The sequence below is a fragment of the Diadema setosum genome, chromosome 17 (assembly GCF_964275005.1).
Source record: "Diadema setosum chromosome 17, eeDiaSeto1, whole genome shotgun sequence".
In the NCBI taxonomy this organism is placed as follows: Eukaryota; Metazoa; Echinodermata; class Echinoidea; order Diadematoida; family Diadematidae; genus Diadema; species Diadema setosum.
In genome coordinates this window covers 17,250,667-17,539,024 of record NC_092701.1, presented here as the reverse complement: position 1 = coordinate 17,539,024, position 288,358 = coordinate 17,250,667, and the positions used below count along the sequence as shown (strand labels likewise).

Here is a 288,358-nt window from a genome sequence, read left to right as displayed (position 1 = left end):
AGAATAAAAAGAAAAAGTGAAAAAACAAAACAAAAAACAAGAACCCAAAGAATAAAAACTAAATGAAAATATGGCATATATAATTAGGTACACAAGTATATACGTGCACATTATCTATAATCAACTTCATAATGAGTTCAAAATGTTAATACAAATACGGGTGCAGTGATTATATAACGGGAGCATAAACCAGAAATAAACATTGAACGAGGATACTGCGCATATAACATATTGAAATATTCTAATCAGACTGATTATATTCATTTATTAACATTAATTTCAATTTTTGTTTAAATGTAAACATACTAGAACAATTGATTAAATCGGCGGGAAGATCATTCCAGAATTTAGGTCCGGTAAAAACAATTGTTTTTTGAGCAAGGAGTGTGCGAGTACGTGGAAGGTGAAATGATTCTCTTTGTCTTGTGGGGTAAGCATGGACGATATAGTTTTTCTGAAACATATGAGTAAATACGTCAGGCAAGCCGTTTGCTGATAACTGAAACATAAATGTGCCTAAGTTGTATAAAAACAAGTCAGCAACCTTAAGGAGTCTGTTTTCAAAGAAGAAATAATTCGTGTGACAATAATAATCGGCTAGATTTATTGAACGAATAGCCCGTTTTTGTAGTTTGAAAATTTTATCAATGTATAATTTGGCACAGTTTCCCCAGGCAAGTATTCCGTAACAGAGGTAGGGTAAAATGAGCGTTGAATATAAGTTTTTCAAAATATACTTTGGGAAAAAATGTTTTAGCTTATTTAAAATCCCAGTATTTCTCGAAAGCATTTTAGATAAATAATTCATGTGATATTTCCATGTTAATTCATGGTCAATATAAAGACCTAAAAATTTAAACGATTCAACTTGAATCAAACTATTATTATTCATTTTTATATCGCCAGGCAAATGGGTCACAGAATTACTAAATAACATATAAACAGTTTTGTTTATATTAAGAGACAACTTGTTAGCTTGGATCCACATTTGAACCGACTTTAATTCTCTGTTCACTACATCTAAAAGGGTTGTTGGGTTTCGATGGGAAAAAAAGATATTAGAATCATCGGCAAAAAGAAGAAAAGATAAAACATTAGATGAATTTTTGAAATCGTTTATATAAAGAATAAACAAAAGTGGGCCTAAAAGGGATCCTTGAGGGACCCCACAAGATAGTGTTTTTAAGTTGGAACTGAAGCCGTTGATATTTACAAACTGTTTCCTGTTAGTTAGGTAGCTCCTGAACCAGTCCAAGGCCTTTCCACGTATCCCATAGTGCGAGAGTTTGTATAGCAAAATACCGTGATCGATAGTGTCAAAGGCCTTGGACAGGTCCAGGAATATACCAACAGTATGTGACGAGTCGTCAATAGCGTGGGCTACTTTATCGATAAAAGCAAGCACAGCATGAGTAGTAGAGTGTTTTTTCCTAAATCCAAATTGAGACTCACAAAAAATATTGCATTCGTTTAGGAACTTAATTACACGAGAATATATCAACTGTTCAAGAATCTTAGACATCGCCGTCAGAAGAGAAATTGGACGATAATTACTTACATCTTGCTTGTTACCTTTTTTATAAATCGGAACAACTTTAGCAATTTTCATTTGACTAGGCACTACGCCAGTAACAAGGGACAGATTAAATATATATGTTAAAGGAGACAATATTGCCGATATAATATTTTTCAGTAAAAAATTTGTAATACCATCATGTCCAGCACTCATTTTTGCTTTCAACTTCAGAACTACATCCCTCACCTCGTATTCTTGGATGGGAGTAAAAAACACAGATTGAGGATTTGGATCAGTTAGAAAATAATGAAATTCTTTATCTGTTACTGGGATATTACTAGCAAGACTGGGGCCTAAATCAACAAAAAAATCATTAAACGCATTAGCAACATGTACCGGATTTTGGATCGAGATACCATGCTGAGATATTTCCTTCACTTGTTCCGATTTATCTTTAACTCTGAGAACTTCATTAATCACCTTCCACGTACTCTTGGTATCATTTTTGTAAAGGTCAAACTGCCTCGTGAAATACCTCCTCTTAGCAAATCTCAAAGTTGTTGTAAGAATATTACGATAACATGCATATTTACCTTTCGTATTTTCATTCGGATTCCTCTTATATTTACAAAATAAATTATTCTTATGATTGATAGACTTAAGGAGGGATTTGGTGATCCAAGGCATTCTTGGTGTTTTTTTATAGGTAGAACGGGTGGATTGTCGTAAAGGAATAATTTCATCATAAAGCCTAGAAAATTTATCCAGAAAAGTATGAAATGCAGTTTCTGCATCATTATCAATACCAAAAACTTCTTCCCAGTTAGCAGTCAACAATCTCTCCCTGAGTCTATCAATGTTGCTCTCAGAAAAATCACGAAAAGTAAATCTTTGAGTCTTAAGACAACAGCTTTTCACAAGAGGAACCTTGGCGTATATCGGGAAATGATCAGATATATCAGATACTATAACACCAGATGATACAAACGAAATATCGTTAGAAAAAATATTGTCTATCAAGGTGGATGATGTATCAGTCACACGGGTAGGTTTTCTAATTAACGGTATAAGATATTTGGATAACATCAGGTCTAAAAATTCTTGGCAGTGGACATTTTCATTGTAATGAAGCAAATTCAAATTAAAGTCCCCCATGATAAAAATATTCTTTTGGTGTAGGGAAGGCGTTAGCAACAAATCAGAAAACGTTTCAAAAAAGTCCCGGAAATTGGAAGAAGGCGGCTTATAAACTTCACCAACTACAATATTCTTTTGTTTTGATATTTCAATTTCAATAAAAATACATTCCAAACTATCACACATTATATTTAAATCCTTCAATGTTTTAACTTCCAAATTGTTTGTAACAAAAAAACCTACACCACCCCCTCTCCTGTCAAGCCTATTATTCGAATGAAAAGTATACCCTGGAATAGAATAAAATGAAGACGGCAAGTTGCTTATCCAAGTCTCTGATACACCAATAACAGAACAATCAGATTTCACTTGATTTAAAAATGTTCCCAGCTGATCAATCTTTTTATTAAGACTTCTGATATTATAATGCAAAAGAAGAAGTTCACTCAAAGGAGTCTTTTGCATTTGTTCAATCATTTCATTCACGGAATAATAATTAGTGGTAATGTTGTAAGCTAACCGATCATTGGGATCAAAATCAAATCGCAGCTCAGGTGTGGCCGTGTAAAGGGACGGTAAAAATACAGGGTTGTCAGTACAATCAGGGAGGTGAGTCACCTCCCTGGTACAATCTGAAGTCTTGGTCACAAATAGGGAGTTTGTATTCACCTCATTAGCCATTGTGAATTAGATTACAACTAGTGGGGGAGAAAAGGTTGACAATAAAGAAACTATCACTTTCAAGCCGGACGGGGACACAAACTAGACGTGGTTCCCAAACGTGTGACATACAAAAATAACACCTGTTGGGAGGTTTCAATATACATCGCGTAACATATTGACTTTGGAAATACGAGAAAAGCATGACATTACTGTTAAACAAAGAGACAACTTGACATACTTTGCCAGAAACGGAAACACCGTGTAAATAACAATTGGGAGATTTCGTTACCAAGTAGCATATAAACATTTCAAAAGGAAGCAGAAAATACCTAACATTGTCATTATGGAAAGAGACATTTAAGACAAGCTGGTGTGAAACGCAAACAGCGAGGAATACCAGTTGGTAAATTTCGATGCCAAGCAACATACTGACGCCAAGGATGCAAATTGCCGTTACGAAAACGGGTGAGTCATGTGTGAAGTCACACAAATGCATGTATAAGAGGAATCTTTTCGAGAAGAAATACAAGGAATGCTTCTGGAGCGTGGTACACAATAATGTTTTTCCAGTAAACCAGGTGAGAGACAAAAGGTTTCTTAATTCTATCAATAATACAAGTGGGCTATTAGAGTATTCACGTACAGCAATTATATTGTGTGAACGGAAACTGCTGAAGAGTTTTCCACAAGAAAGACATACGGTACAAACGAAATTCTGCGGGAAAAATCCCGGAAACAAAAAGACAAGACAAAAACAAAAGAAAAAATATACATATATATCAAAAACGAAACAAGGACCGAAATTAAAATCACGAGGAGTGAAGTAAAAAAGGGAACTAGACAAAAATCTCGTCATAGAGAAGACACGGTTGTCTGCTCGCAGCCACCACTTTCGGGCTAACTATAAATCAATGAACAAAATGTGGACTACAGTGAAAAGTTCAGCACTATTGGCCTACATAATCATACACAGAACTAACATTATGATTAGTAATGGCAATGCCCATAAAACGACTTCAATGAAGTGTTTTTTTTTTTCTTTTAACAAGCAACTAAAGCATCATCTTTTGGCTTATACACTGATGGAAAGCAACGTCAATTAGGCACATCATTACGAAAATGGTATATAGTGGTTTCAGAGAAACTGTACAAATAAACATGCTGAGCAAGCATACAAACAAGAGCAATGCAAAAAACACTTAACGTTAATCACTGTTAACGTTTATCTCAGTAAAGCGTTAAATATGTAGAAAAAAAAACCTGTCTTTGTTGGCAATGAAAACGACTATCACCGTTGAGCAGTAAAACACATTACCGCTTAGCATTGACAAACATTGATTGTATACATAAGAAGCTATCTGTATTGAAATCTATTATACATGACAAGACGAGATTTTATGACGAAAGTGCTTCATTGTAGAAACCAAAATGCATGAAACAAAGCTGACTCATTCTAGTCACTGTAGTCATTCCATTTGCTAGTATTTTTTTCTTTCCATTTCAAAATTACCTTCGTTCCCAGAACAGCAATCTTGGTCGACACTCCTTTCTCTTTCCTCAGTCTGTAGGCAGTTTTAGCTAGCTGTCCTCTGGTGATTTTCATGGCCGGTGGCAAATCAGTGCGGACCGTGATTCTTTTCCGTTGAAGGGGAGGTGGGGAGGGAGTCGCGTCAGGAGCTTGAGAAGCGAGGTCGGGCCGGCGTTGACGATCCTCAAAGGCCGCTAGGATCCTGTTTCTGTCCCGCATGTGAACAAACTTAGCGATAATGGGGTTTGGTTGGGGTGGGCGATTCTGCTCAGCCTGGTCATCGGCAACCTGGCGGCGCGGCAATCAGTGAGCGTTCACCAAGGCGATGTTACTGGCGTCGTCGATTTCGAGGCCGAGATAGGCGAAGGTATCCGATAGAACTTGGTAGATGTTTTCACCCCGTTTCTCCTCTACGCCGTAGAACAAAAGGTTAGAGCGCCGGTTGTACAATTCCATGGTCATGAGCTTTTCCTTCAGATCCGCAACTTCGGCCGCCATTTTGCTTTCAATCTCAGGCAGTTGTTTGCGCTCTATTTCAATAATTTTGTCGGAATTCATTGTCACGGAAGCTTCTATTTCCGACATTTTCCCTCTGAGTAAGGTAACCTCACTGGTGAGGGTGTCGAGCTTAGAGCTGAGATTAGCAGATGATTCTGTAATGCTGCGTTGAATATCGGCAAGCGTGGGCTTGCCGGCTTGCGTTGAATATCGGCAAGCGTTCATGATATTCAGTGAAAAGAATTAATACAAGAAGTGTATTTAAATTATATTTATAGGCAAATTGTTCGATAATAATCTACACTAAAATATACTGCAACCTATAATAATAATCTACACTAAAATATACTGCAACCTTAAACAAGTGGGACTGCTTCAACTCGTTAAAACACGCAAAAACATGCATCAAATTGCACCATTTACAACATCAAAATGCAAAAAGTTCTCACCGTGGGAGGTTGGATACCCCCCTCCCACACCCTCCCCTCCCCCATCGCTCGCTCCGCTCGCTCGGGTTCAGTCTTATTCATGATATTCAGTGAAAAGAATTAATACAAGAAGTGTATTTAAATTATACCATTTTATAGGCAAATTGTTCAATAATAATCTACATCAAAATATACTGCGATCTTAAACAAGTGGGACCGTTTCGAGTCGATAAAACGCGCAAAAACATGCATCAAATTGCACAATTTGCAACATCATAATGCAAAAAGTTCTCACCGTGGGAGACGCCCCCCTCCCACACCCTCCCCTCCCCCCTCGCTCGCTCCGCTCGCTCGGGTTCAGTCTCGTTCATGATATTCAGTGAAAAGAATTAATACAAGAAGTGTATTTAAATTATATTCATAGGCAAATTGTTCGATAATAATCTACACTAAAATATACTGCAACCTTAAACAAGTGGGACTGTTTCAACTCGTTAAAACACGCAAAAACATGCATCAAATTGCACCATTTACAACATCAAAATGCAAAAAGTTCTCACCGTGGGAGGGGGGATACCCCCCTCCCACACCCTCCCCTCCCCCATCGCTCGCTCCGCTCGCTCGGGTTCAGTCTTGTTCATGATATTCAGTGAAAAGAATTAATACAAGAAGTGTATTTAAATTATACCATTTTATAGGCAAATTGTTCAATAATAATCTACATCAAAATATACTGCGATCTTAAACAAGTGGGACTGTTTCACGTCGATAAAACGCGCAAAAACATGCATCAAATTGCACCATTTGCAACATCATAATGCAAAAAAGTCTCACCGTGGGAGACGCCCCCCTCCCACACCCTCCCCTCCCCCCTCGCTCGCTCCGCTCGCTCGGGTTCAGTCTCGTTCATGATATTCAGTGACAAGAATTAATACAAGAAGTGTATTTAAATTATACGATTTTATAGGCAAATTGTTCGATAATAATCTACACTAAAATATACTGCAACCTTAAACAAGTGGGACTGCTTCAACTCGTTAAAACACGCAAAAACATGCATCAAATTGCACCATTTACAACATCAAAATGCAAAAAGTTCTCACCGTGGGAGGGGGGATACCCCCCTCCCACACCCTCCCCTCCCCCATCACTCGCTCCGCTCGCTCGGGTTCAGTCTTGTTCATGATATTCAGTGAAAAGAATTAATACAAGAATTGTATTTAAATTATACCATTTTATAGGCAAATTGTTCGATAATAATCTACACTAAAATATACTGCAACCATAAACAAGTGGAACTGTTTCAACTTGTTAAAACACGCAAAAACATGCATCAAATTGCACCATTTGCAACATCAAAATGCAAAAAGTTCTCACCGTGGGAGGGGGGACACCCCCCTCCCACACCCTCCCCCCCTAGCTCGCTCCGCTCACTCGGGCTCGGTCGCTTCGCTCCCTCGCAGACTAACCGCCCCCCCCCCCCCCCGCCCTAAGATCAAATCCTGGCTACGCCGTTGGTGGCGGATCCAGAGGGGGCCGCAACCGGCGCGCGCCTCCCTCCCCCCCCCCTTATTTTTCGTTAGAAACAAAAGAACTAAAAAGAAAAATTGAAATGAAACCCGGATGTGGCACTAGAAATATCAGTTGTGTCCCCCCCCCCCCCTTTTACAGCATTCCTGGATCCGCCCCTGACATGTATGCCAAATTTGGTGCTTTCGGAAGAATTTTAACCAAAAAGTCCCTTGAGTCCTCCACTGTGAACAATCTCGTTCCTTATACAATTCTCTTTTCTTTTCAACTATATTGGAATAAAACACACCCATGCACATATCGGGGAGTCGATTTGGAAAGAGGGGTGGGGTGGTGGCGGGGGCGGTTTATCCATACCCCAATAATCCCTGAGATGCGCATAATTTTTTTTCTTTTTGCTTTGCTTTGCTTTTTCTTTTTTTTTTTTGAGAGAGAGAGAGACAGAAAACTGCCCAAAATTTTATACTCTGAAGTGTGCATCAGATTGCTGAAATTCAATTCTGAAAATGCAAAATCCCCCTTTTGTGAGAGGGGATATCTCCTTCCAAATGACTCCTACCCCCTGTTTGGTTCCTTCCATAGATGCAGCACACTTCGGGGATTGATGATTTCCTAACTCTATGAGTTACGAGATATTTTGATTTGAATTCTTAAGATGAAAAAGCTCTACCGTATGCATGGGTGTCCAACTCGGATGGCAACAGGCAGTTTAAATTTTGCCCCAAAGTATTTCCTGAGATGCTGTTTTTTGGGGGGGTTTTTTGATAGAAAATAAAATTGTCCGAATATTTCCCTACACAGTAGTGTTCACCAGATCGTTGAATTTCAATTCTTAAAATTAAAAAATTCGTTTGCATACTCCCTCCCCCCAACCTCTCCCATCAGGTCCCCTTCCATACACTTAGAAATTTTGAGATTAACCATTTTTGTTTTTACTATATATAAATTATTATGAAAAAGTATGCACCAGATCTATCATTTCAGTTCCAACAAATTCAAAGCTTTCCTCTTGTTGGAGGAGGTTATTCCCTCTTTCAATTTACCCTTCCCTTCTCGGTTTCTACCCATAGATGCAGTATACTCCTTTTATTGATAATTTCCCAAATATTCCGTTATCAGTAATGTGTATACAAGAGTTTTTATTTCCATTCTTAATGCAAAGGCTCCCTCGCATAAGAGGAGTTGGGGATTTTTTCTTTCATACTCTCCCCTCGCTATATCAGCCTCCCCTCCATGCATTGATCTGATGATTATGGCTACACTTTTAGGGTGGACATTATTTTTCCCCCAATCACTCCACCTAGAGTGGCACGAAATCATTGAATCGCAAACACAAAAATGCAAAAGCTCCATAATGTGGGAGGGGATACCCCCACAGTCCACCCACATCCTTCCCTCGATTGGTCTCCCTCCATAGATGGCTGACGTACGACATCTCTCTGATACAAATTTCGAGATATTCCTCCAAAAGTGCATGTGTACCAGATCACTGAATCTCAATTGTAAAAAATGCAAAAGCTCTCTCGAATGGGAGTGGAATACCATACCCTCTCCGACCCTGACCATGCTGGGTTCCCTTTCATATAGACTTTGGGGATCGATCATTTTCCGAATTTTCCATCAAAAGTATGCATCGATTCTAAAAATTGAAAAAAAAAAAAAAAACTTCGTCTGGAGGGGGATGCCCCCTCCAACACTCTGTCAACTCCCATAAGTGATGACGCATACGCTAAACACGAGCTCGTACCAAATCGCTAAATTTCAGGTCTAAAAATGCAAAATCCGACCCCCAACCACACCCTCCCCCTCCGCTTCGCTCCCTTGCACATATTTTCCAAGTTTCACCCCCCCCCCCCACGTGAAAACAGATTGACACCCCTATATTGCCATTGCTATTATGCACATATGCCCGATGTCAATAACCAAAGTTCTGTGGAATGAGTCGCCACTTTTTTTTTTCAACAGAACTATCGCAATATCAATATTATCTGGAGGTCTTTGGCCTTGTGTGTTTTTCACAGGTCAAAGGTACTAGTTGATAAATAGGGCCTACCAATGCTCTCTAGAACACCACCATGTTTACCATTAATCAATGATGGCAAACGTCAATATTCTGATACTTTAAGGTCATTGACCTCCCAAGGTCATCAGAGGTAAAAGATAGAAACCTGTCTGTGCTCTTTGGAATATATGAAGACAATTTCATTATTGCAAAACAGATATGCTAGTTCTGTACATGCTAACCATGTTTATCATTAAGTAATGACATCACAGATCAATATTATAATATTTTGAAATCATTGACCTCTAAAGGTCAACAGGGGTCAAAGGTAGAAACCTGTTTGTGCTCTTTGGAATGTGAAGACAATTTTATTGTAAAACAAATATTCATGTTTTGTACATCTTAACCATGTTCATCATTAACTAATGACATCACAGATCAATACTATGATATTTTGAGGTCATTGACCTCTAAAGGTCATCAGAGGTCAAAGGTAGAAACCTGTCAATGCCCTGTGGCACTACAAATTATTATACATATTTAGTGCATCGTAACCATATCTATCATTCACAAATGCCTCCAAACATCAATGTTCTGATATTTAAAGTTAATTGACCTGTGGAGGTCATCAGACATACCTCCCGTTCTCAAAATGAATCTTATGGTACGTACTAACACTGGTGAAAGTTTCATGCTTTAGTCAAATTTTGCACAATTCTCATGATTTTGAGGGATTGACCGCTCTACAATTATATATAATCATTTAAGTCAGGAAGGATAACAGTTTGCGTGTGATTTTGTCAAAAAATTTGTATATATACAGAATTCTACTATATAGAATTATACAGGTCACTTGGATGCCATGGTGCCACTTCATTTCATTTGCATCCATGGCTCTCACTGAAACCACCGTTACTTGAAAACAATCACCCAACTTTGTTATTGTTATTGTTATTGTTATTGTTATTGTTATTGTTATTGTTATTGTTATTGTTATTGTTATTGTTAATTTTCCATCTGGGAAGATGGCTGGATAGCCCAAATTCAGCTACGCTAAGCTGGTCTGCCATGCAATGGGGTCCAGTTGGATGTGAGGTAGACCACTTCACCGGGTTAAACACCCTGCTCTTTGCGATGAATGAATGAATCAACTAAAGAGGGCATATTTCATTGTAATTGACAAAATTATGACAGTTCTTTGTTGGTACTCTCTGAAAAATGATTATCCATAGATACAGTACATAATCAAGATTCCTTTATGAAACGGTTAGCAAAACAGCTGGTATAATGAATTACGCATTTTATTTTATCCCTTTGTTTGACAGCATTTCTATATACTTCCTTATTTTCTCAAACAATGTTATATTTAGGTGGATATTACGAATTCTATATTATCAGATATGATACTGATTAAGGTGGAAACAGGATTTTTTTTCTCTCTCTCTCTCATATGTTATATTATCTCAGCTACTATGAATGAAAGAATGGAATAGTGAGCAGGTTATTTGTGTTTATATATTCAGCTTGCCTGTCTTTAAAGACCCTGCCATTTATTGTAAAAATATACAAATTTATGTGTTGATTGTTTCCGAAAAAAGATTTTTTTATCATTTTAACAAATATATGATTATAATATGATGTGAAATGAAGAATTATGGATTATGCAATATAATATACATGTGCTGTAACCTAGACACATATTTTTTTCAACCATTCTCAATTATATCTCAACATATCACTTCTTAGTGAATTGCAACGTTAAAGACGAAGTTATTTATGTCTTTTTCTACCTCCGCAATACTCAACTATCTGCCCATGTTGTAAGTGTACCGTAATTTTATGTTATTTTCTTTTAATGTGTGTACAATGTATGTATTTCGTGATGTACGGTATTGTATGTGTAGGGCCTCTGATAATAACAGTGTTTAGCCACTGACAGAGTTACCCTACTGAAACAAAACAAATAAAGAAATAAAACATAAACAAATATATGGGACTCTATTGTATCTATAGTATCTCACACTTTTGAAGCATTTCTTAACCATTAATTATTTGGTTTTTCTAAGATTCCACCAGCAATTATAGTCCCAGGCAACAGGTACAGCGTTGTTTACCTGGATGAAACTGAACATTGTTATAGCTTGAATCTGTGACACATATTTTTTTTTCAGGAGTCTTTATCTAATATTATTTGAATTATTGTATAAATCAAAATGAGAAAGCAAATGTAAATACGGTCATCATTCATTTGAAAACAAATTTTACAAAACTCATGATACAACACTAAATTCTAAAGAATGAAACTGAACCCCAATTTCAAGTACATGTAGCATATTTTGAGCTTTTGAAAATTCATTCATCCCCCCCCCCCACCCTCTCTCTCTCTCTTTCTCTCCATATTATAAGCCTGGCTCCCATCTGACTGTCCCCGAGCTGATTGGTCAAGCAATGTTGAAAGGGCTGCCACACGAGTGCAACAGCCTGTGATGAAGGCTGCTATCAATTACTGCTTGTACAATTTGCGCATATATCTTAATTTTGCTAGTCTCTGCTGTACCTGCGTCCCTGCATGCGCGAAACAAGAGTATCGCAAGTTCGCGCAAACTATCTAAATAACTATACGGACATCGTAAACTGATGGGAGAGCTTTGATGGCCTAAACAGTCGGCCTAGTGACCATTTGTACATTCTATCACACTGGCAAATGTAATTACCTGCCAAGTGTGCAGAGAATTTTGCCCTGAATTTTCAGGAAGATTAAAAAATACCCCCCCCCCCCCCCATCCAAGCCCCTATGGGGCAACCCGTTATTCTGAAATACATTTACTAATGCATTAGAAAAGAGTATTTCTGGACTGTTAAGGTTTTTAATAATAATTTGTTTTTTATTTTCACCTTTCAATATTCATTTACCTATTTGAGATTCTCTGTTTGGGAGTTTCTGGGGTCCCCTGGGAGCCCTAGATGGATGGAACCATGGTGTCCATTTGCACAGTATATAAATCGTATAAAATCTAATTCATTGTACACTGTGCTGATAATGGCTGCCACGTTTGTTGAAAATCTGACCATGCATCTTCAAAAAGAAGACGAACACGTACTAAATGAGTGCCATTTGACCCCCGCCGGGAGTCGAGAAGACCGTTGGGGGCGCCACGGAAGACTTTGCAGCCAATTTCCTCCCTCCCTCCCTCTCCTCTGCCTTCCTTTGTGCCTCTCTCAATCTTAGGCCTGTCCAGTCTAGTATGTTGTCCTTCCATCTCTTCTTTGGTCTTCCTCTTGCCCTCTAGCTTACAGTACCTCTCACTGTGCCTTGTAAGATTGTTTTGGCCAGTCCTTATGATCTCACTGTGTGCCCATACCATTTGAGTTTGAGGGTGTGTTTTGTTTGTTCGTTTGTTTGTCTGTTTTTTTCACGGTTGACAGTCGGTTTTTAAAGGGCCCGATGGCTTGTTGGACTTGTTTTTTACCTCATCATTGGTAATGTGGTCTTTGTAGGAGATGCCAAGTAGTTTGCGATAGCATCTCATCCCTGGCCTGTCTCCTCCTTTCTAGATCCTTGTGATATGGTGCATGTCTCACATGCATACATGAATATGGAGAAGACAAGGGAGCTCATTAGTCTAATGTTTTACTTTATTGTGATGTTCCTATCACTCCAGTTGATCCTAAACTTTGTCAACACTGTAATGCTGTGCAATCTTCAACTTAGCAATTATTTCTGGCTTTGAACCTTGGTGTGTGACAATATTCCCCCAAGATATTTGAAGCTTTTCACCTTTTTCCAGCTTTTCACCTTCAAATTTGATGTCCAGATTGATGCCTTCGGTGAAGTTTGTCATTATATTTTGGTTTTGGTGGCCCTGATTTCCATTCCATAAGCATGCAGACTACTGCAGTCGAGGTCTTTCCAGGTGTTCAACCAGGCTAGCTAGTTCCTCCTCCTTTCCAGCTAAACCATCAATATCGTCAGCAAAATGTCAGTTTGTGACTATTCTGCCTCAAATCCTGACGGTTCCTTCATGTAAAGTTTACGTCAGTTTTGCTACGGATGACGTCATAAACTTAACGTATTACAGACGTAAAATTACTTAAGTCATTGTTCAATTTATTTGTGACGTCATGTTAACAGCGAATGAATGACGACTATCGTGCAGTGCGTCTGTCATGATCCTCTCAGTCATTGTCAGTAGGGAAGATATCGAAGAGGATGGGAGAGAGCAGACAGCCTTGTCTGACACCAACTGTAGTCCTGAACCAGTCTCTATGCACTGGTAGCCTTGTCATATATTGCCTTGGCAATGACTCTGGTCAGGTTGGCATTGATGTTGTAAAGCCTAATGGTGGCCCATAAGGCTGCATGAACAAACCCTGTCGAAGGCTTTCTTGAAGTCTACAAAGACATGGTAGAGGTCTTGGTGGTGTTGGAGGTACTTCTCGATTTTTTGTTCTGTAAGTGGTGCTGCGTGTAGCTCTAAAACCAGTGTGTTCTTTTGCAATGATAACCTCCGCTTGTGGCTTCTTAAGCAAAATTTTCAGCATGACCTTCGCTTGGGTGACAAATCAAGCTAATTGTGCGGATACGTAGGTGTAGGGTTGCAATAACGTCGTTATACCTAATAACCGGAGGACCAAACCCCCAAAACTCGCTTACTTTTCGAGTGAGTTCCACTCTCTCTACGAACTAAGTAGACCATGCTTATTTTCAAGTTTTAATTGTAACAAACAACATTCCACTGGTCTACCTCAAAAAAATTGTTGCGAAAGCCTCCAAATCCAAGACGGCGTCCAAGATGGCCGCCATATTTACTGAATTTGTTATTTGAAAGATAGAATTTGATAGAAACATTAAATTTCAACAAATTTGATGTCATATGAAAGAGAATAAAATTTTCTACAAGTTGATACCATTTTTGTGGGTTATTGTGATAACTGGATTGAGATTTTAAGGAAAAAACACTCATTTTTTGATATTTTTCTGAAAAAAGGAAAATTATGAAAATGCTTGATTCAGCATAAATCAGAGAAAGACTAAAGGATTATCTTGAAACGTTTCAAGAATTTTTTGAAAAATAATTTATATTTGGAGAAAATTAGGGGTCAGTTCCATTTTCGGTTCAGGAGTTATAATGTCTCAAACTTGAAAACTCACTATGTAAAAATGACCACTTTAATTGTGACAAGACCTTGTTGGTCATAAAAACGTCTGCGCACCAAGACTACTACACGCACCACTGGCACTGGCGCTTGTAGCAGTGCCAGTGGTGCGTGTAATAGTTTTGGCAAATTCACACTTTTTCTGTGACAAACAAGGGTTTGTGCCTGCAAACTAACTTTTCATTCCAAGTGGTAGCTCCGGTGACACTGATCGCTATTATTTCAAAGTAGATTGTTCTGAAGCAGATGAGATGAAGCAAAAATATTTTCAAATAGAGGTAGAAGCTTGAAACAACCTTGCTATAGAAAGTTTAAAACAAAATTTAGATCAATCACTCAAAAAATTCAAGATTGCAGGCCATCAAAGCTTACATAGTGTATTGCGCCAAAGTAAATGTATTCTTTCGATTTTGATACAATTTTGTCTGTTTTGCTATCTATCTATATGGTTTTATATATTCGGAACATTGTAATGCTATTTCAAACCGTTTTAGGTTTTTATGGAGACATTTTTCAGAATGCACCATGAATATTTCTCTAAAAATTCGAAAAAAAATTAAATTTAAAGATATTTATGAAAACCATGTGGAAATTAACATCTTTCCCACATAATTAATATTTGGAGAAAATAAGAGGCAAGTATTGTATTTGGTTCAGGAGTTATGATGTCTCAAACTTCAAATCTCATTTTGCAGAATATCATGTATTTACACGCATCTGTTCCCAAAGACTTCACAGAGGGTCAAATCCAAGATCGTGCTTACTTTTCGAGTTCCACTCTCTCTATAAACAAGACCATACATAATATTAAACATGCTAAGCAATGTTCCGTAAGTGCACCTCAGTAGATTTGATGCAAAAACCTCCAAAGTACAAATACGGTCCAATAGGGCCGCCATTTTTATCGAATTTAACATTTCAATTATAAAATTTGATAGAGACTTTGGATTGCAACAAATTTGATGTCATATGAAGGAGAGTTAAACTTCCTAAAAGTTAATACCACTTTAGCTGTGTATAGTGATAAATGTGGATGGGGGTTGTTTGCTTCTCTTTTTTTTTGGGGGGGGGGGGAGGAAATCCATATTTTTATATTGTTTTGAAATAAGGAAGAAATGCAAAAATGCATGATTTAGTATTTTAATATCAAAGAAGAACTGAAGGATTATTTTGAAACCTTGCGATTGAGATTGAGATTTACTGAGATTGAGACACAATTCATATTTATGGAATTATACAGGCAAGATCATACACTGTTGACAAGTTAACATCTCAAACTTGAAAAAAATTATATTTATGCATTATAAATTTTGCATACAATGTGTTTATATGGTCACATGTAATACTGTAATGGTCTAGTGACTTGCAAGTGCCTGCAAACTAACTTTTCATGCCAAGTGGTAGGTGACGCTGGTCGCTATTACTGTAGCATTTCATAGTAGATTGTTCTGAGGCAGATAAGATTAAACTGAAAGTATTTTCCACAAAGAGATAGGAGCTTGGAATTTGGCACAAACTTTGTCAATGTGTCATATTTGACGACAAAAATAGTATCCACACAAAATTCAAGATGGCGGTTGTCGATAAAGGCATTATTTACCATTAGTGCACTTGAAACAAAAACCCAGCTTTAGTTCCTCAAACTAGTTCTAAACTGTGAGTTGGGGATAGAACAACTAATGTACAGACTTAAATCAGTATAATGCTAAATATACCAAATAGATCTGATAAGCACGTTTTTTTTTAAATATATATAATAAGCTGTCAACAGTTATCATGGTTATGGTTTCTTGAAAAGAAAATGTGATATCTCCGTATGTTTTAGGCTTTATTATATATTTTTTTTTACATGGTAGAATGTTTTGTGATACAACTAACCTGCACATATAAATCGAATGTGCTATCTCTCCCAATGGTAAACAATACCTTTAGTGTGTTGCGTCAAAGTTAAATCTCAACTTATAATTTGATATATATATATTTTCAATCTTCTTATATTGCTGTCGATTATATGTTTCTATACATCCGAACGATATCGTACTAGTGCAAACCATATTAAGGGTCTTTTTTTTTGGGGGGGGGGGTGGAGGTCATTCCAGTGTTTTGGTAAGGCTCGGTCTTTGATAAAAAAAGAAACGCTCATGTATCAAATATATGCTTTTTACTTGTATGTTACTCTGCTGTTGTACAAACGTGAATGATGATGATAGATGTGTAATAATGTCTCATCCGTAGATGTCCTTGAAAGCCCTTCTGATCAGAGGAAAAAAACGCCCCCCCCCCCGAAAAATCCGACATGGCGGCAATTTCTCAAATTTTCCCTTAAATAAATGTGTTGTGCGAAATTACTTTTCAGTATATTGTTCGAATAAAACTGTCCAAATTGATTATTCGTGCTGTATATTCACATTTACAAATAAGCATGCTGAAACTATATTTACTGTTATTAGATTTTTCTTACATTATTTTTTGGCTGATTTCATGTGGGTTATAGTGTCACAATTGATCTGAACTTGTGCCATTGGCAGATGCTTTCCCTTATTAGATATCAGGATCACTCGAGAGGGAAAGTGTTCATTTTCATTCATTTTAGAGTGACCTCAGGGATCACTCGAAGAGTGACGAGTGATCCCTAGGATCACTCTAAAATGAGTGAAAATTAACATTTTCATTAAAAATTCACTCCAATTTCACTCTAAATTCACTGTTTTCTGTTATTCACTCCTTCAAAAGTGAAAACTTCCACTCGTTCGGAGAGTAGAATATCACTGGTTTTAAAAATGTCTCCATAAAAACCTAGGACGGTTTAGCTGAATAGCGTTACAATGTTCAAAATATCTAAAAACATATAAATAGACAGCCTAAAAGACAAAATTGTATCAAAATCGAAATAATACATTTAATTTGGCGCAATACACTATGTCAACTTCGATGGCTGTCATCTTGATTTTTGTTTTTGAGTGGTTGATCTAAATTCTGTCTTAAACTATCTATAACAAGATTGGTGCCAAGCTTCAAGCTATATACTACCTCAATTTGAAAATATTTTTTGCTTCATCTCATCTGCTTCAGAACAATCTACTTTGAAATAATAGCGATCAGCGTCACCTGAGCTACCACTTGATATGAAAAGTTAGTTTGCAGGTACAAACCCTTGTTTGTAGAAGAAAAAGTCTGCGTTTGTCAAGACTACTACACGCACCACTGGCACTGAGCACTACACGGCTCACACCCGTAATTACAATGGAATGTCCCAGACCCCTTCACATATTCGTTCCAGAGATACCAAAATAAATGAAGGAAAAAATTGATTAAAAATCAATGATGTAGTTTGGCAAAAAAAAAAAAAAAAAAAACTGAATAGCTGTAGATATTGAGTATGAATTCCTCTACAAACTGCATTTTGGTTGGAAGATGAAAGCTTTTCTGATGGAATTTGAAGGGACTATATTTCATTGGGTACGTGTACGAAAAATAGGTGATTTTTTGAGTGACAAGAACTCGTATTCTGGCTTTGCGGACCCCTGGACAGAATTTGGACTGAAGAGTCCACCCTGAAAATTTGATTGATGAAAGGGCATATCTCACCTATCCAGGTTAGTGAAGCTGAAACACCTCATTTCTCGCAGCTATTTTACAGAATTTTTTGAAATTTGATTTTTAACACACATCCCTATGGGGAAATATTTATGGGTGTGAGCCCTACAAGCGCCAGTGCCAGTGGTGCGTGTAGTAGTCTTGGCGCGGGCAGACGTTTTTATGACCAACAAGGTCTTGTCACAACTAAAGTGGTCATTTTTTACATAGTGAGTTTTCAAGTTTGAGACATTATTACTCCTGAACCGAAAATGGTACTGACCCCCAATTTTCTCCAAATATTAATTATATATCAGATAAAATTCTTGAAACGTTTCAAGTTAATCCTCCAGTCTTTCTCTGATTTATGCTGAATCAAGCATTTTCATAATTTTCCTTTTTTCAGAAAAATATAAAAAATGAGTGTTTTTTCCATAAAATCTCAATCCAGTTATCACAATAACCCACAAAAATGGTATCAACTGGTGAAAATTTTAATTCTGTTTCATATGACATCAAATTTGTTGAAATTTGATGTTTCTATCAAATTTTATCTTTCAAATAACAAATTCAGTAAATATGGCGGCCGTCTTGGACGCCATCTTGGATTTGGAGGCTTTCGCAACAATTTTTTTGAGGTATACCAGTGGAATGTTGTTTGTTACAATTAAAAATTGAAAATAAGCATGGTCTACTTAGTTTGTAGAGGGAGTGGAACTCGATCTCTGTTTTTAGCTTTCGGCCCCCGGTTATAATGGGTCAGCCCGGCTGCATGGTGACAAAACATAATCCTCCGCCGACAAAAACATTGCTCACTGACCTCCATCTACCTGCTCCTTAGCCTTTAAACAAGGCGACTCGCTCTGCGTGCCCCCGTATAGCGCGTTTACCCCACAAACCTGGTGGCCCGCGAGTGGAGCGAGCCGCCTTTATCCACTCGTTCAGGGATGTGTACTTTTGTCGTTGTTGTTGCTTTATATTCTTTGACAAAAATAATTTGCGTACAAATTTGACGCAGAAAATACACACGGCACCAAGGCAAGCCTCGTTAATATTAAGTAACTATTCTTATTCTACATAGTTACTTAATATTAACGAGGTTTGCCTTGGTGCCGTGTGTATTTTCTGCGTCAAATTTGTACGCAAATTTGTCAAAGAATATAAAGCAACAACAACGACAAAAGTACACATCCCTGAACGAGTGGATAAAGGCGGCTCGCTCCACTCGCCGGCCAACAGGTTTGTGGGGTAAACGCGCTATACGGGGGCACGCAGAGCGAGTCGCCTTGTTTAAAGGCTACCTGCTCCTCAACAAACGCTCCCAGACGTGTCTGCTCCGCCGATATTGAACTTGCTCCTTTGACATATCTTTGGATCTACAATCCACAATAAATACTCAATACACACACACACACACACACACACACACACACACATACTAACAAACAGGCACACACACACGCACATGCAGACACTCTCCACCACCCTACTAAACCCCACCTCATGCTCCAATAACCCCATCACTAGCCGCACAACCTCGCTGAGCTGCCCTCCTAGCCCACACACAACACCTCACCCTAGCTCGCAGGCCTAACTCCAACCACCACCACAGTAAGTAACAATCAGCACTTTTTTTCAATTCACGAAGTGTTTAGAACAACCCATAATGTTCCGAATATTCAGTATTGTCACTATGTCTACTTGCCCACTAGCCCACCCCCCTCTTTTATGTTTTTCTCCAATACCACCAGATTGTTCCGGTTCCCCACAACCGGCTGCAAATTGACTGCTGGCATGTAACCGGGCTAAGTGTGCAACTCACACCGTACGTATTTATAGATCTTGTAACCCTGAATGCTGTTAAACAAATTATTATACACTCATTCCCGGTTAAGAACGCTACTTATGTGCTCTTTTTGTGTGTACCTATGTTCCGCTTATTCATACATACACTCCTTAATTTAATTGTTATTATGATTTCATTTGTTGCCATTATTGTTTACATGGTTGCCTGCTGTGACATACGCGAGGAGTTTCACATTTGTGTTTGTGCGCACACCTCTTGACAATCCATTGTGTGTATGCAGAATTTTAGTCATACGTACATTGTACTTGTAAATGCTTTTGTATGATTGTATATCTGCAAGTTGTATTATGCAAGATTGAGGCATATATACACTCCCACCTATGTAATTATTCCCTGCCGTCTCTGCGTCTTTCACTGTAGTTATCAGTTCCGCTATTGTTTTGATCATCATTATTATTTTCTATTTGTATATGATATCCATGTTTTGTATCTTGTCCCCAGTCTTGACAAAGGGCAGGAAGCCCGAAAGCTTGAGTAAAATCACTTGTGAGGATTAAGCAACGTCTACCGCCTCTTTACTCTCGTTTATATATATATATATATATATATATATATATATATATATACATTATATATATATATATAGCGAAAACTTTGAGCAAAACTTTGGGCTATTATTATTACAATTGTTTCTGGTCAGTTTTTCCTTCCTTGTTTCAATATGTATATATATATATATATATATATATATATATATATATCCGTTGGGTATATAATATCCGTCGGGAATATATGGTTTGATTGTTGCGGATTGAAAAGTGCTCAATGCTGTAAAGCAGAGCATATTAGGCGTACCTGTGTTTTGGTGCCTTGTCTGCTACCGGCGGTTTCACGCTGTCGCGATCTTCAGGCAGACTGAAGTCGTGTGTTTCTGTGCTCATGTGGCACGGTGGATCGGTTTGACGCATGGATGGTTTTTCTTTTCCGGTGTCTGCATTTGGATATAAGTTCGGACCTTTCATTGAGTGCATTTTTGTTTCTGATGATGATGGCATTCTCATCGAGGCAAAGGTTGCATATATATATATATATATATATATATATATATATATATATATCATTCCCTTTAATTCAACCCTTATTCATTTTAAAGTGTGTCTAGCTTTTCATTATTCCGTGCCTGGCCATGTTGCTCTGCGCCACCCTGGCTATTAAGCTCTATTCTGTATATATGCATTTCATTTATCACATTTTGTTACCCATTGGAACCTGGTATTAACAGGGTACTTGCCTCAAAGATTTTGCAAACAATTTTAGTTTTTGTAATAGCATGTATGTATATCTCTATACCTCATACTGTTATTCTTTCTCAATTAAGCTAAAATGGAAAGATTTCGGAAACTCGGCACACTTCATATATTACTCAAGTGCAACCAAATTTTTCATTTCCAAATCCCTATCTCCCAAATCAACCAAACTATCATCTAAGCTACTGGAAAAACATTTTGACAGTGGTTAGCATCGCTTTAAGAATATAATAAACATAAGCTGTTTCCGTAATCCTTGAGATTGCAAGACAAAAGATAAATATATATTCAGGAATTCTCAACTCCTTATTATTCGTCAAGTTAGCAACGTTAAATGAACAAAACGACGGCAAGATTATAAATATCCTGCACAAGCACATTTTGGACATTCACCGTTTGTGATCGGCATATTGATAATAAGCGGGAATATGCACACACAAAATTAATGAAACCAGGTAGTTGTTTTGTGTGTTTGTTTGTTTTGTGTGTGTGTGTGGGGGGGGGGTACAATCAATAATATTTGTGTACCACGCTGTTTGTCCTTCTGTAGATTGAGCAATGGCGTACAGAGAAAAAAGAAACGATAAAATGGAGACCGAGACCATGAAGACAAAAGGCACCACCAGACACCAAGAACTGGATCCATGGCGTCACGTTGTCCTGGTGGCGGTATTTTCAATGTTTTTCATCGAGGCAGGGACGCTGAAGTCCCTCGGTGTCCTGATACCGTCCTTGGTGCAACACTTCGACTCGTCTTATGCCGTCATCGGTACTGTGACGTCACTCCCTTGGTCGATTGAATATTTGTCCAGTAAGAAAAAAAAAAAGGCCTTTTGAAATGTGTCGAATTACAGACCATAGATAAGAGCGAAAAAAAAAAGAAAGAAAGAAAGAACTCAGTGTGGTGTTACAAGAGTGTAGACAATGACGTACAAGCAATAGATAAGTTTGTGTCCAGTCTCGGGCATTTAAATCGTTTCCGTTTCCCTACGCCATTTAAATCGAAGTGATCTTAGAAATACTGTATGAGACTGGCTGGACATAATAAGTTGATGCGCGTTTCGATTTAAAAAACGATTCTCATTTCGATTTTTTACAAGTGTAGACCAATCCACTCTCGAAACAGTGCGAAAAGGAGAGCATCTCAGACTAAAATTGTTTGTCTTTTTAAACTTAATTTGATTTTTTTAAATCATGATGGTATAGGGAACATGAGATCAAGAATCATCCCACGAGCTAGACACTGATAACAAAAAAAAAAAAAAAAACATGAGCCGTACACCAATGCACGAGTCATACAACCCAGTCATAAATCACAGCCCACGAACTTGACACTAGGCAAACAATGCCCACGAGCTCGATACTAGGCAAATAAGGTTGCGCGAAACTACACAAAATATAGACCCTAATGATAACGGTCGAGCTCTTGAGCAGCTTTTTTTTTTTTTTTTTTTTTTTTTTTTTTTTTTTTTTTTTTACGTCGTGCTCGTGGGGATTTTTGCCGAGTGTCTCGTGGGCTGTATGACTCATGGATAATAATGACTCGAAGTCTGAATGATTAGTATACGAATAATTTATGAGTTGTGAGTGCATTGGGCACGAATATCGCACGAATCTCGCGTCGAGTGCGGTATTACGTGCCCCAATGCACGAACAAAATCATAAATTATTCGTTTTGTACCACAACACCTTGTCCATACTCAAAGTACTAAATCAGTGACCGGCAACTCGGGAAGCCCCAAAAATAAATGTAACAATTAGGTCGAGAATTCTAAACCACCCAGTGTATTCAAACACTCGTCATGAGTCGACCACACAGTCACAGGAATTGCAAACTCTGCAGGGTCTATACCCATTCTACACTAACGTTAGATCGTGAACGTTCTACTAGGCCTAACAGTTAGGCCGATCTGAGATGTCGGTAGATCTAACGTTAGTAGGTCTAGACTAGTTCTATGTCTATTTCCGACAATGATTTTGTATAAAAACACAGAACAATAATCAAATTGCGGTTTCTTAACTTCAATTGAAGTCTTGATTTTGAGATCACTGTGGTCCACGTCGTAGCAGATCAGAGTCAAAAGTAAAAACACAGCCGTACTAACGTAAGGCCGCAATACATGCAACTATTGACCGATTCGGGTTCGTTGAGGGCAGCAGACATTTTATGGCACTGGGCGCAGCCATGAGCTCAAATTGCGGTGTCTCAGCCGACCCCCCCCCCTGCTCTCCCCCACCCCACGGGCAACATGTTTATCGCGCACTTGTAACAAAGGTTCGCGCACTAAGCAAGCATTCGCGCACTCAGTACGAGACGCCTATTGGCTAAAACAACCATGCATCAGTTTCTCATTAAGCGCGCGTGAGAGGGGTGGGGAGAGAGAAGGGGGGGTCGGCTGAGACACCGCAGTAATGGCGCTGCCCGTGCCAAAAATACACATAGCGCGTCACAGAATCGGTCAATAGGTAAAGTACAAGGTAGCTGCGCGTCGCGTACACGTAACGTTGCAGTACTCCGCCGCGCCAGGGCGCCTGGCCTGTGAACCAGCGCAGCCGGCCAGCACGTAGTTTTCTGGCGCTTATTATAAAATGGGTTCAAGAATGTAGCCAATTGGAAGCGCTGAAATGAGTCACGTGTGCTTGTATTAATTTCTCACTAACATCCGGATCGGATCCAAGCCCGACGTCACAATGTTTGCACTAGCAGTGCGCACTCAATCAGTTGTTACAAGTGCGTCGCGCGCTACTATACGCGCTGTCAATCCTGTAAACAACTTCTAGTTCGGGCTGCCGGTGTCACAGTCGATCCGTTCCGGGTTCCGGGGGAACTGATATACCGGCCGAAACCAGTCGATTAGTTCCGCGGAACGAATATACCGCACAATAGGCAGTACGCAGAAACGTTCCGCAACCGCCGATCCTATCCGGGTTGTGCGAGTAGGCCCTATTAAAAACAAAATAATATCTGTTTATTGTGGATGTCTATACCCAAATAAAGAAATCTAAGAAAGCTATTTCTTCATTTTTCAAATGATATAAAGGACAATGTTATTTTTACGTTCTGATAATTTCCCTTTAAATAAATCATATTATAGCCTCGTACAAGTGGCGCGAAGAAATGAATTACTGTAGGGCCTACAATGTATTAGCTAAACAGCATGCACAAATACGTACGAGTCGATCATCTCAGGGAGGTGAGACTCACCTCCCTGATCATCTGGAGCCGTTGCACAGTGTGCGATTAGCCTTTATTTATAGACAAAACTTCAAAGAACAGTTCAACGAAAGAGCATGATAATACTATGGTTATAGGTCCTACATTTATAGGAGACTGCTTGAAGTGAGAAGGAAGAAAGAGGGAGGTTTTGCTGGTAGGGTACAGCAAGGATAAACATTTTGTTTTTTTCGGTGAGCTTTGTTCTGATAAGAAAATTATTGTTCAGCTGTACTTCAAAACAAAAAAAAAGAATGTTGGTCTAATAGTCTGCAAACAAATTGTTAATGTGTATGCAGGGGATTACAATGGAGCTATGCATGTGGATTTCATTTCATTTATTTATTTTATTCTCATTTTTCTTTCAACAAAACATAACACAAAGTAAATCAAAAATGTAATCATAAGCAAATATACATTACAAAGTATGACATTCAATGGTAATTAACAAACTAATAAAGATATGCACACATACTGGAATAACAAAGTTATGTTTGCAGGGTAAAAATGAGAACTAAGAGGTCCACTAAAAAGCATTGCTTGTAGATTTTAGACCACTCTAAAATATCTCCAAAAATACTTATTATAATTACAAGTACGTAATTATGTATAATGCAAAAAATAAGACAAAATAAAACAAACAAAAGAGACACAACAACGTGACATGACTAAACTTGAGGGGAATTTACGAATGAAAGGATTAGAGCAAAAACAAAATTAAAGGAAGAAGGAGAGAAAGTGAGAGAGAGAATGCCTACACGCTGAACAGGATAAACGGAAGAGGAGATTTATTGATTGATTACTCACAATGTCCACTCTGGAAATTCTTTATACGTTGGATATCGCAACAAAATTAACATTCAATTCATCACAGGTACACCACAATCAGACATGTCATAGAGTACAAAATGAAACTCACTCACATTAACATACAGTAACGTATGCACCATAATAACATAATACATTAACCCGACATTTACAACTACATGTATTCCACTCATAAATTTATTTGATAATATCCTTTCATATATCATCATTATACACCAAACAATTATATCACCTACATATCCAAATACATCTGTATAATTCATAATTCATAACATTCATATATATATATATATATATATATATATATATATGTCATAATAATAATTACCATGGCAGCGCCTTATCAAAATAACACCAAATGTGTCTTGCATGTACACCTGTAAATCATTACATATTCCAAGTTTAAAATTACATAGCTTAAATACTGTGGGAGTAAAAAAAAAAACAAACAAACAAAAAAAAACAACCAAAAATTACCATAACAATGATTTCTCTGTCAAACACACACGAGAAACATGACAGTCACCCAAACTCTCTGGATATGCGGGAGTAAAATAATAATGAGAATAATAAATACACCAAAAACTAATCATTACAACTTATACTCTGGTATTATACGTGTGAATGGAATCCGGGACAAATGCACTTCTAAATCGGGTACGCTTTGTGCGAGGAGGACAGAGTCTGATACCTGATCTGTTCAGGCAATAGTAACCGTACAGACGGTGTGTTAAATCGGTCATTATCTTGTTTACCTTGACCATCATTCTTTCCACGTGTAAATCCTGTGCCACTGGCAATTCCAACCCAATGATATTTTGCCACTTTCGCGGTCTATCGATTCTATAGCCTTGTCCTTTTGTGTAAGATTGCCATAAAAACAAAATCAAGCTATACATGACGATAGATTTGATAAAGGAATTGTAGAAAAGAACCATCAGTGTTCTATCCAGCCTCAGTTTGCTCAATTATTGCCTGATGATTGAGGATGTATTTCGGACAGCAGCTGGTGACTGCATGCAGCTGTGGAAAAATTATGGAAATGAAATGCCTAATTTCATTACTTTATAATGTGATTTTTTTCATTGCGTTAGGGTGTTACCGATGATGAATCTTTATTTGCTGTAACCTATATAGATAATGAAAAATAAATATCTGAGCCAGAATTTAAGAAAAAAAAAAACGCTTAAAGAGTATGATAATGGAGATTGTTTTTTCAGAACTGAAGAAATTTCAAAATCTAGAGCCAGTGTATATAAATGCATTCTGAGCTAAAGGTTCTCAAAAGGGGTAGATGAAACTCAGACCGCCTAGGTGTAAAGGATGACCATGAAACCATCGATTTCGTGGAAACATTGAATTAAAACTACTGGGGAGAACATTTGTGTTGTATAGATGAACATGAATTGACCCAGTTGAAAAAGAAACAAATCTTTAATTTTTCAAATCTTATATTTCTTTATGAATAATGAATCCGAGTGGCGAAACCCTACAGATAATACGAAGTAGGGCCTATATTTTTGCAATAACAATAATTTATCTAATAAAATTTGATGGGCGATGCCCCATGCTAAAATTGAGATAAGGTAATTTTATCAAAGAAAATACAATGTTAACAGAGAAGACATTGGAATGCGATACCAATATTACGCTAATCATTTTACTTATTTTAATAACATGAGGCCTCCACGAAAGTTTTTCATCTTCTCTGATACCAAGAAAGTTTACATAGGATACACGATCTAATCGAGTATCATCAAAATAATTTCTGTGCTTAATATTTATAAGGATTTACTAAAAAGTGTATGCTTAATTTTCTTAAGGGTTTATGAAGATCTTATCCACTGAGTTACTTTTTTTTTCAAATCAGAGTTGACGGTGTCTACGAGAGTAACTGGGTTTTGATGAGAAAAAAAAAAACCCACATTTGAATCATCATCAAAATGCATAAATGAGAATATGTCAGATGATTTGTAGAAATCATTAATGTAAACTATAAAAAGCAAAGCACCTAATTTATATTACCCTGAGGGACGCCACATTTAATATATTGAAACTTGAGTTATTCTCGTTCAGAGAATATTGTTTTTCGGTTCTCCTGAACCACTCCAAGGACTTCTCCCGTATGCCGTAATGAGACAAAATGGATTAAAATTTCTTTATTTTAAGCTGTTGATTTAAAGTTATTATAACTCGAGATGAATAACATTTTCCTTTGCTTACTTTTCTCCTTATTTTTCTCCTTTGCACTCTCAATCTCTTCTTTATTTTTCATTTTTAATTCTATGAGTTTTTTTCTCTCTTTGTTAGCCTACCGCTTTTACCCTTTTTACTTTTTATTTATGAAGATTCAATTTTGGGTACATTAAGCCACATTTCTGTCTGTTTCCTGTCAATTCATGTTACATGTAGTTTACTATAGCTGTTTTTTCATTTTCTTATCTCTTTCAATTTCTGTCTATCCCATTGCCACTATTGGCTTCACACCTTTTACATGTGCATGTAATATGTATTTCCATTAAAGATGTATGTACATAATTTTATATGAATGAAACTTAATGTTTACGAAGAGAAAATGTAACTTTTTTGTGGAACACCAGATTTCGGACATAGGTGCACTGTTTGGATATTCAAGTTATGGTATCACTAGAAATCAGAAAATTTACGTGAGTTTGTGATACCCCATATTTTGCATGCACTCTAATTTCTTTCAAGGGGAGGGCTAGTAACTAATCAATGGGAATCAGTGGGAATGCTCGGGGATGATTGTTCCAATTCTAGTGGGATTCATTAAAGAGTCCGTATGAAAATCATTTGCTTCAGAACGGTCTCATTTAGTAATGTGTTGTTTAATTCCCCGTCACTGGATACAGGCATGCTAACCCGGAAACATTAAACTGCACATTACTTGAATATGAGACCATTATGAAGCAAATAATTTTCACAGAACAAAAAATGTACTCTTAAATGAATCCCCCAAGGATTGGAACAATCATCCCCCAGCATTCCCACTGATTCCAATGATCAGTTATTAGCCATCCCCTTTCAATAACAGACGATTTTTTTTTGGGGGGGGGGGGGGCGGTCCCTATCATGAAAAGGGAAGACATTCAAGATTGAACAGATGGTACAGTATTGACTATAAGATGGTGTTCAGAACAAACAAATAATGAGTAACCTGTAATACTAAACAGCATTCAATTCTTTTAGAATTCAGAGTTCATTTTACACAAATTAGCTTCAAATTGCTGAGATATATGTACCTACAGTGCGTATAAAAAAAGCAACAAGATTTAATTTCGAATTTGTGAAGATGGTGTTTACTTTACTCCAAAGTAAGTAGCAACATCATAAATCTCCTCTTTTCAATGACATCCAATTTTTCCATTTCCAATGGTGTGGGGAAATGCAATTCACTCATAATTAGATCCCCTTCTCCGTATTCAGAAGCGTGCAATAAGAATCATAAACCACGCTGGATATTTTGCTCATACCAACTGTTTTGTTTTGTTTTTTTTTTTTCATCAAAACAGAATTCTGAAAATTCCAGACCTATTTTATTACAATCTCGGAATTTTCATGTATAAACTAACAACTAATTACCATCTGTTTTTATCCACATGTTCAAAAGGAACACTGTTATCCCACTTGCAAGAGTGACGCCTATATATAATATCACCTTCCCCGTACTCCCTCTATTTTTGCAAAGAAAACAATTATATTTACTGGACCCAGATATTGGAATGACCTCCCTCAAGATATTACTTCTTCTTTGTCTTTATTCACCTTCAAACGCAAATTAAAACAGATATTACTTAGTGCATACACACTTCCAAGTGCTTAGCAACTTTTTTTTTTTATACTCCCAGTCTTTTGTCGTTGTCCGCAGCTTCAAGTACACTTTTTAATACATAGCATTCCTTTTCAAACACCGCGAGATCCGTATACAGTTTGGTTTGTGATTACTTTATCCTTTATCGATTTTTGTACTGATATAATTTTAGTTGGTCAAGACAAACATATCCGTTCTCCGAATAATATATGCCTATGAATTAGGGAACCTACAGTTTTACAAGCGTTAAAGCTTTGTATGTAGGCCCCATCATATTTCTGATACTTATTTGTGACATCTTCATATGATATGACCATGTACATTTGTGTCAAGAATGTTTTTTTTTTTTCTTCTTCTTCTTCAATCAAAAGACATGATTCTTGTTTTATTGTCATTAATTTTGTAATCTCATCATTGAGGATATGGAAATATCAAATTTGAACTGAACATCTTATTCATTCTTACACGGTCATGGATGGCTGAGTAATCATTCTTTTTGGACAATGGGTCAAATTGGACTTGGGACCAAGTTTCAGTTAGTGAGACCAGCACAAATCCTTTGCAATTCACTTTTTTTTTTAATGTACAGACTGGTGAGACATACCTAGGGCCCCTCTTCTTTGCAACGAAAATGGATGCTTACAAATTTTAGATGAACATGTGATTCCTGAATTAATGGAAAATTTTCCTGTGCAACACAGGGATGTGTTCAGACGCCTATGGTGGGCACAGGATGGTGCACCAGCCCATCGACTTGTTGCAGTAAGAAACAGATTGGCTGAGGTATTTGGAAATCGGGCGATTGCCTTGTATCATGATGTGGATTGGCCACCAGAATCTCTGGATCTGACTTCTTGCGATTTGTTTTTTCTTTGGGGTTTTTTCAAGAGCAAAGTGTTCATTATCCCTCATACTGACATTGCAAAGAGACAAAGAATCACTGATGAATTTAAAGCTCTACGCCATCAAGCCACAATGATTCGCAGAGCTATGCGTGAGATGTAGAAAAGAGCTAATCTTTGTGTGGGAAGGAATGGTGGCCATGTTGAGGGGCATGGGATGTAATGTTAAAAAGAGATATCCGAAAGTTGTGATTATTAATTTCATTATTCCATTTGTTCAGTTAATTTCTGATGAGGTGCATTGGTTCTTGCAGTGTCTAAACTTGGTCCCAAGTCCAATTTACCCCGCAAGTTGTCTAAAAAGAATGATTACTTCGCCATCCATGACCATGTATGCATAAATATCATTTTGAAGAGGAGTATTATATGCTGCTACTCACTTTGGTGTAAAGTTAACACAATCTTCACAAATTTGAAATCAAATCTTGTTGCGTGTTTTTTTTTTTATACGTACTGTATAAACAAAGAGACCCTAATTAAAGGATTGACCCACCTTATCTGCCCACTACACATGTATTTTTTTTTCAGTCCAAACCGATTTTGTATAATGAACTTTCAATTTCTCTTAGAATCGTATGCTCTCTATTTCAAATGTGCTTTCTGATTATCTTGCAAAACGTTGAATTTTCAATCGCCCATCTCAACCAAAACTATACTGTATCTCTTTAGAATACCTTGCCTGTTTGAAGTAATCTCTGTGTACAGATAGACCGCCTCCCCAAAAGAGAAAAAAAAAACACATACTCACATACACACACACATTCATATGCACATACACACGGACACAAGATATAATAAAGACAACTGAACACACAAAAACAGAATTCATCCCGTCATTCTTACTTGTTACAACTGAAAAAATAATGAACCAAACGAACATGCATGTATCACGTTGGCGATTACATTGGTCGTTATAAAAATATCGCACTAAAATGATTAGGTTAGTAAATTAGACTCTGTGCCATGAAAATAGACATTGAAATGAAGGTGGACTATTTGAGCTCATAGTATGTTTAATATGAAGCTCCTTGTATTACAGAAGTTAACATGAAGCATGCCGAACATTCCAATTACAGTAACTCATTCGATTATTCTGTTCAAAGTGATTCAAATCAGAGATAGGTTCTAGCAACGGCGTAAATCCGTACTGAGGAGTGGGGGGGATGACTGGCGATAGTCACCATCACCACGATTACAAGCCCATAACCGGACAGGCGCAGCCCTGGGGGGGGGGAAGCTTGCCCCCCCCCCCCCACACACACACACACTTTACAGGGATCAAATGTCCCACTCTTTTCCATGCAAAGTGGGAGGGAAGTGGCAGCAAAAATATGACGACTTTTTGTTCTTGTTTTTGTTTTTTTTGTTTTTCCTTGTCAGTCAGACCTTAAAAGTATGAAGACTTTTTTATTGTTGTTTCTCTTGTCTTTTGATGTTCTTTCTTCTTGACTGACAGGCGATTTTGCCCCCCCCCCCCTTTCAAAAACGTAGCGCAGCCCTGAATAATACCCAAATAAATTCAATAAAATGCTAATAAGGATATCCATTTCTTGAATAACGTAGTAGATAGTTTCCTGTAGCTATTAATAAATTGTATTCTTCAATTTTCTTGATTTAAGTCAGTAAAGCAATCATCACAGAGGCATCGTTCCGTTTTAATGATGGGGGTAGGGGAAGGACTTTGAGTTTGAATATCTGTGTGAGGGAGCGGAGCGGCCTAGCGGGGGGAGGGTGTGGGAGGGGGGTATCCCCCTCCCACACGAAGAAAATTTGGCATTTTCAGACCTCAAATTCAGCGATCTGGTGCACACTTTTGGTGAAATTTGGGATTTTTTCCTATAAAAAACAAGTAAGAAAAAGAAATATTCATAGATAATTGAATGACTACATCGTGGTATTTCAGCTCTTGCTCCGCCTGTGCGACATCACTGTGAAGGCCTAAATAGTGGGGCCTATCACCGGCGTAGCCAGGATTTGATCTTAGGGGGAGCGATAAGATGCGAAGGAGCGATGCGAGCGAGGGGGGAGGGTGTGGGAGGGGGGGTTTCCCCCTCCCACAGTGAGAACTTTTTGCATATTGATGTTGCAAATGGTACAATTTGATTCATTTTCTTTTTTTTGCGTGTTCTATCGACTTGAAACAGTCCAACATGTTTAAGGTAGCAGTACATTTTATGAAGATTATTATTGAACAATTTTGCCTGTAAAATGGTATCATTTAGAGAAACTTCTTGTCGTAATTCTTACACTGAAGACCATGAACGCGATCATGAATTTTGACATTGTACAGTCCAAAAGCGGCCGTTTGTAGCTATTTTTTTTTTTTCGCTTTGGAAATTAAGGGGGCGCACCGGGCGCATTTGCTGGCAATTTAATACTGGCAGCAACATCAGGAGAATGACATAACGATTAAATGCGAGCGAGCGAAGCGAGCGAGCTTGAAAATTGTGACACTTTACAGTCCCAAAACTGCCGTTTGTAGCTACATTTTTTCGCTTTGAAAATTAAGGGGGGGGGGGCACCGGGCGCAACTGCTGGCAATTACCCGGCAGCAACATCAGGAGAATAGCATAGCGATTAAATGCGAGCGAGCGAAGCAAGCGAGCTTGAAAATTTTTACATTGTACAGTCCCAAAACGGCAGTTTGTAGCTATATTTTTTCGCCTAAAGGAAATTAAGGGGGGGGTGGGGGCGCACCGGGCGCAACTGCTGACAATTACTTGCAGCAACATCAGGAGAATGACCTAACGATTAAATGCGAGCGAGCTTGAAAATTTTGACATTTCACAGTCCAAAAACTGCCGTTTGTAGCTATATCTTTTTCGCTTTGAAAAATAAGGGGGGGGGCGCACCGAGTGCAACTGCTGGTAATTACCCGGCAGCAACATCAGGAGAATGGCATGACGATTAAGTGCGAGCGAGCGAAGCGAGCGAGCCTGAAAATTTTGACATTTTACAATCCAAAAACTGCCGTTTGTAGCTGTACTTTTTTCGCTTAGGAAATTAAGGGGGTGGGGGCGCACCGGGCGCAACTGCTGGCAATTACTGGTAGCAACATCAGGAGAATGACTTAACGATTAAATGCGAGCAGGGAGGTGTTTCTCTTCCCACCTCCCTGATGCGAGCGAGCTTGAAAATTTTGACATCTTACAGTCCCCAAACTGCCGTTTGTAGCTATATTTTTTTTTTCGCTTTGAAAAAATAAGGGGGGGGGGCGCACCGGGCGCAACTGCTGGCAATTACCCGGCAGCAACATCAGGAGAATGGCATGACGATTCAATGCGAGCGTGCGAAGCGAGCGAGCTTGAAAATTTTGACATTTTACAGTCCAAAAAACTGCCGTTTGGTTAATAGGTCTGAACCATTAATCTAAAGCAATGTTCATTAGATTAAAGGAGGTACTTGCATAAATTATGGCAAAATATGGGAATCGACATCCGTTCCTTTTGTTTAGGCAAACGAGGTGTACTAACTGAGCAAATATGAGCCAATATGGAGAGGGTAAATGCGTTGCAATTCCTACGACTGAAACTCGTACAAGGATGTTAACGAACTCGTTTGTTATCTAGATCTTAATTGGGTATCTTATGCGGAGCTCGACGTGAGTCGTATCGCGCTCGGCATGGTGCACTCGTTCACGCCTACGTCCATGGCCCTACAGACTGTGTTGCATCAAGGAGGTGGGAAGAGCACCTCCCTGGTTGAATGCAGCTGGTTGCCTGTAGTGTGGCTACGATAGTAGTTCAACATCCGAAGCATGCATTACGGTCGATATTGCTTTACATGCATTCAGTGGCGTATCTAGGGAAAACGGCGCCCGGGGCAAGCGAGAAAATTGCGCCCTTAATTTCTGAAAAAGTGTTTAACCCCAAACCCATCCCGGTAGGGACTTTAAAGAAAGTCCATATGATATGCTTTTTCAAGAACTTAAAAGGGGTCATTTTGAGGGTGATTTAAATGTAATGAATTTTGATAAATTTTGGCGAGCGAGCGCAGCGAGCGAGCCGAAAATTTTTGTATTTCAGCTTACAAAAATGGAATTCTTGTCATTTTTTGCTTATTAAATCTTACAATTCTAATCAAGATATAGTGACGGCCTTATAGATAACGATTTATACCAACAAGCTGAGGACTTTAAAAAATACCCTAAATTAGTACTCGCGAGTGAGCCGAAATTTGTATAGGCCTATTTCCGCATTATCATCACGTTTTGTTCTTATCTCTTTTTTTTTTTTCTTTGATAAATTTTGGCGAGCGAGCGCAGCGAGCGAGCCGAAAATTTTCGTATTTCATCTTACAAAACATGGAACTCTTGTCATTTTTTTGCTTATTACATCTTACAATTTTAATCAAGATATAGTGACGGCCTTATAGATAACGATTTATACCAACAAACCGAGGACTTGGAAAAAATATTCCAAGTTAGTACGAGCAAGTGAGCCGAAATTTGTATATTTTCCGCGTCATCATTACGTTTTGTTCTTATCTTGTTTAATTTGGGTTTTTTTGCGCCCCCCCCCCGTATGTTCGAAACCAATTGGCGATCGCTTCAGAACGAAAGAAATTGCAGCCGCTTCTTCGTGACATATTTTGCCTGCTAAATATAAAATGACAGGTGTGAACACAATAGACATTGTCATTTTGTCCGCGTCATCATCACGTTTTGTTCTTACCTTCTTTTTTTATATAAATTTTGGCGAGCGAGCGCAGCGAGCGAGCCGAAAATTTTTGTATTTCAGTTTACAGAACATGGAATTCTTGTGTGAACGCAATGAAAATTGTCATTTTGTCCGCGTCATCATCATGTTTTGTTTTTATCTTCTTTGATTTGGTTTTCTGTCCACCCCCCCCCCCCCCCCCACCATTCCCCCCCCCCTTTCCGGGCGAGTTTGTTCTTCTTCTTCTGTTATTTTTTTTTTCTTCTTCTTCGTTTTTTTTTTTTTTTTTTTTTTGCGCCCCCAAGGAGTGGCGCCCGGGGCACGTGCCCCCCTTGCCCCCCCTCCCCCCAGATACGCCACTGCATGCATTGGTATGCGAGAGAAGTACACGAGCGCTGCTAGCACTGTCCAGCAGTATATGCTCTCGTCACGAGGCGGGCGTGCGAACGTCATGGCTCATGCATTACAGATGTAGCCTATAACCTAGGTGGGGATGCAGCTGGTCTGATGCGACGAGACTACGAACAGTGGATGCGCGCGAATACACCGCCTATGAGCCAGTTGTTTGTCGTTGTTTTATTATTTTTTTTAATCGGTGGCAGTCTTCTTCTACGAAAAAAAAACAACAAAAAACTGCCACCGATCGTGGCGCCTAGCGGACGCGGTAGATGCGTCCACTGTTCGTAGTCTCGCCGCATCAGATGTATCGCTTGGCAAAGACAATTATCTCGCTGCATCATACGTTTAGCTTAACAGCAAATTACAAAAACAATAACTGCATTCTCCGCCTAGATTATAGGCTATGCAATAATCCATCATGCTGAAATCAATATCACCACATTTCTTTTTGTTTGTTTGTTTTTTTTTTTGTTCCTACATCTTTTTCTTGGGAGAATTTCAGGGGGGGATATTTGTACAGGCCATCCCCCCCTCCTTCAAAAGTGGGGGGGATATATCCCCCCCATCCCCCCCGGGATTTACGCCCATGATAGGTTGGCATGATCAACGTCACATCGTGCAGAACTCTACAGAGCAGAGTTCTGTGACTGTACCATGGCCACCATGACGACGAAAGAGATAAGGGAGGGTGAGAGGGGCAAAAGGGGAATCGCTTTGTAGTCCGGGCTGCAAATTGGCAACTTTATTCGGTTGGCTGGTCAGAGAGATTTGGAGAAGTTCATTTGCTGTAGAGGGAGACTGGAAGAGTACATTTTACTGAAGGGGTGTTTCCCCATTACCACTTTGTATACATTGTACGGTATAGACCCGGATCGAATCGGCGGTGGGGGATCTTATCGGCGGTGAGGCAAAAATCCCGCCGATTGGATCTGGGGGATCTGATATACCGGCCAAAGTCCGCCGATAAGTTCCGGCGGAACTTATCGACTGGCCGGAACGGATCGCCTGTGACACCGGCCGGCCTTTCTTGTGTGCATAACATGTGTGGCGTACGTATACTCTTGTACGTATAGTACTCTACGTGCGGGATTTCCGAGTGCGACGTGTTTGGGACGAACATCTTCGGACATCTTGATCCACAATAGTTTTCGACCCATTTTATAAAACAAATGATGCACAGGATTATTTCGTGGCGTTAGTAGAGACGCAGCTCACTCTATCCTGTGCATCATTTGTATACTCGTGAAGTCGAGTGGCCGTGCATTAGTAACCACCCGCGAAGCCGTGCATTAGTACCTGCGAACAGTGCATTAGGCCCACGCCAGGGGCCTAATGCACGGCTGTCACTCTCAATGAGTTTGATAGGTACAGTGTATTTTTTTATACAACACCTATTTAGAATGTAGCTATCCGATTGGTCGATTGCCCATCACGTGACATTTAGGGAAACGTTCTATTGCACGCTCTGTCTGTCTCAGCCGTGCAGTTTTGGTTCGACCAAAATGTTCTATTGCACGCGCTCTGGTGTCACAATAAACAAACATGTGCTCACTCAACAATTACAAGCGCGCTTACAAGCGCGCTTATAAACAAGCGCGTACTTTTGTCACTCATTTTTGTAAACAACTTCGTTTCGCATGTACGTAAGGAGTACGTGTACGTACACATGTAGTGTTATACAGTGACTGCGACCGTGAGGCTACTCATTCGTCTTTCACGGAAAATGGTTGCCATTTCTGTGCTAAATTCAAGAATCTGTGAGTACCAAATCTGTTGACGTTCGAGGTGTTGTATAAAACAAATAGTGTATGGTATTTACTCGTGCAATGGAACCAGATTTCGCACTCGGTGAAAGATGAGGCGCACTATTCAACTCGGCTTCGCCTCGTTGAATAGAGCGCCTCTATCTTTCACCTCGTGCGAAATCTTGTACCATTGCACTCGTGACCATTCACTATTTGTATACTATTGAATGTCATGTGACATGTTCTTGGCCAATCACAATTCGACATCATTCTAAGGTGTATAACGGACAATATGACTCGTGACGCATGATCTGATGATTTTCCGTATCGACTGTAATCTCATACCATCTTTATTACAGGTATTCTAGTTGGGATGCTTATAGTGCGCTTCGGAGCCAACAAGGTATCCACAGCTGGAGGTCTTATTGCTGGCGTCGCCTTCACCTTGTCTACCTTTGTTAACAATGCGTTTGTACTCGGGCTTCTCTTCACTTTTGTGGGTCTGTATTGACAAAAAAAAAATCCCATTCAGACGATACAAACGAACGATTACAACACTACAGTACCAATAAAAACTGGCTAATTTAATGATAATGTATAATATTTTAAGAATTTTTCTCTTATAAGACCATGAAATAAGAAAATTACATGTATCTATTCAAAGTCTCTTGCGACGAATTTGATTTTATTGCAACTGTTGGAGAAAGGAATGAAAACAATAACATGAATTGAACTGATTGACAAATTGCCCTTTATCGACGTAAACAAGCACCGATTACAGCATTCAGTGTTAAAGTAAAAAGACGTTATAAAAATCAAGGACTTACATACTCTGGTGGGATTCAAACCCACAACCTCCAGATTGCTAGACAGTCGTCATATATCCACTAGACTAACGAGCTCCAGCCCGAAAGCCAGTGATTATTCTTATCCTTTACAGCAGGGGTGAGACCTATACGTACTATATATTGATTCAAATTAATGATTCTTACGTTGAGTTGCTTATATTGAAATGATTGACAGATTTGTCCTACATTATTGACGTAAATCAGGGGCGGATCCAGGAATTCCGTAAAGGGGGGAGCCTTTACAAAATTAAAGGTTTACGGCCCCCCCCCCCCATTTTTTTATCTTTGTTTCTTTTGTTTGCAGCAAAAAAGGGGGGTGCGCGCCTCGTGCCCTCACCACACCCCGATGTACCACTGTTGATAAGCAGCGATTATTCATAATTAGAGAAATAGCCATGAGAAAAGTCATTGTCATACATACTCGAGAGGGATTCGAAGTTATATGACCTGATGATTGCTAGATAGGCGTCATATCCTCTGGACTACCGAGCTTCGTCCCGATAGACAGTGATCGTTCTTATCCCTGGTGATTGCAATGAATTAAACTTTTGTACATTATAGAGAAGAGAATAGAGAAGCTTTCATTCATCAATACTCTCATAGTGTGTTATTTTCCCCTCTAGGATATCTTAAGTATGCTTATAAATTATGTGTTTCCAATATCCACAAAGGTTTCGGCCAAGGCATGGTGATCAATCCAGCCATGCTATACCTCAAACAACATTACGGCGTCCAGTTCCCGTTTGCCTTCTCCATCACTTGTGTCGGATCACTCTTAGGAATCCTCGTAATGCCAATCTTCACGAATGTCCTTCTGGAAGCCTACGACGTGACGGGTGCCCTCTTGGTAATAGGCGGTCTGACGCTGAATATGTTTCCCATCGGGTTGGCCCTCAGGGCGCCACGTGAAAGATACAATAATGTAAATCAAAATGCAGGGTTTGAGGAAGTTGCTGAGAAAAGTCCACATCGTTCGCAATACTGCAACTTAGAAGACACCCAACTTGGAGATGCCAACAACGAGAAAATAGATATTGCCCGAAAAACTAGATCGGATGTAAAGGCTACTGATAGTGAAAATGCCGTAGCCCCGTCAAAGAGCAGCAGTGTATTTCTCTTTAGAATTTGGAGACTCTTTGGAACATATATGACTTGTTTGAAGAATCTAATCGTCATACATAAACTTTTTTTTGTATGCATACTTCCGTGTGAGTTCCTGACTTCATTTGTTATGATCAGCTGGATGTTATATTTGGTACCCTACGCGTTGTCAGTTGGCATTGAAGAGTCGCGGGCTGTTTTCATGGCAACAGCAGGTGCTTTCGGAGGCCTGGTCTTCAGGATGTTCTCCTCCGTAATCCTCTTGCTTCGCCCATCTTGGAGCCCTTACTGCTATCTATCCACGAGCGTTTTGGCAGTGTTGGCCCTGTTTGCGCAGTCCATGGTGACATCCTACAAGCTGCTGCTATCAAGCTCATTTGCGATTGGTGTAGGCATGTACGGATCACGTGCACTGTCTCTACCTGTTGCTACCCTTGTTGTCGATCCACAGTTCTTCCCAGCGGCTGTGTCCATCTTGTTTGTCGACGCTGGGGTCAGCGGAATCATGACTTCTTTTACATCAGGTAAGGACTAGGAAAGACTATCATGCATCAAATACCAGATGGGATAATGATACATTTCATGCAAAGTGTAGACCAGAACCATCCAGTGCAGATATTTCCCTGTTTCGGTTGTATACGTGCTCTCTAATTTGTTTCTCAAGCATGAGACAGAGCAAGATATCCTCGTAATATAGAGGGTTGGTCGACCATTTATTTTATCGCAGGCATATACCCAATTAGACATCAATGTTTCCCTCCAGGGGTAGAAGGCCCAAAACCACTATTTCGGCACAATTGGACAATCGCAAAACGCGAAAATTAAAGTTTTTAGAATAGGTTTCATTTTTATACCAATCCATGACACAAATATTCAAGTTTGTAGTTGAAAAATATGAACACACAATCTTGCTTTATTTTTGTGGTGTGATAATTTCTTTCATAGGGCGTAGATTTCATCATGTAACATACGTTACCAATGTCATTCTATTTCAAATGCTTTAAGATTGGTGACTACAGTCTATGATTGGGATAATTATGCGTCAGATGTGAAGTATACCATCGGCTGCCATATTTGTAAATGCTGCCTGCAGATGGGAAGGATGGCAAATGACCTGTATCCTATACTGAACACAGCATGTCCTATTGTGTTAAATCTTATTTCATGTAATGTTCATTTGTTTTCTCGATAATTTGATGTCAGACTTTCTTCAGAAAATATTTTCAACATTTATCAGTCCCAAATTACCAGCCAATTCTTGAGTATCATCGATGAAACATGTGAATCTATGTGCACAAAAATATATTCGTCAGATTCCACGTAACGTATGTTTCACGTTAATGTAACGTAAGTTACAAAGATAATACTACGACATGTGCAACTGATTTTGGTACTTTTTCTTTTTGGTTTTGGTATATATTCTTACATTAATTTCTCGTCAATTCTAAGTGAACGTATATTATACAAGACGTCGCAATATCATGGTGATACAATTCTCAAAAATTACAATTGAAACAGTTGTAAAACTGCAAGACTTTATAACATGTCCGCGTATAAACTCTGGAGTAGGACATTAATCCGTTACTGCTGATATTTTGAAGACAATTGGCTTCATACTTATGAATTTATGGCATTGAAATGCATATAAGAGTTGGGAACATGCTTTCACGTGCCTTCACGGACGGAAATATTGTCATGATGTACGCGTAATATAAAACGAGTGGTGGGTAACGTAGGTTTCACTTCAATTTTATCATAATGGAAGTTTTCGTATGCTTGACGTCTTGTAACGTGTTATCTTCATATTGATGTCTTTTAACTTGTTATCTTCAGCTGTCACTTCATGCTGTTGAAAGATATGTTTCGAATCCATAACTTTACAGACTCCATAATTTTGCTGTCGCAACAGTTATTCTATGCAGGAACAGTTTGAAAATAGCAGTTGCAATACAATAGTATTCACAAAATTTTTAACACTTGTATGAAACAAGAAATGGCAGAAACGAGATGGTTACTCTATTAAAGTGCTTCATAATGAACAATAACGCCGTATTGCTTGTATTTGAAATTTCTGAACTCGGTAAACAAGAGATATGGACAGAATGAACCAAGAAATGTTCTTTGTTAATTAAATAAATGACCACTTTACTAAGTTGACTATGGCAAATGAGGTCGATGAAATAACGTCAAATTACATAGTTGCATTAGCACAATACTGGGTAGGATGAATGAAATTGTCATTAGTGAATTGATGTACTCGATTGTCCTTGTTATGTTTGCATAAGACAGTATAATCCACAACGATAACAAGAATAACAAGTCTTGAATTAATAATTCTTGCCGTATCTGGAAATTGTCTCCTGCATGGAAAAATGTTTTTGAATCTTTCAAAAGAAAAGTGAAAGGACAAGTTGCTATACATGCACAACAAAGGTACTGATAATGATTACAGGCAGGCCCGTAAGTAGAATTTTCATGGGGTGGGGGATGGGGTCAGAGTTAGAAAAAGTCGACTACTTCCAGTTTTAATCACCTGACAGGGAGAAAAATAAAAGCTCCCGTGCCATTTTTCTTTTGTTTCATTTCTTTTACCGGGTTTCATCGACTGACAAGCAAGAAAAAAAAAAGAAAGAAAAGAAAATTTAAGAAATATAAAGAAAGGCTTCAGCTTAATTCTATGCTGCCAGTACAAGCCCAATTTCATGTTTTTTTTTTTATTTGTTTATTTCAAACTGGGGAGGAGGATTCTGCGATTCATTTTTTTCTTTTTATTTCCTTTTGTTTATATTTTGACTGCTGGCAAAGGAGCGGGGGACCTCGAACCCCCTCCCCTATAGTTACCCTGGTAGGGTAAATAAAAATAAAAAAAAGATGCGTGACTTTGCTTCTTTTTTTTTTTTTGTCAACTACGCGACGGGTACATGGTTTGTTTGTTTGTTTTTTTTTTGAATTTTTGCTCTAGAGATGTGATTTTTCGCCAATCTGATTGCAGCTTATACGTTCCCTATATATGGGGTTTTAATCTCAGCACTGCTCTTCCCCATTGCAACTGCATTAACTTCAACGAGAAGGAAGAACAAAAAATGTTGATGTCTTAAACATATATCTTACTGAAACATACATCACTGTAATTATTGTTAGCATTATTATTATCATGTAGGCCTGATCTATGATTGTATACTCAGTAACAGTTAAAATTACATTTCTTTAATGCACTTATATTTTTGTTACCTTTTCTTCATTCAAAGTGTGTTTTTCTTCACTTTGAGACCATCAACGATATAACGACACAAATTTGAGTTAATTTTCTCCGTTAAAAATAGTCAGGTAGTAGTAAATCACCATATTGATTTATGATAACCGAAGACAAATATAATTGAAAAGACTTATTTCCCTATGGAATTCCTTCAACTATAGTTCTAGAACAATTAAATGCTATTTTTATCCACGCAAATTCTCTAAAATATCCTTTTTCAATGACATGAATTGATGAAACTTACGTTACCAAAACTAGAAACTTACGTTACTATATTAATGCAGGGACCTGATCCAATAGTTTTGAAGTAGAGATCTGCGTAATCCCTAAGTTTATTAGCTATTCATTGAATTTTCTTAAAACAATGTCAAATTAATTGTTTATACCTGGAATATGACACCATTAAAGCCAAGTTGAACATCAACGCCCACCAAACGATTTTTTTTTCAAAGATACTATGATTATGTCCCCTTTTACTGCATCCTCCTAACAAACAAGAACATACAGCTGTAAATGAATTTGATGTTTTGACGGAGAAACTCATCAACATCATAACTGCAACAATTAAATTGTCTCAAATTAAATGGGATTTTCTGTGGATTGTCTAGATATCAACATGACAACATCTTGAAACTTACGTTACCAAAATTTGAAACATACGTTACGTAATAAATTGAGTGATTTATTTCAAAAGAATAAACCTGTACAGCAAAGCAATAACTCGATTTTTACGGTGGAATCTACTGACTTAATAAAGACACAATAAACAGAAGTAAAGCATGATTCTATGAAAAACAACAACACATTTCCAACAATCAAATACTTACTCAGTTTTTCAACACATCATGTAAAGGTATTTTGCGCACTGCCAATGCTCAAGATGCCATTGAAAGAAGTTGCTGAGCTATCCCATGACCTCAAATCGACGGCACAGATTCGAGAAATGTACATTTAGGTGGTAATTAATGGTGTAATTAAGCTTTCTGTCGTTTGGTGGTAACGTAAGTTACATCACGTATGTTACACTTGTGGATTAAATCGTATAAGTTAGCAACATAATAATGAATCTTTTGCCACCCATGGGTATGACGACAATCTACTCCATTAGTCTCAACTCTAGAACAATCATTCAGAGCCATGCACCTTCATACTTTTTACAAAGATGGTAACGTATGTTACTTCTCTTAAATCTACCTTTTTAAAATCTATATTTGCGAGATTAGCAGTCGCATGTCTTTTGAAGCTGAGTGATGAAATATCTTTTAACATAAACTTACACCCCTTTTGGTCAGAAAAACAATACAATTGTGTAGTACTCACTGTAATAGCATAACCAAGTTAGCAGTACAAAGATGGTAACGTATGTTTCAGCGGATCTGGCGACACATTTCCATCAGTTATTTTGTTGATAAAGAATGGTTAGTTTAAAAAGTTGTGATAGGTTTTCATAGAACCTTAAGCCACTTTTCTGAAACCGTGAGAAAGCTTCCTCTTTATGCTCATATTTTCCCACAAAGTTGAGAAAACATCAAAAATCATCGTTGGCGACATGCACTTTTAAGCCTGTTGGCCGAACTTAACCCTCCACCAATGGCTTACTGGTATAATTTCGCCTTCGAAATGATTTCAGTTTTTGTTTATATGTCCCTTGGCATCACATAAAATCACAGGAGCATTTTGAAAGAGCTTTTTATCTCTCCTAGGTCAGTAGGAACATAAGCGACACGATTTTTGACCAATTGCGCCGAAATAGTGGTTTTGGGCCAGAAGGGAAACTACTTAACCCTCTGCATGCCTCTGCATCTCTACGTCGCAAACTGTGCGGACGTAAAAATAGCCCAGTACGCGTAGTTAAAAAACTCAGGCGACGCAAGCTAAAAATAGATTGACTTTACGCGCGCTACTGCGCACGCTCAGAACATGTTTTTTTTTCCTTTGAACGTCCGCGCGTCTAAAATCTAAAGCTCCCTAACGTCTGAAAGTTGTGCACATTTGATTCATTGGTACAGAAATGGTTAACTATTGAATTAAACAACTTTTTGACTTTGAAACATCGCCTGCATATAGAGTAATAACATGGTGTTCGTTGAATGTCCGTCTCTGAATTATCTCGTAAAACTGGTTTTCTTCTATTTTCATTTCTTCTTGTCTTACCAGGTCGGATATATGACGTCACAGGCTCTTTCTGGGCAGTGAACTGTATTCTGACCGGTGTCCAGACAGTACCCGTAATCCTTATGACTAGTCTGATTGTGATTTTAAAACTGTCAAAGAGAAATCAACAACTTGAACAAAAGACGGAATGAAAGCTCAGAACTGGAAAGCTTGGGTTATTGAGATTTCAAAGAGGAGATTTCTGGTGATTTTTTCTAATGTTTATTTGTTTGTTTTTGTTTCTAATTCATCTGAGCCAAATGTTCAGTGAGTTCTTGCGAACATTGTGCGTCATGCGTGCAGTGTTGTCCTTCGTCGATCCGTACACATTACATTTTATAGGAATTTTACAAACATGTATATAGAACAAGAACCTAGAACCTGAAGTGACAGAGCTTAGCTATACGTTGGTGACTTTAAAAAGATCATTATTAATAATGTTAAAGTATTGATTGTAACCGAATTGGGATAGAATATTATCGCAGCTTAATGTATTTTCTGGTTAAAGTATATTGATTGGTACATGTAAATAATTTTCTCAGCTTAATGTATTTCCTGTTTCGCACAATGAACTGCAATAATGAGGATATACATTAGGTATGATTAACATACATTTTAAGATCAGGTCGTATTTCATGATTACATTGGTGATACCATCATATGTGTTAATGTTTTAGCAATTTCAGTACACTAGAGAACAATGTTTGAGTGCGTTTGTAATGTACTTATTGACAATGCCTTGGTGGAAGCGGTAACTTATACGGCAAAATTATCGTTGAGATCGATAATAATAGGACAGTTGTTTCCTACTACACAAACATGGTACATGTAATATCTACTTAGTCTGGACGGCAGATTATCTTTTATTTTAGAATGTATTCTTCAGAAGGCTGTTTAGAATAATACATGGCGAAGCTTTCGTCCATGCGCAATGGACATTTCGGAAGCTCGTCCCACTGGGTCGAGACACCTCGGGTGTTCCTCGTCAAGCCGGGGAAACGTGCCCCGGCTTCTCTCCTATTTATGTAATCCGCGTTTGAGGCGCGTCTCGCCCTCGGGTATACTTGGGCTGGATCCGTCACCAGAGTACGGTCGAACTAACATTGCGTCAATGTTCGACATCGAACTCTCCAAGAGACCGACTTTCAGCTGTTCATTGTCTTCCCAGGCACGAAGAGCACAGATCAGTCGCGGTTGAAAGTCAGTATTCAAATTTCGTTACAGTCATTTGGAAATTGGAGCCACACCTTTGAACTGAATTGAACTCCGAATAAATATTCGTGTATAATTTAGTATAACGTAACATACAACGTATATAATAACAGAGTTATTGCGACAGTTAGACCGGCTAACAAAGCCTGGATAAGTATATCATGTACAAATAGGTTATGATTACAAATCATATAGGATATTATTGCCGTCACTACTTATTTTATGATATTGTATGAGTTGACACTGAGCTGCTGAGTGAATTGAAGAGTAACATTAGTCAGCCTCGCAGCGTAGAGAGCGGTATCATTAGTATAGTTGAAATGTGTGAATTCACAGTAAATGAACGTACCATTGATTTTATGTTATCCCATTTCCTAGAGGTGTATTTCATTCTAGAGTATTTTAAACAGCCTAGTCTAGACGAATAGTGATACATGTAACACACTGTCTCCAGTGTGACAGATGTATTCATATTAACAACCCCTCAAAACATATTAAACTATTTTATATTCTATTCACACATCACTTACATCCACATTCGAGGGTTTTGTTTGTTTGTTTTTTGGTGCATAATAACATCTAATTATTTCAAATATTCGAGTAACAGCTTATCTGTATTGGTATACATGAACTTTATTTGAAATGGGTGTTAAAGGGCCCCTGAAATCCAATTGCATGTTGATTTGTGTTGATTTATGATACCCTCAACATCACTTTTGCGGTGAAACGAACATCTAGAAAAATCCCATATATATTTTACGATTTTTTTTTCTATTTTTCTTCAGATTACTTGGGAACGCCCATAAAAAATCTTTCCAAATCAACATTCCTCAGATGACCTCATCTGTCAATCATTGCTAAAGTACTGAAATGTTTAACAAAATACATTGGAATGCACCTTCCCTCGACTCAGCATAATTTGCATGTTCCCTCGCCATGTCTTTTGTTAGTCACATTAATATCACAGAAACATGCAAGTTATGCTGAGTGGAGGGGAAGATGCATTCCCTTGTCTTTTGTTAGACATTTCAGTACTTTAGCAATAATTGACAGATGAGGTCATCTGAGGACATCTGAGGAATATTGCTTTGGATTTTTTTTTTGTGGGCGTTCAAAAGTAATCTGAAGAAAAATAGAAAAAAAAATCGTTGAAAATACCTGTACATGTATATGGAATGTTTCTAGATATATGTATTCATTTCACCGCAAAAGTGATGTTGAGGGTATCATAAACCAATACAAATCAACATGCATTTGGATTTCAGGGGCCCTTTAAACTTTATTTGATCGCATTACACACGACTTTACATGATTTACCGTTAGAATTTTCAACTGTCTATGCTTATACAGCCTTCATCAGTTGACTAATCTATATCAAACTTGATCACGTGACGGTCTGTAGTCTATGCGGCTCATAGATTTTCGGATGGATACAATATGTAGCACCCCGTTCCCGCTGAGAGAAGGTGCCTTCCTATTACGAGTCTACATTTCGTGAAAACATGCGAAACGTTAAATTTCAATAACTATCCATACAATGTTGGGTCCGATTTCGATGGATTTTCTCCTGTTCTGTTTGTCGATTTTATACTCTCTTCAACAAATTCTACTTTGAGCTTGGGAGGCCTCACGCATGTGAACGCGAGTATGGCACGAGAATTATGCAGGATCACTAGTCAGTGTCATTCTTATTTATAACCCATTTATCACGTCATCAGTAGGCCTACAAACCGAAAGAAAACACAAAACACTAACACTAATGTCATCGAGTAAAAATAATATGTAAAAACTTTATTTTGCAAACGTAAAATTCACAAGCCACAACTTGTGCCTTTAGAAAAAAGCATAAGAATAAAACACTATCATGCTTCACTATCTTTTCTCATGGCTAAACGCATTTATAGACAGACATTGCTCCTGATGTGCAACCATTTAGATCAAAACAAACAACTGTGGCTCGTCTGACAATACACGCACAGTTACATGGAATAGAGCTCCTATTTCGGAGATATCTATAGCATTCCTAAACATAAATTCCATTCATTCGTTCAATCTTTGACAGTCGCGCACAGCTTGAAATCCTTCGCCTTGCTCTTACATGCGCCACACCTCGTGTTTAAATACTCCCTAAAAAATTAATGAAATCTATGTGTATCTAAGCTGAAGAGCGACTCCCCACCCATTCCCTGCTTTTTCTTCTTTTCTCCTTTTTCTTCTTCTTCTTCTTCTTTTTCTCCTCCTCCTCCTCTTCTTCTTCTTCTATTTTTCTTCTCCTCTTTCGTCAACATTTTAGTTCTGGTTGAAATGGGGGCTTCAGGTTTCCAGCTGTTTGTGTGAGATATGAGAAACCTCGGTTTTTACATGTCTGAGATACCCAAAAACAAAAGGTCCTTTGTCCTACCTTTCCTTCCAATTGCTTTGTTTTGCTTAGTTTGTTTGCTTGTGGGTTTGTTTTTTTTTTTGGGGGGGGGGTTTGGATATCTCAGCCATTAAAAAAAAAATCGAATAAACTTTAAATTCCTCTTTGAATTGTATGTTCTTTCATACACGGTATTTCACAAATGGTTTCTAGAAGTTAAAATCTGAATCCTCCATCTCAACCAAAACCATCCCTTTAATTCCCTCCTCTCTCCTCTTCTGACTGTTGCATAAGAACTAAACACTAACTTTCGCCTAACAGAGCATGGCTGGCTATAATAGACATTGTGAAAGGGCATATCGATAGACATATTCTCTCTATTCTATCTCTTCAAAACTAAGGTACAGTCTATCTCTTTCTCCTGAATTAGGTGTAGAACATGCGGCGGATGAAACAACTCATAGCGCGTATAATTATATTGGAGACATGTCATGTCAAAGGAGCAACATAGGCAATTTTATACTGGGTTTTTTTTTTCTGATAATAAGACTGCTGTTTGACCTAAACATTTTTAATCTAATAAGCATACATGTGTTCTATCGATGATTCATTCATTCAAGATTCAAGGGTGACTCTTTTCAGCTCTCAATGCCTGTAAAGGAGGGATCTTAACTAATTCTATTATTGGAAACTTTCACGACTTTGTTCAGAACAAACTTTTAAAACGAACTTACAGGTATAAACCCTACGTGGTGAAAAGTGTGATTATTATTGTTTTAATCGTGATCATTATCATACAAACAAGGCAAGTGCCAAATTGTGTCTCGCCCATTTGCGTACATGGAATTAATATTTTTTATAACTCCCAGAAGTTAATTGACCTGCTTATGACCTTTGACCTTGTGGTGACCTTCAACACCCCAAGGGACATTTACCATCCAAGTTTGGTCACAAACGGACAAAGGGATCAAAAGTAATGAGCCATAATCAAAACGCACCATAAAAACTTAACATTGGGCCCTAAAAATTTGTTGACCCCTTTCTGTGACCTTTGACCTTGTGATGCCCTTTAACTCCCCAAAAGACATCTACCGTCCAAGTGTGGTCACAAACGGACATAGGGATCAAAAGTTATGAGCCACAATCAAAACGTCCCTAAAAACATAACATTGGGCCCTAAAAGTTTGTTGACCCCTGTCTGTGACCTTTGACCTTGTGACGACCTTCACCTCCCCAAGGGACATCTTCCATTCAAGTTTGGTCACAAACGGACAAAGGGATCAAAAGTTATGAGCCATAAACGAAATGCGCCCTAAAAACTTAACATTGGGCCCTAAAAGTTCGTTGACCCCTGTCTGTGACCTTTGACCTTATGGTAACCTTCAACTTCCCAAGAGACATCTACCATCACCCAAGTTTGATTGCCATTGTGGCAACATGTGCTGAGTTACATGTGATAAGAGAGTCTTGTAAGTAAACTTTAACGTATGACCTCAAATGACCTTTGACCTTATCATGTGACCTCCAACGGCACCATAACATGAAGGTACCCCTAGTGCATCCATCACCCAAGTTTGATTGCCATTGTAGCAATATGTATCGAGTTACGTGTGATAAGAGAGTCTTGCAAGTAAACTTTAACGTATGACCTCAAATTACCTTTGACCTTATCCTGTGACCTCCAATGGCACCATAACATGAAGGTACCCCCAGTGCATCTATGACCCAAGTTAGGTTGTAATCCAAGCAACTTATGTGAAATTATTTGTCAAAAGAGAGTCTTGCAGGTAAACTTTAACATAGAAAAGAGAGTCTTGCACATACTCTTTAATATATGACCTCAAATGACCTTTGACATCATCACATGACCTCCGACAACACCATAACATGAAGATACCCCTAGTGCTTCTATCACCCAAGTTTGGCTGCCATTGCTGTAACAGTTGCCAAGTTATGCATCATAAGAGAGTCTTGCAGGTAAACTTCAACATTTGTGACGGACGACGGACGGACGCCATTTGGATCCCTTAGTCTCGCCTTCACCTCCGGTGGGCGAGACAAAAAACTAGAGATGTCGCTATGGCGACTGATGCCTCCGTCATAATGCACGATTCTCCCAATGGGCGTATAGTACAATGTCTTCACAGTGTGTGATCCATGATAGTTTCACATAACTGGCAAAATATTGAAATGACAGGTTTGTCAGAAATGTTTTGAACTGGGTTTGCTATAATTTTCTAAGAGTGCAGGTACACATATTTGGGGAATTTTGGGGAAGTTTATGCATTGAGTAATTTCCAAGGTACGAAGAAAGAGTGTGATGACGGTACAAAATAGATTTTTTTTTGGGGGGGGGGGGGAGGGGGGCATTGAAACCTGGCCTTTGACTCTTAACCTTTGACCTTTGACCTTCTGGCTGGAAATTTCCTGCAGAATCTCCATTAGGTAATGCATGTATTAAGTTTTGAAACTAATAATGCAAGCATTGCATATACTAGTATATGAGGGAAATAGTAAAATTTTGAGGAGTTGACCTTGACCTTTGACCCATGACTATTGACCCATGATCCCTAAATTCCCTAGATAATCCCTGCCAGACAGTACATGCATATGTACCAAGTTCCACGAAGATACATTGAACCATTTGCGAGAAAAGTAATATTGCAACACCTAACCTTTGACCTTATGACCCTTGACCTTCTGACATGAAACTCTCTCTAAAGAATCTTTACGCAGTAGTACATGTCCAAACCAAGTTTCAAGAAAATACCTTCGGGCATTGCATAGATATGGGGGAAATTGCAACATTTGTAGCATTTGACCTTGACTTTTTGACCTTTGACCTCTTGCCAATGTCACTAAAATCTACTCAACTAATTGTCCCATCATACATCATCCTTGGACCAAGTTTGGTGAAAGCTGCTTCATCCAGTTTTGAGTTATCACGTAAACAGATAAATTTTAGGATTTGACCTTGATCTTTGACCTTTGACCTCTGTCCGATTTCACTGAAAAACTAATCAAGTAATTGTCCCATCATAAATCATCCTCCAACAAAGTTTGGTGAAATTTGCTCCACCCAGTCTTGAGTTATCGCGTAAACGGATACAATTTCATGATTTGACCTTGACCTTTGACATTTGACCTTTAGCCAATTTCACCCAAAATCTAATCAAATAATTGCCCCATCATACTTCATACTTGGACCAAGTTTGGTAAAATTCCAGTAAATATTACTCAAGTTATCGCGTAAACGAAAGCGGACGTACGGGTGAAGGACGGACAACCCGAAAACATAATGCCTCCGGCACCACTTCGTGGCGGAGGCATAAAAAACAACAATTTTGTTAATTTAGAGATGTACGGTTTTCGTCAATTTCAGATTTTGCAGTAGGTATGATCGATTAATATTTCTATTGCACAAAGCATTGATAATGGCATGGATACGTGTATCATGCGCCAAAATCATGAAACATTTTCACTGATTGTAAATATATAATCGATAATAACCTTGACACGTGTATCTGCAATATATATAGCAGCCTAATGTCACTACGGTAGAACAAAACAAAACAAATAAGCGTATACGTTAAACATTAAATCAATCATTTTGGACCCTTGGCAACAGAACATTACGAGGAAACGGTCAAACCTCCGAATAACAGAACTCTCAATCAACTGACGAGTGAATCTGTACTATGTAGACAGCTAGTGTCTCACAAGCCACGTGCTCTAGGGTAATAGACACGACCCTGTGATCCTTCCACATGATTGGTCGATTTTAGAGGGTTAGCAAGACACGAAAACATAATATACATGTATAATCGTATCCTTTTCCTTTTCATGACAGGTCTCTCATCTCGATGGACCCCTTATAAAGATGAGACAGGGAGACAAAGTTTTTGATTTTTTTTCCCTTTCTGGATTTAAACACGAAAAAAAAAAAAAAATATATATATATATATATATGAAACGGTAGTGTAGACCTATATGAAATAATAATATCTACCCTGGAATTCTTCTCTCATTGAAACTTACAGAATCATGACAGTCCGACAAATGTCAACTCCCTCATAACTTGTAGTAGACAAGAAAGCAGAAAAAAAAAATCAAAATGTATAATGTATACTACATACTATAGTATATGACTACGACTACGAGTACAACTACGATTACGACTACCACTACTACTGTTCTGCTCTGCTCCTGCTATTACTTCAGGAAGTGAAAAGGATCGTGGCTCTCTCTGAATATTAACAGATAAATACAATTATTGGCAAGGAGCTCTAGCATTAAATAATAAGAGTGAACTACAGATTACTCAACACCTGGACCGGTTAATAATACATGTAGCAACTTTCTTTTGTGAAAGTCTTGTGTAACTTTCTCGCACTCCTTGAATGTATGGGCTATAAACATTTATATTTGACCACCTTCGTGTCATCTTTTCGTCCTTCGTTTTACTTTTTTTTTAATTAGGAGTGTTGTAAGAAGGCTAAAAGTTGCGAGTAATGAGAGGTTGCGTTTCATCTATCGACTGCAAAATTTGCAACTGACATTTGCAAACGTTATTCTAACTCCATTCTGCAATGGTCCATATTAGACCGACTCCTCCTTGATCATGGCAATATTTCATGTAAACACAATTTGTCTTTGGTGGCTTCTTTCTCTCCCTCCCTCTCTCTCTCTCTCTCTCTCTCTCTCTCTCTTAGAACTACAGAATCCCCTTAGGCACACATAAGAACTCGTTTTATATCATGCAACTATGTTGTTCTCGTGTTGGATTGTTTCACATTCGACGTATGTCCTCATATCTAAACGGTATGATTATATAACAATCTAATATATCGTACATTGTATACACTTCATTTCTCATCTAGACACGCAAATACGTTCTTACATATCATTCATAATTATATAAATGTCAAAAAGTTTAAAACATTTTAGGAGAAATCCCTAAAGATTTGATAGAAACATTCTATGAGTTATCGTCATGATAACCACAAAGAAAAAAAAATGAAATATTAGCGCATAACCATTTGCGACACATTTGGATTATGCATGTGCCATATCATTTCCAAATACATGGGGATGGGTTTTAAAAATTAGCACCAGTGACATGTGTATTATCATTCATCATATGCACATAAATATGATTCCAGTGAAGTTAATTGCACATCTAACCAGGGAGGTGTAAGAAAAGGAGACACAACTCGTTCGTAATTCATGCAAACACATGTTTGGTTTCAAAGCGTTACAATGGGATGTCTAGCATTCCACTATACGCTTTGAAGTCATGCTCTGCACCGCTCTTGTTGCAAGGCGAAGTTCGGAGACGAAGAACGCATTTCACCTTTCGTTGAATTACAAGCTTTATTCCCCCGTAAAATTTGAAATGAAATACTCGAATTGATTAAGAGCAGTTTAGGAAAGAATTCAATATTATTATGTATGTATTTCTAGTTTCTTCGTAATGCGCAAATCGAAATTAAATGAAAATTAGGCCCTCTTAAAAACCTAATATTTTTCTATAATGCTCACATTTCCGCATGTTAGTTTGCTATCCTTTAATCTGGGATATTTTGATCTTTCAAATAAAGTACTTCGCTAAAGCGTGCACCAGCGTGCTTTTAAACTATTTGCTATTAAAATTGTCAGTTTTACACTGCATTTTGATTCGCTGCTCCAATTCAAGGTACACAAATTCATTGTTGCCATCACATTGAAAGAGAGAGAGCGAAATGCAGTGGGGGCAAGTATTTCTAGATGTGAGATCGCTAGTCCTGATTAATTGATGCTCTCTTTTGTCAAAGCACCTGATTTCCACCTGTAGTTAAGCGCATTACTTCTCGGCGGTGCCGCGCATCCTTCAAAGGAGAGCAGGAGTTGTCTCTCCTTTTCTTACACCTCCCTAATCTAACAAACACTTCACAAAGACAACAGTAAGATGGATGTAACCTAAAGACATGGTTCTACAAAATTGTATTGAGATTGGTAAATACATGTTCCTGTCTGAATATCTGCAGTTGTGACTGACATTCTTCTGGAACTCATTCATAACCATGTAATACTTCTAAGCCACATTGAAGGCATGAAGTAAATCCACACTAGTAAAGATGCATTTCTTTGTAAAATCTATAAAACCAAAAGTGGTGAGATTTCTTAAAGAGTAGATAATTGAATCTATTTTCGGGATCAAGACATGTTGCTAAATGCATATCATTAATTGCTTGCAAAACAGAGTGGTACTAAAACGGTTTGTAAGGCATGTCATTCTTTTCGGGGTGAACAAAGCAATCATGATAAATCTGCCTCTCTGAAAATTATGTATTTTAGTCACATTGTAGACTCTTCCACAAGAATCAGCTATGAATTAATTCTGTCCATACTGGAAAAAAAAAAGCCTGCAGACAATCAAACAGAAGTTTGCAAGACATACCTTCATAATTAATATTTGATCAATATTGCATTACACTCACGCATCAAAATACTTGCACATACATTCTTTGAAATGTAGGCATCTCAAGCATTGATAATTTAAAAGAATGAGACGCAATTGGACATATCATTTGCCCTAATATACGGTCACATTACATCAAATAAGGAAATAAGATGATCACCCAAGTCATTATCCTACAAAGGCCACCACATTTTGAATAGTAAAAGACATAATCATGTTACTTTTTGTTTCTTTTTTTCTATTAATGTGGCAGTTTCTAGCTACCTACTATTTCACATGTCACGGCAGTTTCCTAATGGGAATGATGTAATTTTCCATTGTAATGAGTCATTTAGTCTGAAAATGTCATTCTGTGCTTGAAGTTCTGTGAATTTCCATTAATTGTTTTCGGCAAGCAACATCTGACATTGGGTAGAATGTGTAGACTCTAATTTGCACTTTAAGGGAGTTGGAGTTCAATATGACATAAGTTTTAAAATCACATCACCTTATCAGTAGAAGTCGTGTCCATCTGCAATGAAATGGGGAAATAGTAAAAAAAAAATGTAATAATGATCTACAGGAGGAAAAAAGGGAAGGATAGTGACAAGATGAATATAAGAAGATATGAGAATGCTGGAATGAATATAGCTAGAAGAAGGATTAAAATCACAAATCAGTATTTAACATTTCGGGATAAATCTATTAGGTAAAATATAGCCATGACACTTTGTGTCACTCATGGAGTCCTTATCAATTCAGAGACTGAATGGAGGTTAACCTGTCAAAAAAAACAACAACAAAAAATGGAAATATATTTAGTCCAGTCCCACTCTACACAATTTGTGTTCGTGAAAAGACTAAGTGCTCCATATGATGAATAGAAAAGTGCATAGATTAAAAACTTGTGTCTTTTATATAGCACTGCTTCTGTTCACATAGTTCACATACAAATGATTTGTCAACAGTGGTCCATGATTAATATGATAAAGGCAATTGTGGACACACTTTACAACTATCAATGGTAATATGTTACTGCATGCATTTTCTGCATAAATTGGTAACATTTCTCACAAAATGACAATGTCATTCTCAAACCCTAATTGCAATGTCGTTCAAGGCCACAATTTTTCCTATCTCAACCTTGTATAAAAATCACCCACACAAAATTCAGTATGTCATCACATCACATAACTGGCAGCACAAATGCAAAGGTGAATTTGAAGAGCAACATTATCACAGAGTTCTCTTCTGACAGCACCTTTGTCTTTCGAATCTATGAAACATCTATCAAACATTTAAATTCAAGAGCATTGACCCAAACAATTTCGAGCGATAATGATTTGTTATGCAATTGGGCCAGACCAAATTTTCATCCATGAGAAGATTTCATTAAATCTAGCTAGCCTGGTAAAGTAAACTTTGCCCTTGGTAGGGTCAACTTTAAAACACCTTGACTGCATAACTATGTAACACCACAACAGATGGCATAATATCGCAAGGATAGACATAATACATTTACAGCAGGCAAAAACAAAGAAAGAAAATTCAACGTTTGTGACAAACAACATCTAGGACGCTACAGCACATGCTCTTTGGTGATTTAAAGTCCAGCATTACATGTGGAAGGATTTTGCAATGCTACAAGCATACATTCATATTCAGAATACTTTAACATCTCTGCTTCCTATACACTTCTACATCATACCCTTTTCCCAAAAATCCAGCGCATTGCAGATGAAAGTACATGCAGACATGTACTTCTTCAAGAAGAAAAAAAAAATCACAAACTCGATGAGGTGACTGTCACGGAAAAGTGCAAAGAAAACAAAGCACAAAATAAAAGGGCGCAAAAGTTGTCATTAACACAATATTCTACAACAGTGGAAAAGAAAAAGTGCAGCAAACAGACTTATAATACTGTACATACCTGACATTTAGTGACCTTTCATCACAAAACAAAACAATTTTCTATATATGACCATGCATATTTAAAAAGGTCATCAGAAAACAAAACAAAACAAAGCAAAAATAAACTGCATCTAAAAGGCACAGAATTTCACATCAAAAGAGCAAATTGTTGGTTTTTTTTTTTCTTTTAAAAACATTAGAATGAAATATTCTCACTCGTAAATAAACCATTTATTACCTAGTTCAGGACATGCTATTTTTTTGTGACATGTGATAATGCATATTCCACATGTGATTCTTTGATGGCAGACCTCTACAGAATAATGTCGGATTTGTGTCTATCATTATGACTTAAGATGAGAATACCAAACTACTCATTACATGCCTTACAAAGTTGCATGTTTTTGAGCGTACACGCATGCTCTTAAACACAGGTGCAAGCGAGCAGGGGTGTATATGTGTTATTCAAAACCTTCAAAAAGATGCATCCTGAAATAAAGTCAGGAGTATCAATAGGATAAGACACAGACAGCTCCAACTGGCAAAGGTATTTTTGTCCTCAGGTCCATACTGAAAGTCTAACTTTCTTTTAAAGCTTTGGGGATAACCCTGTTTTAATTCATCCAATTTTCACGAATTAATCACTTACTATAGTGATCCTCACTGAATGATGGCCTTCAAAATAAACTTTTACATGGAATCTCAGTGAGTTTCACAAAAACAAGATGGCTGGCACAGAGCCTCTACTTTTCAGACACTAGAGGAACTTATAGAATAGACACAAAGATTTGTTCCCCATTACACAAAATTTACAAGGTTTGCTCCATTAGAAGACAAGTTTGACCATTTCCTGTTTTAACAGAGACAATGTCTAGCTCTAAAACGCTTCAATTGACAATAAGACATGAATGATGCTGAGATTATCGGAGTGTCAACCACACAGTGAAAAACTTTACAAACATGCAGCAGATCAAATGGCAGGTGTATGAAACCACAAACAGGTAGTTGGTTGTTCAGTAGAAAAGTGAGGTGTCTCCATGACAACGAGTTCAGAATCACTTGTACAAGGTACTTACTACACAGTTATCCTGAGGATTCTTCAGTAAAAAAAAAAAAAAATGGTGAGTCATTGAGTCCGGCTGTTCACACCTAGGCAGCCAGCCGCATGTCTTACAGGCTCCATTGTGGCATTTGAGAATCCTTTTTGTTTGATCTTTTTTTTTTATATCCATGAACAGTGTTCCATACTGACTTGGCTGATGAGGCAAGAACCACTATGGCATTTTCCATCAACAGAAAAATTACATGACAGCACATAAAGTCATTCTACATGTACATACTGATTTTCTCATTTTCTCACAGTAATATCATAATGCCACAAAAAAAAAAAAAAAATCCTTTAAAAAGTAATTGAAGGTTTTTCTTTCTGACCCATGAGGCCTTCATTTCACAATGAGGAAATAAAAATGGTACATGTATAAATTTCATACAAAACTTATCCTGTCTCTACACTTTGCATACCACATTTGTATGCATTCTGTGATTAAAAATGACCACATTGAAAAAGTGCAGCAGAAGTCAAGTATTAGACAGACATGTCATGGGGATGAATTCAGGATACTCCTGTCAAGTTCATCTAAATGTTGGGGTACAAGTGATTATCACCCACATCATTTGGTTTATAATTCATAATCTATTGCTTTGATTGTGTACTATACAGTTATCCCTTATAAGAGACTTTTCTCCTTTGAGAGTGTTGATATGCTCCATTCCAGCCTTGAAACACTTTCTGTCACTTGAATTCGGAGAGTGTTTGTTAGAAATGAGCAGCACTTTGCACATCACAATGTGTTCATCTCTAAAGAACACATGATGAATAATACGCTATGCTGAAACTGCTAATTTACAACAATGTTTTACGATTGCGTCACTGAACAGGACAACAGGAAATTTAATCCAGTACCCCTGTTATGACCAAAATCCTTTTGACAATGGCCTTATAGAAAATTTGCATCGATCCCTCACGTCAGAAAGCCCAGGCAGGAAGCGCTGGAGGACTGGCTTTGTGTGCCCTGTTGAGGGCGGTGTGACGGCGACGGGTTGTCCGTCTGTTCCTGCTCCCGGTCTCTCTTGATCCGTGCGACGAGGGCATTGGTGGCCTCCGTCACGTCGCTGAAGACAGGGACACGTTCTCGGCTGGCCACGTCCGCCAGGTACTGTCTGCCTCGGTTGTAGTCCTTCACTGCTCTTGGAGTCAGCTATGAAAAGAAGGTGTTGGATGTGTGGAAAGTGTATTCAGGAATGGCAACACAAGAACTAATGAAAGGGCTGCCAAACACTCCAAACACAAGACATATACTGGTTGCACAGTGAAACACATATTTTGGTTAAAACATGGAGATATAACATCTACAAAGCCTGCTAACCAAAATCTTAGAAAAAAACAAGATACCTACAAAAGTTGAAAAAAAAAATACTTTCTTACAATTGGATGAAGGCATGAATATTGTATAAACTTACTAATGGGCAGCCCTGCCTTCATGAGAAGTATCTTCAGTTTACTGCTTGTCTAGCTGAGACCGGAACAAATACTTGGGCAATGCAAGTCTTAGAGATTTAAACTAGCCGCATTAACTTTATTCTCAATTTCAAAATGCACCTGTCTGCTGAATTTAACTTGTCATAGCTGCCATCACACTACACTGGCACACTGAATCACAGAACCTCTGGACTCTCACAAGTGGTGACAGTGACACATGTAACTCTTCTATCACACAAAGAAACCACCCCATCCCCATCCATGCACTATCAGTCTTGCATACCGGTATATGATGCACATGATTTTATAAAATCAGAAATTGTGAAGTAACTGTGAAGAAATTGGGGAGATGGTGTGCAAATAACTGCATCTACATACATGCTATAACCTGTATGCAAGCACCACCCTGTCTCATTGTACCTGACGAAGTTCAGCAGTAGTGAGAGAAATGTTGCACATCTCATCTACGATTTTCTTTGCGAGACAAACAACTAATTGCATCCACATCGTCTTAAAGGCATAATTTACCATTTGCAGATGAAACTAGATATATCGCTACGGCGACTGATATGCCTCCGCCATAATGCATGGTTCTCCTAATAGGTCTATAGTACAATGTCTTGACAATGTGTGATGACAGTTTCAAACAATTGGCAAAATATTAAAATGACAGGTTTGACACAAATGTGCTGAATGTTCACTTTCCTAGAACTAGGTTCAATTGGATGAATGATTCAAATGTCAGAGTGCAGGTATTTGGGGAACTGATGATTTTTACTTGACTTTTGACCCTTTTATAAGTTTATGCATTGAGTAATTTTTCAAGGTATTGAGAACAAGTATAATTTCAGTATCAAATGGGGAAATAAATAACATTATCTAAACCTGGCCTTTGACCTTTGACCTCACAGTTCCAAACAGAATCACTGTTAGGTTGAACATGCATTAATATGTAAGTTTCATGATGATACCCTGAGTTACATGTACTTTTGAGATATGGAGGAAAAAGTGCAATTCAGCACTTGACCTTTGACCTTTTGACCTTTGACCTTTTGGCAAGAAACCTCCCACAGAATATATATTGGGTAATACATGTATGCATTAAGTTAAAAAGAAAACCTTCATTCATTGCATATATATAAGGAAAGTAGTGATATTTTGAGAAGTTGACCTTGACCTTTGACCCCCCTGACCTTTGACCCATGACCCCCAACTTCTCTAGATAATCACTGCCCATCGGTACAAGCATATATACTAAGTTCCATGAAGATACCTTGAACCATTTGCGAGATATGGAGAAAAACATGAAATTTCTTTTTTTTTCACAAAATAACCTGTGACCTTTGACCTTTGACCCTGTGACCCTAAAATGCACACAAAGTATTATCCCCCAAGGATATACCCTCATACCAAGTTTGATGTAAAACCATCACACGGTTGTTGAGATATCGACAAAAACAAAATGGGACGGACGGACGGACGGACGACCCGAAAACATAATGCCTCCGGCCACTTTGTTGCGGAGGCATAATAAAAAACCCAGTATTAGTGCTTCAAAACGGTTCTAAAATATCATTAAAATATACAAAATGTGAACATGGCTTATTCTGAAAATGTTTCCAGACTAAACTGTGTACAGTTATGGGAAAAATAGTGATATCTCCTATATTTTAGGCTTTATTATTAAGGCTTTGTTTGTTTGGAAGTTTTTTGTTTGTTTTTGCAAAATACCACTACTCTTCAGTTACATTGTACAAAAATGTCATGACTCACAAGTATTTCCTCAACCATTGCACCGAGGTTTATCACAAATGGGATGACCCAATATTTACATTGTGAGGATTTAAAATAAGCATATGCAACACTTAATTTGATTTAGGTGGAATGGTGCAATATTTTCACCTGGAGGATGGAGAGCAGTTATCTTTGTACACAACGTAAACTGACTCATATGGTTGGCCATATGGAACAGTTTGCCTGAAACTATTCCTACTCAACTGCCCAAGAGTCTTACCTTTTCTCCGTCAACCACCAGGCCCTCTTGAATGTCCTGGACACAAAGGATGACCTTTCTGTCTTGACCGATGTAGTGAGCCACCTAGGTGACAGGATCACATGTGATACAGGTGTTCATATTCAAATTGTCAGTGTATACCAAAGCTGTGACAATCTATAGAAGATATGAAAAGGGCAGATTTGGCCATTTTGACTGGGGACAAAGTAACAAATATCAAAGGAGAGTACAAGTTGTTATTAAATCAACTCAAATGCTTACAGTCATATGAATTAATCTCCTATTCCACACCAGGTCTCATAAAAGCTTGATCTCAATAGAGATAAACTGCATCACTGACTGATTTCAAAGGCAGATGGATGTATTAATCAGTAAGTACCATGGTCACTAAACTTGTGGGATCCTAGACATCATAATTATCACTTGTCATGCATGCATTGTCACTAATTCTACACTTTCTTGCCCATTTTCAACTTAGTCAACTCCTAAATGGAATCCTATGCACAATGCATTTAATCTATTTGGAGTCAATATATCTGGGTACCCATGCTGAACAGATCGGTTCCAAAACATTTGCTCCTGCAACGATTGCTCCCATGAAATATCTGCACGCTAAGCCAAACATAAATTCTACCCACAAACATAACCTTGGCCCTAATCCTAATCCTCACATCAAACTAAACCCGAAAACCTATCACAATCACAACCCTAACCCTAAGTCCTTCGAGAAAATAACACCAGAGCAATTGTTGCAGGAGCAAATGTCCTGTCCCAAAATCCGTACCTAAACCACACCCACGATCTACAACTAAACCATTTACGACCACACACAGGCCACAGGCCACATCCCATTCCCACATCTAAACCATACATACATCCAATTCCATACCTAAACCACACCCACACCTAAACCACACGCTACACAGACTCGATTCTCACCTCAATCATTGAGCCGGCTGATCGTGCCTGGCTACTGATGACATACAGTAGGTAGTTACAGTTCTCCTTGGCCTGGGCCTCCAATGGCAAGTAGCGCAGGTTCCACTTTGGCATTACAGGGTCAAAGTAGGTAAAACCATTCTTCCTGTTCAGAAATGGCAAAATAACATTTGACAGAATGACACAATCCTATTCATCCTCTGGATCAAACTGAAATCACAACGGCACGAGTGTTTGAATACCTAATGCCTCACACTGTTAGTAGAGGGATCATAAAAACAAAATGTATGATCTATCCTTTACTCGATTAAAGATATGTACATACTCAAAGAGAAAGAGGGAGCAAAGGGTATTGAAGTAGAAAAATGATGTGTCTTTGACTTTGAACAACACCATTATATTCTTACAGCTCCTTTTTAAAGGGTGAGATTAAACCAAAGGTCACACAAGTTGACAGGAAGACGTACCTAAGGATGGGGATGACAATCTCCTCTCTCCAGTTACTGTTCCTGCAGGACCCACCCAGAAAGACATCCCTACTGATCTCAAGACTCTCAACCTCCTCTTCCGCATCCCGTCGTCCAATCTGACGGAAAAACCCTGAAAAAAAAAGAGAGCACAGAGTCACTGCTTAGTAAGCTACACTGGAATCAAGTTGCTCTTCTGATTGAAAAAAAGAAAGGAATGCAATTTTTTTTTGTTCTGTTTGTTTAACATAGCACACTGCTGCAGCCCACCAAGTTGCTTTTGGGTCAGCCAAGGTTGGACCTCTCACGGAACCTTCAAAAGACTGGACATCTCACAAAGTTCATACAAATCATCAGATAAAATGAGCTCCTCAGAATAAATGCAGTCTAGTTCATCCCCCCCCCCCCCCCTTGTTCAAAATCTTTATTAATATCCATACTTCACCTATAAGTTTTTCCAATAAACAATTAAGGGTTCTTGAAGAAGTTTATGGTATCCTAGATAGCAGCTCTATAATAATAACAAATATTTTTCCTAAACAGAAGTTAACAATCGAGACCTAATCAAAAAGAGACTCGAAATCAGAATAGCACTAGCATCTCATCATTAGCTTTGCCTGGGTTTTATAAAGATATAATATTTGTCAAAAAATAATAATAATAAACAAAGTGTACCATTGTGTACTTACTGTATGTAGACTGGAAGAACTGTGATAACCCACTACGATTGGGTTCATAGAACAGGTACTCAGTAACTAGGCAACAGAACTCGTTGAAATCAAACTCTGGGGTGTCCCCCAACTTGCTGCAACTCTGGACAATCTGATCGTAGGCAGGGAAGGACAGGTTCTTCTGGGTCAGAGATCTCATTGCCAGCAAAGCCTATGAAGGAGATATAATAAACATGATGAGATTGTCAGGACTAATTGAATGATAGAAGATGTCTTCTGAAAATCTGAAAAATGAACATTGATTTTGAATGCAGAATCGATTGTTACGAACTGGCATCATTGGATAGTTCCAAAACTTCCAAAACTTTACATGAAGATAGCATCTGCCTGCATAATATGATGACAACATAATGTGCCATTTCTTTAATTGAACTAAATAATGGTTTGGTAATACAAAGCATACGCATTCTTGATGTCCCTCTACTTTATTTGCGGCTTGAAAAGCGTACACACATACATTACAGTACAGTACACAATACACAAGTACATTTATATCAAATTCATAATTTTGCATTCAAGTGGAGCATTAAATGTTGTGATACATTTACTTTGTACTGAGTTGCCAATTTCAGGAACATTGAGCCAATGTCTATTTATGCTTCTGGCAAAACTTTGCCCTCAAGTCCTTAGACTTGCATTTCATAAATACAATAGCTTAAAATCAATACATGGCAAGACTTAACTTGATGATGCTAAAGTTGGAAATTGAAATAATAAAGGTAAATGAATAAATGTAATAAATAAATGTAGAAACTTACATCAGGCATTCCAATTTTCCCTGTGTTCTGGGGATCATAGGTCCTGAATGTCTCCTTCAGGTTTCTGGAAATTGAAATAGGAGTGAAAGAGAAACTGTTCATGAAAGTCTGTAACAACTCATATGAAAATATGAGCTGGAGTTATAAAGACAAATGAGCATATTGCTGGATAGTGACCAATTTGCTCTTTTAAAACCTGTTAAGGACAAACTGATTTTGCTATAACATGCATTTCCCATATACACATGCCCAGGTGTTCTTGGGACTCATCTTTAACAGGTTAAATCCAGCTAAAAAAGTTGCCAGCATATATGCACATTATGAATACAAAAACTGACACAAAGGAAACAAAATTATGAAGTGAACAGAGAATGCCCATGCTGAATTTACAGTATGTAAAAAAAAAAAAAAATGCAATCAAATTTCTGCATTGATAAAGTCCCTTCCAATATGATTAAACTGTCTGAATGCAAGTCCCTTCCAATATGATTAAACTGTCTGAATGCTATTTCAGGGTCTAAAAAATATAACATCTTACCTATATTTTTCAGAAAACCCCATTCAATTTAGTTAAGTGGTCACAGAGAACATGAATCGCTGTAAAGCATGTCATGAATGTGATTCTTCCAAGTTTAGCACTTGGATGCTCTTGGAGCTGCATATTAAATGTGTGAACACAATGGACAGAACTTAGATGGAAGGGATTCCTGACATGCTCTACAAAAATCCTCATTTCTCTTTGACCACTGAAGCAAATCAAATGGGGTTTTCTGCAAGACATGGGTAATAAGTTATAGTTTCATACCCTGAAATCGCATTTGGATTGATTCACTATTTTTAAAATTATCATTGTGGAGAGTGCCGTTGTAATTTTGGGGGGACATACGGTACAATATATCATAATAATCACAGAGAGAGGTAGAAAACTAACCCTTCTTAATCGTAAGTTTTCATTGCATATTACTTGTACTAGGTCTAGGTCTATATTTCCAATATTACAATGTAATTGAAATGTGTAGAAATTAACTTTCTTGTAGAACTTACAGGACAAGTCGACCTTCATACACATGTGGATTGAGATGATGCAGCAATATTAATAGAACACATCAGTGACAGTTTGAGGAAAATCGGACAATCCGTCTAAAAGTTATGAATTTTTTAAGTTTCTGCACAATCACTGCTGGATGAGAAGACTACTACAGCGTATGATGTCACATGCATAGAACGATATAAGGAAAATATAACAAGAATTCCACAAAATTTCATTTTTTTAAAAAGTGCAAATTCCCTTGACATATGTAAAGGGTAAAGGGTAATATTATTCCCCCTGCCTTCTGAAAGAGTAGGTAAAATACTCTATTATTATACGAGAGAAGCGAAAATATGTTGAATTTTCTTTATACTTTCCTTATATCGTTCTATGCACGTGACATCACAATCTGTAGTAGTCTTCTCATCCAGTGATGGCGGCACTGAAACTTTAAAAATTCATAACTTTTGAACAAATTGTCTTATTTACCTCAAACTTTCACAGATGTGTTCTCCTAAAATTGCTGCATTCTCTCAATCCTTATGTATATGAAGGTGGACTTGCCCTTTAAAACTTGAACACCTTGACATTCAAGAAAGACTCTCCCTCTTGAGTTTCCTGACTTACATGAGTCGAAGTCCCACCCTAAAATCTGGGTGCTTTACAGGTTGGGCCCCGTCGCTGAGATCCAGTCCAGGGATGGGAACCCCCTGGTTCAGGACTTTGGCCGTGCAGTGGAGAGCTGTCTCCAGGTCCTCGAAGATGGGCAGGCACTGGCGCTCCACCAGGTCACAGAGGAAGGCGTGGGCGGTCTCCATGTCGGCCAGTTCCCTGTCGGGGTCATAGGGTTCATCGTCAGTACAGAGGTCAGAGGTAAAGGCAGCAGAGGTGGTGCTGTGTGGCCAAGGGGTCAAGTCGATGTGGAGTCGGTCAAGTGCAATGTGTTTTTTTAGAGTGGCAAGGAATGGAGTATGGCATGGAGTGAGAATTCGTCGGGAAGGAAGGCAAAAGTTGGACAAACTTTGATAAAGCGCAGCATGGCGATTAGTAACAGATAGTACAGCAATACACTAATGTGACCCAGCAAAGAGAACACTAAGAGAAAGTGTGCTGAAAGAATGCAATCTGATGTTTGTGCTAATGGTAGTCACAGAAGATCATACCCCCATTCCACAGAGATTTTTCTCATCGGTCACTCATCAGAAGCAAAGTTTGTTGCTTCCGGCCACCCACCGAAGTGTATCGGATTGCAATCTGATGAATCCGGCCGACTTGGTTGGTCAACTATCGGGTCAGTGTCAGATCCTCATCGGATTACCGCCTTTCATGTCTGACCCTGACCCGATAGTCGACCATCACAGGTCGGATTCGTCGGACAGCAATCTGATACACTTGGGTTGGTGGCCGGAAGCAACAGACTTTGCTTCTGATGAATGACCAATGAGAGAAAAACTCTGTGGAATGAGGGCATTAGATATCAGTAATTTGTTCAGATGAAAATCACAAAAACCATCACAGTTTATGTATTAGTAGACTTTACACAACCTTCAAAAACGCATTGAATCAAAGACTGTCATAGGCACAAATTACTTATACTTTCATAAAGATCTTGCAAAGTGTTTTTGAGCATCAGAACATTTTATGCTCATTGTTCTCAGATACCACGAGACTCTGTTATGAAGCATGTTAATGACCAAGCACAGTGAATCAAACACACAAACAAAACATGAACACTGGCACATACAAAACCCGACAGTGAAATTTCACTCGATATTTAGGTTGACTTTTACGAATAATGCAAACCAATGGAACAGATAGGTGGCAGTACCGGTACCATTAAAATAATGTGACCGTGTAATCACAAAACCAACAAAAAGTTGCACAAGGCAATTTTACATGAGGACTCAAAATAGGTGAAACTGGTCAACCTAGTCAATCTTTTGTCTGTTTTTTTTTATATATTTTTCTGAACAAGCACTTCTTCTTCTACATAATTCTTGAATTTGGGTGTTTTTTTGTCTGTTTTTTTTTTTAAGAATAGAAACTTGCGTTTTGGGGGTTTTTTTTTCTGAGACAGTTTTTCCTTGAATAATGTAATTACCCATACCCTGTAGGTGGGCAATTCCAGTGTTACGGACAATACATTTAGAGAATTTTTTTGTGACTTTGCGGGCTTATTTCAACAGCTCAGTATAATCATTCTTAATCCATACATGGTTTATTCTAACCCAGTCATCCTGAAATGTTAACAGTCCGAGTTTTGATTAGATACTATAAATCATTTTTTAGATATTACATAAAAAGGTTGCCCGTTACGGACATTACATTTTTTGGACATTATTATTTACCTCCATCTGGATATGTTGAGAAATTTATGAATCACAGCATCAAGTAAAAGGAATTTTCTTCTGAAATGAATGCTCAGGTCCTGTTTAAGTTGCAGATTGATAACTGTGTACAACATATTCAACATTTACTCTACAGATTCACAAATGTAGCATTACGGACAATACATTTTTAGCGTTTCGGACATTACAACTTTGTCCATTTTTGAAAGTACCAATATTCATATTTTAACATAGTTCGTATCTCAGACAAGGCTAATTTTAGTGTTTTTGGTTCATTCTTACCATAAACCACTTTGAAACAAATGCTGAAGTGTTGCTAAATATGGAATAATGAGAGCTAAAGGTTGTGTGTTTTTACAAAAATTATTAAAAAAAATTTGCCCAAAAATGTTTTTTTGAAGAAAAGAATGCCTAAATGCACTTCACTTGTATCAAAATACCACTCAAATGAAAGAACTTGACAAGTTCTAGCAATTGATACTAAATTTGTCCCATGGCTCATATATTTTTCAAATTATTGCAGATTTAGGACTTTTAGGAAAAGTAACATTTTGTGCGGAATTGCCCATGTCCCTCTTCATTTCTTAAAACCTTTTAACACAATCTACAATTTAAACTCTAATAACTTTTGAAAAGATGATGCTACTGCATGTAAAGTTAATGGTAGTCATGAGTAGGATGTTCTTAATGAGTATAGAAAAATTTAGGGTAATCCTATACTCCCATCATCGTGGTTGCTACAGTTTCATATCCTTTTTTTTTATTTTGTTTTTGTTTGTGTGTCTTTTTGTTCCATTCATTGCACAGAGCACTGATGGATGAGATTGAGTAATTGAACAGATCCTTAACTTCAAATCCTCTATGCTCGGTAAACACATTTCCAGAGTGTGTACTTTCTTTCCATTATTCAGCTACACTAGTGCAGTCCATTTGTACCGAGTTATACATCATTCAATAAAGGGTTACAGTTTGTTATTCCGAAAGGTTCGTTATTCCAAAGATTCACTATTCCGAAGGTTCGTTAATCTGAAAATGTGATAAGGTTTGTTATTCCGAAGGTTCATTAATCCGAAAATGAAATAAGGTTCGTTATTCCAAAGGTTCGTCAATCCAAAAATGACACAAAGCTCGCTATTTTGAAGGTTCGTTACAGACCCTATTTCATTTTGGATCAACGAACCATCGGAATAATGAACCCTATTTCATTTTCGGATAAATGAGCCTTCGGAATAGCGAACCCTATTTCATTTTTGGATTAACGAACCTTCGCAATAATGCCACAAATGTTCGGATTAACGAACCTTTTTCATTTTCGGATCAACGAACCTCTAGGTATAGGGAATTTGTGTGTTTCGGATTAACGAACCTTAGGAATAACGAACCTTCGGAATAACAAATGGCACCCCGATAAAGTTTGGAGTCTGCTCAGTTCAGAATCTACCATTAACTAAAAATCTCAGTCTGGCAACTTTCTGGTGATTTTGTGCTGCAGGGTCATATATGAAAAATGTAAAAGCTGACGAATTTTAGAGTTTTATACATTTCCCCAGAATTGTAAAATCAGCCACACTTATAGTCATTCATATAAGATGTAGTGATGAATGGCATGTCTCACAAGTCTAGCATTCCCTTGTATACAAATTTATGTTAAATTTCCTAGCTTGATAGCTATTCAAGTTGTAGAAACTACAATTGTATATCCGTCATATCAAACTTAATTGTTCTGGAACTGTAGCCTATTAGCAATCGTGACTTTCAATAAGGATGGAATTAGAGTTGGTGAATTATTGACATAGAGTAAACGTCATAGTATTGTTAATCATGAACCTATGGGAAGGTAGTTAAGCAATGACATCACCTCAAACTGCTTTGTATTACTTGCATATATGCATATGTGATTATGACCGGTGTTTGGTGGGTTTTTTGTTTTTGTTTTTGTTTTTTGTACAAGCATTGAAACTTCACCATTTCATAATTTCCAATTTTTATGACATTTTCCAAGATTTTTGTTTTGACCTTTTCTCATTTAAGCCAACTCGAAGACTGAGTGAATTTTCTCTTTTAACATCTTACACACAACAGTATGTAGACACTGTAAAAACAGAAACCTTTGTGGCATGAAACTTTCGCAAAGTGGAGCCACCGGCCTTTTTCCCTGCATGAAACTTTCACAAATTCTCACTAGTATTCAATGAACTGTATACACAAAAGCTTTCACATGCAATTTTATTTTTGCGAATCTTGGCTCCTCATGAAATTTGCAAAATTTTGATGCACACAAAAATTTCTGGTTTTATGATAATCATCTTGCAACCCTGTGCATAATTGAGACAAAAAAGGCAGCTGCAAAAAAGAAAAAAAAAAACATGCAACAACAAAACAAAACAAAGACATCAAGTGTTTTTTATGTTACTAGTTTTTGATAATCTAATGCAGGAGAGGTGCAAATACCATATCAAACTGAAAGAAATGATGAACAGGTAAAGAGTTGTACATCAAGCATGCAGGAGGAATATGGACACCACAACATCAACATGCAGAGGACCGGTTAATGACAAGTCTGGGTTCAAGACTACTAGCCAGCGATCAGTCCAGATACTTCAGTACATTGTCTGTATGAATAGTCAGACTGTGTGATCACATTCAATTTATGATAATAAACAAAGTTTCCTTTCCCGGACAGACAGTAAGTAGTCTCAGTTCCCAACACGCTATTTTCCCACCACACTTCACCTGAAAATGGCCTTGGCTTCAGTATAGCATGTCACCAGCACCTTTCTACTTCCACTGAGAAGGTTTTGATTTTGCTGCTGTTTGTTCTTTTTATTGTTTTATTTACAATGTCTCTATGTTATTTTGATGATTTAAATGCTCAGATTAAGTCATAAAATGAACAGAGCATTAGTTTAAAGTGGTGATCAAAAACATGATCAAGATCCAGGATTGTTTTAAAAAGATGCTTCATACACAGTCCTATAGCATCAGTGACTCAATACGGCCTTGGTGGGGGTTTGCACTCCTTAAAATGCTTCTAGAATTTTCATAGCTGATAAATCATACTCTTAATATGATCAATGCTGAATGGAGAGCACAGAGGAGAGCTGCGTCATGTGCTTGATCCATGCTCCAAAAAAAAAAAAGTCATCTCTTGAAGTAATGTATTTTCTGTTTTCTGAATTTCTTGTATGCATGTTATTTTGTAATGCGCAGTAGAGTATATCATTATAGTAGCTGCGCAATATAAATGTCCTTTATTATTATTATTATTAATATCTCCTTTCTTTTTCTTTTTCTTTTTGTTCTATCTACTATTTCAAAATCATTACTGGGAAGATGTACTTTGTATATCAGATACCAGTGATATAAGGAAAATGAATTAAATGGCTTATTAAGCTTGCCACTTCAATGAACAAGAAGGAATGTTTGACTGCTTACACCATTCATCACTGTAATTTGCCAAAGAATACTTGAGACTGCATGAATAAGGATTTCTGGAGGCAAGGTTAGTCATCATTGCAGTAGAACAATGGTTATGAGTCCGGGTCAGTTCACAGAGTGATAAGTGGGCATATAAGGGATGCGTGAATTCAGCCACACACATTGAGTCATTGGTATCGGAAAGAGGAAAACATTATTTTCACCCCAGGTCTCTCAAAGCTGGAAATCACCAATGCTAAAACTGATTTTTTTTTTTTTTTTTTTTTTTTTAATCAATCAACAAGTCTGCATTTCATAAACACCAGTCCCACAACACAACAGAGAGAGAAACACACAACAGTAGATCATACTTCTGAACCCAGGGCTCGACACTAACGGTGGCCCGGGGCCACCAAAAATGCACGTCGGGCCACCAAAATTTCAGAAATCAAGAATGTGGTAGCCTGATCGGGCCACCAAAAAAGGTCGGATGTTTGCCTTTGGGCCATCAAAAATAAAAGTTAGTGTGGAGCCCTGCTGAACCTATCAGCCATTGTCATAACAAGCTCACACCAACCATGTCATGAAAACATAGAAGTCATGATTAACAACGACATTACAATAATTACAGACGTTGCAATAGCATTTGCGTGTTGTCAATCCAGAAATGCAAATTCGAATTTCTCAAAATAGTATTATTTCATGTCTTGTCAGAACAAAAGAATATAAACTATATTTTGACAATCACAGCATAACGTCATGACACAGTGACACTTGATCACAGATTTCCTTGATATAATGGTAACTTAAAACTGCAAAGTTTGTTGATTAATTTCTGTCATGCAAAATGCAGAAAATGGAATCTACTGCCATTACCTGATATTAAGAGGTCAACGCCATTGGATCTGCTGATAATCATATGTAGCCCAACATGTCTTCGTAATCATTATTATCAAGTTCCTATTGGCTGCAAATTGATGTAATAATGCAACAAGCTGACCTGTGCATGTTTCATATGTGTGATCACAACCCAAATACCCAAAATTGCCTGTGTAAAACTGATAAATTCAGGTTGGGAATCTTTGAGAATGACACAACCTTGGATGATGCAAAAAGTAATCAAATTGGTATCATAGTCAATTATGTCAATTTAGAAAGTTTATGTGTGATAATTAGCCTACATAAAATTCAGGATCATGCATTGATTAAACAAAGAACATGCAAAGGGTGGTGTGTACAATGTAAATATTTCAGATGCATCCAAACATGGTATCCATTTAAAACTAGAAGGGGGAAAGTGGGTTCTTTCCACATATCATTACCAGGAAACATTTACTCGAAAATGGCACTCACACTTTAGGTCTTCAGTGCAAATAGGATAGACAAAGTCAATTAATAAACATGCTAAGATTGTAGATAATAAATATGGATATACAGTGTATTTCATTGCAAGTTTTGGCTACAGTCAGTAAACATTTTCCTTAGGAGTTGCAAAAAAAGCATTAAACAATGACTTACTTTTCTGTTAACGTCTCATTTTCAACAACAGATGGAAGCCCTTTGAGCACAAGAATGAGGGGCCTGTTGGCACCTGGAATTAAGAAAATTTCTACCGTTAAATTAATGAAAACACTCACTTTTAACTGTTTCTAAATATGTGATATAGCAAAAAGGTGATTATGTATGAAATTAGTACAAACATCTAGCATAGGTGCATTTGTACTATTTACGAGGGTGATGATGTGGCTCAGTCTAAAGCATGTCTGCCTTGTAATCCAAATGATTTGCGTCCGATTCCCATCGAACGCAGCTCTGAGCAAAGTTGTATGTTCTCATACCATCCCCTCATAGCAGGGCTGCACACTGGCGCCGGTCCGACGTTCAAAGACCGGTAAAAGTCACTGTCGGACCGGTAACTTTTCAGGAAATCCACAAGTTACCGGTCCGACATGACCAGTAAAAAAAAAAAAAAGCATTGGTGGGGTCAGTAGAAAGAAAAAGAGCAGCCCCGATGAGGGAGAAACAAAATGCAAGATATCGCACTGTTCAACAAGTTTTACGCAAGTTTTCGTTTATGTCTACCGGTGCACTTTGTACAGTAAACATACAATGTATGGTTGAGGGGTCTAGATATCGCGCACGAAAATTTGAAATGCTCTTATAATAGAAGTTATTCCATAATCGTACCTGAATTTCTCAATGAATATCACGAAAATGCAGAAAAATCACCTCCCAGAATCTCCTGATGATACGATGACGGAGTAGTGCGCTGTCGCCGTTTGTATGTCGGACTTTTTTTTATGCGTTCACCTTCTCGGGGTATGTAAAGATCGCGCAGCTGCCCTATGTAGTTTCATGCGTGAAAGTGTCTGCCCCTCTCTGCGGCTGTACGTGCTTCGGCTTTCGTAGAATATTATCAACGATCGATCGAACAAATTACGAATTCTATCGGCTACGATCATACGAACGAGACAAGCGAGACGACACGTCTAGGCTACAACATCCTTAAAAAAAGATTTTAAGCTAAGGTAGGTAAATTATAATGTAAAAAAATTGGAAATTTAGTGAAAAATTTGTTCCAAAAAATTGGAAATTTGGTGCAAAATTTGTTTGAAATCAAAATTTCTTACCTGCTTTCTTCTCATGTTTAGCGGTTGTCAGGTATTTTTATTCCATGGGCGTATCTGCAAATTTTGCGCTTAGTCCTACGCGTAATATTGCTTGCTATACGCAGTTACGCTATGCGCGATCATTACGTCCCTGCGCGAGACCTAGTACCCTTACTATACTAGTACATTAGTTTTGAGCACTAGCAGTCGACCAGTTATTCGCCCTCGCTTGCGCTTTGGCGCTGCTCACGCACTGCCATGCAATGCAATACATGCAGAGCATGTACAGTGTATAAACTGCTTTTCGTTTGCTTGCGATCGGCGGTCATGCCAGACAAGAAGCATTGATAGAGCCGCACGCATTTCTGGGTCATTTTACTCATGATTTTTAAACGCAAGATCGATCCGATCCTGGCTTCGCAGCAGCGTGGCAGTTATGTTAGAACTAATTTACTTGTGTCGATTTTTAGAAAAAGTAAAAACACATTCGATATTCAGCGATACAGTAAATGGATCTGATTGCGTTCATTTTCATTTTACACTGTCATTTCACAAATGAATATTTTCATTCGCTCAGAATGGTCTCATAATGAAGATAGGCGCAAAAAGGATCACGAAATCGGCTCTTCCGTGTACTTTTTGTACGCATGCACAAAATGTGATAATGCACAAAAAAGAGATAATACTAGGGAGAAAAATACTAGGGAGAAAAAAAAATCATGAAATCATGGCAGTCCCGCTTACATATTTGAGGTAGAAATCTTCCCAAAAAGGATCATGAATTCGACCGGCCGCGTCGTATCTTTCAAAAGCTTATGTACCGGTACGAAATGCAAAGAGATTATAGAGGAGAAAAAAAAAAAATAAAGGACACATTTTGGTGAGTACGAGTGTACGTGCATCATAAAAGATTACAGCCGAATAACAATTCATGAAATCAACGCAATCCCGTTGAAATTTGAGGAAATAATAGGCGCAAAAAGGATCTTGAATTCAGTCCTGCATGCCGTGTTGGTTATCAAAAATGCATGCACAAATGCGACGAGATTATCGGGAGAAAAATAAAAAACACATTTTACCCTTCTGGTGCGAGCATCATAAAAGATTACATCTGAAGTAATTCATGAAATCGCCGCAGTCCCGCTGATATTTGAGGTAGAAATAGGCGCAAAAAGGATCGTGAATTCGGTCGTGTTGTATACCTTTTAAGAACGCATGTACGAAATGGGAAAAGATTAGCGGGAGAAAAATAAAGGACACATTTTCACCCCTTTTGGCGCTTGCATCATATAGATTATAGCCGAATAGTAATTCATGAAAATTTCGCAATCCCGTTGGAATTTGAGTAAACAATAATAGGCGCAAAAAGAATATCGAACTCGGCCCTGCATGCAATGTATAATTTTGAAAACGCATTCACAAATGCGAAGAAATTATCGGGAGAAAAATAAAGAACGCATTTCAACCCTTCTGGTGAATGTATCACAAAAGATTACAGCCGAAATAATTAATGACATATCGCAATCCCGCTGATATGTTGAAATAGGCGCTAAAAGGATCGTGAATTCGGCCGTGACGTATAGGCATGTACGCAATGCGAAGTGATTACTGGGTGAAAAATACAGGACACATTTTCAAACCCTTTTGGCCCGTGCATCATAAAGATTAGAGCCGAATAATAATTTATAAAATCATCGCAATCTCGTTGAAGTTTGAGGAAACGATAGGCGCAAAAGAATCGTGATTTTTGGCCGTGTCGTGTATCTTTTAAGAACGCATTTACGAAATGCGAAGAGTTTATCGGGGAAAAATAAAGGACACATTTTCAACCCCTTTTGGCGCGTGTATCATAAAAGATTGCATCCGAAGTCATACATGAAATCATCGTAATCCCGCTGATATTTGAGGTAGAAATAGGCGCAAAAAGGATCGTGAATTCGGCCGTGTTGTATACCTTTCAAGAACGCATGTACGAAATGCGAAGAGATTATAGAGGAGAAAACAAAAATAAAGGACACATTTTGGTGAGTACGTGCATCATAAAAGATTACAGCCGAATAACAATTCATGAAATCAACGTAATCCCGTTGAAATTTGAGGAAATAATAGGCGCAAAAAGGATCTTGAATTCAGTCCTGCATGCCGTGTTGGTTATAAAAAACGCATGCACAAATGCGACGAGATTATCGGGAGAAAAATAAAAAACACATTTTACCCTTCTGGTGCGTGCATCATAAAAGATTACATCTGAAGTAATTCATGAAATCGCCACAATCCCGCTGATATTTGAGGTAGAAATAGGCGCAAAAAGGATCGTGAATTCGGTCGTGTTGTATACCTTTTAAGAACGCATGTACGAAATGGGAAAAGATTAGCGGGAGAAATATAAAGGACACATTTTCACCCCTTTTGGCGCTTGCATCATATAGATTACAGCCGAATAGTAATTCATGAAAATTTCGCAATCCCGTTGGAATTTGAGTAAACAATAATAGGCGCAAAAAGAATATCGAACTCGGCCCTGCATGCAATGTATAATTTTGAAAACGCATTCACAAATGCGAAGAAATTATCGAGAGAAAAATAAAGAACGCATTTCAACCCTTCTGGTGAATGTATCACAAAAGATTACAGCCGAAATAATTAATGACATATCGCAATCCCGCTGATTAGTGTAGAAATAGGCGCTAAAAGGATCGTGAATTCGGCCGTGACGTATAGGCATGTACGCAATGCGAAGTGATTATTGGGTGAAAAATACAGGACATATTTTCAAACCCTTTTGGCCCGTGCATCATAAAGATTAGAGCCGAATAATAATTTATAAAATCATCGCAATCCCGTTGAAGTTTGAGGAAACGATAGGCGCAAAAGAATCATGATTTTTGGCCGTGTCGTGTATCTTTTAAGAACGCATTTACGAAATGCGAAGAGTTTATCGGGGGAAAATAAAGGACACATTTTCAACCCCTTTTGGCGCGTGTATCATAACAGATTGCATCCGAAGTCATACATGAAATCATCGTAATCCCGCTGATATTTGAGGTAGAAATAGACGCAAAAAGGATCGTGAATTCGGCTGTGTCGTATACATTTTTCAAGAACGCATGTACGGAATGCGAAGAGATTATGGGGAGAAAAATACAGAACGCATTTTCAACCATTCTAGCTGGTGCGTGCATCACAAAAGATTACATCTGAAGTAATTCATGAAATTGCCACAATTGGGCTGATATTAAATGTAGAAATAGGCGATAAAAGGATCTTGAATTCAGCCGTGTCGTATACGCATGTACGAAATGTGAAGTGATTATTGGGAGAAAATACAGGACACATTTTCAAACCCTTTTGGCCCGTGCATCATAAAGATTAGAGCCGAATAATAATTTATAAAATCATCGCAATCCCGTTGAAGTTTGAGGAAACAATCATAGGCGCAAAAGAATCATGATTTTTGGCCGTGTCGTGTATCTTTTAAGAACGCATTTACGAAATGCGAAGAGTTTATCGGGGAAAAATAAAGGACACATTTTCAACCCCTTTTGGCGCGTGTATCATAAAAGATTGCATCCGAAGTCATACATGAAATCATCGCAATCCCGCTGATATTTGAGGTAGAAATAGGCGCAAAAAGAATCGTGAATTCGGCCGACGGTGTCGTATACCTTTCAAGAACGCATGTACGGAATGCGAAGAGATTATTGGGAGAACATTAAAGAACGCATTTTCAACCATTCTCGCCGGTGCGTGCATCACAAAAAGTTACATCCGAAGTAATAACCATTATTCATGAAATCGCCACAATTCCGCTGATATTTGAGGTAGAAATAGGCGCAAAAAGTATCATGAATTCGGCCATGTGGTGCATCTTTTTTTTAAGAACGCACTTACGAAATTTGAAGAGTTTATCGGGAAAAAATAAAGGACACATTTTCAACCTCTTTTGGCGCTTGCATCAGAAAATATTACAGCCGAAGTAATTTATGAAATCGTCACAATCCCGCTAATATTTGAGGTGGAAATGGGCGCAAAAAGGATTGCGAATTCGGCCCTGCATGTCGTGTACCTTTCAAGAATGCATGCACAAATGCGAATAGATTATCGGGAGAAAAATAAAGAACCCCTTGTAGCGCGTGCATCAGAAAATATCACAGCTAAAATAATTCATTAAATCGTCGCAATCCAACTGACCACCAAGACCAGGTTACGCAGCAAGTTCGTGCGCCGATGTTTAGAAAAAAGTCACAAACGCATTTGATACAATCTGATTTTGTTCATTATCATTTTACCTTGTAATTCACAAACAAACATTCTATTTTTTCCTATTTTTTTTTTATTTCTTGTGCAATAAATAATGCAAGTTTTAAAAAAAAATATTAATCTGTAAAATGTACATGGGTAAGGGGGTACGTCCATAAAAAAAAAAAACAAGAAAATAAGTTTGCAAGTCATTTAATGTTTTTTTAGGTTGTCGTTGTTGACCGGTAAATTTTCTGTTCGGACCGGTAAAAAATGGTAAAACGGGGCATTTACCGGTCCGACAGAGACAGGTTGGACCGGCAGAAAAAATGGGTTAGTGTGCAGCCCTGCCTCATAGTAAAAGGTATAACACTGTGTCCCTCAATTAGGACATTCAATGTGTGAGTTAGTCATAAACAATCCTTCTTCACCCATTCATTGCGATTAATTTGTTTCAAAGGTTGATAAACTTGATCAATGCGGAGTACACTAATACTGTTTTGAAAAATAGAAAATAAAAAAAATCACTTTTCACATATGCCAACATCAGCAGATAGGAAATAAAATCTAGGGATGTTATCTGAGGTCTCAATTAAGTTTGTAATTAACTTTGTATTTAATCAGATAGACTTTTGTGCCAAAACACTTGTTGTCATAAATTGTCATAAGTCATAACTTCTTCCTTAATTGAGCTCTCAGAAAAGTACTTTGCCAATGAAGTGCTGGTTTAACATTAATTAAGCCATCAGAATACAGCCCCATGACATATTAAAAATTCATCATCAGTCAGTTGATATTTCAGTCATCACAAACTCGTCACTCCCTCACCTCAGTAATCCTCACTCATTTGTTCTGTTCGGTTCATTCAAATATGCAAGCAAACAAAGGCTTTAAATGGATAAAAACACTCCTCACTGTGAAGCACGGCAGTTCATGGGGTGACATTACAGTTTTACGAAATTGCGCAAGTGTAAAAATTATAAAAATATTGCACATCAAAACTTACTGTCCAAAAGAAAAAGGCTAGACATATACATTATAACAGAATCAACACAAGAAGAAAATATACATGATATCACAAAACACAGGAAATAACATACTGTGAAAGTGAAAATTTTTTATGCCAGTAAATTTTTGCAGCAGCATTCTTATTTCTGCGGATCGAAATATCAAACAGTAATATATGCAAAAAGCAAAAAATTTGAGTGGTTATACTTTCACACCAGTTTCATGTCGCACGAAATGCATGCAGATTTCCGCTCGGTAAAAATTTCCACATTAACAGTGTACAAGCCTTGGACTGTGCAAAGGTATCTGGACTTTCATCAATTTCACAGCTTTAATAACTACACTGGCAGTGTTTCCTCCTGACTAGGTGCAAGAAGCGCTAACTTTCATCTGAGTTAGACTGTTTTCCTTTTGGGGGGCGGGGAAATCATCATGCAGGGGCCTCTGGGAATGAAATAGAATAAGCCTTGGCCACAACTCGCCATACTTGCAAGTGCATGCTGTCTACTTGCAAAAACGTGGGCAAAACTTGGGGATCCGCTTGTAGTAAGTACCGCCTCGGTATGGATTTTGGAGCATGCAGACATGCCGTAGCACTTTTAGGACACGAGGAACTTTTGCTGCGTTCAGGCTACGGGCTCAACGGATTGACGTACTCCCTCCCAGCTCTTGCTATTCCCTCCACCCCCCTCCCCCCATGTTTTCAGGAAAAAAAAAAGAATGTGAATGCCGTGGTACAACGTCTCTGACAAAAACGTGTGGACTAAAAACACGCACAGTGGGTTGTGACCAAGGTTATAGTGAACACATAATGACAGCACTTAAACAAAAACAAAAAATAGAGCTACCTGCTAGGAAGGACGCCTCTACCATTGATGCTATGCTCCTTGTAGAATTATCAATGACAAAGAGAAGAAGATCAGCCAGTCTCTTGGCCTGGTCCTCAATTTCAATCAGGTCTGGACTCCATGACTCAACTTGCTGTAGGGGAAAGAAATACATGTGAGTATATATCCTTTAAAGGGACAATCCACTCTATGTTTAGAGTTCATTTGACTAACAGAGAGCAAAGTTAGACAAATAGACAAAACCGTCATTAAACTGGTTAAAACAAAATAAGAGAGCTGCACAACACTTTAAAATTTCTTACATGTATGAAGACATTGGCCAGAAGTCAGGAACTACATTCCTAATGACAAACTTAAATCAGGGCCCTGTTTTATGAAGAGTTAAAATTGATTATATAGTTGATTCCTATGGCAGCCTGTGTGGTAAGGAAATTTAAAATCGATTTAAAGGCCAAAGAGTGGAATAAATGGAGATATAGCCTGTTGTTCATAATGATTACTATGCATTGTTGATATCAACAAGATGAAAAGTGAGGATCCTTGGCATACATTACCAGTACAAAATTGATGTGTCAATATGTCATAAGTTTTAGTCTTCATGGTATATACATGTATGTGCAGTTATTAGACAAACTTGTGAAGAGTATCGTGACATGAAACTATTACTGAGAGATAAATTCACAGACAGCCCAAATTGCAATGTGAAAGAGCGCCCTTCGACATAAGGAACATTTGATCACTGCAATAGGACGTTGACTCCAGAACAGGTGATACCAGTATTGCACAAGTTATTACATTCATGAGCAACGTATTGGCAATGATAACAGACAAAAGTCTGACATCATTTTCCTGATACATTATTCAGAGTGTGCTTAGTACTACACAACTGGTGATGGGTGAGAGCAAGGTTGCTTCCGGTAGGAGGATTACACTTCTAACAGAGTAAATTTCACCTTGGGTCAAATCAGCAGGCCTCCACTACCAGAGGAAGTGACTTGGGCATATCAGCCTGTAAAACAATACTGTCAAGGTCTACAGGGGCTTAAGCCCCTGATGACATGTAGACTCTGTTCTAAGACCCTATAACCATTTATTTGATCATTCCTTGCATTCACCCAATAGACTGGTTCGGTAATAATGCATTCAGATTTTATGCACGCTTTGTTCACAAAAGCTGCCCTTAACAACCACAAACTTGCGGAAGCTTTCCCAACCTAGCAACAACTATAAAAGTGAATTCCAGTCTATGGAACATTATGGGAGGGAACAGGTGAATGAAATGCTTTGTTACTAGGCTGTAGGAAAAGAGGAGTATCCATAAATTGTAATACATTACAGAAATGGTCTGTTTCTTGAACATCTTCTTCTTTTTTTTCATTCATCAAATATTTTCAACTGGTCAGAGACAAACCATTTGAAAAAAAACCTGACCAAGGTGTAAAAACAAGAATTAAAAAAAAGAGTAAAACAGACACAGAATACAATAAAGCAAACCGTAATGAAAATTCAATAACCAATATATATAAGTACCATATGAAAAACTAGAAATTCCTGGTTATAATGGACTAGAAGTTATCAAATGTGTATGCAACACTAATGCACTAAGCCACGCAGTAAGTCTGAAAGCTTTGCTGTGATTTTAGTTTCTGAGATCTCCATACAATCATAATTGGATTTGCCATGGAAAGTGAAATGAAAGGTACCGAAATCATCAACATCAAACATCAAACGGTACCATCATTTCTAAATGTCAATATCACTGTCATTGATGAGTAATGAATGTTCTTCACTTGTCACTTCACATCACATCATATTTGCTTGAACATTGGCAGAGTCCATGAAAGTCGTGACAAACTTGAACACACCCATGCATCTCTCTGACTCATACTGCTTTCCATTCTTCAAGTTCCAAATCATTATCACTATTGTTATTAATACTTACACTAATACTGTCAGAGTGGCAATTTTTTTTCGCAAGTAAGTTTTCATGCTCAGCCTGGTAAGATGAAATTTGTTTGTTTTATTTTTGCCCCAGTCTAATGTCACATAAAATGGGCAAAAGTTTCCATTTTTCCGGTAATCATGATATTAATAACAAAAATAACAGTAAATTATGATGATAATGATCATGATAGTAGAATCATAATATTGCTAACTTATTTTGATTATTACCATTACTATCTTTGTTACTATTGAAAGCAAGAGAGAATAACAAATGATCAGATACATAGATTACAACTCAGTGAGTTATGAATGCACCAACAGATTTCACTCATATCTCTTATGATTTGCCATATCTTTCTAATACACAGATTCAATGTCAGTTGTTTTCGGAAGAAATTCCTCATCAGTAGCAAAGCATGGAACACACACTGAACCGTAACAAAGATTTACGTATCATCAGAAATAGCTTCGAATAAAAGTGGATGTGGAAGAACAAATTAATAAAGGTACTCCGAGTAATTGTGATCAATGATGTAAAACTTACTGGGTTATAGAAGGTTAGGCTGTATTGCTTGAGTAACGGGATGGCTACGTCTCTCCGCCATGTTGTAGGATTGCACGACCCACCTAAAAACACTGATGGAAGACAACAAAGCAAGATACAAAATCATCTCCCCTTCTTGGACAACACAAAGAAGACTCAAGCTACTAATGTACGAAAACTGGAAGATCTAATGAAAACCTCCAAGTTTAATGTTCATGAGTGAAAAAGGAAGGATATACAGTAAATTACAAATTAGGTCACATGATCAAGACAACAAAAAGAAGACTCAAGCTACTAATGCACAAAAACTATGATCTAATGAAAACCTCCAAGTTCAATGTTTCTAAGTGAAAAAGGAAGGATATACAGTAAATTACACATTAGGACACATGATCAAGACAACACAAAGAGGACTAAAGCTACCAATGCATGAAAACTGTGATCTAATGAAAACCTCCATGTTCAATGTTCATGAGTGGAAAAAGAAGGATATCAACAGTAAATGACAAATATATGTATAAACAGTAGGACACATGATCAAGGCAAGAGGGAAACTGCAGTAAAAACTGAGAGAAAAAATGAGGTCTGTTTGAGGTCTTTTATAAAACTGTATATCCAAGTGAGAGAGGTAAAAACAGTTCAGTATTTACAGATACAATGCAAAACTTACCATTAAATTTGGCAATAACTGATGATCTCTTTGATGGGCTATGAGGCTGAGGAGTGTATCTGGAATGTGATGAAAGACTTGGCAGGACACTGCATGGAAAAAAAAAAAAATATTAGACAATCTCTTGAACTCAATAACTGATTGCAGCAATGAATATTGACTATTTCACAGCAAATAAGCTAATGTTTTATGATAAGTTTCTCAACTAAATATGGGAAATGGGAGGGGATAGGGAGAGGTAACAAGCATTCAGTCCTCTGTTTAAATTTCAATCAAGATATCCAGACCTACTGTAGCTTCATAGCACTACATTATATGATAATTTATGAACCCTGCATTGTGTGCCATATATCAAAGTTTAATCACCATACTAATTGGGTGTGAGGTAAAGGTCACTGTCAAAACTGAGTGATTGAAGTGTTCTTGGAATAATATCAAGGCAATTTATCAGACACAATGACGGTTTAGACAGTCACGTCCGATATGATCAGTTGGTAAGAGAGGCTGCTTACTCACCTTGGTTTGGCATACTCTTGCTCCAACTCGGACGCAAAGGTGCAGAATTCACCAAAAGTTATCACATCTGTATTTTGTCTTTGACAGCAGTCAGCAGCTGTGTGAAGCATGCAATACACTGTGGAGAAATAGGTGAAAATAGACAATTCATATCAAAAAGATATTCTGTAACTTGATATGTTTGCCCATTTAGTTCAACACTTAAACCATTTATCTATAGATGACCTCTTTGGATTAGATGTAGATTAATAGAAATATCAGCTTATCTGTGACCTTTGGTTTAGGAAATAAACTTTATGGCTTCAAATATCCTGCGTACTGTGTGATGCACCCTATAGGCAGTAAAACATATTATTCAGGGATCTTGTTTGAAATATGACTGGTTTCTTACTTTCCCATAGTTTACAGAGCAGCATTGCTCATTCTTTTAAATTCCACATAAAAATGAACATTGTTACTACTGTCATTGGGCCTCCATGGAAGAACAATTTATTCTTCTTGTCCTTCATATGACATACACAAACCTGCCTTTCTGGACACATTTGTCTTTATTTTATTTTTCTTAGTAGGGCCTACATTTCACAAATAAGGAAGCAGTATCTTTTATGTTTACCTTGTGATTTTGTGGGAAAGAAGCCCAACTCATTCAAAACTTGAATGAGTTGCTTCTGGTTGATGTGCTTGGAGCCTTCACTGTGCCTCTCGAATGCATCAAGGTATCGCCTTACACAGGGAAATGATACAAAGGGACAATGTGTTAGACCAAGTGCACATATATGTCAAACCATATTGAAGAAAGACAGCAACGATAGTGTAGATTTTGTAGAGAATATATAATAAACACATACTGAAGACAAATTGCACATACACAATTTGTAACTACTCAGTATCAACTATACCAGTGTACAAAATTATCTGAAAAAAAAAAAGAATCAAGGCCCTACATAATTATGCTGTAATGCACCTATTACATACAACATATCTCTTTCCTACACTACGTCACTGGATCATATCTTGGAGTTCTCTGTCAATATAAACCATTTAGTTTAGACTATGCTTTATCCTTACAACATTTAAAGGGACTGTACAGTACTGCATGGTTGAGGTGGGATTCAGTTATCAGGTTTTTAACATTTTTGGTCAGATAATGAGAAACCTCTTGTGACATATGAAAGAACATGTAATTTCAAGAAGGATTAAATGTTTATTTGATGAAAATTGGCCTTGAAATGGCTGAAATATCCAACAATACGATCCTAATAAAATTGACAGGCCAAGACTTTTATTAGGATCTCTTTGTTCTTTCTTGTTTTTTGATATCTCAGTCATTTCAAAACCGATTTTCATCAAATAAACTTTTGATACCCTTCAGAATTGTATGCTCTTTAACATTTCATAGAGTGGTTTCTAAATATCTCGCAAAATGTTACAAGCTGAATCCTTGCCTCAACCAGTACTGCAGAGTCCCTTTAAGTGTACTCCTTTATTTTACTTTTTGACTTTTATTAGGATCTCTTTGTTCTTTCTTGTTTTTTGATATCTCAGTCATTTCAAAACCGATTTTCATCAAATAAACTTTTGATACCCTTCAGAATTGTATGCTCTTTAACATTTCATAGAGTGGTTTCTAAATATCTCGCAAAATGTTACAAGCTGAATCCTTGCCTCAACCAGTACTGTAGCAGAGACTCCAACTCTCCCGTTTTCGACGGGAGATCTCCCGCCGAAAACCCATTTTTGCAAAATCTGCCGTTCTCCCGTTCGTGACTTCGAGATTTAATTTCTCCCGCCCTGGCTCAATGTCTCTCGTTGGAAAGGATTTCTTACTTATTGCTATCGTATGTTGCAAAAATAAGCCTTAGATAGCACCAAAGAGCATCTACAACCCTAGGAACTTCGCGCTTCGCACACATAAACTTGGGTCTCCCGTTTGCTAGGAGTTTCAGGCGGGAGAATCTCCAGATCAGAAGGTGCTTGGGGTTGGAGTCTCTGCTGTAGAGTCCCTTTAAGTGTACTCCTTTATTTGCACAAATTTTGAATATCTTACATAAAACAGAGTGGAAAAAGAACTGCAAAGAAAAGTTATGGAAAGTGATTGTGTTCCAGGAAGGGTTGTTCATTGTCATTGTCTATAAATGACTATGTTCCCCATGATAGCGAGTTCAATGTCGAAATAAAAAGGAGTTTTGATTTTCGTGGAATATATGAAAGCATGTCAAAAAGACTTGCAGCTGGACTTTGTGGAGTTACAAGTAGACTACAATTAAATGATTTTACTCTGCATTCAAGTTTTCATAATCAAAACCATGGTGAGTACAAAGAATAAATGTGTTTGAAAGATGAGACTAGTCAATTCAATTACGTCATCGACTAAAATAACCCAAACTTCTGGATAGAAATGTGAAATGTTTCTGTAGTTCACTCTAGAAATTGGACTGCTTAGCCACAAAATGCAGGAGTTGGTTAGAAAATTCAACTTCTAAATATTAGAACATCCTTTAACGAAAGTACTATCTTCCATTACATTATTCGCATTATTAAAATTTTGGCGGACTTGAAAAATTACTTTACATAAAACGCTACACGGAAATGTAGGCATGGGACTACCTCGTAACGGACCCGAAGACGACGTTTTCTCCTCTGTTCCAGTTGATCACAACATCTGAGTCTTGATGTTCTGGCTGAAACCATTTCAATAGTTTCCTAAAAGAAGACATGATATCTCACATCGAAACAAGTGAGTCCCCTGTCCCTCTCTGTCGTCAGTGAAAATACGGCATTTCTAGCTCGTTCTTTCCATTTCCACCTGAGCTGCATACGTGCGACAAGGCCGCGGTACCGTGTGGCTCATCAGTGCAGTGTGTGGCTGCTGTGTTGCTCCGCGATCCGATCATCATATCGGAGAACACCCGCGCAAATCTGCTGTCGTTCCCGCGAAATCTCTCCTTAAAAATGTTCTTGTCTCAAAACGGAGAGTAACTCCTCTCGGCAGCCCGTCAAGACCGATGAACGCGGTTTAGAATTACGCGGATGTGTTGCAGCTGTGATTTTTAACTGATGTGATTTATCAGGACGACGTCCACAGCGCAGTACCGGTGCGCTCGATCGATGTCATCGGCTTTTTTTGGCTCGCCACCAATCACCGTGTCGAATCTCGTTAGGTTAGTCACCAACACCGCCATGGCCATGCGGGCATTTCTAATGAACTCGCCAGACCAACAAGACCCACAGCCACAGCAACCTCGAGCAAGGAAATCTCATCTACACAGGCTCGACTGAGTGGGGATAGGGTGTGGAAAAAAAAAATCGAAGAGGTTCAAACGGAGTTTATCGATGATTTTGGCTATTTCTCTCGCTGTATCCTATAATGCTTGTCAATCATAGAGTTCAGTATATAGCCCTTTAACCAAACACTGGGAGTAGATTTGTCATCTTTGTATCCTATTGTCTCTGTGGGATGGCTGATCGAGTGAAGAACATTTATCAAAATTTCCTACCGGTCCGCGAAATCCCGTTTCATAGTAACTGTGTATGACATGACAGATAATATTCGAACTATATAGGCCTACAAGGAAAATAAACCATTATTTTGATCTGGATGTAGGCCTACTACAATGTACATTATGTTATCAATCGTTCACCATTGGACAACCGGATTGGTGAGAAGTTTCTGGGTAGTGCAGTGCAGCCCCCGCCAAGTGCTGGGCGCGCACACACACAACACACACACACACACACACACACACACACACAAGAGAAAGGAAGGAGAAATCGGTGCGTAGCTTTGACATCATTATTCCTCTTACTGTTCCTCCTTTTTTTCGGAAAAGCGCAAGAGTTGAAAAATTGGTCTCCGCCGGGAATCGAACCCGGCTCTTTGGCATGCAACGCCAACGCCTTAACCGCTCGGCCACGAAGACGTATCAGCGGTTCAGGCAGACCCAAGCCAAATGCCCGACGGACCAACCTTTCAAACTCTTTATGCGCATGTTCCTTTTTTTTTCTCTCTCTTTCTTTTTTTTTTCCGTAATTAAACTTTAATAAGTCGACATGGCGACCTGCATTTAGGTCCACTTCCTAAATAGTGTATGTGGACATGGCGACATACATTGTCGGCAAGTCGACTTCCCGAAAAGTGTAGGCCTATGTCGGCACGACGACTACAATGTACGGAAGCTTTAAAGTGCCATTCGTACGGAAGCTTTAAAGTGCCATTCGACTTGGAGACTTGGCGAGATAATTTATCTTGTCAAGTCAACATAATAGCTCTATCATGTCGACTTATCAACTTTATAAGTTGACATGGAGACAAAATTATCATGTCAAGTCGACATCTAAAAAGTTACATGTCGTCATGGTGAGATAAGGTATCTTGCCAAGTCAACATCGAAAAAAGTTACATGTCGTCATAGTGACATACTGTATCTTGCCAAGTCGACATCTAAAAAGTTACATGTCATCATGGTGCATAATGTATCTTGCCAAGTCGACATCTGAAAAAGTCACATGTCGTCATGCCTACATAACGCATCTTGCCAAGTCGACATCTGAAAAGTTACATGTCATCATGGCGACTTAAGTTATCTATCCAAGCTGATATCTAAAAAGTTACATGTCGTCATGATGACATAAGGTATCTTGCCAAGTCGACATCTAAAAAGTTACATGTCGTCATGGTGACATTAGGTATCTTGCCAAGTTGACTTAAAAAAAAATTACATGTCGTCATGGTGCATGGGTCATCAAGTCTCCATTGCATTCTCTGTACATAAGAATTTCCCATTTTCTAAATTTTCTTGAAAGCTACATTTTTTCTACCCTATACTCTTAAGGAGTTGTTTGACAAAGAGTGGCAACTGTTCTAAATATACTCAGAGTTTAAAGGGAAGGTAAACCCAAAGAGCAATGTGGATTGAGTGAAAGCAGCAACATTAGTAGAACACATCAGTGAAAGTTTGAGAAAAATCGGACAATCGATGCAAAAGTTATGAATTTTTAAAGTTTTGGTGTTGGAACCGCTGGATGAGGAGACTACTAGAGGATATGACGTATGAGTGGACAACAATACAAAGAAAATATAAAGGATATTCAACAAAAATTCACTTTTCTAGAATTATGAAAGAGCAGTGGACCAACCGCTTTCAGAAAGCAGGGGGAATAATTGCTACCCTTAACATATGTCAATATCAAGTTGATGGAATTTGTAATTTTCATGAAAAATGGATTTTTGTAGTATTTTCTTTATATTTTCTTGATATTGTAGTCCACTCATACGTCATATTCTCTAGTAGTCTCCTCATCCAGCGGTTCCAACACCAAAACTTTAAAAATTCATAACTTTTGCATCGATTGTCCGATTTTCTTCAAACTTTCACTGATGTGTTCTACTAATGTTGCAGCTTTCACTCAATCCACATTGTTCTTGGGGTTTATCTTCCCTTTAAGATGTGAAAATACAATAACTAATACTCTGAAAAATGAGAAATTTTGTGTAAAATGTGAATGGAAAACTACTCCTAAAAATACTGTGATTTCATCAGCATTGCCATTTTGCATAACTGACAATGAAGTACTAGATAACGTTAATGAGTGTAGTATCCTTATTCACTCATGATTGGATCAATTATCTTTTTTTAATTCATCGTCTTCCATACAGTGTGTTCCTAAAAAGGAAAGGCAAGTTCAAAAGTCAACTGAACAATACATAGGTTTTTTTTTTTCTTGTAATTTGTATAATGGAATAAAAAGTAGCTCTCCAGCTTTAATTTGACACCTTGCTTGCGTCAACGTTGACATGAGTTAGAGAGTTAGGGTTCTTTGAAACTTGGAAAAGTAGATGTTGTATCATTTTCCTTCAAAGAAACCTTACTCGATCTGTAACAAAACCCATGGCAATGTTGACGCAAGCAAGGTATCAAATTTAACTTAATGAGCTACTTTTTAATCCAGCACACAAATTACAAAAAAAAAAACTATGCATTTGTGATATAATTTACCTTTGAGGTTTGGTTTCCCTTTTTTAGGAACATACTGTAGAAACACCGGACTGACTTGGGTGGAATTCCCCTTTTATCGAGGACTGCCACATAGGCATGAACTAGGAGATCACCCCTTTCAGACACAAATAAGGGTCTAAGGTAGCTAATAATACAAACTGCGAACAGACTGTATTTTCTGCTTGCAAAATGGGCAATCTCTTCCTTCATTCTCTTCAAGGAATGTGCTGCATGGAAGGCAGAGTGTGTGCCCACATGGAATGAAAAAGCTGTCTTTCTTTCTATCACAGCATATCCCACACAATCCTTGTGATTCTTGCTTGATCAGGACCTATAAAAAGGGTGAGAGAAGATGAGGAGGAAGATGATCAAAATTAATACCATGGTATATATTTTACCAAAAAATGAAATCAAAACCATCAAATATAACAAGTGAATGCGTGTGTGTGTGTGTGTCCGTCCATGCGCCCGTGCGTCTGTCCGTGTGTGCTCAAATGTTAGAAAATGCTACTTCTCCGTCATTATGGCCGATTTTGATTTTGATTGTTTTATCTGATAGGGCTTGGTGAGGGCTTCCAAACTTCTACACGAAATAGTGAAATTCATTAATTATGTAAATTCATGCAAATTTATTCAGCTTGGATAGATAACTTATGTCACCATGATGACAACTTTTCAGATGTCGACTTGGCAAGATATGTTTAGGCAGACGACATGTAACTTTTTCAGATGTCGACTTGGCAAGATACCTTATGCACCATGATGACATGTAACTTTTTAGATGTCACCATGACGACATGTAACTTTTTTCGATGTTGACTTGGCAAGATACCTTATCTCACCATGACGACATGTAGCTTTTTAGATGTCGACTTGGCAAGATACATTATGTCACCATGATGACATGTTACTTTTTAGATGTCGACTTGGCAAGATACATTATCACACCATGACGACATGTAACTTTTTAGATGTCGACTTGGCAAGATACCTTATCTCACCATTAATGACGACATGTAACTTTTTAGATGTGACTTGGCAAGATATGTTATGTTGCCATGACGACATTTAATTTTTAGAAATCGACTTGACATGATAATTTTTGTCTCCATGTCAACTTATAAAGTTGATAAGTCGACATGATAGAGCTGTTATGTTGACTTGACAAGATAAATTATCTCGCCAAGTCTCCAAGTCGAATGGCACTTTAAAGCTTCCGTAACAATGCAATATCTCGCCAATACTAGTATTCCTAAAACGTATTATGTATGTGGACATGGTTAGATAATGTCGGCATGTCGGCAAGATGGTACTCGCCTTGTCGACATGGGGCCAACATGCACTTGCCTGTCGACCTAGCGAGAGAATAATTTATATCCAGGTCGTCATGCACCGCATACATTATCTGTTAGGCCCTAATACATTTTTTTTGTGTGTGTCGTTGTGGCGACATACTTTTCAGGAAGTTGACTTGGCGAGAAATGTGATGTCGCCATGTCGACTTATAGCACTAAAAGTAAGTTGTAGTTTTTTTAAGTCGACTGGCAAGATGATTAATGTCACCATGTCGACATCCGCATTTTAGGAAGTTCACTTGGCGAGATCGCCATGTCGACATACCTCTTTCAGGAAGTCGACTTGGCAAGATGTCGCCATGTCGACATACACTTTTTCAAAGTCGACTTAGCGATAATGTCCCCATTTTGACTTCTAAGTCGACATGGCGAGTTACATATCTTAGTATTTCGACATAATAAAGGATATATTAAAGTCGACTTAAAAAGAAAGTTTTTAGCCATGTCGTCAAGTCGAATACTGAGTACTGCTTAGAAGCCGCTTAGAAGCGTCCGCGACAATCATACGCACCATGCACAAACTTTATTCAAACGGGGGGGGGGGGGGTGGGAGGGCCTGTGTGAAAAGCAGGATTTTCTGGTATTCGGCCAGAGGCCTTTTGATCGCCCCTCGCAGCCCCACAAGATCAGAACGATATACCCCCCCCCCCCTCCCCAACACATTATTACAAAATGTCGTGACTGATTGTATCCTAATGAAAGAGTAATGAGAGATTGCAGCTCGACGTTATGTTAAGCAGAGTCCCCAGAGCTTTGTCCGAAGGTCAAAATGGAAGAGATGAAATTTTCCAATGACCCGCTCATCAGGGGGTGACGATCTTCTATCAAAAGCAGTGACAGTGCAGCATTGTATAAGATCAACCAGCTGGTCACGCGCTTTCTCATCACCACACACATTATATTGTATACTAGGAGTACTATGTACTGTATATATATATATATATATATATATATATATATATATATATATATATATACATATATCACAGGCTTATTATAGATCTATACACAAATTTGATCTGCATTATAATCTGAGAAAAATTGGGTCTATTATCGTTCACTTCAAATATCTAATGATTGCGCCAATCCCTAATAACAGTAATTTTATGGCAAAAAGATGTTTTGCTACAGGAGTGCACTTTGGTTAACCATGTTTGAGTGTATGACTTTTTGGTTTTGACAGGGTATCACACTCTGGTAATATTTTGGTAAATAAAAGCATAATTTTATATCATGACACTTCAAACATCAACGCAGAAATAAACACAAGGGCCTCTGTGACATTATGACCTATTTTAAACGGCATTTTTGACAATTTTACTGATTCCACATAATGTACGTGATATAAGCCCTTTATAGTTCCATTAATCGATAATGCTATATGTATATATAAATTTGTGGAATTTATCATGGTCCTTTAGCAGACAAACTATATACAGCACTCTGAAACCCCCCCCCCCCCCCAAAAAAAAAAAAAAAAAAAATACAATGCACTGACAAAGATGATGACATAGGTAGGCTCATTCTGTATTGCAGTAATGCTTAACCAATTTATATAAGATGCTCACATGCAGAGGTCCGGAGGTCTCCTTTGCATGCATGCATGGGTCAAACCCACTATCTCAGTGCAATTCTGAAATTTCTGCAATTCTGACTATTCTGCCTATAAGGTCATGTTTTGCATTTTAAAGGAAATTAGACAATACGGAACATGATTTTGCATCTCTATCAGTGCATGTGCTCCTGAAGTTGAAAACAGATTTACAGGGAAATAAAGTCGGACTCGTTGGCCTCGGAGTGAGGGGTATAAGTGAAGAAAAAAAAACACCTTTTGCTTATAAACACACACACACACACACACATACACACACACACACACACTTTCAGTTTCTAATGTAAATGATAGATATTTTCTTATAGAGGGATGGTACAGTTTTGGTTGAGATGGGAATTCAGGTATTCAACCTTTTAGCGAGATGATTAGAAACCACAATGGAAACATGCACTATTATGAAATATAAGAGCATACAATACAATAATTATTTTAGGAATTCAAGGTTTATTAGATGAAAATGATTTTAAAATGGCTGATATATCCAAACACAAAGAGATTCTAATGTAAGGTGGGACCCACCTTCACCTTTTATCAGGACTTCTTTGTTTTGCTTTGTTTTTGGACATCTCAGCCATTTTCGAGCCGATTTTCATCAAATTAACTTTAGAATACTCTTTGAATTGTATATTATGCTATTTGATATTTCACACAAGTGGTTTTTAATCATCTCTCAAAAAGTTAAATCCTGAATCCCCATCTCGACCAAAAATATCCATCCCTTTAAAATCTCAAATTAATGACATTACATGCACGTAGGTTACAGCCATGCGCATAATAAAGTGGCTGTAACCTTTATCATTTTTATGCGCAATGTCATTTTGACGTCGTAATTGATATAATCGAATTGACAATGGTCATGCCTAAGCATAGAGCTATAAATATCAGCTTTTCCCCCTTATTTCTCTCTTGCATGGTTACCTTCTAGTCAGCACCTATGATAGAAATAGGGTCCACTGCCCATGTTGTTGTTGTTTGTTTGTTTTTTCCTGAAAAACCACTAACCACAATAACGTAAGCACAGCTGAAAGTATGTCTTTTATAACCAAGTATTTTTCATGAAAACCTAGCCAATTGCTAGCGGGGAAAAATGTTCTAGTTACTTTATCAGACTTTTTCAGTAGACCTATACTGATGTAATTGGTTGTTATAGTTTTATATCGCTATATCGTACATAGTGTAAAATTATAGAGTTAATGATGAATATGGGTCTACGGCAATTACCCCCTGGGCAATTACCCCATGCAGGCCCTTCCCTGATCTAACTCTCCCCGCGTTCACATTGGTCCCCGCGACGCGGGGAAAGTCCCGAGCTGTGGGACTTTCTCCTCAAAAACCATAATGTGGACGCTCGCTGGGACTTGTCCCCTCGTCCCCGCGAAGCAAGTCGGGTACGGGGACAAGATTTGGAGGGGAGAGTGACCTTGGGGCGCAATTGATAGCGTCCAGCTGTGGTCATCAAATGTGCGCATGCGCTATGCCTGGATTCAAGTGGCAGAGCTCGCTCCAAGCCCCAAAATGCCCCCACAGCTCGGGGACAGATGAGATACCAATGTGAACGGTCAGTCGTAAAAAAGATAAGATCTCTTGTGGCTGTCCCCGCGTCGCGGGGACCAATGTGAACGCGGGGTCTGTATAATCCTAACTCTCAGGAACCTAATCCTGAACCCTAACCCTATCGGCCAACCCCAACAATAACCCTAGAACCTATACCCTAATCTTTACTCTCACCTTATCACCAGTGTTAGCCCGCGGGGTTAGCCCGCGGGGGGGGGGGGGGGGGGTTATACTCGGGGGGTAATTGCCCTGATACGGATAACTAGACAGTCAAACCTGTCTTCGCGGCCACCTGTCTATAGCGGCCACATGCTTATAGCGGCTACTGAAAAATCCCCTGCACGAAATTGTTGTATTATAGACCCTTTATAATTATAGCGGCCACCTGCCTATAACGCGGCCACTATATCCCGTGGTGAATAATGTACCTGCGTATAGCGGCCACAAAAATTAAGCTGAACCGCTAAATCAGCCATGAATACGTTGGCTTTTACGTTCATTGCGTGAATTCTACCAAGTCCTATGTAGCTCAGTCATACAATTACATATACATGACTGGCAAAATTAATGCAGCTCTTCGCCATGAAAAGCCTTCTTACTTGACAAGATTAGATATAAGCTTCAGTAATTCCACCCTGCTATACAAAGGCAAAGACAACTCCTAATAACATCTTAGAAGTTTAGCAGAATACCAACTATCACTGCTTAAATCCTTTTGAATAAGGACAATAGGGTACTTGTCTGGGTATTGCTTGTTGTTTACGTCAGCTTCACACATTATCAAATCCCCTCGAACTCACTCGTGAACCCCATTCATGCAAACCAGTACGAACCAGAACAATTCCTCAGGCCCGAAATGTTATTTTTTAAATCAAAAGAACAGTATAGGCACAAAAAAAAAATAAAATGAAGTAAATTGTACAACAAAAATCCCCATGATATACAAGACATAGCTGCATATGCAAACTTATTTGCTGGTTGTTGTTTTTTAAAGAATAACATGCGGTATTTCTGCTATAATAAAATGCAAGTATTGAAATTCAAAATGGCCACAATCCTGTCTATAGCGGCCGCCTGTCTATAACGGCCATTTTTGTTGTTTCCACAGTGGGTGGCCGATATAGACAGGTTTGACTGTATATATATGCCATTTTAATTGTCGCAATGTTACACCTTATAACATGACCTTTACAGATTACTGACACAAGTTACGGATGGTGAAAAACAGCATTCAAAGCACGACAATGCAAGAATCATGTTCTGCGTGGTCTTATTTGCTTTTAAATGCAGGCAAAATAGTCAGCGACATCAAAATAAATTATTTCATAAGCGCGGAGATAGTGTGGGGCTTGACCCAAATGATTTCAATAAATCGCTGTATAGGATGCCTAATCTTGATGCTTTGGACAATTGTTGGAAGCGAAAACGTTTGTAGATTTCACTATTGTGATTGTTGCCAAAAATTACGCCCGCATGCAGATCACGGGTGGTCATATTGACATTTTGAATGCTGAGTAAGCCCCGGATGCATGGCCGCCCCCCCCCCCCCAAAAAAAAAAAAAAAAAATCACCATACAAAGGAATACAAGGTGTCACAACTTTGCGTTAAGGGTTTTTTTTTTTTTTTTTTTTTTTTCTTGTGCTTGTCAGCTGAAGAAACCCGGAAGTGGAATGAGAAAGATGAGCTGAAATCTTTTTTTCCCTTGCTTGTTAGCTTATGAAACCCGGAAGTGCCCCCACTTTTGAAAACGTTCCGCCGGCGGTGGGATGTAAAAGCATGGATTCGACTTCACTGGTTTGGGCTCGTTTGATCCCCAGTGTCAAAAGTGGTAAATCAAACTTGATTCAACGTTGTTGATTTTTTTTTCTCTCATTCTTAGCGATCTTTCTTTCTGATCAATTTTCACTTATTCGAGGACTATGCTATTAAAAAAAAAAGAATTCAAAAACAAATACACCAAAAAAAAAAAATTAATTGTGACATGATTGCCCTCTTATTGAAAGGTCAAATTCTTTGTACAGTGTATTTCATTTCGTTGTTTCCGGAAGTATACAATTTTGTAATCCTGAGAAGGAGGTATTAACATATATCATCGATAGACCTAAGCTTGTAAGTTTGCAATGTTTCTATGTGGATCTCTATCCAAGAACCTTATACAAGTAGATACTTGTGTGTAGTCTCCATCCTGCCACTACGCCATTTAACTACTCTACCGAGATTTTCTCACTTTCATCTAAGCTCTTTGGTAGACCCAGTGGCGTATCTAGGGAAAACGGCGCCCGGGGCAAGCGCGAAAATTGCGCCCCTATATTTTTGAAAAAGAGTTCAACCCCAACCCCATCCCGGTAGGGACTTTAAAAAAAAAAGTCCACATGATATGCTTTTTCAAGCACTTAAAAGGGGTCTTTTGAGGGTGATTTAAATGTAATAAATTTAGATACATTTTGGCGAGCGAGCCGAAAATTTTTGTGTATTTTCGCGTCATCATCACGTTTTGTTATCTTTTTTTTTTTTTTTTTGATAAATTTTGGCGAGCGAGCGTAGCGAGCGAGCCGAAAATTTTTGTATTTCAGCTTACAAAACATGGAATTCTTGTCATTTTTTTTTTTTGCCTATTAAATATTACAATTCTAATGAAGATATAGTGACGGCCCTATAGATAACGATTTATACCAACAAACTGAAGACTTGAAAACATACTCCAAATTAGTACGCACGAGTGAGCCGAAATTTGTATATTTCCGCGCCATCATCACGTTTTGTTTTTATCTTCTTCTTTTTTTCAAGTTGTTTGGATAGATTTTGACGAGCGAGCGCAGCGAGCGAGCCGAAAATTTCTGTATTTCAGCTTACAAAACATGGAATTCTTGTCATTTTTTTTGGGGGGGGTTTCAATTCTTACAATTCTAATCAAGATATAGTGACGGCCTTATAGATAACGATTTATACCAACAAACTGAGGACCTGAAAAAAATACTCTAAATTAGTACGCGCAATTTAGTGAGCCGAAATTTGTATATTTCCGCGTCATCATTACGTTTTGTTCTTATCTTGTTTGATTTGGTTTTTTGCGCCCCCCCCCCCCATGTTCGACACCTTTGGCGCCCTCGTTTGATCCAATGGGCGATCGCTTCAGAACGAAAGAAATAAAATTGCAGCCGCTGCTCCGTGTAACATTTTGCCTTCTAACGATGGCATGTGTGAACACAATAAACATTGTCATTTTTTGTTTTTATCTTGTTTGATTTGGTTTTCTCTCCCCCCCCCCCCCCCCCCCCCCCACCTCCCGGTCCGGGCGAGGTTTTTTCTTCTTCTTCTTCTTCTTCTTGTTCTTCTTCTTTTTTCTCTTTTTTTCTTTTTCTTTTTCTTTTTCCTTTTTTTTTTTTTTTCGTTTTTCGTTTTCGGCGCCCCCAAGGAGTGGCGCCCGGGGCACGTGCCCCCCTTGCCCCCCCCCCTAGATACGCCACTGGGTAGACCACATCTCGACGGAAGAAAATCATGAATTTGAATAACAAAGCAGTACCCGCTGCATGCTATAAGGATTAGAACCAACACTTGCTTTCGGGCGAAAGCTCGGTGGTCTAGTGGAGATGACGCCTGTCCGGTGATCAGGAGGTCGTAGGTTCGAATCCTGCTCGAGTACGCCCATGATTTTTTATCATGGCTACTACTAAAACACTGATCAATTCAGTGCTTATTTACGTCGATGTCGGGCAATTTGTCAATCAGTTGCAATGAAAACATCTCGACGGAAGAAAATCATGAATTTGAATAACAAAGCAGTACCCGCTGCATGCTATAAGGATTAGAACCAACACTAAAGTGCTTTCGGGCGAAAGCTCGGTGGTCTAGTGGAGATGGCGCCTGTCCGGTGATCAGGAGGTCGTAGGTTCGTATCCTGCTCGAGTATGTACGCCCATGATTTTTTATCATGGCTACTACTAAAACACTGATCAATTCAGTGCTTATTTACGTCGATGTAGGGCAATTTGTCAATCAGTTGCAAAGACCACTAAAGTCTTGTGCAAAGAAGAGATTCTCTTTGACCCATACGACTAGCGCATCGCAGTGCGCTTTGTGTTTGCTGCCCTCAACCTTCAGAAGATGCACAGCTCATGTTGTGATTCCATGAGAGATCGCTTTAGCCTGGCCTGCGCCCTATTCTGCATTTTATAAGTTGTTGCTGTCGATTGATCATCATCATCGCTAATTTTAGTAGAGTAAATTTAGCGTCTCTTTTTATATTTATTTATCTCGAGCTCGAAGTTTAATCCCGAACGAACGTCAAAGGAAAGCGAGCTCCACATCGCACACCGCTCATGACCCGTGTCGCCCTCCTCACCACCAGCCGCAGCCGTCGCGCCCGTCCACGCCATCCGAGCGCAGCCCAGCCAGTTCTCTAGACTGTCGTGGCTGCGCTGCTGTACACGCAGGGAAGCTGAGCCGACATTCAGCAAGCACTTCATCCACTAACTAATAGGTAGGTCTTGCCTGGCTTTCCTCGTTGCCTACATTCCTTGACGACAATTCCAGAGTTTACCTCGTTCACTTTCTGTAATCTGAGACATTATGACAATATTATGAGACGTGTCAAATACCACATAGTCACAGTCAAAGGACAATGCCAATACAATCAATGCCGGCAATACTTGGCACTTGCACTGCGAAATTCGAGCCCCCTTATTGGCCTTGGCCTTTTGGTTGGCCCAGCTTCTGCCAATTGGCTTGGCAACCATGGTAACCATGCCCAGCCCAAGGCCATGCGTGGGACATGTGGGTAATCCAAACAGTGATTTTCAGTCACATAGATAGACTAGCTACAGTTGTATGTACATTTATTTTTAATTTATTAAATGGAGGATGAACAGAAATGTATTGTTAGAAAAAACTGGTAGTGCTAAGAAAGACCCAAGACTGTTTGCCATGAGTCACATCTTGTTTATTACATTAATCCATTTTCAGTACTGCACCAAATGAAATGCTAGTAATGTACAGTAGGAAGCTGGACTGTTTTCAACTTCCTACCCTTGAATTTCAAATTATGCCTTTTAGAAAGCTCTGGTATTTTGCTTGTAAAAGGCTACACCACCTGTAGATCCACTGTACAGCCTAATTATGTATCATCCAGCTCTAGACCTTCTATACAGTTTTATTCTATTTATCATATTTTTTTTTCACACACTCAACTCCGCTCCAGCCATTTGCACATAAAGAGTAGAATACTCAATCATCAGTTTTCTTGTTTTCTTCACTTTGATACACACTCTTTTAGGGTAAAACCTGAGAGAGGCGTCATGGCAAACTCACTGCTACCAAAGACCTGGATGGACAGGATCCCAGTGATATTTGTCCTTATTGAACTCTGCCTTGAGGTGACCTTTGAGCTGTGCATCGTCTTCCCAAGACTCTTTGATACATTCTCCCTGGCCTACATCATCCACTTTGCCTTTGGAGTATTTTGCTTGTACAACTTCCTTGGCAACTTTTACCTGTGCATGGCCACGGACCTGACATCTGGCTCTACAATCCTCCCTGCTGTGCTGCAGCCCGAGTGGCACTACTGCCCCGTCTGCTTGCTAAACCAGCCTCCGAGGTCGTCCCACTGCCACACCTGTGGGAAGTGCATCTTGAAGAGGGACCACCACTGCATGTTTACAGGAAAGTGCATCGGCTACAACAATCACCGCTACTACATGATGCTGCTCGTCTACTTTTTCCTCGGCTCCATGTTTGCCAACTACCTGAACATGGACTACATGTACGAAGTGATACACACCCTAAACTGGAAGGCTGTCATGGCCTTCATAACACCTGTGATTGGTTGGATGATGGGACTTACAGAGACTCTCTCGTTTCTCACCTGTTTCCAGTGCAGCACGTGTATTCTCTCCTTTGTGTTATCCATAGTTCTCATCTACTACCACGGGGCTCTCATCGCTTATGGCCAGAGCACGAGGGAATGGAGGAAGGGAATCCGGGGTTACAATCGTGGCTGGAAGCAGAACTTTCTGGAGGTGTTTGGAACCAGATGGTACCTTGTTTGGCTGTCACCATGGATATCATCACCCCTGCCTGGAGATGGTATCCACTTTTTAAAAAAGATCAACCTGGAGAATGTTAAGGATATGTGAATACCTTGAAAGTACTTCTTTAGATTCTCAATCAAGTTTTGAAATGTAGAGTTACGTTTGTACTGAAGAGTATTGATAAGTTTGTGCACATTATCCTATTTAGTTTAAAATCGCCTTTGAATACAATTTGTAGTACCAGTAGTCATTTGATTAGTACCTTGTTTATTAGAATGAAAAACTGTTCTATCACTTTCATAGCTTAGTGTTGTCATCATCTAGTACTCAGATGAAATATTTTTTCCATGAGCGTCCTATCTCTGTCTGCGGTAGGATTTGTAAAAATGTAAAACATGGATTTGTGAATACCATCATACAGTTGTATGTAAAATAATGTGTTACCCCAGTTTTAGAGAGAATGTTTTAATTTCCCACCCTCGAGATGATACATGGTAGTCCTGTTGTAAAAGACCTTTTTTTTTAGTTTTTTATTTTGCAATTTACTGTCAGCTAACTCACAAAACTTATGAAATAAAACCATCAGCATAGTTGTATATGCAACATGTTTAGTACAGGTTTTTGTCATGAATCTACCAAGTATAAAACAGAAGAGGAATGGAGAATGAGATATATACTGGTCATGCTTGTCAAATTTGTTCTGGCATACTCTGGAACAATGATAACCACGTTTCCCAAGGTTGCACAACCAAAACCAATGCTATGCCCTTGCTATCTTTTGATACATACAGGTGTAATTACTACTTCCATTGATGGGAATGGTATACCAAATTTTGAAAGCCCCTGCCCCAAGACATTATAATGTGTTTTGATTTCCGTCCATCCGAACATGTTGGTACAACATTTATGTTTACCTTTTCAAATGCAGTGCTACATTTGGCTGTACTTGCAAAAGACATGTTTTAATCATGTAAAACAGAATGCAAGTTACTGTATGTGCACATGAGACATCTTATTTTTACTCAGCTGTGAAATAAAAAGTGTGCAATACTTCTGTCAACAGCTTTCAGAAATCTTTGCTTTTAATACAAATATAAGATTGTGTCACAGTTTGGCACATTGGGACAAGAGCACATCCTCTGTACTTTATGTATTTGAAGTATTGAGAGTATGGTGTGTTATAAAGAAAGTTGTTAGTTTCATAGCTTGTTACATGTTATGTTGATCAAGGATGTGAGGATTCAGGAGTAACTAAATGGTACATAACAGCATCTGTTCAACTCGGTGGTTAGTAAAACTACATGTTTCATTGCCAATTGGATATAGGATCATAGTACAGTGGACCCCCATTATAATGGAGTCCTTGGGACCAGCAGTTTTCTTTGGTTGTATGAAACTTTCATTACAACCAAACCCCCCAAAAACCCCAACAACTAACAAACAAACAAACAAAACAAACCTAAAAAGTGGATAAGATTGCAGCCTAAATTTTTACTTTGTTGTAATTGGAATTTCGTTATAACAGTGTTCGTCATAACGGGAGTACACTGTAATGTCATCTGTGGTGGCTACAAAAAGAAAATTTTGATATCAGAGTACTCTGTTGCATCCTGTGTATGGATTTGTTTCATGAACAGGTTGAATTCCTATCATGCTAATTTATTTCAAAAGTCTTCTGAAATGCAAAGTATTATCATAGATATTATGTTTTGTACTCATGATATGTATGTTGACAGTATCAAGTTTAGATGAAATTTTATATTTTCCAACCTAGATTTATAGACATCTCTAGGAGATATGATTTGTATAATCTCTACATTTTCTATGTACTTAGGTTGGTAGATATTTACCAATATGCATTGCAATGTACATGTTTGTTGTTTGTTGTAGAAAAGACATGCTGTGATGTACATTGTAGAAGCCAGGCATATACATTGTACTTTTATGGTCAAGAAATGAACCTCACCTTTCACAATGGAATTTTATTATGTCAGCTTAGAGAGGAATGAAACCCAAGTATACATGTGAATTGCTGAAATGCAGCAATATCAGTCAAACACATTAGTGAAAACTTGAGGAAAACTGAACAATCCTCTCAAAAGTTGTGAATTGTAAAAGTTTTGGTGCAACCATGGCTGGATGAGAAGACTACTACAGTATGTGATATCACATACAAGTACATTCTACATGTATGAAGAATGATACAAAGAAAATATAGAGAAAATTCAATATATTTTCACTAAATTCTAGCATAACAAACAAGCACTGTATCTCTTTCAGAAAGCAGTGCCTGGGGAAACTCCTTAAATTCAGAACAACAAGTCAAGGGAATGTGTACTTTTCATTTTAAAAAGGGGGGATCTTTAATTTTCTTCATGTACACATACAGTGTACTTACATACATGTAGCCTACAAAGCCTCCTTTGGTCATACAATGTATTTTCATTTCTCCTCCTGAAGTGATTTCTTTGTTTTTTGTGATATATGCAATATTTGCAATGCAGTAGCTTGTGTTCAAAATAAATGTACTGGTCAAAGTGTGGAATTTGTGTTGAGATTGACCCGTACCAGTTTATACAAAGTACAATACTGTAGTACCAGTACTATTGTGAAATCTGCAGTTCACATTATTGCTAAACTTGATGATTTGATTAAAATGTTTTATAATTGCACCATTTGTTGTCATGTACATGTACAGATTGTATACTGTATTTGTGTTGCCACTTGGTTGATGCAGTCAAGGATCAGTTGTGTAAATGTTTAGCTATGTGTGGCTCACCATTGCTACATTACATATCCAAAGCTACATTGTACATGTATACACAACCTATGGATTAACTACCTGCAGCTCAAACTTTATCTGAGAGTTGATATTTTGTAGTTTTGGGATAATTTTCTGTTTACATAGAATTTGTGTTTTATTTGGACCTCTTTGTTTTTGGATATCTCTGCCATTTCAAAACTGATATTCTTCAAATACATGTAGACTGTCAATTCCTCTTAGAATTGTATGCTCTTTATACTTCATATACATGTACACACTAAGTGGTTTCTAATTATCTTACAAAGAGTCAAGACCTGAATCCCTATCTCAACCAAAACTATACCATCCCTAAATTGAACACGATGACACCGCTCCTGATCATGGATTCTAAACCTTACTGTAACATAATGGATGGGTATATACACCCTGTACGCGAGTTTATGTGGTCGACTATCAACATTTGTAATGCTACATTATCGGACTCACTTGTTTCAACAAGTACAGTGCACTCCCGTTATAACGAACACAGTTTATAACAAAACTCAGGTAACAACAAAATAAAAATTCAGACCACAATATTATCCTCTTTGTTTTTTATTTTTTATCTGTTCGGTTATAACGAAATTTCGATATAACGAAAGAAAACTGCCGGTCCCAAGGACTTTGTTATAACGGGAGTGCAGTGTACTGTTCATCCTTGACTAACTACATTCACAGACCAGTTTGCACTCGACTCTAAAATCACTGCACATCCTCATGAGATACAATGCATACAACTTCCTCAATATACACATACTGTATATCACTGCAACATCAGTCTACTGTACATACAAATGACCAACTACTCAGAGATCTTGCTTTTTATTTTCTTTTATTCATATGTAATGGCGTGCAAATTCTCATCTGTCTTGAGATTCGGGTGAGGTGAATCAATTTGACAGGGTGAGAGAGAGACACAAAGAGCAATAAAAGCTGAACTGGGTCACAGCTCAAAATCCCCACTTTTCATTATTTGCTTTGTACCTGTACATTATCAGGCAAATGGATACCGGTACATCTGTATTCAAAATCCTTGCATAAATTTTTTTTGTGAAAACATTTTAGCTTGCATTCAACACCCATTACTCCTGCACTGCAAGACATGTTTCCTTCCTGTTAAAGGGACCAGTGTGCTCAAACAGAAAATGAAATGAAAACAAACGCAAAACATCCTTTGCTCCTCATAGCACAGGCACAGCAGACATTAATAATTTCATCTCCTTTCATCCAACATTTGCATTTGTTGACAAATATTTCACATTCAAGTGTAAAAACCGTTCGAAGTGAATAGCTCCTGCTTAGCAAATGCCACCACACCATACCATACACTGTAGGTCTTGTGAGACTGATCTAAATCAGTTAACACTATAAACATCTATGAACAGGCTAAACTAACACAATACATGTCCCTGATACATAAAATTTGGGGCATCGGAGAGAACTCAGTTAATGGCAAACTGAATTTCAAAATACACAGTATTGCTTCATTCGCTGTATTTGCAACATTACTGTACCTGCAGTTTGAAATGGAGAAATGATTTTAGTAGACTGAAGCATAAGAAAACTTACAACAACTAAAATGAGATATTGAGGCTGTTGTAACTTAATCAAGTACAACTGTACATTGCACAACATATGAATTTCTCATACAGGGTATAGTACTATAATCACAGTACAAATATGTGACAATTTATGGGATTTTCATTGCAAAAGATGTTAAACTCTGTCCTGATTCAAACATGAAGCTCAAACACTGAGGTAAAGAATGTTTTGGTGTGATTTGATAAGTTTCAATTGCATATAGTATGCATTAAACTTTACGACACAAGATGGCAGCAAAATAAACATTCTTGTTCATATGCAATCACTGCATAATTCCAACTGTATAATGATGCTGACTACCTCTACCTGCAATAAAAGATAATACATTTGTTTTAATGATATGGACTACTTTTTGGGTATTGTTGATTTGATTGACGTAGGATCTCAACTCAAACGGGGCAATATTAACAATGTCCTGAGTAAAAGCAGTCTATTACATCTGTTTTAGCCTGTGTAAATACCGAAAAGAACGCACTTGGTCCATCGCGATTGCACAATGTGTCCCTCGTTCACACATCAGGCACTGCCATAGATGTTTGCATCTACAAGGTTGTAGGGATCACATCTGACAATGGCTACCTCTGGCACTATGAAAGACAGGCAGACATTTACTGTATAAGCTGATATTTTTGCGAGGGTTAAATTTTCGTGAATTTCACAAATCACTGTTGGACAGTGAATTTAACAACCAGCTAACGTACTACCGCAATTTAGCCTCAGTGTCAATTCGCGAAAACAACAAAATGACTGTGACCTTGCCATTAGCAAAAATATCTGTATGCGAAAATGGTAGCTTAAATACAGTAGTCCATTTGTTTCATACACCAAACACACATCTGCTTATGTACCACACATGTACCAAAAAGAGGGCAGTTTGGGTGCTTTAAGGTCTGTTTAACAAGTGAGCACTACAGAAATACACTAGTGTATAAGGGCAGTTTGGATGCTACAGTAGTTGTACACAGCAGTTTTTCAGGTGCAGATAATTTGAACAAATATAGAATTGAGGATTCATCAAGTACGGTACATTGTACAAGTAGTACTTACTACATAATGTAAAATACAATGTATGAACACACCTCTGTTTCCACAAGCAGAAGGTCCCGTAAGAAAACTGTGCAAACCATTTCATCAGCTTGTTGGAATTCTATCATGTACATTTGTAGATCTAGCATCAAGGTATAATCTTACATCTTATTCATCTCCTGGACCAACTGTGTTTCACACTATACATAAACTCTACAAAAATCATTTAAAATGGCTTAATTTGCTGTAACATCGAATCTCTTCACAATCACATTGTTGGTAATCACTTAGACATTCTATTTTTTTTTTTTCCATCATATGATGAATTAATCATAAAATGTCAATGTCTGTTACTGGCCTCATATGTTACAGAGAGCATCAGATGGACATGTCCATTTGAACCTGAGACATTAATAAAAAATAGATGAATAAAATTGTAACCAACTGAAGAAAAGCACCAGGACATTGGAAGCTAAAATTTTAATGTACAGTGCTGTACATATGATCTGCAATGACTGCTTGAATTAATGTGAACGAGTACAACTGTACTCCGATCTATTGTCATTTGAAACATGAGGAACACAGATAAAATGCAGATGTACAATGTACAGTTAGTATTGTGTGGCTAAAATGTCGCTCAGCTTTAAACGCCTCCACAAAACAATCAGTGCTTTGCAATTTAGTGGGCCATACACCCTCAAGGATTTTTCACAGAAAACAAGATCACATAATACACTGTATATTTTAATGTAATACTTCAGATGTTGAACATGCACAAGTTTAAAAGCTTAAGACATCACTTCTGATTTTAATATGCAGGTACCGGTATCATGAATCTTACAATTCCTATGATAGTTGGAGTCAGAACATCATACAGTGTACACGTATGCATACCATACAAGATATACGTGTGTATTTCATTTTCCTGTACAGCTATTTTGCTATTCCTTTTCCCATACATCTCCATACTGATTCACCATCTTGCTCCTGTTTCTTGCGCCTAGAGTGAATTCATCCTGAGGGGGTGGTTGCCTCTTTGCCCGGATTCGCTGTTGCTCTGGTTGTGCCAGCGGAGGCATTGTTGAGTCAGCTGGCTGGGAAGGGGTTTGCTTTGGCTGGTAGTGGCCTGGTAGGACCTGGGTGTATTGCTGAGAATTCTTCTCCCTGCTGCGTCTTCTCAGCTCATCATAGGTCATGGTCATCTCTGGTTTAGAGGTGTCCTTTTCTTCCATCACAGGAAGGTCAGAGGTGAAAGAATCATCCATTCCCTTCACATGGCTGGTGTCAATGTCCATGTTGAGATGGTTGTCAGGAGTCCCACTCCATGGCCTGTCATACCGGTATCCACTGTCTGACTGCCGCTCATCCCCTCCAGATGGCTCCCCAGTGTAACCAGAGATTGACAAACCTCCAAACCCTGCTTCTGACGGCATCCCCCCTTTGCCTCTCCGGATCATGTCCGCAAAGGGCGAATTCTCAAGCTTCAGGAATTTGTCTCGACACTGGCCAACATACAGCATCTTGCCGATGACATAGCCACATACGGAAGCAAACATCACTTTTGGAACTGATCCAAAGCGTTTGCTGGCGTTTAGAGCCCCTCTCTGGACAAGAAAATGGGTAGATATTCCTGCCGCCGAGGCAAGAGGGAAGGCACGATACCAAAAGCTCTCAAAGCGACACTCTCTGAGCGCCTGCTGCTCCTCTTCAGTAAACTGATAGCGTCCATCTTTCATTCGTTCTCTGATCTTTGGATCTTGCATTTGCGTCTCAGAGGCCATGATTACCACAGCAATGAAGCCCTTTTAAAGCCAGATGAACTCCAGTCCGAGGCGAGAAGATCGTTGGACTTCAGCGATTCTACAAAGCACTACCTACACACCCTACAAGGTTTTCAATAGGGTAGGACTATTGATCAGTTGCACATACGAGTCAACTGGGTAAACAGTTCTGGCAATTTGAGCTGAGTAATGACTTGCAGCTAGTCAAAACAAGATCCGACGAAAACAACAGGAACTGCAGTTTTCTTGGCTTTGACTATTTTAGAATTATTATTTGTTTCCAGTCACGGTGCAAATTTTTCAAAGGTCGCACGTAGAACTGCGCTGGAGCTGGATCCGCTAGATGCAGGCATTATAAAATTGTGTCGCATGTCGACGACGACGAATGGGTGGGTACGGCACGGCACGGTGGCATACCGGCATGGTGCGGAGCGCTAGCGGAGGGACCCCTCCCCCCCCCCCCCCCCCCCCGGGGTGGGGGGGGGGGTGGGCGAAAGGGATCAAAACGAAACCCCTCCACTTCGTATGGGAGGATCTGATCCGGAGTAATGCGAGGGGATATCCCCCTCCATCACGAGGGAGATTCCGCATTTTCATAATTAAAATTCAGCAATATGGTGCACACTTTGGGCGATATACTTGGAAAGTTTTCTGTCAAAAAAGCAAGAAAGTTGTCCTTTCTTATCTCAGGAATTATGGATGGGAGATCCCCTTTTGCCCCCCCCCCCAATATTTCAGGGGACACCTCCTGCCCTCCCAGGATTGACGCCCCTTGCTGGCCACACCCTTCCCCTGCTTGACCGCTGCGCTTAGATATCACATGTATCAGATTTTCAGTGGTCAAATAAATGATAAAGTCGATCATACAGAAAATGAAGAATGCATTATAAGGGCCTAATAAGCAGTGGCCGATGGGGGGGGGGGGGGGGGGGCACCGGGCACAGCCCCTTTGATTCTTCTTGAAATAGAAATAAAAGAAATAAAAATGGGGAAAATGAAAAGAGGCGCGTGCACCCCCTTCGATTGAAGTGGCACCAGAAAATTGTTGTGTAGGCCTTTTTTTTTTTTTTTTTTTTTTTTTGCTTGTCAGCTGATTAACTGACCGGAAGTGGCACAAGAAGAATATTTTTGCGCCCCTCCTTTTTCATGGCATTCTTGGATCGGCCCCTAAATAAGGACTGGCATTGAAGTGGATACGACAATCACATTATGTATAATCATTGCCTGAAATAAGATGTAGCCCTATTCTATGAGGGCAATACGATTCTGGCGAGAGCAATTAACGTATAATCCCCCAAAGTTGCTGGTTCGTATTAATTTTCATTACAGTGTTAACATTAGACATACAGAACCAACTCAAATTGGGGGGAATGTGATATGACATGAATTTCACAAAATTTCATTTCTTTATAAAAGGTATACAAAACCCTCCACCAATGATAATTGTTCCTAACAAACAGTAGGCCTATAGTTAAGTGTATATTCCCCGTGCCGTTTGAAAGAGAAAAGTAAAGTGCTTTTACATTTATGCCAGAAAAGTGAAAATATGGTGGATTTTCTTTGTTCTATCATAAGTGTTGCACAAAAAGCATGCATGTACGACTGGCGTATAAAGAACAGTTGTAGTCTTCTCTGCACCCACCCAGGCGACGGCTGCATACGGAAACTCATAACTTTTGAACAGATTGTCCGATTTTCCTCCAACTTTCACTGACTTTTTCTATATATAATATGGGCTATATTGCTGCTTTCCCTTGTTCACGTAGGCCTATGCTGGGCTTCATTCTCAACGTCACTCACATCCATTTCAACTTTATAGGCTCGCGGGGTTTTCATAGCCATTACTAGTTAAAACACTTTTTTCCTTGATGTTTATTGATTTCATTAATATCATTCATGAATCAACCCATTCTGGATGTAACATGAACAAAAACAATACAGATACAATTCAAAACCCAAACAAATCCATTTTTCAATTTATACTGCAAATAATCTCTCTTCAACATAAATAACTCGATTATGCATCAATCCCACTGATAATAATTCCTTCAGGAGAAAGTATCGACATAACCAAACATAATCCATTGAATATATTGAATCATGATGTATAATCATGCTCACTTACAAGAGCATAAAATATTATACATTCAGGGGCGGATATAGCTTTTTATAAAGGAGGGGGTTGGGGTGGTATGCGATGGAGCGTAGCGACCGAGCCCGAGCGAGCGGAGCGAGCGAAGGGGGGGGGGGGGGGGGGAGGGTGTGGGAGGGGGGTGTCCCCTCCCACAGTAGGGAGAATTTTTGAAAATCTGTGTGTGAAAATGGCGTTTTCTTGCATCTAAAACACCACTATTTTTGGTATAGAGGTCATTGCCATAAATAGAAAAAAAAATAAAATTACAAGTTAAAAAAAAAAAAGACTAGAGATTATAATTTGTCATCACTGACAAATTAAGGTGATCCGATTTTTTTTTTTTTTTTAATCAATGATTCAAATCCTGATCGCAATAGGCATGACCATGCAGGTTTCATCTGTGTTCAGAGACATTGGCCGTGTGATGTTTGGATTCTCATTTGGTACCAAATCTGTATACACTATAACGAAGATACAGCAACAAGTACATATATGACCTTTGACCCCACTTTGCACAACCTAGATGGCATCTGAGCAAAAAGTGGTTATTTTGTGAAATGATTCTTGTAACATGATCTTTCCGTGTGCAAAATATGAGAAAGGTAAGACATGTATTCACCAAGAGACAGGATGAAACATTTGTGACCTTTGACCCTAATTTACATACCCAAGATGGCGTCTGATCAAGTAGTTGTTATTTCATGAAATAATGTACGTGACATGAACTAAACATGTGTAAAATATGGGGGTGATAGGGGCTGTTTTTCTTGAGTTATTGCAAAGAAAGTTGCAGAAACATAGAAATATCTCAATACATCGAAGATAAGCTTTAATTTCAACCAAGTATTATAACATGATCCCGACATCATATGAAAAAAAAAAAAAAAACAAAGAGCACGTAACGATAGCGCAAAGTCTCAGTTACAACATGTTAAGATCTTAGAAAAATTCACCGAAGGGTAAGTGAGCTAGTGCTCGACAAAGACAATCATGTCAATTTTCACATCTAGAAAAATTCCCTCCCATAGAGATAACACGTCATAACGAAGAAACAGAAAGAAGTACATATGACCTTTTGACCCCACTTTGCACAGACAAGATGGCATCTGAGCAAAGAGTGGTTATTTTGTGAAATGATTCTTGTAACATGATCTTTCCGTGTGCAAAATATGGGAAAGGTAGGACATGCATTCACCAAGATACAGGATAAAACATTTATGACCTTTGACCCTAATTTACATACCCAAGATGGCGTCTGATCAAGTAGTTGTTATTTTATCAAATAATGTACGTGACATGAACTAAACATGGGCAAAATACGGGGTTGATAGGATATGTTTTTCTTGAGTTATTGCACGGAAAGTTGCAGAAAGAAAGAAATATTTCAATACATCGAAAATAAGCTTTAATTTCAACCAAGTTTTTTGACGTGATGCAGACATCGTATGAAAAAGCAAAGGGCACGCTTACGATAGCACAAAGTCTCAGCTACAACATATTAAAATCTTAGAGAAATTCACCGAAGCATAAGTGAGCTAGTGCTCGATAAAGATAGTCATGTCAATTTTCATTTCCAGAAAAATTGCACTCCCATAGAGATAACACGTAAACTGGTCAAATTTGACAAGATTACTTTCAATCCATTTTTACGAGGTGATGCCGTCATCTAATCAAAATATTGTTATTACATTAATGAAAGAGCATTTAATAAGCTACAACATACTGAAATCTGGATGGAAATTGACAAAGGATTAGTGAGATATGCCCGAATAAACTTGAAATTTGATGACGTCATTTTGAAAATTTACTTTTTTTACTTTGTTAAGAAATTCCATATCTTTTAATCATTTTGCCAGCATTGCCACCCCATGAAATGACATGTACAACTCATCAGCTTTCAAAATATGTAAAGAAAATGGGGGGTCACCGTCCATCCTGACGAGCAAAATCGGATTTAAAATTGGCGGTTTTTTGGCATAGTTGCACTGTATATCGCCATTGACGCGCGCGCGGAATTTCAAGTTTGACGGGCCCGTATGACGTCATATTGAGTCGGATTGACTTGAAACTTGGTATAAATATTTCTTGACATTTCAGACATCCGATCAAAGTGAAAAAACTTGAAATTTCAATTGCAAATGAGCTGTGCGTGCGTATATGCGCGCGCGCGTACGCGTCCGTCCGATTTTTTCAATTTTTCAAAAAATGCTCCAAATGAACTGAAACGTGTGCAAAAAAATTTTGAGCTCTATTGGAGCATACAAATATTTCAACGCGCGCGTACGCGCACGTTTTAAGAAAATATATGAATTTTGAGAACATGAGTAAAATGCGCATAACTTGAAATATATGTGACGTAAATTTCATTGAAAAATTCTATTCCATTAATGAGATATGATTGAGAATGTGTTTTCATATAATGACGTCATAGTGACGTCACGGTCGATTGATCACAATGATACATTAGATTTGTCGTCTTTGGGACATGATGCATACATGGTATAATTTTGAAATTGATAGGCAGCGGACTTTCTGAGCTAACCTCTGCACAACTTTTGGGGAGAAATAAAGAAATAAAGAAGAAGAAAGAATCCGTACAGATACAGAAGGTGATCCGAGAGGATACTCGGATCACCTAACAAAGAATCAGTACAGATACAGAAGGTGATCCGAGAGGATACTCGGATCACCTAAAGAAAGAATCCGTACAGATACAATAGGTGATCCGAGAGGATACTCGGATCACCTAATGAAGCTAAGCTTTGATTACTTAAGCCGAGTTTTTCGACGTGCTTTTGACGTCGTATGAAAAAACGGAGGACACATTACGATAGCGCAAAGTCTCAGCTCTCTGGGAGAAATTCATCGAAGGGTGAGTGAGCTAGTGCTCGATAAAGACAATCATGTCAATTTTCACATCTAGAAAAATTCCCTCCCATAGAGATAACACGTCATAATGACGATAAAGAAAGAAGTACATATGACCTTTGACCCCACTTTGCAAAGACAAGATGTCATCTGAGCAAAAAGTGGTTATTTTGTGATATGATCCTTGTCACATGGTCTTTACGTGTGCAAAATATGGGAAAGATAGGAGATGTATTCACCAAGATACAGGATGAAACATTTATGACCTTTGACCCTACTTTACATAACCAAGATGGCATCTGATCAAGTAGTTGTTTTTTTATGAAATAATGAACGTGACATGAACTAAGCATGTACAAAATATGGTGTTGATAGGGTATGTTTTTCTTGAGTTATTGCAAAGAAAGTTGCAGAAAGAAAGAAATATTTCAATACAACGAATATAAGCTTTAATTTCAACCACGTTTATTGACGTGATCTCGACATCGTATGAAAAAACAAAATGCACATTGACGATAGCCCAAAGTCTCAGCTACAACATATTAAAATCTGGGAGAAATTCACCGAAGCATAAGTGAGCTAGTGCTCGAAAAAGACAGTCATGTCAATTTTCATTTCCAGAAAAACTGCACTCCCATAGAGATAACACGTAAACTGGTCAAATTCGACAAGGTTACTTTCAATTCATTTTTATGAGGTCATGCTGTCATTCAATCAAAATTGTGTTATCACATAACTGATAGAGCATTAAATAAGCTACAGCATACTGAAATCTGGGTGAAAATTGACCAAGGATAAGTGAGATACGGTCGAGTAAACTTGAAATTTGATGACGTCATTTTGAAAATTTACTTGTTTTGATTTATTAAGAAATTTGATATCTTTTCATCATTTTTCCAGCATTGCCAACCCATGAAATGACATGTACAACTCATCAGCTTTCAGAATATGTAAAGAAAATTGGGGGTCACTGTCCATCCTGACGAGTAAAATCGGATTTAAAATTGGCGGTTTTTTGGCATTGTTGTACTGTATATCGCCATTGACGCGCGCGCGGAATTTCAACTTTGACGGGCCCGTATGACGTCATTTTGAGTCGGATTGACTTGAAACTTGGTAGAAATATTCCTTGACATTTCAGACATCCGATCAAAGTGAAAAAACGTGAAATTGTTATTGCATATGAGCTGTGCGTGCGTATATGCGCGCGCGCGTACGCGTCCATCCGATTTTTTCAATTTTTCAAAAAATGCTCTAAATGGTCTGAAACGTGTGCAAAAAATTTTTGAGCTCGATTGGAGCATACAAATATTTCAACGCGCGCGTACGCGCACGTTTTAAGGGTATGGATGAATTTTGAAAACATGAGTAGATTAAACTTAATTTGAACTATATGTGACGTAAATTTCATTGAAAAATTCCATTCCATTAATGAGATATGAATGAGAATGTGTTTTCATATAATGACGTCATAGTGACGTCACGGTCGACTGATCACTATGATTTTATTAGATCTGTCGTCTTTGGGACATGATACATATATGGTATAAGTTTGACATTGATAGGCATTGCACTTTCTGAGCTAACCTCTGCACAACTTTTGTCCAGAAATAAAGAAAGAAAGAAAGAAAGAAAGAATCCGTACAGATACAATAGGTGATCCGAGAGGATACTCGGATCACCTAATAAGATGAAAAAAAAATGGTCCCCTGATTTTTTTTCTTTTCTTTTTTTTTTTTTTTTTTTTTTGATCCGCTTCTGACATTAAAAAAAATACATTATACAAATCTAGAATGAAATCATTCATTCAAAAAACAACAACAACCAACCCTTCCCCTCCCAACCAAAACACACACACACACACACACACACACACACACACAAAAATACGCATGGTAGAATAATGCAGGCCTGCGAGGGTCATATACTCTTCCATTTGGTAGGTAAGAGTTCCAGTAGACATGATTGTATATTATACCAAGAAGGTTCAGGTGGAGGCTTGCACAATGTCCAATCTTATTCCCTTCGATCTTCGATACCACCATGTGCCAGACTGGATTTAGGCCTCACAAATATAGGTAGACAATGGATTAAAGTAGGCCTATCACAGTCTATACCAGCCAGCCTCTATAACGGAATATAAGTTTTGTTGTTGTTGTTTTTTGTGGTGTGTGTGTATGTGTGTGTTTGCATTTGTTTTTGTTTTTGTTTTTGTTTTGTTTTTATGATGGCAATACTTTTCGCCATATCGCTACTACAAGATGAGCGGCAGATAATGGCAAAGACATTAGTGGGGATGCGCGAATAGAAATATATTGCGCAAATATTGCTGAAATAAAAATCAGCCTTATTTTGCTATGACAGCAGTGGCGTATCTAGGGGGGGGGGGGCAAGGGGGGCACGTGCCCCGGGCGCCACTCCTTGGGGGCGCAAAAAACGAGAAAAAAAAAGAAGAAAAAAAAAAGAAAAAAAAACGAAGAAGAAGAAGAAAAGAAAAATGAAAAGAAAAAGAGGAAGAAGAAGAAGAAGAAAAAAAAAACTCGCCCGGAAGGAGGGGGGGGGGGGAGGGAGCATGATGGGGGGGGGGGGGCAGAAAACCAAATCAAACAAGATAAAAACAAAACATGATGATGACGCGGACAAAATGACAATGTTTATTGTGTTCACACAAGAATTCCATGTTCTGTAAGCTGAAATACAAACATTTTCGGCTCGCTCGCTGCGCTCGCTCGTCAAAATTTATATAAAAAAAGAAAGTAAGAACAAAACGTGATGATGACGCGGACAAAATGACAATGTCTATTGTGTTCACACATGTCATTTTATATTTAGCAGGAAAATGTTACACGGAGCAGCGACTGCAATTTCATTTGTTCTGAAGCGATCGCCGATTGGATCAAAAGAGGACGCCAACGGTTTCGAACATACGGGGGGGGGGGGCAAAAAAAATCAAAAAGGTAAGAACATAACGTAATGATGACGCGGAAATATACAAATTTCGGCTCACTCGCTCGTACTAATTTAGAGTATTTTTTCAAGTACTCAGTTTGTTGGTATAAATCATTATCTATAAGGTCGTCACTGTATCTTGATTAGAATTGTAAGATTTAACAAGCAAAAAAATTCCAAATGACAAGAATTCCATGTTTTGTAAGCTGAAATACAAAAAATTTTCGGCTCGCTCGCTGCGCTCGCTCGCCAAAATTTATCAAAATTCATTACATTTAAACCCTCAAAAAGACCCCTTTTAAGTGCTTGAAAAAGCGCTCGCCAAAATTTATCCAAAAAAAAACAAAACAAAACAGAGATAAGAACAAAACGTGATGATGACGCGGAAATATACAAATTTCGGCTCACTCGCGCGCACTAATTTAGAGTATTTTTTTAAAGTCCTCGGTTTGTTGGTATAAATCGTTATCTATAAAGCCGTCACTATATCTTGATTAGAATTGTAAGATTTTATAAGCAAAAAATGACAAGAATTCCATGTTTTGTAAGCTGAAATGCAAAAATTTTCGGCTCGCTCGCTGCGCTCGCTCGCCAAAATTTATCAAAATTCATTACATTTAAACCCTCATAAAGACCCCTTTTAAGTGCTTGAAATAGCATATCATGTGGACTTTGTTTAAAGTCCCTATACCGGGATGGGGTTGGGGTTGGACACTTTTTCAGAAATTAGGGGCGCAATTTTCGCGCTTGCCCCGGGTGCCGTTTTCCCTAAATACGCCACTGTATGACAGGGAGGGTAAACTTTCACAGCATACAGCTTAAATTTGCACGTAAATATTACACATATTTCTGGATGCGATTGACTTTTGTTTCATATACTTTATCATTAGGTGAAGTTTCCTTTCATTTTGAGCATATTTACATACAGGCAAAATATACTTGATATCGTGGTAGTGTTAAAAGTGACATTGCGCAGAAAGATGGCTGCTCCTTATACACAAGTTTTGGCTGGTTGCAGTTACATCGAACCATCATCAAAGGCACAAAATAAGAATGTACCTGTGGGATTCTACTCTGCATCCCCACAAAATTGACGCTGTTTGAATGATGAATGATTTAAGCCATATTTTACATACCCGAGAACATACAGATGCTTTGTTTTCTGACCATAAAATATCAAAAGTAAATGATTTGTATATGTTTCAACTTGGTGAGTTTATGTTTAATTACAACAGTAACTTTTTACCTAAAATATTCCACGATTTATTTAATCGAAACAGTCATGTTCATAACTATCCCACGCGACGATCCGACGAATTCAATCTTCCGTTAATGAGAACCGCACATGCCCAAAATACATTTCTTTATACCGGACCCAGACTTTGGAATAATTTAGATAATAGTTTAAAAGATTTCCCCAAATTTGTCACATTTAAATATAAACTCAGAAAACATTTACTTTCTACTTATAATCTTAGATAATTTAAATTGCTAGAATTTATGCTTGAGCTTTCACCTGTCCTGATGTCGCAGCACTTGGCGTGTTCTGTGTGCAGACGTCTCTTCCTTCTTCTCTCCTTTTCCTTTCCTGTCTATTGTTCTTCGTAGACTTGTATTGTGTACCGTCTTCTCTCCTCTCGGTACTGTCTCGCGTCCTACAGTGTATATGCGTGTGGGTAATTGAATGTGTGTACGAATGTATTGTCCTTGTCATATTTTCCCGGTACACGTGGTTCAGTGAACAGTGTCCGGGCACTATAGCATTGGTATTCTATATTTTTTCCCGACCTGTGTATCTCAAAATAACTACATGTATATTGTTATAGAATAGTATATCATTTACTCATTATTTATCTAGCGATCCACGTCCGACAAGCTTTGCTTTTTAGTGGATCACTATTTTCCATAATCGAATTTATTTTCCGCTCGCCCACGTAGTATTTGTACAGCATAGTGTTCCTCTTTATTGTTCTATAATATGTCTCGTATATTACATGAATCTTTTGCAAGCGTTTGAACAATATCATTTAATGACATGTATACATTGTACTATGTTTTTGATTTTCGTTGATTGGAAATAAACTATGATTGATTGATTGATTGATTGATTGATTGATTGATTGATTGATTGATTGAAGCCAATTAGACCTCCATCTCTTTCATTGTCATTGATCGTATAATATCCAGGAACCCGTTTCATAAAAGATTAAACTTATCCAATGGATGATCTGTAAAAGTAAATACTGTAATAAAGAAAGAAAGAAAGAAAGAAATGAATGAATAAATAAATAATAAATCAATCAATAAATCAATAAATAAACAAATAAGTAAATAAATGAATAAATAAATAAATAAATAAATAAATAGATAAATGAATAAATGAATAGATAAATAAATGAATAAATAAATAAACAAACAAATAAATAAATAACAAATACGCTGGTATCTGGTTAATCTATAAATCCGTGCTTTATATCAAGCCTAAGTGTCTTTATGGAGCACGATCAGAATTGATCTTACGCTAGATTCATTGAGTTATACTATCAATCTGGATATATCGAGCGAAATCAATCGTAACTTTTTTTTTTTTTTTAATGAAATGGGCCGCAATACCCAGTTTAGATTCTTTGATCTCAACCACTGATCTTTTATCTCAGCGCGCTCGCGGATCAGCGGTGATCACTGATCATTACCAGGGAGCTCGGAGACCTCTCAAATTGGCAACGGTTACCAAGCAACAGGCGTCAATATCCGAAGGAAAGTTCTATAAAAGACGCATAAAATGATGCTTTCAGCCAATTTGTTACGTTAGATTGGAATGGAGGATGTTTAGAAAAGTTAGACATCTCAGGTGGTAAGTTTCCACTGCAGATAAAAATTCGTATTCCTGTGAAATATTACATGTCTGTATGGTCAGTCGTGCTATATCGAATCTGCGATCGAGTAGACGTGTAGTCCCATACGCTAGGTTATATGTTTGTAAGGCCCAATGTCCCGGCTACGTAAATTCTTCATGCATGTCTAACTCCAGTTAAGACTCTTGACTCAACTCAAGACTCAACAGGGCTTATGGCAGTGTCTGATATACCGTAGTGGAGGAGCGGAGTGAAACCCATCATTTTCTGGGCTGTCTTGATATGCAGATGCTTTTGTCAGTTTTGCACATAGACTATTTTGGGCAAAAATTGTGAAATTATTCCCACCGCAGTGTGCGTGTTCCCGTGGCACCAAGGCCGCGGCATTGCGGCCGGGTTAGGTTTAATTTAGGGTTGTATTTATGGTTTACTTAGTCGAAAGACATTAGGAAGTTCTTCCAATAGTAGAAGGGAGAGAGAAAAAAAAGAAAGAACAATGGGGAAAATATGAAAGAAGGAAGGGTGAAAAATGCTATTTAATTCAGGTATGGAAATCGGTGTTCGGCCCTGCCACTGACTGTCACTTGACACTGTGTCAATCACATCACATGTAAACGCCATTCGGTGGGGCCACATTCACAAGTATTATACAGCTAACAGTAGGCCTACAACACTGTAACCGTGCTTATGTACTGCGTGCTGAATGCCACACAGTGCAGTGGGGCTGAATTCACGAGTATAAACAGGCAAGCCGCCATAGTACAAACACTGATGTAACTGAGACAGGCGCAGAGGTGGGGCCTATTTCACAAGTAGGCCTAGGCCTATGTCATATTCTGCACAATTTTACCATGTTTTTTTTTTCTCTTTTTTTCTCTCTTTTTTTTTTTTTTAGTTTTGAATGTTATTGTCCAGGGACCAGGTCCCGTTGCATAAAACTTTTTTAGCAACCTTAAAAAATTCAGGTTGGGATTTGCCCAACCTGAATTTTTTAAGGTTGCTAACCTAAGAATGTAAAATCCGTTGCATAAAAACTCTGGTTGGGAGCTTCCAACCGGAATTTTGTGATTTCAACCGGAAAAAAATCCGGTTGGAGTTTTATGCAACGGGCCCCCTGCAGGTCTAACATCAGGGAAAACTTTTGCAGGTAAAACTGCAGCAGTTCAGAAAATTAGAATTTACTCAAAAAAACAAAAAAAAAGTGTATGAACACTGTTATTCAATCACCACGCAACACAAGCTATCTGTGTGACAAGTGCCATGGAATTGCACTTGGAGTCAATTTTCTTTTAGTTTCTGTAATCTATCAAGGGTTGTACCAATATGCATGGCACTAATTTACTGTTACATTGTATGTTTTAACATTTTTTAACAGTATTTTTAGTTTGTCTGTTTGCTTGTTTTTTTACTTTGTTTCATGGTTGTTTATCATGTCACCTGTCTTACCATATTTCTGTAATTTTTTTTCTCTTCTGACTAGATAAGTACCATGACAGAGACACAGGCAGTCCGTGTTGTGCCCTCAGGGCACATATACAAGCAAATATTTGATGCACAGGTGAGTGTAGTTTGATTAGAAAAAGATCTTTGTTATTCAAGCAGTTACAACTAATTTTCTACCTAAATGCGTTGAAGAATAAAATGGTAAAAAGGACTGAAAAAAAGAAGAATTTGACTGTGAGCCAGTCCAAATCAGTCATTTCGAGAACTTCTGCTGATTTTTCCTTTCCAATCAATTTAGTTTGTCTCAGAGACCTAAAAGTACATTCTTTGAAATGTCCAGACAGATCTACATGTACACAACAAGCTGTCATGACTGTCTGATAAATGACCTCTGATATAAATGACCACTGCTTTCAACAAAACATCACCATATTGCTGTAATATCAGAGCATGAAATGAAAAATTCAAAAAGTTGATAGAGAACTGTCATTGTAGTTCAATTACAAGTGGGGGTATGGAGGGTGGAAGAAATGTCAGTAGTGCCAATTGCTCAAAAATCCAATCCATGCAATTTCATAATTTTCACCAATGTAGGTGCAACTTGTGAAAACCCTGGAACAGACTGATCATCCCAAGCAGCAGAGTGAGCCCAAGACTACATCCATTCCCCTGGTCCATGAGGACAGAACAGAGATGGGGAAGAGTTTACTCCCCTCACGGCACATCAAATGGCTTGAGAGTCTGCCAAACAACCGCGACACTGAAAATCCTGTGCTGTACAGGTGAGACCAAGAATTATGCAAAGTGTAGCGACAGAAATGTTTGCAAGCGTTTGCAGTTCTATCTGACCTACTGTAAATAATATCAGACTGTTAACAATTTCTCAGATGTAGCTCAATTCCTTCAAAATCAATTCCATCAAAATTGTTGTTCTTTGTATGATTGACGTGACTTAATAGGTGATACAGTTTGTAGAGACCTATTTGGATTATGCATGTAGAATAGTACATAGCTGTGATTTGTAAGATACAGCCATGTAGGTCTCCTTTAGCCGACAAAAAGAGAATAAAGAAAAAGTGTACAGTGTCTACTCTCTTCAGCTTTAGTTGGCTTCCCATTTGATGTTTGTTTTTGAGCAACATGCTATTTTTTTTTTAATTCCTTGAAGGCATGAGGAAATGATAGTTGGGCAGGTGAGGATAAGATGGGTCATGAGACTCGGTATACATTGTAAGTCTGTAAAAGTAGTGGGTATGTGCATGAGCACATGCTTGAAAATGAACCCTGATGGCCCACTGTATGCCTTTGATGATTTGTGTTGTTCTTCTCAGACATTCTATTGAGAGTGCCCAGAAAAAGGCTGAGGAACCAGTCTCTGTGATTGCTGGGAGAGAAGTCAGAGGACTGGCAAGCACTGTTGGTAAGTCATGTCCAGATAGTAGGCTCAGACAGAAGCTGTGTATTCTTTTAATCCAACCTGAACCACTCTCCTTCTTCCCTGAAGGAGTAGTTGGATGGCAGTCAAGACTGGCACTCACACACATTCTTAACCCTTGTATTTGTTTATGTTGTCACAAACATCGGTTAGTAACATGCTCGTGTTCCATAATGATATTTTGATAATCCTTTGGAACACACTGAATCCCCTCCACTCTGTAAACTAAATGGCCTGAAGCACAAAAAGTTTGTCATTGCGACACCTCCTCCTCCAATTTCTTGCAAATAAAAGAAAAAAATGAAACAAAATGGCTGATTGACTCTATGCTTGTCAAAATCACTCATGTACAAACTTGAAATTGTATGTGTATGTGTATGTGTGTCTGTGTGTGTTTCATAGATGAATTGTTATGGTCTGAGAATTATTATTCCTTCCAACATTCATGTCAAAGGAATTTCCAATATTTTTTTTTTTTTATTTGTATGTAGTATGATCTTTAGGGTCTTTATTTTTCTGTACTGTGGTAATATTTCAGGATAAGGCAAAGCTGAAGCTCATATCAAATGCAATATGCAGCTATGTTACTGGGTGCTTTTTTTTTCAACATTTACACTTGTACAAAATGAATGAATTGAATACACATTGTTGACAGTTTCATTGTCTCCTTTTGCTCATTTGATTGAATAGAAGCAGAGAAGTTGGGATCAGACATCATTGACCGACTAGCAGAGAGTAGGAGAGTGAGGCATGAGGAAGCCACTGAGGATCTCCACCATGAATTCACCATCATCGCCAATGTGAGACCATCACTCTCAAATCCCTAATCCATCCTCTAGCACTTTCACTTTTCCTTATTTTTATATCTCTCATATTCAGTTTTGTTGCTCGTCCTTTGAAACTAATGGTAGCAATTTGCATTTGTGAATTTTATCTTTATATCAGCTATTGATTACCCATGTCAAATTTTTGCCAGTATCCTGTGCAGAGGAGCATTGCTAACCCATTATCCCTGTAATATAACAATTTTCCATAGATATAGTACATGGTTCAGCCAGTTCTGAGGGGCAGTGAGGTAGATCATAGCTGTATATGTTTCTCAGGCGTACTTGAATGCCCAAAACAATGCTGGACAATACAGCTATAATTTTTTTTTTTTCTTGCACTTGCACCAAAATACTGCAGAATTATATTACATGTGAAATTTTCTGTGTAATTTCCTTTTATTATTGGGCACATATTCCTTTTTATATCTTATTGTCTGAATATGGATTGTATTAATCATTTGTTTGTTTGTTTGTGTGTTTACAGTCGTCTTTGAAATGAAAACTGAATATGATTGTTTTGAATTCAGTTCTGTTTTACATTCACAACCTGATAGGCTTTATTTTTGTAATGAAAAGACATTATAATCATGATAATATCATTATAATAGTATAGCTTGTACTGTTTACCTTTTGCAATTTATCTTAGAATTCATGGACTACTTGATTTTGAATAATTTTGCCTTCTTATTTCTTGAATCACTCTTCATCCCACACAGGATATAGAACCCAAGATTGCTGCTGCAGGGGAAATACTTCTCAAGAAACTTGAAGAAAATGACAAAGGTTAGCATCCAAATTTGCCTGTATCCTGAGACTGAACTGAGGGAATACTAAGAATTGAAGTATTTTACATTTTAGTAATTCTTTTCTTTGGCCAAAAAGCAAGGTTTGTTGAGGTTTTTGCCAACAATATCTCTCCAGTAAAGAATTGTGTTCCAACCTGGCCAAACAACCTTCTCAGTACTACTTGTCATGATAAGTGTGTGCGGGAAACAGATAGGGGCATTGGTAGCAGATGAATCAAAGAGTGGACACATGTATAAAAGGAAAAGTATTTCCCTTCTTTGAATTACGTCTGAAGTTGGCAATGCACCATGTCATTCTTTAGAGAAAAAAAAAATTGTTGGTGCTGAAATATTCAGAGAGGAAAAACTGGGATTCAAAACCGAGTCAAGCTGTGCAAATACACATTTGTCTGTCCTATGACACTAGTGTTTCACCAATTGTCATTGAATCTGTTGAATCTAAAGATACACACAGTATCTGTGGGTAGTAGTCTATAGATGTAGTTATAATGTCAGCTTATCCATTCTTTATTACTTACAGTGAGTCACATGTCAAACTGCTCTATAGACTCAACTTCCCTGTCCACAAACAGCATGATTTTTTAAATGTCCCCTCCATTTTGTTCAAGACAAAATTTTGGGTGGTTACAGCTGATATTCAGACTATTCTGTTGTTTTCATGACATTACATTTTCAAAGGGAATGCTGCATGTGTGTACTTGCTAAATAATGCTACGTACTGATACTTGTACAATATGCCAAGTACTTCAAAATTCAGCATGGAGACACCAATGCTGACAAGGGTTACTCAGCCCTTTACCAGAAAAATGAAACACACCAAATTGTACAGCCAAACACTGTATTGTTTTACTTCTCACACGAAGAATAATTTTCATTATTGAATGTTATCATGTTTGTTCTTATTCCATTCTCCCTCTGCAGAAATTGACAAGATGCTGGCAAAGATAGCTGATGATGATGTAAGTTTGTTTGAACTACACAAACCTTGACCTAGCTCATAGAATTGTCTCTTGTGATGCTTTCCTTTAGACATATATGTGATCATGTGATTGCAGTGTGTTACAGTTTTGCAGCCAAGCTTTGAGCAACATCCCATATTTATCAGCTATATGTGTGCATGTGTGGATGCAAACTGAATACTGATGAATGAATGCTATAACTCCACTGAGAGATTCAGTTAGTCAGTGTCTATTTGCCTGTAATGGAGTTGTCTGTCTCATTTTTTTTTTTTTTTTTAAAGACTTATTCTGCTTGTCACTGGGTGAAGGAACAATAATATTAGCTTGAGAGTGTACTGGTATGTGAGTGAATAGAGGGTAGTTTGCTTGTTATTTGTTGATAGACATGTGAAATCAAAAATGATTACAGACTTGGAAGAGAAAATTATTGCAATATATTTCTCTCTGTTTGTGTCATGTTATTCATGTATATATGGTATATTGCAATTGTACGGCCAGATAAATAATGATGATGATAATGATAATAATACCATTTATGTTTTCTACCTATTATCAAAATCATGTCAAGGAATATAGGGAACAGAGTGGAAGTTAAGGGATGTAGATTACACTTCTAGGGACTTTGAAAGAGGAAGTCATTCAGTACGAATAGAAGAATTCACTTCTTCCAGTGTTTGCCTTGAAGTATCTATTCAAGTCCAGCTGATGCATTAATCAAAACCTTTCTTCAGTATAAGTTCCAGTTTTCCACAAAGTCTGAATCTTTCATGGCTTTCTCAATGTGCAGGATTTGAAAGGTTACCATCTCTCTGAGCTAGTCAGCTTGTGGGATGACATAGAGCAGCAGGCATCCATACGCAGACATTACATCGATGAAATGGACACCACTCTGCAAGCTCTTGAAGATGACAGACTAAAGAAGGTAAATTGTGCAGTTTTAGAGTGTACACATTTTGCTCAGTAGTAGTTGTTTCAGACTATCTTCTTAGTGGGAAGCAATCTTAAGAGGTTTTACTATTATTTTCCTTTGCTACACGCACATGTATGTACCTTCACCCAAATGAAGTACAGTTTTAGTTTCACATCTGGGCAGTAGATGCAGCATGCATAAATCCCTCGGTAGAATTTGTTACTTTGTACATTATCAATTCAAAGTATTTTCTGAAGTTGCCATGGCAAGAGGCTCTGGTACCAATGATGTTTTGGTATCATTTGGTTCTGAAAAGGGCCTAATGTTTTGTCTTGTTTTGTTTTGTTTTGTTTGTTTGTTTGTTTTTTATTACTACTCATACTAGACATGATTTTGTTTTACGATGCACCAAAAATCACTGGAGCCTGGCTGACTTCAAGAACAAACTATCTTTGCGAAAAGAATCCATACATTGTTGTAGAAAACTTGCAAAACCATCAGAGCTGTTTTGAAAATGACAGAATGTGTGCATCTCTTCAATGCCCATCCACAGTTGAAAAATGTGCTGAAATCCTACGCCAAGAAGATGGAGGGCATTGCCTATCTGATGCCACCAGACGTCCAGCGACTCATCGAGAAGGAGTCCACCATCATCAACCAGACGCTCCTGTCAAACCGGCGTGCCTACACCGACCTCCAGGCCCGCCTCATGAAGACGGACATCGAGCGAGACAAGAACCACCACCGTGTGTGGGAGGACCGCCTCGCAGACTGGAGAAAACTCAACATCGACATCGCCATCAAGAAGTTTATGTATGTACTTTGAGAAATCCCTGATTTTCCTGTACACCATCTTGCATGGGGACAGTTTATGTCCCGCATACCTTGTTACAATAGATAGGCTGTCTCATTGCCTATTGTCATTTATGAATAGCTCGTGTGAGTTTGTTCAGTAGTTCACGCGATTATGGTTATGATCTTCTTAATGTACAGCCTTTGCTAGGGATATTCTATTTCAAGAATGTACTTGACTTGTCGTAATTCCATCACATCCATGTGCTAGGTGTTAAGTAGAAAGTTATGCAAGTGTTGAAAGTTAAACTCTTTCTCTAAATCTGTACCATCCTAGAACAGACAGACAGTCAGACAGGCAGTCTTTTTGTGTGTACAGTTGTTTACTTGTATTGATATTTGTGGGTTATTTTCAAATTTGCACTAATTTATTAAAGCATTTGCTAACATATCATGCCCAAACAATGTCCCAAGACTTTTTTTTTTTGGGGGGGGGGGGCACATAGGTCATTCAGAGAAAATTTTTATTTCACTCCTCAAAACATGGACGCATTTCGTTCGAACGTTTGCCAAAAGTTTTCTGTTTATCAAACAGTGTGGAAGCTTGTAAGCGTTAGCAAATTACAGCTACTGCTAACTAACCAAGACTGATGATATTCTGTCTTGACAAAATGATGATGACAGTTAAAAAATCACAGTAAAAAAAAAAAAAAAAACAGAAAGCTTCATTCTCTTCTTCCTTCCATCTTTGTTTAGGGTTGTTGTTTCATTCCCCCAATCATCATTTTCTCTTGTGGTAAGTATCATAAGTTTCCTGTCAGCAGAGGACCTGTCCTAAGGATGATGGTGATGTTTTTGTCCCTGAATCTGTCATAAATTTCAGTCGCACTGTTTCTTCGTTGACAGGGAATTCATGCAGAGTGAGAGAATCGTCAACCCACCAAAGATCAATGCCTTGATGGACAAACTATACACGGAGCAAGTCAAGCTGAATAAGGGCCGTCTTGACATACTGGATAACCTCAAGTAAGTTTTGTTTGAAGTGTGTGTATGTTTGAATGGTCTACCCCTTAATTTATAAACTTTACTAGGTTGTAGGCATCTACTACTCACAAGTTCCCTTCTGTGATATTGAGCTGCATCATAAAGAATCAGTCATGAGTCTTTATTCCATAATTTGAATAATCTTGATATTTTATTCTTGATATTGTGTTGACAATACCAGACATAAAATACAAATTGACTCTATTTGACAATTAGCATTATTTTCATATGGATAACTTTTGTGAAATAATGTCTCCCAAGAAGGTGACTCAGATCAAATGTGGACTCTTTGTCTCCTTGTCTGTGAGCAGTGAAATGAAGCCACCGAAATCCAGCAAGACGGCAGCATACCAGTGGAACAAGGAGATTGTTAGCTCCTGTCAGCGGATTGAACAGCTTCATGTGACCTACTTAGATCAGCTCCATGAGGAATATGAGAGTGTGTGCAAAGAGTGCTTGGACCACGTAGAGAACTTCCAGGTATGGCAACTCTTTAGTCACTCTTTGAAGCATTAGTAGAAAGTGTTATGGAACTGTTACAGATTGTTACTACTGTCATTGTGGAAATGTAAAATGTTGACAGTTAGAATTTGCAATTTGGACAAGTTGTTTTTACCCACCATGTCCCTCTCAACCCAGGTGTATAAATGGGTGCCTGGCCAACGCCAGGGTTATAACAATGGCAGGGCCCTCTGGTAGAGCAGGGGCAACACTGAAGTGGCTATCCCTGATAAAGGAGACCATATTATTATTGTGTTGTTGTTGTTGTTATGATGGTGATGATTTCAAAATGATTATTTCATAATGTGACACATTGTGGTAAATCATCTCATAACTTTGGGGGAATTTACTGCAAGTATATAGGTGGATTCAGTGAATGCAGAAATGTTCAAAGAATATATCAGTGAAGTATGAGGAAAATCTGACAGTCCATTCAAAAGTTACAAAGTTTTGGTTGACTTAATGTGCCATTACAGCTGGATCAGAAAGCTACAAAAGTTCTTGATGCCACTCAAATGAAAAAACAAAAACAAAAACAAAAACAATAACCACTGGGAGTGGTTGGGGTGGGGGGGGGGGGGAGGTCAGTGGGAGGAGTTAGTTTTAGTGTCAGACAAAGGGTTGGAATCACATTCATAATTTCCCAATTGTATTGTTTGAAATTACATACCACCGTATCTGCACCTGCGTTAGGAATAATATGGATATTTACTTGATGCAGAAACAAGTGGTAGGTTTTCATCAAGCTTTGTTTTCTCTCTCCCCTCTTAGACGGAGCTCATAGAGGCGGGAGTCTGCTCAGACCAGAAAGTGGTCGAGGTCACTGAAGATGAGATCTTACCTGAGGTCGGCCGATGCCAGGAGAAATTTGAGCACACACTGGAAGACATGGATGTGAGTATAACACATCACAGAAAGTCCTGGAAAATTCTAAACTTTATTTCACATCTATGGATCATGCCTTACATCGGTCACAACAGTAGGAAGAAGAATACTGGTATTATTGTACAAACTCATTGTAAGCATATGTTAGTCAAGCACACTTAATTTCTTGACGAGGTATATATCAGTACCTTAACTGTCTATTTTCCACCATTTTAGCAATATATCAGTATCTTCCACCATTTTCAGTTTGTAAAAGATGTATGAATGTGATTTCTGATCCATTATGCACATCTAGTGGTTGTAGAAAGATAGATATGACTGGGAAAGAAACCACTTTTCTTTCCCTCACTCCCAGTTATCCCTGGAGAGGCTCGCAGAGCGCCACGCCCACCAGCTGCGCTCCCTGTTCAAGTTCACCCAGGGCGCCGCCCACTTGTGGGACGTCCACGAGATCAACCTGGCAAAGAAGGAGCGGCAGCTGCAGGAGCAGCTTGAAGAGTGTCGTCGGCAACACGACAACCTCAACCAGGTTTGTTACTGCCAGGATGATGATAATGATGATTGCTGAAACACTGATGATGATAATGATGGTTATGCAGATAGTGATGAGGACAGTGTTGAAGATGATGGTGGTAATGATCAACCGTGATGATGATGATGATGATGATGATGATGATGATGATGATGATGATGGTGATGGGGGTGATGATGATGATGGTGATGGGGGTGATGATGATGATGATGATGATGATGGTGATGATGATGGTGATGGGGGTGATGATGATGATGATGTAGATTGCAATGCAAACAATGATGATTGTGGTGACGATGCTAATGATAACAGTAGTGATGATTATCATCATGACCATCCTCATTATTGTATCATGCTCTTAAATGTGGAATTTTTGATACCTTACTGTGCAATTTGAATTTCCATCATGAAATTATATTTTGATGTGATCATTGACAGCAGATTTTGTGACACAAACAGTTACAACCTGGAAAATCAAAGTGGTAATTGTGATAAAAGTGTACACAAATGTCATACACTAAGCTATCTTTTTGACATCCAGTCGGTTCTTAAAATGAGCTTTGACTGATAATCACAAGCCGCAATGTGTTATGACGAGATCTGGATGTAGGCTCTATGTATAAGCAACATCTTAGATGAAATTGCTTATCTGGTGATTTTTTTTTTTGTTTTTTTGTTTTTTGTGAGGCTAGATAATGTCTATATGGCTACAAATAGATCAGATAATGACATGTATTGGAATAACAGACTCCTTGTGAGAAATCAGTGGATTGTTTCTCCCTACAACCTATGACTTGACTCCTTTCATCTTTCCAGGACATGGAAGCCAACCTTGACATCTTGATGGATCGCTTGAGGCAAGAGAGCAGTGAGGAGGCCCTCAAGAACATGCTGGAGAAAGCAGGACAGATGCTGGACAAGGTCAAGGAGAGGTAAGACGGTCTGCCGTCTATCAACCCTAGCTCCCTGAGATAGCACATCACTGACTGCCGTACCATCCCCATGTACGATGTACTGTGCACTGGAAAAAGACGCACAAAGCCAGACTGAAAATTGATGGCAAGATTTCACGCGTCATGGTGTATGGTCTGTCTATCAACCCTAGCTCCCTGAGATAGCACATCACTGCCGTACCATCCCCATGTAGAATGTACTGTGCACTGGAAAAAGACGCACAAAGCCAGACTGAAAATTGATGGCAAGATTTCACGCGTCATGGTGTATGGTCTGTCTATCAACCCTAGCTCCCTGAGATAGCACATCACTGCCGTACCATCCCCATGTACAATGTACTGTGCACTGGAAAAAGACGCACAAAGCCAGACTGAAAATTGATGGCAAGATTTCACGCGTCATGGTGTATGGTCTGTCTATCAACCCTAGCTCCCTGAGATAGCACATCACTGCCGTACCATCCCCATGTACAATGTACTGTGCACTGGAAAAAGACGCACAAAGCCAGACTGAAAATTGATGGCAAGATTTCACGCGTCATGGTGTATGGTCTGTCTATCAACCCTAGCTCCCTGAGATAGCACATCACTGCCGTACCATCCCCATGTACAATGTACTGTGCACTGGAAAAAGACGCACAAAGCCAGACTGAAAATTGATGGCAAGATTTCACGCGTCGTGGTGTATGGTCTGTTGGATTTAATGATCAAGAATCATCATCTTTCCCTTTGTGTTGAATATTTGATATCTTTGTAAGATATTCTTCAGAATTCTTCTCCCAGATTGCATTGGAAATCCCAGTGGGAGCATCCCAGATTTGATGATGTGACATATCCTTATTGTGTCATAGAGACCAGATATGTGACCGTGCATCACAAAAGAAACAAAAAGTCGCACGCACTGATTTTGTGTTAGGACTGAAAAAAGTTGAAATGGGTCAACCCATCCAATCTAGAGTTTTTCATAGTTTCTGAAAGAGCAACTCTTCTTCTACATTATACTAAAGTTTGGGATCATAAAACGAACAGGAACTTGTGTTTTTAGCAGTTTTTCTTGAACACTTCATGGTGGAATAGTGTGATTAGGTGTTTCTCTCTTCATTTCTTAAAAACCCTGTCCATACTCTTCACTTTCAACTCCAATAACTTTGGAATGAATGATGCTACTGCCTTGAAAGTTGGCATTAATCATTTACAGATTGTGTTTATAAAGCATGCTTAATTTCAGCTTAATCTAATAATCCCTTCATTGTTGTTGCTCTGGTGGTTAACATCCTTCTTTTCTTTTCTTTTTTTGGTTCCATTCATCGCACAGCTAGCACGGCTTGAAAAAGTTTAAAGGGACAGTATAGTATTGGTGGAGATGAAAATTGGGCTTTTAACTTTTTGCGAGATACCAAGAAAGCACTTATGATAAAGTACAGAGCATACCATTTCAAAAGGAATTCAAAGTTTATTTGATGAAAATCGGGTTTGGAATGACCGAAACATCCAAAAACAAAGTAAAACAAAGCGATCGTAATAAAGTGTGGGTCCCACACTTTATAAGAATCACTCTTTTTTGGATATCTCAGCCATTTTAAAACCAATTTTTATCAAATAAACGTTGAATTCCTCGTAGAATTACATGCTCTTTCATATTTCATAAGAGGTTTCTCATTATCTCACCAAAAAAGTTAGAAACTTGAAATTAGGTCTCAACCAAAACTGTACGATCCCTTTAAGCGCTTGAATAGACCCTGTACTTCAGAGCCTCTTTTCTCAGTTCACACTTTCCAAAGTGTGTGCTTTCTTTCCAACATTAGGATAGGTTAGGAGAGTCCATTTGAATTGAGATACACATCATTTTAAAGCTTGAAGTCTGCTCTTTCAGGATCTGCTCTTAACTAAAAATCCATGTGTGGCGACTTTTTGTTGGTTTTGTGATACAGGGTCACACATATATCCCTCTCTAATTACCAATACCAGCTTTCATTATGTTTATGATTTGTCTGTTTTAGTCTGGTAGTTAGTGAGCTGTCAGCTCATAATATTTGTATTTTTGCTTCCTCCGTGAAACAGCTACTTCACCTTCTACAAGGACCAAGAGGATATCGTCAAGGGTTACCCAGACATGATCAGTGAGGAGCTCCAGAGATACGATGGCTCTCTCTGCACTTTCTTTGGAGTGGACAGAGTTGATCCCACCGTAAGTCATTTGCATGTTATCCTGCAAGATATTGATGTTAGATTTGTAAGGCAGGGGGAGGGGTAACTCCGATTAGAATAGATGATGCACATTTTAGCTGTACTATGTATACTAGCCACATATCTTGACTGAACACAGGTCAAATTTGTTGAGACATACAGTGCATGTTTGAAGCCTAGAAGGTCTAGAAAGGGCATTAATCAATCAGTTTAATCACATGTTTCATCGGGAACATTGTTACTTCACTTTTGTTTTGCTTGTTACTGATAATCAGTTGTAGTGTATCTTCACAAGGATGTAAGTTTTGATTTCATTTTAATTTGAAGAATCTGATATCAGCCAATATACGATGAAAGTTTGACACCTAGTCTTATTGATTATCAGATTTGTTTACTTTTTTTCTTTCAACCTTTCCAAATATGTGTGAAGGACTTTTCATGTTTTAGCAATGTTTGTAGTCAGAAATTTGTGGTTAGCATTTTCAGACTTAACACACCTGTGTTCTAGATTCTAAATACCCCTGTGTTCAGACCACGGTAGAAGGTACAAGCATGATTGACAGTTCCTTTTGAGGGACATGATAATAATTTCATATTTCATTACGAAAATTTGCAACACTAGCAGATTAAAGCAACTCCCATCTGACAGTGTATTGTTGTAAGTATTCAATCATTTTTAATGTATGGCTGTTTTCTCCTGGTACGTGAGAAGAAGGAAGGAGAGACTGGTGAGGAGAACCAGCAGCAAGAAGGGCAGGAGAAGGAGGAGATGAAGAAGGAGACAGATGGCTCCCAGAAGGATTCTCAGAGCCCATCACAAGCTGGGAGTAAAGCCAGCAGCCAGGAGGGATCAGGGAGTCGGCCAGAGAGCTCCCACTCTGTCAAATCGGTAAGCTTTTAGCTAGACGCTTGTCATCTTTTCCCCCGCTGGCATCGTACCATAATTATCATCCCTTATTTCATTCCCTTTGTAGAGGACAAGAAAGTACAATGAGGAATTTGATTTCAGGATTTTAAACTTTTACTGAAGAGATGTTGTGGTTATGTACCTCAGAAACAACTAGATCTTTCAAAAGGTACATTACCGTCATTTCCTGTCATTGATGTAGTTGGTCTTCAGCTCAAAGCTAAAGGGTCTCTGTACTGTGAGCCCTAAATGACTTCATAACCCTTGATTTTTCATTATCCTTGACCAGCTAAATCCTTCCAGACCCTTAAAATCTCCCCATCTACTTTTCTGTCTCCTTTCAATTTCAAGTTCTATCTCTCGTGTCTTTTAACATAGAGTGCTTCTCTTGCACTCATTGCAATCAGCTTAACTCATCCTCTTTGCAATAAAAGGCTATTCCAAAGGACAAACTCTTATAATTTGTATAAGGTCAATGAACTTGTTGCTCATGTTATTTAACCTTAGAGTCCTCCGGCCTCTGTCTTGTGCATGCATGTACATAATTTTGTCTAACCCTTTCCCCATGCTGTGTGTGTGCCCTCAATGTCTATATCATCTTTCTTTGTTACAACCACTTCATGTACACAACTAGAGTTCACTTTGCTGTATTGTACAATAACTTCAGACAGTTTACACACCCTGTGCCTTCCGTAATATATGTCTCTTGGTGAATATATTATTCAGCTTTAGTGAGCATGAGCAGACCGTGGGTGTCGTCATGCCATACTTTTGTTCAGAATAGTACTTGTCTTAATTTGTATTGATAAGCATAAATCATCACATCTAAATTGACAAAAAGATGCAATATAGTATTTCAAAAAATTTGGATTTATTTGGTAGAAGTGAATGGCAAAAGTTGAATTCAAATATTTCATTGCTCTGCTTTCAGTTTTGCTTGTTTTTTCTTCTTCTTCTTCCTTTTTTTTTTTTTTTTTTTGAGCGCACTAAATATTTAGGCAATGCTCAGAAACTCTTCCTCGAGCTGTGTTTCACTTGCCATCACACTGGTCATCATTTGAAATTTTGTGAAACTTCAGACTCCATGCCCCATTCAGAATGAGATTTGTTCCTTTTTCTGAACACCAAAGCTGAGCTGTTGAAATCATTGTATGAAAACGGATTATTCATCATTGTGGTATCATGATATCAGATCCCTTGAAACTGGAGCAAAAGTTAGGTTTGACATTCACCAAGAGACAAGGTAGCTCAAGATGGGCTTGTTACCAAAGGATCCTACCAAGCCATGAGTATACTATAAAGTACTCTATACCTGCTGTCACTGTGCATGCACCATGCTGGCATTCCATGCATGAAGCACTAATGTCTTTGTCTGTCTTAACCACCTGTTACTCAATGTCTACCTCTGTCCACCTGTGTCCACTCATGTCCACTCTCCAGTCTGTCAACAAGAAAAGTGTTAGTTTGAGAAGGACAGCACTCTCTTCTGATGTCAAGTCCAGGGTGAGTCTAGGATTGATCCAGTCTGAAAACTGCACCTCTTTATTCAGATGTAGTGCATCTCATATTCCAAAAGATTTGAGTGTTCATTCATTCATTTATTCAGTTCAGATACATTATAATAGTCATTGATTGTTGTGTTCATGATATATGTGTTTTCGATTCGTCATTTCCTATTGATCATTGTTTTTACAGCATTATTATATGAAATTCATGAAGGCCTATGTGTTATTGTGACCAAACAATTCACATTTTCCTAAACAATGCTGACTTTCAAGTTTGCAAGGTCAGATATCTCGTGAAGTTCTTGAAGCAACTAAATCATCTAGGCCTACAGCATCATCTTACAGACTTACTTTAACCTGACACTTTGTATAAGTAAACACTCCATGTGTTTTGCAAAGACAGTGATTTTTTTACAAAATTCTTCCATTAAAAGATCAAACAAAGAGTGATTCTTAAAGGACAAGTTCACCTTCATTAACATAAGGATTAAGAGAATACAACAATATTAGTAGAACACATCAGTGAAAGTTTGAGGAAAATTGGACAATCGATGCAAAAGTTATGAATTTTTAAAACTTTTGTGTTGGAACCGCTGGATGAGGAGACTACTAATGCTTGTGATGTCATATGAGTACAACAGTATAAAGAAAATGTAAAGAAAATTCAACATATTTTCACTTTTTTCGCATAATAAAAGAGCACTTGACTTGCCTCTTTCAAAGGCAATTGGAATAATATTACCCGTAACATATGCCAGTAACGAGTCAAGGGAATGTGTACTTTTTTCAAAAGATGAAATTTTGTGAAATTCTCTTTATATTTTCCTTATATTGTTGTACGCATGTGACATCATACACTGCAGTAGTCTTCTCATCCAGCGGTGACTGCACAAAAACTTCAAAAATTTATAAATTTTGAACGGATTGTCCGATTTCCTCAAACTTTCAATGATGTGTTCTACTAATATTGCTACATTCTCTCAATCCTTATGATAATGAAGGTGAACTTGTCCTGTAATGAGTGTGACCTTCATATGCACTGATCCATTCTCACGGCCAGAAAGCAACTCCGAAGAATCCTCAAGAATTATGAATGAAGTTTACCCTTTCCACATTCCAGTTAGTACATTTCCTGTGTGTCTCTCATATATACAGAGCTCCTCTGCACAACCAGGCAACTCATCCTCAGAGACCATCAACCAGGATTCGGTTCCCCCTGTCGTCAGGGAAGTCCTTTCGACCTCCAATGGCACCAACTTCTACGTCCTGACCGTGGGTGGGGCTCTGGGATTGGAGGAGGAGGAGCCTGGACAGGGCGGGGACTCCCGGGAGGGAGGTGTGCCAGAGGAATGGTCACGCCCAGTTTTCCTGCAAAACGTCACCATTCCGGCTGAAATGCTGCAGAACTTGCGGAAGAAGTGAGTGACATCTCAGAATCTCTCTCTGACAGCATCACTAAGTTTACATCCATCTCTCTCTCTGTCATTTTCTGTATTTACAAGTGATCTGTTGATTTGTTCATATAAGTCCATTTATTGATTTATCATAATTTTTTTGATACATTAAAGGTAGGGGATACCTTTTACAGACCTCCCAAAATGCAGCAAAACATTAAATATGAACCTCAGGGGACTTGTTTAGGCCACTGCTGAGAAATTTGGAAGTCAACAGTTATCTACAATTTGAATAATGCACAAAACTCAACTACTCAGTAGTTCTGTGTGTCAGCCACACTTAAGCCTTTTTGTTGCAGTCTTCTGTATTTTTTATTGATAAACACAAATCTAAAAGTATAAGAGCTGATGTAATAACATATAGAGTGTGTGGCAAGAATGTATATAGAAATGTTTGTAAGTTTTGATGAACTTTCTTCACAAAATATACATGATGGACACACATGCAGTGCATGGGTCTGCAAAGGTAGCCTAGTGATGTACTGGAATTTAAGGTGAGCCCCGAAAAAATTCAATTCAAAATCTAACGGTCAATAAAAATGTACTAAATGTTACCTTCCACTTTCAATACTTTATGGGAGTTTCTAAAATGATACTCTCTTCAACATACCACTGTATTTATACAACTCTTCATTTGAGGCATGCAAATGGGATTCCCTGCCTTTAAGAATCACACTTTGTAGAGATAAAGAATATGCACCATGAGATTTTAAATGAATGTAATATAATAATGGTGGGAAATAATTGTGATGGTCATAAATGTAAGACAAAGAATAAGGGCTTTCAACTGAACGCGACAATGGGTGGAAGGAAAAAAAAAAAGTTTATACATTTGAATACCTGAATGTAATAACGACCGAAGTCCATTAGAGAAAATTTAGGGAAAATAGCAATGAATACTTAATTTCCTACTGCCTTTAGGGTTTTCACTTATTGGGATGTTATTCATACAAATTCTAATATAAAACAGTCACTTGAATGATAATCTGCATTTGCATGACTTCGTAAATGGTTTCCAAAGGCGATAGCCAAATTTGAACTTGGGTCGTTCTTATATTCAGGTAGTCATATGTGTAATTCTACTTTAAATGGAGAATTGGATCATGAAGACATATGCCCATATTTCTGGAATATTTGAAACAACAGGGGCATTATGAACACAAACCAGCTCCTTGTTAAATTTTCTTTTGATTGCTTTTACAGCATGCGAGCCTCCTTTCTAGAGCACCTGGAAGAGTGGATGGTGTATGCCATGGAGAGAGCACACAGTGTGGTGGCTGCTAAGGTAAGGTGGAGTGTGATATCAGATAGTACTTGGCAATCTAATGCAGTATCCAAATAATGATAATTGACAATTTTATGGTAATATGTAATTCCATCAATGGGCATGTGAGGAGAATATTGATTATTACCCAGTACAAGTGTCAGTCAGACATTATATTTGAAACCTTGGGGAAAGTAATAATTTACTCTTACCTTCACAGACACTGAGTGTGATGAAAAAGTTTTACTTATTCTGTGTGCCAAATATATGAATCATTGCTGCCTCCTAAAGATCTTGTCAAATGTCCCTTTTTTCTGTGAATAAGTATAACATCTATGTAGAAACTTGCTGAATTGAAATGTGAAATAAAAATGCCGGTTAAGTCAGAATTTTGGGTGTTTCTTTGCATATTTAGATCATTGTCATGAGCTGACTACATACATGACTAACAGACAAACATGGATTTTAAGAAAGGTAGAAAACTGCTTGTATATGTTGTTATTGTGTGATACAAACATAATTACATGAACCGTGAAGTCATAATTTTGATAAGTACAGCTCAGTGACAGAAAGAGAAAAAAGGAAAACAAGTTGACGATATTTTTTTTTCATTCATTTTCAGCTTCCTAAATGAAGGCATGGCTAAATGTTTCTCTGTCAGCTTTGAGGAGGAAGAATGTGAAAAAAAGTTTTTCATGTCACTATTGATGATCGCATTTTATTTCTTGACCACTGACAGATGGAAGAGCTGAAGAGTGAGTTGGACCTTCGTCTCCACCTACACGAGCCACGCCCCCAGCGCACAGAGCTGGATGTTCACAACGTGCGGGCTGCCGAACTTTTGCTCCACCAGGAGCGAGTGACCAAGCACTCTCGCGGTGTGTCTGGCGCCCTCTCAGAGATCAAGCAGCGCTTCGCCGCCATGCAGAAGGAACACGACGGAGTGGTCGAGCGCTTCCGCCAAGACATTGACGCCATGGAGAACGTCTTCATCAATGCTTCCCGCTCTGCCGAGTAAGACACGCCCACGCACTAATGTGTTTCTTAATGCATAGTTGTCCTCATGATCACCTTGATGTCTGTATATACATAGTGTAATTGATGTTTAACATGCCATATTGCAACCTCATTGTCAAATGAGGAAGTTAGCTATCATATATCTAGAATTGGGTTTAGCTGTAATAGTTTCATTGTCTCTTTTCTATATGGTTGACTATTCAAAGATGTGTTTGTTTTTAAATGGTATCAGAATGAAGTGTGTAATCACATTTTATGAGCACTGTCTTCTACTAATTACACAATTGAACTACCTGGTAATCCATGATTATCAGTTATCCAATTGTTGCTGGAGACTGGTAATGAAATTTAATCCCCGGTAAATGTCGTACAAACACTCTGTGTCACAGAGCTGCAACTAAGAAGTTTTCATGATATTCAGTATACTTTTCTTTTTTCATCATTCACAATAAAAAAAAAAAGAAAGTTTTTAAAATAACAGATATGTTGCATGCTTAATACAAGCAATTTTCTCAATATTAATCTAACTGTGACTTTTGCCTGTAGAATATGTTATTTCATGGGGTCTAGGGCAATTACCCCCTGGGCAAATACCCAGGACTCTTCCCCTAACCCTAACCCTAATCCTAATCCTAATCCTGAACCCATCCTAAGCCTAATCTTTACTCTAATCCTAAACCTAACCCTAATCTTTACTCTAACCTTACCATTAACCAGTATTTAGCCGGTGGGGGGGGGGGGGGGGGAATAATTGCCCTGGTACATATTTTATGATGAATCATTTTTTGTCTGTTTTTTTTTTTTGTCTGCAGAGGTTGGCATCCCTGCTTTCTAGATAGTAAAAAAATCCATTACATGAATGGGGAAATTAAGAAATTGAGTCATAAGGAACAGGCAAAAAAGTTAAGAAAGTTAGAAAGTTAGAAAAAGTAATTATTGGATACTAGTGTGCCTAAAACCATGTATGTGAAAAAATATACACTCATGCACTGATGATTGCATGCCTCCCTCTGCAGCTTGGTGGCGCTGTCACACCAAGTCAACACCAAAGTGGAGAGCCACATGGACGTCATCAGGGCATCCCTCAGGCAGTTCAGACAGTACCTGGACGACACACTGCAGATGCTGCGGGAGTCCAACGCCAGATTCATCAAGTCTTTCAAGTGAGTTTGAAATCTTGTCTGTTTTGTATCTATTAGTATGCATATGTGTATATGTTCAAATTGTATGTATGTATGTATGTTTGAATGTATTATATGTACATACAAGTGTATGTTTGTTTGTGTGTATATTTGTATGTATAATTGGCTGTATGTATAATATATATACCTGAATGAAATGATTGATGTTCTTGTGTAGGACCAATATCTTTAACCCTAAAAAGACTGGGCTATTTTGGTAGCTCGAAAGACTGGGGGGGCCTAAAGGGCCCCCCTTAAGATCTCAGCCGTGGATCGCACGATCGCCGCGGAAATTTGCACTATGGTAGTGTGCGATGTAATCTACAAGATCGTAGATTTAAATTTTACAAAATAGTCTTCTTTTATTTTATTTTGATTAATTATGCTAATTTATGCGAGAAATCAGACTCTTTGATCTAAATCAGTAAATAAAGCTCCAAAACTGCTCATTTTTGGTCTAATTATTCTTTGTGGCATTCTTAGCAAATGTGCTTGAAATAAAAATTCGGTATCAAAATTAATTTCTTATGTATTTTATTGTTTTATGAATTTCTTATGTATTTCTTTGTTTTTTCGACCTTTTGTTTTGTTGTTTTTTTAACAAAATTTGTGGCAGACACTTTTTGAAGCATAATACTCCTAAAACAAATTAATTTTAGCAATTGAGAGTAAAAATAAGCATATTTATATGAACCATGTGAAAAAAATTAATTTGCATTGACTTTGTACACAAAATCACATTTTTGAGCCATTTTCGGCCTCACGTGCATGTACAAAAAGTTATGTAACTTCAGAACCGTAGCCCCGGGCGTCACAAATTTGGTGTCAAAATGTGCAGGAAACTCAAAAGAAAAAAGTCATAGAGCATCGCGGCGAGAGCATTGCGTGTTGCAGAGTAATCGCGCGAAATGTCGAGGGGGGGGGGCCTTTTAGGCCCCCCCAGTCTTTTTAGGGTTAAAAACACAACTGTTTTGAATTATAATAATTATATAGGTGTGACTCGTATGTATGTAATGCAGTCTTCTAACATTTTATCTGCTTGCATTTCCAAGAGTGTCAATGCTATTATGTGTTAAATGTTGATTTGTATAGTCTCAAGAATGTAGTTCATTCAATATATTATGTGAGTTCCCTTGTGTAATTTCTTCATTCTTTCCACGCTTGAAACATATTTGGCCATGATACAAACCTATTCAAAGGAAACTTTGTCTGAGTGAACTGGAACACAATTTTTGCATTGCCTAAGGCTTCAATTGACTGTATTCATAAAATGTTTCCCCTCAGGCTATTTTCCGATGGAGGTAACTTTTCCCCGGAGGAGGTGGAGGCCTACAAGAAGAAACTGGAGAAGCTGGCCATCAAGATAGACTCGGCGGAGGGATTTGTTATGGCCGACCTGGAGGGCATGGAGGCAAGGAGACTGACGCAGGCCACCAACATTGCTGGCAAGTTTGAAGACAGGTGAGGCCGTGGTGGGAAGATGCTGGTCGGGGATCGTTCTGTACCGTTGCAGTTGCAGTTCTATCATTTGGCACTGTGCAAGATTTCCCAGGTGCTTGTTGTTTGAAGAAAACTTCAGATTGTTAAGCAGGCTTTGAACATGGCAACCAAATTAGAAGGCATGCAAAAGTGTGAAGAGGCAAAAAATATTTGTGATATAGTACCAGTCTTATTGTGAAAGAAGTTAAAACATTCAGATAAGCCAGTGAGTTTTGATTGGAACATTGTATTAAAGTGACAAATAATAATAACATTAGAGCAGTGGCTCTGACGATATGCCACGATAATTGTCAATGATAACCATTTGTTGGTGATAATCTCATGTCATCTTTAACCCATTGAAGACTAGTCCAGAGTATACTCGGGCAGGTGTCTGTGGGAAGTGAGTGCTAAAGCAAAATCAGTCCATCCTCAACAAGTTAACATGCACCCTCTTTTGTCACGTTCACCGCCGTGTTCTCATCAGATTCAAGAGTCACCTGTTTGACCTGACGTTCATTGAGAAGTTGAGCCGGTGGCTGAACAACACCCAGGTGAAGATCAAGGGAGAGGTGGCGGCCAGTAACACTCAGGCACAGAACCTCATGAGGCTGCTTAACACGCTGGAAACCAGAGTGGACGCTTGCGAGCGTCCCAATCTGGACAAGGAGGTGTGTATGGACTCTTGCCCTTATTTTCACTCACTTGGGGGGTTCCTCTTTTTTTGCTGCAACAGTCACTGAGCATTTTTTGAGACGTATTCTGAAGAATAAGATGAATGCACAGAGCACCTCTGCCAGTCAGGGCTACAAAACACATGGAATCTGTCTTACTGATAGCCAAGTTTACACATTATAGAACTAGCATATTCATTCCTTTAGTTGAAGCTCCTGAGTTTACCGATTTTAGGGTAATGCCGTCATGACAACAAGACTAAGATTTGCTGTTGTTTTTAGTTGTTTTAATAAGGTCTTGATGAATTCAATCAGCTATTTGGCAATTTCCTTTAACTGCAAAAGGTTCCTTAAGTATGTTAAATAGCAACAGTTGAGTGGTAATCAATTGCACTAATGACAAGATTGCGTGTCAGCTTTCTCTGGTCAGTTGGTTTGTTGTTCAAGTTTGGCATCATACTTAATTTTGTCTTTTTTAATTTGATTTTACTTTTTATTTTGGATGGAAGCAGTGGTTGTGACTATGGTTCTTTGCGTGTCCTTTGCAGCAAATTACCCCTGGAGAGCTACTGGAGACCCTCCCAGCAACCTTCCAAGCCTTTGATGAGAGGGCCCAGTACCTGAACTGTGCCAAGCACCTCCTGGTCAACCCACCCTCTATAGTCGGTGCTCCAGTATCGCGAGGCAACCAGAACCCTATTGTAAAGGTACTTTGAAATGGATTTTGTTTGGGATTGAATGAATTTGACAGTATTCAGTATGTTATGAGTCCTCCATTTTGATTAACTTGGCCAAACAAACAAACAAAGAATTACAGTGTTAATCATGATACAGTGTATCTTGTCCACATGACAACATTTCTGCTATTATCTTGTCTCTCAAAACCTATTATTTTGGTCGTTAAAGACTATTACCACTTTTGACAAGAAGTTGTTCAAGGCCACGACAAACAGAAACAAAGATGATGAAAAAAAAGTCCACAAGTACTTACACTGGGAAAACTAAGAATATATCAGATGATTTCACAAGCATTTCAGATAATTCGCTTCTCCAAGGTGATTATTTATTTGACCTTATAGTATCAATCTTTTCAACAGTAATTGTGACTCTGTTGTAAGCTCAGTGTCTGTGAAGCTCTAGCTTAGTTTGTAGCAAGGCCCTTCAAGTTTTACTTAGTCAGTACTCTTACCATTGATCCTTAGGTCTCTTTTGAAAGCAAACATGTTGGTCATTCTGATCCAAACAAGCTGACCATTCACTGTCTTGTCTATCTGTCTGTCTTGCCTCTCCACAGGTTGGGTTTTCTGGTGACCAAGGAGCCCCAGGACCCCAGCCCCCTAGCACCGCCACTGCCCAGACCCCGATGACCTCCACTACGGCTGCTGCCCTCAAGGCCAGTAAGATGCAGTCTGAAGATGCTGCGGTTTCAATCATCAAAAACATTTTAACGTGAGTAAAGAGCTAAGTATTGAAGGCAGACAAGTGTACAGTGTTTGTATTTGAGGCAAGTTTGCAAATACAAGTGAAGAATTGTGCAGTATCATGGGAAGTAGTTTTTTTTTTTTTTTGGGGGGGGGGGGCTGAAATATGTGCTTGCTGAAAAATTATAGAAAATTGATACAGTGCACTCCCATTAAACAAAGTCCTCAGGACCAATGGTTTTCTTTCGTTGTATCGAAACTACCCCCTGGACAATGGACAACTACCCCAGACCCTTCCTCTTACCCTAACCCTAATCCTAATCCTGAGCCTAATCCTAGCCCTAACCCAAACCCTAACCTTAAACCTAACCCTAACCCTACTCTTTACTCTAACCCTATGTCTGACCAGTATTTAGCCGGGGGTAATTGTCCTCAGGGGGGTAATTACCATGATACGCAAAATTTCTTTGTAGCTGAACAGGTAAACACTATAAATACATGTAGACTGTAATTTTGTGACCTTAATTTTTCTCGACATAACTAGAATTTCATTATAACCGTGTTCATTACAACAGAAGTGCATTGTAGTTGGAATGATAGTTATGATGATGTGGAATATGATGATGTCAGCTATTGAGATATAAACGTGATGCGACATTTTATTAGGTGATCCGAGTATCCTCTCGGATCACCTTCTGTATCTGTACGGATTCTTTGTTGGTTCTTCTTCTTCTTTATTTCTGGACAAAAGTTGTGTATCTACGTACTCAGAAAGTACTCAGAGTATCAACTTCAAACTCATACCATATATGTATCATGTCCCAAAGACGACAAATTTTATAAAATCATAGTGATCAGTCGACCGTGACGTCACTATGACGTCATTATATGAAAACACATTTTCACTCCTATCTCATTAATGGAATGGAATTTTTCAATGAAATTTACGTCACATATAGTTCAAGTCAAGCGCATTCTACTCATATAATCAAAATTCATATTTTCTCTTAAAACGTGCGCGTACGCGCGCGTTGAAATATTTGTATGCTCAAATCGAGCTCAAATTTTTTTTGCACACGTTTCAGACCAATCAGAGCATTTTTTGAAAAATTGAAAAAATTGGACGGACGCGTACGCGCGCGCACATATACGCACGCACAGCTCTTATGCAATAGAAATTTCCCATTTTTTCACATTTATCGGATGCCTATAATGTCAAGGAATATTTCTACCAAGTTTCAAGTCAATTCGACTCAATATGACGTCACACGGGCCCGCCAAAGTTGAAATTCCGCGCGCGCGTCAATGGTGATATACAGTGCAACAATGCAAAAAAACCGCCAATTTTTAATCCGATTTTACTCGTCAGGATGGACGGTGACCCCCCATTTTTTTTACATATTCTGAAAGCTGATGAGTTGTACATGTCATTTCATGGGTTGGCGATGCTGGAAAAATGATGAAAAGATATCAAATTTCTTAATAAAATAAAAAAAGTAAATTTTCAAAATGACGTCATCGAATTTTAAGTTCACTCAAGCATATCTCACTTATTCTTTTGTTGATTTTCATCCAAATTTCAATATGTTGTAGCTTATTAAATGGTCTTTCAGTCATATACTAACAACATTTTGATTGGATGACGGCATCACCTCGTAAAAAGGGATTGAATGTAACATTGTCAAATTTGACCAGTTTACGTGTTATCTCTATGGGAGTGCAGTTTTTCTGGAAATGAAAACTGACATGACTATCTTTATCGAGCACTAGCTCACTTATGCTTCGGTGAATTTCTCCCATATTTTAGTATGTTGTAGCTTAGACTTTGGGCTATCGTAAGTGTGCCCTTCGTTTTTTCATACGGAGTCGGCATCACGTCAAAAAACTTGGTTGAAATTAAAGCTTATCTTCGATGTATTGAAATATTTCTTCCTTTCTGCAACTTTCTTTGCAATAACTCAAGAAAAACATACCCTATCACCACCATATTTTGCACATGTTTAGTTCATGTCACGTACATTATTTCATAAAATAACAACTACTTGATCAGACGTCATCTTGGGTATGTAAATTAGGGTCAAAGGTCATAAATGTATCATCTTGTATCTTGGTGAATACATGTCCTATCTTTCCCATATTTTGCACACGTAAAGACCATGTTACAAGGATCATTTCACAAAACAACCATTTTTGGCTTAGAGGTCATCTTGTCTGTGCAAAGTGGGGTCAAAGGTCATATGTACTTCTTCCTGTATCTTCGTTATGACGTGTTATCTTTATGGGAGGTAAATTTTTCTAGATGTGAAAATTGACCTGATTGTCTTTATCGACGACTAGCTCACTTACCCTTCGGTGAATTTCTCTCAGATTTTAGTATGTTGTAGCCAATTTAATACTCTTTAAGTTTTCTACAATCAAAGTTTTAATCGGATGATGTCTTCACCTCGTGAAAATGGATATAATGTAACCTTGTCAAATTTAACCAGTTTACGTGTTATCTCTATGGGAGGGAATTTTTCTGGAAATGAAAATTGACATGACGGTCTTTATCGAGCACTAGCTCACTTACTCTTCGGTGAATTTCTCCCAGATTTTAGTATGTTGTAGCTGAGACTTTGAGCTGTCGTCGAGGTTCTCTCTATTTTTTCATACGACGCCGAGATTACGTCAAAAAACTTGGTTGAAATCAAAGTTATCTTCGATGTATTGAGATATTTCTTTCTTTCTGCAACTTTCTCTGCAATAACTCAAGAAAAACACCCCCTATCATCCCCATATTTTGCACATGTTTAGTTCATGTCACGTACATTATTTCATAAAATAACAACTACTTGATCAGACGTCATCTTGGGTATGTAAATTAGGGTCAAAGGTCATAAATGTATCATCTTGTATCTTGGTGAATACATGTCTTATCTTTTCCATATTTTGCACACGTAAAGACCATGTTACAAGGATCATTTCACAAAATAACCACTTTTTGCTCAGATGCCATCTTGGCTGTGCAAAGTGGGGTCAAAGGTCATATGTACTTCATTTTGTATCTTCGTTATAGTGTATACGGAATTTGGTACCAAAGATGGCAGGCCTGACTCCCTTTTCTAAATGAGAATCCAAACATCACACGGCCAATGTTCCTAAACACAGATGAAACCTGTATGGTCATGCCTATATTGGGATCAGAACTCGAATCATTGATTTTCGAAAAGATCGGATCACCTAATTTGTCAGTGTTGACAAATTCCAAGCCTAGTGTTAAACTTCCCGTTGTCACAAAAAAGTTCTTTCTCCTCAAATGTTGTGTAGAGGTTAGCTTAGAAAGTCCTCATCCTATCAATGTCAAAATTATACCATATATGTATCATGTCCCAAAGACGACAGATCTAATAAAATCAAAGTGATCAGTCGACCGTGACGTCACTATGACGTCATTATATGAAAACACATTCTCATTCACATCTCATTAATGGAATGGAATTTTTCTATGAACTTTACCTCATATATAGTTCGAAACAAGATGATTCTACTCATCTTCTCAAAATTCATCTGTACTCTTAAAACGTGCGCGTACGCGCGCGTTGAAATATTTGTATGCTCCAATCGAGCTCAAAAATTTTTTGCACACGTTTCAGACCATTTGGAGCATTTTTTAAAAAAATTGAAAAAATCGGACGGACGCGTACGCGCGCGCTTATATACGCAGGCACAGCTCATATGCAATATAAATTTCCCGATTTAACACTCAGATCGGGTGTCTGAAATGTCAAGGAATATTTCGACCAAGTTTCAAATCAATCCAACTCAATATGACGTCATACGGGCCCGTCAGAGTTGAAATTCCGCGCGCGCGTCAATGGCGATATACAGTGCAACTATGCCAAAAAACCGCCAATTTTAAACCCGATTTTACTCTTCAGGATGGACGGTGACCCCCCATTTTCTTTACATATTTCGAAAGCTGATGAGATGTACATGTCATTTCAAGGGGTGGCAAGGCTGAAAAAATGATTAAAAGATATCAAATTTCTTAATGAAAAAAAAGAGTATATTTTCAAAATGACGTCATCAAATTTCAAGGTCACTCGAGCGTATCTCACTTATCCTTTGCCGATTTTGGCCGAGATTTCAGTATGTTGTAGCTTATTAAATAGTCGTTCATAAATATAATAACACAGTTTTGCTTGGATGACGTTATCACCTCGTAAAAATGGATTGAACGTGACCTTGTCAAATTTGACCAGTTTACGTGTTATCTCTGTGGGAGTGCAGTTTTTCTAGAAATGAAAACTGACATGACTATCTTTATCGAGCACTAGCTCACTTATGCTTCGGTGAATTTCTTCTAGATTTTAATATGTTGTAGCTGAGACTTTGGGCTATCGTGTATGTTCCCTTCGTTTTTTCATCCGATGTCGAGATCACGTCCAAAAACTTGGTTGAAATTAAAGCTTATCTTCGATGTATTAAAATATTTCTTTCTTTCTGCAACTTTCTTTGCAATAACTCAAGAAAAACAGGTTCTATCACCCCAATATTTTGCACATATTTAGTTCATGTCACGTACATTATTTCACAAAATAACAACTACTTGATCAGACGCCATCTTGGGTATGTAAATTAGGGTCAAAGGTCAAAAATGTTTCATCCTGTATCTTGGTGAATACATGTCTTATCTTTCCCATATTTTGCATACGTAAAGACCATGTTACAAGAATCATTTCACAAAATAACCACTTTTTGCTCAGACGCCATCTTGTCTGTGCAAAGTAGGGTCAAAGGTCATATGTACTTCTTTCTTTATCTTCATTATGACGTGTTATCTCTATGGGAGGGAATTTTTCTAGATGTGAAAATTGACATGATTGTCTTTATCGACGACTAGCTCAATTACCCTTCGGTGAATTTCTTCCAGATTTTAGTATGTTGTAGCCAATGTAATACTCTTTAAGTTTTCTTCAATCAAAGTTTTAATCGGATGATGTCTTCACCTCGTGAAAATAGATATAATGTAACCTTGTCAAATTTAACCAGTTTACGTGTTATCTCTATGGGAGGGAATTTTTCTGGAAATGAAAATTGACATGACGGTCTTTATCGAACACTAGCTCACTTACTCTTCTGTGAATTTCTCCCAGATTTTATGTTGTAGCTGAGACTTTGCGCTATCGTTTCTTTGCCCACTCTTTTTCATGCGACATCGAAATCACGTCGACGAACTTCGCAAAAATTAAAGCTTAGCTTCGATGTATTTTCATGTTACTTTCTTTCTGCAACTTTCTTTGCAATAACTCAAGAAAGGCATTCCCTATTACCCCCATATTTTGCACATGTTTAGTTCATGTCACGTATATTATTATAAGATAACAACTACTTGATCGAACACCATCTTGGGTAGGTAAATTAGAGTCAAAGGTCATAAATGTTTCATTCTGTATCTTCGTTATAGTGTATACTGAATTTGGTACCAAAGATGGCAGACCTGACTCTCTTTTCTAAATGAGAATTAAAACATCACACGGTCAATGTCATTAAACACAGATGAAACCTGTATGGTCATGCCTATTGCGATCAGGACTCGAATCATCGATTAAAAAAAAATCGGATCACCTAATTTGTCAGTGTTGACAAATTCCAAGTCTAGTCTTGGTTTTTTTTTTTTCTCTCTCTCTCTCTCTTTCTTTAACAGATCTCAGAAGCAGAAAAGGAGTGGTCAAATTGAAGAAATTCCAGCAACGACCCCTTGTGAGTTGACTTCATGTTTGTATGTCACAGGGAAGTACTACATCTGTGCTGAAATTGTCTGTGGAGAATTAACTGCCATCTTAAGTACTAAAATAAAAAAAGGAAAAAAAAAAAAACCTCTTCATTCAGTCATATTTTGAATGAGGTGAGCAATACAGAAGGGAAAAATAAAAATTTTTGTGTCTAAATTAATTGATTTTTTGTGTCCATCATATTTGGTTATTTAAGTTTCGGAGAAGAACAAACTTTCATCACATTACCCAGTAAGTCCAGACAGAGGAAGATTAAGTGATCATGTATTTGGTATTACCCAGGTCTTCATCTTTGCACATCACAAGTTATGAAGCACTAGAAACTAAAAGCAATTACTCTCCATGTTACTCACCCATTAATTGATGAGAAGTGATCTTATGAAGCACATCTTCGGCCAAAATGTAAAGTAGTTTCCTATCTGACTACTGTATCGATAAGTTGTTATTTTCATGTACAGATATTTTTGCAAAAAAGGAAGTCACAAACATTTTTGCGAGATGTCGTTTTCACGAATGCATGCCAAGGCTTTTGTTAGTAGACTATTGCCCTAGCGCATGGCAATATTTTTGTGTGTTGTTAAATTTGCTGTCCAACAATAATTTGCAAAATTCACGAAAATTAAACCCTTGCAATAATAACTGCTTATACAGAACACCTTACCTTTTCCCCGTCTAATTGCTGTCTTTCTACCTTCTGATGATGATGTAACCAACCCCTCATGTCTCTTTTCCCTCTCCTGGCAGCCGTGAACCGTATTGTAGCTTCACAACCTGTGGGCGTGGGAGCCGACGCCCAGCGTCAGACTGCTACTACGGACGATGGGCGTGGCGGTAAGTGCCCCACCCGACCCCCTGGGACCAAACTCATGGACAAGGATAGGCCCAAGGTGGGCAGCATCAAACGCACCACATCTACAACCTCTGAGCACAATCCCCGCCGGAGTGCGTCAGGGTAGGTTTTCACCCTTCACCTTCAGGGTCATGTCTGTAATCAAGAAATTGTAGTTTACATGTTATCATGGCAAAGTGTTACCATGACAAAGTGTACATTGTTTCTGCTTTTGTTTGTTATAATCATCATTTGTGCATATACTTTATATTGTGTTCAATGAACTGTCCTTATCAGATGAATGAAAGTCAAATTGACAACTTGTACCACTTTGAATCATTTCTTTGATGAAAATAAATAAACTATTGAATTATTTATCATTACATTTCTTCTCTAGAACTCCACCCTACAGCTATGTGCCCAGATGTTGAAGTTGTCAGTCAGCAAAGCAAGAAAATTGACAATTGGGGTTGTTATATTACCCTGTCAAATTGCATTCAGGGTGGGGTGCAGTTGGGGTAAGGATACATAGGGGGAAAGCAGATTCAATTAACAGAATGGATAAAAGTAATTTTGCAATCCAAGTATTAGTATCATGTTTTTCATCTATCAATTCCAATAGTATTTATTTTTCTTGTGTGTATGACTTGTACACATATGTATTCTAACCTTACTGTGGACATTTCTTTGCTGAATCCTATATTTCTTATGCAGAACCCAGAAGAACAAGAATTCTGCCCTCAAGTTTGACCCCAAGTACTATGTCTTTGGAGAAAAGCCTGAGAGAGAAACGTAAGTGGCTATGCAGTAGCACTTCAACTTTTACCTGAAGAGTTCATGTACCTGATAGGTGAATGAAATAAATGCTGAACTGTTCATCAGATTATTGTGATAACAGCAGAACAAATGATTAATGTGTGTCAGAACAAATAATACTTTCAGTGGAGACTGTATTGTAGCAATATCACCTGCAAGCATAACTTAAATGTCACCTGAGAACCTAAGGGGTAATAGCTGGGGATGTTTATTGATGAGAGATCTAATTTGATTGAATTGTGGGTTTGAAAGTAGTGGTCCTAATATTTGCAAGCCATCCACTAGATTTTGTTGACGGATATGATTTCTGAACAAATAGTCATAATGAAAGCTTAAGAATTTCAGAAGGGTTTGGTAGAAAACAATTGATTATATATCAAAGTTTGTCTCTGCCAAAAGAGTTTTGTTTTGATGTGAAACAGTTTGATCATGTACCTTTTAGTATACATGAATGGCAAGCAGTGTAGAGAATTGCACTTAGACAAGGATGTCTTCTTGAAATCACTGCTGTGCTAGTGCTTAAAGGGATGGTACAGTATTGGTGGAGATGAGAATTGGGCTTTTAACTGTTTGCGAGATACCAAGAAAACACTTATGAAAAAGTATACAAATAGTGAATGGTCACAAGTGCAATGGTACAAGATTTTGCACGAGGTGAAAGATAGAGGCGCTCTATTCAACAAGGCGAAGCCCAGTTGAATAGTGCGCCTCATCTTTCACCGAGTGCGAAATCTGGTTCCATTGCACGAGTAAAGACCATACACTGTTTGTTTTATACAACACCTCAAATGTCAACAGATTTGGTACTCACAGATTCTTGAATTTAGCACAGAAATGACAACCATTTTCTGTGAAAGACGAATGAGTAGCCTCACAGGCGCAGTCATCGTGTACGTACGTATGCGAAACAAAGTTGTTTACAAAAATGAGTGACAAAAGTACGCGCATGTAAGCGCGCTTGTAATTGTTGAGTGCGCGCGGCACATGTTTGTTTATTGTGACATCAGAGCGCATGCAATGGAACATTTTGGTCAAACAAAATTGCACGGCTGACAGCCAGAGTGTGCAATGGAACTTTTAACTAAATGCCACGTGATGGGCAATCGACCAATCGGATAGCTACATTCTAAATAGGTGTTGTATAAAACCTTTCACTAAATGTCACGTGATGGGCAATCGACCAATCGGATAGCTACATTCTAAATAGGTGTTGTATGATACAGAGCATACCATTTGCAGAGGAATTCAAAGTTTATTTGATGAAAATCAGGTTTCAAATGACTGAAACATCCAAAAACAAAGTAAAACAAAGCGATCGTAATAAAGTGTGGATCCCACACTTATTAGAATTCCTCTGTTTTGGATATCTCAGCCATTTCAATACCAATTTTCATCAAATAAACGTTGAATTCCTCATGGAATTACATGCTCTGTCATATTTCATAAGAGGTTTCTCATTATCTCACAAAAAATGTTAGAGACCTGAAATTAGGTCTCAACCAAAATTGTATGATCCCTTTAATATGCCTGTCAAGAATGTTTGTATGAATTTTTGAACCGTCTGTGAATGTTCTTGTGTATGTTTCTGTTTATCTGTCCGAGTATGCATATGTCATGGATGTGTCTGTAAGTTTCTGGGTAGCTTTTTTATGCATGTGTTTGCGGAATGTGTTTGCGTGTGTTTGAATATATGCCTTTGATGCGTTTGTGTCTATGTCTGTGTTTGTGTATGTGTATGTAATGGGTATTTCTGTATCTCCAAGAGTTCAACCAATCACACTTTGTTGTCACTCCTAGACACTTCCTGGCTCTCATCAAGAAGACGCTCCAAGATGCTTTGGATGGTCTCCTCACTACAGCCGATGTGAGTCTCTTCTAATTCTTCAGTATCAGACATCTTTCTTCAGTTTCTTAGGGTCTTTCACTGGACAATAAATAATAATTGCCTTCAACTATCAGCTGCAGCCTCTTTCATATTTTACTGTTCCTGCCCTGGTTCTTTCATGAATTAAAAACAACAACAACAACAACAACAAAAAATACTTTGGAAATTGGCAATTGTTCAGTCAACTTACATATCTCCAATTCGATATCAATTATGTCATGTAACACATTCCATTCTCAACAAATTTTTTTTTAAAAAGTAAGGGGAGGGGAATTTTATAAAGTTCTAGTTTTGCACTATGTGTGCGATGAAAAAGAATAATGTTCAGTTCAAATTCTTTTATTCCAGTGTGTCATCATGGAATGTAGCATTTTCATAGAACTTTTATGAAAGAAAATTTATAAATTGAAGTTTTCTGAACTGAATTATTTCAAATAATTATTTCAAATTCCCAGCTCAGTGTAGGCTCTTTCTTTTGGCGGAACAGTTTCTATAACCCTTGAATTCCCAGCTCAGAGTAGACCCTTTCATATGGCAGGACAATTTCTATATCCCTTTTATTCCCAGCTCAGTGTAGACCCTTTCATATGGCAGGACAATTTCTATATCCCTTTTATTCCCAGCTCAGTGTAGACCCTTTCATATGGCAGGACAATTTCTATATCCCTTTTATTCCCCGCTCAGTGTAGACCCTTTCATATGGCAGGACAGTTTCTATAACCCTTTTATTCCCAGCTCAGTGTAGACCCTCTCATTTGGCAGGACAGTTTCTATAACCCTTTTATTCCCAGCTCAGTGTAGACCCTTTCATATGGCAGGACAATTTCTATATCCCTTTTATTCCCAGCTCAGTGTAGACCCTTTCATATGGCAGGACAGTTTCTATAACCCTTTTATTCCCATCTCTGTATAAATCCTTACACTTGGCAGGATAGTTTCTATAACCCTTTAATTCCCAGCTCAGTGTAGACCCTTTCATATGGCAGGACAATTTCTATAACCCTTTTATTCCCAGCTCAGTGTAGACCCTTTCATTTGGCAGGAAAATTTTCTATAACCCTTAAATTCCCAGCTCAGAGTAGACCCTTTCATATGGCAGGACAATTTCTATAACCCTTTTATTCCCATCTCTGTATAAATCCTTACAGTTGGCAGGACAGTTTCTATAACCCTTTAATTCCCAGCTCAGTGTAGACCCTTTCATATGGCAGGACAATTTCTATAACCCTTTTATTCCCAGCTCAGTGTAGACCCATTCATTTGGCAGGACAGTTTCTATAACCCTTTTATTCCCATCTCTGTATAAATCCTTACGCTTGGCAGGATAGTTTCTATAACCCTTTAATTCCCAGCTCAGTGTAGACCCTTTCATATGGCAGGACAATTTCTATAACCCTTTTATTCCCAGCTCAGTGTAGACCCTTTCATTTGGCAGGAAAATTTCTATAACTCTGTCCTGCCACTCTGCAGCACAAGTTTGTTGGGTTTTTTTCCAATAAAACTTTTTAGAAGGTAATGGCAGTAGTGTTGGTAGTGTCTTCTTAACCCTGAAATATTTCTATCCTGCTCGTAGCTATACTACCGACAGAAGAGCAGTCGTCCTGTGACTCGCCCTCAAGCCATCCACGAGACCTTTGAGCAGTGCGCTGACGTGGTGGTCACCAAGCTTCAATCCTACTACACACAGGCAGACCAGTACCACAACCAGTGTCTGCAAGGTGGGTGGAGCAGGGGGCGTGGCATGTATTGTGACCTCATAGAGTAACCAGAGTGTGATGTCGTATTCATTCATTGCCATGGAAACTGGTTCTGTGCAATCTCACCTCGCCCGAGTGTTTGTGTGCGCACCTGGTTCCAACCCAAGCTAATGGAAAAGTGGACATTTTTGCCGTTGTGAAATTTTCGCGCATTTCGCTCAACCATAAGTTAGCGCAAAAATAAAAGCATGCAGATATTTTTGCACACCATAGGTTCCAGTATTCAGTAGTTCATGTTCTGATTCTGCAGAATTGAAACATGCGAAATTCATCTTACCCGGCCAGGCGCGAAAAATTACTTGGATGAAATGTCCACTTTTACCCAAGACTGTGACCTCATCACTTCAGTATTCTGTTGACTCACATGATTGATGAAGGGATGACTGGGACATAGAGGGAAAACTTCTCATGTGATTACAACATGGGTTACTTTCCTTAGTAGGGAAGAGGATTTAAGTTTCAGCAGTGGTAACCAAGGAAAAAATGACGTGGCTGAGTTTGGAAATAGCATTATGAGGTAATGAGAACATTGACTGCTGTGCATTGTCATGCAATCCATCAATGCATTTGACAGGTGATGAAGTAGTTTGTTTGTCAAGGCAGTTGTAGGTTTTACTCATCGTCACCAAGAGCAAGCTGACCAAGATGGTAGGCTGGAAACTATGATAACAGCAGTAAAGAGACAAAAAACAACATAAGAGATGGAGTAGACAAAAAGAAATGAAACAGTCTGAAGACACCTTAAAGAACAATTTCCATGAACAAAAGATATACTGCCTACCCATCTAAAGACTGTTTCAATAAAAATCATCAAACTTTTCCTCCATTTTGATCATCATCCCTGGCTCCTTGTCGCTATGGTAACAGAGTTTCGTGAGCAGCTGGAGAGACTAGAGAAGGAGGTGGCCAAGGTTCCCCCACTGGTCATCAACCAGCTCCTCCAACACCACATCCAGAAGGCTGACAGTCTCATGAAGAGAGGCAGCGGACAGCTAACCCAGAAACAGGGACAGTGGGAGAAGGCCAGGGTAAGGCAGCCAGGAGTAGTGCTAGTTTTATTTGCACCAACACCTTATCAAGGAGGAATTCTAGTGTTTAATAAAAAAAGCTGGTGTCTGTATAATTAGTAACATGATGCTAGCAACCAATAGTGTAGTCTTCCATCTTATTCAGTTTAGTCATTTCTAACTCTATGAGGGGTCACCTAAAAAAAGAAAGAAAAAAGACTTTTGACAGAATACTTGATTAAGTCTATCAAGCATAGTTGGGCTGATAACTGCATGAAACATATCAAACAATACTGCTCGCATAACCAAATGGGGTATGAACTTATATTGTTTTGCTCTCCTGCGTAATAGAGATATATATAGAGCATACCTTTCCTGTAAGATATCAGAGTGAAAAAGTTGTGTTCTTAATGTGCATATTTCTCATGTTTGATAAAAAAAGATACCTGGGGTATGGTATACAAAGGGTACTACAAACTGCATTTTGCTTTTTGCTTGTAATGTGGAATAATTTCCCTCATGATTATTTTGAAAAGTTAAGTAAACCAGTATAAGAGGAGATAAAGATTTGATTGTATTACCATTTCATCTTTGATTGATGTGGTGATCTTTGCTGACTAAAATGGATCATTTGTTGTTATGATCTTAGCTGCCTAGAGTAAATCACTGGTTGTTGTGTCCGATGAAGAGTTAAAGCCAAGTTCTCTTCCCCATCCCAGACCCATCACAAGAACCTGCTACGCCCCACCCTGGGCCATCCCCACAACCGCAGGGAGCTGGAGGCTCTCTGTCAGCAGGAGGAAGAGAGACGCAAGGAGTACATGAAGGGGGTGGAGGAGAATGCCACCGCTCTGGAGGTAAGTTTGTTTTTCTTTCTCTTTATCTCCCTCTCTTTTCTTCTCTGTAGGTCTCTATAGGTGCAGTTATTTGTAGGGGATTTCGCGAATCGGAAATCGCAATTTCGCGAGTGGTTTAATTTGCGATCGTTGGGTCCTGTACTGAATGGAGAAATGTATATGCATACATCACATTCATATCAGGATTGCAGTCAATATTTTCGCGCGTCTTTAATTTCGGGAATTGCAGCTGACTCGCGAAAATAAAAAACCTCGCGAAATATTCGGCGTATACAGTAATTTGTATATTGATTCTTTTATTGAAAGTATATCTATTTTGAAACCCACAGAAAGAGATGAAGGCCTGTGGGGATGAGTTTGTCAGACACCTTGCCTCAACCACAGAGCAGCTTCTTCTCCTTCTCGACTCTGAGCTGGTGGTTGATGATGTCATCACAGGACGTGAGTCTCATCTGCATTACTTTTTCTTTTTCTTTGTTTGTTTGTTTGTTTTTTTACAGTAGGGCTTTGTCATTACAATACCAGTTTGTCATGCAAACTGACCAGTATATACCTGCATGGACAAGTTATTGATATTTCAGTGTATGTGCACCAGTCCTAGTAGGTACATTCATTCTATTTTAGTACTATTTCGTGCATCAACCTCTTTTCATCAGAGGGTAATTTGTATAGTGACCTCTCACTTGTTCTGTGCACTACAGAAAGCAGGCAACTATCATGGTACCTGTATACATCTTCAAGAAGTTTCTGGAATTTCAAAACAAACTTGTCTATAATAGCATATGACTTGTCTATAATTGCATATTCACAGTGAGTGGTCAAGCCCAGCAATAAACTTCTTTTCTTTCAACAGTTTCGGAGCTGTAATCTGCAATAACATGAGCTGAAATCATCCTCCAAAAGCATAAAGGATGGATGAAATTATCATTTGTAGTCTCTATAACTAGTTGTCATTTCCTCAGGTATTTCTGTTTGTGTAATTGAGAGAGACTGCAAGGAAGCATTGCTTCTGAGGATTAAGGTCATCAGAGCAGTGTTTTTCCATGTCAAGTATGAACCACATGTTGAGCATTCTCCCTTTCGTTACAGGTGTGGACCCAAAACGCATGAAGACCAGCGCCCTCATCAGACGAAAACAGGCAGGGCTCCCTCTGGAGGACAACGAGTACGTGCCTCTCATCAAGCGGGGCAGCCGGCAGTGGGTGGGGCTACCCCTCAGCGTGGAGCCGGAACCGGCCGTGGCCCCTCCCACTTCCAGGCCAGAGCCCGTCTCCACACCGACGCGCAGCCGGAGTCGGGCACAGAAGACGAAGGGTCAGCCCAGTGAGCCTCCACCAAAGCCGACTACAACGGCCACTGTCACCACACAGAAGACCACCCTGGCCCACCAGGCAGCATTTGATTGCCGCAACGGCGCTCTCCAGGTGAGTCTCTAGCTTCCCCATACAGTATTGAGTCTTCTAAAACATCCCACACCTCCATGCCACATACATGTACTTCATGAACGCCCATTTAACTACAGCAACCCCACCCTTACAACGCACAGTCACACACGCACACACGTACATGCAAAGCAAACAAAAACCAAGTTTGCCATCGTTTTGCAGTAGGCAGGGTTTGGAAACTCTTGCAGGATTTCTCTCGTAGCTTATTTAATAAAAGTTGCTCATTTTACAGATGTTTTCAAATTTTTTGAACTGCACAATAGGGACCAGATCATAAAATGCTAAATTCTACATCCATAAATGTCAACTCAGTGTCCAAATGTTTCTCAAGAGAATATGCCACATTCCCAACTATTATGTGCTGCCTGAGATGTGCTGATGGTTCACTTATTCAGGAAATGGCTTGTTATGATTATTTGGTAAGGATTTTGATCTAATACCAATTAGATGCAGCTTGTTACCTGTTCTTTGAAGTGTAATCTTCAATGTTTAGAATTGGCCTCTTTGAATCATCCTCCGGTTTTGATTCAGGTGAAACAGCAGTATTGTCATAGTAGATTAGCACCGGTCAGTAACCAAAGCAACGAAGATATGTAATACCTTAATGTCTACCAAGCAACGGTTTGTGGAGTTACACAGTGAAGTAGAGGGTAGCACAACTTGATCTTGTACAATAATGGCCACTCTTTCTAGAGTTATATGTTTTATAATACTGACCCAGTTTTTTAAGAGTTACTGTAAAAGTGGAAATTTTCGCGGTGTTGACATTTTCGCGCATTTCGCGCAACCAGAAACTAGCGCGAAAATAAAAACACGCGAATATTTTTGCTTGCCATACGTTCCTGTGCGTGATGTCTTGATTCCGCGGAATTAAAAACACGCGTAACTCTTCTGACCCGGCCTAGCGCGAAAAATTAGTCGCGCGAAAATATCCACTTTTACAGTATATGTTTTATAACACTGACCCATGACCTTTTACTTCCACACCCTACCCCCATTTCCTGGACAGCAATGTGTGACTGACTACCAGCAGCGACTGAAACAGATTGCCACCAAGCGGGACGAGGAAACCATCGCAGAGAACAGATGGACAGGAAGCTGGCAGACTGCCGTCCAGAAGGTCAAGGACCTCTACTGACAAGGGCCTGACCTTTGTCTTTTGACCCTTGTCCTCCTTGACTGTGTGGGACCAGGCAGACCACATCCTGGCTCACATCATTCTGGCTTTGCTGACTTTTTCAAGCACAACTGATGTTAGGAAAAAGCCAATCTTGAAAATTGTAGGGAATATTATGTCTGCATAAACTTTAGCCAAGGTACAACCTGTACTAAGAACCAAAAGGGCATTACTGTAATGCATCAGGAAAATGCAAAGGCATTTATCAGAAGTAATGACCTTTTTGCTCTCTACTGATGAGATGTACTTGATGTTTGGTTTTGCATAGAAAGGTTCTCATCCAGATAATATCTTGAAGTTAATGAGATGCAGATTTGTGGCAATGAGAAAGGCCTACTTTGTCAAGACCTCAACGCTGTACTGAGAAAACAAGGAAAGGTTGTTCTTACTGACTGGCCTTTGAGTGTTCTATCGAAAGGTGATTACAGGATCCATAGGCTCGGACAGACTCCAGGAAATGAAGGAATGTGTATCACCTCGAGTATTGACAGCACCAAGAGTCACTATGCACGCAAACCAAACTGAGCACCCACAGGGAAGCGTAACCACCTTGTCAGATTTGTAAATTCTTAATAGTCATGTTACAAGCTTGTGTAAAACAAACAGATTTATCAAATTGTATATATGTACATAAACTCATGAATTCATGATAGTTTCTATGTGTACATGCTATCCTGTATATGATGATATAATATTTAACCTAAGAGAATGCTATTTGGTTTACGATTCCTTCCGCATAAATTTACCGTCCAACTTCTTCAACGAAAGCCATATGTGTGTGAGACAGGGTGACCTTTTGAAGCTACGTCCTTTGACTTGAATTCACTATCTTTGCCCAAGTGGAATGAATGGAGTGAGATAATGTCATTTTACTGCAATTATTCTAAATGAATGCAGAGAATGCACTATTTCATTCTCTTGGCGACATTGTATTTATTGCATATACACCACTTGAATGTACATACTATTCCTCAGTTATGTATCTGAGATGACTGGATTAGTGCTGATATTCTGTGTAATAAAAGAAGTAAACACACTATGTTTCTTGTGGTTTTCTTTTTTATTAGCTGTCCTATTTCTTTATCTCTCATCCTACTTCTTAAGAAAGATATATTGCATCAATATGGCAACATTTTCCCACACACCAGAATAAGGTATTTCTTTGGACGATGGTTTCACTAAAATATATACCCCCATATTAGCATGCTGTTCATTGGATGGTATTTAAAGTGTATAAAACTAAGTTTTTTTACAAGTAGAAGTGTTGGAACACTTTAAAGTGCACCAATACCCTGAAAATCAAACTTGTGTACAGCGAGAATACACAAAAAACACCCATACTTCACCTGTGATAAACCCATATTTTGATACATGTACATCAGATCATTTCTCCATAACAATTTGGCACTTGTGCTCCGCGTGTTTAAGTCCTGCTCCGTAAGCATCAGTACTGATGTGTGCGCATTCTAGCTATATGCGTACGTTTTTATGAATATCGAGGTTTCATGTTGAGCGGTTAGCTGATCACATGCACGCATTGCATATCGCTATCATTCAAGATGTATTTGGAAAAAAAAAATATCAATAGCGTGATCGTTCAATTGAAAGTATCAGGTGATCGACTAGTCTATTTCAAGTCATTTTTGTTTTTGTATACTCTTTAATTAAAAATTTACATATAACCCTAAAAAGACTGGGCGATTCTGATGCCTCGAGGGACTGGGGGGGGGGGGGGGGGGGGGAGGGCTCATAGGGCCCCCCAAGATCTTGGCCTTTGACCGCATGATCGCAAAGAAAATTGGTAGCGCGTCATCCACCAGGTAATCCACAAAACTGAATAGGTAATTGTTTCACAATTATTCAAATTTATTTTTAATAAATTAATTATGCTAATTTATGCATGAAACTGCAAAAATTGGCTGTAAATCTGTAATTAAAGGTCCAAAACTGCTAATTTTTGGTCTAGGTACATGTACTCTTTGCAGGATTCTTATTGAATGTACATTAAAAAAAAATGGCAGTATCAATTTTTTTTCTTATGTATATTGTTCTTAAATTTCTGATGTATTTCATTGTTTTCGACTTTTTTGATAGTTTTTGTTGATGGAAATCATCGGCGACACTATTCTGATCATAAACAATATGAAATTAATTGACTTTAATCAGTTAAAGTAAAAATAATGATACATTTATGAATTTTGGTCAGAAACAGAATTTGCATTGGATTTGTACATGAAATCACGTTTTTGAGCAATTCCGGGTCTGACATGCACTTACAAAATATTGCGTAACTTCGGAACCACATACCCGGGCGTCGCAAATTTGGTCTCAAAAGTTGCACACGACTTAAAAGAAAAAAGTCATGAAACGTGGGGGCGCGAGATTTTTACGTTACAGATTTATCGTGAAAAATATCGAGGGGGGCTTTTTAGGCCCCCCCCCCCAGTCTTTTTAAGGTTAAACCCCAAAAGATAAAAACCGGAGTGACAAAAAATTCTAATATTTTGCAGAGGGCATGTACCAAGTATATTCTACAAATATAGCAAACATAATACTCAGTGTATTGGTACACTTAAAATAAGTCAAGGCCCTGTTGCTTGAAACTTTGCTTTTCAATGCAACTAAAGAAATCACACACAAGTCCAACAAATTACACACAACTTCTTTTAATCCTGAGTCAAGTTTCTTGAAACGGGCCACAAATCTTAATTTCCATCAAGTTCATTCCTCTTTCTCATTAATGATGAAATCCACACAAATATCTGTATTCACTTGCATAGTTAAGTGTTTATTTATGAATACTGTTTATTTTACAATAGGCAATTTAAAATGAAACAAAGTACTAACCAATGGAACACTTCCATTTCCTTAACAAAAAATAGTAAAACCAAATTTCAGAGCAACTTGATGAAATGGGAGAAGCAATCCATCATAAATATCCTTTGAAATCAAACTTGAAAACATTATTACATATAATGTGATACACACTTCATGAAATGCTGAATGTAGTTACAAAAATGCTTTCCTCAAAACAGCAATTAGACTCCAATTTTCTTCCATTCCAATTCTGCTTTTTTTTTCTTTTCCATCTCTGCAATATCAAACCAGCTGCTTCCCTGTATACAACATGCAACCCTTGAAGATATAAATTACATGGATTAACAAAATGAGCACATTAAAACTTCTAAAGTCTGTTAAATAAAAATAGGTAGTATGGGTTAATATTGTGGACACATTAAAACTGTAGAAGTACATGCATGTTTGTTTAAGATTAGACTGTCATAACATGCTTGAAAATGCAGTATGAGCTGAGAGATGGCACAAACTTCCATACCATACTAACATCACGTTTGCATTTCTTTTACACAATTATTTAAACCTATTGCCATTCTTTTACCAAATCTCCGTGTCAGATTCTCTGTTCATAATTGTCGTTAAAAGATAATGTCAAAATAATATCAAAATCAATATAATATCAAATGAGTGCATTGCCTTTACAAGCTTCATCACACGTAAGTCCAACAAGACTGAAAACACAAAGTGTAGGCACTCACCTGGTAATTTAAGAATTTCTGATATGTTAAATGGTTTTAAATATCAAATATAATCACTATAAAGTAAAAGAAATATAAGCATGTTACATTGCTGATTCATCATTAGCACTGAGCAATTGTTTTGAAAAATGAATTTTCAACAGATTGGATAATAAATGGCAGGAAGACAATCACCGTAATCAGAGACCAGAAAAGGTAAATACATGTACAAGTAAAAATGAAATTTGGGATATTAACTGATGTTTGCTTTAAGAACATCCAAATCACATTTGGCGGCTGCTGTACAGATGAAACTGGTCATTGCTGTAGTAGACATGTGCAAAATTACGCATTTTCATGGGGCATCTGTTCTGAAAATTTTATTTAAAAAAAAGGAAGCTACAGTTTTCACTTGACTATGACCTATTAAAGAGACAAGTGACTTAGAAAAAAAGAAGAATAATTTAACACAAGTGATACAACCACACAAATATACAACATTCCGGAAACTTCCGTTACATCCCTTCTCTTTCACTCTCTCTTCTTCTTATCCTCTTTCTCTCCCCCTCTCTCTCTTTCTCTCTTTCTATCCTTTTACAAATACTCAATTGCATTACAAAAATGAAACTGCAAAACAGAACATTCTCAAACTGTTGTTCACTGCTGTTCGTGGTGAATATGTAGCATATTAACACAGTTAAGCGTAACACTTCACATGACTGATATTGGACAATAAAAACTTGTCAATAACAAAATACATTTTTAACACTTCAATGTGAACATTCACTCCAAAATGTTTCAAAAGCAAAGTGCGAGCATATGGAAAAAATAAAATCTGTACATACTACAGAAATCCATGATAGAGATATTCTTCACACCTACAAACAAGATAAAAAAAAATTAATAATAATCAATCATGTTTGGAAAAACTAAGATTGCTTTGAAATGCCAGGGACATAAAGCTACACAATTCCTTAAAATCAGGATACATACTTCAATTCAGCCACAAAATAGTACATTTTTTTTGTCTCGACTGATTATATTTACATATACAATTGCAATATAAAACATACACAAAAGAAGAGGGGTGCTGAGTTGCGAGAGAAAAACGATTTGGAAGCACAAATTGAAGATATCTGCAACATTGATGGGGCAAAATGATTTGAATGGTAATGTTATGTTGTTCATTAGCTCTGCAACTTTTAAAGGCAGAGAAACCCTGCCTCTGATGTCATCTGGGAAATCTTGCCTGAAGTTTAACTAACACTAGTTTGTCGATTGGCTACTGTGGGGCTTTACACCTACATCAGCACTGTGACAAATCACACATACTGGCCCAGGAATTATTCATGCAATGATTTGTCTCTACTGCAGTTTAGAAGAATATCTATTGTAATTCAACTGAATTACACTATACCTCCTGCTGCAAAGAAAGTGGAAAAGAGGGCAAAGTCCTTCATACTGACTCTACAAGGATAATGTTTCTTTTCCCAGGTGTGATTACAAATTAGCCCACCTAGTTATGAGAATACCTTTCGCTCAGTGAAAATCATTTCACACATTGATATTATACCATGAGTCAAGATAACCAATGCCCCAAAATTGTTCAGCACACGCTTTTAGCGTGGTATTGTCACAAGCTTTAGAATAATGGGACAGTGTTGTCAGGGTACTCAAAAGAGAGAAACCACCTTCTAAGAGTGTGGTACAGTCACAAACTCAAAGGTAAGACAGCATGATGTGTTCATGCTTGCACTGAAACAGATGCTTTGGAGTCATAAAAGAGTCAAGAGTCATAAAAGCCAGTGAAGTAACCCACATAATTACAGTTCACAATTAGAGGAAGAGGGGGCAATCACACCTCGAGCACAAACCTCTACGATTACGCCTGGATACATTCAATGTAATCAATACATCACTTAAATATCTTAAATAATTAATCTACTGTGTATAAATATGATTTCTTTCCATGCTAATGATACAGCTGGGGCCTGAAACATCAAACCTAGTGAACAATTGCCATCCAAAAGCAAATAATCACTCTGAATAATCAGTGATTTAGCTATAAGCAGTATGAAATTCCAAATGATCACCATGATCAGCAACTGACTGCTAAGTTTCACGCTTTGGGCCACAGTCAACATCACAGACAACATTTAACAGCATACAATCATTTCTGCAGTAGTTGTACCTTTGAGTAGATCACAACTTTAAACAAGCCTGGGATACACATGATGTAAGATAGCATGCTTTCTAGCAAACTTAAAATGATATGCCTGTGTGCGTAGTGGAGTGCATAACATACAAATATATTCGTGGAAATATTGTACAAAAGGCTATAAAATATATAATTTGGTCAGCAGTATAATGGACAGCAAAAGGTATACGATTCAAACAAGCAGTGAAGTTATACAGTTTGTATTCCTGGGGAAATTACTTTGAAGCTCATAGTGTGCAATCTGGCCTAACTAACAGTTTTCTGTTGCTTCTTATTCAAGTCAGTCATTCCATCCACATCGGAAGAAGACTTAAAGGAATGCTGCATGTATACTGGAAGAAATGAACAGTAATATCTCACCGAAGATTTGATAACAATCACAAATCTTCACAAATCTTGAGTTTTCCTTCACACTTTCTTCTCGTTTTTTTCCTGACCATTCAGGATCTTTGCTTACATCATACACGATATCTTTTCTCACTACTGCCAAACTTCATCATTAAATTTGGGGCTGAAGGCAGAGGAGAATTCTTTTTTCCCCACATGGGTAAAGTCTTGGTAGTATAGTGGCAAGTATACATGAGTCTGTGATTGTCTGATAGCGTTGGGAGGGTGGGGCAATCAAGATTTCATAGAGTATGATCTTTACAGATTATCAAGGTGGACGAAGGTTTAAAGATAGTCACATGAGATTACATTAGATAGACATACAGGACTACATACAGTGAAAATCTCTGCAAGTACCAATAAATATCTAGGGGTGAAAGAATATGAGGCATATAGCAGGGCTCGACACTAACTTTCTTTCTGCCAGGTGGCCCGATCGGGCCACTAAAATCTTTAAACCTTTAAACCTTTTGGTGGCCTGAAATAAATGAAAATGTAACAAGAGACTCGGGGGGTCTCACGCTAACCCAAGTATCGCAAGTTCACCTTCCACACATTCCTGCAGACTATTACAGTACCTGAGAACATTTAGCAAAGGGGGGGGGGGGGGTGGAAGTGGCTTCCAGGGGGCATGATGTCCATTTGTATATTCTATTATGTTGGTACTAATTTGTACCAGTGCTTACTAGTATTCTATCACCCTAGCAATAACACCTGTCAAGTTTCATGAAAATTTGACCATGCATTTCCAAGTAGAAGATAAAAATGTAAAATTAAGGCCCCGATTTGGAAACCCCCCCCCCCCCCCCCAACCCCCACCAGGCCAAAAGGGGGAACGGAACCCCCCTGGATCCGCCTTGAACAAACTTGAAACGGCAGTCATCAATGCACTTACTTATAGCATTAACTCAGCTCTTTCTTTTGGTTTCCTTAACTTGTGGATTTAGGATCCCTTGGGACCCCCATGGGAAGGGGGGGGGGGAACATGGTGCTCATCTGAGATCATATCCCTGGGATGTTACCTGCCAAGTTTGGTAAAAATCTGTCATGGGGTTTTCAAGAAGATGAAAATGTAAAAAAGGTTCGCACGAAGCAAGATGCATCACTCAGGATAGACAAGAGATGATGGATGACAGACGATGCACAACTCAGGACGGACGACAGATACAATGGACGATGGACGACACACAACGGGACAATGAATGATCACAATAGCTCACCCGATCTAACAATCCATTTTGAATCTTGCATGCCAAGTCAGGCCACCAAAAGATAGCTTTTTGGAAATTTGGTGGCCAGAAATCAATTTTTAGAGGCCCCCAGGCCACCCGGCCACCACTAATGTCGAGCCCTGCAAATGGCAAAATTTCACTTTCTTTGAGTGATTAACATGGGGCATACAGTGGAGCATGGTAAGAAAATATATATCTATCCTCAAGTTAGCCAGTACCACAATGAAGTTTTCAGTTATTTGGAATAAAAATGAGGACAAGGTGGTAAGAAGACCTTCCTTTAAGATCGGGTCTTCCAGCGACAAACTCAGAGTCTCTTCCATGTCAAAGTCATGTGCATCCCGTTTCCATGGCAACCTCAAACTCCCCCAGCTTGGCCACAACGTCTAGATTCCTCCTCTTGTGCAGTTTCGTAGGCCACGACTCGACGATGCTTCTCTTGTCCAGCAGGTATTTATAGCTGCAAATCAATGCAGGAGCAAGCATTCAAGTTAGGAATTCACAAAATATAATCATAGCGGCAGATAATGCAATAATGAAACAACATTCTTTGAGCAACTAGGTTATGATAATTACCATCAAAAGTATCACAATCTTTCATCAATACTGTATACCTTTCATTGAATATTCTTCATACTAAGGCACATATCTAGCTCTAATCTAACATGCAGATTACAATCTGAGATCCAAGCTAGAGAATAACTTTCTATAAGCCTAGCCTGTTTCTCCCACACTATCCTCTTTCAAAGAACTAATCATGATAACGTGAACAAAAGTATGAAATGAGAAGTCTGTGACGGGTCTGAAATAGTTCAGAGACACAAAATATACAAAGGTTGCAACATCTTACCCCTCTAAGCCATCCTCTCTGACATAGCGGAGTGAAGTAGAACCGATGATGGTGTACTCATTCCTTACTTTAATCTTGGGGCAGTCACATTGCTCCTTGACATAGAAGAGTCTCAGGGAGCCAGGGAGGATAGCATCCACTCCTGTCAATTCAAGCGAAGCAAGACACATTTCAGTTTATGGATGAATCTCAAAAGTTGAGACAAAACTGATTAACAAATTTCAAGTGTAGACAAATTTGATTTTTATAGTCACATCTCTGTGGAAGAAATTCTCACTCATGGATGAAATCAGTTTGCTCACAGGAGATGATACGGTCTGGTAATACTCTCAGGTCATAAACACTGTAAGGTCAGGTGATGTATAAAAGATCAGGTCATATTAAGGTCAGGACATTACAGTCAAGTCAAGTAAAGTCAGGTTAGGACATACAGTGGGGTTATGTAAGGTCAGGTTATGTAAGATCAGATCATAAGTTCAGGACATGTAAGAATAGCTCAATTAAAGTCAGGTCATGTAAGTCAGGTCATGTGAAGTCATGTCATTTAAGGTCAGCCTATTTAAAGTCGGGTCATTTAAAGTCGGGCCATTTAAAGTCAGGTCATGAAGGGTCAGGTCATGTTAAGGTCAAGTCATGCTAAGGTCAGGTCATGTAAGGTCAGGACATGTTAAAGGCAAGGACATGTAAAGTCAGGTCATGTAATGTCAGGTCACATCATGTCCAGGTTTGGGTCTACAGACTGGTGCAACCCAAATTGGAGAACTATACACAGCTGTTAGGAAGTAACTGTCTGAAGTCTTTCACTCTTTAATAGATACAACTGTATGTAGGGGATGAGAGAAAAGGGTAAATAGTGCACATAAGACTTGACTACTTAACATCACTCCCAACTATACGGACATCTGCTCTCACAACAGATTCTATGCTTTACAGAGAGTGGAAAAGAGGGCAACATCTTCAATTCTTTTTATTGGAAAAGGTCTTAAAAGATAATCAAGACCAATTTCAATTCATCTTTTTGGCAGAGAATTTCTTAAATCCACCTGATGTGAAAATACAGCAGTTTGGGTTAATTTCATTGGTTCATTTTCATATTTTATTTGTTTGTGTTGTCAGTTTAGGAGGCAGTAAACAAAAATTTGCATAATGTACACAAAGAGAAAATGGAAGGCAAACAATAATAATTACCATGATCATGAATTTTAATGTTTGTGCAAAGAACTTTAAGAACTGATTTCCTTAACTTTGTTAAACAGTCTCATATATTTTGTAGTGTAACTCCAGAGTTACATTGTAAAAACAGTCTCATATATTTTGTAGTGTAACTCCAGAGTTACACATATATTTTGTAGTGTAACTCCAGAGTTACATTCAAAAGTACATTTGCTTCAATCTCCTCCGTACTTACCTGTTTTTAAAACCCTGGTCACGTTACCAGTCAGGACGGTGTAGCCATTATCATGATCTTGGCCTGCAATGCTCACTCTCAGAGCTGTAATTAATACAGAGTACATATATACCATAATCATACCATAATAACTTCATGCCTTCATCACATCAAACTAATCACCAGCTGGCAAAATGTCCCTCCTTTTCCTGAGCAAAATTTGCTGCAGGCTAGAATTCATTAGTGCACAGTGCGCAACACAATAATTTATTCCGTCTCCATTCAAATTCTGTATCTACTCATACCTTATAGTGACAGTGTTATTCTATCCCTGAGAGATTTCATTTCTTTTCAGTTTTCCCTCATTTTAGGTTAGCGAAATGTGTGATTTTTCCCCTTTTTTTTGGGGGGGGGGGGGGACTCTTTCCCCCTGATTTCTTCTTCTCCTGAGATGTCATGCTTTACGCTATTGTAAGATGATCTTGTGACAAAATTACAGTGATTTGCAGTTATGAAAGAACAGCGTGTCAGTGAACAGCTCATCTTTTTGCCTAAAAATCACAGCCCATCAACAATAGACAAGAAAAACTTAATCTTAAAATAAGAGATATATCAGTTGGTACATGAACATGTGATTAATACAAAACAAACTTAAGTGAAGCCTGTAGTGTAAATGTAGCACTGTGCATTGATTTACTATGAGTCAGTGAGATACTGTGAGAATAAACCATTGCTATAATGTATTACAATTTTATCACATAAAATAAGATGTTTCTTTCCTACAGCCTAGTAATGAAGCATTTCATTCACCTGCTTCCTTCCAACAAGTTTCATGGGCTGGAATCAACTTATTTGTTGCTAGGTAGGGCAAGCTTCTGGCAAGCTTTACAGTTGTTAAGGGCAACTTTTGTGAACAAAGTATGCATACAATTTGAATACATTACAGAACCTGTCTGTTGTTTGTGGTGATAATTACCAAAATGTTCATCAGAAGCACATGCCGCCTCCACTAAGTTCCTCACAGGCTCACGGTCACAACTTGTGCAGCGTTCTGAGGAACAAACATTTTTAAATGCAGTTCAATTCATTTCAATCATTGCATGAAACGACATTCAAAATATTCACCAAGATGTGTGAGTTAAAGGAGGAAAATGTGTGGAAATTGAGTTTTCTTTTTACACTACAATTTAAGATCACGGTTCTGAATGAACATATATGTTGAAAAATTGTGAGTGACTGAATTCAATCACGTACAAAATGCTGGAGAGAGAAATAAGTATCCCTTTTCAGGAGTAATGTAAGTGATATGCCACCTTAGATTAAAACATAATGTAAAACACATTTGTGTTTCAGGCGGCAAAATCTTTGGAGGTATTACTTTTAAGAATATCACTTACTCATAAAACACACACACACACACACACACACACACAGAAATAAACTGCATAATGACTATACAGTTGTCATTACTGTCTGGAATCCTGCTGAACACTGCTTAGCATGCTTTTTATTGCAGTATGAAGACACCATCATAAAGTGTAGATGACAGATGTACATTAAATTGACAGGGTTTGTTTATATGGCACTAACATTGTGGCTGATATGCCTTCACTCTACAGCTTTTAGTTCAGTTGCTTAAGACAGTGCCTTACCAGTCACTGACCCAAATCTGACCAATAACTTGCCCCATACACTGATTATATACTAACTTTCTTACAATCAAATCAAGAGATAATTGCAACATGGGGAAAATCTTAAATCTTAATGACGCAGGCCCGAGAGTTGCTACAGAAGTAATGGTAGTGACACTCACCTGTCGGACACACACATTCAGACTCATCATTACACAGGGTTTGAATCTCAGATGAGCCCTTCAGCGGGTGGTAGAATGTGGTGCAGGATTTATCTGTTTTCAGGAAAAGAGGAGAATTGGGACAATCACACAAAATGAATCAATGTGCAAACATTCAAGATCTTACTAGCTCTTCTCTCTTCAGGGCAACAAAATAATACACTACATTAAATACAACAGAGGAACCTGTAGTTTAATTTCTTCCACTTAAGAAAGGTCAGCAGTGCTACAATTCACACATATGGTCAACCATACATAATGACAGGTATACTGACTGTAACCACACATGTAAACAATCACTGATTCATTTATCCTTCATGCTTGTATCATAAAACAGTACATTACTTTTGCTCTGGTTTGTGGAAAGTGACTTTATGACAATAAACACAAGTTCCAACCAATTTTAGGTGGCTCTATCTGACTATTTCTCCAACTTCACGCAGTCCACTCCAAATAACTCAATCTGAATCATTTCTCTGTCCAGATACCATCCCTCATCACAATGCTATTATTTTGAAATACTCTTGGGGCAAGTATGAGAAACAGGTTCTTGAAATCCAAACAAGTTGCAAACCTGACAGCAAGGTCATTCAACACATGGTTAGCTGCTAAATTTTCACCAAGATCAATTCAGGGCCCTGGAATGAGGGGAAAGAATGAGATTGAGAGTAATTTGACTAACCTGGCGAGTAGTAGTCATAGACTCTGGTGGCCACAGGCTGGACGTTACCAACGTGCATCTCACGCCTTGCGTTGAATCGGATGCAAATGCTCTGGTCTGCTGGAATCTGGTGGCAATTCATTAGACAGGAGGAAAAAAAATACATTACTTCTACCCATAATACAGAAGCATACCCGATGACAGATATTGCCAGACCAAATTCCACAGATAATAGATACAAAGTTTTATATATAGTATGTAATGTCTTTGTACAATTCAATTCATCACTTTGTTTAACTTTACTCACCAACTCTACATGAAACAGTAACAAAACACAAAATATTATCATCCAACAAAAGAAAAAAAGCTACTTGAGAGAAAGAATGCAAAGTTTCCCTCACCCTGTCCAGGTAGAAGATGACTGATCGCTGAGAGACCTCAAACCTTCGCACCAAGTGACGATGATCTGCATTCACCATCTGGAGGGAAAAGTAATGGGTCACATGGTCATTAAAGCGTAAAGAATTAACCTTTACACTAACATAACAAAATGGCAAATTTGATTTTATCTCTATGTGTCATTAAACATCTATATGATGCCATCTACATATTGTATACAGAAGATGTACTGTGTATTTACTGCTAACTGTCACACTCGTACATTTATGCCCCTGTGACTCACATACTATGTGGTGTCTATGTGTGTGGGAGGGATTCCATGACATTTGCTCCTGCAACACTTGCTCCCATAAAATATCTGCACGGCAAGTCAAACATAGATTTTACCCACAAACATAATCCTAACCCTAATCTTAATACTAGTAATCCTCACATCAAAATAAAACCTAAAACCCCATCACAACCCTAACCCTAACAAAATAAGAGCAATTGTCGCAGGAGCAAATGATGTGTCACCATGTGTGTGTTTCTGACTGTCTGTCTGCACAGATAAAAGATATGCACTGAAGCAGCAATGAATTACCACCACTCACCTCTTCAAGTTGGTCCTCAACGAGCACAAAGCCCGAGTAGAGACCGACATCGATGATACCCATGTTGGTCCTGGTGTTCTCAGTGTACCTAGTGGCAATGGATTAAAGTTCATCACAGATGATACAATCTCTCCACCGACAAATGACTGATATTAATCTCAACTTGATAATCAAAGGAATAAAAGTGACACATCATGCATGCTTCTAGTTCATGGGATGTTACTGCATGACTGATGCTAACAGGCAAGACACAACAGTAATTTTCTTCTCTTCAAAACTTCAAATCACCTACTCAAAGCAGGATAGTCACTTATATCTGTCTTTATGTGACCTGAATTGAATTAAGGAAAATATCTGTCAAGATTTGTTGCTGTTATATTTGCTTTTGTTATAATCATTGTCATTAACCTTAATCATCATTGTTTTCAACATTGTCTGTGATTGAATTTTCTGAAGAGGAACTACGAATATGAATATGGAGTTTTTTATTATTAATATGTGAATCCTACCTTGCACAGAAGCTGATTTCTGCCACAAAGTCTCCCTTGGCCCGAGCCATCTGGGCAGCTGTGGTGGTGGAGCGGCGGATCACAGCTACCCTGGATCGGGAGTTGACGGGGTCTGGCATGGCACCATTGCGGGCCTCATGGGCCTCGTATGTCACCTCAAATGGACAAGACTCGCCTGAATTGGCCACACGATTGAATTTCATCTTGACCTACAAGACAAATGCACAAATGTTAGTAATTGAAATCTCAAAGGTTTGGATATAATGAGGGTGGCCATTTCTCTAGGAAATATGTTAACATGGCAGTCATCTGCATTTTCTAGCTGTTATTTATACCGATATCTATGTTTTGTTATAAAGCAAGCACAACTCAACATTATTTTTACAATGTATGTTTACATTGTCTTCTGGTTTGAGCATATTATTGATTGTCATGGATGTACTTCATAACATATGCCTCTTCAGGCTGTAAATTGATATGAAGATGATATTTTGTTGGAAGATATCAGTATTACATGCAGAAAGTACAGAAATAAAGTACTTCCTCTGAGGATTGCTTGCCTGTTTTCATGAACACTTCAAGATCACACGCATGAGTGCAGGTAATGCTGATTGCAGGCAATTCAATGGTGCCATATAATAAAGGTTTGCATTTGATTTTGAAGAGATCATCCAGACATGGCACACAAATCCAAAACAACGGAACAAATCAAATAAGTGAGGTCACTAGGCAACCTCACCCTCACAAGACAAGAGTAATGTGGGCGTTGTTTTAGTATATAACTACTTTTGTGCATTAAAGTCACATCTTCTCTTTCTTTCTGTCTGGCTTTTTCTTCCTTTAGAAATTAATGTGTTGGTCTCGTCATACTAGCAGTAAACTGTATAAGCAGTTATCTGAATTCACAAAACCTTGAATGTATCAGCACTCAAGATTTAATTTTCGACGGAATAAGATACTTACCATGAGCTTGCCAGTCCCTTTTCCAGAGCATTCACTTCTCAGACGACCACCAATAGGAACCTAGAGTGTGGATGAAAGATTGAGAAGAAAAAAAAATATGTATAAACTCCTTATCACAACTATATATACTGGATACTAAAGTCACTGTCCAGAACAAATGCATGCAAGTATGAAATGTATCTATATACAGCAGGTGGCAGCTATAGACACTTGAATAGACCCTGTACTTCAGAGCCTCTTTCTTAAGTTCACACTTTTCCAGAGTGTGTGCTTTCTTTCCAATATTTAGATGGGTTAGAGAAGTCCATTTGAATTGAGTTATACATCATTTTAAAGCTTAGAGTCTGCTCTTTCAAAATCTGCCTTAACTAAAAATCCATGTCTGGCGATGTTTTGTTGGCTTTGTGATGCAGGGTCACATATGATCACCATGACTTACCATAACTTCTTCCTGGACTAGTGCATTGTGGGGCAGAATGTGGTGTTCAAAGCGGAAAGACTCGTCAGCGTCCGAAGTGAGGATACATGTGAGGTCGATGTCGTCTCCATTATGGGCCATCTCCACGTACTTGATGAGCGCTTGGAGGGCGATGACAGAATCCTGAGTGGGGAAAGATATCAAAGACGCACATCAACCTTTAATTGTTGTCTCTTATAATAGTAGTAGTAATAACAATGATATGAACAATCTATATAGTGTTTATTTCAATGAGTTTCTCAAGCTTATGAATGGTCTATTTTACCATGATCACAGCAAGTATTAATCTTTCTCTAGAATCTGTCTATCAAAACTCACCTGGGTGGAGACAAAGCCTCCCTGGTAGTTCTGCTGCTCACTCAGCCAGAGGGCGACGCTGCCAGCGTACGTGATCTCACGGAGAGCCAGCTGGGTTAGGAGGGCGTAGGCTGTGGTCTCCACAGCGATGGCAGTGGGACGGACTCGGTACCAGTGGGGCATGTCTTGGTTCAGAGTGTCCTCCTCGGCTGGGGCCCAGTGGCGGCTACCGTCTATGGGATTGTTAAAAGGCGGTCAGTCATGGTTACAATATATCATTGCTAATCTGTGTACTTAGTAGACATTCTCAGCTGCTGATAGGCAGAAATATAAACTTTCCCTCATTTTATTGGTATTTTGATAGAATGATCAAGACCTCTACTGCTTTCAGGCACAGTATTGTTGCTGGCGTGACAAGACCTTGTACACCTGTACCTAAAATCTTGGTTAAAGTCACTTTCTTTAATTGATTGTTAGTTAATCAGTTAAGTGATGTCCTGTCCGAATCCAAGCCGTCTTACCCCAAGAATGAAACCACCACGGCATGTCAAAGGAAAGGCAATCCCACTTGTTATAGTGCTTGGGCTGCCATGTTTTTTTCACTCTCCCCAACACTTGACCATTGTTTGTTTGTTTGTTTTTTGTCACCCCAACAGTGTTATGCTATGTTACATCATATATAATAGATAGCATAGTCTCAATTAGCTGACAATCCTACAGTAGTAATTCAGTAGTTTTACGCAAAACGTTTGAAGTACAGATACTCTTTGTCAAAATGTGGTGCATCATCACGTCATAAAAGAAAGAACTTTGGCAATCTAACCTTTGCAGTTTTCTAATTTGTAATTATTCGACAAATACTTTCATTGTAAAGAAGTAGCACAAATTACACCAATTAAAAGCTTAATTAGCAACTGGTAAATTCATATCTGTCAAAATCCAGACATTTATTTTCACAGCAGCATATTATGCCTTTGTGTTGATGCATCACAAATACACACAGGAGAGAGTTTCCCCCTTACCTTGATTGTTGAAAGCATCACTCTTCAGCCTCCTGTTAGCTTCAGTGGCATACTCGCTGTCAGCCAGGGCCAGGGCATAGGCCACGATGGCCTTGGAGTAAGGCCTGGTCAGGAGATTAACCTGCATTTCCAGAAACCTCTTGGCCCGCTGGATGGCTAGCCCAAGGTCCTGCACAGCAACATGGAATATAAACATCCAGAATGGAGATTTCATTAGGGGAACTAGCTTTGACACCAACACTTGATAGTAGAGTCGGTCAATTTTATATGGTACTGGCTTATGCAATTTAATTTTACGGAATGCATATGTCTTTATACAAACTCGATAGATTATGGTATTGAAATACTTGTTTCAATGAAAAAAAAAAAGAGGACTGCATTTCAGTGTGTGTGCCTCACCAATGCACCACCAAGACAACAAAAAATAAAATAAGAATCAGAGGAGTACATCAAATATTTACATCACATCGCATTCAAATACTAAAATGTAATTAAAACTTGACAATTATCACAGCAAACATTTCATTCACATTAAAAAAAAATATATATATATAATAATTCAATTTTTCAGCAAGTGATATTTCAGTGATTGGAATGCTGTTCATCAGGCAAAATTTTAGCACCAGAGAACACCTATAAGCCAGTTCGTAATTAGCTCATGTGCACGTTGGTACAAATGACCTTTCTATTTTCTTAGTTGGTTAGGCACTTCTTTCACATTCAAAGCAATGTTATAATGCGTACCGGTAGGTTTGCCCGGCGTAACAATTTATGGAATTCGTGTTAAACAAAAATGAGCTTGCACAGCGAGACCAGGTGACCAGGATGGTCCGTCAAACAACCCTCGGGGGAAGCATCCATTTCTTTGTTTTGTACTGAATGCATTAAAACATGTTTATATTCGTAATGCCAAATACCAGGTTTGCAGTCAGGTGGATGTAATGGCAAGTATCATGTACAAGGATTGCATGAATAATCATTATATGACAGATGCTTATCTCCGTGAATTTAAAAACCATCATGCGCTTTGGTACCAATGACCTTTTTCTGCTCATGCGCAAAGTGGAACTACGAACTGGCTTATTTCACTCATCTCTAGATACATGTACATTCATGTCAGTCTTGGGTTAAGGCCATTACCCTTAGGTTCAATGAGGAGGGAAATGGGGCACACGACTGAAAGGCTAGATTCACTGAAATGGAATCCAAATAGCAGATGGATATTAGTCTATGGACTGGTCTAAAAACATGGCTGAATACACTATACTGTTAAGACTAATTCCATTCATAAGGCATGAAGTCATTTCTGTGCTGCATCTGCAAATGGTTTCCAGATTGACAGTTAGTATTCTTGATACCATGCTCCAGTTGAATCCAGACAAGGGGTGTTTCAATTTGAACCCATTTCCTGGATAGTAACATCTTTGCCGCATAACACGTATACAACACATGAAGGGGAGATCCCTACATCCCCCCTCTTTCCCTCCCAAGCTGCAGATCCTCCTCACCTGCTCCACTGAATCACACCAGGGGCTCTCCAGCAGTGAGATGAGGACGTATGCTGTCATGGCTGCCTCCCCGCTGATTCCGCCCTAAAATATGGGAATACATGAGGAAAGCAACAAAGTAATAAGATGGATAATGTCACTGGGCAGAGAAAATTAAATTATACTTCAGACTCAACTTGGTCTTCTCTGCAAAAGCAAGACTTACATCCATTCTCCGTCTTGTTAAGGGCCTACACTGTACATGATAAATCCTGCACGTATCATCATGTCACATAACTCAATTCTATTTGATACATTATGAAGTTAACATCAAATATCATTACTGAACTATCATTTAACAAGTGGTCCCTTTTTGTTATGTATTTAAGCACTGTCAATAGAGATATCAAAATGTTTAATAAAAGTTAACGAGGTTATCACTGTTTATAGGTCAGTTATTGCCTATTCAGTATTTCAGTATCTGACAACCTTCACCACATTACTGTACAAACCATACATTTTGAGAGGTTTCTATTTTTGTAAATTTTGCAAGTGAGGAGCAGTTGAGAATTTAGCAACACAAAAAAATTATCAACTCTGATCTTGACATAAATGCAACGTGCACATATACATGTCTTCCTTCATTACTGTACCCCATGATCGCAAATATAACCCCTCAAGATCTTGTCAAGAAGTCTTGGATTCATGAAAAATTAGGCTCACTAAAAATGTACGGTGCATATAATCAATTACTTTAACAGAAAAACGAAAATAGGAGTTCAGTGTACAGATGGATATTCATCAAAGCTGGACTGCTAAGCTAGCGACATTGAATGATGGGAACGTAACTGACCGTCATCTCCTTGTGGTGGACTTCATAAAGCTCAGAGAATGATCCGTTGGGGTTCTGGGCATTCCTCACCAACCAATGCCCCGCATTGCAAGTGACTGCTCTGTCTACAGGGGTCAGTTCGTCAGCGTGAGAAAACACCTTCAGCACAAAGGCCGTCAACCTGGTGCAGGAATTACATATGAACGATGAATAGGAAGCTACTGACATTTGAATACAGTTAGTCATATTCATCATCAAAATGGGACATGTTGTCTGTTATCAGCAGCATTATAAGATTCATCGATGGTATCATCAGATTTATCAAGACTACCATCATGAAGAGCATCCTCACTCGTACAGTACACTCCCGTTATAACAAACATGGTTATAACAACATTTCAGATACAATGAAGTAATATTCAGGGCCCACACTTATCATCTATATATATCTTTAAACACTCTTGCTGTTTGGATATGACAAAATTTCGATATCACAAAAGAAAATTGCTGGTCCTGAGGACTTCGTTATAACAGGAGGTGCCTGTATCATTAATATCACAAGAGTAAGACCATGATACTGACATAAAATCTATGACAAATACTATATGAGATATCACTTTATTCACTGTTTTATAGCCTTTCTTCTGAATTTTCACCTTCACTAGAGAAAAGGTGGCACCACTTTTTCTCTATATGTGATCAATGTATGATACATCTACAAATAATTTGATGAATGGAATTCTGTTTGGGGTAAAATAAGATGAGAAGTAGAAGGTAGTTAAGATTAGGGAGCTTTAGATCTTAGACGCGCGGACGTTCAAGGGAAAAAAACATGATCTGAGCTTGCGCAGTAGCGCGCGTAAAGTCAATCTATTTTTAGCTTGCGTCGCCTGAGTTGTTTACTACGCGTACTCGGCTATTTTCACGTCCGCACAGTTTGCAACGTAGAGAGCTCCTTCATGCACTGATCATATGGGGGCGCGATTTTATTTTTTATACGTTGCGTCCCAGCGTAATCTAAAGCTACTTTTCCACACGACGCAGGGAGAGGAGAACGTCCAGCGCAAGCGTCGGCTCAAACGTCCGCGCGTCAAAATCTAAAGCTCCCTATTGTCTTGGCCAGTCATAAGGATGCAGCCTCACAGAAGTCGAGTACAAAGGGGTGAGCACACATCATAGGAAAAAAGGTAGAAAATTGATACGTGGCAAGGTTGAATTGCAATGTTCACTCTGTTGACAGAGATGGATGACAGAAGCACTCAATGGACAAAAACATACACCTACCAGTAGTTAATGAAGAATAGATTGGACCTGCTTACCAAGTACTGCTGTTGTAATTGCTGTTGTTTCCCCAGATGGCAAAGGATCCATCAGTGCGACGATGAACCAGGGTGTTACCAAGACCTGAAAAGGTGACGAATACAAAAACAATATCAGAGATCACTATCATCACATTCCTCTCATCTCTTTCTTACATCTCTAGGCTACTTTAGACTTCAAAAAAATGCAACACCAAAACATTTTCCTAAACCTATGCTACTAAAAACTCCTGTAACTGTGTAAATATATTCAACACAGATTAGTCATCAATTGAGATGGAATACAGAAAAGGACTTCTTCGGTAATTGATGTCCTTGGTCATAGCCAGGGTTTAGCTGTATTGAATCAGAAAGACCAAATAATGATCTTTAAAATCACTGCTACTAACTAGAAAAGCACTCAGAGAGCACGGACCTTCGCCAAGCCAGTAAATCATTTCCACCCTTAGACGCATGCCATTTAACAAAACAGAACACTTTTGTTTACATCATTGCATGGCACTTTGCCCGAGCAGAGAGCACGCTTTAGTGCACGTATGTAAACCTCCAAGTACGCGCAGCTTGAACCCAAAGTTCATTGACCTTATATGCTAAAAGATGAAAAATCCTTCACAAATCCATAAAAATCCCCGGATCAGTACCAAAGTTGAATGAGGTGTTCCTTGCGTCAAAATCGACCTTTCATTAAAGTTTCATTTTAATCCGAACACAACTTTTTGAGTTATTTTGCAAACAGACAAACCAACACCGATGATCACTTAACCTCCTCCTTCCTTGGCAGAGGTAATTAAAAGGAAACTGGTATGAGTGGCTAACCTTCAGAAATCTTGATCATTGCTTGCTCCTCTAAGGTGGTATTGGTCAGCTTCATGGCCTTGAGGTATTTGAGGATAAAGATGGCCGGAGCCACGATGCTGGTGGTCTGCTCTCCGCAACCCCGGGGCAAGTCCAGCCAGGTTCCAAAGTTTTCAATGGGATCCACAGCAATGGGTCCAAGCATGTTACCTGAATGGATAGGAACACATACAAACACATACAGAGAAAATGAAACAATAACACCGATAATATGTCACATGCCTATAGTACTGTAGTTGGAATGATCATGGGAATATGTGCACTTTTCTCACAGTCGACTACACACAAATTAATGCAGTTTAAACATTGCAGTAGCCTACTGTACAAGTGAAATCTTTTGTGATTGCTCGACATGAAACTAGAGCGAAAAATATAAGCACATAAATGATTTTGCTTCTAATATGTAATTATATTTTATCTCCTCTGATTCCGCAAAATTATGAACATGCAAGATTCATTTTACCTGACAGAACGTAAGCAAATAATGTGAAAATTGTCACATTTTCAGTTTTTAACTACTGAGAATACAACATTTATTGTCCATAGAGTTATAGGGTGCCCCATGGAATACATTGAAAACAATAGTAACTTTCATCCATTTGAATATATCCCATAATCTATGAATTACATCACTTTGTTTCATTTTTGTTTTGTTCTTCCTATTTTTGTTTTACCCTCAGGTCCATGCATATTTTTCCTATCCATAACTTTCATATGAAAGATGCAAAAACATACTCACAGTCCCTTCAAAGAATTGTAAAACCAGAAATGTTTGCATACATTTTAATTCTGCAAATTTGGTGAGTGCCAAAATTCCCAAAATCAAAAGGCATGCCAAAGTTCTTGTCTACTCTATATGCATTGAATGCCAGTGGCAATTTGCGAAAATTTCACGCGGTGAAAAAAAAAAGGCTGTCAGCTGTAATTTGCAAAAATTTCAAGCTGCAAAAATTTCTTGCTTTACTGTAAATGTGGCTCTAACATTCCCTAAAAGTGGCTTTAACATTCCCTATATGCTATGTTAGGCTGCCTAAAATGGCGGAAAAGCATGATGTGTAATGAGAGACAGACCTTACAATGGAACAGTTGATTCAAGACAGAAACAACAAGATGTAGAAAGAAGAGATGAATTCAAGCTTACCAATGAGGCTAACATAGGCCGACACTGTCTCAGGGATGACGTTCTCAGGGGGTCGAAGGTCAACCACGTTGAACTGCCTCCTGCTCTCAGTGTACACGACCTCTGTACGACACAAGCAGACATTAGTTACATTCTTGATAATCAACATACAGTGTATGGACGATACTAAACCTCATGTACACCAGGTAAAAGGATGTTGATTGCACATTACATTCACTGATTGTTTCCTCAATTCAAGTTGAACATCAGCACAGTCTGACCAACTAAAAAAAATACTAAGTTTTTCAATTTGCAAAGTACACAGTGTGAATTTAAAATATAAAGTAATGTGAAGTAATGTGAAGTTCTTGAGCAATAACCATGTTATACTACAGGTCAATTAACTCAAAGTTATGAATAGAGACTCATTGACTGCTTTGTCTTTAAGCTATATTATAAATCCAAAGTATGACTGTGATCGTAATCATGTGTACACAAAGTAAACAGACCTCTGTGTTGTCACCTCCCCAACGTGAGACCTCGGCAGAATACAGTATAAAATGCTTGTACACTACAATGTCATTAAAACATATATGGATAATGCCACAGAGGAAGGCATAAGTAATATCGTTGAAACAAATATTCGATCATTCCGTGGTACAGAAAAACTGGGACTACAAGCCGATTGTTTACAAAATTACGTTGGAGACACTAACTTTTGCACATGGATTAAAGAGAAAATCCATGGAAACTCACGGTCACTTTGAAGATCATCCACGATGGCCGCCCTCAGCCGAGTTGAGTGGCGCGGTTGACGATAGACACCAGATGGATCCAGCAACACGGTATGGTCCATAGACTGGGGTGTGCCTTGGGGCTAGGGTACAATTACAAATAAAAAAAGAAAAATCAGCACTGCATCTCTATATGTTTGCATAAAATGTATAGCAGTTCAGGGTTTTTCAAATTCATGAAATTCTTCCGTCGAGATGTTTTCATTGCAACTGATTGACAAATTGCCCTACATCGACGTAAATAAGCACTGAATTGATCAGTGTTTTAGTAGTAGCCATGATAACAAATCAGGGTTAATTTATTTTTTCAGTTTGGTTACTTAAAGTATACGTATATACTGCCACTTACTGCTATTTGGGGGCAATATAAAAATTGAAATCATAACACTATTGACATCAAAACCTCATATAATTGGTTTCCATGTCTATCAATACTGAGTTTTTAAAAGATAAAATCTAGAGGCAGCGTCAACTGAAACTCTAGGAAAGGCAAAGAGTAGAACAACACACACCATGACTGTGATGAGGAGCATTATGTTGTAATACAAGATGTAAGCAGCTTCTGGGGATATTAGTACATGACATATAATGTTACATTACTGAGTCATGTTTCGCATAGCTTGTATAATTATTTTCTTTTTTTTTAATGAAAAAACATCCACTGCACTGTGTATTTTGATGAGCAAAGTGTATTCCTGCAAAAATACTTGTTCTCAAGTCTAGTCAGTCAAGCTAATAGAAACTCGGCACCAGATGAAGCTGGCATATAACCTACAATGGGCCAGTGTTTGCCATCACTGCAGTCATTTCCTGCAAATAGATTCAAGGCAAGTTTGGGGCAGTAAATCTTCAGCTCTCTTCGTCTCAAATCGACTTCAACGGAAATTCGAGGAAGAAATCAAGATGTGAGTGTACTCACAATGACATTAAGCATTTTCTCCACACCATCGCTGCCAATGTTGGAAGATGCCGTAAACCTGATGGGCAGATCACCGGTTTCCAAGGGAATGATGACAAATTTCAGTGACTGGGAGTCGTTCCCAGCCACCACCAGTGTTCGCCTCGCAGGCTGGCTGGGGTCGGTGGACTCTCCACACATCGTCTTGGAGCCATAGAATGAGACCTCGACCTAATGAAAACCATAAGGGTGTCACGAGAGGGACATTTGTAATATCATCCATGGACAAACAACGTGGGAAGGTATTCACTTTCCAGACAAGGAATATAATGGTTGGCACTCCTGTAATTGATTGATTTTAGTCCAGGTATTAGTAAGTCCACTTTTAGTCCCGGTTTAGATGCACTGATGAGTCGGTTCACTTTCAGTCCTGATTTCAACAACTCAATGAGTCCCTCCACATTTTGTCCTAGTTTAAATGACTTGATGAGTCAGTCCACATTTTGTCCTGGTTTAAATGCCAAAATTGTTCAGTTCACTTTTAGTCCTGGTTTAAACGCCTTGATGAGTCTGTCAACATTTTGTCATGGTTTAAATAATTTTATGAGTCAGTCCACTTTTAGTCCTGGTACACATACCAAGATTTTCACTCCACATTTAGTCCTGGATTAAATGCCAAGACAAATCAGTGAACTAAGGTGAGCTTAAAACCTCTCATCCTTTACAAATTCTTTGTCACATCAAACAAAGTGCCATATCATTTTTGCACCAAGTAGAGCGTAACATTCTTGAACCAAGAAATTAGAAAATCAATTAGATGGCAGACAACATGAAGTAACTTGTTTGATAATATTTAGATTTGGTGCTAGAAAGTAAGTGGAGCTCCATTTTTCTTTCTAAGATTTACAGACAGCGTTGCAAACACAAATGACTCAACATTCACCTCTTAGCAATCAAAAGACCAAATTTATAAAATTTCAAGGGGAGGGAGGTAGGTTCTGGGATGAAATAAGGCGTACCTCCACCTCCTGTGAGTGGTAGTTGTAGATAGAGGCCAGGACCTCAATTTGCTCCAGGTGGACAACAGAGTAGGGCAGCTGCAGCTGCACACTGAGCTTCTTGAAGACGTTGACGTCGACGGGTTCCGCCACACAGAACCCACCGCTGGGTGTGACAGAGATGGCTTGCAGACTCCACTCCGTGATGCTGCCTGGTGTGACAACTTCCAGCGACTCCTGTCCCGTGGCTCTAAAACCGAGAAGCAAATGAGACAAGTAGGCTTAAAGGGATGGTGTCGGTTTGGTAGAGATGGGGCTTCAGGTTGCCAACTGCTTTTGTGAATTGATGAGAGACTGCTTATGAAATATAAAAGAGCATACAATTCTAAAAGGTATTCAAAGTTTATTTACTGAAAACTGGTTTTGAAATGGCTGAGGTATACAAAAACAAAGAGGTCCTAATAAAAGGTGAAACCCACCTTTTATTCGGACCACTTTCTTTTACTTTGTTTTTGGATATCTCAGCCACTTTAAAACCGATTTTCATCAAATAAACTTTAAATACCTCTTGGAATTGTATGCTCTTTAATATTTCATATCAGTGGTTTATAATTATCTCATAAAATGTTAAAATCTTCATTCTTTGTGTCAATCAAAACTAAACCATCCATTTAATCACTAATGGACCGCTTTGAGTGAATGCTGACATCATATAATCAACAGTCTATAAGAAGGATTCGGCCTCCATAAGCACTAGCCTAGAAGTAGAGCCAAGCTTTGAAAAGACCTGTCCATCTTTGTGGACACAAGGAAATATGAACCAGATTTCAGAGAAAACAGTTCTACACATGTTCTAGGCTCTAGTAGGACAAACCCAGTTTATAAAAGGTCTCGATATTGAAAAACTGCAAAGTGTGATACAGAAAACTTTCGTCAGTTCGGGAACCAAAAATCACAAGGCTTGGAAGAGTCCACAGTAGTGTAGAAAAGATAACCAGTCAATTAAAGAAGGTTGGTTTAAACTTTAATTTTCTATTTGTTGTGACTGAAAAATCTGTGAAGAAACTTGCTCTCCCTGAATAACAGAAGAGGTCCTTTTCGAGGGCAGCTAGTCTCCTCAATGGACAAAAGACAGCTAAGATATGGAGCTCACCCTACGTGGACCAGGTCAAAGAGCCAGGTCTCTCTGAAATCAGTCCTGACATCCATTGAGAAGACATCATCATCATCAGACGCACGTGGCAATGTTCGCATGTTTTCTTTGGGCATTGGCACGGCCTTCTTTTCATCACAGCACTCCCGGAAGAGCTGCAACCAGTTCAGAAACAAAATATGGAGATTGAACCAAGGATCGATTGATATAAGATTTGATTCATGAAGCAACATTCAACAAAGGTACAAAATTAAATCATGGAATCTGGAATTCAAAACAGTAAGTCAAGATGCCATGATTTAACTTTATTGAACCAAGTACTGTTCAATTAGGAAAATCTCACATCTATTGAGAAGAAAATGTTTCTTTATACACTGGTGGGACAATGATATCAACAGTGCCCTGAAAAGCACTCCACATTGATCTGTATACTTATATCTGAATTTTGAGAAAGAGTACAATGCAATGCTGGAGTCAAATGTCAGAGGAGGACAAAACTTTCAGGTGGAGAATATGCAATACCCACCAGCAGGTCAGCCTCAGATGCACTGGGGCAGAACGACCGCAGTTTGGAAGAAATCTTGGAGCAGTAGTTCCAGCGCTGTATCTTGTTTCCCATCTTGTTATCGGAGAGGTTGTCATCACACAGAGACTGCAGACGATTCAGGCAGCTTGCCACTGTGAATTAGGAGTGTAGTATGTGGTATTAAGGACAGGACATTTCTGGATGAGAGATTGGTTTCAAACCGGTGTAGCGTGGGGATTCATGTATGGCCCAATTCACTTGTCTGCCCAAAGATAGTGGTACATTCAATAACCATGAATAGCACCATCAACAAATGTGTACATCAAAGCGTTGGTTCATCGTCAACGATAAACTACAGTCGAGATTCTCCGGCTGTGTATGTACTTTACACAGAGATCAGTGATAAATCTGTACACAATTCATTGCGGGGATTCTCGAATATATCCAAGTCAAGCCAGCCTTCCTACTCCATGGTATCCCCACGCTGCCAGGTCTTTAAAATACAGTGGACTCCTGTTAAAACAAGGTCCTCGGGACCGGCAGTTTTCTTTCGTTTTGACCGGAATTTCGCTATAACCGTGTTCGTTATGATAACGGGAGTGCACTTTATAACCTACGTACAGTCATGATTGTCTTCATTGCTACAATACTGTAGTAGTTATCTGCAATGCTTTTATCATCACTTATGCCACCAGCTGCAAAGTAAACATCATTGGCACCACTGGAACAGTCTTCATCATAACCTTCATTATCATTGACATCGTCACCATCACAAGCACCAACCTAGAAGACATCACTTGTTTGCATCAAGGGATTCATCATTCTTGCAATGATGTCATCAACACTAGTGAGAGCATACTTATAAAAAAAAAACAAATTTGTATGCAATTTGTGTAACATGAAAACGGTGCAACTACTTCCCTTTTTACATCTGATACCCTTTTACATTTCTTATTCCACCAAGTTAAAAGCACATAAAGTTCATCTTACCCGACAGAACGCGAAAAATTATTGACATGAAATTTTCCACTGTTACAATAGATGCTGCCACTTCTGCCGACGTCACCACTGACATTCTATTCATCATCATACATCAGGACTTTCAAGCATTATGATTATCCTTATTGTCACAGCCACTGCCTGTTTCAAACTGGTCACCACTGACACAATTATCATCATGAATAAGATCATCAGCTTCATCATCATCATCTCAATCACCATCATCATCATCATCACCATCATCGTCATCATCATCATCATCGTCATCATCAACATCCTCATCATCGTCATCATCATCATCCTCATCCTCATCATCACCACCACCACTACTACCATCACAATAATCGTCATCATCATCCTCATCATCACCACCACCACCACTACCATCATCATCATCGTCGTCCTCATCATCATCATCATCATACACTGGTGAACCAACACTTACATTTATCCTGAAGAGACACCTCTCCATCTATGGCATTCCTTCTCCTCCTTGTGGAAGGTTGTGTGCAAGAAAGTGCTGCAAAAGAGACAACAGACATCACAGCTTAAAGGTAGGGAATACCTTTTACAGACCTCCCAAAATGTAGCAAAACATTAAATATGAACCTCAGGGGACTTGTTTGGGCCACTGCTGAGAAATTTGGAAGTCAACAGTTATCTTCAATTTGAATAATGCACAAAACTCAACTACTCAGTAGTTCTGTGTGTCAGCCACACTTAAGCCATTTTGTTGCATTCTTCTGTATTTGTGATCTATAAACACAAATCTAAAAGTATAAGAGCTGAAGTAATAACATATAGAGTGTGTGGCAAGAATGTATATAGAAATGTTTGTAAGTTTTGATGAACTTTCTTCACAAAATATACATGATGGACACACATGCAGTGCATGGGTCTGCAAAGGTAGCCTAGTAATGTACTGGAATTTATGGCGAGCCCCGAAAAAAATTCAATTCAAAATCTAACGGTCAATAAAAATGTACTAAATGTTACCTTCCACTTTCAATACTTTATGGGATTTTCTAAAATGATACTCTCTTCAACATACCACTGTATTTATACAACTCTTCATTTGAGGCATGCAAATGGGATTCCCTACCTTTAAGAGCAATGAAGGAATCTTATCATTTAAAAGATAATTCCTCCCCTCCCTCATTCTGTCTATGTTTTTCTGTCCATTTCCAGCTATATCTATCCTTTAATCTACTGTGTATGCCAAACATTTTGCAAAAATTTTTATTTTTCGCAAGTTGAGTGCCATTTGCAAAATTAAAAACACACGAAAATATAAACTCTCACCCTGATGTGAATGTGACGTGCACGCATACATTTCTCCATTCAGTACTGTACTCCACAATTGCAAATTTAACCACTCGCAAAATTGTAGGAAGTCCCGATTCATGAAAAATTAGACTCGCTAAATATATGTTGTATACAGTAAACGCTTATCAATCCATCTACTGTATACGCTGAATATTTTGCGAGGTTTTTATTTTTGCGAATTTCGCGAGTCGGGTGCTATTCGCGAAATTAAAGACACGCGAAAATATTGACTCTAATCCCGATGTTATATGTGACGTACGCGTGTACACTGCTCCGTTCAGTACAGGACTCCAGCGATTGTGAATTTTAACCACTCGTGAAATCTTTGGGAATTCCCGATTCACAGAAATTTAGACTCGCGAAATATATGGCGTATACAGTATATATTACACTCCACGTGTCTATCTGTTCACTTTTCATGTTGTGCTGTCACTGTAAAATACACACAAAAAGAAAATTGCTCCACTTTTTGTTTCCTACCACAAATCCTCCTCCACGCACAAAGGCCACACACATGATAAAAGACCATATATAAAAATGAAGAAGAAAGGTAAGTAGATGCTTAAATAATGTTTTCCTAATGACTTTAAAATTCTCCTTTGCTCCCAGTACCTTCACGTGCTGGAACAGCTAACTGGGCATTGGTCAGTACGGCCAACCCTGCATCCTGTGTGAAAAGAGGATAATATTCAAAGTGAAGATTAAGATATGGAACCAATGTATAAATAAACACGCTCTATTCTTTTTGTTATCATTATGATAAATCCAAAATTAGATTACATCAAAATGCTTGCTTTAAACATCGAAAACTTTATTGTGATGAGGAAATTACGATAAAAAATGATGTTGCTATGATTACACCTGATTTACATCATATTACTAATTTTTACCATCACTTTTCTTACTTCATCGAGGATGTCTCTATCTAATGTATAATTTGTCACATATCACATACAGGCACACTGAATACCACTGTTTATGAAGAACTTCAGCTATTTATCTGAATAAGAGTTACTGCCTTCAGTGACAGTTAAAGGTCATATCTTCTTACCTTGAAGACCATGGCAGTTGTCAGTCCACTTCCCGGTCCACAGCCCAAGTCATAGGACTGCATCATGTCAAACATCTATGAAAATCAAATACAGATTTACATAAGATGACTGTGCACTTTTAATACGGGACAATACACACTAACTACATTCAAACAAATATAGCTATGATTACCACCCTGATTGTGGCAAATTTCTACATACTTTCAAACAATTAGCAATATCACAGTGGGTCTCTTGATATTGATGTCTTTTAGTCAAATAAAGGCACCTGCTTGCTGCATTCAAATGTGAAAGGAAGAAATAAACACACTCCTCACTTCCCCTACCAGCCTCACCAGTGAGTGAGTTCCATCAAAAAGATTTGTTTAGTTTAAAAATTGTCAGCAAGTCTAGCTGTTTATCATCAAATCTTTCCAATATATTTCCATGGTAGCTGTGGCATATGTTGTCTTTCGAATTTTTTTCTCTCTTTCGCAGCTTTCTTTAGTTGTGTCACTCCACTAAAACAAGCAAGCTATTTCCAGACATCCAAGGATTTCTGAAGTCTCAAATTGCTCAAATGATCAACAACAACAAATGTTAGAGAGGTTCCCACATCAAATGGTCTACATAAATATTGGTAGATGATTGGTCATAATGCAATCTTATAAATAATGTGATCAGGATCAAAATTGTAATATTGCATGGAGTGATATCACATCAGGTCATACAATTAAAGAATTTGATTGGCTGTAGACTGGGCTAGAATGAAATTGTATGAATTTATGTTGACTATATTGTATCATGCATATATTGTCTTGTCTATCATTGTAATATAGCGCTTGTCAGTCCATTGGGAGTCATATTTCCCCTCAAGACAGTATTTTCCCTCAACACTCCTTGCTATAGGAAAATATAATCTTTGGGATAATAAAATCTCTCTTCATCTGGGGAAAATATAACTTCTGCGGGGATGTGAAGTGTTAATATCGCACCTCTAAAAAGGCAGTATCTGTGACAGACTACTTCCGCACCAAAACTCACTTGAGTTTTACGTGTGCATCTGTGGCAAAACCCACCTTCTTTCTCGTAATCCTGTGACCATCGTTGAGTGCATACACTGCCTTATCCACGCCCAAGATGCCTACGTAGGATGAGGGCAAGGCGTCCACCAGCAGAGTGACCGGATTCTCTGGGAGGTAGGACCCATCCTCGTCAGCACTTCCCCTGACATTTAGGCCAACCTGGAGGAGGAGAGGCAAATCATATTACAGGCGACTCCCATCACTGTCTACGGCATATGTTTATCGAGTCTAAATTTTCGCAAATGGGACTTCTCGTCAATCTGGCCAGTGGTTAATTTTGCGATTGAGGAGTACAGTACTGACCACAGAAAGGCATGCGTGCACATTAAGTTCATGTTAGGATCAGAGTTTATATTTTTGCATGTTCTTAAATTCGCGAATAGAAATCAACTCGCAAAATTCACGAAAATAAAAACACTGTGAAATACTTGTCGTACAATGAAGTCCTTGGGACCAGCAGTTTTCTCTCACTATATTGAGATCGTGTTATAGCTGAACAAATAAAGTGTACAGAGATATAAAGATAATTTTGAGATTGGAATTTCACTTCATTGTATCCAAGATTTTGTTATAACCATGTACGTTGTAATGGGAGTGCACAATATTTTTAATCAGGCCAAAACCACTCACTGCTTCGTTTGTTTCTTGACATCTTCTTGAAGTCCAAGTGATTAGTGGTAACATAGAATAAGGGATTAGAAAATATTCACTATATATCCATTAAATTCAGTGCAATCAAAAACAACAAATTGAATCCTTTGACTCAAGATTATATTTCCTTTTTCTCTAGAAAATCATAAAGAAAATATTCTGCTACTGCTAAATTTGTGTACCCAGCGTCTAATCATTCAATGAAATGACTAAGATGAACTAGGGCAACAGTCACACTTGTCTCAAATCCTCCTGATATCCAAGTTTTTCAAAGAGAAAAAACTCATTGAAAATGGAAATTTGATAACAAAATTCATAGCATCACTTCCACATCCTTCCAGCTTGTTCATTCTGAACTCACAAGAAAATTTGTCTTTCCTGCATAATTGTCATACATTGTATAATGAGCACAAAGGTTGATTTGTAAGAGATATATCTGACAACACAACATTGCACCATGCCATAACCAATAGTTGCTTCAGGTCAACATTCATCACAGAGTGCTATCAATTTTCAGATGGGTGGAAATAACCTTTGAACCTTTACGGAGAATGTACACCAATATAACAATGAACTTACATGATGTCTGCATGTCTTCTCAACCTTGAGCCATACTGAGTCTGCCACAATGTGACCCATCTGGTGGATGTAGTAAGCCACTACTCGCACAGTTGGTATCATGTCAGGAGTGATGCGGAAGAACACCTCTTGGCGCTCTCCACCCCCATGAAGAACGGTTTCTGCACTGAGTATTTTACCCTGTGCTATGAACTTTGGGGGTGGGGGTGGGGGGTTGAGACATAAGAAGAGTGGGAGTATGTCGGAAAACATATACAGTGTATGAGAATGTTTGAGAATTGTGCTACATGGAATTATGATCATTTAGGAATCAAATTTTACTTACGATCATAGTTGCTTCACTTGTAAGAAATTGTCTTAAGACCATGACATGAGGTACAAAGGAGATGGGCTACATTAACTTAAAGTTGTAATGGATTTTTAAAATTTCCTCATATGACATCACACTATACACTACCTGAATGAGAATACTGCTTACTGTAAGTTGATTCAGTAATACAAATACTTACCATAAGACTGACATAATCGATGACGCTACGTCCCAAGCTTTGAATTGTTGCGTATACACCGTCTCCAACCTGTTGGCAAAACAATAATGGTTGACTCTTCAGTTTCCAAAGTGGGAAAATGTATCTATCCATCCATCAATCCACCTATCTCTTTCTCTCTGTCTAGCAACCTAACAATCTACACATATCTTCCTATCTATCTATCTGTCTATCTATCTAAACATATCCATCTGTTTTTCTACCTATCTATCTGTATGTATACATATCTTATATTCATCTATCAATGTATATATGCTGGGGTGCATGACACACCATGACAGCTTCTGACAATGTAAATTGGGATTGATACAATTCCAGAAGCAAAAGTATGTCACTTGTCACAACATGACATATTGAGCAATAAATATTGGTGTCATCCAGAAAGCAAAATATACAAGAACATTTTTATCCCAACAGGATAGAGGGAATGATCTCATCTTTTATCATCTCACTTACCCTAAGCTCTTCTTGATCAACACGCAAGACCAGATAGTCTTCTGTCTCGGAGTCATATGGCGTGGCATCAAAATCAAAAACAGTGTCCTCGTACTCCACATTCTGGTCCTGATTATCTGGTTTCCTCGCTGATACCTAACAAGGGAGGCAGGAGAGAGTTATGTGTCATGAGAACCTCACAGTGTCATCACCCCAGTTGACTAGCAATAGTCAGCAAACAGTATCAACCAGCTAAACTGTGCCATATGCTTGAATGAATGAATCACGAAGGAATTTTGAATGTTATCACTAGGGCACCTTGCAGTGACATTAAGAACGAGCCTTGAATATTATCACAAGGGAACCTCAAAGTGACATCTAGATGAAATCTTTAATGTGATCTCTAGTGAACCTCACTGATATTAAGAAAGAATCTTGAATGTTATCATGAGGGAAACTCACAGTGACTTCTAGAAGAATATTGGATGTGATCAAAAGGGAACCTCAAAGACATCATGAAGGAATTCTGAATGTTATCACTAGTGAACCTGACAGTGAAATCAAGATGAATCTTGAATGTCATCACTACTAAACCTCAGTAATGTCAAGAGGGAATCATGAATGTGATCACAAGGGAACCTCACAGGGACATCATGAAGGAATCTTGAATGTCATCACTACTAAACCTCAGTGATGTCAAGAAGGAATCATGAATGTGATCACAAGGGAACCTCACAGCAACATTAAAAAGAAATCTTAAATGTTCTCACTAGTGAACATCAGTGACACTAAGAAAGATCCTTGCATGTTATCACGAGTGAACTTTACTAGTGACATCAAGAAGAAATTTTGAATGCTAATCACTAGAGAACCTTACAATAACATCACAAAGAAATTTGGAATGTTATCACTCGCGAACCTCACAGTGACATCATGAAAGAATCTTGGATGCTATCACAGTGAACCTCAGAGTGACATCACAAAGGAATCTTGAATGTGATCACTAGAGAACCTCAGTGACATCAAAAAGATCCTTTAATGTTATCACGAGAGAACCTCACAGTGACATCACAAGGACACCTTGAATGTGATCACCAGGGAACCTCAAGCACTTGCGCTACATCTGTGCCAATACTGTGTGAAAACATTGCAATTTTTCATGGTGCATGATACCCAGTATGCAAACTAAATTCACAACCGGATTCATTTGAACTGTTTATTCCTTTTGAGTATCACCCTTACCCTGACTGAGATCATTTGAGAATCCAGCGTCGTATCAACCACAACTCTGACTCTACCATTGAAGTCTGTTTGCAGCTGCTGATTATTGCTGTCCATGGAGTTGTAGAGAGTCAGATAGGCTGACCTGGTCTGGGCAAAAGCCTCAAAGCTGATTGGTACATTTTGTGCAGGGTTCCCCGTAACTGTCTCCAACTCAAACTGCAAAGAAGGAAAAACCAGAGGATATCTGCTTGGTATGGTAATGAACCAGTAAACAGCACACTCAGGTAATATCAACTTTTTCTAGGGAAACATGATTACAAATGTTATTCTTATATGCAACGTTGAAGATTTAGCATGAGGTCTGTGAATGATAATTTCACTGCTCAGAAATGATAAAATGTCATAATGGCATACACTTGAAAATTTTTGAACACCCCAAGCTGAGTCATATGTGTATGTTATGAGCTATCAAAGAAAAGTGTAGAGTTCCTTGTTACATATGTCTGAAAGCAATTTAAAGAAAGTATGTACAATATTTCAACCAGTCAAACATGAGATTCAAACATGTTTTTAGAGGGGGAAAAAATCAGACAATTCCGACTTACTCATCCAGGGTGCGCCACAAAAATGTCTAAAAGTAAAGGCCAGGGATTGTGTACAGAAGGTACCCTATTTCTTGCTCAACTACCACAGTCTTGAACATCTGGGCACCATTTCATGAAAGTTGTCAGCCCAGACAAGTTGTCAGTCTCTGACAGTTACCATAGTAACAGTCAGTGACCAGAGCTTCTCAACCAATGAAAATCAAGGATTTTACTGAACTTGTCAGGACCAGATGACTTGTCAAGGCTGACAACTTTAATGAAACGGTGCCCAGGTTTGTTGCAAAGAAATGGTTTGGGCAATCACCCTCACAATGATGTTCTGAAAGCATTATACAGAAGGTATTTTGCACTATATAAATAAGAACGGTAACAATAATAGTAATAGTAGTAGTAGTAGTAGTAGTAGTAATGATGATAATATTAATAATGATAATAGTTACAATAACAATAACGATAATTAATAATAATAATAATAATAATAATAATAATAATAATAATAATAATAATAATAATAATAATAATAATAATAATAATAATAATAATAATAATAATAATAATAATAATAATAATAATAATAATAATAATAATAATAATAATAATACATATTACATATTACATAATTAACAATAAGGGAGGCATACCTGAAGAACATAGGGCAGACCTGGTTTGTAGTACATCACAGTTTCCTCCCTTTTAAAGCGGTATGGAGTGCTGACAATGGGAGTCGTCGCATCTACAGCTTTCTCCGTCACTCCAGTCGTCTGCTCCGTAACTTTGACCTCCACAATCAGCTTGCAGCCTTTGTACATCTCAAACCAGTTTGGTCCAAACTCAAAGGAGGGGACCAGGACGTAAGTACCCACCCCATTGATGAGTTCTCCCGATGCAGCCTGTTGAGGAAGGTGCAGTACAGTCAAGGTTTGGAAATAAGTGACTTTATACAAATGGTAAGGGAAAAAAAAAAAAAAATTCTTGTGAGACAGCTTGGCAGCAGCATCAGGCCTATTTAGTGCATTGTATGGTCGATGGTTTGACTGAGTTTTGTTTCAAATAAACACTGCTCTTGAGATATTGAATGCACGGGTGAGGCATTGAATGTCGAAGGGTGAGCGTCCATGTTCCATTCAAGCAGTGAGTCACTTCTGATACACTATCAAATGCGCTGCTTCACAAATATTTCAAAATGACCCCAAAATGAAAGCTGGTAGACGATAAATGAATTCATCCGAATGTCGTACTGTATAAGCTGTTATTTTCGCGTACAGATATTTTCGCGAATGAGGAGGTCATGGACATTTTTGCAAGATGTTGTTTTTGCGATGTGACACCGAGGCTATCGTAATTGCACTATTAGCCTACGTATGTAATGGACGGCGACATTTTCGCGTGTTCTTAAATCCGAGTCCAGCCGTGATTCGCGAAATTTGCAAAAATTAAACCCTCGCAAAAATAACAGTGTATACAGTTATTTTGTGTGTTTGAATGTCTTCAGTGCCAGATGTCTGTTATTTCCCCAATCACCTTACCCATGCCCTTTAAGGAAGCCAAAGCACTTACTACCTCTCTCACGTGCACTACATCCCCAGTGCTTTGCAGAATGCCGATGGTCATGTGAAACGTTCCCTCCACTGGCTTCTTGTACACGTATCTGTAAAAGGGATGGGAGTAAGAGACCATGACAGTGATTCAACTTTCACAGTTTGGAGCCCTCTACATGAAAAACCACACATCTAGTTGAGGTGCATAACTTAAAAAATCTTTTCCCGTACTGTTGGGTGTCCATGGTGTCCATTTGCATTAATACAATATACTACATTGTAAACCTAGTGATAATGCTTTCGTACTAAGTTTGGTAACAAATTTGGCCATGTGTTTCAAAGAAGAAGGTGAAATCAGTCATGGGGTTTTCAAGAAGAAGATGAAAATCTAAGCATGATGGATAACAATCAGTGGACAATGATCAACGGATGGATGACGGACCCCTGACAATGAATGATCACTAAAGCGCACTTGAGCCTTTGGCTCAGGTGAGCTAAAAACAAGGAGAACTGAAATGGGGGGCTAAAAACAAGGAGAACCGAAATGGGGGGGGGGGGGAAGAAAGGAGATACTTTTGATAGATATCTGTACAAACAACTGATATAAAAGCATGGAGTAAATGAGAAAGAAGCATACACTGTACATAGTTCACACCAAGAATCGTGGAGCACCATAATGACATGACTATTAATATTGCAAAATGAACATTGTCATGCCCTCCAATATATAGATTCTTTGTAATTGTCACCTAATGTGAAAGAAGTTTGTGAGTATGTATCAAACATCAATTTCATGGGTATGGACTCATTTTCCAACAGCAACTATGAAGAGATAGTCTGCAGTATTTCAATAGTAAACAGCATCTACATGTTACTAAACTTGGCTAAGTTTGCACGGAAATAGTTTCTTTTCTCATAATTTTGGCTAGTAACATTATAGAATAAGAACAGGTCCAGTGGAACTAGTTTGTAACTCAAATATGTTATCAGTCTAATGTCACTAGCTCTAACTCAAGTATTCTATCAAAAAAGGTGATGGATCAATATGAAATTCATGAAAATCTATTCATACATCCTCCTCCATTCAATCTAAATGGAGCACTGAGAATTGACTAACAAGAAAAGAGTAGATACAGCCATATTTGGCACATATTTGCTCTTATTTTCTTTACATGAGGAAGTCTTTTTTTGCTTTAGACAGAGGTAAGTACTATATTACTTCTCATATCCTTCTCTCATATTTTTCTTTTTCCTTTCAAAGTGTGTTTGTTTCACTTCGGTATTTGTAGAGTCTCCTAGACATACTAACAATAGCAAATATTCCACCCACCTACATTGGCCCTGACCTTAAGAAATCGTGGGTTAGTCTAAACATGGCTGAGGTGGCATGCACATAGCAGTGTTCGTGGAACGTGTCAAATCTTACATGCAGCTTTATGCTGACAGTATAATACAGACTGTACCTACACTTCCTCCATGCATCTTCAACTTCTCCTGTTTTTGTTTTTTTACACTTTGTCTGTCATTTGGAATATTTTCAGTACACCTTCAAACCAAAGGGAACTACACAGTGGCATCCTCTCCAATCCAGTGTCCCTGCAGATCCTCAAAAGGTCTATCGACAACATCTCAAAAATGGTGCAAATTGAAGATTAACAGCACTTATTGCATAATTGCAAAGACATCATACATGTGGAACTTATCCTCAATCTTCATTTTCATGCTATGATAAAATATTATATATCAAAATGATCTTGCCTCTGTACTGTTTTCTACCATGTCTCACAAACTCTTGCTCACACCTGCACAATCAAACGTCTACCGGTAGAGTCTTCGATACAAGGATCAATGTGACTGTCAAGACATATCTGTGATTCTTACACCAGATAAAAAACTTGAAGACACCTCAAGGAAATGATCTGGCAGCATGTGGATTCTTTGCATTGGTCTATCTCTAGATGCCAAGAACAGAACATGGCATTCCCACATTGGCCTGACATCTCGAGTCAACTGAAGTTGCATCAAACATATTTCACATCATTGGGACTGAAAAAAATTATCAAATATAAATGAAGGGGTCGGTGCAATATAGCGCTAACCCACACAATAGTCATTTTGAGATAATCGCTGTTGAATGTTTGGAAAATCCATACATTTTACATTAATAAAACATGAATGCATGCATTTTTTACCATCTTATTGGTTGAATTCAAATATGATATTTTCACGGAGGTTAGGGTGAAGGATAAGGATTATGAAAATGCATGTAACTCATTTTTTACAGAAGTGTGGGTTAGCACTATATTGCACCGACCCCTCCAAATAGTAAAATACACAGAAAATGTACTAATGATTTGAATCAACAGTGAATGGATTAAAGGAAGAAATTACAAATTGAAACTCACCTAGCCTCAAAGGTGATGTCTATTTCTTGCATATCTTGGGCTATGGTTCCGCTTACTGTCTGTCGCGTACCTCGTACAATGAAGTCTGGCGTGTTGATTGTGATTGTGAATCTAGGTAGAACTGTTGGGAAATAACAGGCAAGGTGCAAATAGAAATGAACAGTTTCTCTCTGTATTGACATCACTTGAGAATTACTGCCAGAATAACATATTCATAAACCGATGGGGGCTTTATACTTCAATATGAGCACGGATGAAGACTTAAAAGTCTTGTCAGATAATGATTTACGAACTTGTCTGGTCAGAAGCAAAGAGGTAAAACAAAGGCAAAATATACTGAGATGAACTGATTGGTAGGGATAGAATGTTTGAATGTGATTTAAGCTGGAATGACTACAACTTTCGCATGTCAGTCTGACCATGTTACATATTTTTTCCTCTAGGTTTAGAAATTGTATGAAACACAGTATTCAACATAATTTTAGGGCTGTTCTTATCATTTCTAATCACTATCAGGTCATTCACTTGAAAAACAACAAATTTTCAGTGAACATCTATTATTTGACCTCCATTTGTATGTTAGTACAGAGGGCCTATATGTAGATTTCTGTCCAGCATTACATAGATGCACTCATGCTCCCCCCCCCCCCCATTTCCATTTTGGCAAAAATTCTGATATTTTGCTTGTATTACGCAATTTTAGGGCGAAGTTATCTCTCATTAAAGTGTTCTAAATCGTATTGTATAGGGGGTACAATGTACATTAGAAACACAAAATTACATGACATCCCTCAAAAATACCCTTTTACTGTGGAAATACCCACACAGATGATGACATGGCAGCTTCACATATTAATGCATGATTGGGTGCTCAAGGAAGCAGAAAAAAAGAAGAAAGCATGCATACATCTACACAGGTGATTAAACATGTTGTACTGTAATGGAATTACATTGCTACATTCAAGGTGCTGGGATATGTAAGCCTCCAATGTCAACATCCTTGCTCAGCGAAGGACGTGTATGCATTGTTTTTGTTTTGTTTTGTTTTGTTTTTGTTTTTTACAGTATTGGCTTATCTGCTCAAGGACCACAAAAAATTCCACAAATCTACATACATGTATAAATGCCACTAACTCTATGTACTACTATGTACTACAGTACATGATGTGAAATTATATATTTGTTTAACTTGTCCGGAATGCCCCTTTAAATTTTCATGTGTTTATGAGAATTATAAATCGTTATATTATTTATAAATTTTATATTAATATATTAGGAGCACTTGCAAACAAATGGAAGAGTTGAATGCCATCACCTCGTAAGTCCTTGTTAAACTGTTACATAAATCTTTACTATATCACTTTTTTTGCCATGAATTCAACAAGAGTGAGTTGCATCTTTCACATCAAATTATTGCTCTACATGTACAATCACACACACACACACACACACACAAAAATAATAACCACCCAACACTATGATTTCTTTGGTGGAGGCAGTTGAAATTGCTACAGTTTTGTAACAAACACATCATTTCTATACAGTATGTTGTGAGGTCATGAGTAATGCTTTCAGAGAAGACATGTGAAACATCAAACTTCCATAATCTCTCATTTGTATCTGGTTCTAATGCAATTTTTACCACACAAGTTGTGCAATCTGGCTCTATTTTTTTTCTTAGAACTAACTTTAGCATGGTGGTGAATGGCACAATACAAGTACGTCTGCCTGTAATCCTCATCATCATAACCATATTAACCATTATGCAGTGGTCATGCAACTGAGTATGGAAAGAACCACTCCAAGACCTTTCTGGAAATGTGAAGATTCCCAAGTACCACAGTTCATGGAATGGGGGTGTGGACAAGTTTGCCACGAATTTCAGAAACTCAGTGAGAGTCATTTAGATGATGGAAGAATGTTACAAAAATCAGATCAGCTTGCATAAATGCATTTGGTCTTCATGTTCAAGTCCTCAATGCAAACCATACCAATCTTATGAAAAAAAAAAAAAAAAATATATATATATATATATATATATATAATATATATCACATTTCACAACTGACTGATAGATGCAGTGTGACAAATATCGGAAGTTGATATGTGGTCACATAAAATGCCATTTTTGTATACTCAATTCACAGCAAAAGTACCAGGTATGTGTAATCTTCTCCTTACAGGTGTGGTTTTATGGTCGGGAAATGACATTCATCTTTGTGCAATGCATGCCACAAATACTGTGAAAGCATTTTATAAATAAAACAGTAGGTTACTTGTGCCTGATATGTGTCACAAAAGAAAAAAAGAAAGAGAAAGCTATGAAAGAGAATTATGTTGTCTATTTTGTAGAATATACTTGAGACATGCTCTGTGCAAAATATTGGAATTTTTTGTCTCTCCAATTTTTGTTCATTGGTGTTTAACTGTGAATTTTAAAGAGTGTATAAAAACACGCGGGGCACAAGTGCCAAATTGTTATGGAGATTCATTTGTATGATCTATTGAAATGTGTATACTTTCATAACAGGGGCTGTATCACAGGTGAATTATGGTTGTTTTTGTGTTTTCTACAGATAGCTGTACACAGATCTGATTTCCAGGGTATTGGTACAATTTAACCTTCAACATGCAACATTCACATGAATACGCATGAACTTGCACAAGTTGATAGATACAATCCTACAGTAGCATGTCTACCTTCATGGTTCATGAATATTTCAATCGAAACAGAATTACTTCCATTCCCACAGCAATTTGCAAAATTCACTGCATGCGGCTACATGAACAGAGAATCAATGTCAATAATATAAACCTGTGTTTCTTTGTGGCACTTTGTTGTTCTGTATAATTCAGCATTACATACAGTACACCTTGAAAGTTTGATAAACGGGAGCTGAAGTTTCTTGAAAATGTCTCAGTATCATGGCGTGCGGCTGAAAAATAGTGTGCACACATGTTGAAGTAATTTGAAATGACAAATACCAAGCTCACGCACCAAGAATTAGCATTACATCATGCGTGGGCTTGGGGTATATTATATATGGGGGTAGGGGAGGGAGCGGGGGAAGTGGGGGGGGGGGGGGGGGGGGTAGTATTTCCCTGCCAGCCCAGAATGACTGCAAGCACCAAAACAGCATTGTGTATGACATCACAGCCACAGACTGGAGCCGGATCCGCGAGGGCCCCCAAAATCTACCACCTGTCAGAGGTCAAGCCACTGTGCTGTCAAGTCCCTCCATAATTCCTCCCCCCCCCCCCCCCCCCCTCTCATAGCTGCTTCCAGGATCATGGGCTGTCACATCCTACCACTAAATGTTTTTCCTGTCTCTCACCTGTTATGATCTCAGTGGATGCAGCAAACATTTGCAGTGATGCAATTTCTATTTCCTCATGTATGTGATGACTTGTTAGGAAATGATGAAACATCTGCCCACTTTAAAAACCGCATACGGTCATAGATTTCGAAATCTTTCCCCCTGATATTCTTTGCCATTACACTAATTACAGCAAGTTGAATTTTCAAATTGCCAATTTTGGTAGCTCAGAGTTAGGGCATAATGATACCACTTGATCTTATCTGTGCTTTGATTTTTGTTACTGTTGTTTGAATGTGACGTTCATCAACAAATAAATTGGTTCGCACAATATTGTTGGTAGACAGTGGTCTGTAAGCACTGGACAGTGATATTTCCTCAGATTACTATCATGCTTATTACATCAAGTCTTGATACACTTACCATATTCCTTGACTTCGAAGAGTATTGTCCTATTCTTCTGAAACTGCAAAGAAATAAAACAAATATGGACATGGTTACAGTTAGATTACCTCCAGTATTTTCACCATACAGAACTGACATAATTGCACATATATCTATATTCTGTGATTATATGAAATGGCAAGAGCCCAGTAGAGATTAGAAACAACTAGTGGCCACTGATTGACAAATTGCCCTACATCGATGTCGATGTAGGGCAATTTGTCAATCAGTTGCAATGCAAACATCTTGATGGAAAAAAAAAAAATCATGAATTTGAATAACTAGTGGCCACTCTTTCAAAATCACTGATGTTTCTCAACTCTAATGCAATACCCATCACAATATTCATACAGGGTAATTCCCTCAAAATTTCACAATACTACCCCCCACCCAAAACACACACACACACACACACACACACACACACACAATGTTACGATTTAAAGACATAACAATAAAAGAAATCACACGCATAATCTCAAGCTTGACAAGGAGAAGTTATGGGTAAAGAATAGCTTTTGTATCTTCAGGTCATCCAGGGCACTGACAATGTGAATACCACATCTGCAATAATGTGGCACAACAGTATTTGGATAAGAGGGGCATGAAGGTTCCATTTAATACAGGATAATAGTATCTGTCTCTCTAATGTTTTTCTTTCATTCTAGCATAGGTGCCAGGTTCAACCAAAGCTTCAGTAAACATCCTACAAAGCTGTCACCAATGGTCACTCAAGTTTCTGGGCTATTAAAGTGGAACATTGGCTTAACACCCCAGTGCCAGTCAACTTGGCAAAAAAATATGTGGTCTCTCCAGAAAGGATTGCTTTGTGTCAAGCTAATGAGGAAAACACAAGTTAAGGGCAAACTTGACGTCACATTGAACATTTGCTCATCATGGCACTCTGCTATGCAATGAAAAAAAGAAGAAGGTATTACTACATCAAACACATGTTTTTCTCTCTCAGAAGTGCGAAAAAGTTTGCCTCTCACTGGACCTATGCCAATACAATGTTTTTCTCTTGCCTGTCACTTCCGGCGTGACTATGGCATATCATGCAAGGAAATGTGATTTGGTTCAACACAAGTCGCCACAAGCCCGTAATATCAAACTCAGACTTTGCTCCTTCGATGCAAAACATACCATGGAGTCATTTACACAGCATGGTGTAACTTCAGTATTACATGACTTGAGAGACACAGATATGACATGCTTCACATCCATTCTGACCATTATCATTCTATTAAATAGCTACATCAAACTCTTTCAGCCACAAAAGTATTTCGACTACAGTTCTTATACACTGCACTGCCTCTAGTATACACACCTTTCACACATTTACTCTAATTATATTTCTTTCTTCTGCTGAATCTAAAAGTCACAATTATCATTACATTCTCTCAACCATGTCGCAATGTTGCATAGTTAGAAGTATAACATGACATACTTGAAAGCTTGGAACAAGATTTATGCATTTTCATAAATGATTAAGGGCAAGTTATCATTTTCCAATTTGAGTTTTCATAATTTCATGTTAAAAACTTAATGCAGTTAACTGCTGAAATTCATCAAATTTATTTCTAAGATCACAGGAAAAGAAACATAAAGACAAAAAATGGAGGGTTTTGAAATCAAGATTACCTGCAATCCGTGCAGAACAGTGACTGACCAGTTGCCAAACATGGGCTCAGCGTTGAAGCCAAATGTCTTGTCCAGGAATCCATTGACCACTCTCGTCTCCCGGAACTGCTGGACGATGATCCCTTGTGGATTTCGCACCTGAAGGTGCATCTGTTGGCAAGAGATAATGATGACATTTGTCATGACTGTTAGTGAAAATACAAATTACAGAGGTGACAGTCAACATGCCGAGCATTTTTCAAAGGTTTTGGTTAAGACCTCTGTCTCTCCAGTACATTGAAGACACCCAATTGCACAGACCTAGCTAGTGTGGTGAGTCGCAATGTAGGATTTCTAGAAAATCATTGGTTTCTCTGTTACACACCCTGTGCAGGGCAAATTATCCCAAGAGGTGTTTTTTAATCAAATTAAAATAATTATAGCATCGCCATGGGTATCATTAAAGCTAGCCATTTTGGTGTGTGTTCACATAAAAGAATTAACGGTTTTCACATCACATTTCAGAAAAAGATTTTCAAAAATCCCTAATTTAGGGTGTTCTTATTTTTTTTATCTAAAGTTATCAATAAGTACATTGAGTTGGACAACCTGAGTCTCTTAGCCACTCTCTCCACATCATCTTCAAATAAACTTTGAATTCCTTAGAATTAGAACAGAATAAATCCAATGAATGGACATTCACAGTGTCATCACTACTAAACAAAGAGTAAGAAAGTTAAGGAAGTTGAAAACATCATATTGGTTATAATTTGACCACATAATGCAAACTGGTTGAGGTGATGATGCAATAAACTCAATATTTTCAAATTTATAGTTTGTAAAAGAATTGATGATAAACATGTTTTTGGTTGATGCTGAAGCATTTGCAACTCTTTGCCCATCAAAGAGTCATTACTGCTAAATTATTGTCAAACAACCCCAAAAACTTGATGCCAAGGATGCAAGTTTGTTTGTTTGTTTGTTTGTTTGTTTGTTTGTTCGCACGTTCGGTGGTGTTTTTTGGGGGGTTCTACCTTTCATTTGAAGTGAAAAGGGAAATTTATACTCATTTTGTGCAAACTGGAGTCCATATGATTTATTTAGAATGTGTAGTTACTACTTCAACATCATTGTTCAGCAAAAACATGTGAAACATTGAAATTTCCTGACTTCATTTTAGATCTAACACTGATGAAACTGCTATCATGTTGTTTGTTTAAATGTACTATACTATATAAATGAAGACAAATTGATTATGAAATTAATTACCCACTTTTATTCTTAATTCACCATTTGTCATGATATTACAGTATGAATTTTACAGTTAATTTTCAATTAACAAATATGAGCTTATTTACAGAAAAGATGCAATTTTGTCTGGAAAAAAAAATGTCCTACATGTACAAACGTGATATGGCACCTCCAACAACAATGCCAACAATCAATCTCTACATTATTCAGCCTAGGGTCTAAGTGAGGGCATTGTTTGTGTTGTCTCAAAATATGTCACACAAGGCTTGCTATGGAGGGGCCTCCAGAATGTAGGAGGCTTTTGTCATGTTTGTTTGTGTTTCTATTGTGCCATCACACACTTGAATGGAAGTAAACTTCTCATTTGACTGATTCACAACATCGCTGTCAGAGAGCTGTCTCCTGTCATGGCCACTGTTACATTAACCCGTTGAGGACGAGTCCCGAGTATACTCGGGCAGAAGTCTGTGGGAAATGCGTGTTGTAACAAAAGCCCTTTTTACACTTGTGTTTCTTAACCCCGGACTTTCTCTGACCCAGGACTATCGTTAGTCCCATACCAATTTTTTCAGCTTTTTACACTCGCCAATTAGTCCCGTACTATCTCTTGTCCGGGGCTAAGGAGAAAACTGACCTTTTTACACTCGTATTTCTTAGCCCCGGACTTTCCAAACCACATGAATATTCATGATTACGCTGTGTACTGTACACGTACACGCACGCACCGGCAGCACTTGATTACCTCGTTTCTGACTGGTCAATGAGGGTCGGACTTTGTCTCCGTCGCTTAGCCCAGGATTATTTTTTCGTTCTGTTTACACTGACTTGCTTGGCACCGCAATTGCGGTGCTAGCATCGCAATTGCGGTGCTAACCCTGCTATTTTGCAGGGCCAGATAATACGGGATTATCGGTGGGGCTAGCCCACTTTGGCAAAAACGAGTGTAAACAGAAAGTGGGCTAAGGATAGTCCCGTACCAACGGTGGGGCTAAGGCCCCCCATTAGCCCCACCGTTGGTACGGGACTAAGCAAAAATTTACAAGTGTAAAAAGCCCTATAATCAGTCCGTCCTCAACGGGTTAAAGCTAGTCCTCATACAAACAAGCGGCTAATATTTGACAGCCAGAGAATAGATCTATGCAATATGAAATGTCACTATTCAAATACTTCTTCAACTCCAAGAGAGAATAACGGCTAGTTGGTGCTGGGAATTGTCTCTTTCCAGGAACAGATACAAACACCACTTGGGTTACTGACACAATATCACTGTAATCTTATCTTACACTTTGCATTGTCACACATATAAACATAGACATATTAACACTGAAGAGCTTGATTTCCAAATGTTTGTTTGCTTAGAAATACACTGTAGACATCACTGGAAAGATACATTATGTAAAGCTGCCACATGATTCCACATGCTTACACTCATGTTGGCCACTGAATAAGGAACTCACCCTGAGACTAAAGTTCAGCACAATGCAAATGCAATCTAGTTTTTGTCAATATATCTTCCCACTCCTCCAAGATATTTACACATTATCCCATTATAAAAGTCCTAGAAACTACATTTCTGTGGTTTGGCGGCTGTGTCTCTTTACTGAAGAATTCTTACTTTTGTTGGTAGTGTTTCACAAGGCAGAGTAAGAAAATCTCTTTCATTTGAGCTTTTGTGTGTTCAAATATAATGGTTCATTTCATTCAAATGAAAATGTATGTTTCAGTTTCTGAACTTTTAAAACTTGATGATTGCTGCATTGATGACTGATCTTTAAACTGGCAACACATTCCAGACAAGTAAAGTTCCTACTTCTTTCTAAAATTGGTCAATTTAGGTGTGTACATTTCTGTCTGATTTTGTGAAGATTAATAAATAACAAGTTACATTTCTAATTATTCTCAAATATAGATGCAGACAGGAGTTGTAGGTGCCCATTTAATGAGAATATAATTTCTGCGCCCATAAAACATCCCCAAGGACCAATATATGTCTTCTAATTTTATTTTCATTTTGTTTTGTTTTTTTCATCATACGAGCATGCCACATTCAGCTAACATTTCCCTACTTCACAGGGCTTGCACAGGCACTGGATCAATATTTACTAAAACACTCACTTTTCTTATAGTTGGCCCAGTCTTCTAAAAGCAGCATCATGTGAAATGATGGACCTATGTACCTTCTCATAGTACAGCTGTAGACAAAGTACACACTGTATATACAGTATGCTCTGTTCGACAAAAAAATTAGTGTAACTCGAGTGAAAGCCATCTTCTTGAAACAAATAACACAGAATAAAATGACAATATTCAGTAATTTGAAGTGCTCACTTGAATCTTTCAACCACAATATTTGAAGCAATCTTTTACTTCACTAGGTCAATCTTTCCTTTTTCTAGCATACATGTATCAAAACACAAGTACATGTAGGTGAGCCTTTTATCAGTTTACCCTATAACCAGGGATGTGGTCTTCCATCTCCCTGCAAATAACAGTACAAGTACAGCAGTACTTTGCTTTATAGGATAGGGCAGTAGCCTGAGTTTCAGTATTGTTATATAGGTTGTGTTTCTACAGGTGTGACCTTTTATAAAGCCTACGAATCAGTCAGGGGAGAGGGTACATGTACAGTCAGACCATTATGTTATGTTACTCCCGCACGCACTGCGCACGGGGTCGCTTCGTGCGGCTGCGTGCAGGTTCGTGCGATCTCGCACGGGAGCGTATGGCTCCGTGCGCCCCTGTACGCACCCGTGCGTAGTCGTGCACCTCCGTGCGGATCTGCACGCCCCCGTGCAGATCCGCACGCCTGCGTGCGGATCCATACTCCCTCGCACGCTGTCGCACGGACCCGTGCGGGTCTGGCGCACGGTCCCGTGCGGGTCTGGCGCACGGTCCCGTGCGGGTCGGGCGCACGGACCCGTGCGGCTTTTGGGTGCGATTTCGCACGGCCCCGTGCCGCCAGTGCTTGGTTCCCGCATGATCCCATCTCACCTCCCTGGTTCCCGCAGTGCTTACACGGTACGTGTGTATCAGGTGTATACCGCGTGCGAGTCCATGCGCCATTCCCCGGCCGACAGTTTCAGCGCAAGCGTGAAATGAGACGATTCCCGACAATACGAAAGGCTTGTTACTTGCGCCAAGGAGCTTCAAACCCTTGCTTGCTTATTGCCAGTCAGTCGGCAAGCCGAAAAACCCCGTCTAGAATATCCAAGTTCTCGCACGGGTGACCTCGAGTTGACCCCGCAGATCATGATCACTGAATTACGTTTTCACATGATTTTTTTTTTTTATTTGACAGGTTAAGGTTAAAACCTGAATGCAATATTGTTTAAATTTTCCAAGAGCGACATGAAAGGTCATCGACTTCGTGCATGGCTAATTCATTACCGATGTCCCGGAAATAATGGGTTCACATACTCGTCTAAAATTCCCCAAAGAGTCTTCTTTTTCATTGTAGGGCACTAACGAACGCATACCATGTAAAAGGAAAATTATTATCCAGCTATAAGATGATACCTAAGGTGTAACGTGATGATTTGATGGGTCAGCAGCGCGCGCCAGCAGAAATCATAAGGATATCATTCCTTTACTCGAAATCGCGAAAATATTGTACTGTCCCACATATAGAAATTGACGTGTTCCATGGAGGCCCTTTGTGTGTTATGAGCGACCCCAGCGTAACTGACATGGTCAATTATAAGCGTGTACTAGCTGTGATATACCTTGTTTGTGTCTGTCGGTTGGCATTATGAACAAGTAGACTATTGCCTCTTGCTTGGTCTCTCTCTCTCTCTCTCTCTTCTCTCTCTCTCAACAAGTCATGAATTCACTTTACCCATCATGCCTAATCGAACTACGACATGATTGAGGTAACCGCACCTTTTTATTCTCATAGTCAAAATCAAACTCATTCTTTACATAATTTAAAAAAAAAAATCTTCATATAATTTCTCAAAATACTCAAAAGATGGCCTCAGTCAAAACTTTCTACAAAGATTGCATACGCCAATCTTTACGGCCTAAACAAGTTTTTTTAGAGAGCTATTAGTTCACCCTGTGACGATGACTTCGATTGCGTTTTGAACTTGTACCGAACTACTTTCAACACAACTTTTACCTTTATAGTTCGATTGATGAACTAGTCTTTTGAATTGATAACCGACATTCGTAATCGTAAGCATACAGTAACAAAATACTGTCAATAACAGTTGGAAAATGCAAATGCTATAATAATAGCGCGAGTAACGATCATCTTCATACATTCTAATTCCCAAGTGATGTCGCTTCGAAAATGACACATGGTTTGACTACTGCTTCAAGCAAAGAAAAGTAAAAGGAATGGGATATACTTCTAATGATAATATCACGCCGTACAAGGCATTCCACTGAATTTTGGTAATGTCGGTTACGTTTCTGTGCGCTTTACGTACGGAAAATAAAAGGCAGATTGATGCTATTAAATGCTAACACAACGCATTCAAATGATTTTTTGAAATAGACCGTGTACAATGTAATGTTTTAGTATTCGGTTTGAAACTTTAAATTTGCGAGTCCTTTATAAAGTCATATGGGTTATTACATTATCAATTCAAGCAAAAATTACAGTACTTTAAGGATTCGGATTTGCTCAGAAGATTAACAATGCTATCTTTGGCAATAGTTTGCAACAGAGACAATCCGCTTCAATAGATATACAATGTAATTCTGTTTTCATAAATAGAAAGGAAAACGTAAATAAGTCAACTTTATAACTTCAATGAGCTTTCTCACCAACTGAACTTGATTTGATCTGCCGTGCATGATATCGCTGTGTGTTCTATTAATTCTATGATATTGTTTAATTTGATATTGTTTAATTGGCACACGTGTTTTTTTTTTTATGCAGAATATTTCAGGTAAGTATAATTCATTGAAGCTAATAATGTTTGTACATATGACGTGTTCGTTGTTTTGTATTTTCATTTTTATAATATATCACGTGTCCATTATCTGATTATGACTACGAAAATATGACAACTGTTTAAATGCGGAGTATGTACTGGAATACTAATGTCTCCCACCAGTATAGACAAACTAATTTCTAGTCGTCTATCCCCGCTTGAAATGGAAATGAAATTACACACCAAAAAAAAAAAAGAAAAAAAAAAAGAAAGGAAACGAAGTTCAATTTTCAGTAGATTTCAACTGTTTTGTTTAGTGCCTGATACATATAATGGGCAAAATTCTTTAGCGCATAAGCAATCACACAACTTAATTGGGAATAAATTTATGTCTTAATGATTGTATCTTATCGAAGAAAACTCGTCTCCTTGCCTGAATTTTAGCTTCTTCTTTTTCAAGCTTGCGGGAAAGAAATAGTTGAACATCAATCGCAATCATAAAGAGAAGCCACATCCTTAAAAACAAACACAGGAGTACTGAGACGCACTACGAAATGCTTCCTTTTGTTGGGGGGGGGGGGTTATTGATTATTCTGAAGGTTCATAGATCACACAATTCATATGGTTCGCTATTAGCTTAGGTTCGTTAAGAAAAAAAAAAATAAACAGATAAATGCGTTCCTTTTCCGGTGGTTCCTTTACCCGAAAGTAATCAAGCAATCACTTATTTCAGTATAAGATTTGTGAATACAAAACGATACGACGACGGCCTTTAAAGCATTAATTCCGAATATAATTGTAAATATGACTATCGGTCTATACTCAACTTCTCAAATGCAGAAAGATTGCAACTGTAAATGTGGTGTTCTGTAAAAAAAAAATAATAATAATAAACAAAAATAAAAATAGGTTTAAGCTACAGTACAAGTTAATGGTTCTTTATATGCTATGGTATCATAAAAGTGACCGAGAATAAGAAGCACTATAATTTCAAATTAATATGATACAATCATAATTATAAAAAAAAAAAAAACAACATGAAGCTGTTAGGCCTATACATCAACATTTGCTTCTGATACGTATAGTATAAATTATGTGCAGCTTTGGCAAGCGCGATAAAAGCGATAGATAATGTGGACGCAACGCCTATAAGGGAAATGTGCCTAATATGGCGGGAATTCAGAATGTTACGGCTGTATACAGCTGCAGCAGAGCAGGCACGAAAGCAGTCGTTGATCCTCTGCAACATTACGACCATGTGCATTATTAGAGGGTTTTTAGTACACGCAAAGAACACGATCTGAAAAGACGACTATCGTTAATTAACTTCATTAACTTCCTCTATTGATGCTGTCTTTTGTATTCCCCCCCCCCCCCCCCTACAATGGGTTCTCAGGTTCTATTCACTCTAGTAGTCCATGGGCCAGGCCAGATATTGGTACCATCTGAGGTGGCAATACCTTCTTGGTGTCATTTTGTTTGTCGGGCATAGATATGCCTATCAAGCTATGATAGCATTTCCAAATGAGTAGCTTAGTCATAGTAAATTAATTTTAAACCAATTTGGTCTCGTTGTTATATCCCTCTACTTCTGAATCGAGACCAACCGCTATACAAAGAAGAGTACTGTCTTCTGTATGTTCACAGGTGTTCTGTTGTAAACGCGGACGGGTGCGCTTAGTCTTTATTCAAGGCAGCGAAGGGAATATCCAAGGGTTATGATATCCACGGGGCTTAGTCTAGTATTCAAGACGGCGAAGGGAATATCCAAAGCTTAACAGTGTATATCCCTTTATCTAAAAACAACAACAACAACAAAGCAATTATTTATCATTTTCCGCTGAAAACGCTACGGTGAAAACGCTAATACCATGCCAATGTCGCTTTATTTCCATTCAAACAATGAAATATTATGCAAAAACAATGTACCGGTACACTACAATACATTATAATTGATAATGTTGTAAATGAACAGAGTGATTTTTGTTTATAATTGATGTATTTGTTGAGAGGGTTGTATAAAAACAGTATAGATAATCCCTTTTATTAGGAACTTTAGATATGATAACGGTACATTGTTGTAGATAAAGACTAAGCGCATTGCACCGCGTGACAGCTGTGGACATCATAACCCTTTGGATATTCCCTTCGCTGCCTTGAATAAAGACTAAGCGCATCGCGTTTACAACAGAACACCTGTGGACATACAGAAGGCAGTGCTCTTCTTTGTATAGCGGTTAGTTTCGATTCAGAAGTACAGGGATATAAAAACGAAACCAAATTGGTTAAAAATTCATTTATTATGACTAAGCTACTCATTTGGAAATGCTATCATAGCTTGATAAGCGTATCTATGTCCGACAAACAAAATGACACCAAAAAGGTTTTGCCACCTCGAGTGGTACCAACAACCCATTTTTCGGGTCTTGGCCCATAGACTATAGGTATTGGTACTTGCTAAGCGCATCTCCTTTAGTTTCCACTGACAACAATATGGGAGGAGAATGGAAGCGATCAAGGCCCTCGCTAAAAGACGCTTGTTGTAATACGCATTGCGTGCCTTTCTTTCTTTCTTTCTTTCTACTGTTTCCTATTGTTTGTGAGTTAAAAACTTGCGGCAACTAAGTCACCGCAGCCGACACACAACGCTTACCGACTCATTCATGCGGCGGCAGCGTCACGGACACAAACGCACTTCAGTTTACATTCGGGCTGCCGTATTGGTTAGAATAGTTAATGATAGACCTGTCCTGCGATTGGGTCATTTGCCATCTTACACATCCAAGCTATGCCGTATACGGTAGTGCGTGCGATTGAGCGTAAACGCCGTCGCTAAGCAGGACTGTTGTATTGTTTCGTCTATAGTGAAAGAAACAGGTTGTTAGCTTGAACATAGCCCGAACTTTAAGAGCGATTTTCTCCGTTATTTAGAAAATGGACTGACATCATAAGCGTAGATAATATTCGTTTCTATGATCCATAGGGATGTCCAAATGAGTTGTATTACATATCAGTGTAAAGCTTAGTGTCTGTAGAATGCACATATAGGCATAACTACGATCTCATTTTTTGCGACTTTTGACTCATTCCGACGGAGCGCATCACGTGTGTGGCGCTCCGACAAAATGAGTCATAAGTCGCACGGCGAGTTTTCCCGTAATGAGCCGCAAATGAAGGGGAAGCAGTGCTCGGGTCGAAATTTTTTTTATACGGATTTTGATTCCTTGATGTTTTATCTGTTTGTACAGAAAATTTCAGCGTGTAAAAATGAGTACAAGTGTCCCAAATCACAGTTTTTCTGAGACAATTTTTTCGGTTACATTTTTTTCGAACGCTCGCCTTTGCGTTGCGTTTCGCACCTATTGTTCTTGCCCGATTGAGACTCCACCTCCGTTTCTAGGGTGTATGCTAATGAGGCATTGCTCTTGACCCCATTGAAGACAAAACAAAGCATGGTGCGCGCGGCGGTCAAGCGGTGAGGGCTTTAGAATTACGCAATAATAGTGAGCTGACCAAGGCTATCGATTGCATGACCAGCGAGTTTCGTTTGATACATGCCCTCCATTTCATGAAGTGGTGATTGATGTGACGCACAAATCGCGCTGAAAAAAATAATTCCAACGAACGATCACGCAGAATTTATAATACTTTATCTATGAGCTAATACAATGATCATAATAATCGAACTTGAAACCTCTGTATGCGAGTGTGTACTTTTACAACGGTTATTAATTGGCCTCATTAATGAATTCATTCAAATAATCATAACTTTCTTTCCCTGGTATGTGCCTTGCTGTTTAAAGTTCATCTCTGGAGATATAGTAGGGCCTAAAAGTTGTCAATTACATGTATTCTCGTTTTTATTAAGTCGACAATTCGTGTGATAATTCGCCAAATTTATGTAATGCATACTATTGTTTCCCTGGTTAATAAAACTTATTGCCCTATTTCTTATGATGGTTTGGGCCGCGACGGCATGGAGAGAAATCGGAAGATAAACATTATTAATGCCCAAATACAATGTAGGTCGTGTTCCCTTTTGAGGATACTCTGACTCTTGTCATCTGTGTATTTTTTTAGAGGTAGGACCTATCTGAGAAAGGGACAGAAAGCTGTGTCGCTACTCAAAAGTGTGCTTCTTCATTTTGTTTTGTTTTTTAATCAGAATGTTTGTAATGATAGCTGTTTGTCGTGCATTGCGTGTAGCTGACATGTGAGAGGTCAAGTCTGCAAAGAATTTGGCTAACAGCTTTGCGAAGTAGCAGCGCTAATTGCCCATTGAATTGCGTATTCTGAGGAATTTCAAATGAAAGAACTCGGACGACACTGTTCACGCCTTGTATCCGAGTAAACCCCGCATCAACGAAGCCTTAAACAATGAAAGGTAAACTTCCTGCTATCAAGGGGTGGATAAAGACGCAACCAGTATTCTTTCTTCGCCATTGATAGCAGAATCAGTGACTGAATGGAGCAACAGTGTTGGAGGATCGGCATTATGTCTGCTAGTTTGTAAAAGAATTTTTCAGTCCCCTTTTGTCTTCAGAACCACAGTCAGGGACGCTAAGTTACTCTATCTCCTACAAGCTGTCGTTACTATCTTAAAACGTGAATTTTATGAAAGGTTAAAAGTGATCGCGGAATCAGTTCTTCTGCGTGACACATGCAGGCTTTTATAATAGCATACCAAGCTTACATCGTTTACCTGTATAGAAAGGGCGGGGATACACACTTATCGCAATTATCCGGATTTGAGAGTAATACACTCTACTAGTTTTCTTCATCTTTCCCTCAACAAAGACCATGGTAATTCAAAACAAACAAACAAACTAACTAACTAACTAACAAACAAGCAGTTGCATTATATCAGAACGTACACAAATTTTTGTGTTTCATGTATGTATAGGTCATCTCTTGCTGTATAGTACGCATTTGTTGTCGTTTTTACAGTGTTTCCTAATAAATGCCTATAGCGAAAACCCAACACAACTTTTATCAAGGAGGAAAGGGAACTTACATTTAAATATAACATAGTTTACAGAAATCAGACATGTAAATAAGGCAATCATATACATCCGCACGGCCGATTATAATCTCTTACTTTGATTATCAAACATGATCGCCGGCATTTACGTGCTTTTTTCTAATTTTTTGAACTTGCCTCATTTTCTCTTTTTTTTTAAACAACTGCTCGAAACATTTAAAAATCGTAACACAGTCTGCTAACCCACAACATGATATTCCATTTGATTCGTCACTTATTGTTGGTCGGGTGACGCCAAATGTTGGAATCTCGAGCGATGATACACGGCATTTTGTTTGTTGGTTTTCGTCTCATCGCTCAAAAGAATTTTGACTACGATTACAGAGGTATCATCTACAAGACATAACTGATAGTTTACAGTAGTGATCATCAATTCAGTAAGGATTAGTCAAGTCATGAATTCACTTTACCCATCATGTCTTTTCGAACTACGACATTGTTTGGGTAACCGCGCCTTTTTGTTCTCATAGTTCAAACTAATTCTTGACATAATCAAAACAAATAATTTTCTTTATACAATTTCTCAAAATATCCGAAAGATGGCCTAAGTCAAAACTTTCTACAAAGATTGCATACGGCAATCTTTACTAGCCTCAACAAGTTTTCTAGAGCTATCAGTTCCCCCTATGACGATGATTTCGATTGCGTTTTGAATTTGCATCGAACTACTTTCAAAACAGCTATTACCTTTATATTTCGATTAATAAACCAGTCTTTTGAATTCATAACCAACATTCGTAATCGTAACCATACAGTAACATAATACTGCATGTCAATAAAAGTTGGAAAATGTAAATGCTATGTCAGTAGCGCAAAATAAATGAGTACCGATTATCTTCATACATTCTAATTCCTAAATGATGTCGCTACGAAAATGACGCATGGTTTGACGACTGCTTCTAGCAAATAAAAGTAAAAAGGAATGGGATATACTTCTAATGATAGTACCACGCCGTACAATGCATTTCACTGTATTTGGTAACGTTTGGTTACGTTTCTGTGCGCTTTACGTACGGAAAATAAAAGGCAGATTGATGCTATTAACATGCTTACACACAACGCATTCAAAATGTTTTTTGAAATACACCGTGTGCAATATAATATTTTAGTATACGTTTTGAAACTTTGAATTTGCGAGTCCTTTATAAAGTTATAAGCAGGGTTATTACATTATCAAGCAAAAATTTAAGTATTTAGGGATTAGGATTTGCGCAGACGACTAACAGTGCTATATATAGCGATTGTTCGCAACAGAGACAATCCTCTTCATTAGATATACAATGTAATTCTGTCTTCATGAATTGAAAGAGAAACGAAAAGAAGTCAACTTTTTAACTTCATGTAGCTTTCTCACCAATTGAACTTGATTTGATCCGCCATGCATGATATTGCTGTGTGTTCTATTAATTCTATTAAATTATCTAATCGGCGTGCTTGTTTTTTTATGCAGAATATCACAAGTAAGTTTAATTCATTGAAGTTCATAATATTTGTACATATGGCGTGTTCGTAGTTTCGTATTTTCATTTTTATAATATATCATTTGTCCATTATCTGATTCTGACCACGAAAATATGGTGACTGTTTAAATGCGGAGCATGTACTGGAAAATGTAATGTCTCCTGTCAGTATAGACAAACAAATTTCTAGTCTATCCCCGCTTTAAATGGAAATGAAAAAAAAAAAAACAAGTTCGACTTTCAGTAGATTTCAACCGTTTTGTATAGTGCCTGATTCATGTAATGGACACAATTCTTTAGCACATAAGCAATCACACAACTTTCGGGAATAGATGTATGTCTTAATGATTGTATCTCATGGAAGAAAACTCGTCTCCTTGCCTGAATTTTAGCTTCTTCCTGTTCAAGCTTGCGTGAAAGAAATAGTTGAACATCAATCGCAATCATTAAGAGAGGCACATCCTTAAAAATAAGCACAGGAGTACTGTTTTCTGTATGTTCCGTAGGGCTGTAAAATGCAGCTCTATGGTATATGTTCACAGGTATTCTGTTGTAAACGCGGTGCGCTTAGTCTTTATTCTAGACGGCGAAGGGAATATCCAAAGCTTATGATACAGTGTATATCCTTTTATCTTAAAACAACAACAACAACAACCAAAAAAAAAAAGATTCCTCTTGAATTTTACCGTATTTTGCAATTATCTATCATTTTCCGGCAAAAACGCTAGTGTGAAAACGCTAACACCACGCCGATGTCGCTTTATTTTCATCCAACAAAAAAGGATAATGCAAAAACAATGGACCGGTACACTACAATACATTATAATGAATAATATTGTAAATAAACAGAGTGATTTTTGTTTAAAATTGATTTATTTGTTTAGAGGGTGGTATAAAAATAGTATAGATAATCCCTTATATGAGGAACTTTAGATATGATAACGGTACATTGGTCCAGATGAAGACTATATAAGCGCACCGCGTGACAGCTGTGGACATCATAACCCTTTGGATATTTCCCTTCGCTGCCTTGAATAAAGACTAAGCGCATCGCGCTTACAACAGAACACCTGTGGACGTACGGAAGACAGTGCTCTTCTTTTTATAGCGGTTAGTTTCGATTCAGAAGTATAGGGATATAAAAACGAGACCAAATTGGTTTAAAAAAAACAACATTTTTTTATGACTAAGCTACTCATTTGGAAATGCTATCATAGCTTGATAAGCATATCTCTGCCCGAAAACAAACTGACACCAAAAAGGTTTTGCCACCTCAGGTGGTACCAACAACCCATTTTTCGGGTCTTGGCCCATGGACTATAAATTGAAGTGTGTTCATGCTACATTTGAAGGGATAGCATACAGCGAAGGGAAAACAAACCTGAATGGCCATCTTCAGGAAGCTATTTTTTGTTGGCGATTATGAATTACTTAACTATGAAATTGAAATAAAAACATACAGAAAAACGACTGCAAAATCTTTGCATAATGTGCCATTATTTATAATCAAGTTTCCATTACTTTTCTTTTATGATACATTTCCTTCGATTAGTGCTCCTTTATTCTTTCCCATTACATTTCATCACTTTCCTTTCCGGCTATCCACTTCATTCCCCGCCTACAAACGTATACAGATATTTTGCCCGTATATACAATCTCAAAAGATATTGCCATAACACAGATAGGCAAACCTGACCGGATGTAACATTACATTTCGATTGCTAAAGTGTGATCGGATTACCATCTATCAAAAAGAATTTAGAAGACCATCATATTTCTCCCCCCCCCCCACCCTCTTTGATCTCTCTCCCTCTCTTTCCAGTTATCCAATTCTTTGATTGAATAATATCATTAGTGAAGATCACTTCTCGATGATGCTTTGCCTGTATTATATATATATATATATATATATATATTTATATATATATATATACATATATGTATATATATATATATATATATCTAATATATGTACATTCATCAAACAACATTTAGAAGACCAGCCTATTTTTCTCCCTCTCTCTTTCTCTCCCTTTCAATCTTTCTTCTCATCGCTATAGATTCCAGTGTTTCGCCTGAAGACCGGAAGACCTCATAAATGTTCTATCAAATATACAAATTCCACAAAACAATAGTCTTTCCGGTTAGTGATGAGTTTTCATCATAATAATATTATAACAAATAACTTCTGTCTTATCACTATGTGAAATCTTATTACATGTGATTCGTAATGAGCAATACTTCTTGGCAGTAGAGTTTTAAGTCAATTATAACATTGTACATACAATTGGCAGCATTTAACCCCTACTGTTGAATCACAAATGTGCTCGTTGATCTCTTTTATTAAATCCCATGGAAACCTTAAGTCATATCTGTAGGCAGACATAATGGATAATTCCAGAAAGCAAACTTCTTATACAAAAAAAAAAAAAAAAGAGAAGAAACTTCTGTGTGGATGGCAGGTACCGCAATAGCATGGATTTTTTCAGATTTAGTTATCATAAGTTGTCAAAGAAAGCAAGAAAGATGCAATGATTTATTTGAATATTGAAAATCCCATCAGGCTCTTGTCAACATTATGAAAGGGATAATTGCTGAAACAAAACCGAGAAACTAACTCAAATGAAAGATTGGTCTGCGAAACTCAACTTCGATGTTGCTTGAAGTTGTTTTTTTTTTTTCTTTCTCTCATACCTATGAATGACAGTCTGATTATGTCATTTACAGGTCGTTCAAATAATCTACTTGGCCAACAAACCAAATAGAGGATATTCTGTATAACGTTCATGCAACGCAAGATCCGATGGTTATTGCCTTTATGGGGTCCTATATATTCATCATGGTGAAACACAGCCTAACATATGCGAATGTTTTACGCAAGAATACTTTGAATAGACCAGGTGGCCAGAGTATCAGGTTACATTGTACCTTATTGAATAGACAGGATGTTGATATAAAGACATTCCTGGACGCGCTCGTAGAAAAGTCGGGGATTATGAGCATAATAGAGAAGTTCAAAGGCCGATTACAGACGGTCTCTTTTTTTCTGCACCGGTCCATAGAATGCATTTGCCTTCGTAGAAAGCGCTCCAAATTTGTGAAGAGTGATTAATTTTGTGAGAGATGGACCTGTGATAACCCATCGCTTCAATTGAACACTTTGTTTAGGAGCAAGGTATTTTGGGCAATAAAAGCATGAAATGTTCTTGTCTTATCTCATGTGTATCGATGAAATCAAATGTTTTCATGCTGCTATTGAAGTGGTTTATTCACTTATCGTGCCAGCGTAACATATATATATATAAGGATATATATGCATTTAGGTAGGACTACATTTTTTCATTCCATTAGACTTCGCGCACTCATGCACATTGCAGCATTTTCATATTCATAAACGATTGCAGCAAATGCTCATTTCCTTTATACATTATGCTTATTGAATGAGATTAGTTCTTCATTTCTTTCTTGTCTTTTATCGGGGGATGACTGGTACTGTATAAACAATTAAGCAAATATTGATTTACACTCATGACATAAGAGAAGAACAATTCAGCAAAATTAGCCGTCTGTTATGAGAGATTGAAGAATGCCAGGAGAAATGTTGTTTATTTCAACAAAGATATTGCCTTTTCCTTATTTTCTCAAGTGATGTAATAATTTTAGGCCTTCAAGCCTGTGTGGCTTGTGCTTGTCATACTTCTATGATCATGTCGGCTTCTTCTACAGCTGCTGGAGTATACGCGATGGCCAGCCTTTTTTTGTTGTTGCTAAATTGAATTAACTTCTGCGTCGAATTCGGGAATGGTCACCTGCGACCCTGTTTGAAAAGACGCTCTCTCACATGGAGACGAATTTGAATTGTCTACGGGCATTCTAATTTGAATACGTTTTTTTGAAGTGATAGGATATAGTGAGAGGAAACTGAGATTGAATTATGAACATATTCATGGCGCTATCTTTTTTTTTCTTTTATTTTGTCGACGAGTTTGAATTACATAACAGTAAAATTAGAAAACAAACGTACACACACACACAGACACAGAAAAAAAATGACTATGAAATCTTCGCATAATGTTTAACCATTTTGAACACTCGAATATGCCATTTTCTCTTCCTTTGTAATACATTTGCCTCGATTCGTGCTCCTTCATTTTTATCTCATTGCATCACATTACTTTCCTTTCCAGCTATCCACTATGTCTTCTTTATTCTCATCATCTTCAATTAGTCGTCTAGATTGAATATCCTCATCGATGGTGGCGATCACTTATCTAAGATACTTTGCCCGTATTATTATGTATAATCTAATAAGATATCACCATAACACAGATTATAGGCAAACCTAGCCGTGTATAATATTTCATTTCGTTTGCAAAAGTGTGTTAAGATTACCATTCATCGAACAAAATTTAGAAGACCAGCCTATTTTATTTTTCTCTCTCTATCTCTCAATCTTTCTTCTTATCGCATAGACTCCGATGTTTCATAGGCAGACCGGAAGAGCTTATAAATGTTCCGTCAACTGACTTGAACATGTGTTTTATAAGATCATATAGTTGTAAGTGAATATATAATTATATAAATATATATATATATATATATATATATATATATATATATATATATTCTCCACCCTTTCTCATGTCTCTCTCTCTCTCTCTCTCACACACACACACACGCACACACACACACACACACACACACACATAGACAAAACAATAATCTATCCCGTTTGCTGATGACTTTTATCATATATATCATATCACAGTACACTGTGTAAGATTTAATCTCACTTGATGTGTAGTGAACAATATCTCATCCCGACATTACGGTGTATATAGGGTTGTAAGTGAATCGTGATTGCACATAAACTTTGCAACATTAAACCTGACAGGAAACCTACAAATGCGCTAGTTGATCTCCTTTATTGATCCCATGGAAACCTAAGACATATAATTGTGGTCGAAATCTGGAGGCAGTCATGATAGATAAATTCAGAAAGAAAACGTCTCTATACAAAAAAATAGATAAATGAATAAATAAATCGTGGATTTCACAGGTTTAGTCATCATTAGTTGTCAAAGATTGCGAGAAAGGTGCAATGATTTAATTGAATATTGAACATCCCATCAGGCTTTTGTCAACATTATAAAAATTGTTGAAACAAAACCGAGAAACCAACTCAAATGGAAGATTAGTTCGCGAAACTCAACTTCGATGTTGCTTGAAGTTGTTGTTTGTTTTTCTGTCATACTTATGAATGACAGCCTGCTTATAAGATCGTTAAAAGAATCCATATACTTGACCAACGAACCAAATGGAGGATCCCTGTATAGCATTCATACAACGCAAGAGCCGATATTGCTACTACGGGGTCCTATATATTCATCATGGTGAAACACAGCCTAACATAATTACGCGCGTGTATTACGCAATAATACTTTGAATAGACCAGGTGGCCAGAGTATCAGGTTACATTGTACCTCCATGAATAGTCAGAATGTTGATACAAAAACATCCCTGGACGCGCTCGTAGCCGCCATCTGAAAAGTCGGGGATTATGAGCATAATAGAGATGTTCAAAGGCCGATTACAGACAGCCAGTTTTTCTGCACCGGTCCATCGAATACATTATAATGAGGTGCTTCGTATGTATTATGTAACCTTTTTTTACGGACCCCAATGATTTAATGGTTGTTGGGAATCGAATGTGCAAGTTCTCATGTGGTTGTTACCAACATTTATCATAGCATTTATACTTCGACAATGACATACGCTGCAATAAAGCGAGAAACAAGACATATGGCAGAAGTTTTTTGTTCTTTTCTATCTCTTTCTCTCATACGCTTAGCATTCACGGGAAATTGTATATAAAAATTACGATGTTTGATATTTTGATGCTTGCAGCATTTTCAAAGAAACCTTGGGATAACTAGACCGGTGCTGTAATGTAAAACATTTTCTTGAATAAAGAAACGATTCAATCAATATCTATATATATTTGTGTATATGTATATATGTATATATATATATATATATATAAATGTATATTTATATTTCTTAATCTATGTATATGTATATATATATATTTCGAAGATTACAAACCTATCGAGACGGAAACTGTTAATATACCGACCTATCCTGCAGCGACGATTTTTTTTTTATCTCCTGCTTACGACAATGTGTAAGCTCTACATATATTTCAAAGCTTTCGGGGAATATCAGAAAGGACAAAGAATATGTGTGTGTGTGTGTTTTTTTTTTTAAGAGAGGCAAAAATAGTAAAAATACTAATACACCATACTGATAATGTAACAATATGGAACATCTACAATGTACATTTATTATTACCTTTTGAGTGATCATCATCATCATCATCATCATCAACAAATGGTTCCCTTGATGTAATTATACAATAGCTTTTCTCTGTTGTTGTTAATTGTCATTATTACCATGATTATTTCTACACTGTTCAAGTTATCGAGTGATAAAGACACACATACAACCACACAATTTTTCTAATTTCTTTGCAAGGAGAGATACATGTACACACGGTGATGGTACTCCATATTCTTAGAAAGATTGCAAGTGATCTCTGCAATGTAGAAAATCGTCCATTTTTGGACAGGCATGAGTGTTTACATGTAATACGCAGTTGCACAGACTTGTAAGGGCTTTTATTGAACATTGTACAGTGTGTACATCGTATCGTCTTCTCGCGATCGCTTGCAGGCACACAGGCATGGGCACGGATCCACAGACATGGACACGCAGGCGCACACATAGTCATGAGCACACACTTACAAAGGGGATATTATTATTTACAATGCATGCACGCACGGCTTCCAATGGATTCGCACGCAGGATGCTAGTCCACTGCCTAGACTGCCTTCGTATACCGCCAATGAGGGCGTATGAGAGAGTGAAAAAAAGATAAGAGTCCCGTGTCGGGACTAGCAGGATGCTAGATTCGCACGGACTCGCACGGTAGCGTGCCAGCACCACGCACGGTACCGTGCCAACACCTCGCACGGTAGCGTGCCAGATGGTCCGCACTCGACGGTGGCACGCAGCCGCACGGAGGCGCACTGACTGGCACGCAGCCGCACGGAGGCGCACGAGGTCGCACGGGGTCGCACGGGGGCGTACAGAAGCGCACGCACCCGCACGAGGCCGTATGAAATGGCACGGAGCCGCACGCACCCGTGCGAAACCGCACGCAGCCGCACGAAGCAGCCCCGTGCGCAGTGCGTGCGGGAGTAACATAACTTAATGGTCTGACTGTACTACTTTTTTTGACTATCAGTTCCTTAGTTTATTCAAGCAGACATATTATGAATTGGACAATAGCATTGAGTTTTACACAGTTAAGAAGGCAAATACATGATTTCGAAAATGATTTAAAAGCCTGGAAACCAAGCCAGCCAACAAGTAGGCCTAGATGGTAATACTGCCCAAGCAGGTATACATGGGGCACCTTCAAAGCTCTGTTGCACTAACAGAAAACAGGTTTATGAGTGCAGAGAGAGACAAGGTCAAGGAAAGACAAAGAGAGAATGGGGCTGTGAACCTGGGTGTGTCAAGGGTCAAGTCTATGGCTGTGTCTTTGGACTTCAGTTCCCTATGGTGCCATTACCTCTCGGAACTATCCTATCGTCATGTCAACTTAAGTCTGCATTAATTCACCGTCCAAGGCCAAATTCTTTTCACAAATAAAGGTCTAGATCTTCAGCAGTCTCCCTCCCTTGAGCGGAAAATGGCATCAGTTTCAGATTAACAACATTTGTCATCACTCATTATTAAAGGTTTTGTGCTTGGGGTAGCCAAATACTCCATCTCCCTGTGGTTTCACAAAGACATCATGCCTTGTTTAGTTTACTCATCATCTGATGGTATATTCCTTTTATGGTACACCAGTGTATTAGATTTCAGTTCTAAAACTCCCCTCCCCCATCTCTCTCTCCCTCTTTCTTACGAAGTATCGGGTCACTTCTAAATCAATCTAATTCAATTCGATTGCAATCATTAATTCTGATCAAGGAAAAGGGTGAAACAAAATACAAATCATACATTAAACAAATCATATTTGACAAAATACTTGTACCTAGGAGCAGACATGTACCTAAACATACAAATGTATAATTTGCAATCTACCAAAATTTGTGAGTAATAGTCAGGTTTCAAAATTCCTTGAAATTTTATAGGTACTTTGTCCTTATTTGGCAAAAAGGAAAACTTACAGATTTATGATACTTAAAACTAGACTTTTTTAAAAACTTTTTGTGCCCTTGAGACTTCCTATGGTTTTCTGCTTAAACACCCTGTAGTGTGGGGAGAGAATGTTGACCTAATTCTTGGTATCACCAATACCTGGGTGCCGTGCGGCAAGCAGCATTTTAGATGCATTATGGGGTAGCTCTCAAAGGACAAAGTTGCATCCTGTTTTAAAAAGCATTCAGGTTACATTCTGTCTTTAATCCGGGGGTATCTTTTGTTGAAGATTTCCTCGCTATCCATCATGTGACATTGAAGCCTTGCAGTAGTGAACCATGACTCTAGTGACCACAAATCAGTAAAATTTAGAAGTTTTGAACTCTTTTTGTAATAGCTTGATTTTGACCAAGAAAAAAGGAGCAATGAAAGAAAAGCAGACAAAAATTGCACTGAATCGCATGGGAACTGAGAATGTGCAAGACAACCGCAAATGACAATTGATGATCCTGAGGAATCCCACCGCGCATCTGTGACTGCAGGGCTCTTCAGTGTGCGCTGAAGTTCTCTGCGCATTGGCGATACCAAAAATTGAATCTACCTTCATTCGCTGCCCATCGGGGTTCTTTCAAGAACCACAACTAGCACAGCCCTGCTAGAATAGAACTGCCCATCAGCGAATATGTGCATGGAAGCATATGCTCATCATTATTCAATGTTCAACTTTAGTGGAGATTCTTCAGCTGTGTGCATACTTACACCTATGATAGAGATCAGTGATAATGCTGTACAGACACAACAAAGACCAGGGATTTTCGAATATTTCTGAGCCAGGCCAGATTTCCCACTACATGGTATTCCCACACTACCAGTGTGTGTGGAAATTTTTCACAATCACGTACAGGTAAATATATGCATGTACCTACAAAGTCTTAATCACAAGCCAAGCTTCTACCATGAAGCTATGTCGCTCCATGCTTCCATGCTTCTGCAGTCTGACTGGAAAGTAGTAGGATACCTATACAACAGGTACAGTGCAAGTCCAGAGAAATAATGTCAAGGACACAACAGCTGGGGAGAATTAGGTTACATGGAGTCTAACTAATCTAATTGGGTTTACGATGCTTGGGTCAACATTCAGGTTCATCATAATGAGAACCTGATATCAGGGAGCCCACAATGCCATAAAAAATGGATGCAGAATATTGGATTTTTGTTAAAGGTGGGATTTTCCAGGTTTGCATTGAACTTTTTTTTGACTGAAGTCAGTCACAGCATGCTATCTCATGTGGCAAAACATGAGACTGACAATGCCCAAAGCATCCTCCATATCACACAGAAACAAGCAAAACAGCATGTGTGATAGGAAAAAAGCAGAGACTGTGCCTAATCTCTTTTGTTCAAAGTTGTTCAAAAGGATTGTCTTGGTAATTCTATTGGTACACTGTATAAATAAAATTGTCTACACATGAAAGAGAAAAGCAGCACAGATTATAGACAGACCTATAGTGGGTGACAACCACAGCTCCTGCACTCCCCCCCCCCCCCCAACAGAAAAGGAAATTTAAGTCGCATTTCAACGATGTTTCATCCATAAATCATCATAAATTGGTCATCACATGCAATCCTGTGTCTCTGCCTACGAGAAAACATTTCCTGAACTAGGTCTACATCTTTAATGGGCAAGGTTGAACAGAAATATAGGTTCTTATATTTACAACTGAACATCCATCATCTCTGATTCAAAACACATGTATGATCTTCAAAAACATTTTACTTGAAACTAATACTCAAAAAGACTACTGATACGGAATGAGTTGGGTCATGAGAATATATATGGGCCTACAATTTACTGCGCAAATGAATCCAGTGTGCACAATTGCCTACACAAATTTCAGCAACTGTGGCAGAGTAGTGGCAACAGTCTGTAGGCCCTCGGGAACGAAAAAAGCCTGTGATCACAGCTTTCTAAACAGAGACATGACAGGGGCATATGATCATACATGCTTGCACTTTCATCAAACAGTCATCAATGGACCACCGGCGCTTATTTCCCCGACCCCACAGACCCAGCAGCACTCTGCTCGACAGAAGTTAGCATGCATGCACTGATAGGCATGACGTTCTGCACCAAGTCTGCACCCTTGATGAACTCAACGAGTAGGACCATGGCATAGGATATCACAGACATTAATTTCTAGTCTTTGAGTGGACACAGTTGCTCCTCCACAACTACTCAGTCACACTCCAGAGAAATATGACACCCTCTCTGAACAGCTCTTGCTCATTACATTGCACGTGTTGTCAACATACATAGCCTTTAAGCCACTAATGAGCAGACCTGCTAATTTACTGACTTTCTCTCATATCTCTTTGCTACTGAGAGGAGAGAGTTCAGGAAAACACTTGTTTGAGTTGATGAAACTTTTCTCACATACCTCTCCCCAACCCCCCCCCCCCCCTTCTCGTTCCAATGACTAGACCGATTTTAACGAGCATGTTGAGGTGACACACTGCATAGAGATGACAGGTTAATCCACATTTCAGGGGCACCTGAGACCATGGCAGAGGGACACACAGATATTATGTGCATTGTATGTCCTGACTTAGACATGCCCCAGAGCACAAACAGGAGTTCCACAGCTGCAGGTAACTATGTTTGGATGGCATCCTTCATGGAGGCAAATGGGAGATTGTTGCCGCCAGTGAAGCTGCGCTGAAAAGCCAAGACGCTCGCCTGGTTGACTGACTATCAATGCTACGAGCAGACATTGCGCGACACAGCCCCCACGCTGTCTGGGCTCCTTTCGAGCACAGTTGACTCCATTTATCAGCAGTGAGCAACTTGCATCATGTATCTCAAGGAGAAGATCACTACAGTTTAGAATTGACAACAATTGATATGCAAGACTGAACATTCCACTGAACATTCTTCTCACAAAGAAGCCATCTCAAACAAGATTCGTCTACAACATTTTCTACACATTTATTCACCAAATGCAATTAGACAAAAAAAAAATGATAAAATAAGCACTAGTGCCCCACATAGTACTAATGTAAAATTTCAAGAGCAATCTCTATTCAACTGTTCCCTGGTGAAATTTGTGTTATTTGTCTACATATACATATGATATGGACACTTGCAGTAATGGTACATGAATGAATTTAAGACTATCCCAAATCATCTCCAAAGCTACTACCGTCTATCAGCCATTGCTCCACAATTTCTCATTCATTTTCAACAAAAACTAGATTGAATTCTTTTCCAAAGCCTTAATTGACCAACTGAGTTACTGTAGCATTGACGCTCATCTTTCCCTTTAATCCATTCACTCTACTACCATTCATTACATATTTCATCATAGTTCGGTACTAGTGCATGAAGGTTTTTTGTTGTTGTTGTTGTTGTTGTTGTTGTTTTGTTTTTGTTTTGGGGGGGTTTGTTGTTGTTTTTTTTAAGAATATTAAACACATCTACTGGCTATTGTTAAAAGTTACAAACATCACCAGAAAAATGCAAATTATTCCACAGACTCCTTGGTTCCAAGAATAATCAATGACCTATTCAACCAGTTAGAGACAATCAACACAGTCAAGCTCTTGAATGCCTCAAAGGCCTGTAAAATTGTGAAAATTGTTGAATATTACAAAGTTTTACTTCCTCACTTCAAGATCAGTATAAAAGAAAATGGGCAAATGTAAAGCAATGGACAAGCATACATCAGAAACCATACAAACAGAATGATTCTAATGAATTAAAAAGAAAAGATTGTCCCAATTTGCATTTTCAGATTCAGATTGGAAATTTTTATCTTAATGTCCAGTGAATTAATGAGTGAAAGTATAGTTCCCATGGAAAAGGGGAAATTTGTATACATTGGTACTCATTTTGACATATTCTGGATAGTTACATTACTGTAACATCAAATATTGTTGATGAATTGACATCCAGAAAGTGGGGGACATGAAATTAACTAAAGTTTAACCCGTTGAGGACTGGCTGATTTTGCTACAACACGCATTTCCCATAGACACCTGCCCGAGTATACTCGGGACTCGTTCTCCACAGGTTAAACATTTTATCCCAATTTCCCTCAGTTTTACTGAAATTTTCACTATTTTTTTTTCTTTTTTTTTCCTTTTGCATATTGTTGGATACACATTGATATACAGAAAAGGATTATTTTGAAATATACATAATTTCCTAATCAAGAGAACTACAATCATGTTTAAATATTATTGAAAGGATACAGTGTGCAATCAAGTCCCTTCTGCACACCCCTGCTTTGCAAAATTTGAATATGACTGACTGAAAGTTCTGAGTACATGTTATAGTTAAGTACCCCAGTGGTACCCAGTAACTGTATAACTCCTACGTCTGCGCCTGGAAATAGATTTACACATCAATCTAAAGATCACCTTACCATGCACCTGCTACCGCAGACCATACTCAACATGTTGGGGACAATCCCATTTCTTCCCCTTCAGCGGCACAGTTTTACCATGTCACATTTCTCTGAATCAAGACAGTGGTTTCTAGCCACATCAAAATTTCATCATATTGCAATTTCTTTTTTCTTTTTTTTTACTTTTGCTTTGAACAAATGAAAAAATAAATGCAAACCTTCCACAGTTGACAGCAAGAATATTCTGACATAATTGTACAGATACAACCTTATCCTGTTTGTGCTTTGACATGACTTAATGCCCCTCCCCCCCCCAAAAAAAAAAAAAAAAAAAAAAAAATGTTCTCTGGCTATCTGGCTGCTAGAACCACCCCTTCCAGCTTGGTAACACCACCACTGAAAAAAGAGTAGCATGCTATAATGCTGTTGTGGGTGCATCATGTCAACCCAATCTCCCTGCAAAAGGAGAAATGCGCTTTGTGAGAAGACAAACAAAATTGTAGTGACATGTTCTTCTTGAACCCTCTACTACAATTGTAGTTTAATCACTACGAAAACATTTTTCCAGACTTACCAGCTCAGAAGAAGGCCTCATTTCTTGGTCAACTGCCACCACACGTATCTTCACTGGAATGACAGACAGAGAAAAAGACATTGTTAGTCACATGCTTTTCCTGGCAAACTTGAAAGGTTTGATCAAAGACTCCACCATATAAACCGTAACAACTAGAAAATAGACTAATCTCCAGAGCCAGTAACAAGATTCTTAATTCATGTAATTTCCAGTTGTACCTTGAAATACTGATCCAATGGAATTAATTACTCTCTTCATTGCTGGACAAAGAAATATAAACATTGACAAAGATTTTCGGATATATAATGCCAGAATGCAGATACAATTGAACTTTGCACAAGTCACAACTTATGGAGGTTTCTGGTCCTGAATGAGTTAAGAGGAGTGTAAAAATCTAGAGGAAACAAAGTAGGGGAGGGGAGGGTTTGAGGAAAAGAATCCCAATGGACATGATATATGAATTAAGAGGTCAGAGGGTAAGTCAGGCACCCAGATTCTGGAAATTAAATTTATGGGAAGGAAGACAATGCAACCATTCCCTATGAATGTTAGGAGGCATCACATAGCGAGAAGTTACGGTTACTATGTTCACACTAGTAGCATTTGTCATGCCAACATGTACAAATGTAATCATGAAGAACAAGACAAAAAAGCAACCTGAATTCTGTGCCTTCCATGTTATACATTCACACCTGCAGTATGTGGATCTCTGCTACATAGATCACAGCAGTCTGCACAAAGAATCCTATCCAAGGTCCTACGAATTCTATCCAAGGTCCTACACAACAATTTTCCCTGTAAATCCCTGTAAACATGCTTGAATGTATTACCACTGGTACTACCCATGCCACAGAAATGAAGTCACCTTCTGGGGTACTATGTCTTCCTCTAACACAACGTGCATGATAAAATCCATGTATCTTCCTAACTACTTTTTCTCTTTAAAGGGACTGTACAGTACTGGTTGAGGTGGGGATTCATGTTTTGAACATTCCTAATTGAGATAATGAGATACCTCTTATGAAATATGAAAGAGCATGTTATTTTAAGAAGGATTCAACGTTTATTTGATGAAAATCGGTTTTGAAATGGCTGAAATATCCAAAAGAAGTGATAATGATAAAGGTGAAAGGCCACGCCTTTTATTAGGATCTCTTTGTTTCACATTGTTTTTGGATATCTCAGCCATTTCAAAACCGATTTTCATCAAATAAACTTTTGATACCCCTTAGAATTGCATGCTCTTTGACATCCCATAGAGTGGTTTCCGAATTTCTCACAAAACGTTAAATGCTAAATCCTCACCTCGACCAGAACTGTACACACCCTTTATATTGCTTATAATCTTATTTCTTTGAAAATGAAACTGAAAGTCAATGGCAGAGATTGATAACATTATGCCACAGACAACATGGAATGTGAAGATCTATTTTCATTATGTTTCACTTTGTCTTTACTTGGGTATACCCCTGAATTTCATGAAATGAAGAACAGGAGAAAAATAATAACTGAGGTACAAATAGTGAGTTCAAAAAAAAAAAAATGAACTACATCTGTACACACATTCAAGTGCACTCAATACATCATTTTTTTCTTTATTAGTACTAATTATCACAAGTACTGAACGCCCTTGTGGTGTAATTAGGTGTATCAGTACCTACTTCAATGAATATCAGTGGAATTTGTGACTGAACCTTGATTGATTGATTGATTGATTGATTGATTGATTGATTGATTGATTGATTGATTGATTGATTGATTGATTGATTGATTGATTGATTGATTGATTGATTGATTGATTGATTGATTGATTGATTGATTGATTGATTGATTGATTGATTGATCGGTCGATTGACTGAATGGTTTATTACCTTGCCTTATTCTCAGAAGGCAAGTAATTAGGTGTGGATGAAATTCAATTTCCTCCACTGTGATAGTCATTAGCACATAAAACATGAAAGAGTGGGTGGCTGCAATCATCACCACTAGTACATTTATATGCTTTGTGCAGTACAGCACACCATACAAAGCCACTTTGAGTGAGCACCCTATGTAACTTTCCACATCAAAAATAAAAACAAAATCTACATTATGCTCTCTGATTCAAGGGGAAATGCCTTGTAGGCCTATTAAAGAAGAAAGAGAAAGGGGGTGGAGAGAGACTGATATATAGGAGAAATACCACCCAGTAATCAGAACACATTCTACTACGGGGTCATGACCTTGACAGTGAGAGCGCTTCAACCATGTGACCTCTTTAAACACAGGAGACTGGAAGATGTGCCCCTAAACCAGCAACAAAGGAAGACTGTGGGGCTACAGAATATTGATGTTGCGCAGCTAAGAGGGGGCACAGGAATCGCGCTCCACTGCCAGGCAGGCGGAACAGTTAAGCACCTGTGACATCACTGTCTCCCACGCCAATCATGTGGTCCTGTCTGACGATACATGCAACATAATTTTCGGAACAGGGAGAGAGGGTCGGCACAGAGGCAGGCCATGAAGCAGGCAGTGAGGCCCATGACAGACAAGAGAGCTGAGGGGAAAGTGAGGAACGAGTCATGTGACTGGGATAAAAGGGAGGGAGAGTAGGAGGAGGCTTTCTAGCTGGATTTAATGTGTGTGCTTGTATTAGTGGGAGGTAGAAATGGAAAATGGGGGAAAGACAAAAAGGAGACTATAAGGTGAACAAGTGTGAGAGGGAGAAATGGACAGACAGATCTAACAGTGTGAGTGACTAGAGCATGAAGTAAAAAAGTGAGATGCCTACGATATGTACACACAGATGGAAAGAAGATGGGGCAAAAGTGTGAGGAAATCAAGAGGGAAGACAGCAGAATTAAAAAAAAAAATAATCAAGAAAACAAGGTGGAATTTAAATACTTTAAAGTAGCCTATCCCTTCAGCTGGCATTGATGAAAAAAAAATTCAGTATGTGTCCAGTCTACACATTAAGATCTTAGGCTTAAATTTGATCAATTTGATACAATTTGATCGTACCCTGATGACTTATTTCAAAGTACTGACCATGTAAACACATACAGTTGTATAGTAAAACCAGGGGCTGAATAAGATTGCTGATAGCATCTTCATATAAACATACATACATTGTATATCACTGACAATGTTGACAACAGTGACCATATATCCTGTTTACCTCCTGGTATCAAAGTGGACTAATCCTTGATGGTCAACTCTTGAAGGCTAATTCTTGATGGTCAGAGTGATATGCGGCAAAAGCAGTGGATTCAAACTGTTCATTTTATGAGCTTTCACAAACAGCAATGCACCAACTGACATATTCATATTTTCCATAAAAACGAATGGTATAAAGTACTGGAAATTACAGTTTAAAGCACAAACTGAGCAGTGTACTCATGATGGATACTGGTAGCCATATTCAAGACAAACAAACACAGGACACATTTGCTAATTTCTGTGACAAAGACAGCAATGATTGTTGTAACCTGAACAGGACAGCAACAGAAAGAGTAGATCCACGCTCCCTGTCATGTCTGATTGGTCACCGGAATACGAGCTTTATCACTTCCTCATGTAAACACAAAGAGGAAGTATTAAAAACAAAAGGTAATATAATACCCCAACTGCTTCCTTCCTCTCTCTTCCGCTCTATATCTTTCTCTTTTTCCTTCAATTTATCAATTATCTATCTATTGATTTCTCTGCCTTTTCATCACTGAATCTCTCTCACATCTGCAATCTACACTTTGTAATGTGCTTACTGGAATACTTTTAATTCGTAAGTATAAGTATTGCAGTTGTAATTGCCTTTGCAACGGATTTTACTTGAACTAATTGTTGCCAGAAAGGTCAGTAAACTAGTCACTGGATTCTAAGTAATTGATACACTTGCATACTTACTTCCGTTTGCCATTATGAAAATGTCCAGTAGAGAGAGGATACTAGACTTGTTTATACCTTCATGCAAAACTGGAGCAGTGACACAGAACTAGGATGGGAACTAAATCAGAAATTTGTCAGAGTCAAGGGGTCAGCCCAGGCAGTCTTACAGAAATAACAGGTTTACTATCAAAATAAACTTCTGGAGTCACGTACACAAAATATCACCTACAAAGAATTCAAACGTCATTCAAGAAATGTTTACAAAATTTCACAATGCAACATCATGCTTTTCCTATCAAACTAAACTTTGTGAGTCGCATCAGCCCAAAACAAAATGTCACCTGAAGGTTCACACTGTGTCTACAAAACTTAAACATTATTCAAGAGTTTAAAATCAAATTGCAATTACATGCTTTCTAATAAATTGCAATCACACTGGTGTAGATCCTATGTCGTCAACTATTTCAGTCAAAGATCTGACCTTCAATGAATGACTGAAGTATCTTTTGTGTTAATCAAATATATGTCTTTAAACAAGAAATGTGCTTTATTTACATCTTCACAAGTGCTAAGAAACATTTGTATTATGCACTACTTAAATGCAATTTATCATTGCTATTTCAGAAGGAATATACTATGGCATCTAGGAAGTATCAAAGTGTCATAACAGTAGATAGATGCATCTGTCATGATACTGTCAACTTTTCCTGGGATATCATACCTTGACAACACAGAGCTCTGTTGTGATGTCAAAAACCTACAAACCAGGCATGTCCATTTTACAATGGAATACAATATAAAACAGTGAAAAGGAATGACCATGCATTCCTGAAACATGGCCCTGCTGTAGCCTCATCACTATGCATTTCCTCAGTGGCTTTTAATCCCCCTTTTCAATGTGTTCATCAGACCAGGTCCCATCACACTTGCATTCTTGTCTACAGGGTCACAGTGACATGGACCCAATCACAATGAAAAAATAAGGCTGCTCGACACCTAACCCTCATGGAGGGATCAACAAATCCACACTGAGAGATGCTTCCTAGGAGCATTCCTCTCAACAACCCCTAGGGTATTGCGGTTTAACACCACTTGGTTCTAATTCCACTTGGTTATAATCCAGCTTGTTATAATCCCATTTGCACTAATCCCATTGGTCCTCTCCATCTATCAAAGTTCACTTCACAAATAGCATGAGGATACAAACATTTCTTGAGCAGTTTCCAACTAGCTATCAACAGTCCATGTATCGCCACGGCAACAATGAGAACAAATGAATTGACAGTAGTACTTAAGATGTAAATTGCTGAAAAGGTCTTGTACAATTGTATTTATAAGTCTGCTCCTTATGCTTATAATCATACTCCTAATATATGAGTGTAAATGGTATCATACAATCACAGACTAATGTCAAGCGTGTCTTTTAAGGATGCCTGTCCCTTCCAACTTAACTAAATCCTACCCCCCTCCTCCTTCAATATTTCGGGTGATTTAAGCTCAAAGGGGAACAACACTAGTAACCAGTGGAACAGTCCGACCAATCTGACTTGTTGGCAGGCACACAAAAGCATGGCTATTGAATTCAAATCTCCCTCTCACCAGCACGATTACCGGCATTTAATTTAACCACTGCATATTCTCCTGCTAATCTACAATGGATACACGAAGACTCTCAGACTACACTTACGTATAGATTCCATGGAAAGAGTGCTGGAGGCCATTATTGAGTCTTTGGTTACACTGCATTCACGGAAACGCTCATGCAACGTTCAAATACGGATGTAAAATTTCTGAAAACTTGCACTTTTGAACAAATTACACACCACTGCAGCAAAAGATTCTATATACTAACATGAGACCCTCCTTTAAAACTGAAAACTGTGTTGCTTGAACTCTATTTTCCAATATGTATCAATGTTTTATAGTTTTGAAGTAATCAGATGTCTTTATGAAGTAACTTTCTTTGTTCACAAATTTGTTGCTACCATCACAATCATCATCATCATGCATTAGTGAATCCCATTCTCATTTCTTCTCATCTCAACCAATCAGTTACACTACCATACCATAGCACCCGCTCCCTTTCATTCAACCAATCAACATCCTTCCCATTCAAATCACATGACTGGAAACAACCAGAATCCGGGAGTCAAGGTAGCCGGCAACATGACACACCAAGGTTGGTCACACTTGTACTAGTTCAAAGTAACCACATAATGTGGGAAACTGATCTGGTCCCATGTGGGGTTGGTATTTGAATGTTAGTCCAGTTTCATGACCACACAGAATTAGGACTGCATACATTTACCACAATATCATCACAGTAAAACGGTGTATTCATCAGAAAATAAAATGCACTTGATCTCTACCACACATTTTTTCCCTACTTAATGCCATTTAAAGGAGCATACTGGATATTTCAAATTATCTGAACAAATGTACCTAGAAACACTTGATCACTTTAGAACAGTTTTCACAAAGCACATATTTTCCACCTGGTAGAATGCAGTCTGGGGTTTCTGAGAGTTGGCTTGAAGCCAGTTTATGCTTCACATGAGGCAGGCAAGAGAAATGGCACAAACACCTTACCTCTGGGATGTGGGAACAAATATTTACATAACAGTCTGAAAGAATGCCTTTCCTCCATGTCCCAAGACATCATACTTTGTAAAAGTAAAAGTTTTTATCATCTGGCGACTACCAAGAGAATGTTTGGTTCACCTAGGTGAGTAGTCAGAAGACTGTTTGAACAAATCCTTGCTCCACTGAAAACTGACATTCCACTGAAAACTAAAATTTTGTAAAATCTTAACCCGACAAAGAAAACTACTGTGTTTTTCTTGCTATTTCTTGCTATTTCACAGGGGGACTTTCCCATGCAGACTATTGAGCACCTCCAATCTAATGTTGGCGTCCATTACATTATCTTTCCAGACGGACAGGCTACACATTCTTCCTGTCGGCCAAACCGGTGTTCACACACACTTGCTCTGCACATCTGCACCTTAACAACTGTGTTTGACCCCACGACCCTGACAGGCAGATGTTGGATTTCCCCACTGCTATAATACCCTTTATGCTTTAATAGAAAATCATTCCTTTCTCAGCTAATCTTTTTTTTTTCTCTCTCTCTCTCTCTTTATTTATCTATTTCTTTTTTATCCCTCCCTGCCTCCTCTCCATATTTTGTTTGTTTTTATCGTTATTTTCTTTTTCAGGGACAGTACCACCATAAAAACAATTCACTGAGATTGACAACAAAAAAAAACAAACTCAAAAACATTTCACCATCGCAATCCAATGTGCCATAATAAATCATTTAACATATTTCCACACTTTTCAGAAGACGATGTCAATCTGAAAAGCAGATGGGCTGCACCACAGTCAGGTAGGGGTGGAAAGGTGTTGTGCCCTGTACTGCGTCAAAGCACAGCGCAAATCTTCCTAGATCACCTCATTTGGTAACAGATATTTTCAAATTCTGAATTCATTTTCCACACGGTAAAAGTTCACAGAAGCCACTTTTAACCCAGCTGAGGACGACTCTAGAGTATACTCCAGCAAGTGTCTATACGATGAGAAATAGGCCTATGTGTTGTAGGAAAATCAGCCCGTCCTCAACACGTAACGCACATGCTGGTGAATGACAGTTCGTTCAATGTGTTTTTTCTTCCTGCAGATGTCTACATTTCTTTGTCGACACTGAGTTTTTTCAAGTGGCCTCAAATAAGGAAACTACTTGACATTATATACTTTAAAGGGTAAATTAGATGGGGGAATAGGTAAATATGCAATTACAGCACTCGGGGTAAATAATAAAACCCTTTCTTCATTTTAAGGGAGGACCAGTACTCTTGTTGGAAAATTTCAAAGAAAGATTTTAATCCATAGCACTTGCACAGTGTGCATATGGGTTCCTCCTTTTTGGTGGTCCCAAAGTGATTACAACAAAGCTTCCTTTTCTTCCATTCCGCATCAATAGGTGGAGATTTCTAACCTTCTTGGTTTGGGGTATAGATTGGTTTGTCCGTCTGCACCAGAAGATATCCTGCCCTGGAGCTTACTAGGATCTGCTTCTCCTCCTGGAAGTTATTGAGATCAGTGGATCTTGCCACCAAGTAGACGTACTGCTCGCCATTCTCCTGCTGGGCAGGCATGTGCTCTGGCTCCACCTTGACTGTGGTGGTTACGGGTGATCCTTGGGGGTGGGAGAAGAATAAACAAAAACCAATAAAGAATCAACATGATGCAGTATACACTTATGTATTTGATGTTTTAATACTTTAACATGCAGTACATGCATCAATCACAATCACATACTCCGATACGGGCAAACTTTTTCCCCTCCAGTTTTAGGGATTTTTTTTTTTTTTTTTTGGGGGGGGGGGGGGGGGTAGGGGGTTCACATTCCAAAACCTGAAACTGCTGAAGATTTCTTTCACCAAGTCAAGGAATTTAAGCACACAAATCAGACCAAACAACCAATAGACCCAAATTCATTCAAAAGGGTTTCTAAGAAAGGAGTACTTAGCCCTAATTTGCACAGGGAGACAGGGGGTCTTTCAAAAGATCAGATCTGCTGGATACAATAAAGACACCACTCCCCCCCCCCCCCCATGTGCATACCAGATTTATGATTATTGTATCCCATTTCAAGGATGATATTTTTCTTTTCCATCTTGTAGTGAGATGACAATACCATTATATTACTAAATACATGAAAACTCATTAAACATGCTATGTTCTATCCCTGTCAAAAATGTATTTACATCATGAAAAATGTGCCCTGCAGGCTCCCTTACACAATGATGCACACATACACACACATGTTCAGTAATATTTGTTGGATATCAAAATACATAGGTAATTACTTTCAGTTCTGGTCATATTTGAACTTTAAACAGTACTAAATATCTAATCTTCCAATTCATTGAGGATGATCAACATTAAATTATGTCTCATAATAAAAGACAAGTAACAACTTTTCACAAGCAAAATAAAAAAATAGAAGGAGAAAAAAAATCATCAATTGGAAATAAACCAAATTTGGAATTGTACAGTGCTAACTGAACAAAAAGTCATGCACTGACTTCAATTAAAAAAATAAAATAAAAATAAAAAAGGACACTCACCATTAAACAAATTTAGATGTCATCACTGAGACCTTACATGCAAATAGGTCTCAAGTACAATTATCTGGTTTTGGATAAGGATACGAAAAATCACGGGAATAAAGATCATTCTTGTTTCTAGGGCAAACGTGAATCATTCTTGGAGAACTACAGAAATTCAGCTAGCCTCCAGAAGTTCCTAGTTTCCGAGAGTCCTCACACCAATTGACGTCATTGGCAAAATGTAATTCAATTTAAAACATGCCGAAAAATGTTTATTTTTGTGATTTGGCCCTGTGATTTCTGCACAGACACAATTCTATGCAGAATTCTCTGCTACTAGGCTGGGTTAACCAAAATGACCTTTTGCGAGGCAGCCATGGAATTTGACAAATCTACGTGCCAAAAGGCAAGATTTCAGTCTTAAAATCGAGCAAGTTATTCTTTCAGTATTCTTCAAGAATGTACTTAATAATCCTCAAACATGTGAGTGGGAGGGGGATCCTCAGAGCAGCCACATGAGAGATTGGCCCCATGATTTCATAAAAATATGAAGTGTTTCAACACCATCAACTGAATGCAAGGCCCATCACTCTCTACACTGATGTTAATCAAATCAAGTTTGCTTTACACCAAAATTAAAAGACCAATTTCTTGGAGATACTGAATTATATTTCCAAATTTAGTCATTCATTTTGTTATGTACAAATGTGTAGGCCCTATAATGTATTTCACAAGTTATACAGAGTTTTTCTTCTCTTTTGTAGCTATGCTCCTGCAACTTACTGGATTACAATATATTCAACTAGTCCTGCTTTCATATTTCATAATTTATCAGCTTTCATTCATTTTTTTTTTTTTTTTTCATTTAAGCTGACCTTTGGCTTCTTCTTGTTGTTACTTTAATCAGAACATTCTCTCAATAGTACTATTCATTTTTAATGCAACTTCAATAATTTTATGCCTTGAAAAGTGTGATATTGTCAAACAAACTATTAAATGCACGAATAAACATTGCTCTGCTTCTTTATTTAAAAAGTTGGGTTTTTTTTTTCATTCTTTGTTGGTAACAGACTACTGGGTAATTATGCATTAAAGAAAGAACAGGTAAAAGTGTGTACCAACAATGTGGCATTATTACAATTAATTTTAGAGACCAGTAAAATCAAATCAACACAAGCATATCTTCAAGCCTATGTGCTATTCAAGAATGAAATACTAGTGGAGTCATACAGAGATTGCAGCAAAAAAGCGACCATTTGACATCAGAGAGCTGTCCTACCAGAACTATGAGGTGGGAGCCCACCTCTGACATTTCCCCAATCTACTCTAGGGATCCTCTCAGCTACCAGGTGCTCCTCTCTCTGCAGTATGATTTGCAGAAGGCAAAGAAGCAGCAACCCAGACCTACTTCCTCAAAATTAAATTGACCTTCATCTTCTCCTACAGTTTGCTCTCTTCAGAACATCGGTTCTTCACAAAGCAACTGCCAAATCCCTCTGCGCCTTGCATTAGGTTTCATCACTTACAACTGTAGCTGGTATCTGAGAGCTCTGATATTACATTAACCCCTGCACATTGTAGACTTCTCATACAAGGTGATGCTCCTCTACTATTGGGTATCTATTTCAAAGTTACAACAACTCATAGCAAGAGGAAATCAAAGAGGCTTCCATATAACTTTTTTGATGGTGTGGGGGATTTGGAAGTAAAAGCCAAACTCATTACAAGATACACATACTGGCTCTTAATACTGTGATTTTTTTAAAAGTCTGACTCACCATGTCTTACTGTAACGGTTGAAGACGAGTATGGCCATGCTAAGCTCTGTTCTCGTTCCTCCAAGTAAATCGTTACTGAGATGTCTTCATTGGTGTTGAACACAGCCACTGTGACGGTCTCGTTCACCCCCACCCTGAATACATTAGGAGCAGTGATGACGATCTTTTCCCTGGGGTAAAAAAATAATACACAAGCAGTCATGAGTTACTATGAATCAACTCATTCATAGCAGGTGCCTGACATGCAATATTGTGAAGCAGTATCTGAGAGGCAAAATTAGGTCCATTTCATATCATACTGGAAGGGGAAAAACACAAGTCAAAATGTATCTTCTGACATACTCATAGACTTTATGTTGTATGACTACCATTGGTTGAAATCATAACAGGCCTCTAAAAGTTCTGATTTGAGCCAAGTTCAGCAGTTTAAGCTATTTGCCAAAATATGAGTTCAGTGGCAAACGAAAGTGATAAAACATTTCTCATTATGCATATTGTGGTAAAAAATTTCTGGTTTTCTTTATGATGTTCAAGTTTCCCCCACATGATCATGATGCCTTTGCCTTGGCCCATTGATTTCAATTCCTTTCTACAATTTCCCTTCTATTCTAAGGATTGTGTTTGTGTACCATCAGAATTATCAGGTACAACTGAATTGTACCTGGTAATTCTAATGGTACATAAACACAATCTGTTCTTGATAAACCCTCAAGAGAGATACAATTTCTATAGATACCCTCATAAAGTGCAGACCCTTATATCAAGTCACACATATATACACAAAAGATGCTATGTCACTGTCAATAAAGAAACTGTAGTCTCTGTAAACTTATATATAAAGAAAAAGAATCACCAAACCATTTATACTAGTTACCAAACATACAGATGCCCATAAAATGTAGAAGATTAGAGAGCAGCAATCAAGCGTAATCATACTGTGGATTACATGTATCTGATTTTGTACCGTTTCACTGAGCTTCAGTTGCTTTCATTTTCTTTTCTTTTTTTTTTAAAGTGTCACTTTAAAAAAAATAAATTTAATGAAAATTTGTTGACTGTTGACTTTTGCTGGAAGATTGATAACACAGAGTTTGCACAACCTTTGACCCTGACCTTCACTACCTTCTACCTGACAAACCCCTCCCCCTCCCCCCCCCCCAAAAAAAAAAAAGTGATACAAAAGTGTACACGTGATTTGCTAACAGATAGCTTGGTAAGCTTGCATCAAATACTGGAGAAACTATACTGAGACAGAAAATACTAAATATGGTCATATTCATGGCCTTAAAAGTTACAAGTGGTCTCACATCTAAAGAGGAATTCAGGTCCAATTATAAGTTAGTCTGATAAGAAAGAGTAAAACCTTATGAGTTCAACAGTAAAAACTTGATCAAAATCAGATAAAAATTATGGAAGTTATGAAATTGTGGGGTTTCACTCATTTCTGCAGTAGATTTAAATATGCAAATGAGTGAGCTGATGATGTTATCACCTCACAATTTTCAAATGACCATGCCCCCCCCCCCAAAAAAAAAAAAAAAAAAAATGATGAAATCAAATGTTTCTATTATTGAAATATTGCAAAATCAATTCTGTAGAGTGCTCAAGGCGCATGATGTTATTCCTGGTTGAAAAACTTCAGAACAATAAAGTTCTCGAAAGATATGTCTGAAAATCAGGAGTTGAGACTTGGGCATAATAGCATTTGAATGAAAAACTGGAAATGTCAAAATTTCAGGTACAAACTATATGAGAAGTTGTGAGGGGATGACATCATCATTTCACCATTTGCATTCATGTTCATTGTTCAAGAACTGTTTTCTGAAAGACAAGTAAAATTTCAAAATGTCATAACCTCCTTTATAGTTTCATCCCATATTGATCAAATTTTCATAGTTGTGCTACAAAATTTTACTCCTTCTTTTCAGACTAACTTTCAAGTGCACTGGAAATCCCCTTTAAGTTTGTCTCTGGCTAGAAAAACATGATACAGGCACTCGACATGAAACAGAAAGTTGTGGTTGTAATAATTCTTCATACCATGTCACAATGAAACACAACAAGAGAAAGACAGTAATGGCTAATGTCTTGATAAGTGCAAAGAAGCATGCAAGACGGATATCCACACATTATACCATGGGAGTGATCAGCAAGCAAAGAAGTATTTCTCATGGGAACACTGTGTCAGATCTGTCAGGATTGGCATTGGAGGACACTAAAAGCAAACTTAACTTGGTAGATAAAATCTGTGCATGCTACTGTAATTAGTAAGCACCTATTCATGCTGATCCAGACAAATACTACAAGATCACGCTTCACTTATCACTGAGCTGAACAGAATACTGGGGATACAAATACCACAGTCATGCATGTATGGTATTCTTCTCTTCAAACTTGTATTACATTGTATTATAGAGGAATGGAAAATCACACAAATCTGATTAACTGTAACAACATACTATGAAATGACATTGGTAATTCCACAGATGTTGTTGAAAAATGTGAGGAAAGATTTTGCTAAATCATGATTAACAAAGAACTATATGGAACTTTGCTGAAGTTGCTTTGAATACTGTGTTGTATGAAAATTAGAACAAACCAAAAACTTGTAAACATCAATGAATGATTAATGGAGGTTTTTTGCTTTTTAATACAAACAGTTATAGCATACTTGTCTCAAGGTAGAATGCATCTAAATTTCTGAAATGTAACAAGTTTTTATGTCAGAGTGCCATTCTGTTATGTTTTTTTTTCTTTCATGAGTAACTCACTAAACCTTTTTTTTATCTTTAAAGGCCTACATGCCTTTAACTATAAACTAGAAGAAATGTTCATTAATTTTTTATTTTTTAATACATACATGAACTGATGGATTTTGCTTCAAAAGTCTACAAATATTTTTCCTTGGCACTGAAAAGAGGAAATACATCTGTATTTTTTTAAAATAAAAAATAGACCAAATCTCACTCAAGGCCTTTAAATACAAAGGTTTCAGGTGATTTTATCATTCAACACGATTACCAGTGCTCTTATATGCTATTCTAAAAAAAGAGTTTACAGATACTAAATCTATGCTTATTGATTCAGCAAATTACACTAAAGAACAGAACAGCTATATGTACTGAAGACAGGAAAGTAACCCAGCAGTACAAGAACTTGCATACCAGCTTCATATGGTGGTATCAACTTTCAAGGTTTTGTCAATTGGAGTATTTCCTATCCATTGTATCTATTCAGAAAGTGAAATACTTCTATAACTTTTCACTGGAGTGACAGACTGTAGTTTGCTGTAAAGCCACAATTCAATGAATTCTTTTGAAATTCGCCGCAAAGTCAATTTTCTGAGTGCCCCATGCTGTCAGTGTCCACAAATCACAGACTACAGACTGTTCTAGCTGCATCAGGCTAGTGTTGCAGCTGAATGAGGGGTACCCCATTGAGAAACACAATACAATGCTTGCCTCGTACCTCCTCAGTGGGACTGGTTCTGCTCTGTGGAGTGGTGGGAACACAGACAGGCTAGACATTTGGGGGAAAAAAAGTACTATATCCTCCAATAAAAGGCCTTTACGCACACCACACTGCAATAAAACGTTTACTCAGTTTTCCAAACTCTTTCTTGCTCAAACTAAAGCCGGGTATTAGTTACACAAAGGAGAAGAATATTGGAAAGGTTGGTCAATGGAATGGCCCGAGGCAAGGTTAAATCATCTGTCCTAGCCATATTACCATGTATCATCACTCCTCTTGTATGAACAAAGCTCACCCTAGCTGGTGTAACTGTCCCTTTTATTTACTTTTTTAAGGGGGAGAAAACCCATCAATAGGCCTACTTGGACAGATAAAACCAAAAAGGCCAAACACAGAAAATGCAATACAGATTCAACCATGAGGTTAATAAAGTAAGCATATTACTGTTACCTTTTATGACTGAAGCCTCACTTGTCCAACCTATTAGCTCCTCTCCCTGTTATTCCTAGAATCTATTATTTGTTCTGTAGGAAATCTTCTGGCTTCAAACCTTAACCCGTTGAGGACGAGTCCCGAGTATACTCGGGCAGGTGTCTATGGGAAATGCGTGCTGTAGCAAAATCAAACCGTCCTCAATGGGTTAAAGTGTAAACTACGCAAGAGGAATATCAACTGGCACATTTTGAATAATTCTCTCCTATACAACACATTTTAAAAGCTAACTGTTCATATTCTATTTTCTTCCTTTCTTATTGTCATGTTAAATGTAGCCTCATTTGCTTGCTTTACTATATTACTATATTTAAAAAAAAAAAATCAGTGGCTTTTACATTATTTCAAATCCAAACATGTTTTAATCAAAATGCTCACTTTAACCCTTCACAATGTTAAAAGTTCTCCGTCCTTGACCAAAAAGTAAAAGCAGCCAATGACAAGCAAGCAAATTGAAGAGTTGAGCTCATGGTAAACTCTGCTCTGGGGTGCAAATAACCCTTTGAATAAAGCCCTTGAAAAACAACCCTTCAAATAACAGTAAAAGTTCTCCATACTTAAAGGACAAGTTCACCTTCATAGACATGTGGGTTGAGTGAATGCAGCAATAATAGAAGAAGACATCAGTGAGAGTTCGAGGAAAATCGGACAATCAATTATATATAATCGGACAATCAATTATGTATATGAAGGTGGACTTGTCCTTTAATAGTACAGAAAGGTTCTAATGCTTCCTTTTGTTTGAAACAATATGCAGTGCTCTCCTCAAAGAATGGAGGAAAACACACACACACTTCAATCAGTTATTTGCATCCCATAAATGAACATCTCAAGTGCCTCCCACTGGCATTGATGTGATTTCAGCCGAAAGCTGAACTGTGGAAATCACTACATTCCCCATAAAAGAGAAAATCAAATAGATGATGAAGAGGTAACAGTTGGCAAGTCTGAGAAAACAGGTGGATTTTGGTGGGAACCAGAAACAGAAGGTTACCAGGACACCCTCTGTGAACCCTCTATCTGTTCCACATGGAGTGGAGACGGTAAAGGTCAATTGAGGTCGGCTGATAATAGAAACATACATAGGAGGCAGTATGAAAACCAAGTTTACAAAGAAATGAGAAATGTGAGCATGGCTAGAAAATGAAGAAAACAGAGTAGAATTCATATAGCGGTGTTGTAAGAGTAGAATACAGCAGTGTCGCAAGAGCTGTTCAATGATAAAAATACTACTGCTTTGACATGCTCCTCCCTGTGAAAATTTGGGGGAAAAATCAATTTGTGTGACCATAGACCATAAATAAGAGGGGGGAACACATCTTAAACACATCTTTCAAACAAGTTAAACTTCACTAAACAGTCCAGTTCAGTCAACCAGTCTTTTGTCAATTATTTAAAGTTAAGATTTCTCATCCTGTGAATCATCCCATATTTATGAACTGGTTTCAAAATGTTCAGCCAACAGAATAAACAAGGCACTTACTATCCACAAAAAAAAGAGTACTGCTTTTTAAAATCTCCCTTTAATTTCTGTAGAATCAAAGAGGAAAGAAACAATACCAGCTGTATTCACCTATAGGTCTACCTACTGTAATCATTGATAGCAAATCCTACAGGTTGGCTTTCAAGAAAAGTTGAGAATACTAGCCAGTAAAAACAAGAGATTTTACCGAACAACGCTATCTTCTAGCTGAGGGAAAATTATATCATCTTCTTAACATGCAACCAACAACTACTTTTTATGCAATTGGGCTCCAATACACTAAGATGGGATACAAGCTATGTTTTGATACAAAACACAGGATATCAAAAAAATATAAGACTAAAATTTCATGTTGCATCTTAGTTTTATTCATTCGTTTGGTTCCTTTCCAAATCAAAGATGATGCCACTTTTGTCATTGGAAATTCTTGTGGAGCTAGAAAAGCAAACTAGTGAAGATGGCTGCCTGAAGATTCTTCAAAAACTCAATGAAGATTCCAGTTTACGCTAATTCTGTTTTAAACCTTGTTTCATGATAGGTTAACTGAAACACAAAATCAGAACAATAAAGTTCCTATCGATAAGACCCTTGAAGAGACAAACACTTAACTAATGTAAGTGTTTAACATTAATACATGATGCATACAACATGCACACGAATAAACCAGCAATGCTATAAATCAATTGTATTGATTTCCTCGTGCCTGTGGGGGATATAATTCCGTTTCAAAGCCCCAGGGCAAATTCTTTCCCCATTGTATGATGGTTTATCTCTGAAGAACAATAGTACTTCCGTCCCATCTGTGGGATACGTGTGTAATCAGTGTAAATATTCCACTATGTGCTGCCATGATAGTTGTACACCGTGTCATCCATTATTCATATTATTTCAGTGTTTTCCTTGGCAGTGATGGGCTTATCGATTCTAAATCTGTTCCACAAAAAACATATTTTCTTTCTGAAGTTGTGATAAATGTACTCACTGGACTCGCCCAATTGTAAGGAATCCTCAGGTTTTGTCTATAATCAGGGAGGTGCTCAGAAAATAGGAAGTACAGTGGAAGGAGAAGGCTTCCTAAGCACAAAGTCACGTTGGTCACAATGACAGCAAGAGATTATCGAAACTATCTGAATAAATCTGACATGCAATACATAGCATGGAAGTGGTGTGTTTATGAAATTGATAAATTTTAGTCATTCATCATGTGTTATCTGAGATGGACTGAGGAAAATCAGTCAGGTAAACATGCCTGCTATCAAAGCATGTCTAAAGACTCCTCATACTTTCATGCACTATCTAAAGTGTCACTAGGTTTCCCATCTAACACGTTTCCTTGATCCCATAGAAGGTGCATCAAAAACATCAAAATGTTCCCTTAGTTGAAAAAGAAATATCAATTAAACTAGGGTTAAATCAGTGTGTGCAAGTACACTGTACTTTAAAGTCAAAAGGCACGCAAGAAAAATACAACACAAGTGACATTATGGTAAGGTGGCCATTTGAGCTTGTTTTATTTTTGACACAGACATAGAACTGTACCATCATCAACTGGTATAACTTTCATATGTGCATTAACTTTCTTTCTGTGCCTAATTTCATTGAATATTTCTAGATCTGTGGCTTCACTGTAATTCCTTTCTTTCCAAAGTGTGTGTTTTGGGGTTTTTTTTTTTAAAGAGGTATGATTTTGAAAGTTTCCTTTCTGTCTATATCTCTTCTTCTAGATCTATCTCTCTACTGGGTGCAGCTTCATACAATAATGCAATTCATATTCATACCAGTTTGGTTTGTGGAGAGGTTTGGTTTTTGGTTGTTGTTTTTTTTTTGAAAACAATTATGATGATACTTCGTTATTAGAAACACTGCATACTGTCATGATCAATAATAGATTATAAAAGCAGTCACAGTAAGTATCTACAGAGCATCATAGTGAACTGGACATGAGGCCTTTCTCAGATTATTGTTATCATTCAACTCCAAGAAACAACATCCCCATCTTAATAATCAAAACTATTACACTGTGACCCAACATTAACACTCTCGTTTACACTTGCATCAAATTAACTGACATACGCAAGAAACTTGTGATCCTACTCACCTGCCAACTTGCTGCAACGATGGGTGGACAGCTACCACAAGGAAACATAACACACCCAACAACCCAAGCACCTTCATTCTGCCTCTGTGATCCCCAGTCTTTCTTCCAAGTTTCCACACTGCGGCAACCCCCCTAAAGTACCCTTCTCTACGGGGTTCTGTGGCAGCACCAGCTCTTGAATCTCTCTTCTATGTCCTTCCTATTAATGCTTCAATATTCTTCCTCAACTGCAACGCTGAAGGTACTAGTGGCACACCTGAGAAGAAACAACAAATGTTATCCTTTCAGCAGTCTGTGGCTTATATATTTCACACGACGATCTCAGCTGTCAAAAGTTAATCACTTTATGTTGTCTTTACTACATGTGCTTCCAAAATACACACAGGAGGAATTGCGTCCAAATAATCTTCTGTCTTCTAGTAAGTCTGACGTCAAGAAGCCAACACGTAGACTATTATGGTACACAATTGTAAGTGAGAAATCACTGTAGCTCCATGCATACACCACAGAAGTCTACGATCGTGGTGCTCATCATTCACTGCACACAGCAAACCATTGTTATGGAACTGCAACAGGCTTGGCCACACCCCCAACCCCCGCAGAGCACTAAGCTATTCAAGCCAATCAACTTTCTACAAACTTAATGTGGGTGGAGTTTTCAGCAACCCTTCAGTCAGTATGGGAGAATTGAAAACTTTTTAGCAACCCATGAAAAGCAGGAGCAATTGAGCGACTACAAATCATTAAATTTAAATCTTTCAATGTATGTAATCTAAGTAGTTGCAGAATAAAGTTATACAAGCTCTAATTTGGGATCAGTATGATAATAAGCCCTAAATCAAATGAAATCATAATGCTGAAAGTTGTTGAGAGAATGTCCAAGAGAAGGTCCAATGTCATGAGTTGAATAGGACCTATGTCTCAAGAGGAGTTGCCTCTTATTGTCTGTAATGTCTATACCTCTGTTGCTTTTTGAGGTTGATTTTTATGGCAGTAAACAGTGGTGGATTTAAGGCATTAATGACCTGACTCTTGCTTTTGAGATTGACATTTATGGTTAGTTGCTAGGGGTAGATTTTTAAAGACAGTAGCCTTTATTCTCAAGAGCTGTGGGCAAAAGAACTACCAACAATAGGAATGGAAAATTGATGACTGTATAACAATTATCAATTCAAAGTCATAGAGTAACTGTTAAAAATGAGCCTACATGATCTAAGGCTGCTGGAGAATGCCTCACACAATGCAGCAAATGAAAGGGCAGTCTGGAAATATCTCTATTTCTGGCTGTTTTTCTTGACAGTAGCTTGTATACTCAAGCTTGGGCCATTTTCAGACCATATCACGTGTGGCACTGAATTTGCCTCTTTGAATTGACTTCTTCATAAATTGGACAGCTGCACATTTTGTTTATAAGACAGACAAAATATCATGCATATTATTATTTGAAAGGGAAGTGTTCATCGTACGAATAAAAAAAAAACAGATTTAAAAGTATCTTTAAAAGCAAAGTCACACAAAAGGTGACGGACTATTACTATCCATGTACACTGCAGGTCAGTTTGTATACATTGACATAATGAACATTTTTCTTGAAAAAAAATGCCAGGGAAAATGTGAATTGACATTAATGAAACAGCTTTCATTTCATCTACAACTTCAGGCATGATTCTGAGAAAACCAAAGTTTAAATGACAATTATTTGGTTACATTGTATGTCAATGGGCCAGTTATCTATATAGCACCATGATATGTCACTTGTTTTTTCTGACATGGCATAATTGGCATCGTGCACTGTTAGATGATTTCATGTCAGAAAAGCACTACCATTCAAAATTAAAACACCCTCAAAGGCTTAACTCTATAAATTGAATCAAAAAAAAAATTAATGCTGCACTTTGGGGTTCAGGACATTCATACCAAGGAAATGTACAACTTGTAGGCCTACACTTCATTGCTAGCTTTTCTCACACAAAAGATAACACCTGTTTAGATAATTCCATTATAGCAAAACTTGAATGACAGGTGCTACCCAAGTCAAAGACAGGTCAATTTTCATCAAGAGCTTTGCCTGGTGTCCAGGGATACAATGTGTAGCGTTGGTGAGCCTTTCAATTTGTGTAAAACTCAAATGGATAATTATGGATGTGAAGTAATAGCCTTCGTATGATAGACAAGAAGAGAGTGCATGTTCTGCCTGTTCTTCTGTCTGTATAAGGCATTTGTACCGGTAAAGGTTATGGAAAAGTAGGGCAGGTTTGATAACTCAGCTTGTCACTCTGGGGGATTGCGTCATTTCTCTTTGAAAAAAGGGGGGTCTGCGCACAACAAAATTTTTTTCAGCATGTGGATGTGGTAAAATATTTAAAAACTCATCAACGGCGTTTGAGGAAAATCGGACAATCTGTTCAAAAGTTATGAATATGATAGTTACACTTTCTGTGTTTCCAACACTGGCTGAGAAGACAACAGTTTATTCCAACACGCAAGGACAATATGAATTTATAAAATAGAAAGATAATTCCAGAAAATTGTTTTGTTTTTTATTTTTTTGTACGTACACATCCCTTTTCTTAAAACCTAACAAAACATAACCACACAGTAATATGATTCTCCATTTTCTGAACGAAGTAAGCCGTGTACTTTTTCATTAAGGTAGAAAAATAAGTATCAATCAATTTGAATTCTTTTTTAAATCGTCCACATACATCATGAAATGTTGTCTATACGTCTTCATCCAGCTTTGGCAGCATCAAAAATTTAAACTCCCACAACTTTTGAATGGATTGTCTGGTTTTTCCTCGAACATCACTGATGTGTTCTACTCTGCTGCAATCACTTCATCAACATACATGTTTGGATTTCATTCTCCATTAAAGCAGTTAAAATTAAACTAAAGGGAGATCTCTACACCATATCTAGACCCCAAGGCCTAAATGAAATTAAAGGAGATCTCTACATTCTATAAATCCCAAAGACCTAAATGTAATTGTGTTCTACCTACCATGTTAACATGACAGGCCCAGCTCTTCTCATACTCAAATTTAAAACCACAGAGCTCCTCCGAATTATGAAGCTCCTTTACCTTGCTTAAGTTACATATTACTGTTTTTATGTAAATTTTTGTACTGTGGAAACTTTGAATAAACTTGAACTTGAACTCGAGTTAATAAACACCGAGTCGGCAGTGTGTGGCCACAGAAAGCCAAAATAATTTCATCTGAATCACACAACTGGAAAACTCAAGTAGTCATAGAACCAGAATAATTCAACTTGTAAATGGTATGTGATGTGTCACTCATAATGCATCCACACACAGGACATAGACCCCAGTTTCTAAATTCTACTCCAGATCGTCTTCAGTTTCACGCTTCTTCTGTTCTAACGTTAAATTCTTAGATGAAGATCACCTCATCAACTTAACCAACTCCAGAGCTGGACCCCAAAAATGAATATAACATGCTAGCTCCAGCTAGATATCTTGCTGATCACCACCAATAATAGATCTAGTACGTTTGAGGGTGGAGGGCCTGGTCGACCTGGTAGTGGTAGATTCTGACGTTAGATCTTACGTTAACTTGCCGGACAGCTACGGGCGAACTGAGCGGGAGGGGAGCCCGTTGGCTGTGCCATGCCTGTTTGCGGGCATGGGAGACTAAACCCGTCTTATAAAGCGAGTGAGAAGAGGTCTTCACAATCAACTTTTGTTGATTTTCTATTCTTTCTGACAGCTTGAACCACTAATCATATCTCACCTTGATGACTCGATTCTTACGCTGCTACAGTCTGTAGTAAATCGTTCTCACTAATACTGTCATCTCGAACTTTCAAGAATTTGTTACAGAATATGTTCCCGTTCCAAACCACGTTATACACGCAGTATTCTTTGTAACAGGTGCGCAGGCTGCGAGCTGCTGGTTGCTACATGCACTGCAACCACCCTGCTTTACGTGCTTGTGCTTTATTTCGTGCTGCCGAACCGAACCCTGATGAGCCCGCCGCAAGCATGGCATAGGTGCACGGTGATGGTGGAGGCACCACAGACGATGGGGGTGCCGAGCGCGTTACATGATCAATAAAATTGTAATCGATATTGACACAGAAAGCTTGCATCCCAACCTAGCAAACCGAGATTCGGTACAAAATAGGATTAACTTTTAAAAATTAGAATAGGAAGATCAATGCTAAAATGTCTTTATTTAAAATCATGACATTACACCTAATAGGATTTAGCCGTTTGAACAGCATGAAAAAGTTGGCCATCTCCTAAATAGGGGCCATGTTGCATGAAAAGATGCAATCAAACAGGGCCCTATGGATGCTGCCTAAGTCAGAAAATCAAACATTTAAGTCAGGTCTCAGCCAATCACAATCGAGTATGCAGTGGCTTAAGTTTGATTTTTTGACTTATGCTTGATCTCAACTTCTATGCAACAGGGCCATGGTTTGTAAACGAAAGCCCTATGTAACTGGACCCTGTTGCATAAAAAGATGAAATCAAATATAAGTCGGAAAATCAAACATGAGTCCGGCATCAGCCAATCACAACTGAGTATTCGCAGACTTATGTCTGATTTTCTGACTTATGTTTGATCTAACTTTTATGCAACAGGGCCCTGGTATCATACCGACGCCCCCTGTAAAGGTATGAAGAAAAAAAGGGGCCTACCAAGTAGGCCTATATGTTTTGATATCCATGAGAAGTATTACATTTTCACACTCCTTGTTATAAATGATAGGTACCAGGTTTTTCTTTCTTTTATCATCAGTTGCGAAAAAAAAAGTTTTAAAAATTATATATATATGTATATATTCAATTCACTTCAATTAAACTTTATTTTCATTTCCATTAAATAAACAGGGAAAATTATATACAATACATGAACAGAACATATTTGTAGTAATTTCAAAAACGTACATTAACAAAATACATGTGATCATGAGTGACAACATAATTGCATTTATGAGGTATATACATATGCATATTACACGGATGGGAATGGAAATGGAGGGTCCCACTAAAAAGCCAAGCTTGTACGATATGGAACCCTCAGAAATACATAAAAGAACGAATAATGACTTCATGAAACTACAAACAAACATATGAAACAAAATCAAAGAAACCAATGTCAACTGACATGAAATAAAATAACAGGAAGGAACGGAAAAAAAAAGAAAAAGGAAAAAAAAAAGAAAATGAAACTGCAACACACGCCATCGTGGACACAAGCAAACGGAGTTCCAGGATGTAGGAGTGATAAGACGCACCCTGGAATGATATTGCGAATTAAGAATTGGATACATATACCAGAAGAAATACAGAAGAGCGGACATATTGAAATGAAAGAATAGACACAATGATACATTGTTCAATAACAGTAACATTTTAGTAGAACTTATATTCGACAGATTATTTTACTCTAATAATAGAAAATAGTTGATATGTAATTGATTAATGCATAAAAGAAAGATGATGACTTAATTGAGTTAATGAAACAAACCTAATCCGGTTGTAGGTTATAAGATTTCAATAAAAAATAATTTCAATTTATTCTTGAAAGAATTCAAAGTTCGTGCTGTTACAATATTGTTAGGAAGTGAGTTCCAATGCTTTGGCCCATCGTAAATGAAGGTGTTCTGAGCCAGCAGAGTTTTGAAAAAAGGGCAAATGAAATTCATTCGAACGCCTTGTTGGGTAATTGTAAACGGACTGATTTCTTGGAAACATTGTTTCAAATATATTTGTAAGATTATAATTATACTTATTGTCCTAAATTATACAAATACAAATCCTTAATTTTCAATATTTTGTTTTCAAAAAACAACGGGTCATTATGAGACAGAAATGCAGTATGACATATAATACGGAGTAACTTCTTTTGTAATAAAAGTAATTTATCTAAGAGTGTTTGTTATGTATTTCCCCACGCAAGAATACCATTATTTAAGTATGGCAATATGATAGATGAATATAATGTAATCAGGGACGAAAAAGGAAGACAAAATTTAATCTTGTTAATTATACCAATATTTGGTGACATAGTTTTCCATATACTATCAATATGGAATTTCCATGAAAGCTCCAACTGTTATTCCCAGAAATTTGATATGGGAAACATTTTCCAGTGGAGTCCCATCAAAAACAATTCCAACAAGTAGTGTCTATAGAGTTGATAAAAAACATATATTTTGTTTATATATATTATATGAACACCTGTTTGTTTACTATTGAAGCAGAATGTAAAAAGACGGCCAACCAAACTATACTATAGTGTAAAAACAATGTTTCATCTTGGAGCTCCATGGTTTTATATCAGTATCACACGTGATATTCTAATCAGTCAGGTTACATATATATAGTGCTGTCGAGATTTATGTTTTAGTTTGTTCGTTTGTTTGTTTGTTTGTTTGTTTGTTTGTTTGTTTGCGTTGTTGTTTTCTATTCTTGTGGAAACTACTCCATACCCACCTCACCCACTCCACTCCGCAAGCGTGTTCCAGTAAATCTCCGGTTATAAGTTTCCCTGGGCACGAAATCCGGTCCAAGCGTTGTTTAAAACAATACAAAAAAAAATGTTGGGGTAGGCCTAATTGACTTTTCAACCTGAGATTTCTTTTTCAAAAAATGGGTGCTTCTCTCTATGTATATTTGTTTTAGCAACAATTTAGATAATTTGAATATGGATATTTATTTTGATGATACTGTTTTAGAAAGTGTTTCATATACAAAATTTCTTGGAATTACAGTAGATAATAAACTTTCTTGGAAATTTCATATAGATCATGTTTGTAAAATTATTTCACGCAATAGGCGTCATTAATAGGTGTAAATTGTTTCTTCCCCAACACTCATTATTCATACTGTATTCGTCTTTGATATTACCTTATTCAAATTACGGAATTTTAGCATGGGGAAACACGTATCAAACATGATTAGATATGGTTTTATTGTTACAAAAGAAGGCACTTCGAATCATTTGTAATGCCGCTCCTTGCTCTCATACAGCTTCTTTGTTTTTTTTGAAAATAACATATTGAAAATTAAAGATTTGTTTTTATTTCATTTAGGACAATGTATAGTTATAATAACAACTGTCTTCCGCTTATATTTGATTCTATGTTTCCTCGTAACCTGACATAAAGGTACCCAGCCCAACAAGACAGTCTAATGAATTTCATTTGCCCCTGCTTAGAACTGTGTTAGCTCAGCAGACATTTATTTATACAGGTCCAAGATTCTGGAACTCCCTTAGTCCAGACACAAAAAATGCTCCTTCTTTGTATTCGTTTAAAAAAGATTTAAATCATTATGATGTAAAAGAAAGAAACTAAGTTTGTTTGTTAATTTTTTTACCATGTAGATTTTGTAAGGTTGTTAGATTTTGTAAGCACCAGGATGCTATTGATTCTTCATAGGCATGTTAGGTCGCGTCTTGTGCTGCATTCCACATCACATCCCTTGTTTATTTTATTGCAAACTTGTATACTATTGCACGTGCCTTCACAGAACAGATAATAATTATGTTCCGCTATCAGCAATTCCAACAATTATTGTATATATCACTTTCTCGTTGCTTTCAACGCTCTACACTTCTAATATGGCTAATAGTCTCTGTTGGTTTGATCTTGAATGTATCGATTGATCTATGGCTTTTTGTTTTTAGTTGTCTCGTCTCTTTACTTCTGTTTCTGTTTCCTCCCTCTCCCCTTTTCCACTTCTTTTTTCATCCCGCACACTAACTTGTAGTTAAGTTTTCACCCATTTTTTCTCGTGTGAGGTGCCCACATTGTACAAGACAGTCTTTTGAGTGGGTACCTCCACTTTTTTCGCAGAATGTGCTTGTATGAAAATGCCTCATTTTGTAATGACTACTGACAAATGTTATTCTTTGCTATCTATGCATCATTCCTTCAAACGCATGTTGAATTTATACTTTTTGTACATTCTGTTGAAAGAAGTGAAAATAAAACCTCTGAATTGATGAATTGAATTGAATTGAATTGAAGGGGCGCGCATTGTGCGTATGCACCCCATGAGGGGGGGGGGATCGAGGCTCTTTCCACCAACATTTTACATGAGTTACATCGTTTTTAAAAGCGTCAACGTTTGATTATGATTATGGTGCTTTAACCCCAAAGGACAACATTGCATAGAAACTACACAATAAACACGCCATAATGTAACTTTATATCGATAACTACCCAGAATAATCTTGGTATGCATGGTATATGAAATAGTTTCACAAAATTCTCCAAATGTACGTTTTTGAAATATGAAGAATTAAAGATGTAGATCATGATTATTTCCAAAGAAGTTGTTATGTTTTGGGGTTTTGTTTTTTTTTCCTGGACAGATGGATGAAGGGTATACAGAGCGCCAGTCATAATCTTACCCGGCATTCGTGGCGCCGTGAGATGATGACAGAGGGTTTTTTATTTTCCTGATGAGTTAGGTTGAATGCACGAAGGGCCACTGCAGGAAGCGTGTGCGGTTTGTGCGTTGGCACCAGAAGTCTGAATATACCATGAGCGAGTAAAAGTATATTGTCATTCAATGATATTCCTTACCTGTAGGGCTATGCTGTTGTTGTTGTTATTCTTTGTTCAAGCAAGTCATCGATGAGGGTCAAAGCGTTGCCATTGATACGTTTTGTTGACAGTACATATCCGGTCTATGCGATCTCCTACTCATATGCATCAAAATGTATGTGATAACTTGAACATTTTTGAAATCACTGCTCCCAAAGGTAAACTGGACTTTTAAGTATAGTAGCGAGCGTTTACCTGCAAGTGCTTCCGTTTCCATGGAAACATTCAAATCGTACTTCACGGATGCAATTTCGATTACAGCCTATTATGATCAATAAACTATCAACACAGGAATACTCTTTGCCCTTTAATAAAAATAAAGTTTCGAGTGGTTTTAATCCAGTCATGATATGACTTGGCGATAATTGTGACCACTTCACAATAACCATCTGTTCGATACAATATAGACCAACATACTTCACTGCAATCGATCATTTAAAGGCTATGACAAAAAAAAAAAATTGTTAGAATCACTTTATTGTTTAACCATATACAGGAACGGAACTCTCCGATTTCTCTTCAGTAAGATTTCGAGTAGTTTTTTGTCCTGTCATTCAATCTCTTGGAGACCACTTCACATAACCATCTGTTCGACTTGATACACCCTGCATGTACCAAATACAGTGGGTTATCCGAGTGTCGCACTTCCTTTCGGGATTCAAGTCAGGGCCGGTGCAGTGTTTTCAAAAGTGTGGGGGCCCACTTCCGGGTTTCATGAGCTAACAAGCAAAAAAAAAAAAAAAAAAAGGTGATGACACCTTATGTATTCCTTTGTATGGTGCACAAAAAGCGTGGGGGCCCGAGCCCCCACGGCCTCCACGGCTGCGCCGGCCCTGCAAGTAGGCCTACCATTTCTTTGGAAACATTCATTTACCGAAATTCTGAGTATCATTTCTGTGGAATTTACCGAAAATATAAGTAACATTTCTTTGGAAACATTTTACCTAAAATTTAAGTGCCATTCCTTTGGAAACATTTTACCTAAAATTTAATTACTATTTCTTTGGACACGTGTACCGAAATAAGATACAGCAACTACGGTGATAGACGTCGCACCGTTCCGGAAGGACTCCCTGCATACATACTTGTCCATCATGAGGGATTCCTATTGAATATTGAATTATGGAGATCTCATTTTTCGTTTTGTGTATTAATTCTTTTTTTTTCTATTTACTTGTATCATTTGAAATGAGTTTAAAGCAATATTTCATTTCAATTTGTTTTAGAGCAAAATTACAATTACATAATAAGTTGCTGCAAATGTTAAAACAAAACACTTTCTTTCATATATTTCCGAGCACAATCTTTATGTTTTGATGTTTCTCTTTGATAAGGTGAACGATCTAAAAACAAATACTTGCATTATTTGGTTTTCTTATATACAATCAAAGGTTTTCTCTTTCTTTATAAAAGGAATCATAAATTGTAGTCCGGTTAAAAAAAAAAAGCGGCTTGTTTAGCGAGGGATTAAAGTTGCATATACAGGATATTCTATTGACAGTGCTTTAATTTTTATACCTATGATAATATTATATCATGTCATATTCGTATCTTGTAAAGTGTGTGTGTGTGTGTGTGTGTGTGTGTGTGTGTGTGTTGTTTGAATTTCATAATTTACATTGCTTTCTGGGATACTTCATGGAACTTGTTTCCCCTGTATCATATAGCTAATCACTATAAGATATTGTGCATTCTAACTGGCTATAATTTTGAATTTCAATAAAAGTGACAACTCATGAAATTCTTCCGTCGAGATGTTATCATTGCAACTGATTGACAAATTGCCCTACATCGACGTAAATTTACGTCGATGTAGTTCAATTTGTCAATCAGTTGCAAAAGTGATGACGTTGATAATGCGATGATGAATATATTTTTTTTCTCATAACACGTGAGTGGAATATAACACTGTTTCTATCTCTTTTTTTTCATCAATAATGACCTACAAAAAGTCATGGAACCGTAAGAGCAAAGGGATTTCTATTGTTGTTGTTATTCATATTACTCCGTGTTTTCTCTTTCATTGGTTTTTCACTTTCCCTAATAAGGTAAGTTTCTGGGGTGATGACTTATTTTTCTGGAAGGGGGGCGGTGCCAAATTGATTGATTGATTGATTGATTGATTGACTGATTCACACCATCATGAATCAGCTTAATTTGATGGTGTTTCAAAGCTTCTTCCAGTTGCAGTCAAAAAGTGATCTACCTGCAAAGAACTTAGTTCTGAGCTAAACGTGTAATGGAGAAAAATACACTATGATATGAACGACGTCATAAAGAGGAACCGGCACGATCTTCCAAGAAGATTATTTTCTGTACAAAAATGTCCACAGCGTCCAGATGATTCTTAGAGAGAGAAAATGAAAAAAAAAAAATAAACGAATAGAAGGTGGGCTATGTAAGCACCCCCTTAAGCCACGCCCCTATATACAATCTGTAACGCCCACGAACCCGGATACTGACTGCTGATCTGAACACGCATGTCAAAGGCATGCACGACTCACTATTATAGATGTATATTGTAATAGTGATGATTTTCTCGCCAACTTCTCGGACTCTTGTCCACTGATATCGCATGGCGGGATTATTTTTCTGCCACAAATTCGTCATAACAGAGTCCCTCGTCAAATCACAAATTATTATTGCGAGTTTTTTTCTATTTCCTTAGAGAATGGACAACAAAATAAATGACACAAAATGATTAATACTGTGAGTGGGGGGCACTGGAGGCCCTCTTTATGAAAGTCAACTTTTAATCTTATTTTTGTATAATAATACGCCCTACTATTTACTACGAGAAATTCATTGAGCATTTCCAGCGTATAAAGAAATGAAGGAAATGTTTTTCTTGGTATAATTAGCTATAGAAACAGATATGAACTGCATCATGTGTTCAAACCAACGTAAGTAGTAATGTGATAAATTTAGTTTACAGACTGGAAAGGATTCGCTGATCGAGAGTATCGAGTTTGTTTTTAATTTTCTTAATACATCATCGGAGACACATCAGAACGCACGCCTTCTGCTGTAGGACGTCACTCTCTCAGCCGTGTAATTAGTTTTGATGGCGCGAACTCTTCACATCGCCTTCTCTCATATCTCCTAGACTTCTCGACGAGTGTGACTATGTATGAGGGATATGTAAAATTTGCAGTTACTCTATTTGAATCGAGACAGTGAGTAATAACGGCTGTGTTAATCACACGGACGTCTTAATCTCATGAGCGATAAAAGGAAAAGAACGAAAAAGAAAAGAAAGAAGAGCGGACGAGTTGACAGTATCCCACAACGAGGAGGTATTAATGGTGATAAAAGCTTATTTTAATATCTTAAGTTTTTAAGAGTTGTTATTTTGTATGAGGCTGCTTAGCATCCCTGATAACCCATGACCTTGTTAGATGGAGGGGCGATTTATAATCGAATGTATCCGCAAATCACATTCTCTTCTCTCTTACTCCAAATCGCGCAGTTCGATGCGCACGAGTTTGCCGACTGTGCCACACGCTGAACGCAGATGGCAGTGTTTCACTGGAAAGTAAGATATTTTCGCCTATCAGTTTATAGCAGGAATATCCATTCATATTTCCTTCGTCTGAATTAACGAATGAAAATGCTAATAAATCATAGTTTGTCCTTTAACTTTATCTTAAAATATTACATCACTGATGGACACAAATTTGTTTCACAATAATAGATAAACGTGTCTCACAAATTCTCGTCCACTAAAAAAAAAAAAGGTCCCAAATTCTTCTTCATCTTCATTTCTTCATTTCTTATATTCATTAGTTTGTTCTCCTCTAAAAAGATCACGGACGTAAAGAAACTCACCAACTGGTATAAAGATCTCAGTCATTGATGTCACTATTTCCTCGCTAAAATGTGCTAATTTGATATTCTATAACGGAGTGAGGATTTCAGATTCGTTCAAATGAAGCAAAAAAGAAAGACTACTGTAGAGTAATGAACAATAGTTTTGTGTCTTCTTGAGTTGTAATGTTGGAGGTTCATTTGAAAATCATACCCTTATATCATGGTACTTTATTCTCTTTTTCCCCCATTTTGTTTGTTTACCGATGTTGTGATGAGTGAATTCGAGGAGGATCACGAGCACTCGTGGCTTTTCCATCTCCCTGGCAGGCTCCTTGAAGCTCCTGTTTACCTTTGGGAGCAGCTGTGATTTAAAAATGTTCAGGATATCACTTTTGATGCATAGTGTAGGTCAGTTGTATCACAAAACATCCTACCATTTTAAATTTTTGCAATAAAGCTTGAAATATAAGGAAATATCACTATTTTTTTCTCATTAAACCATAACTGTATAGACGGTTTAGTCTGGAAACATTTTTATCATAATTATTCACATTTTGAATATTTAACATCGATTATTTGGTTGAAATTTTTACATTGGTTGTTTCTATCCCTAACTCACATTTTAGAACTATCTTGAAGCACTAAAAAGCTGGGGTTTTTGTTTCATCTGTAAATGGTAAATAATGCCTTTAACTATCAAAATCTCGTTTTTCAATTATTGTTACATCATATTTTCACGCAATCGTATACAGCCTCTTGTTGAAAATCAGAGCATGGGCCTAAATCATGATGATGGTATAGTGGTGGTGGTGGTGATGATGACGTTTATGATACTAGTGAACGTTGGGACTAGCTGATTTTCCATTTCCATACAAAGAACGAAACAATCCAGTAAGTCGGTTTTCCTTTGACATTTTTCCCCCATTTGTTCATTGCTACTAGAGTCAAAATGAAGTCCGTAAGAAACGCTTTGGCTCCAATGGTATACCTTGATGTTTTTCTTACGATCAAATATATATGAAAAATTTCCTTTCAAAATGAACTGTTTTTTCGCTTAATCAAATCTATAGAATATCAATTGAGAGTATGAACAAATCAATGTAATATGTTCCTTTTGTTTCCTAAATCTTTTGAGAGAATTGTTCCCGCGAAATGCAAAGTTCTTCATTGTTATTCTTAATTATTATTACTATATATTATATAAGATTTTTGTAGGTAATTTCAGCCCGGAGCATTTGATTGCAGTGCTATTTTGTAACTCTAATCGAATATGTTACTGAACCGCTCGATTTTACAAAATTATACGCCGATGGTGTGAATCTGGAACACTCCAAGGTCTTTGTCACAATTATTTATCACGAACTTTTCGCAACAAAGGCTATTGCGTTCTGGGATTCGAGGAAGGCCTTGGAATAGCCTAAAGATTACATTATGTTCATCTCAAGGGAACAAATCTGTTTTTGTTTCGTGTTTTGTTTTTTTTTGTTTCTGTGCTCATTTTTTTTTTCAGTGATCTTTTTATCAATTCCATTTCCTTTGAAAATATAACAGTTGCAAAAAAAAATACATATCATATACATAACATTTATCATAAATGTTCATGCATGTACGAAACATATTCCATGAAAACAAGAATAATCATTCAATTCATTTTAAGGCAGAAATCAAGCAGGGAAAAAATAGGATGAATTATCCGATCAATTTCCTTTTAACTGAAAAAAAAATACATGTGCAATTATAGGCAAATTAGCCAAGCACTAAAAAGAAAAACAGAAAATGGAATCTCTGGAACAGCAACAACAACAAAAACCCACCCTCGTTCCCACCTTCCCACCATACCCAACCCCACAACCGCCCAAACCTTACCTCCTCCCTTCCAAAAAGTCCCTCTCATCTCCAAACTCCCTCCCCACCCTCTACACCACGTCCGCATCCTTACCCAATCCTTCCCACCTTCCTCCCATTCCTCATCCTCCCATCCCCATACACATTAACCACACACATTCTATTAACAGACACGCACACTCTCACCTACACACGCACACACATCCACTTAACACAAGACACACTTATTTCTGCCCACATTCAGAACTTAAATGATTATGCTAATAGGAGCTTTAACATAAGAAAACTGGGTAAGCATACACATACATGCATATTATATCATAGCATATTATACATATACATACATACATACATGTCTACATACATGCTCATAATAGATATTTTATATACACAGTATAAAATCTCGGAGCTCGAATGTATTTCGAAAAGATGTCAGTGATCACACACACACACAAAAGGGGGAGGGGTACGGGTGAATGGATAAAACTAATCCTTTACAAATTATTCAAACATTCCCATTTCAGCAAATGCCAACCCGATTTATTTCTTCTGATGGCAATATCATTCTCTTCCTTTCGACATATAATTAATGTCTTTTTTAATTATGCCAGTGTCGGTGTTATTGACTGTGACCTTGCTTTATATAGCATATATTTAACTGTGAAGATAAGAGTGTTGTACAATTTGATTCTGTGAGAAATTCCTTCTAAACCAATATGTATATCCCGCTAAACTAAATTACGTGACTCTTCTAACTGAAAATACCCAATTAATCGTGCCATAAAGATTTAACTTTTCGCAGTTCCAAAATAAATGCGAGTAAGCTTCAGAGCTTTTTCCACAAAAGGAACATAAATCATCAGCCACAAAATCAAATTTTAGAAGCTGTTCCTTGGAATAAATTGCCCCGTGTAGTAATTCATATTGAAATTCTCTGAGGTCTCCAATTAAGGTTGAAATTCTAGGCCTTATAGAAATATCTCTCATACCTTTATCAGCGAAAACAAATTTTTGGTGTCCATCTCTGATTCTAAACAATAAGACTGTTTTAAAAGAGACACGAAATGTGAATAAATCTTCCTGGATTGTACCTTTTTTTGAATCTGTAATTTGTCCCCCCCCCCCAAAAAAAAAAAAAAAAAAAAAAAACTTTAAGGGTATATTAAAATCATTCATATCTACTTCCTACTAATTGCATAAAATTCCATCATATTTCCCAATTTTCAAACTGGACTCACAAAGACTCCAAATGTAAGCGATATTTTCACTTCGTAAACCTAAACTTTGAAACTCACTTATTGGTCTTATAGGTTCTTTATCAAATAATTGTTCTAAATGGTAAACGTTTCGCATTTATAAATCTGCATTAAGTACTATTTTCCCTTTCAAAAAAAAAAAAAAATTATTAAATATAATTGGTTTAATTTTCCCTTTTTAAAAATTTCTGCAGTTATATAAATCCTCCCAGGCGGGTAGCATTTCTAAGGAAAAGAATGGTGCATAGTTGTAAAGAAATAAAATTCTACCCCCTACTGATCTGAAACTGTGGTCAAAGTATACTTTCCAACTCATATTTTGCTCTCCATACCCACATCACCCTCTGAGTTTTAACAAACAATTCAAAATTCATCATTTTCAAGCCACCGTCCTTGTAACCTGATACATAATGGCTCGTTTGATGCGATCCTTGCCGTTCCATACAAAATCAAAACAACTTTTTTGAATTTCATCAAATAGCCATTTTGGGACAACAGAGGATGACAACACATAAATCAATTTAGATAAAGCATAAGTTTTAAGTAGATGAATTTTCCCCATGCTGGTGAGATCTCTTTGCTTCCACCATCCCAAAAGTTTTTTAATTTTACTTAATATTTCTTTATAATTAGCTTCCTCCATTCATTTCCTTTCTAATGCAAACGTAATCCCTAAAATCTTAATTTCTGTAACTATACTCCCAAACTGAAATTGTGCTGCATTCTCTTCATTCTTACCAATTACCAAAATCTTTGTTTTATCCAAATTAACCTTTAAACCACTACCTTCCGAAAAACCTGAAATAAATTTTGTAATAACCTAACTGACTCTTTATCTCTTATAAAAATCGTCATATCATCAGCATACATGCTCATGCAGACACAAAAACAAACGATAAACACACATACGCACGCGCGCACGCACACACACACACACATACACTAATTTATCAATGAGGAGAACAATGACATACTTCTGATCGTCATCTATATTGCGCTATCCCTCAATGAAAATAGTAATTTTGTTTGTATCGGTCAAAGTGATTATATCAACGAGGTTAATGAGGGATGAAAGGTCTCTGTCGCTTGCAACTCACAAGGACCGCAAGTCTGAAACACGATTTATATCACATCATTCAACTGCCATGGCAGATGGTAACGAAGGATGCATGCATATTATAATGGCTCTTTGTGTTTGAGCTGGCTTCGTTGATATAGAGTCTGTTTACAAGAAATCACTACACATAATTATGTGATTGTTTCCTAAATGTTACTCATCAATTCATAACATTATTACTTTATTGAATTCTCAATAAAGATTTTAAACCAACGCGATTATGATTGTTATTTCATTGTTTTTGTTTTGGGTGTGAATTCCCCTTTCTTCTCATCGGTATCAAATTATTACAAAAAAAAATCAATGTTTATTCACTTTGTGTCAAACGATATACACTCCCCTTATCTTGGTCATCATCTCTTATTTTTTTTTTCCTTTAAACAGCTTTGCAGGTTCACTTTCATGGAGTTTGCTTTATGGTTAAACGTATTCTTTTTGTCGAGCCCACCGGAGGTGCGGGGAGACTGAGGGATCGCCTACGGCGTCTGTGAGTCCGTCGTCCGTCCGTCTGTCGTCCGTCCGTAACGCTACAAAAACTTGAATAACTCTCTACTGAGGACTTAATTTCAATCAAACTTGGAGGGAAGAGTGGTTATACAAAGTTACACATTTTACTAAACATGAAGGTCATCTCAAGGTCAAAGGTCACAGGCAGGGGTCAATGAACTTTAGGGCCCCAATGTTAAGTTTTTACGGCGCGTTTCGATTATGGCTCATAACTTCTGATGTATATGTCCGTCTGTGACCAAACTTGGTTTGCAGACGTCCCTTGGGGATTTGAAGGTCACCACAAGGTCAAAGGTCACAGACAGGGGTCAATGAACTTTTAGGGCCCAATGTTAAGTTTTTACAACACATTTCGATTAAGGCTCATAAATATTGATCCGTACGTCCGTTTGTGACCAAACTTGGATGGTAGATGTCCCTTGGGGAGTTAAAAGTCATCACAAGGTCAAAGGTCACAGACAGGGGTCAACGAACTTTTAGGGCCCAATGCTAAGTTTTTACGGCGCGTTTTGATTATGGCTCATAACTTTTGATCCGTATGTCCGTTTTTGACCAAACTTGGATGGTAAATATCCCTTGGGCCATGGGGAGTTGAAGGTCACCATAAGGTCAAAGGTCATAGGCGGGGTCAATGAACTTCCGGGATTTAGAAAAACATTAATTTCTTCTACGCGAACGGGTGAGACACATTGTGGCACTTGCCTTGTCTTTCTAATTCTATAGTGCCAAAATTATGTGCTTTTTACACTATCACAATTTCCCACTATTTTGTGGAATACGAGAAATAGAATGAAGTTACAACTTCTAAATTTACTCACAACACAATAAAAATGCCATGAATAAGAGCACAAAAACTCAGGAATTTCGAATTTTATTTCGCTTTCACGAAGCAGTGATATCGATAACAATCGCAAATGCAAAATATTTAACCAATCGAGGCTATTATGGCATTGCTTAACAAGTCCCAGTTAATTGGCAAATTAGATATTGTAACATGACTTTGTAATAATTCAGCATCTAAATCTCCTTTCTTTGAAAAAAAAGTCCTTGCTTGAAGATAATGTGCATATTTATTGCAACTGATTGAATTTGAATGTGCATATTATCATAAGGTTTACCATTTGCAGATGAAACAAAAACCCAGCTTCAGTGCTTCAAAATAGTTCTCAATAAATGTTAGTAATAGAAGCAACCAATGTAAAAAAAAAAAATGAATCGGTATAATGTTAGGTATTGTTGAATATATATAAAATGAACAAGAGTTATGATAAAAATATATCTAGACTAAACCGTCTATATAGTTATGGTTTATTGAGAAAAATAGTAATATGTCCTTATATTCTATATAGGCATTATTGCATATTTTCATATGGTAGGATGTTTTGTGATGCAACTGACTTACATGCATCAAATGCGATATCTCGAACATCCGAAGCACTGCTCCCAATGGTAAACATATACCCTTAATAGAGAATGTGTGACCACTGCCACATTAATGATTTGCATACATTGTAATGACAGTCAAACGTACAAAAATTCAAAATCCACACCTTTCCTGGGTTTTTTGTTTTGCTTTTTGTTTGTTTGTTTCGTTCAATGTCAATTCAATTTTCACTAAGGTCTGGTTTTTCATTTATTTATTTATTTATTTATACCACACGAAACTTTGACAGTATTTGATTTTTAGCACTAACTAAACCTGAACACGAGAAGTCAATATTCCCATATTAACGAAAGACTTTTTGAGACATTCCAGAAATTAATAAGTTGCATGAGGAAAATTTGTATGTCTCCCCGCCAAAGCCGGATGTAATATAATTTGTTTCTTCTATTATAAGAGTGTTTATTATGGCACACGGTTGACGACCAGTGAAAATTGGCTGTCAAGTTCTCGGCAATGGCATGTATTTATTAGTTTGACGCAGTGTCAGCAACGGGAGGGGGACGTGTGCTACTCTTATTATTATCATTATCATTATCATTATTATTATTATTATTATTATTATTATTATTATTATTATCATCATCATCATTATCGTCATCATCATCATCGTCTTTATTTTACCATATTCCACACTTTATATAATTTCACAAAATATTTTCACAAAATAGCGAATTTGAGATGATTGAAAAATGATTATGCGACAGCGATTCATATGTAGTCAAGGTCATTCCATGTACTGGGATTGTGAGTGTATTCAGCTGATGAGGTGAGAACCAATGATTGTATGTTTTACCAAACATATAGGAGTGGATGTATAATATCTGTCAAATTTCTCTTTGGCGATCTGGTAGATATTGTTCCCAAACAAACATAAGCACACGTCTTATCTCTAAGAGTTATTGTTCCTTTTGTTTGTTTGTTTGTTTGTTTGTTTGTTTGTTTGTTTGTTTGTTTGTTTAATTGGGTTTGTACGCGCTTTAATAGTCAGGCCATTTCTCGTTAACCCCTCCTCAGCCATTTCACAAGGTAAAATAGTAGAAAATAGTAGAAAATAACAACGACAGCAAGTCTGAATTAAAGTAAGGCCCTTATAGAGATATTTTAAGGGAAAACATGAACTCACTTACTTTAACAACGTCCATTAGTCTACTTATTTCAACGGGAATTGTAACACTCTTCATTATTTCACCATTACACATGATGTTTATGAGGACCATTCAGCTTTATTTTGTATATCATTAATATGGAGAGATACATCTATTCATTTTTACACGAATGGCGCAGCTCTGATTTTTATCCTATAAATGTTCGCGCATTCAACAACAACAACAACAACAAAGTTTTTTATTGAAAAATTAAAGCATTTACAAAGATGACTGAAATAGCTGATCTTTAAAACGGGAGACATGTACGCCATAAGTAACGTTCTTATGTACGCGTGCTTGTGTGTGTATGATGAGAGTTTGGGAGTGCGAGTCACATCTTCGCTTGGCCCTACCCGTGTATACTCCACCCCTCCCCGACCGCCATGCCGACAAGACACGACCACACATAGTGTCATGTGAGTGGAGGAAAGTTTGTCGCCCTGTTTCACGTGGCATGACTCATCAATGTTTTACCCCCTGTAAGAGCGGGAGCAGCGAAACCGCCCATCACGCTAATGTTTACTATCACAGGAACCGGCAGGAAAGGAAAATAGACGGGAAGTCATTAAAGAAGCATTTGTCCATCTTCTATTTTTGAAGGGAGTACTGCTGTCTGAGAGGGTATCTCGGGGGGTTAAAGATTTTCCGGCCTCTCTGAAGAGAGAGAAAAAAAAGTTAATTATCACCCGCTTTAATGTTGACAATGCAGAAGTAGAAATTCATCGTCGATATAACTTTACACCCTGTGAGAGACGAGCAAAGTCTGTCCATGTATTGTGATCAGTCGAACGAATAGCCAGATGAAGATACAACAGACAAACAAAACAACGCAAGGCACAGACAACAACAACAACAATCCACTAAAAACGAAAGCATTTCTCAAAATCAATTGAAAATCTTTTGCCAAACATCAAAGGAAGTTGTGCAAGCAAGTTAGCTAAGAGAATCTTAAAGTGATTGTACAGTTTCGGTTGAGATGGGGTTTGAGGTTTCAAACGATTTTTTGATGATGATTTGTTGAGAAAATGACAAACCTCCTATGAAATATGAAACCTCTTATGAAATTAAGAGCATATAATTCTAAGAGGAATTCATAGTTTATTTGATGAAAATTGGTTTTGAAATGGCTGAGATGTCCAAAACAAAGCGGTCCTAATAAAAAGGTGGGACCCACCGCTTTGTTTTAGGCCTACTTTTTTTTTTTTTTTTGATTTGACATCTCAGCCATATCAGAACTGATTTTCATAAAATAAACTTGGAATTCCTCTTAGAATTGTATGGGTTTTTTTAACATTTCACTAAGTGGTTTCTAAGTATCTCTCACAAAGTTAAAAGCTGAATTCTCACCTCAACCAATACTATACCATGACACTTAGGACGCGTAGGATTGTTAAATTTTGTATTTCCATTAAATTCGAAGATGTAGGTTATAATATTGTTGCAACATGTGACCTTTCTGTATTCTATTTAGTAACACTTATTTGATCGGATTTTGTTTGTTTGTTTGTTTGTTTTAATCGGTTCCCCCAGTTAAAGTATGGTCTTACAAATATCTGTATGTTAAACTTCCCCTAATCTGATTTATCACGGGACCTGCAGCTGTACAAGCTTATGCTTTTACGCAGGCCCCATCATATTTTTCGCATCATGACCACAGTTCAATTCGCATGTATATAGAGACCTTGTGTTTATACCAAAACAAACTTTTGTACATTCCGATGAAGTCTCATCTAATTTATATTTTGTATAATTTTCGTATTTATATACTTTATTGTGATATATGTGAGTAATATGAAAATAAATTGAAATGAAATGAAATGAAATGTCGGCCTTTCATATTATTCGCACAAATTCGTATTCGGTCTGATATCAATACCAATTTTCACATACTGTTTTATGGAAACCTGAAGTGCTTGTAGGAGAGGGATATGAAAATTCTAACTTCAGCAAATTATATTTCTTCCAGCTTACACGGTACAATGCCACTTCATGTTCGAGGTCAGAGTATAAAATCAAAATACGAGAGTGGCATAAGTTTTAACGAAATCGGACATGAAATAAGGAAGTCCTTGAATTTCGTAAGTTTTCACAATGTTTTCATAAAACAGTGCTTTTGGTCGCAACAAAAAAAAAAAACAAAACAAAAAAAAAAACGCAGATTACCTGAGGTGACAAATTTCCCACACTAGTTTCAAATTTCATGTAAAACCATGTCTTGTTGTTGTTGTTTCTATTGTTATTGTTGAATGATCTATGATGCTGTGATAACTATTGCGCTAAAAGTGTATATTCCTTGCCAGATCATGGCAACAGAACAGAAATTATAGACACACGAAGGATACACGTTTTCATACAGTTTAGTTTCTTGACAGGAAAGGAAATTAAGTGAAGGTTTTTGTGTGCACTATAGGTCAGTGAGAGACTTGTATAAGGCCAAAACGTCCTTATACCTCTGCAGGTCTGCATTGTATATACATGTAGTTGCCACTTGATATCACGTTTTTGTGAAAACGGATGAGAAGTTCGGTTTTGCGGATGAGAAGTTCAGTGCTGTTCTGGGTAGCGACGAATCTCGCGAAGTGCGACTGTGCCGGGCCTATATAAAGACTATGAAACTTCAAATTTTCTCTGTATAAAAATATGATATCTTTCTCATTGATCGTCCCTTTCTGGTGAAACCTCTATACCAGTCTATATTTATGTCTGATTGTACTTTCAAAAATTCACCGATATTGTTTGCACCAGAATGTGTCGGGTCACGTGACAAGCGATAAACGTGATAAATGTTGCTCGTACGATATCGTCCGAGGGAATATCACCAGCTGATTGGTTGACTCTGTCTGTCGCGATGACAATAAAAGCAATAAACAAAACAAATAGAAAAAAAAAGTCCAGACAAAGGGGAGTGATGTTTCCTCATGAAATGGAAAAATAAAGCAAAAAAAAAATAATAACAAAGATGAACTAAACTAAACGAAAGTAAACTAAACCAAAAACAGAACGAACTTTTAAGCAACCTATGGTTTGAATTCATTGCCATGAAAAATTTCCACATGAGAGAATCTTGGCTGGAAATCCCTGTCTGATTGGAGATCAAGAGATCAGGACACTGTACTTTATACCATTACTTCCACTGTAAATCGTGCAGAAGACAACAGAACAAATCAAATCAGAGACAAATAAAGTAAATACAAAAGGAGATCACTTGCTTAGTCGGATTGATATTGTTGTTGTTGTTGTACTTGTTGCTGCTGCTGTTGTTGTTGTTGTTGTTGTTGTTGTTGTTGTTGTTGTTGTTGTTGTTGTTGTTGTAGAAAAAAGAAGAGAGAAGAAATGGGACCCTATTAAAAGAATATTTTGTCCCATACAGACCATATTGACATAAAATCAGACCGTGGAAACAAATCAAACATTATTAGATATACAATATAATGTCTCCACGAAGAAGCTCATGATAAATGTCTCCACAAGGGAGCTCATAATGAATATCTCCTCAAAGGAGTTTATACAAATTTTAATTACTACTGTAGGCCTAATATTCAATTATAAAAATATGTGATACTGTAATGAAATTGGATAGATAAAAACTTACATGACAGACAATTAGGCAAGCGCTTATACTGTAAACTACTGACATAACATGAAAGAAAAAGAAATTTGAGTGGACAGGTTAAAAATAAGCAAGACAGATAAATCGGAGAAGTATAACCCAGTATGTATATACACAAAATAGACAACATAATAAATTATACCATATAAACGCACACCTATGTATCTGGTAGAGACCAGCTAGACTGGATTTGCACCGTCATAATGTGCATGAGACAGGGGAGAAAGGGAGGGATGGACTGATAGTGAGGCAGAGATGGAGAGGGAGTTACAGGGAGAGATAGAAGAGGGGATAGAATAATGTTAATCATCACGCGAACCCCCCCCCCCCCGACGCGACTCCGAAAAAGTACAGTGACCCGAGACGGCGATGCCAAGTTCATTCAATCCGGTGACAATTTCATCACAATGTGGGGACGTGACGCGTATAGAGCTGCTCTATAGTCATGCTAGTCAGGTATGATGTCAGACGTCATCTGCTCCGTACTCTACTACTAGAAAGAAACATGGAAACCAAAACAGAGGGAAAAAAAGGGGGAGGGGAAAGGAGAGAGATAGTGAGAGAGAGAGGGAGAGAGAGAGGGAGAGGGAGAAGTACTTTAAAGAGAGACACACAGAGACACATACAAAACAATCAGAAACCTTTCAACAGAAAGAGACATCGCCAGATGAGAAGCGCCTGGATCAGTCAACGACAGAAGGAAAGAGAGATGGAATTAGATGGATAAATAGATAGATAGATAGATAGATAGATAGATAGATAGATAGATAGATAGATAGATAGATAGATAGATAGACAGACATACTTACAGACAGACAGACAGATAGATACCAGCATGACACAAACTTTACCCGCCTTTCCTCTCACGTGACACGTTGCGTAAGGCGGTAATTATGAGACTTGAACAACATTGGCGACTCCTGCGTTCGCCCTCAACTTTCGTTAACAGAGATACGCATGCATCAATTCCAATTTATCATCTCTGCTAATTGGTCCAAAATATCATGCGAGCCTGTTGAACCTTGGAGCTAACAGAAGCGGCCAACATCACGTATGGAGCGAGTGCCACGAGAACATTGTTTGTTCACCAAAGTCGGCCTTCCGTGGTTTTGGGTACACATGTCGTTCGACATCTTTCTTTCAAGTTTGATGTCCTTGGTCACCTGAAGAGCCGGATCTCACACCTAAGCAACATCCAGTGATAACCATCATAATGATCACCATTTTCCCATGAAAAGTACACACGTAACTCTATCTAGGTTGCCCATGATGCTGACTCCATTACAACAAAACTTCCTGCAAACTTTCAGTGATGCACCAATTTTGAAAACTCGACGAAAGTGTAGCACATCGATTCGGGGGTCATAAAATCGATACAAACAACAACAATAAAATTTGTGTGTTTTCTATAAGATAGTATGTTTACACAAACAACGTTCACTACAACAAACTATAAGCAACTTTTGATGCTCGTTATCCTAAGATGTTACTCTCCTATTACCTGAGTGAATATCATGCATAAAATAACCACTATATATAATCATTGTCATGCGCAGGTATTATAGAAATTTGAGTTGTATTGCTGGAGGAATGGAAGACATGAATTAATCTGAGAAAGTAACTTGGTTGATAGTCAACTAGTCACTGTTACAAGTAAATTTGATGAAACAGAGAGGTGGCCGTGCAGGCGGCTGTTACACATCGCGGTCGTCTGTGCTGTGGACTCATCTGCACGTGAAACTTTGCACCATGAACCCCTCGGATGGTATACTTAACTCGCAAGCCTCTCCATTTCCAAGCTTATATTCACCAGGCGCTTTCAAACAATGAAATAAATAAATAAACAACAAACGGAGAAGTCTGTTGAAAAGGAACACTTGGCAGGGACAAAAGAAATATAGTATAAAAAGAAAACGCTTTTTTTCAGTTGCCATTGTGATAAGTGTTTCACCACAACACAGTACTTCAGATATCTCTGATATACCATGACATCTGGATCACTTTCTAGCAAAATTTTCTTACGAAAACATGCATCACACGGATTTTTAATTGCAGCTGATTGACAAATTGACTAATTTGTATATCATAATGATACTGTCTTCTTAAATATTTGATACTAAGAAAATATCATCCTGTAATGGCATCTGTTTATCTAAAACGAATTCTTTATTTTCTTAAATGTATGTTTAGCGATTTGATCTTTAAATTGGCAAAGTGCCATCAAAACAAAACAAACGGCGGCATGGCAGAATATCAGAACGAACGTTATTAGCGTTGAACTCGGAGTAGACCGGCACCTCGAATGGGATAATCCGATTCCGTTACCGCAGAGCTGGGACACACACAACATTAATCAGTCAGCCCTGCCATATATGGCGGCGACGTGACCAAATTTGGAACTGGCACGGTGACACACCCCCAACATACCCCATGGCAGCCGGCCTTGCTCGAGAGACACTGTGTCTATATGCTGTTACAAGGTGCAATTACCGTACCATTTACCGTCGATTCCAAACACAGATACCAAGTTGGGCCAAAAGAGCGTGTCATCCATGGCAGAGGGGACCGATATTAGTACCGACAGGATCAATCCTGTTAAAAAGAAAGTCATATAGGATTAAGACATTAATCATAGTCCATCTCTCATAGTTCAGTCTGTAGGGGTGGCCCTAAAGAGGTCGAACATAGATCTCTAATTATGACTTGTCACGTGCAAGGCGGGGGAGGCCAACATAATAAAGAGAAAAGACCTCACCTGTTAGAACTATGAAGGAGGCAATGCAGGGTTCAAGGTTTCAACAAGGTCCGTTTAGAGACGGTGTTACGTCACGTCGTGTCGCTCAAGATCGTGCATAGCCCTACCTGCTCGGTTGCTGCCACGTGGACCGTATTTCTGCTCCGTGCATCGATTATTGAAGATCACACCATGCAGAGCCTCGAATTCTCCGGAGAAAATATCTCGTATTCCGAATAATGTGAACCCTTGGCAACATCTCTGAATCTTTCACAGCTTTTGTTCCGTTGCCTGAAAATTCCTTTTAGCAAGCCCGTGACCTTACCGCCGAAGTTGGATAATCTGGCATCTTAATGAACTCATAACTTCAGGATATCCAGTTCTTACCTTTTTTTTTTTTTTTTTTATTTTTTTTTATTTTTTTTTTACTTAACTCAATAAACTGTAATTCTATGTAAACACCATGGTGTAAGCATGTCTTTCGTCATACGCCATGCTAAGATGGAGGACAGATACGTAATTACCACCATCATCACAACCATCGTCACTACACCACCAATACAATCATCATTACCATCGCAGTTATTAAAATAATGCGAAGACAATAATTATTACAGTGTATTGTCTTAATTCGCTAACACGGTCTCTGCCATCATTACCGGTCGTAATCATAACCAACACTGTAATCACCAACAGCACGACCTCTATTGATATCATCATCATCATCTTCAATCGCCATCTGTTAACATCATCGCAAACACCACCATCGTCACCGTGATGGTATTTGTGTAATTATTACCATCTTTATCACCAACATTGTCATCACCATCGCAACGACTACCTACATCGCACTCACCAACGCTACCGTCATCATCACGTTTACAAACGTCACTACTAAGATGATGCAGTAACCACCATCACCACAATCACTAGCACCATCGCACCATCACCATCATGCCATCATCATCAACATCACTGCCACCAACATCATCATCACAATCGCCATTAATATCACCATGACCATGACCATGACCATGACCATTATCATCACCATCACCATCACCTCTGCCATCACTATTGTCATCACCATCACCATCTTCATCATCATCACCATCACCATGACAACCACCAATATCATCATCACAATCACCATCACCATCACCATCATCACCATCACCATCACCATCACCATCAACAATATCATCATCACCATTAACACCATCATCATCACATTATCATCAATTCACCACCATTACACCACCATCACCATCACCACCATCATCACCATCACCCTTGCCATCACTATTGTCAGCACCATCTTCATCACCATCATCATCACCATCACCATCACCATCACCATCACCATCACCATCACCATTATCCATCACCATCACCATGCATCACCATCAGTATCACTTATTAAACTGTCACTATCATCGTCACATCACCTTTACCATCTCCATTACTATCACCATTACCATTGCTGCTGCTACCAGTGTCATCACCATATTACCACTATCACCATCACTGCCACCGCTATGCTATACATTATCATGGCCACTATTGACACGGTCAACACCACCAACAAAATCACCGCCATATTCATTATTTTCAAATGCCATGAAAGGAAGATAGTAGGACATGTTACTCCTTCGTTCAGTTGACTATTATACCTTTCACAGACATCTATACATGGGTATGAACTTGGTCACAGTCACCAGTGATGATACTCCGTTATGTTTGACCTGTATTTTATAATCAGTTTTAGGTGGTCTTTATGAAAATTCACTCGATCAGAGCGGATACAATGTGCTTGTGATCATATCGCCATCTAGGAAAATAATGTCTGCCCCTTAGGCCTATCCTATGTATGCCTCATGCCCTCTCCGTGATTTCTCATTTACGAGAGTATCCGATTCATCTGTGTCAAACTTTCAACCCATATTACTCACGTCTCTACCGAATGTTCTTGCAGCATGTTCGGTTTCAATGCATGAGTGGGTTTAAAAATTAGCCTCTGGACCCGAGTCTCTGTTTTACGTACATATTGCAATGATGTAATTTTCTGTCTTAAAGTCAAACCGATTGTAGCCGAACGGGAACCAGTTCGGCCAGCTATATGAGATAATAAGAATGTTAAATGCATCGATGTAATCATCACATGAATAGGGCATCCTGACAAACTTGGTCTATTAGATTATTGCGGTAATGGTCGTCGATGTATCACAACACCCCCCCCCCCCCCCCATTCTGTCTCTTCTTCTTTCGTTTGTTAATTTAGCCCTTCTCATCTCTTTGTGAAAAAAAAAAACACCCTACGAGACAAATTGAGAAAGCGAAAGGAACTCGTCGAAAAGTTTCACATAGTTATTTCGGACAGAGAAGGGAAACAAAGTAGAGAGGAAAGGCAGATTGCAAGAGGGGAAGGTCCCCCCCCCCCCCCCCCCCCCCCACGCCAAATGGGAGATTCCCCGGTGGAATCATTCAGTTACTTGGCGCGGTAACTTCTTGCTGAGATATATTATGATTCTTCTGGCGTCGATGCTTCACAATGTTATGAGGTGCAAAGGTTTAAACAGACGACAAGACAACACTCGCCTCCTCTTCTACATCATGATTTTGGCAGCGAATCATAATGTATGTTTTCGTACTTACGGCCGTAATGCGAGTTGACTAAACTCTAAAAGACATAAAAAGGATCGGGAAAGTGCATAGAAGACAATCAAATTTCGCGTATGGCAAAGACGACCCTCCATGAAGAAGAACATTACTGCTAGTGATGACTGGTCCGTTGCTAGGAGAATGTATGATAAATGTAAACCTTTGTGACATGAAATGACCCTCGGCTCTCACAGACACTGGCAAAATGCCCGCCTTTTAAACGTCAGAAACGATGGCTTTTAGTATGTTGTCAATATCTCCTATTTGCCTGTTCTTTATTTCCATCTATCTTCTTTTCTTTCCTCTTGATTATGACCATTTTCCTTTCCCCCCTCCAGTCTGTCAACATTTTTCCCCTTTTCTTTCCCCTTCTTTATGTTTCTGTTCATTCACAGAATTTTTTGTTTTTGTTTTCCATGCCTGTCTTTATAGATTGCTGTTTCCACTTTTGTCAAAAGTAAGGCTGATAATTACCATCATTTTGATTATGAAATCCCTTGCTTCTTGTCGTCGTTCGTTTTTTAATACGAAAAAAAAACCCACTCAGAATCAAATTGAATACAATGTTATGCATATAATACAGCTTCAACTGAATCATATTAATGATTATCATACCAATGAATAGGCGCATTTCCAAAGTGACGTACATCATTCACACATAGATACATACATAGATTATCATATAGAAACGTTACATACCGGTACAGGCATACATAAAGATATGCATAGACCTATACATACATACTTGCATACTTACATACATACATACATACATACGTACATACATACATACATACATACATACATACAAACATACATGCATACATATATACATACATACATACATACATACATACATATACATGCAAATTATATGCATACATACGTAGGCCGAAATACATACACAAATGTGCATATCACAGTGTGGGTTTGTATTTGCATGAGTGGACATTATAGAATGTCTAGCCCAACCTTGTCTTATATAAGTAAATCGAATGATTCTCGGCGATTGTTTTGATTATTGATGCGACGTCGTCTGGAATCATTCGCGATGAGAAGTTTTCCGGTGAGTGGAATGGCACATGCTGCTGACTGTCGAAACGACGTTCTTGGCAACTCGAAGCGACCGTACTCTTCTTCTTCGTATTCTTCGTGGAAACGCACAAGATGAGTGAGTTCATCGCTAACACGGGGACGGCGGAGACATGCTCCGTCCACAGTGCAATGCGAGGGTAACTCAATCAGGAACGCGTCGAGCCATTGTTACATCAGACGTCATCGTTGGCGGCGCCAAAACTCATGTCACGCTCATGCAATTTGCAATGCAAGGAAGATGGCGCATGTCGCAAATAGAAATGCATGCCCAATAGACAATCGATTCTCCGTCTTGTCTTAAAGAGAAAATCCAGCCCAAAGATAAGTTATTCTGATAGAATAAGTAAAATATTATGCATTCAACAGTGAAAATTAGACTGAAATCGGATGAATAATAAGGAAGTTATGAAAATTTGAAGTTTTGCTAATTTCTGCGAAACGGTTCTTGTATACAGTGGATATGAATATGCAAATGAGTGAGCTGATCATGTCATAACCTCACAATTATTTTCCATTGATCGTCGTACAAAAAACGACGAAAATTCAATGTTTCTGTCATTTAAGTCTGAAAGATGATGCCATTCCTGATTGAATAACTTCAGAATAGTGATCAGTTAGATATATCAGAATTTGAGCCTCAGGCATAATTGCGTTTGAATGAAAAACTGGAAATTTCAAAATTTTATGTACAAACTATATGGCTAGTTGTCAGGGGATAACATGCTCACTTTGTCATTTGCATATTCATATTGACTGTTCAAGAACTGTTTCCTGAAAAATTAGCGAAACTTCAAAATGTCATAAATTCCTCATTTTTCACCCAATTTCGATCCAAATTTTACCGTTGAACTCGTAATATTTTACAGTTTCTTATTATATAGACTAACTTATATTTGGACTGGATTTCCCCTTTAAAGTTTCAGATTCGTGAATGTCCATCTTTTTTATCGTTCTTTTTACAGCCGCAATATGCTCTACTCTGATCTGACTCGACAGCCCCACACTGATGCGCAGCGCAGGGGAAAGAGCCGGTTGGCGACGGCTGATCTCCACAGCTTCTCAAGTCTCCTCTACGACTTCCGGGGTCATGAGTTGAATGGTGATGATGATGATGATGATTTGATAATGATTATCAAGACGTGATGGAATGTCGAATCGAAAGACTGTCTGTAGTCTGAGGTCAAGACCCGTCAAACAAACTCATCACAATAGCCCTTTTTATCACGAGTGGCAATGAAGTGAAAAAAAAAATAGATGAGGGCAATGATAATATTTTTTATACTCTCTTATTACTTTTTGGGTCCAAATTTTCATTTTTATATCAATTTTCGGGGAATGATTTAGTAACTGTAATCTTTACATCTTCCAAAATCAGTATGCCTATTGCACGATTATTACACCATATTATTACTTTGAATAAAATGTGTACTTTAGAGATACTGTTTGTGCAGGTATAAAGGCAGACTTGGGAGTAATAGCATCAAAGAAGCACAAAGTTTGCATGAAATAGATCCGTGGTTATTACATTGTTTGGTGGATATGGCACTTTTGAAACTTCCACCATTCTGTTAGGTTGATTTTGCTCTTTTTGTTTGAGTCAAAGTGAACATGGATTAGATTTGCACCTTAAAGCTTTCACGCTGTTCATCTGAATAATCCATTTTGTAGCTTCACTTTGCGCAAGAGCAGAAAATGTAATTTGTGATGAGAGGTATGTTGGTTTTTAGATGCACCTAGACAAGTATTAATAATATCGTGCTGTAATGATAATTCATAACGTAATCCTTATAGTGCTTGCCAGCACGTAAACCTGACAGCAACAAAGTGTTCATTAAAACCTAGTGATTGGAAATGTTAATGGGAAATGTTAAAAAATGTCTATGCATTCGACACAATTCAAAACAATGAAATGATGCTGCCCTCTGTATAAATTGACGGGTCATTCTAGTCACGTGGTTTTGTTTGAACATGAATTCCATAAATTAATTGTTATGTATACCGTAAGGTTATCAAGTACATGTATGTCTTTTTGACAACGAGTGAAAGTGCCAATCAACTTACAACTGAGAAAGATAGAAAGATCATATTTTGTCCAAATGTGCACATGAACTAATTACGAATTGGCTTAAAGAACCCTCTTTAAGCCAATTCAGAGTCCACTTAGGCTACTCGATAGGACCTACTTTATAAGAACAGCTCCACGCATCTTCGCACAGCTACGCAACTCATGTCGTGACTGGACGAGACATTTTACCGCAAACTGTCAATTTCCCCATCTCTTTATAGGGAAACATTTGGAAGAGTGCTGAGAAACTTGTCTCAGAGCAAAACTGATTTTAAGCACTATGCTGACATTTTCCTATAGACTTTGTTTGATACACTACCGGCACAATTCTAAGAGTGCTAATGAGAATTGAATATTGTAATCGAGCGCACCACCTTTAATCTATTGGGGAATCCTCTAAAGAGCCCTTCAAACACCCCACTTGTGTTTTTAGTCCTTGTTGTCTGAAGTTGAATTTGATATAGGTATTGAAACGATGTGCAGTTAGATTTAGCTAAAACTACAATGTATACTATCTGTCCTAACAGAAAAAGAAGAAGAAGAAGTAAAAAAGCTGATATGAACGTCCGCTATATATGTCTATTTGAATAGACAACACAGCTTCTAGTTTGATAACCAAGATCAAGAATCAGTCAATGATTAATATTGACGATAAATATAGATTTAATTTCATTTATTAATCATAATGAGTGTGAGAATATCTCAACATATTCCTGCGCGTATAAGGTGGGCGTCGTTTTTTTTTTTAGCAGAGAGCGGAATAAAGAGCAATATCCGGTGACATCGATTTTCTTGCACTTTTTAATTTGCCAAACTTTTAGCCTTTGCTGCATTTGATCGCTGCTGTGGTACAATAACTGAAATCATAGCAGATCAGAATTTAAACATGTACAGTATTAGTAATACATATGAATAGTCTAAATAATGAGAGTAAATCATAATGAATGTAACTAAATCAATGTAAACAAATCATAATTGAATGGAGGTAAAGGATTCAGATACTGTGGCATTATAAGGGCCGTGATGTGGTTTGCCGGGGGTATTAGCCACACAAGTGCATGTATGCACATACACATACTTCTACGTAATAGATTATGTACATTGTATTCATATCATTGCAATAAATGAAAAGTCCTACATAATAGAGAACTACTCACGGAATAGAAATTGGATAATGTGAAAAGTTGGAGGAACGGTGAGTATACGATTGCCTGGGCGTATAGCTTAACGGTGCTTCTAGGATTCCGTGGTTGTTGTTGGTGAATTGTAGCATGGCGTCATTAAACTTAATTTATTTATAGTGTTTATTTACATTCAGTTATTATTTAGGCTATTCATTCATTTCCAACACAATGATATTATGTTCAGATTCTGAACTTTTATGATTTCATGTATTGTAACACATCCGCTATCACAGCCGTCAAAGGCTTAGCAAAATGAAAAAGAAACACACACACACACACACACGCACGCACGCACACACACACACACACACACACACACGCACACACACACACACATACTTTTTTCTTACAATGTTGCCAAGGAAAAACGATAACAATAACATTACAACAACCACAACAACAAAAACATTAGCAACAAAAAAGCAGGACAGGTGGTTGTGTCATCCCGAGCCTGGATCTAAAGCCTCCGTGCATGCATGACCCAGTTTTTGGTCTAGAATATCAGCAACGTAAAAAATAGCGTGATCAGAAATTAAGGCAATGAATGTAAATAGACAAAATGTGATCATGCGGGTCAAAGTACTTTTCTATCCGAATTTCTGGGAAAGTGGGGGAAACTATCAGAGAGGGGCCAAATCTGTGCTAAGCTGTGCCAACATGTCGGCATACACGAGGGAATCAACCCAGCACCGAGGTGATGGGAAAACTGTGTATACATCAACAGATATACAGGAGAACTGGGTCACAACATAGCAGCAACCTAATATCGAAAGAAGAGCTCGGTGAGTCTCACCTCGTTGTTGTATGTAATCAACGAACAAAACAGTTTGCCATCGATGAACTCTTAAAAAAAAAGAGTATTTTACTGCAGATTCAATGCAACTTTAATTAATAGAGTGAAATCGTGCAAATTAAACACAGAAAGTTTAAGTTAAGAAGCCCCCTAAAAAAAAAAAAAACAAAACAAAACAAAACAAAACAAGAAACCATTACAGATATTGTTTGAGGAACAGTGACAGCTATATCGCAGTCGCATATCGTGCAAAGCAGAGGCGAAGATCATGTCATGCTGCATGTCTTCTTTGATGTTCAAAGACAAAAATGGAGACTATACGTCGATTGAAAAAAAAAAAATGAAACGTGGAGCCGAAAGGACGCATCTGTTGACAGCGCAACCAGCAAGAAACAAACAATCCGCACAATATCTCTTATGTGAGGTTGTTATGGGAATAGAACTTAGCAACTGACACGAAGTCGGTGATTTGATCAAGTGTCACTTAAAGTCACACTACACTCCTTGCTAAAGTTGACTGGCAGGTATCAAAGGAAACCAAAACCCAAAGAGAAATGTAAATTGACTGAAAGCAACAACATTAGTAGAGCACATCAGTGAAAGTTTGAAAAAAATCGGACAATTGATGCAAAAGTTATGAATTTTTTGAAAGTTTTAGTGTTGGAACCGCTGGATGAGGAGACTACTAGAGGTTATGACGTCGTGTGTGGACAACAATATAAAGAAACTGTAAAAGGATTTCCACAAAAATTCACTTTCTAGCATAATGAAAGAGCACTTGACTAACCGCTTTCAGAAAGCAGGGAGAATAACTGCTACCCTTAACATATGTCAGTGTCAAGTTGATGGAATATGCAATTTTCATAAAAAAATAAAGGAGAATAAAAGAAATAAAGGAGAAATTTTGGCAAAAGTCACAAAGCTCTAAGCGTCTCGATTTTGATCAAGTGAACTCTACAATTCTATCCCAGTGTGCCAGAGGGCCTAGCTCGTCGAAAGTCTAGGTGGTAACACGCAGTCTGACTTCTCTGGAGAACATTAGACTACAGTTTGATCCGACACTGTTTAGGTAGATATAGAACAATCGTTTTGCTCTTTTCAATCTGAGAGTCCATGAAAAAAAAAAAAAAAAGAAGAAAGAAAGATCAATGGCTATCATAGTTTGCAAATGATGAAGAAAACTTGAGTGGACATAGAATGACACACATTTAACATATTATACTAAGAGTTACAGGGAGATGATTTCAGATCCACATTAATGTTCATTAACCCTATAAAGCCCAAGGGGGGAGGAGGCAGATTTTCATTCGCCACTCCTTCGCCCTTTATCCAATTTCAACCAAATTTGGTGACACCTCCTAACATCTTATTGCAAACATTTTGATATATAATTCAGCTATATTTGATATTGCTGGTTGCCATAGCAACCATAAACTGACAACCATGTCAGTCAGATTTTGCATACTTTTCTGTTCCAATTTCAATTAACAATGTTGTAGTGTGTGAAATTGGCGTTTCTTGGCTGAAATTTGCTGAAGAAGCAAAATGTAAAGTAATTATGACTCTAACATGTTTTTCCTAGTATTTCCTTTGTTTTTACATGACATAGACATAAAACAATAGATATAATAGAGATAATTGAAAACAACAGTTTTTCCAAAAATTGTCCTTCTATTTTGTGTCATTTTGAGTCCTTCACACAAGTTATGCCTGTAATATCATTTGTTATCGCATTATCAATCTGCAAACTTAAAATTCCAATAATATGGAAATATGAAATGTGATTACTATACACCTACCTATCCCAAACAATGCATGACAGGTCTTATAATGTATTTCTTTATGTTGTTTTGAACAGCGCCCGATGTGGGGACCTTGAGAAATTTCAACTATAACAAATAATGAGATTCGACTTGTACATCATTATTTTGTGGCAAATATGAAAATAATCAATCTACAAGACATGTATACTGGGGATAAAGAAATTACACAGAAAAATAATGTTTTTAGCATATTTCCTATGTATTTCTCTATATTTTGGTAAATAACGCCCTCTATGGGTGACCTTGAAAAATTTTTAAATGCGCGGTCATGTAGAGTATTAGTTGCTCTACCCCTGTGCCAAATATGACGGTAAAATATCAAACAACAACAAAGTTATATGGGGGCACAATGTGCCCCCCCCCCCCCCTTGGGCCTAGGAAGGGTCAAAATATCTTGGGCTTTATAGGGTTAATCTTCTAAACGTTTTGAAAGCTGAGTTGACAGGGCGGTACACCGCATATCGCCTACTTTGATAACGTATGGTGTGTGTGCTACCATGGAGCTACCAATTTGGTAGCTCCATGGTGCTACCGAGGGGTAAAAGCACTCTTTAAGCTCTCTATAAATGGTTGTATTGAATGAGAATTGTTGAAGTTTGTTCCAACCTTTGGTTGTCCTCACAAAACGGGATTTTCTTTTTAACTTTGTTTCTACTGTTGCAGACCTCTGTCCTAGAGAGGAGAAAGTTCTAAAAACCTGTATTTGTCAAGTTTCTGCATGCCGAGTTCTTCCTTGGTAATGTTTCAGACATTTTGTGCGTCCATTGTCCTACGATTGTGTGTATTTGCTTATGAACTTTGTACACCAAAACTACTTTACGTTTTGCCCCTCTATAGTCTCCAGTGGCCCCCACTGCAGTACAGCCACCTATATTGCTAGACACTGCTGTAGTTTCCTGAATGAAAACACATACTTTTCTCCCTCACGTTCTAATCATTTCGTAATGATGCAGTTTTGCATGATTTCCAAGCACATTATCAGTGGCGGATCCAGAGGGGGGCGCAAGAGGCGCACGCCCCCCCCCCCCCTTTATCTATCGTTAAAAACAAAAGAAATAAAAAGAAAAAAATGAAAGTAAACCCGGAAGTGGCACCAAAAATAATAGTTACGCCCCCCCCCCCTTTACAGAATTCCTGGATCCGCCCCTGATTATGTTGCATGTATTCCAGTTTGAGCCCTGTGAATGCACAAGCTATCATTTCCATCTCCCTTGGCAGAACTGTAATCTTTCTTAGAAACAACCCTGTGTACGATTTGCCTTTATCGACGGTGTTATCCACCTGTTTTCCCCTACAAAAACTTTCATGTCAAGGCTTTCTAGATCAAGGTCATCAAAGTCTTCTTATGAAGATCCTATCGATGCCAGATCAGGATTTAGCTAGAAACTTTCTGGCAAGATAAGAATCCACTCATGAAGTAATACAGAGTATATCATTCTAAGAGGAATTCAATTGTCTATTTGATGGAAATCGATTTTGGAATGACCGAGACATAAAAAGTCAACAACAACAAAGTAAAACAAAGCGATCGTAATAAAAGATGCGTCCAACCTTTTATTAGGATTGCTCTGTTCTGGATATCTCAGCCATTTATTTCATAAAATATATACACAATGAATTCCTCTTGGAATTACATGCTCTTTCATATCATACGTCATCATGGTCATAGGAGATTTCTCATTATCACTCAATAACTGCTGGAAGAGTTGTTAGATCGAATCCCACTACATACTCGGACAAGAGACAGCAATATCAACTTTTTTACTATGGGAACCCGCCGTGACAAGATCTAATAGTCAGATAGTGTTAACGGAATGCATAGAGTTGACACTTAAGAGACCCCATCCCAGGGTAACGCCAAACAGTAATTCGTGTATTATTGCTATTGCTTTTTATATCTGCTATATACAGTCGTTATTATTGTTATCGGCAGCATTCATTTCTATGATCGTTACCAACATTTATTTAATTTCATTTACTTCATGTTTCTAAAACAAAGTTCCATCAATGAAATAACTCTGCGGCTGAGAAAACAAACATAATGAAAATAGTAAACTTAAAAGAAGCGAACACAACAAGTAGGAAACAACATAATGTGTTGAAAGTTATATTGAAATATGGTTTTAAAATGTGCATTTTATATCATTATCCTGATCATTAATGAGTAGCTCAACGCTGATTGTTGTCTGGTATGGTAGCGCATGAAGCCATTATCAACAGATTAGGAAAGCTAACTACTTTTGAAGGTTTTGGTGCGATATAGACAGATTTGTAAGTCTTTGCACTGCACTATATGTAGCCCCGTGCTGTAAGACTTGCAATTCTGTCAGCCGAAATACTAACTGATTTACGCATCAGTGATAATATACGGGTTGCGAGTCCTAAAACCCCCGAGAGGTTCGGCGGCGGAGAAATATCGTTGCACGACGATCACGGAGGAATTAAAATACAGCCGCTAAGCATGCAGTGGTTAGGCTCAGTGCTATAGTAAACGTGATTTCTGTCCAAATGTAATGAAGAATAGGAGGTCAAGACTGAGATGGCTAGATTTATAAAGTGCTATATATAGTCTAACACCAGGACCGATGGAATCTAATACGATTTAATACGGACTAGACTTAAAGTGATATTATAGTCTTACACCAGGACCAATGGAATCTAATATGGAGAGTAGAATCAGATCAGAATTTATTACTCTTCTCCACATACTACTTCAACTCAATACACTGACTCACTGTACTCGATCCCACTACCACGACCACCGTTAGCCTATAAACAAAATCACAGATCGACGACGAAATATGCATCCCAAGTTCATATCACTTATACATTTAGATTGTCTAATATAACTCTGCACGACAAATTTGAGGAAAAATTATTGGTCAAAAAGCAGTAAGTTTTATATTCACATACAGTCTATTTTGCAGAGCAAACTGTGAGGATAAATCACCACATACTCTCATCCAGCTGTGATGGTAAAGTAAGCCTACAGTAAAATGCCCAAACCACCTAAAAGCAAACAAACAGAATTCTTATCACGACGTACTGTGCTGGTATATATGTATACGGGTATTTCCATTGACTACTTTAAAAAATGTTTGAATTAATGAAAATAAATTGTATTATGCTTTATATTCTGTCTGTTTTTCTTCTTTGGTAATTTGATTTCTTAACGAAAACGATGTATCCAAGAGTTCATGGAAGATTGACCAATGTTTGGAAAGGAAAATCATGTTTTCAAAAGGATATTCAGGAACAAATACATTCCAATAAACTTGTGTGAGCTCATCTTGTTTACGGTTTTTGAGTAAGGTGCACATTGAATCTCACACTTCAAGTGCTGAAATTAAGAGAGGGGCAGCTTAAGCCTCGCTTTGTATGTGTTTATAGTGCATGCATTGGGTTTGACTCTTGTATTTTTGCATTTCGCGCCTATGCCTGCCGCAGTGAAAAAATACGGGTAGAAAGCCTCGGCCCTAAACCTTGATATTCTTACGTAATCCGAGTAGAAACCACTTAAGTCTTTAAACCTTTACTCAACCATTCTAAAAGAATAACTTGATGTCAAAGTTCCTTTTCTGCGACTGGTGGCCACTATATACCAACAGATGTATTTAGGGTTGCAATCCCTATTCACAACCTGTTGTATAAAGAAAAGCTAGAACTCTGTGATTGTGGTTTCGAGGGGGTTAATTCCCTATTCTGTACCTTCATTGCGGGTACTTGATCCAGGTAATAAAGGGTTAAGTCTACACATGCAAGCCATTTTCACATCACCAAACAAAGGCTCAATGTGGGTGGGCTGTTTTGGACGCTGTCCTCTCTTGATTTTAGAGAAAGCGGCTGGCAGGAAAGACTAGGTTACTAAGAAATCATTCATGCAGAACAACCAGAGTCAATAAAAGAGATGCACACCCCGGATGGACGGGCGGAATTCTCCCTGGTGGTCGCCATGAGTGGACACACACCCATCTCAGAAAGAGACACACCCATCACCATCATCACCATCCACCCCCAACGTCCGGCAACCACACATCACCCCCACCACCCAACAGCGAAATCGCGTGACAAACAAATTATCTGTACAATTGTACTCTTAAACATTAAAAAAAATCAAGTGAAAATATTCACTATATTCAATATGAATATTCACTCTTGAAGGAGTTAATTGAAGGAGTGAATAACAAGAAAAAAGTGAAATAAAAAAAAATCAAGTGAAAATATTCACTAATAATAACAAAGAGTGAATTTAGAGTGAAAATGTTCATTTCTGAAGTTATTCAACCAGGAATAACATCCTGTTTCAGACTTCAATGACAGAAACATTGAAATTTCGTCATTTTTTGTACACGATCAATGGAAAATTGTGAGGTTATAGCATGGTCAGCTCACTTATTTGCATATTCATATCCACTGTACAAGAACTGTTTTGCAGAAATTAGCAAAACTTCATAATACATAGCTACCTCATTTTTCACCCGATTTGAGTCAAATTTTTACTGTTGAACTCGTAAGATTTTACTTTTTTTTATCAGACTAGCTTATTTTTGTACAGGATTTCCTCTTTAAGAATCGACAATGTGTTTCAGATTCCTTCAGGTTATAATTGCATGAATACGAGACCACGTGGAAATAATTTGTCTGAAATAGATTATTATTGGCCGTACATAATCGGGTGATTGGTCTAAATAGACTGCCTGCAAAAAAAAAAAACAACAACAATATGAACATTGTAGGCCCCACTGCAAAAACAACATGAACATTGTAGGCCCTACTTACGTACGCCATGTGAATCAATCATTTAAGAAAAAACCGTGTGTGGTCAATTTCTGTCGATATTCAAGGAGTCCAACAAAATATGCATATACTTTGACATACGCCTTGCTAAAAATACAACTTGGTTGGTGTTCACAGACTAATGTGCGTCATATCCGAGTCGACGTAAATTTAGAGGGAACTTTGTGAGCAACCTGTAGAGATCATGTTTGAAGAAGAAATATAACCATACTTGGACATCCTTGCAGCTATTACTGAGTACACTAAAACATCGTAATGGGAAACTGAGGTGTTTTTAATGGTTACAGTTTGCTATTCCGAAGGTTCGTTATTCCGAAGGCTCTTTAGTCCGAAGATTCGTTATTCCGAAGGTTCGTTATTCCGAGTTTCATTTTCGGATTAACGAATCTCCGGAATAACGAACCTTTGGAATAACGCCACAAATGTTCGGATTAACGAACCCTTTTCATTTTCGGATTAACGAACCTCTAGGTATAGGGAATTTGCGCGTTTCGGATTAACGAACCTTCGGAATAACGAACCTTCGGAATAGCGGACCTTCGGAATAACGAACAGCACCCTATCTAATACATCTTGAAGCTCCAAGGTAAATTTGGTAGGCCTATTGAGAAGTGGAAAGACACCATGAAATCGCCTTCATTCCCAACAAGGAAAAGTAGAAATTACGCGGTGCGTAATATATGTCCCCGCCGGAAGTAGCATTTAGTAGCAAAATGTACAATATAGGTAAAAAGATGAAGGTCAAAGGTCAAAGAAGTCAAAGGTCAAAATTCTATGTAGAAGTTTTGAAGCCCTCACCTAGTGCCATCACATAAAGCAAACGGAATCGAAATCGGGTTAGAAATGGCGAAGGAGTAGCATTTTGTAGCCAATGTACAATATACATGTAGGTAAAAAAAATCAAGGTCAAAGGTCAAAGAAGTCAAAGGTCAAAATTCTGTGTAGAAGTTTTGAAGCCCTCACCTAGTGCCATCACATAAAGCAAAAGGAATCGAAATCGGGTTAGAAATGGCGAAGGAGTAGCATTTGGTAGGAAAATGTACAATACAGGTCAAAAATCAAGGTCAAAGGTCAAAGAAGTCAAAGGTCAAAATTCTGTGTAGAAGTTTTGAAGCCCTCACCTAGTGCCATCACTTAAAGCAAACGGAATTGTAATCGGGTTACAAATGGCGAAGGAGTAGCATTTTGTAGGCAATGTACAATATAGGTCAAAAATTAAGGTCAAAGGTCAAAGAAGTCAAAGGTCAAAATTCCGTGTAGAAGTTTTGAAGCCCTCACCTAGTGCCATCATATAAAGCAAACGGAATCAAAATCGGGTTAGAAATGGCGAAGGAGTAGCATTTTGAAGCAAAATGTACAATATAGGTCAAAGGTCAAGGTCAAAGGTCACAACTGAAATTCTGTATAGAAGTTTCAAAGCTCCCATATAGTGCTATCATATAAAGCAAACAGAATCAAAATCGGGTTAGAAATGGCGAAGGAGTAGCATTTTGAACATTTTGATCACACACGGACGCACATGGTACACACGGACACACGGACGGACGGACGGACGGACGGACGGACGGACGGACGGACGGACGGACACACGGACACACACACGTACGGAGCCCGTTTCATAGTCCCCTGCTCGAACTCGTTCGGCGGGGACAAAAATGAACCATAAACTAAAAATATTCCATTTTCAATGATGGCTGATGAAACAGCTTAAGAACAGCTAAACGCGCAGAGGACGATGTACATGTATATATTACGAGCGCTACACGATGATTCTCTAGCCTTTTGGCCATGGGGTCAAATGTAAAGGGAAAATGTTCAAATGTAACAACTTTCCCATATTTTGACCTGCTTTTTTAAACAATTAAGTTATTTAATATATGGAAACCCAGTTTACGGAGAGTAAGCATTTAACACATTAGTGATAGATATGTTATTTGGATATTGTTTTTTTTTTTCATACAGTAATCATAAATTCGACATAATTTGGATATTCGCATATTACACTGAACAAGAGGTTGATTTAAAATACAGATTAAATTTCCTTAAATTTACGTACACCCTGTACATGTATCTTTGGATATTGATATCAATAGGTTATATTGCTGTACATTTCTAGTAGGTCTATGTCTATCATATCTATGTACATGTATCTGTTTATTGCTCTATATGTATGCATGCTATGTACTAGTGTACCAATGTAATGTGTATGCATGCAAACAAAACAAATTTCCATAAATGGACAATAGAACAGAACAGAACAGAACAGAACAGAACAGAACAGAACAGAACAGAACAGAACAGAACAGAACAGAATAGAATAGAATAGAATAGAATAGAATAGAATAGAATAGAATAGAATAGAATAGAATAGAATAGAATAGAATAGAATAGAATAGAATAGAATAGAATAGAATAGAATAGAATAGAATAGAATAGAATAGAATAGAATAGAATAGAACAGAACAGATTAGAATAGAATAGAATAGAATAGAATAGAATAGAATAGAATAGAATAGAATAGAATAGAATGATATACATGTATTTAGCAATGTAGGGTTCATCAAACTGAAATCTGCATGAAATCATTCAGACAGCTGGTTGGCCACTATCAATGCCAGTTCAAAGGTCAAGGATCGCAGCACTCACACTTCTCAGCGCATACCAGCAAGATTGACGT

The 288,358-nt window shown here is 38.0% G+C and overlaps 5 protein-coding genes and 1 non-coding gene across 6 annotated transcripts; 2 read left to right on the top strand and 4 right to left on the bottom strand.

The window, feature by feature from the left end:
• Positions 1-57,947: 57,947 nt before the first annotated feature.
• On the bottom strand, positions 57,948-85,345 carry LOC140241022 (uncharacterized). Its single transcript, XM_072320793.1, has 14 exons — positions 85,236-85,345; positions 83,242-83,351; positions 82,629-82,746; positions 82,113-82,201; positions 81,443-81,534; positions 78,955-79,087; positions 71,769-71,841; positions 65,113-65,379; positions 63,456-63,519; positions 62,656-62,848; positions 61,967-62,099; positions 61,500-61,644; positions 60,561-60,644; positions 57,948-58,265 (listed from the first exon to the last, which is right to left on the bottom strand). The coding sequence occupies exons 1-14, from the start codon at positions 85,343-85,345 to the stop codon at positions 58,029-58,031; spliced, it is 1,848 nt and encodes a 615-aa protein (XP_072176894.1). The 3' UTR covers positions 57,948-58,028.
• A 1,131-nt stretch (positions 85,346-86,476) lies between these two features.
• Positions 86,477-86,548, bottom strand: Trnaa-ugc (transfer RNA alanine (anticodon UGC)). The gene has a single exon. It is a non-coding gene; the product is annotated as a tRNA-Ala (tRNA).
• An 11,876-nt stretch (positions 86,549-98,424) lies between these two features.
• On the top strand, positions 98,425-101,847 carry LOC140240426 (probable palmitoyltransferase ZDHHC24). The gene has a single exon (XM_072320194.1). It carries the CDS (start codon positions 98,444-98,446, stop codon positions 99,278-99,280), a length of 837 nt encoding a protein of 278 aa, XP_072176295.1. The 5' UTR covers positions 98,425-98,443; the 3' UTR covers positions 99,281-101,847.
• Positions 101,848-102,555: 708 nt separating this feature from the next.
• LOC140240729 (OCIA domain-containing protein 1-like) lies at positions 102,556-106,724 on the bottom strand. Its single transcript, XM_072320492.1, has one exon. The coding sequence runs from the start codon at positions 106,385-106,387 to the stop codon at positions 105,548-105,550; it is 840 nt and encodes a 279-aa protein (XP_072176593.1). The 5' UTR covers positions 106,388-106,724; the 3' UTR covers positions 102,556-105,547.
• Positions 106,725-117,070: 10,346 nt separating this feature from the next.
• Positions 117,071-157,955, top strand: LOC140241269 (coiled-coil domain-containing protein 180-like). The gene is made up of 35 exons (XM_072321018.1): positions 117,071-117,192; positions 118,674-118,751; positions 119,231-119,418; positions 119,968-120,056; positions 120,762-120,871; positions 121,615-121,681; positions 122,626-122,663; positions 123,451-123,585; positions 124,127-124,386; positions 125,272-125,391; positions 125,721-125,889; positions 126,682-126,804; positions 127,151-127,324; positions 128,144-128,259; positions 130,342-130,468; positions 131,180-131,356; positions 132,815-132,877; positions 134,035-134,297; positions 135,537-135,618; positions 136,337-136,611; positions 137,631-137,777; positions 139,080-139,256; positions 139,762-139,945; positions 140,497-140,655; positions 141,243-141,397; positions 147,056-147,111; positions 147,888-148,095; positions 148,687-148,764; positions 150,586-150,652; positions 152,247-152,391; positions 153,298-153,458; positions 154,157-154,294; positions 154,624-154,735; positions 155,384-155,718; positions 156,749-157,955. Exons 2-35 carry the CDS (start codon positions 118,683-118,685, stop codon positions 156,875-156,877), a joined length of 4,896 nt encoding a protein of 1,631 aa, XP_072177119.1. The 5' UTR covers positions 117,071-117,192; positions 118,674-118,682; the 3' UTR covers positions 156,878-157,955.
• Positions 157,956-163,887: 5,932 nt separating this feature from the next.
• On the bottom strand, positions 163,888-245,619 carry LOC140240686 (complement C3-like). Its single transcript, XM_072320441.1, has 40 exons — positions 245,210-245,619; positions 237,666-237,835; positions 234,771-234,971; positions 226,910-226,962; positions 201,108-201,257; positions 199,446-199,488; positions 195,706-195,826; positions 193,320-193,410; positions 192,404-192,652; positions 191,176-191,373; positions 189,955-190,089; positions 189,460-189,528; positions 188,951-189,142; positions 187,715-187,879; positions 186,656-186,730; positions 186,217-186,271; positions 184,724-184,798; positions 183,280-183,431; positions 182,754-182,908; positions 181,622-181,850; positions 180,624-180,833; positions 179,667-179,787; positions 178,932-179,033; positions 177,752-177,940; positions 176,936-177,020; positions 175,638-175,797; positions 174,806-174,889; positions 173,298-173,466; positions 172,297-172,508; positions 171,940-172,101; positions 171,501-171,560; positions 170,538-170,746; positions 170,029-170,116; positions 169,438-169,515; positions 169,058-169,163; positions 168,337-168,429; positions 167,500-167,574; positions 166,545-166,628; positions 165,137-165,278; positions 163,888-164,746 (listed from the first exon to the last, which is right to left on the bottom strand). Exons 1-40 carry the CDS (start codon positions 245,284-245,286, stop codon positions 164,617-164,619), a joined length of 5,214 nt encoding a protein of 1,737 aa, XP_072176542.1. The 5' UTR covers positions 245,287-245,619; the 3' UTR covers positions 163,888-164,616.
• Positions 245,620-288,358: the final 42,739 nt, after the last annotated feature.

Bases quoted from the DNA above. Each gene is read 5' to 3' on its own strand.
- LOC140241022 (XM_072320793.1), bottom strand. From the start codon at position 85,345: ATGTCTTCTTTTAGGAAACTATTGAAATGGTTTCAGCCAGAACATCAA. The intron at 63,520-65,112 runs GTAAGTCAGGAA...TTCAATTTCCAG, and splicing joins AGGGTGGGACTTCGACTCAT to AAACCTGAAGGAGACATTCA. The intron at 62,849-63,455 runs GTAAGTTTCTAC...TCTCCTTCATAG, and splicing joins GGAAAATTGGAATGCCTGAT to GCTTTGCTGGCAATGAGATC.
- LOC140240426 (XM_072320194.1), top strand. From the start codon at position 98,444: ATGGCAAACTCACTGCTACCAAAGACCTGGATGGACAGGATCCCAGTG.
- LOC140240729 (XM_072320492.1), bottom strand. From the start codon at position 106,387: ATGGCCTCTGAGACGCAAATGCAAGATCCAAAGATCAGAGAACGAATG.
- LOC140241269 (XM_072321018.1), top strand. From the start codon at position 118,683: ATGACAGAGACACAGGCAGTCCGTGTTGTGCCCTCAGGGCACATATAC. The intron at 121,682-122,625 runs GTTAGCATCCAA...CTCCCTCTGCAG, and splicing joins ACTTGAAGAAAATGACAAAG to AAATTGACAAGATGCTGGCA. The intron at 135,619-136,336 runs GTAAGGTGGAGT...GACCACTGACAG, and splicing joins ACAGTGTGGTGGCTGCTAAG to ATGGAAGAGCTGAAGAGTGA.
- LOC140240686 (XM_072320441.1), bottom strand. From the start codon at position 245,286: ATGAAGGTGCTTGGGTTGTTGGGTGTGTTATGTTTCCTTGTGGTAGCT. The intron at 234,972-237,665 runs GTGAGTCAGACT...CCCACCCCCAAG, and splicing joins AACCGTTACAGTAAGACATG to GATCACCCGTAACCACCACA. The intron at 171,561-171,939 runs GTAAGTCATGGT...TCCACACTCTAG, and splicing joins TAGTCCAGGAAGAAGTTATG to GTTCCTATTGGTGGTCGTCT.